Genomic DNA, 288,358 nt, shown 5'->3' on the forward strand with positions numbered 1-288,358 from the left:
ACAGATGAGGGACAGGAGGAAGAGAGTGACCCTCTCCCAGACCTGCTCACTCAGAACCCTGAGGATGGCTCAGTTGATGGTGTGGCCTTAGATGGCAGCCTCACTGAACATCAGCAAAATGACTGTAGACAAGTTTTGCAGTCATACAGACATATGTTCTCATTGACACCCAGTCAGACTAACTGGTGTACCCATGTGGTGGACACTGATGACAGTCTTCCTGTAAAAAGCAAGATTTACAGGCAACCTGACCACGTCAGGAACTGTATAAAGACTTAGGTGCAAAAGATGCTGGAATTAGGTGTTATTGAGCCTTCAGAGATTCCCTGGGCTAGCCCAGTGGTTCTCGTCCCCAAACCTCACACCAAAGATGGCAAGAGAGAGATGAGGTTCTGTGTGGATTACAGAGGACTCAATGCTGTCACCAGGACGGATGCACACCCTATTCCAAGGGCAGATGAGCTCATTGACACGTTGGCTTCTGCCAAATATTTGAGCACATTTTACTTGACAGCTGGCTACTGGCAAATCAGGTTAGCTGAGGAGTCTAAAGCCAAAACTGCATTTTCTACCCCAGGTGGGCATTATCAATTTGTGGTGATGCCCTTTGGTCTGAAAAATGCACCTGCCACCTTCCAAAGGTCGGTGAATCAAGTCCTTACTGGGTTGGATGACTTTTGCGCAGCATATCTGGATGATATTGCTGTCTTCAGCTCCACCTGGGAGGATCACCTGGTCCACCTGAAGGATGTGCTTGAGGCTCTGCAAAAGGCAGGCCTCACTATCAAGGCCACAAAGTGCCAGATAGTGCAGAGTAAGGTTGTGTACTTGGGCCACCTTGTAGGTGGAGGCCAAGTTCAGCCACTGGAGAGTACGATCCAGACCATAAAGGACTGGTCCCCTCCAACTACCCAGACTCAGGTCAGAGATTTCTTGGGCCTGACTGGGTACTACAGGAAGATTGTTAAGAACTATGGGTCCATTGTGACTCCTCTTAATGATCTGACATCCAAGAAGATGCCCAAAAAGGTTCAGTGGCCAGTAAACTGTCAAAAGGCATTTGATGACCTGAAGAAGGCCATGTGCTCTGCACCTATCCTGAAGAGTCCTGACTACTCAAGATAGTTCATTGTCCAAACAGATGCTTCTGAGTTGGGAGTAGGAGCTGTGCTTTCACAACGTAATGTATACAGTCAAGACCAGCCCATTGCTTTTATTAGCAGAAGGATGACCCCCAGAGAGAAAAGTTGATCAGCTATTGAGAGGGGGGCCGTTGCTGTGGTGTGGGCCCTGAAGAAGTTGAGACCATACTTGTTTGGCACTCACTTCACGATTCAGACCGACCATAAGCCCCTCTTATGGCTCAATCAGATGAAGGGTGAAAACCCCAAACTACTCAGGTGGTCCATTTCCCTACAGGGGATGGACTTTACAGTGGAGCACCGCCCAGGGACTGACCATGGCAACGCAGATGGTCTCTCCAGGTACTTCCACTTAGAACATGAAGACACAACTGGTCAAGGTTAGTCTAATGTCCCTGCGTTTGGGGGAGGGGGGGTTGTGTAGGAGAGTAGGGTCTGCTATCCTATGGTCACCCCAAATTTTTGCTTTTTGCTTCACTGGTTTATGACTTAATGTGGCTGTGGGCCTGTTAATCAGACCCACAGCCTGCTGTTCTCTCTCTAAATTAATGCCAATGCACTCTAGGTGCATAACGAATTGTATACTGGGTCACCTTGTAGGCCCCTGTAACAGTGTACCATAGGTACCCAGGGCATGGGTGTATCCAAGGCCTACCAGGGGCTGCAGCATGTATTGTGCCACCCCTGGCCTGGCCTCCATATTTGACACAACTGGCTGATCACTCAGCTGGGGCAAGTTGGTGTAATCACCTCTTGCTAAAATATAGTATCCCTATATCTAACCTTAACTGGACACATGTTAACCTATAAGCCATTCCTATGGAAGGCCCCTGCAATCCTAGGGGAGGAGTGCATGGTTTCATGTGAGATGGTGCTCTAGCATGAGCGGAGCCTGCCTGCAGCTGTCGGGAACAACTCCCTTAGCTGTTCCGGGATATTGCCATACCATATACACTTAAGTGCATTATAATCCTCGCGGTTATTGTTCCCGGGCTCAGGTCTCTAGACGAAACAAGCAGACTGGTCACTGTGGGAGCGTCTAGCGCAAGGAGCCTGGTGCATGGGATTGGTGGGAGGAAGCTGCTGGCTGGAACTTTCCATGAGGAAACAGCATTCTATATCAGTGAAGTGCAGAGGCGGAGTCAGTGAGTCGAGCAGAGTGAGAGTCGAGTAGAGTTGCAGTCGAGTGAAGGTGGCGAAGCCAGAGGGTCGTGTTAAGGTGGAGGAGTGGAAAGCAGTGGAGTGGAGTTGGCAGAGAGAGAGGGTTCAAGCTGGAGAAGAGCTGAGTTGAATAGTGAGCTGGAACTGAAAGAAGCAGTCAGAAGCAGGAGGAGGTGTGAATAGCTGGAGTCTGAAGTAATGCCTTTTAGAAGAGACGGAGGAGAGATCGTGGACTAACCTATGGGAGCAGATGGAGTTAATTGGACAGTGGCGCAGAGACAGAGTGAATAAGCTAGTGGAATGAACGGTGATCAGAGCGGCAGGAACCATTAAGATTGAAGTTGGAAGGTGAAGACAGTTCGTGGGGGAGAGGAGTCCAGTGCAACGTGATCAGCGCAGAGGTGTACCCAAGAGTGCAGGAGAGAGAGGGAGTCTGAGATGAGCCAAGGCACAGACGAGAGAGGAACCCAGATGACAGCTAGAACAAGACTTCACACTAATCAGGTGATATTGTTTTCATCACATTAGTTTACTTTACACTTGCATCTTAATCTTGTCCTTATTCCCTAGGCTATTGTATGTTTAAATCTTTTCTCTTTCAGCGGAGTGTTCCTGTTATGTTTAATCTTTTCTCTTTCAGTGGTGTGTTCTACCTATAGTCTTTGTCAGTCACAGATCTGTGTAAATGTTTATATTGTTGTAATAAAATAACCCCCCAGTTTGTAACAAACTGGCGTGTATCTCCTACTTTTGCTCAATCCAGGTAAATGAAGCTCCTAGGTAGTTACTAGGTACATGAATGGATGAGTAATCCCAATCAGGTAAGTGGTGATCACATAAATAGGGAGTGAGTGGACCTATGATGCCAAGAATAGGAGACACACGATATTAATTGGCTAACTCCTAATATTGTAGTAGCAGACCCTTAGTGAAGAGACTTCCCAATATATATATATATATATATATAGGTGTTCATAGGAATGTGGTCGTCGTTGATATACGGCGTTAGTGAGAACACTGGGGAGGATTACCAGTGCCGATACCCACATGATTGTGGCTTGAATAAGTGAGAGCGCTAGGGGGTTGAACTAGCGTGTAGTTTTGCAGGATTGCAAACAGTTTGGAAAAGGGAGCATTGGGTTCTGCAGGCCCATGTGTAGACGCACCGGATTGTGTGTCATATCTGCCCTAGGGTAGAACGGTCTGGGTCAGGGTGGCCGCGAGACCAACTGATGTGAATATAAGTGTGGTGTAGGGTATGGATATCCCTAGTAATTAGTGAGTATTCTTAGTATCCCTATAGATTTAGTGGTGTTTTTAATAATATGAGCTTGTATATTGCGAGTTCCCCATCCTCAGGTAGGTACCAGGTGCCTGGATAGTTGGTCCTGAGGAGGGATGTGATTACGTTCTGGCTGGGTTGGAGGGGCCCCTAGGGGCTGATCCCACCTACTCAGAAAATCCAGCCATAACATCTGGCGTCTACGAACAGTTTACGAAACCAGTGTGACCTTGCCATGTGCTTAGAGAGTTTCCCATGTGTTCTGAGGGAGTGCCCTGAACGCCGGTTCCATCTGGCGTAATGTTGCAGTTTATGTAGCCTGTGAGACCTATGGACTTGAACAGTTGCAGCGTGAGGAGATTGCATTACATCATGGCATTTGGTTTATTCAGGGTGGAAGGAATGGTTTTCATCTTGGTGTTTAAAATGTCAGGGTTGAAGGATGGCATTACATGAGGGAGCCAGTTACATCTTTGTGATGGTCCAATTGTATAAATGTGTGTAAAAAGTGCTTTTAAATTGCCCATTAAATTGCTTGCTGCATCTGCTTATGCTGTGCAATGTGAAATGTGTTCATTGTTATATGATCTGTGGAGTTCTTTGAATATAGCTCCTTGTAAATATGACTTGTGAATAGCGCCATGTTAATGTGGCTTGTGAGGTGCAGGTTCTCATGTTGATCTGCTGTGTTCCTTGTGCATTGCGCCTTGGATATATTGTTTGTGAAGAGTTTGTCTTGTAAATATGGCTTGTGAATAGCGCCATGTGGTCATGGCTTGGACAGGGCATGTTATCATTACGTTAGGCAGGAGAGAGCTGGATCTCTCTCGGGTGCTTGGGGATAACGTTTTGAAAATATGTGTACGTGTCATCTGTAAACGTGAAGAGATGTGCTCATGACTTTCCCATGTATCCATGGACATTGGGGAATGATTGTGCTTGAGCTGCCAAAGGGTTAATATCTTGAGTTGAGATGGCAGTCTTTATTTTTAACATGCTGTCAACACGCATGGTTATCTGACCTGACTATAAAAGTCAGTGGATTATTTGATGGTTTGATTTTGACTTTTTTTTTTTTTTTGATTCCTTGGTCTGCCTATGTGCTTTGTCAACTTCTTGACGGAAAGGTACCATCTTGTGCTTTGCGAAGGGTTCTGTTCATTTCACATTCTTTTTGGAATGCGTCTACGAATTTGTGTGGGTTTGCCTTGGAACTGATGTGGTTATAAATCACCCAGTCGGATTGATAAAGGGTTTGCACGGAGAGAGAAAATGAGTGAAATGTTAAGGAGGTGGCCCGTTAGAATGCATGCTACGGGCTGTTTTCATTAATTATTTCTTTGAGGGTTTTCCATCTAGATAGGAATGTGCTGGTTGCAATGATCACAGGTTGAGAATAATCAATCTTGCCCGACAGTGCATGGTAACATGTGCTTTTAATTAGTGAAAGGCAACCGTGTGCCTTTGAAAAAATATTAAATGTAACATTATTATTTTCCCATATGTAATACACAACCTTTTTTATAAATGTGTCAGCAAAACCAGCCTTAATAAGTTCACCAACTCAGTTAGAAAATAATAGGCTGTTTCTTAGTGTATGAATGTGGCCCTTTTATTAGGTTGGCTTAAATGGCTTGCATGTTAAATTACATTGTAATGTACAATTATGTTGTTTTAAAATTATTTCTCTTTCAGCAGCTGACAATGGTCCATGTTAATTCGTTTTTTTTTCCTAATGCAGAATGTATAATCTTGTGTGCAAAACTTAGTTGCCCCTTTCTAAATAAGTGCCCATATTTTAAATGTCTTGCCTTTAGCTGAATTAGTTACACAAAAGTCTTTTTAGAAACTGGAGCTTTTAATTAGCAGTACACTGTAACTGAATTGTTTTTTTTTTAAATGCTGGCTTTCGTTAGTACAATCAGGCCTGGGAACAAGCAAGGAATTTGTCTGTCGACCTTGGCAGACCAGCTGGTTTGTGCAGACAAGTTTTTTTTCTCTTCCCTCTGCAAGCTCCGATCACGTCCCTGTCTCGTTATGATTGGCTACAATCCAATTTTCTTCCGCGGACGGCTTGTTTATTTAAGGGCGGGGGACCTGGCTCTTCCTGGCTGTTGACGCAGGCGGCTTCATTGCCTGCTGATAAGGGACTCTTGCAGACTCTTGCCCTTGGAGTTAGTTAGTTGCAGTGGGCCTGGGCGGGCTTCTCTGACCAGGGAAATTGGAGGCTTGCAGTGCCCTGCTCCTGCTGTGAGATCATCATTTGGCAGTGATTCAAATAGCTTCACACTGTAGCCTGGCTCCCGCGTCTGAAGGGAGAAGGCTGGCTTAGAGAGGATTAGGGTATGATAGGCCCCACTGCATGAACTTAAAAATTAAATTTTGAATGTTTTTAATTAATTAGGATATTTTCTTTTCAATAATGAAAGGCACCCGGGGTGCTTTTTAAATGGAAAATTTTATTTTGCAAGAATAATGATACTTGTTTTCTTGTCCCTAGGATTGCTGGGTTGTGGTTGTGCGTGGCCCCTCCCCCTTCCACTTCCTTTGTTGTTTTAGTTTTTTACTTTCATGTTTTTATTTTAGTTTATTATTTTTGGATGATGGAACCAGACCAGACCAGACCGGAAGGGTGATGGATGGCCGCATTGGAGGAAGTGTCCGGATACCGAAGATGCAGGGTGGTGGCCTACACTGAATAAACAAAATTGACTTTTTTTTTCCAAATGGACTTGGTCACATAATTCCTTGGCCTGTATTTTTCTTGACATCACTACGAGCAGGCCCCACTTTTAAGAAAAAACACAAACATGTTTTATTTGTGACAGAATTACACAAGGACTTGGTTACATAATTCCTTGGCCTGCATTGTTCCCATGTTTTTTTTTTTGTTGTTGTTGACATCACTACGAGCAGGCCCCACTTTTAAGAAAAAACACAAACATGTCACCTATTATAGTTTTTCTGTTTTCTTCAAAACAGTTTTTGCCAATGAAGGACTTTTTTTTTTGAATGGTGCTGCACACATGTGTTCCACAGTATGATGTAAAATAGCTGTTTTAGGCTTGGTGTTACACCAGCTATCTTGTAGAAATGGGGTTGTTTTTTACTGTTCTTACATTTTCACCTTGATTGATCAAAGGGTGGTTACCTTAGACTTTGTATTGTCCTGGGAGGTGTGTCTTTTAGTATGATTATGTATTAATGTTTGCCCAGACCTTGAAACAGTTTGTCATGTCTACTTCTCAGATTTCACCAAAATATTTTCTTAAGTTAACTATAGTAGGTAGGCCTCATTTAGGCCCATTGTTATTTTCATCCCACAAACAAGCCCCTACACCAATAGTTTCATGAGTCATCATTAGCTTAAGTTGCCTATAGTAGGTAGGGCTCATTTAGGCCCTTTGTTGTTTTCTCATTAGAAGTTGAAACACATTTAGTTCTTAAGTTGACTATAGTAGGTAGGCCTCATTTAGGCTTAAGTTGTCCGGAGTAGGCCCCATTTAGGCCCCTTGCTGTTTTCATTCAACACATAAGTCCCTACATCACTAGATTTCACCAGTTATCACTAGAAGTTGAGGCACATTTAGTTTGAGGATGCTTTGGTTAGTTTCTGTTGTTATCAGATCCAATCTCAGATATGTTTCAGCATTCAAGTCAAGGGTGCTTTGATTTGTTTTCAGTTGGTTGTTAGGTTTGTATTCCCTACCATTGAGTTTCAGGTGGAATTTCCTTACGTTGTCATTCTTTTTAGGGAGTTTTTTAGTTTTTGATTTGTTGATAGATTGTGTTGATGTTTGTTTATCTGGATGTTATTGTTTATAAGATGTTCGCAAGATAAGGATCTAAGGGTGGAATGTTATGGCAGAGTTTTTGGCTTTATTTAGCAGTGATATAGATCATTAATCTTGCTCACATCTAGTATAGGTATTCTTAGCCCGTGTTGGCCCTTTTAAGCCTTTTTTCCAGACCTAGAAGAGGATAGCTGCTTAATATGCCTTTATTCTTGACTTTAACCTGTCTATTGCCTATTGGCTTTGACATATTAGACACATTGGTATGGTTTATGTAGGTATTCTGACAGAGCTAAGGAGCATTTCACCCCTTTCAGGCCTACAGGCCTAGAGCTAGAGGGACTCCATCTTGATGAAGCTGAGAGGCTTTTCAGGGCAAAGGCAAAGTTTATAGTTATAACTGTTGTTCGCCCTAAGCGGACCGGAGAGAACCGGCCAGAGCTGAATCTAATCAGGAATTGTTCCCGGGCTCAGGTCTCTAGACGAAACAAGCAGACTGGTCACTGTGGGAGCGTCTAGCGCAAGGAGCCTGGTGCATGGGATTGGTGGGAGGAAGCTGCTGGCTGGAACTTTCCATGAGGAAACAGCATTCTATATCAGTGAAGTGCAGAGGCGGAGTCAGTGAGTCGAGCAGAGTGAGAGTCGAGTAGAGTTGCAGTTGAGTGAAGGTGGCGAAGCCAGAGGGTCGTGTTAAGGTGGAGGAGTGGAAAGCAGTGGAGTGGAGTTGGCAGAGAGAGAGGGTTCAAGCTGGAGAAGAGCTGAGTTGAATAGTGAGCTGGAACTGAAGGAAGCAGTCAGAAGCAGGAGGAGGTGTGAATAGCTGGAGTCTGAAGTAATGCCTTTTAGAAGAGACGGAGGAGAGATCGTGGACTAACCTATGGGAGCAGATGGAGTTAATTGGACAGTGGCGCAGAGACAGAGTGAATAAGCTAGTGGAATGAACGGTGATCAGAGCGGCGGGAACCATTAAGATTGAAGTTGGAAGGTGAAGACAATTCGTGGGGGAGAGGAGTCCAGTGCAACGTGATCAGCGCAGAGGTGTACCCAAGAGTGCAGGAGAGAGAGGGAGTCTGAGATGAGCCAAGGCACAGACGAGAGAGGAACCCAGATGACAGCTAGAACAAGACTTCACACTAATCAGGTGATATTGTTTTCATCACATTAGTTTACTTTACACTTGCATCTTAACCTTGTCCTTATTCCCTAGGCTATTGTATGTTTAAATCTTTTCTCTTTCAGCGGAGTGTTCCTGTTATGTTTAATCTTTTCTCTTTCAGTGGTGTGTTCTACCTATAGTCTTTGTCAGTCACAGATCTGTGTAAATGTTTATATTGTTGTAATAAAATAACCCCCCAGTTTGTAACAAACTGGCGTGTATCTCCTACTTTTGCTCAATCCAGGTAAATGAAGCTCCTAGGTAGTTACTAGGTACATGAATGGATGAGTAATCCCAATCAGGTAAGTGGTGATCACATAAATAGGGAGTGAGTGGACCTATGATGCCAAGAATAGGAGACACACGATATTAATTGGCTAACTCCTAATATTGTAGTAGCAGACCCTTAGTGAAGAGACTTCCCAATATATATATATATATATAGGTGTTCATAGGAATGTGGTCGTCGTTGATATACGGCGTTAGTGAGAACACTGGGGAGGATTACCAGTGCCGATACCCACAGGATTGTGGCTTGAATAAGTGAGAGCGCTAGGGGGTTGAACTAGCGTGTAGTTTTGCAGGATTGCAAACAGTTTGGAAAAGGGAGCATTGGGTTCTGCAGGCCCATGTGTAGACGCACCAGATTGTGTGTCATATCTGCCCTAGGGTAGAACGGTCTGGGTCAGGGTGGCCGCGAGACCAACTGATGTGAATATAAGTGTGGTGTAGGGTATGGATATCCCTAGTAATTAGTGAGTATTCTTAGTATCCCTATAGATTTAGTGGTGTTTTTAATAATATGAGCTTGTATATTGCGAGTTCCCCATCCTCAGGTAGGTACCAGGTGCCTGGATAGTTGGTCCTGAGGAGGGATGTGATTACGTTCTGGCTGGGTTGGAGGGGCCCCTAGGGGCTGATCCCACCTACTCAGAAAATCCAGCCATAACAGATGGTCCCTGCTGGGTATCTCCAAGGTGAAACCAGGCATCCCCGGCGTATGTGGGGGGCCATTGTGGAGATAAGGCAAGCTAATTCCCCGAGTTGCCGAGTGTGATCCCTGATTAGAGTAGGCACCGAGGCGAGAATTATCGAGTCCGCTGACCCTGGTCCACGGTATAGGGGATTATTCTAATAATAAATACATATATTTTTATAATATATAACTTGTGTGGTGTCCTTTCATTTGGTATTTAAAGGATTGCATAAAACAGCTGGCTTCACATGCCCTCTTGAGTTAAGCCTGAGACTGCTTTATGTCCATGCGTTGACTTACAACCAATCACCATAAGGGTCGTTTGGACTGGTGCAAGGTGCTCACTAGAATTAGTGAACATCATATGCCAGGCCAACTTCTCACAGTATTGAATGATAACTGATTACCTAGACCCTAGACAAGGCCCTGGAGGCACTTGACAGCTGAAAAAATGAAATGCCCCAGGTAAAATACCGGGAGAACTCTTTGCCTCTGAACCAGCTATCAGAGGGTAGATTTTAAACCAAATGGTTAACTTAACAGTGAAAGAAGCGGAAATACTGGATACTTGGAAGGGCACCCAAGTGGTGTCAATCCATAAAAAGGGAGACAAGGGGGTCCAGCACATTTCAGGCCAATCAACCTGTATTTTACCTGTGAATAATTATTATGGAGGCAGCTCCTAATGAGGGTTCAAGTATGGATGGAGGAGTGTCAGCCCCCCAGGGGGGTTTTGCAGCCAATACAAGCACCATAGATCAAGTATTTTGATTTTTACTAATTTTGTGGAAATTTCTGGTCCTAAAGAAAGAGCGCATATATGTAGCAATCATAGACCTTTGCGCAGTATTCGATCTTATCCCCAGAGAGAAATTATAGTCAGCACTTGAAGATATGGGGACGTCAACCAATCTTTTGCACATTATAATGCGGTCTATAGTGATAATTATGACCAAGTGAGATAGGTAAGGAACAGTGAGCTAACTGAGCGCATGAGGATAAACTGGGGAGTTTGGCAAGGATGTGTATTATTCCTGACTCTGTTTACTTTGTATATTAATAGGCTCATCAAGAAATTAACAGACTCTAATGATGACTGGCTGAAATTGGCAGACCATAGAGTGCCAGCTCTGCTTTTCGCAGCTGACACCTTATTGATATAAAACACACCTATGTGGCTGCAAAATGTACTTAATATATTTGTATCCTCGTGTGAATATATGGTTTGAAAATCAGTGTGTCAAAAACAACATTTATGACCTTTAATCCACACAAGACATTCAGAAGTAGGGTTAAACTAGGGGCAACCTACCAAGAACAAGTGAGTAACTTTGATTATCTAGGGGTAAGGATAGCAAACTCTCTTACATGGGCTCACTAGCTAACAAAGAGCCAGTTGACTCTTCATTATGCAAGCTCAACTATAGTAAAAAGGATAAAAAACACCAGCTATAGGCCAACTACACTGGCTCTAGATAGTTATTGCACAAGAGTGCTGGGCGCAGCACTATACGGAGCAGAGATCTGGGGATTGAAACCATACCGGGAGATTCAAGAGAGTAGAAAATACTTTTATAAGATCAATACTCATGGTACCCCGGAATGCCCATTTGACCCCAATCCAATTAGACCTTGGCCTTAAGAACATAGTACATAGTGCACGTGGTAGCTTTCAAACCATTGGCTTAGGGTCTGGATTCTCCATTACCATAACCCCTTCCATGCTGAGGATGTAATGGTTACGTCCTCGGATGCGATGCTGCTGTGCCAAGGACATAACCATTACATCCTCAGCACAGCAGTCTGAAATCTCTCTGCTGTAAACAGCAAAGGAATTTCTTTTTTTCAGCCTCTGGAGCTGGGGAAGAGCTTCCCCAGCTACCTGAGGCAATTTTATTTCCAGTGTAGTAGCGATGGGAGCGCATGGCACGCCAACGTCATTATACTAAAAGTGAAAGTGAAATGAGCTGATCAGCTTTTTTCACTTTCACTGCCTACGAGCAGGGATTCAGATGGGAGAGGTATCATTGGAAAGGGTAGAATCTCCCCTTTCCAATGGTACCCTTCCCTAGTGAATCTCTGCTTGAGGATCGCCACAGGAGAGTAATCCCCAAGCAGGGATCCACCCACTAGACACAGGGAGTTAGAGCAGTCACTTGGCAATGGCATTTGCTCCTGTGATATAAATGTGTCAATTTTCGGTCTTTCTGTCCCCGCTGGGGGGCAGTAGCACCCATTCTGCCATACCAGAGGGGCAGAAAGCACACTAGACACCAGGAAATATTATTTTTTAATAATAGGGGGGTGGGGGCTGCCCACACCCCCCAACACAAATGTGACAGTCTTTCTGCCCCCCCCCCCGTGGTAGATCAGGGTTATTACCCCTGATCTACCCCCAAGGGGGGGGGGGCAGAAAGCCCACTAGACACCAGGGATTGTTTTTTTTTTATAAAAGAGAGGTGTGGGCTGCCCATAATGGGTGATGCCAATGCCCCTGCCCCCCAAAAATAGCCCAGAGGGGGCAGAAAGCCCACTAGGCACTAGAGATATGTCTATGGGCATGTCACTGTGAGGCCCCTTAGGCAAGGGTTGCTCCCCCTTCAGATCAGCGAAATCTTTAGGCTCATCTTCCCCAAAGAGGCAGAATACCACTAGAAACTAGTGAAAGTTTCTGTGTGTGTGTGTGTGTGAACTTATGTTCGGCTGATGGTCTGTGTGTACTGGTGTTTGGCTGACTGTGTGTGAACCTGCATTTTTCTGGCGGTGTGTGTGGACTTGCATTTAGCTGACAGTGTGTGTGAAGTAGCCCTTTACTGGCATGGTGCGTGGACTGTCGCTTGACTGGCGGTGTGTGTGGACTGTCGCTTGGCTAGCAATGTGCGTGGATGGCTTTTGGCTGGTGGTGTAAATGGATGGCGCTTGGCTGGTGTTGTGCATGGATGGCACTTGACTGGCCGTGTTTTTTGCATGGATCCTCCAACTTTTTTTCTCTTTTTTTTTTTAATTTTCAAAAACCTTTATTGTCTGTCAGCACATCTTACACAGCTTGCAGCCTACAACCCGGAGGCCGGCAGCGAAATTATTAGCAGCAGGGCTGCGTCATCTGGTCTATCATACACAGCCAATTAGCTGACAACCCGGGGGTTCGGCGGCGTTTGCTCAATAAAGAGTGCAAGGTCTCTCAGAGGTGGGTGATCGCTGTGCTACCCCCTGTCTACACTATGAAATGTGTGTGGAAGAAAACTCCCATATACCCTCAGCAGCTATCGCCACCCAGCTAGCGTGCAGACAAAAAAGGGTCCCGGGGACTCTAAACCAGTCCCAACCCCATCAACCCCTTCCCCCCCCCAACTCTCAACTGCCCGCCCTCCCGCTCGACTGCTCTATAAAAATAGATCTATGTACTGCCATTCTATCCCGTCCCTCTAGAGTATGTCAACATTATGTGACTCATTCTACCTATCGCTGGCGTCTTAGGCTGCCTTTCCCCGGAGCTCCTGCCATCCTGTGTTCCCTGAGGTCCTGTGTTGTCAGTCAGTATCACGCGGCACCCATCCACCCCATGCACCAAGTCTCGCTCACTCTAGGGATCTCCCTTTCCCAGGAAACATACCTAGACTACATAGATGCCCCATTCAATCAAAGCCATCTTCCGCCTCATGGGGTTCCTGGTTGTCGTTAGCTCCTGCCTGTGTGCTCTCCTCGTCATCCCCAGCGCGAAAGTGGGCCTGGTATAGTCCCCAGAAGTTCTTGGGGCGGCTTTTGGGGGGGAGCAGTTCACTGTATGTTTCTGATTGCGTGCAGCAGTAAAGCATGGCTCTGGCCCATCTGCTCTTGGTCGGCAGCGGGCCTCTCATCCAGCACATAGCGACAACTTGTTTGGCCATTAGCATGCCCATATCCGCCAGACGTCGCAATGCCACCGGGAGTGTCTAACAGTGTCCCAACAATGCAAGTGCAGGGTTCGCCGGCAGCTCAGTTTCTAATATTGTACTCATTTCAAGGAATACCTCTTTCTAGAAGTTGTTAATACCGGGGCAACTCCATGCCATGTGCATGAAATCCGCAACCTGCGCATGACATCGTTCGCATTCTGCGGATTGCCTTAGACCGTACCTATGCAACCTCTCCGGCGTGTAATACACGCGCTGAAGATACTTGAAATGGATCAGTCTATGTCTCCCGTTAAGAGACAGCTTCCTAGTACTGCCACAGCAGTATTTCCACATGTCGTCGTTGATCTGCATCTGCAGATCATTCTGCCACGCCATCCTGGCTTTCGAGAGCTGTTGTTCCTTATGCTGACTGCCCATCCTATATAAGTTTGTAACCAATTTGTGTGACGTGGCCGTCTTAATCACATATGTGAGCTCCGGGATCTCCGGTTGCTCTGCCAAATCCAGGCCCAATAGTTCCAGAAGCGCGCTGCGCACTTTGTGAAACTGGAAGCGGAGGAGGAGCGAAGCCCCACCAGTTAAGGTATCAACCTGCTCCCAAGTTTTCACCACACCGTCTATAAAGAGATCTCCCATTGTGACTATGCCTAATTTATTCAGTGCACCTATTACTCCCGTCTCTTCCAACGGCGCGAGCCATACCGCCCATGCGATCGGCATTAGTGGGGAGTATAGCAGGATGCAGTCCTGACCCCGCAATAGTGCATGCCATGCATGGTTCGTGGTTTTGATCGAGTCCAGCTTTCCAACACCACTGTCCACCAACTGAAATACCGTGGCCGGTAGGGGTGATGGGTCTACAAAGAGACGTTCCAATATTACATGTGGGATATCAGCATTCCCATGTATCCATGTATGTAAATGGGCTGCCTGTGCTACTCTGTAGTATCTTTCCAAATCTGGTGCATCCAGTCCTCCCAGTTCATACGGGAGCATGAGAACCGTCCATTTGTCCCTTGGCTGTTTGCCACCCCAGGCAAGTTTAATAAGTAGCTGCGTCAAACTTTTGAAGAAGGCCTTCGACAGAACCACAGGAATGTTGTTAAACAGAAATAGGAATCTGGGTAGGACCACCATCTTCATAATGGCTATCCGGCCCAGCAAGGACAGGGGGAGCTTGCACCAAGATTCCACGTTGTCTATTAATTTACTATACGCAACCCCATAATTTTCCCGTACAAGAATGTCCGGGTCCGAGTGAAGCTTGATACCCGAGTACCTAACCGGTTCCGTTGTCCATTGCAGCGGGTATTCCATGTCGAAGCGCACCATCCCCGGGTTTAGCGGGAACGCCACTGACTTGGACCAATTTATGTTGAGTCCTGAAAGAGCCCCAAATCGCACCACCTCCCTCAGCACTGAGGAGAGGTTCGTCTCTGGGTCCCACACGTACAGCAGTGTGTCATCCGCATATGTAGATATGCCTATTTTATATGTTGGGAAGTTGATACCTTCGTATCTGTGATATTCCCTAAGTGTGCAAGCCAATGGCTCCGCAACCAGCGCGTAAAGCAAGGGCGAGAGTGGACAGCCCTGCCTAGTACCTCGGCTGACCTCGAAGGCATCCGTGACCCGATCGCCCATCCCTAGTCTCGCTGTGGGCTTGTGGTAAAGGGCCCGATCATTTGTAAAAAAGGGTCGCCTAACCCTAGTTTCCGGAGAACCCACAGCATGAAGGGCCACTCAACCGAATCAAAGGCTTTTTCCATGTCCAGGAAGATTGTAAAGGCTTTATTCTCCTGACGGACCTGTTGCATAGTTCCCAGTACCGTACGAATATTGTAAGTGAGATTCCTATTGGGGATAAATCCCGCCTGCTCTGGTGCAACCAGTTCTGGAGCAAGCAACGCCAAACGAGTAGCCAGTACTTTAGCGTACAATTTAGCATCTACGTTCAATAAAGACAGCGGCCTGTAAGAGCCGCATGCATTAGGGGGTTTACCTGGCTTGAGAATTTGGATAAGCAACGCTTCCCTCATAGAGTGGGGCATCCTGCATTCCACGCAGATGTCGTCAAATAGAGTGGACAGGTGTGGGAGAAGTTTGTCCTTAAACGCCTTATAGAAGCCCACCGTCAGGCCATCTGCACCCGGGGCACTGCCCGTGCGCATCCCCTCTAGCGCCTCAGAGATCTCATCCTTTTGTATGGGCATCATCAGGAATTCCCTCTGTAAATTAGATAGAAACGGCATCTTTATGTAGCTCAGGTAGTCGTCTATTTCTTCTTCCACTTGAGAAGATCTGGATGTGTATAGACCTGCATAGAAGTCCCTGAACTCCTTCATTATCTCAGCCTCCCCCGTAAGAACCTCTCCGGATGCAGACTCCAGTTCCTCTATGAATAGTGGCCTTCTGTCGTTCCACAGAATTCTAGCTAACAAGGAGCTAGGGCGCTCCCCCTCTCCGTACGTCCTTGCAGTCGCGTATTTACCCATGTGTTGTACTTCCCCATCTGCTTCCTCATTGTATTCTGTGATCAGTTTTTTAATTTCAATTGCGAGTTCGGTACTAGGGTTTCTCTGTTGCTGCTTCTCTAAGGTACCCAGCTGCGTTTCTAGATGTTTCATCCTTTGTCTAATGGACTTGAGAACACTTGAGTGCTTAGCCATGGTGATACCACGAATGTACACCTTAAATGCTTCCCATACCGTTGAAAAGCTGTCAACAGACCCTATATTGAGCTCGAAGAAGCTGTCAATTTCCTCTGCCAGCTCCTCCCTGAACAGCTCATCTAGTAAGGAGTAAGGGGGAAAATGCCATGTAAAGGGAGGAATCCTTTTAACCGGTGTCTCCAACACTAGCAGTAGCGGGGAATGGTCCGAAAGGGTACGAGCTAGCACCGCACACTTCTTAACATGACCAACAACTGCTTGGGATGCCAGCCAGTAGTCAATCCTAGTATGGATATCGTGATAGGCGGAGTATTGTGTGAACCCCCCCCAGTAGTGTGTCTGCTTCTCCACACATCCACTAAGTCAAGCGTGACAAGCTCTGTCTGCATCTTTAAAGCCGCAGCGGAAGGCCGCCGCATTGGTCCCGCTGATCTATCTAACTCTGGGTCAAATACTAGATTGAAGTCTCCCCCCCAAAGCATTCTGGAGTTAACATAAGTTCTGCAATGCTGAGCCAGTACGTCATAAAATTCCAGGAAATCGTAGTTCGGGCCATATACATTAACTACTATGAGGTCGTGTCCCTTTCCCACACATCTGGATATTAAATATCGGCCTTCCGGGTCTACTTTCAGCGTGTACAACTGCACTTTTGATCTGGGATTGATCCACGTGACCACTCCCCTGGAGTGCGTCGTGAACCCAGGTTCTGTGCTATTACCCGCTAACCCCTTAGCGTGAAGCATTTTACTCGTGAGGGGGAGGTGTGTTTCCTGGATGAGTGCAAGGTCAATGTGCTGTCTATTCAAGTAATTCAATACTTTCCTAAGCTTACAATAATCGTTCAGACCTCTCACATTCCAGGACAACGCTTTGAGCGTCTCAGGGACTCCATCTATATTCACTTCATTCATACCAGCCATCGCAGTAACAGGAAAAACAATTAACAGTGGCAGCTAAGTCCAGACTAGCAGCACATTTTGCAACAATAGGTACTGCAAATCTTGCACAGGTAGCTCTAGGTGACAGTTGTAATGACTTTACTTTCTTCTCCCCCCCCAACCAAACAAAACTCTCTGCCCCCTCTCCCTCCCCCCTCCCACAGCCGACCTCCCCCAACCTGGCCTGGCAGAACCCCTTCCCTCCCTCTACCCTCCCTCTGAAATGGGACTTGTGTACCCTGTGGTGCATTACGCGCTGGGGCCGAGTTCGCCTGCTAGTGTATTTGCAATAACAATTCTTTTCCCATCTCGCAGGCCTAGCAAACCGCCCCCACCATGCCGCGTATCATGCATTTAAGCAATGGATAAATGAGCATGTATCAGTTCAGTAAGTGACTCCGTCACCCCCTTCTCCCAGCACCTATCCTATATGCAGAGTCAGAGCGCCGCCCCCCCCCTCCCCGCGCAACGATCACGTAGAACAAATCCAATTCACATATGTAAGTTTGTAAAGTTTGTAAACTCCCCACAGTCAGTAGAGTTACCCCGAGAAGAGCTAAAAAGTAACGCCCGTAGGCACAGTCTGCGCCAATGTCCCATCCTTACCACTTACACCTCCATCAGTCTTGGTCATCTAGGCGGCTACTGTCATCTTCTCCCTCGACAGTGTTATCCTTCCTGTTGTTCCGCTCTTTCACCCATGTCTTCATCGCTTTCTGCAACGCTTGCGTGTCCGTGAATATGTGCGAGTGACCCTGCCTGTTGACTCTTAATTTCGCAGGATAAAGCATCGCATAGTCCAGACCCATTTCTCTGAGTTTTTTCTTGAATGGCACGAATGGTTTCCTGGCCTCCTGGACCCTGGCAGTGAAATCAGGGTACAATGAGATGGCTGAACCCTCGTACTGTAAGGAATTACGCGATCTTGCCAATCTCAGCTCCGTGTCTCTATCACGATAAATTAAATGTTTCGCTATGATTGGCCGGGGGGGAGCACCCGGTCGCGCCTTGGGGCCCAAGGTGCGATGAGCCCTTTCTACGACAAACATTGGCGAGAATCCGCCCTCGCCCAAAAGAGTGGTGAGCATGCCTTTCACAAATTTTTCCATGGGACCAGTCGATGTCGATTCCGGCAAGCCCGTGATGCGTAGATTACAGCGCCGCGAGCGGGCTTCCAAGTCCTCCGTCTTATCAAGGAGCATTTGCATAAGTTTCTCATTTTTTTTGTTAGCCAAATCCAACTCCATCTGGGCTTCCTCGACTTCAGACACCCTGCGCTCTGTCATATCTAGCCTCTCTGCATGCTTATCAATTCTTTCTTCCATGCGGTCCATTCTGTAGGTTAGAGAGTCTATTTTAGTGCCAAGCGAGGATATGCCGGACTGCAGTCCTTTCTCCATTGTCAGCAGAAGGGCTTTAATGTTGGTGCCCTGGTCTTGTTCTTCTTCCACTCGGCCAGACTTTCAACTTTGTCCGCCCCCGGGGATTCACTAGTCTGTAGACGCCTCTGTGAAAAAGGGAGCCTACTCTGGGTTTCATCTCCTTTCCCCATTGCGGCTAGCGTGTTGGGCTCAGGAGTGCGTGCCGTGCCCGCCCAGAGGTGCACTGCCACCAAGCACCCTACGTCTCTAGCAGTGGACCTTCGTGTGCACTGCGCGTTCTTTCCTGCTCCTTACTGCACACTTCTTGCCGCACTTGAGCAGGCCAGGGCTGTGACGCTCCTTCTTCCCCAGTCTATGCTCCTGTATCGCTATTCTCCGCAATCCCTTGTGACAGCCTCGTGCGTTCCAGACCCCAACCGTAGATCCTCCCGATGTCTCCCGGCACAATCAGCGGCCTCCCTTGGTAGCCATTGGTGTACCAGTCCCCGTCCCAGCAGCATCCCGTTCTCTCACCAGGTCATCTCTAGGGAAAATAGGGGGGTAGGGCCTCAGCACGAACTCTCCTCAGTTGCCGGTCCCCTCTCCAGTAAAGCGACAAACACCACGGGGGGCCAGTCCCATACCAGTAGGCAATGGAGCTGGGTTAGAGGCAAGGCTGCTCACACAACGGGCGTCCACTTCAGGTCTCAGCCCGGGGGACCGCTATGACGCACCACTCCTCGCCAGGTGCTTAGTTACGCTGTTCGGTGCCAGCTAGACCAGCAGTCCAGGGTGCCTTACTACTGGGCCCAGGGGGAGACAACACCAGCCGCGACTCCCGATGTCCGGGGATCCAGCCTGGTTCTCAGGGCTCCTCTGCTCTGGTCTCGCCCGGACGTCCGATGACGCAATCCGGGCGGGCTGACTAATTTAGTCCGGTGCTTCAGGCCTACCAGGCCGATGTCTGAGTCGACTTCCCGCACCAGCCCCGACCTCGATCTATGCTCGGAAACTCGGACCGGGGGTGCCCTGCTCTTCCAGACGTTTGCCGCCGGGACTGGGGGCCCGGAGTACACACCTAAATGCAGGATAATGTAGGATTATTGCGCGGCTATGGCAGAGCTGCGATTTCAAGCAGCCATTCCGGACGCCGGCAAGCTCCGCCCCCCGGATCCTCCAACCTTTATTAACCACGAGGTGCCAGCTGAGCTAGGACTCAAAATCGACAGCTAGGCACATTGCAATAAAAGGGTTGGGTTTCAGTGGAAAAATATGAGGTGTACATGTTGCATTTTGACCCATTTCCTGTTGCGGGCACAAGGCCTACCCACACAAGTGACACACCGTTTTTAACGGGCGAACTAGGGAAATACAAAATAGTAGAACAAGTGTTGTTATCATTCTCTTTCTGTGAATTTTTACCTTCCAAATGTAGAAATGAATATATGACGTTACATTGCAGTGTTTACACTGCAATACCTTTACAACGCAAGTTGTTACTGTAGGAAGGTGGAATCTGACTATATGGTTGCCCACACTTTTTTCCTGGTGTTTTGCTGGTTTTTAGACTTAGTTGGGCTGGGACCCTTCTAATCAGCTTTTCTGGTTTCTCTGTAAAATGGACTCCACGTACTTTAGGGACATACCAGATTGGGTATTGGGTCACCTCTGTGAGTCCCTGTATAGTGTACCATAGGTACCCAGGGCATAGGTGCATCCAAGGACTACCAGGGGCTGCAGCATGTATTATGTCACCCCAGGCTGGCCCTCCAAACTGACACCACAGGTCTGTTCACACAGCCTGGGTAAGGTGGTGTAATCACCCCTTACTTAGATATAGTACCCCTATATCTACATATAGATATAGACACATATAAGCCTATAAGCCACTCCTATGGTAGGCCTCGACAATCCTGAAGGCAGGGTGCTTGGTTTTATGTGAGAGGGTGCCCTAGCATGAGCTGAGCCCCTCTGCAGCTTTCGGAACTATCTCCTTATAGCTGTTCTATGATATAGCTATATCATATACTCTTAAGTGCATTATAATCCTTGCAGTGAATGCTAACTTTGGTTTGGCTTTATCAAAACATGTCGTGTAAGGTGTCAAACACTTTGGAATACTACCCCTCCTGCCAGTCCTGGCGGCGGGGGTAGCATTCCACCCTTCTAGAGGGAGAAGACATGTTGTTACTGTAAAACCCTGTAAAAGTTAAACAGAGCCCCAGCATCACAAAATGGATGCTGCTGCCACAGACACGAGTCTGACCTCCTGCTGCTGGACGAAACTCCGGCAGGGGAGGCTTGGACAATAGGTTTCCTGTCCAGGGAGTTGCTAGCACCTCCCCAGACAGGCTTTAGTGTATTGGGGCACGGAGGGCTGCATTTATGTATTAAATCTTTTATTGAGCACAGTCAAGTATTATGCACCTCCGAACTAACATGCGGGCCAGAGCCAACCTGGGGAAGCCAAAGTCTGAGGCCCCGCGGACACCCGTCACAGGGCCAGCGGGGCACGCTGTCCGTTTAACACAGCAAGCCGCCTACAACCCAACCGGGCCGGCCGCGTCTTAAGAGGTGCTACAGAGGTGCAGGCTGTGTAGTGCTAGTGCAACATTAAGGAAACGAGGAACAGTGAACAACCCCCCCCCTTCCCCTCCCACCCTCACCCTCCCCTCTCCTTGTCCATGTCCGGGCATAAGTGGTAGGCCCCTCTCGTCCACTATCGGTCAGGTAGCGCTGCGCGTGTCAGGACTGTGCGCTTATGGGTGCATGTCTTGGGCTCCGGGAGAGGTGTTTCTGCGAGGCGCAGCAGCCGCAGGTAGTGTGGACAGCTCACTTCACGGAATTCACCCGTCAGTAGGGCGAGGAATGGTCGCCAGAGCTCCGCAAAGTCCGCCCCCCTCCCCGCCGCAGCCAGTGATAGTTTCTCCATCCCAAGGATCGCCCAGAGCCGGTGCAGCCATCCCAGTTGTTGCGGAGCCTGGACGGTTCTCCAATGAGCTACAATATTCTGGACCGCTGCCCCCAGAGCAAGTGCGATCAGCCGCCCCCTCCAGGACTTCAGAGGATACATGAGAGCGTTTGGGAGGCCCAATATGATGTAGGCTGGGAAGCGCTGTAGCTGTGTATCTAGATGTGTGTCTATGAGATCTAGGATAGGGTTCCAATAGGAGCGAAGCGCCTCGCAGCTCCACAGCAAGTGTTCCAACGTCCCCAGTTCCCCGCACCCCCTCCAACACCTATCGCTAACTCGGGCATCCCATTGGTGTAGTCTCTCCGGGGTGTGGTACCAGTACGTGGCGACTTTAGTTAGTGTCTCGGTGAGCCCGGTGTGGTGTGCTGAATGCCTGGCCCTATGGTACACCCCTTCCCACTCTTTCTTCATGAGCTGTCGCCCCAGGTCCCTCTCCCACCTTACTTGTCCTGCGTTGTATGTGTGAGCCTGGGTGAGAAGCAGCTGTTAGTAGAGGTCTGAAATCAGTTTTTTGTCCGAAGTGCGCGTCAGCAACCATTTTTCATAAGGCGTGAGGTGTCGTTGTGCACCAGGCTGGATCGAGGGGTGAAGCACCCAGTGTCGCACCTGTAGGTACTGTAAGCGTTCCGATTCAGCAACGCCATAGTCTGTCTTGACTTGCTGGAACGGGAGGATCCCATTTAGGTCAAACATGTGGCCCACCGCTCTACAAGGCGTCGTGCGCCAAGTCGTAAATGCTCCGGTATCCAAGCCCGGCGTGAAGTCAGGATTTTCGAAAATAGGGGTCATAGGTGATGGAAAGGTGGTCAGTCCCTTGACCACAGCCACTCTGTCCCACACCTTCAGGGCGGTGCTTGTGATTTCAGAGGCGTACAGGTTAGGGGGCCTATGCCGGCGTGGCAGGAAAGGCACACCCTGAAGGGTACGGCCGGCCACTGCCTGGTCCTGGAAGAGCCAGTGCTTGCCTGATTCCAGTTGAAACCACTCCACGAAGGTGCGCAATTGCGCCGCCTGGAAGTACAGGGTGAGGTCGGGCACGCCGACCCCTCCATTAGTAGGGGGCAGAGTGGCAAGGGTATGCTTGAACCGCGGTCGGCGTCCGTTCCAGATGAAGCGCGATAGCTCCGATTGGGTCTGTTGAAGCCATCCAGCCGGAGGATTCAAGGGGAGTGTCTGGAACAGATACAAAATCTGCGGCAGCAGCGTCATTTTGACCGCGGCAATTCTGCCTAGCCATGATAGAGTAAGCGGCTTCCAGCGCCGCAGCTGCTCCCGGAGTTTGATTGTGAGGGCTTCGTAGTTGACTCGCGCCGTGGCCCGCGCAGTCGGGGACAGGCGGACGCCCAGATAGGGGACAGACGCGTCCGACCACTGTATGCTGAACTCGGATTTAATCTCGTCCACCACGTCCGGGCGTAATGAGATGTTTAGGGCTTCCGACTTCGCTTCGTTGATCTTGAAACCCGAGGCCAGGGCAAAGGCGTGAAGCTCCACAAAGAGAGCACGTACAGATTGCATCGGGTCGGTGAGGGATAGCAAAATGTCGTCAGCGTAAAGGCTGATTTTGTGTGTGTCCGCACCGAACTGAATGCCAGAGATGAGGGCGTGTTGTCTCACCCTCTGTGCCATCGGCTCCATGTACAGTGCGAACAGGAGCGGTGATAGTGGGCAGCCCTGGCGTGTACCCCTGCCGATATCAAATCTCGGGGAGGTGTAACCATTCACCCGCACCGTGGCGTTGGGCAGGCGGTAGCAATTGAAGATGCGGTGGCGGAGTTTCTCCCCAAACCCGAAGTGGCGAAGTACCTGGTCCAAGTAGGGCCAATGCACCCTATCGAATGCTTTTTCAGCATCGATGGTGAGGAGCATACAGCCCGGTCTAGTGCGCGACCCGGCTTCAATGAGGTGTAGCACCCGCCTAGTATTGTCACTGGTCTGTCGTTGGGGGATAAAGCCTGACTGGTCAGGGTCTATCAGCTGTTGCATGTATGGTGCAATGCGGCTTGCGAGTATGCCAGTGTAGAGCTTCAGGTCCACGTTCAGCAGTGAGCTGGGCCTGTATGAACCACAGGCCGTTGGGTCACGGCCTGGTTTGGGGATCACAGAGATAGACGCCTCCAGTAGGTCCGGGTGTATGGCACCAGGCGTGTCGAAGGTGTTAAACAGGTCGCGCAGGAGGGGGGCGAGCTGCTGACAGAAGGCCTTGTAGAAGGCTGCAGTATAGCCGTCGGGCCCCGGGGATTTCCCCACCTTGAGGCGGGCAATGGCAGAGATGACCTCCTCCAGGCCTATGGGCCGCTCCAGGAAGTCCGTTTGGGCTCAGTTAAGAGTGGGGAGCGCAGCACCGTGCAGATAGGCCGGACCGGCGTCAGGGTCTAGGTGGTCCGCGTCATATAGTGCCGCGTAAAAGTTGCCGAAGGCTGCCGCTATAGCCGCATCCTCCGTGATCTGGCTGCCATTAGCGGATAGGAGGGAGCGCAACTGTTGCCGTTGGGTCTGCGCCCGCAGTCTGCTCGCTAGGAGCTTCCCGCAGCGGTCGCCGCCAGTATAGTATGCGTGTTTGAGGCGCATGGCGGCGTATTCCGCCACGTCCTGGTCTAGTGCAGCCAACATCTTCCGCTCAGCGCATAATTGGCGCCACGCCCGTGCCGCCCCTGTGCGTTGGTGCATTTGTTCCAATTCCGCCACCCGGAGGGCTGCATTTAGTGAATGCTTTCCAGACACTGCCTGGGGCACACAAGGTGCTCCATGCATAGTCCAGTCCAAACCGGTTGCTGGGTCACACAGCCCCAGCTCTGGCGCAAAACTGGACAAAAGAAAGGGGGTGTAACCACCCCCTCTCCTGGTCCACCCAGAGGAGGGACCTAGGCATGTAGTCCAGCTCACAAACTTAGTATAAGTATAGGAGCTGTGTCCCTAGGACTTTAGATTACCCTGGACGAATCTTTGCAAGACATATCCTGGACCTTCGACGTACCATTTCGACTGGAAGATGGAAGACATCTCCCTTGTGGCCAAGGAGTGATCGATCTGTTCAAACTGGCCCCAACAGCAACTTTGCCGGTCTGCATTTTCAAGGCTCCCACTAGATCCCGAAGAATCTGCGACACAGGACATAGACTTCCAGACATCTCTGCCCCGAACCACATCCACAGCAAAGCTGAGACACGTGGCGGACACGAGAGACGTGGGACTGGAACTCCTGGACATCCTGCATTTTGCTAACTGCATCAACTCCCGAGGTACCCTCGCAGTTGTGCATTGGGGTACGAGAAGCCCCAGCCCCGAGCTCCCATTGCACCGAAGCACAGGCCCCCACACTCCACAAGTGGCCCGTGGGCCCCCTCTTTTGCATTTGAGCTTGTTGTGTCGTCCCGGTTCCTTGCCCGTTGGCTATTGAGCCCCCTGAAGACTTTTCTTACAATTTAACTTGCTTTCCTGGTTGCCCCAGGCTTGCTCCAGCTTCCCTCAAAAGGAGAAGCGCCGCAGACCTTGCTGGTCTGCAACAGAGCCAATCTAGACATCCTGTGTGGGTTGTGGTTGCCAAGGCTTGTTGGGTCCAATCCGGATACCAACACCGCAGTCTACTAGGTCCGTCGTGGGACAGCTCGAATCCAGCGTCTGGTCATTGTCGATGCCGCCTCGACCTCGTGGCTGGAGAGACAAGCTTCACTTCTTCACCTGCAAGCACCCGACATCGCCTGGCTCCTTGCTGGTGCATTCCTGGTCACTGGCTAGTGACCCAGACTCTGTTCCCTCTGCTTTCAGGTTCTTCAGATCTTTGATCCAGCTATTCTCCGCAATCCTTTGTGACAGCCTCGTGCGTTCCAGACCCCAACCGTAGATCCTCCCGATGTCTCCCGGCACAATCAGCGGCCTCCCATGGTAGCCATTGGTGTACCAGTCCCCGTTCCAGCAGCATCCCGTTCTCTCACCAGGTCATCTCTGGGGAAAATAGGGGGGGTAGCAAGCAACGCCAAACGAGTAGCCAGTACTTTAGCGTACAATTTAGCATCTACGTTCAATAAAGACAGCGGCCTGTAAGAGCCGCATGCATTAGGGGGTTTACCTGGCTTGAGAATTTGGATAAGCAACGCTTCCCTCATAGAGTGGGGCATCCTGCATTCCACGCAGATGTCATCAAATAGAGTGGACAGGTGTGGGAGAAGTTTGTCCTTAAACGCCTTATAGAAGCCCACCGTCAGGCCATCTGCACCCGGGGCACTGCCCGTGCGCATCCCCTCTAGCGCCTCAGAGATCTCATCCTTTTGTATGGGCATCATCAGGAATTCCCTCTGTAAATTAGATAGAAACGGCATCTTTATGTAGCTCAGGTAGTCGTCTATTTCTTCTTCCACTTGAGAAGATCTGGATGTGTATAGACCTGCATAGAAGTCCCTGAACTCCTTCATTATCTCAGCCTCCCCCGTAAGAACCTCCCCGGATGCAGACTCCAGTTCCTCTATGAATAGTGGCCTTCTGTCGTTCCACAGAATTCTAGCTCACAAGGAGCTAGGGCGCTCCCCCTCTCCGTACGTCCTTGCAGTCGGGTATTTACCCATGTGTTGTACTTCCCCATCTGCTTCCTCATTGTATTCTGTGATCAGTTTTTTAATTTCAATTGCGAGTTCGGTACTAGGGTTTCTCTGTTGCTGCTTCTCTAAGGTACCCAGCTGCGTTTCTAGATGTTTCATCCTTTGTCTTATGGACTTGAGAACACTTGAGTGCTTAGCCATGGTGATACCACGAATGTACACCTTAAATGCTTCCCATACCGTTGAAAAGCTGTCAACAGACCCTATATTGAGCTCGAACAAGCTGTCAATTTCCTCTGCCAGCTCCTCCCTGAACAGCTCATCTAGTAAGGAGTAAGGGGGAAAATGCCATGTAAAGGGAGGAATCCTTTTAACCGGTGTCTCCAACACTAGCAGTAGCGGGGAATGGTCCGAAAGGGTACGAGCTAGCACCGCACACTTCTTAACATGACCAACAACTGCTTGGGATGCCAGCCAGTAGTCAATCCAAGTATGGATATCGTGATAGGCGGAGTATTGTGTGAACCCCCCCCAGTAGTGTGTCTGCTTCTCCACACATCCACTAAGTCAAGCGTGACAAGCTCTGTCTGCATCTTTAAAGCCGCAGCGGAAGGCCGCCGCATTGGTCCCGCTGATCTATCTAACTCTGGGTCAAATACTAGATTGAAGTCTCCCCCCCCAAAGCATTCTGGAGTTAACATAAGTTCTGCAATGCTGAGCCAGTACGTCATAAAATTCCAGGAAATCGTAGTTCGGGCCATATACATTAACTACTATGAGGTCGTGTCCCTTTCCCACACATCTGGATATTAAATATCGGCCTTCCGGGTCTACTTTCAGCGTGTACAACTGCACTTTTGATCTGGGATTGATCCACGTGACCACTCCCCTGGAGTGCGTCGTGAACCCAGGTTCTGTGCTATTACCCGCTAACCCCTTAGCGTGAAGCATTTTACTCGTGAGGGGGAGGTGTGTTTCCTGGATGAGTGCAAGGTCAATGTGCTGTCTATTCAAGTAATTCAATACCTTCCTAAGCTTACAATAATCGTTCAGACCTCTCACATTCCAGGACAACGCTTTGAGCGTCTCAGGGACTCCATCTATATTCACTTCATTCATACCAGCCATCGCAGTAACAGGAAAAACAATTAACAGTGGCAGCTAAGTCCAGACTAGCAGCACATTTTGCAACAATAGGTACTGCAAATCTTGCACAGGTAGCTCTAGGTGACAGTTGTAATGACTTTACTTTCTTCTCCCCCCCCCAACCAAACAAAACTCTCTGCCCCCTCTCCCTCCCCCCCTCCCACAGCCGACCTCCCCCAACCTGGTCTGGCAGAACCCCTTCCCTCCCTCTACCCTCCCTCTGAAATGGGACTTGTGTACCCTGTGGTGCATTACGCGCTGGGGCCGAGTTCGCCTGCTAGTGTATTTGCAATAACAATTCTTTTCCCATCTCGCAGGCCTAGCAAACCGCCCCCACCATGCCGCGTATCATGCATTTAAGCGATGGATAAATGAGCATGTATCAGTTCAGTAAGTGACTCCGTCACCCCCTTCTCCCAGCACCTATCCTATATGCAGAGTCACAGCGCCGCCCCCCCCTCCCCGCGCAACGATCACGTAGAACAAATCCAATTCACATATGTAAGTTTGTAAAGTTTGTAAACTCCCCACAGTCAGTAGAGTTACCCCGAGAAGAGCTAAAAAGTAACGCCCGTAGGCACAGCCTGCGCCAATGTCCCATCCTTACCACTTACACCTCCATCAGTCTTGGTCATCTAGGCGGCTACTGTCATCTTCTCCCTCGACAGTGTTATCCTTCCTGTTGTTCCGCTCTTTCACCCATGTCTTCATCGCTTTCTGCAACGCTTGCGTGTCCGTGAATATGTGCGAGTGACCCTGCCTGTTGACTCTTAATTTTGCAGGATAAAGCATCGCATAGTCCAGACCCATTTCTCTGAGTTTTTTCTTGAATGGCACGAATGGTTTCCTGGCCTCCTGGACCCTGGCAGTGAAATCAGGGTACAATGAGATGGCTGAACCCTCGTACTGTAAGGAATTACGCGATCTTGCCAATCTCAGTTCCGTGTCTCTATCACGATAATTTAAATGTTTCGCTATGATTGGCCGGGGGGGAGCACCCGGTCGCGCCTTGGGGCCCAAGGTGCGATGAACCCTTTCTACGACAAACATTGGCGAGAATCCGCCCTCGCCCAAAAGAGTGGTGAGCAGTCCTGGGTGCCTTACTACTGGGCCCAGGGGGAGATGACACCAGCCGCGACTCCCGATGTCTGGGGACCCAGCCAGCCCGGTTCTCAGGGCTCCTCTGCTCTGGTCTCGCCCGGACGTCCGATGATGCAATCCGGGCGGGCTGACTAATTTAGTCCGGTGCTTCAGGCCTACCAGGCCGATGTCTGAGTCGACTTCCCGCACCAGCCTCGACCTCGATCTATGCTCCGAAACTCGGACCGGGGGTGCCCTGCTCTTCCAGACGTTTGCCGCCGGGACTGGGGGCCCGGAGTACACACCTAAATGCAGGATAATGTAGGATTATTGCGCGGCTATGGCAGAGCTGCGATTTCAAGCAGCCATTCCGGACGCCGGCAAGCTCCGCCCCCCCGGATCCTCCAACTTTTATTAACCACGAGGTGCCAGCTGAGCTAGGACTCAAAATCGACAGCTAGGCAAATTGCAAAAAAAGGGTTGGGTTTCAGTGGAAAAATATGACGTATACATGTTGCATTTTGACCCATTTCCTGTTGTGGGCACTAGGCCTACCCACACAAGTGACACACCATTTTTAACGGGCGAACTAGGGAAATTCAAAATAGTAGAACAAGTGTTGTTACCATTCTCTTTCTGTGAATTTTTACCTTCCAAATGTAGAAATGAATATATGACGTTACATTGCAGTGTTTACACTGCAATACCTTTACAACGCAAGTTGTTACTGTAGGAAGGTGGAATCTGACTATATGGTTGCCCACACTTTTTTCCTGGTGTTTTGCTGGTTTTTAGACTTAGTTGGGCTGGGACCCTTCTAATCAGCTTTTCTGGTTTCTCTGTAAAATGGACTCCACGTACTTTAGGGACATACCAGATTGGGTATTGGGTCACCTCTGTGAGTCCCTGTATAGTGTACCATAGGTACCCAGGGCATAGGTGCATCCAAGGACTACCAGGGGCTGCAGCATGTATTATGTCACCCCAGGCTGGCCCTCCAAACTGACACCACAGGTCTGTTCACACAGCCTGGGTAAGGTGGTGTAATCACCCCTTACTTAGATATAGTACCCCTATATCTACATATAGATATAGACACATATAAGCCTATAAGCCACTCCTATGGTAGGCCTCGACAATCCTGAAGGCAGGGTGCTTGGTTTTATGTGAGAGGGTGCCCTAGCATGAGCTGAGCCCCTCTGCAGCTTTCGGAACTATCTCCTTATAGCTGTTCTATGATATAGCTATACCATATACTCTTAAGTGCATTATAATCCTTGCAGTTAATGCTAACTTTGGTTTGGCTTTATCAAAACATGTCGTGTAAGGTGTCAAACACTTTGGAATACTACCCCTCCTGCCAGTCCTGGCGGCGGGGGTAGCATTCCACCCTTCTAGAGGGAGAAGACATGTTGTTACTGTGAAACCCTGTAAAAGTTAAACAGAGCCCCAGCATCACAAAATGGATGCTGCTGCCACAGACACGAGTCTGACCTCCTGCTGCTGGACGAAACTCCGGCAGGGGAGGCTTGGACAATAGGTTTCCTGTCCAGGGAGTTGCTAGCACCTCCCCAGACAGGCTTTAGTGTATTGGGGCACGGAGGGCTGCATTTAGTGAATGCTTTCCAGACACTGCCTGGGGCACACAAGGTGCTCCATGCATAGTCCAGTCCAAACCGGTTGCTGGGTCACACAGCCCCAGCTCTGGCGCAAAACTGGATAAAAGAAAGGGGGTGTAACCACCCCCTCTCCTGGTCCACCCAGAGGAGGGACCTAGGCATGTAGTCCAGCTCACAAACTTAGTATAAGTATAGGAGCTGTGTCCCTAGGACTTTAGATTACCCTGGACGAATCTTTGTAAGACATATCCTGGACCTTCGACGTACCATTTCGACTGGAAGATGGAAGACATCTCCCTTGTGGCCAAGGAGTGACCGATCTGTTCAAACTGGCCCCAACAGCAACTTTGCCGGTCTGCATTTTCAAGGCTTCCACTAGATCCCGAAGAATCTGCGACACAGGACATAGACTTCCAGACATCTCTGACCCCGAACCACATCCACAGCAAAGCTGAGACACGTGGCGGACACGAGAGACGTGGGACTGGAACTCCTGGACATCCTGCATTTTGCTAACTGCATCAACTCCCGAGGTACCCTCGCAGTTGTGCATTGGGGTACAAGAAGCCCCAGCCCCGAGCTCCCATTGCACCGAAGCACAGGCCCCCACACTCCACAAGTGTCCCGTGGGCCCCCTCTTTTGCATTTGAGCTTGTTGTGTCGTCCCGGTTCCTTGCCCGTTGGCTATTGAGCCCCCTGAAGACTTTTCTTACAATTTAACTTGCTTTCCTGGTTGCCCCAGGCTTGCTCCAGCTTCCCTCAAAAGGAGAAGCGCCGCAGACCTTGCTGGTCTGCAACAGAGCCAATCTAGACATCCTGTGTGGGTTGTGGTTGCCAAGGCTTGTTGGGTCCAATCCGGATACCAACACCGCAGTCTACTAGGTCCGTCGTGGGACAACTCGAATCCAGCGTCTGGTCATTGTCGATGCCGCCTGGACCTCGTGGCTGGAGAGACAAGCTTCACTTCTTCACCTGCAAGCACCCGACATCGCCTGGCTCCTTGCTGGTGCATTCCTGGTCACTGGCTAGTGACCCAGACTCTGTTCTCTCTGCTTTCAGGTTCTTCAGATCTTTGATCCAGCTATTCTCCGCAATCCTTTGTGACAGCCTCGTGCGTTCCAGACCCCAACCGTAGATCCTCCCGATGTCTCCCGGCACAATCAGCGGCCTCCCATCGTAGCCATTGGTGTACCAGTCCCCGTTCCAGCAGCATCCCGTTCTCTCACCAGGTCATCTCTAGGGAAAATAGGGGGGGTAGGGCCTCAGCACGAACTCTCCTCAGTTGCCGGTCCCCTCTCCAGTAAAGCAACAAACCCCACGAGGGGCCAGTCCCATACCAGTAGGCAATGGAGCTGGGTTAGAGCCAAGGCTGCTCACACAACGGGCATCCACTTCTGGTCTCATCCCGGGGGACCGCTATGACGCACCACTCCTCGCCAGGTGCTCAGTTACGCCGTTCGGTGCCGGCTAGACCAGCAGTCCTGGGTGCCTTACTACTGGGCCCAGGGGGAGATGACACCAGCCGCGACTCCCGATGTCTGGGGACCCAGCCCGGTTCTCAGGGCTCCTCTGCTCTGGTCTCGCCCGGACGTCCGATGATGCAATCCGGGCGGGCTGACTAATTTAGTCCGGTGCTTCAGGCCTACCAGGCCGATGTCTGAGTCGACTTCCCGCACCAGCCTCGACCTCGATCTATGCTCCGAAACTCGGACCGGGGGTGCCCTGCTCTTCCAGACGTTTGCCGCCGGGACTGGGGGCCCGGAGTACACACCTAAATGCAGGATAATGTAGGATTATTGCGCGGCTATGGCAGAGCTGCGATTTCAAGTAGCCATTCCGGACGCCGGCAAGCTCCGCCCCCCCGGATCCTCCAACTTTTATTAACCACGAGGTGCCAGCTGAGCTAGGACTCAAAATCGACAGCTAGGCAAATTGCAAAAAAAGGGTTGGGTTTCAGTGGAAACATATGACGTGTACATGTTGCATTTTGACCCATTTCCTGTTGTGGGCACTAGGCCTACCCACACAAGTGACACACCGTTTTTAACCGGCGAACTAGGGAAATTCAAAATAGTAGAACAAGTGTTGTTACCATTCTCTTTCTGTGAATTTTTACCTTCCAAATGTAGAAATGAATATATGACGTTACATTGCAGTGTTTACACTGCAATACCTTTACAACGCAAGTTGTTACTGTAGGAAGGTGGAATCTGACTATATGGTTGCCCACACTTTTTTCCTGGTGTTTTGCTGGTTTTTAGACTTAGTTGGGCTGGGACCCTTCTAATCAGCTTTTCTGGTTTCTCTGTAAAATGCACTCTACGTACTTTAGGGACATACCAGATTGGGTATTGGGTCACCTCTGTGAGTCCCTGTATAGTGTACCATAGGTACCCAGGGCATAGGTGCATCCAAGGACTACCAGGGGCTGCAGCATGTATTATGTCACCCAGGCTGGCCCTCCAAACTGACACCACAGGTCTGTTCACACAGCCTGGGTAAGGTGGTGTAATCACCCCTTACTTAGATATAGTACCCCTATATCTACATATAGATATAGACACATATAAGCCTATAAGCCACTCCTATGGTAGGCCTCGACAATCCTGAAGGCAGGGTGCTTGGTTTTATGTGAGAGGGTGCCCTAGCATGAGCTGAGCCCCTCTGCAGCTTTCGGAACTATCTCCTTATAGCTGTTCTATGATATAGCTATACCATATACTCTTAAGTGCATTATAATCCTTGCAGTTAATGCTAACTTTGGTTTGGCTTTATCAAAACATGTCGTGTAAGGTGTCAAACACTTTGGAATACTACCCCTCCTGCCAGTCCTGGCGGCGGGGGTAGCATTCCACCCTTCTAGAGGGAGAAGACATGTTGTTACTGTGAAACCCTGTAAAAGTTAAACAGAGCCCCAGCATCACAAAATGGATGCTGCTGCCACAGACACGAGTCTGACCTCCTGCTGCTGGACGAAACTCCGGCAGGGGAGGCTTGGACAATAGGTTTCCTGTCCAGGGAGTTGCTAGCACCTCCCCAGACAGGCTTTAGTGTATTGGGGCACGGAGGGCTGCATTTAGTGAATGCTTTCCAGACACTGCCTGGGGCACACAAGGTGCTCCATGCATAGTCCAGTCCAAACCGGTTGCTGTGTCACACAGCCCCAGCTCTGGCGCAAAACTGGACAAAAGAAAGGGGGTGTAACCACCCCCTCTCCTGGTCCACCCAGAGGAGGGACCTAGGCATGTAGTCCAGCTCACAAACTTAGTATAAGTATAGGAGCTGTGTCCCTAGGACTTTAGATTACCCTGGACGAATCTTTGTAAGACATATCCTGGACCTTCGACGTACCATTTCGACTGGAAGATGGAAGACATCTCCCTTGTGGCCAAGGAGTGACCGATCTGTTCAAACTGGCCCCAACAGCAACTTTGCCGGTCTGCATTTTCAAGGCTTCCACTAGATCCCGAAGAATCTGCGACACAGGACATAGACTTCCAGACATCTCTGACCCCGAACCACATCCACAGCAAAGCTGAGACACGTGGCGGACACGAGAGACGTGGGACTGGAACTCCTGGACATCCTGCATTTTGCTAACTGCATCAACTCCCGAGGTACCCTCGCAGTTGTGCATTGGGGTACAAGAAGCCCCAGCCCCGAGCTCCCATTGCACCGAAGCACAGGCCCCCACACTCCACAAGTGTCCCGTGGGCCCCCTCTTTTGCATTTGAGCTTGTTGTGTCGTCCCGGTTCCTTGCCCGTTGGCTATTGAGCCCCCTGAAGACTTTTCTTACAATTTAACTTGCTTTCCTGGTTGCCCCAGGCTTGCTCCAGCTTCCCTCAAAAGGAGAAGCGCCGCAGACCTTGCTGGTCTGCAACAGAGCCAATCTAGACATCCTGTGTGGGTTGTGGTTGCCAAGGCTTGTTGGGTCCAATCCGGATACCAACACCGCAGTCTACTAGGTCCGTCGTGGGACAGCTCGAATCCAGCGTCTGGTCATTGTCGATGCCGCCTGGACCTCGTGGCTGGAGAGACAAGCTTCACTTCTTCACCTGCAAGCACCCGACATCGCCTCGCTCCTTGCTGGTGCATTCCTGGTCACTGGCTAGTGACCCAGACTCTGTTCCCTCTGCTTCCAGGTTCTTCAGATCTTTGATCCAGCCTTGGATCCACCCGGACACTTTTCCTCTGGTCGCCTGCAGCACTTCTTTGCAGCTCTCCATTGAAAACGACGTCAAAACCAGACACGAAAAGGCACCTATGCACCCAGCTGCCCTATGTGAGGTAACACGAGTACTCCGGTGCTCCCGTGGGTCTTGACTGTCGAAGTATCCTAGTTTAAAAGGGTTCCATCCTAGTCCATCCGGAAATGTCCTTACATTTTACTTTTGTAACTTCTTCGTTTCTCATAGAAAGTCAATGGTAACCCGCGGCTGTGTTTAGACACTGCGCGCGTCTCCCGTGGGCCTCCTACTTCCTAACCTTTGGTTCTTTAGAGTAGCCCCAGTGCTTCCACAGGCCCCAGGCCTGCTTTCTATCCCACACGTGGTTCTTATACCACCATTTTAGTATATGGTTCGTGAGGCCCCTAGGGCATAACTGTATTTGTGCAACTTATCGTATGCTAATTGAGATTCTTGTAGTGTACTTTGACCTCTGACCTCATAAAGAGTGTAGAGGGGTTGTGTTTAGAATAAATACATATATATTTGATATATACCTTGTGTGGTGTCCTTTCATTTGGTACTCAAGGGATTATAATTGGTAAAACAACTTGCTTAATACGCTCTCTGAAGTCTTAGCCTGATGACTGCTTGTCCATGCTAACACTAGGATAGCTTTCTATAAGGTTGACTTTACAATCACCATCAATAAGGGTCGATTAGACTGGTGCAAGGTGCCCACTAGAACTAGTGGACATCATATGCAGGTTAACTTCTCACAGTTACAACGACTTGCGCTGGAGGGCGCTGGACTTAGTAATAGTATGATTTTCTATTCCAACTCCAGCCTATGTTACAGAAGGGAAGGTGTAAACACTGCGATGTAACCAATGTTTCCCTGTAGAAAGTATATAAAAAAAGAAGATATTTTGAAAAATGCCCTCTAATTCTCCTGCTAGTATGGCTACCCACAAATTCCGAGAAATACAAATAATCACTGCTTCTAAACTCCATATCTTGTTCCCATTTCGGAAATACATAGTTTTCTTGATGCTTATTTTTCACTCCTTATATTTTACCAAATGAATTGCTGTTTACGGTACACAATGAGAAGTCATTGCAAGGTGCAGCTCAGTTATTTGCTCTGGGTACCTTGAGTTATTGGTAAACCTACCAGCCATATATATCCCTCAACCAGAAGAGTCTCGCGGACATAACAGTATATTGCTTTCAAAAATCTGCCATAGTTAGAAGAAGCTACAGGTGAAAATGTACGTTCAAATGGATGCCTTTTCAACTCAATTTCAATATTTTTCTTTTTCAAGTGTTACTTTCTATAGGAAAACCTTAAAGGATCGCCACAAATTACCCCTTTCCAATATCCATTATTGGTTTGACACCCAGATCTACCACTAACTGGAATAAGGTTGAAAGCACAAAAAAAGAAAGCTAGACTATGTCCCAGTTAAATGCCAAAACTGAGCAGAAAATTTCGGTTTTCTGACAAAAGTCTGCCTGTTCCTGAAAGCTGGGAAGATAGTGATTTTAGCACCACAAACCCTTTGTTGATACCATTTGCAGGGAAAAAAACATACACCTTTTTCATAAGCAGCTTTTTCCCATTTTTCTCTTCAAAGCCCCCAATTGTAGCTGTATTGTTTCTTGGTCCCTTCCAGGGGAATCCAAAAACACCTAGTACCTTTAGAATCCTCAGGATGTTGGAGGAAAACAACGCAAATTTGGTGTGCATACTTTATGTGTACAAAATGTTTTTGGGATCTAAGCGCATACTACTTCAAATTGTGAAAAAAGGGAGTGGCGCGGGGAAGGGTATGGGATGCCTTGCAGCGAAAGGGTTAAGGCTATCGTTCAGGGAACTAAAAATGTTCGATAAAATGGAGCAGTTAACCTGGTTCAAGCATATCAAAAGTTGGCTGACCAGACTTGGTATGGAAGAATATGCGATCAATCCTGATCAACTTAGGAAGAAGACATTGGCATGTCTAAAGAGTAAATTTCGTAGCTATATTTGTGAAAGATGGTTGTATAATAATGATGCAGGTGTATTAACAGTGAGGTTCCTATATTTTAAGAGCACTATGAAGTTTGAATATTGTCTGGATAGAATTAAACCATCGCAAGCTAGAACCATTTCCCACGAATTCAGATATGGAATATTGCCAATAAAAAGTTCCTTAGCAGAAGAAATGATTATCACATTCAATCATCATGCCCCACTTGTGAGATGAGCAATGAAACAGAGGAACATTTTATCTTTTTTTGGCCTGCTTGTTCCGCATATAGGAGGACATGGATAATCCCAATTTTTCACACTCTATCCATATCACATCTGAAGGAAGCTACACTCTCTTTTTTTTAAGTTTGATTTTATTGAAGGGGAAAAAGAGGGGGGGGAGAAAAAACAGGAAAATGGATGTAACAATAAAATACATCTTAAAGAAGAGCATTAGCTATTATAAAATGGTATAAAATACACAAAAGAAAACAAGCAGTAAATGAAGACTTCTAATAAAAGGAATGTATAACGAGCATGAAATTTACATGAAAAAAGGGTGAATATGTATAAAGCAAATGCACAATGTGAGAAGTTGGCCTGATATATGATGTTTCCAATTCTGGAACCACCTTGTATCAGTCCAAACAATCCCTTATGGTGTCTGGTTGTAAGTCAACCTTATAGACAAGCTATCTTAATGGTAGCATAGACTAAGCAGCCTTAAAGGCTAAACTCAAGAGGTCGTGTTAAGCGAGATTTTTTACCAATCACAATCCTGTAATATGAAATGAAAGGATACCACACAAGTATATATTATAAAAATATATGTGTTTACTTCTAAAATAATCCCCAGTACTCTTTTTGAGCAAAGGGGCACAAGCGTTAAATCAAAAGCACAGTATAACATATGAAAGTTCCGCAATTATGGATGAGGGCGGGTGGCCACTCAAACCATATATTAAGAAAGTGGTATAAGAGATACCAATTGAACAGTGGTTAGGACTAGGGCCTAGGGAATTGCTGGGAGCAGTCGGGACAAGCAATACTGAAGTCGGGAAAAGCCCGCAGGATTCGGGTGCAGCGCTTAAAGCACACGCATGCACCAATGCAAAGTCAATGGTGCATAAAAGTTACACAAATAGAGTTTAAGGATACTTCCGCTGAACCTAGAAGGACAAAACTTTAGACACAGGCCCTAGAGGTGTGTACCAGTGTGGGAACACCGGCGTTGCTGAGTTACCTCACCCACAGGAAGCGGGTGCATAGGGTCGAAGTGGCAACGGGTTTCGTCACGCAGGAAGTTGGTGCTTGAAGCTGAAGAAGCTGCAGGCGATGTGAAGGAGAAGTGTCCGGTGTGATCCAAGGGTGGATCAGAGTCGTAAAGTACCTGAAAGCAGAGGGGACAGAGTCTGGGTCACTCAGCAGTGACCAGGGTGGAACCAGGACGGAACCAGGCAATGTCGGGCGCAATCAGGTGGTTGTCGAGGAGCTTATCTCCGCTGCCACGTGGGCTCTGGGGCATCTGCGACGTCCAGGAGCAGGTCACGAGCTGTCCCACGCAGGCTCTCACCGTCGGCGCTGTCGGCTTCAAGATCGGAGCAAACAACACTTGGCAAGAGCAATCCACGCAGGACTGGAAGATTGCTTCTTACTCGGACCAGGAGGGTCAGAGCGGGTGCTCCTTTTCAGAGGAGCGGGTGCAAGTCTGGAGAAATCAGAATCACAAGTCGTGTTTAGGTCTTCACCAGCACAAGGGCCACAAGCCAGCTGGCAAGTGACTGGGCCAACGCGTCGAGCCAAAGAAAGCAGAAGGGCCCCACGCAGCACTCGTCAAGTGTAGAGGGGTGAGCTTCGGTGCAAGAGTGGCTCAGGGTGGGAGCTTCTTAAACCTCGGTGTACAGCTTCGAGGGTCACTCGTGGGCTGCAAGGTCAGTGTCTCGTGGTCTTTTCAAGATGGGGTGCCCCACGCTTCCGTTCGCCTCCACAGGTCTCAGCTCTGCAGGGACTGTGGATCGGGCTGTAAGAAGGCAGGCAAGCTTGATCTCGTCGATCTCTGTCGCTCGAGTTCTGGCGGGAACTGCAACAAAGCAGATGTTGAGGTGCTGGATGGTGCCTGTTTGCACAGGGTGGTCACTCCTTGACCACAAGGGAGATTCTTCAGTCTTCTACGTCGAGTAGGATGTCGAAGGGTCCAGAGTTTTGTTTCAAATGTGTCATCAGGATAATCTGAGTGCGTTGGCACTGCTCCCATTCTTATACCAATCTAGGGGGCTGGATTACCTGCTAGATCCCCTCCTATGGGTGGGACCCAGGAAGGGGGGTGGATACACCCCTTTCCCTTTGATCCAGGCCGCGCTGGGACTGGGGCTGGTGTGCCCCAGAACCGGTTTGGCCGGATTATGCAAGGGTCAGCCTTGTGCTCCACAGGCAGTGTCTGGTTTCTTTCAAACCTCCCTGCTACAATCCACTATCTCCTGTCTGGGGTGGTGTGACACCTCCCTGCGACAGGAAAGCCTTTGTCCAGGCCTCCTCTGCTGAGTTTCGGTCAGCAGCAGGAGGTCAGACTTGTGTCTGTGGCAGAAGCATCCATTTTGTGGATCTGAGGCCCTTTTAAAAATCAACTGCGTTTTAGTAAAGTAACATGTCTTCACCCTCTAGAGGGGTGGAATGCTATCCCCGTCGACAGGACTGTCGAGGGGATAGTATTCCAAATTGTATGACACCTTACACGACATGTTTTGATAAAGCCAAACCAAAGTTACAATATAACCACGAGGATTATAATGCACTTAATAGTATATGGTTTGGCATTATCCCGGAACAGCTAAGGGAATTGGTCCCGACAGCTGCAGACAGGCTCAGCTCATGCTAGAGCCCCATCTCACATTAAACCACGCACTCTGCCTCCAGGATTGTTCAGGCATGCCATAGGAGTGGCTTATAGGTTTATATGTGTCCAGTTAGGTTTAGATATAGGTATACTATATCTAAGCAAGGGGGTGATTACACCACCTTGCCCCAGCTGAGGAATCAGCCAGTTGTGTCGATTTAAGTACCAGCCAGGGGTGGCAAAAGATATGCTGCAGCCCCAGGTAGGCCTTGTTGGCACCTGTGCCCTGAGCACCTATAGTGCATGGTACAGGGGCTGACAAGGAGTCCAGTTCCAATTGGGTTATGTACCTATAGTACATGTATGTGAATTTAGAGAGAGAACAGCAGGCTGGGGGTCTGATTAGAAGGCCCACAGCCTCATTAAGTCGAAAACCAGTGAAGCAAAAAGCAAAAGTTTGGGGTGACCATAGGATAGCAGACCCTACTCTCCTACACAACCCCCCCCCCCCCCCCCCCCCAAACGCAGGGACATTAAACTTAACCTTGACCAGATAAGTCTTCATGTTCTAAGTGGAAGTACCTGGAGAGACCATCTGCATTACCATGGTCAGTCCCTGGGCGGTGCTCCACTGTAAAGTCCATCCCCTGTAGGGAAATGGACCACCTGAGTAGTTTGGGGTTTTCACCCTTCATCTGATTTAGCCACAAGAGGGGCTTATGGTCTGTCTGAATTAGGAAGTGAGTACCAAACAAGTATGGCCTCAACTTCTACAGGGCCAAACCACAGCAAAGGCCTCCCTCTCAATAGCTGACCAACGTTTCTCCCTGGGGGCCATCCGTCTGCTAATAAAAGCAATGGGCTGGTCTTGACCATCTTGAATAAGTTGTGAAAGCACAGCTCCCACCCCCAACTCAGAAGCATCTGTCTGTACAATGAACTGTTTGAAGTAGTCAGGGCTCTTCAGGATAGGTACAGAGCACATGGCCTTCTTCAGGTCATCAAATGCCTTTTGACAGCTAACTGTCCAGTGAAACTTTCTGGGCATCTTCTTGGATGTCAAGTCATTCAATGGTGTCACAATGGACCCATAGTTTTCCACAAATTTTCTGTAATACCCAGTCAGGCCGAAGAAGGCTATGACTTGTGTCTGGGTAGTTGGAGGAGCCCAGTCCTGTATGGTCTGGATCTTGCTCTCCAGTGGTTGAACTTGAACCCCCCTACTATGTGGCCCAGGTACACAACCTTGCTCTGCCCTATCTGGCACTTAGTAGCCTTGATAGTCAGGCCTGCCTTTTGCAGGGCCTCCAGAACCTTCTTCAGGTGGATCAGGTGATCCTGCCAGGTGGAGCTAAAGACAGCAATATCATCTAGATATGCTGCACAAAAGTCATCCAACCCAGCAATGACTTGATTCACCAACCTTTGGAAGGTGGCAGGTGCATTCTTCAAACCAAAGGGCATTACCACAAACTGATAATGTCTACTAGGGATAGAGAATGCTGTTTTGGCTTTTGACTCTTCAGCTAACCTGATCTGCCAGTAGCCAGCTGTCAAATCAAATGTGCTCAGAAACTTGGCAGAAGCCAATTTATCAATTAGCTCATCTGCTCTTGGAATGGGATGTGCATCTGTCCTAGTGACTGCATTGAGACCTCTGTAGTCCACACAAAACCTCATTTCTCTCTTGCCATCCTGGGTATGAGGTTTTGGCCCAAGGACCACTGGGCTAGCCCATGGGCTCTCTGATGGCTCAATCACTCCAAGCTCCAACATCTTTTGCACCTCAGCCTTTATACAATCCCTGACATGGTCAGGTTGCCTGTAGATTGTATTCTTCACAGGCAGACTGTCACCATTGTCCACTTCATGGGTGCACCAGTTAGTTTGACTGGGTGTGAGTGAAAACAAGTGTCTGTGGGCTTGCAAAACCTGTTTGCAGTCCATCTGCTGCTGCTCAGTGAGGCTGCTTGCCAAGGCTACTCCATCAACTGAACCATCATCAGGGTTATGGGAAAGCAGGTCTGGGAGAGGGTCACTCTCTTCCTCCTGTTCCCCATCTGTGGCCATGAGCAAGCTCATTTCCTCCCTGTCCACAAATGCTTTCAAACGATTCACATGGAGCACCCTGTGGGGGCTCCTAGGGGTTCCAAAGTCAACCACATAGGTGACTTCTCCCTTTTTCTAAACAATAGGGTAGGGTCCAGTCCATTTGTCCTGGAGTGCTGCTGGGGCCACTGGCTCCAACACCCACACCTTCTGCCCTGGCTGGAACTCAACCAGAACAGCCTTTTGGTCATGCCAAGCTTTCTGTAATTCTTGACTGGCCTCCAGGTTTTTGGATGCTCTCTCCATATACTCAGCCATCCTGGAGCGGAGACCAAGTACATAGTCCACTACATCTACCTTAGGCTTTTTGAGAGGTAACTCCCATCCTTCCTTCACCAAACATAGTGGACCCCTCACAGGGTGGCCAAACAAAAGTTCAAAGGGGCTGTAGCCAACTCTCTTCTGTGGGACCTCTCTGTAAGCAAAGAGCAAGCAGGGTAAAAGGGTGTCCCATTTCCGCCTAAGCTTCTCTGGTAATCCTTTTATCATTCCCTTGAGGGTCTTGTTGAATCTCTCCACAAGCCCATTGCACTGTGGGTGATAGGGTGTGGTAAAGTTATAGTTTACTCCACACTCCTTCCACATTGGCTTTAAGTATCCAGACATGAAGTTGGTACCTCTGTCTGAAAGAACCTCTTTTGGAAAGCCCACTCTTGAGACAACTGCAATGAGGGCTTTTGCCACAACAGGTGCTGTTGTGGTCCTCAGGGGAATTGCCTCTGGGTACCTGGTGGCATGATCCACTACCACCAGTATAAATCTGTGCCCAGATGCTGTTTGAGGATCCATGGGATCCACAATGTCTATTCCAACTCTTTCAAAGGGTAACCCCACCACAGGTAGTGGTATCAGGGGGGCCTTTGTTGTGCCACCTGACTTACCACTGGCTTGGCAAGTGACACAGGAGTGACAAAACTCCTTGACATTTTCTGACATATGAGGCCAGTGAAAGTGACGGACAAGCCTGTCCCAAGTCTTGTTCTGGCCTAAGTGTCCTGCAAGGGGAATATCATGGGCCAAGGTAAGAAGGAAACCCCTAAATTTCAAAGGTATGACCAACCTCCAGGCTTGGGGTCTCTAGCCTCTGAATAAAGGAGCCCATCATCCCAATACACTTTATGGGTACCTTGAGCATTCCCTGCAGCCTCAGCAGCAGCTTGCTGTCTGAGGGGTTCAAGAGAAGGGGAATCTAGCTGGGCCTGCCCCAGGTCTGCCCTTGAGGGTCTCCCTGTCCCCAGAAACTGAACCTGATCAGGCTCAAGTTCCTCAGAGACAGTTTCCTCTTAGACTGCAGAATCATCTCCCTGTGGAGGCTGATCCTCAACCTGGGGCAAGGGGGAAGGCACAGCCTTAACACTCTTGCTCTTTCTCTTGGGTTGTGGTTGGTCTATTGTTCCAAGATCCACCACTGGTTCAGGAAGGCACTTCTTAGCCTGAGTCCTTGTCACTGTAAGGACATGTGCTGAAATCCCTAGCATTTCTGCATGAGTCCTGTACTCCACTTCTGACCAAACTGAGCTTTCCAGATCATTGCCTAACAGACAGTCTACTGGGAGGTCTGCACTCACAACAACTTTCTTTAGGCCAGTTACTCCTCCCCAGGAGAAGTTCACAACAGCCACACTATGTGTAGTAGTGGTATTGCTTGCATTGGTCACTAGGTAATTCTCACATAGTACAATCTGTCCAGGGTCCACAAAGTCAGGTGTCACCATAGTGACACTGGCACAAGTGTCCCTGTAGGCCTGAGCCAGTTTCTCATTTATCAAAGGCGTCTGCCTATACTTGCCCAGGTTACTGGGACCCACAGTAGTGGACAAAGATAAGTCCACATCATATAGGAGAACTGCCTGAGTAGGGACTCTGACTAGGCCAGATTCCATCTCAGTACCCAAGGTTAACCCCACTAACCCCTTAGGTTGTGCACTACCACTGCTGACTGTACTAGGGGTACAGGTGCTTTAGGAGCTGCAGTGGTAGGAACTAGATTTTTCTTGGTGCATTCACTGCCCCAGTGTGAAACTGATTTGCAGGTATTACACCAAGGTTTCTTTGGGCCATCATTCTTCTTCTTTGTGTTACCATTTTGGGAACCACCCTCCTTATTAGAATTTGGTGGGCCTGAAGAAGACCTCTGGTCTTTTTCTTTATCTTTCTTATCCCCACCCTTCTGGTCTGTTTCTTCTGGTCACCACCATGGTTCTGGGGTTTCTGCTTAATCCTTGTTCTGACCCATTTGTCCGCCTTCTTTCCCAATTCTTGGGGAGAGGTCAGATCAGAGTCAATAAGGTATTGATGCAACAGCTGGTTCTGACAGTTATTAAGGATCTGCTCTCTCATTATAAGATTGTGCAATCCTGTATGGTCTGAGACTTTACTTCCCTGCAGCCAACCCTCCAGAGCCTTAGTGGCACAATCAACAAAATCAGTCCAGTCCTGAGTCTGTGCTTTTTAGGTGTCTCTGAACAACAAACTGTATTGCTCAGTGGTTAGGCCAAACCCTTCAATAAGAGCACTCTTCAGAACAGAGTAGTTTTTGGCATCCTCAGGTCTAACTGTGAGGAGCCTATCCCTCCCTTTCTCAGAAAAGGAGTACCATAAAATTGCAGCCCACTGATCCTGAGGAACCTGCTGTACCATGCAGGCTCTCTCAAGAGCAGTCATTCATTTGTGGATGTCATCCCCTTCCTTGTAGGGAGGGCACAATTTTTGTCAGGTTTCTATTGTCATAGCCCCTGTCTTTCTCTCTAGGAATATTGCTGCCACCAGTGGAATCTAATCCACACAACTTTTGTTCTCTTGCTAAAGCAAGTTTAGCTTGAGCCAAGGCTATCTCTTTCCTCTCTATCTGCAGTTGGACAGCCCTCATCCTGGCCCTATGCTCTTTCCTCTGGGGGGAAGTCATTCCCCTTTGAGATTCCCTGGAGACACTAGAAATGTTAGACTCCCTGGAAGGGGATCTCACTCTTCTATTGCCTGAAGGAATTATGGTGTATGGTCTGGGGAGGTGCTGGCCCTCTCCATTCCCATGTAGGTCCAAGTTGATCTGGTTACACCTGCCAACATGTACCTGGTATCTTGAGTAGGCTCATCTACCTCTGAGTCCTCCTCCTCCTCTTCTTCCTCTTCTTCTAAGTCCACCACTGGGGTGTTCTCATTCTCAGAGGGGTTCACTCCATCTCCTGTATCTAGGGGAGCTGCACTCGCCTTGTCTAAGTCATCCTTTGTCAGGATGGCTATCAGGGAAGGAATGGTGGGGTTGTGACCCCTTTTTAGCCCTCTTGCAATGCATAAGGCACCCAAGTCTTTATGGCTAAGTTTGTCATAGCTGGAAGTTGCCTTGGTAAGGTCAACCTTCACAGGCACAGAGCTGGGAGCTCCACCTGCGTCAAACATGATTGCTAGTGAGGTGCAAGTGGTGCACTTACCTACAGTAAGCGTTTTCCTACTGTACCTTGCTAGTGAGTTGTAGTCAGGGTGTGCTACTCCCTTTAATCTACAACTACTAAGTTCATTAGAACTTAAATATGCTAAGCTTTTGATTTATATGTACCTAAGGTACTTGATGTGATCTTTCAATTTGATAAAAAGATTGCAATGGTAAAACAACAGCAAGCTCAAATCCGCACCGCTGCACACCAATGTGAGAAGTTGGCCTGATATATGATGTTTCCAATTCTGGAACCACCTTGTATTAGTCCAAACAATCCCTTATGTTGTCTGGTTGGAAGTCAACCTTATAGACATGCTATCTTAATGGTAGCATAGACTAAGCAGCCTTAAAGGCTAAACTCAAGAGGTCATGTTAAGCAAGCTGTTTTACCAATCACAATCCTGTAATATCAAATGAAAGGACACCACACAAGTATATATTATAAAAATATATGTTTTTTTTTTTCTAAAATAATCCCCAGTACTCTTTATGAGCAAAGGGGCACAAGCGTTAAATCAAAAGCACAGTATAACATATGAAAGTTGCACAATTATGGATGAGGGCGGGTGGCCACTCAAACCATATATTTAGAAAGTGGTATAAGAGATACCAATCGAACAGTGGTTAGGCCTAGGGCCTAGGGAATCGCTGGGAGCAGTCGGGACAAGCAATGCTGAAGTCGGGAAAAGCCCGCGGGATTCGGGTGCAGCGCTTAAAGCACACCATGCACCAATGCAAAGTCAATGGTGCGTAAAAGTTACACAAATAGAGTTTAAGGATACTTCCGCTGAACCTAGAAGGACAAAACTTTAGACACAGGCCCTAGAGGTGTGTACCAGTGTGGGAACACCAGCGTTGCTAAGTTACCTCACCCACAGGAAGCGGGTGCATAGGATCGAAGTGGCGTCGGGTTTAGTCACGCAGGTTGTTGGTGCTTGAAGCTGAAGATGCTGCAGGCGATGTGAAGGAGAAGTGTCCGGTGTGATCCAAGGGTGTATCAGAGTCGTAAAGTACCTGAAAGCAGAGGGGACAGAGTCTGGGTCACTCAGCAGTGACCAGGGTGGAACCAGGACGGAACCAGGCAATTTCGGGCGCAATCAGGTGGTTGTCAAAGAGCTTCTCTCCGCTGCCACGTGGGCTCTGGGGCATCTGTGACGTCCAGGAGCAGGTCACGAGCTGTCCCACGCAGGCTCTCACCGTAGGCGCTGTCGGCTTCAAGATCGGAGCAAACAACACTTGGCAAGAGCAATCCACGCAGGACTGGAAGATTGCTTCTCACTCGGACCAGGAGGGTCAGAGTGGGTGCTCCTTTTCAGAGGTGCGGGGGCATGTCTGGAGGAACTAATGCAATGCTCCCTCTATTGAGAGAGAGCGCCTCTAAGTACAACGGTGGGGACCAACTGGTCTTATTCCATAACACAATAGATAAGCCAAAGGTAAATGGCAGAAAGCAACAAACTGTTCTTTACAGCATTCAGAATTTATTGAGCTGATGTTAAAGTTGCAGCTTCATGATTCAATGAATGAAAGGTATTCAATAACATATCTCCATCATTGGAAAAGTTTTTTAAACAAATGATCACAAATCCCGATGCATTTCGGGCCACGCCCTTCTTCAGGGGATTAGTCTACAAAAAAATCCAAATGAAACAGTTCAATCACATGTCTATCTATTCATAAGCAAACAAAATATGCGTAGTGTTCCTGAGAAACCGGAAAAAAGTGACAAAGAAAAATGAGCTGAAATGCCCGAAATGCATCGGGATGTGTGATCATTTGTTTAAAAAACTTTTCCAATGATGGAGATATGTTATTGAATACCTTTCATTCATTGAATCATGAAGCTGCAACTTTAACATCAGCTCAATAAATTCTGAATGCTGTAAAGAACAGTTTGTTGCTTTCTGCCATTTACCTTTGGCTTACCTATTGTGTTATGGAATAAGACCAGTTGGACCCCACCGTTGTGCTCAGAGGCGCTCTCTCTCAATAGAGGGAGCATTGCATTAGTTCCTTCGGATTTTGCACTGCCAGGCCAGACAGTGTTTTCCTCTTGCAGCACACTATACCTCTTTACAACCCATCACCTTTTGCATAACCAGCTGTGCGAGTTCCTCTCCGTTGTAGGCAAGTCTGGAGGAACCAGAATCACAAGTCGTATTTAGGTCTTCGCCGGCACAAGGGCCACAAGCCAGCTGGCAAGTGACCGGGCCAACGCGTCAAGCAAAAGAAAGCAGAAGGGCCCCACGCAGCACTCGTCGAGTGTAGAGGGGTGAGCTTCGGTGCAAGAGTGGCTCAGGGTTGGGGCTTCTCAAACCCCGGTGTAAAGCTTCGAGGGTCACTCGTGGGCTGCACGGTCAGTGTCTCGTGGTCTTTTCAAGATGGCGTGCCCCACGCTTCCGGTCGCCTCCACGGGTCTCAGCTCTGCAGGGTCTGTGGATCAGGCTGTAAGAAGGCAGGCAAGCTTGATCTCGTCGATCTCTGTCGCTCGAGTTCCGGCGGGAACTGCAACAAAGCAGACATTGAGGTGCTGGATGGTGCCTGTTTGCACAGGGTGGTCACTCCCTGACCACAAGGGAGATTCTTCAGTCTTCTACGTCGAGTAGGATGTCGAAGGGTCCAGAGTTTCGTTTCAAATCTTTCATCAGGATAATCTGAGTGCGTTGGCACTGCTCCCATTCTTATACCAATCTAGGGGGCTGGATTACCTGCTAGGTCCCCTCCTTTGGGTGGGACCCAGGAAGGGGGTGGATACACCCCTTTCCCTTTGATCCAGACCGTGTTGGGACTGGGGCTGTTGTGCCCCAGAACCGGTTTGGCCGGATTATGCAAGGGGCAGCCTTGTGCTCCCCAGGCAGTGTCTGGTTTCTTTCAAACCTCCCTGCTACAATCCACTATCTCCTGTCTGGGGTGGTGTGACACCTCCCTGCGACAGGAAAGCCTTTGTCCAGGCCTCCTCTGCTGAGTTTCGGTCAGCAGCAGGAGGTCAGACTTGTGTCTGTGGCAGAAGCATCCATTTTGTGGATCTGGGGCTCTTTTAAAAATCAACTGCGTTTTAGTAAAGTAACATGTCTTCACCCTCTAGAGGGGTGGAATGCTATCCCCGTCGACAGGACTGTCAAGGGGATAGTATTCCAATTTGTATGACACCTTACACGACATGTTTTGATAAAGCCAAACCAAAGTTACAATATAACCGCGAGGATTATAATGCACTTAATAGTATATGGTTTGGCATTATCCCGGAACAGCTAAGGGAATTGGTCCCAAAAGCTGTAGACAGGCTCAGCTCATGCTAGAGCCCCATCTCACATTAAACCACGCACTCTGCCTCCAGGATTGTTCAGGCCTGCCATAGGAGTGGCTTATAGGTTTATATGTGTCCAGTTAGGTTTAGATATAGGTATACTATATCTAAGCAAGGGGGTGATTACACCACCTTGCCCAGCTGAGGAATCAGCCAGTTGTGTCGATTTAAGTACCAGCCAGGGGTGGCAAAAGATATGCTGCAGCCCCAGGTAGGCCTTGTTGGCACCTTTGCCCTGAGCACCTATAGTGCATGGTACAGGGGCTGACAAGGAGTCCAGTTCCAATTGGGTTATGTACCTATAGTATATGTATGTGAATTTAGAGAGAGAACAGCAGGCTGGGGGTCTGATTAGCAGGCCCACAGCCTCATTAAGTCGAAAACCAGTGAAGCAAAAAGCAAAAATTTGGGGTGACCATAGGATAGCAGACCCTACTCTCCTACACAACCCCCCCCCCAAACGCAGGGACATTAAACTTAACCTTGACCAGATAAGTCTCCATGTTCTAAGTGGAAGTACCTGGAGAGACCATCTGCATTACCATGGTCAGTCCCTGGGCGGTGCTCCACTGTAAAGTCCATCCCCTGTAGGGAAATGGACCACCTGAGTAGTTTGGGGTTTTCACCCTTCATCTGATTTAACCACAAGAGGGGCTTATGGTCTGTCTGAATTCGGAAGTGAGTACCAAACAAGTATGGCCTCAACTTCTTCAGGGCCCAAACCACAGCAAAGGCCTCCCTCTCAATAGCTGACCAACGTTTCTCCCTGGGGGCCATCCGTCTGCTAATACAAGCAATGGGCTGGTCTTGACCATCTTGAATAAGTTGTGAAAGCACAGCTCCCACCCCCAACTCAGAAGCATCTGTCTGTACAATGAACTGTTTGGAGTAGTCAGGTCTCTTCAGGATAGGTACAGAGCACATGGCCTTCTTCAGGTCATCAAATGCCTTTTGACAGCTAACTGTCCACTGAACCTTTCTGGGCATCTTCTTGGATGTCAAGTCATTCAATGGTGTCACAATGGACCCATAGTTTTCCACAAATTTTCTGTAATACCCAGTCAGGCCCAAGAAGGCTCTGACTGTGACCTAACTCGCAAATAAAGAAATTTTCAAAAAAAGATAACAGCTCACAACCAAACTGAGTCTCCTCCTGAAAAGGTTGGTGGGGCTGTGATGGCCACAGCCCAAACTCAAACTGACATATGTGTTGTGAAGCCTGAAATGATGGATCACTCCACACAAACTGAGAGCATGGAGGGGGAAGAGAAATCTCCCCCTCACCAGACATTAGGACAGGATCAGCCTCCTCAGGGAACTGATCTTACCCCTGATGAAGGAACTGTCCCAGAGGTTGTTAGGCCTGGCCTGACAGAGCCTCTGATGGCAGTGGACCCTTCTCAGGTGGGACCCAGTCTGGAGCAGGTAACCTGCCCCTCTCAACCTTGCCTTAGTCAGCCCAGGGCTGCAGAAGACAAGAAGGACAGTGAGACCCAGAGGGCCCCCTGTCAAATAAAGCACCCCCATCAACAGATTAGGGGCACCAAAGTTAGCAGTCCTAGCCAGGTGAAAACTTTAAAAACTCCTGAGGGAGCCCCCTTAAAAGTAGTTAGGGACCTCCCACAGATGGATTCTGTTGGGCACAGCCAAACCTGGGACCCAAAGGGCCCAAACCTGAACTGTCCCTCCAGTAAGCCAAAACAAGGGACCCAGCCTCCAGGTGTAGGCAGCCAGAGGTTGACCCTGAGAGCACAGTGCAACTCAGTTGAAGAGAGAAAGGCACACATGGTGGAAGATATTTGGAGGAAGCTGAGCCCTAAATTAGTGGAGCCTAACTTCAAAACTCCATATCCAAACCAGCCTTCTAACTTGCAAAGACACACCCAAGGTAGTGATTCCCTATGGTGGAGACCCTCTGATACCCCAAGGGTGAGGGACTGGTTAGTGGACCATGAGACAGGGGGTACCGATGCTAGTGCAGGTACTTCCTTATATGGCCACTCAGGCAATATAGGCTTACCTGGCCAAGGATAGCCTTATCTCCTTTCGTTTGGGGGGGGGGGGGGGGGGGGGTGTACCTGACTATGGACCCCAGATTTTTTGCCTTGTGTTTAGCTGGTTTTCGACTTGGTTGGGTGCATACCTAAATTCGCTTGGGTCACCTTATCAGCCCCTGTACAGAGCACTATAGGTGCCCAGGGCATAGGTGCATCCAAGGCCTACCAGGGGCTGCAGCATATATTTTGCCACCCCTGGCTGGCTATCCAAAATCGACACAACTAGCTGATCACTCAGCTGGGGCAGGTGGTGTAATCACTCCCTTGCTTAGATATAGTATACCTATATCTAAACCTAACTGGACACATATAAACCTATAAGCCACTCCTATGGCAGGCCTTAACAATCCTGGAGGCAGAGTGCGTGGTTTAATGTGAGGTGGTGCTCTAGCATGAGCTGAGCCTGTCTGCAGCTGTCGGGACCAATTCCCTTAGCTGTTCCGGGATAAAGCCAAACCATATACTATTAAGTGCATTATAATCCTCGCGGTTATATGTTAACTTTGGTTTGGCTTTATCAAAGCATGTCGTGTAAGGTGTCATACGATTTGGAATACGATCCCCTCGACAGTCCTGTCGACGGGGATCGCATTCCACCCCTCTAGAGGGTGAAGACATGTTACTTTGCTAAAACGCGGTTGATTTTTAAAAGAGCCTCAGATCCACAAAATGGATGCTTCTGCCACAGACACGAGTCTGACCTCCTGCTGCTGACCGAAACTCAGCAGAGGAAGCCTGGACAAAGGGTTTCCTGTCACAGGGAGGTGTCACACCACCCCAGACAGGAGATAGTGGATTGTAGCAGGGAGGTTTGAAAGAAACCAGACAGTGCCTGGGGAGCACAAGGCTTCCCCTTGCATAATCCGGTCAAACCGGTTCTGGGGCACACCAGCCCCAGCTCCAGTGTGACCTGGACAAAGGGATACGGGGTGTAACCACCCCCTTCCTGGGTCCCACCCATAGGAGGGGACCTAGCAGGATATCCAGCCCCCAAGATTGGTATAAGAATGGGAGCAGTGCCAAAGCACTCAGATAATCCTGATGAAACATAAGAAACGAAACTCTGGACCCTTCGACATCCTACTCGACGTAGAAGACTGAAGAAACTCCCTTGTGGTCAAGGAGTGACCACCCTGTGCAAACAGGCACCATCCAGCACCTCAATGTTTGCTTTGTTGCAGTTCCCGCCGGAACTCGAGCGACAGAGTTCAACAAGATCAAGCTTGCCTGCCTTCTCAGCCTGATCCACAGTCCCTGCAGAGCTTAGACCCGTGGAGGCGACCGGGAGCGTGGGGCCCGCCATCTTGGAAAGACCACGAGACGCTGACCGTGCAGCCCACGAGTGACCTTCGAAGCTGTACATCGGGGTATTAAAAGCCCTAGCCCTGAGCCACTTTTGCACCGAAGCTCACCCCTCTACACTCACCGAGTGCTGCGTGGGGCCCTTCTGCTTCTTTTGGCTCAACGCGTTGGTCTGGTCACTTGCCAGTTGGCTTGTGGCCCCTGTGCCGACGAACTACGAAATCTAACTTGTGATTCTGGTTGCATCCAGCACCTCGACCCTTGCATCCAGCACCTCGACCCTTGCTTTGTTGCAGTTCCCGCCGGAACTCGAGCAACAGAGATCAACGAGATCAAGCGTGCCTGCCTTCTAACAGCCCGATCCACAGTCCCTGCAGAGCTGAGACCTGTGGAGGCGACCGGAAGCGTGGGGCCCGTCATCTTGGAAAGTCCACGAGACGCTGACTGTGAAGCCCACGAGTGACCCTCGAAGCTGTACACCGGGGTTTGAGAAGCCCTAGCCCTGAGCCTCTCCTGCACCGAAGCTCACCCCTCCACACTCGACGAGTGCTGCGTGGGGCCCTTCTGCATCTTTTGACTCAACGCGTTGGCTCGGTTACTTGCTCGTTGGCTTGTGGCCCCTGTGCCGACAAAATCCGAAATGTGACTTGTGATTCTAGTTGCTCCAGACTTGCACCCGCTCCTCTGAAAAGGAGCACCCGCTCTGACCCTTCTGGTCCGAGTGAGAAGCAATCTTCCAAACCTGCGTGGATTGCTCTTGCCAAGTGTTGTTTGCTCCAATCTTGAAGCCAACTCCGCCGACGGCGAGAGCCTTTGTGGGACAGCTCATGACCTTCTTTTAGACGTCGCAGATGCCCTAGAGCCCACGTGGCAGCAGAGAGAAGCCCCTCGACAACCACCTGATTGCGCCCGACATTGCCTGGTTCCGTCCTGGTTCCACCCTGGTCACTGCTGAGTGACCCAGACTCTGTCCCCTCTGCTTTCAGGTACTCTACAACTCTGATCCACCCTTGGATCACACCGGACACTTCTCCTTCACATCGCCTGCAGCATCTTCAGCTTCAAGCACCAACAACCTGCGTGACGAAACCCGACACAACTTCGACCCTATGCACCCGCTTCCTGTGGGTGAGGTAACTCAGCAACGCCGGTGTTCCCACACTGGTACACACCTCTAGTGTATGTGTCTTAAGTTTCATCCTTCTAGGTTAAGCGGCAGTCTCCTTAAACAGTAACTTTATAACTTTTACGCACCATTGACATTGCATTGGTGCAAGCCGCGCTTTAAGCGTTGCACCCGAGTTCCGCGGGCTTTTCCCGACTTCAGCATTGCTAGTCCCGACCAGTCCCAGCGATTCCCCAGGCCCTAGGCCTGACCACTGTTCGATTGGTATCTCTTATACCACTTTCTTAATATATGGTTTGAGTGGCCACCCGCCCTCATCCATAATTGTGCAACTTTCATATGTTATACTGTGCTTTTGTTTAAACGCTTGTGCCCCTTTGCTCATAAAGAGTACTGGGGATTATTCTAGTAATAAATACATATATTTTTATAATATATACTTGTGTGGTGTCCTTTCATTTGATATTACAGGATTGTGATTGGTAAAACAGCTTGCTTAACACAACCTCTTGAGTTAAGCCTTTAAGGCTGCTTAGTCCATGCTACCAATAGGATAGCTTGTCTATAAGGTTGACTTACAACCAGACACCATAAGGGTTATTTGGACTGATACAAGGTGGTTCCAGAATTGGAAACATCATATATCAGGCCAACTTCTCACAATCGCCTCCAGCAGTGGGCAGATGAGAATAAGATCCTCTCGGAGCTTCAGTTCGGGTTTCGAGAAGGGCTTGGGACTACGGAACAGGTCCTTAATTTGACACTTTTTCTAGGCAAATATGTACATGCCAAGGGTGGGTCTTTGCACATAGCATACGTAGATTTATCAGCGGCTTTTGACTGCGTTAGTCATGGCAAGTTATGGGCCATCTTGGTGAAATTGGGGGTCGACTTGCCGCTAGTAAATTTTTTGCGTAAATTATACTCGGGTGCGACTGCACGAGTGAGGTACGGTCTTGAAGGACAACTGACTGCGCCGTTCAGCGTACACCGGGGAGTAAGGCATGGGTGTGTGCTAGCCCCCTTTCTCTTTACACTCTACACTAACGGTCTGAAACAAGACATGGTGAGGGGGTGTCGGGACATACCGCAAATAAAAACACTCCTAATACCTGCCCTGCTGTACGCTGACGACGCAGTGATCATGCCCGGTAACGCTCTCGAACTGCAGCATGCCCTCTCAAAACATCATCAATTTATGGCCAAACTAGACTTGAAAATAAATATAAAAAAGACTTATGTTAATTACATCAGGCCATAATACACGTAGATCTAAGGCAATTTTTATACATAACATCAAACTAGAAACTACAAAGACATACACCTACTAAGGGATTGTAATAGACAACAAGCAATCCTGGAAACAAGCAGTTGAGGTTAGGAAATTGTCGTTTGTGAGGGCAACAGCAGCACTAGTTAGTTTTTCACGCAAACTAGGGAAACGACCCCCAAAGGAACTATTGTATATTTATCAAGCTAAATGCAGGAGTACCGCACTTTATGGGGCTGGAGTGTGGGGATACGGGAAGGTGGACTCTATTCAAACCGTGGAAAATATCTTTCTTAGATTTCTTCTGGCACTATCACAGGGCTCCGCAACCTTCGCATATTTTTATAAACTATATTTTTGTAAACAATATTTTTTACTCGATATTTTTGTACTTACCTGTTTGTAGATACAAAGTCGATATTCTGTCTGTCGATATTTTTTCGCCGATATTTTTGCTAGTCGATATTATGTCCCTCGATATTATGTCAGTGATCCGTTTGACACAGCAGTGACAATGGTCCTTTCATGCAACCAGGAGGACATAGGACATTGAGGCAGGCTTCTAAGATTGGTGCATTGTTACACAGCAGACCTTTGTTGGAATTCACAGGGATGGGCACATAGATGATACATACTGTCATTGTGTTAATTCGATGCATTTGCTACTGGAAGGATGTTTTCAGGCATCCATTGCTATGCATTTTCTCACTGCTACTGTTCACTCTACCTAAGGCCCAGTTTCCATGCATGTCAATATGTGTCTTGGACCCCCAAACCAGGACCATGATGACAATAACATACTGCCAACAAAACATCACAATAAGATACTTTCATGTGGATAACTGCATTTTGAGGGATTATAGCAAGGCAACGTGTGGCCAAATGAAATGCATTATTGCAACGTTGTTAATAAGGCCCTTTCTCACCCTTCACTTACCATGGACGGAACAGGAAATATGTGGTTCAAGGAGCATTGCAATCAAAACTGGCATGTTGATATCTTATGGTACACAATCCTACAATACTGGGGCCTTACACAATACTTAGATATGCAGAAACCTATTTCAAAAAGTTGGCAGCACCTTGCCTTTCCAGTATGTATATTATGGAATGTACCCATCATCAACACTAGGTGCTTGCAAGAGATGTGCAGCTTTTCATGTGTACAACAAGGGTGATTCAACTTGAAAAAGTGTTGTCCAACATTTTTAGATGTGGTTATGTGTGCTGCATGTAGCTGCACACATGAAAGCAGCAGTTAAGCCATTACAATTGCTTGTGGCATATTTCAAAGGCACTATCGTGTGAGGACCATCATTATGTTTTACTTTACTGAGGGAAACCCGGTTTCACAATATTTACAAGGCAGTGTTGACCCACTTGATGTGGATTAGCAATATCTTGTAAATGAGGCACACTTCCATTATGTAGTTAGGGTCGTATGTACAGGCCTGTAATGAAATCCAGCTTTAATCTTTTTGGATTGACACGGCGATGAGCCACTTCCAAAAAGTGGGGCTCAGACGTATTTACTACATTACATTGCAGCATGGCATTTCGGCATGCACATGCGTAGCCCCAAGGCAGACACTCTTTCACCATTGTGCAAGAGTGTCTGCGTTGGTTCTAGGCAGCTACATTAATCGCTAGTGCATGTTGTGACAGATGACTGAGCCGTATTGTTTTACATACAGTGCAGTACTACATTCCTAAAGCAGCAGAGCGCTGTGTTGAGGCAAGTAGGCTAATGCAACGCGCAGTGACTTTGCTTGTTAATATGGGCCAGAGTTAGGAGACACATTACTGGTCATTTGTCATTGTATATATGCATGTGTGGTGGATTACAAGTCCCTTACACCATCGTAATGTGTCTTTCTATGTATTTGTTAATGATGCCAACAGCTTGCAGCATATGTGAATTTACCCATAAGTACCTTTGTAGCTGGTATTTCATCTGCACACAGTGTGGGTGGGCACTGAGACATAGTTATATGGACGGAAGCAATATTACTCCCCCGCACTGCCCCATGTCCATGGTTGTTACTTACCCTGTTGCTGATGTAGCTGGTCATAGTCAGCATTATCCTGTCCCTCTATTCCAACCACTGACTCATCACAGATGACTGCGGACATCTGTTCCTCCAAGGCATTAAGGTCCTCCTGTGGCACTGGACTCTCACCTCCAGTATGCAGTGCTGCCTGTCAATTGCTGGCCAGTTTCTGCTTAGTCTTGCGCTTGGCATCATTCCAGCACTTCTTACAATTGGTCACTGTCCTCTTAACTTCTGCTACTGCGTTGACCTTGCTGCCAATAGACTACCAAATGGCATTTTTGGTCCCCCATGACACCCTGGAGCCGACAAAGAGCTTGTGTTGATTCTGCGTCACCTCTGCTATCAGTATCTCATTTTCCTCCTGACTGAAACTAGTTTTCCTCTTCCTTTGGGACTCTGGCTGGTCCCCCTGGCTGTTAGGGGGTTGTTGTCTGCTGCTAAACTAGGCCGAGGCTGCTCCGTTTTGCTTTCAGGTAGTATTTCCTTTTTGCATTTTGTGTGTTTTTTGTTTGTTTTGTGAGCTAGTGCGATACACGACATTCAGAAAATTGCTGCTAAGCAATTCTTGAAAATGTACCCCACTGATTCATACAAGGATGTAAATTAAAATCACCAGCTAAAAGGACAGGACTATTCTCCAAGCAGGATTTAGGCAGGGAATCGCGAAAACCCTTGAGAGAGGCAACATGACTAGGTATTCCTGTCACGGACGGAGAATTATAAAAATTAACAGCTAGCAACCTAGGAGAATAAGGGGTTTCAACAAGACAGCAGCCAAATTTGATATGCCAGCATTAATTATAGACATTGTGCATTTGAGCATTATCAAAACTAAAATTAAAAGGCCAGCATTTGCCCTCCCATGATTGGAAAAACCAGCAGGGACTGAAAAGGATGAAAATCCATTAAGCAAGTGGGTTTTTCATCCTGTATGTGCATGCTTGCGCTCTTCAACAATAACGAAAATATCTCTTTCTTTTTATAAGCACTTTTTAAGTATAAAAAATTAAGAAAAAATAGGACTGTGGGATGAAGCAAATGAGGAGTTGGTGGTTGTAGAAAGGTGGATATCTGACTATGGTTACCCCATATTTTTTGCCTAGTGTTTAGCTGGTTTTCGACTTAGTTGGCCTGGGATCCTGCTAATCAGGGCCCCAGGCTATCTGCTCTCTCTGTAAAATGGACTCCATGTACCTTAGGTACATCACCAATTGGGATTGGGTCACCTTGTTAGCCCCTGTACAGAGTACTATAGGTACCCAGGGCATAGGTGCAACCAAGGCCTACCAGGGGCTGCAGCATATCTTTTGCCACCCCTGGCTGGCCATCCAAACTGACACAACTGGCTGATCACTCAGCTGGGGCAAGGTCATGCAAACACCCCTTGCTTAGATATAGTATACCTATGTCTAAACCTATATCTGGACACATATGCACCTATAAGTCACTGCTATGGCAGGCCTTAACAATCCTGGAGGCAGAGTGCTTGGTTTTATGTGAGATGGTGCTCTAGCATGAGCTGAGCCTGTCTGCAGCTTTCCGAACCATGTCCTTATAGCTGTTCTAGGATATTGCCATACCATATACTCTTAAGTGCATTATGAACCTCGCAGTTAAATGCTATCTTTGGTTTGGCTTTATCAAAACATGTTGTGTAAGGTGTCATACGCTTTGGAATACTACCCCCTCGCCAGTCCTGGCGACGGGGGTAGCAGTCCACCCTTCTAGAGGGAGAAGACATGTTACTTTCCTTAAACGCGGTTAAAATAGACCAGAGCCTCAGCATCAAAAAATGGATGCTGCTGCCACAGACACAAGTCTGGCCTCCTGCTGCTGACCGAAACTCCAGCAGGGGAGGCCTGGACAAAAGGTTTCCTGTCGCAGGGAGGTGCTAGCACCACCCCAGACAGGAGATAGTGGATTGGGGCAGGGAAGGCTGAATGAAACTAGACATTGCCTGGGGCACAAAAGGTGTCCCATGCATAGATTTATGGATTGTTTTGGACTTTTTTCCGAACTCATTTTGGGATAATTTTTCAGCTCACACCAGGTAACTGCACTAAATCAATCAAACAAATTTGTAAAGCGCGCTACTCACCCGCTAGGGTCTCAAGGCGCTGGGGGGTGGGGAGAAGCTACTGCTCGAACAGCCAGGTCTTGAGTTGTTTCCTGAAGGAGAGATGGTCCTGGGTCAGTCGTAGGTGGGTGGGGAGGGAGTTTCACGTCTTGGCCGCCAGGTGGTAGAAGGATCTTCCTCCGGCGGTGGATTTGCGAATTCGTGGGACGGCGGCGAGGGCGAGGCTGGCGGATCGGAGCTGGCGGGTGGGTGTGTAGAATGTGAGGCGGCTGTTGAGGTATTTCGGGCCCATGTCGTGGAGAGCCTTGTGTGGGTGGGTGAGGAGTCTGAACAGGATCCTCTTGCTGACGGGGAGCAAGTGCAGGTCTTTCAGATGGGCAGAGATGTGGCTGTGACGAGGGATGTTCAGGATGAGTCGTGCAGAAGCGTTCTGTATGCGCTGGAGTCTTTTCTGGAGTTTGGCTGTGGTTCCAGCATAGAGGGTATTCCCGTAGTCGTCGACTGGTGACGAGGGCCTGGGTGACCGTCTTCCTGGTTTCGGTGGGGATCCAACAGAAGATCTTTCAGAGCATCCGCAGGGTGTTGAAGCAGGATGATGAGACGGCGTTGACTTGTTTGGTCATCGTGAGGGAGAAGTCCAGGATGAAACCCAGGTTGCGTGCATGGTCCGTTGGCTTGGGTGCGGTGCCCAGGGCGGTTGGCCACCAGGAGTCGTCCTAGGCAGAAGAGGATGGTCCCAGGATGAGGATTTCCGTCTTGTCTGACTTCAGTTTCAGACGGCTGAGCTTCATCCATTCCGCGACGTCTTTCATTCCTTCCTGGAGGCTGGCTCTGGTGGTGGCGGGGTCGTTGGTGAGGGAGAGGAGCAGCTGGATGTCGTCGGCGTAGGAGATGATGTTGAGGTTGTGTTGGCGTGCGATGGCTTCGAGCGGGCTCATTTAGACGTTTAAGAGGGTGGGGCTGAGCGAGGATCCTTGAGGAACGCCACAGATGACTTCGGTGGCCGCGGATCGGAACGGGGGGAGGCGGACTGTCTGGGTTCTTCCGGCGAGGAACGAGGTGATCCACTCCAGGGCCACTCCTTGGATTCCGGTGCTGCTCAGGCGCTGTATCAGGGTGCGGTGGCATACGGTGTCGAAGGCTGCTGAGAGGTCTAGGAGGATGAGGGCAGCAGTTTCCCCATTGCCGAGTAGGGACCTGATGTCATCGGTAGCTGCGATGAGAGTGGTCTTGGTGATGTGGTTTGCTTTTGGTGGTGCGGATCAGCTGGTGGTGTTTGCGGGTGGCGTACTTGAGGGCCGTCATGTTTTCTGTTGTCTGGTCATGGCGCCAGGCTTTCTCGAGGGTGCGGCAGGTTTTCTTGGAGTTTTTGAGGTCGTTGGTGAACCACTGGGCTTTCCTGCTGCCGGGTCTGCTGGGAGGGTTCTTCTTTGGTGCGAGGTCATCGGCGCTGTTGGTGAGCCACCGTGTGAGGTTGCGGGCTGCTTCGCTGGGGTTCGGTGCGTTGGTGGGTGGGTTCTGGCTGAGGGCAGTGGTGAGCTGGTCGGCGGTGATCTTGCTCCAGCTTCGGCGGGGAACCTGTTGCGGGTGGTGGTGGGTCGTGGTTCTCCTGAAGTTGAAGTGGACGCAGCTGTGATCTGTCCAGTGTAGTCCGGTGGAGTGGCTGAAGGAGATGTGCTTGCTGGAGGAGAAGATGGGGTCAAGTGTGTGGCCGGCGTAGTGGGTGAGGGTGTTCACCAGTTGCTTGAGTCCGAGGTTGTCTAGCAGGGCGGCGGTGTTACAGTCCTTGTTGTTCTCCAGGTGGAAGTTGAGATCCCCTAGGAGGATGTAGTCTGAGGAGGAGAGGGTGTGCAGGCTGACGAAGTCTGCAATGGTTTCGCTGAATTGTGTGCGTGGTCCCGGGGTCTGTAGATGAGAGTGCCTCCGAGGGTGTTCTTGGTGTCGGTGTGTATCTGGAAGTGAAGGTGCTCGGCGGCAGTGAGGGTGTCGTCGGAGTTGGTCGTGATGCGGATGGCGTTTCTGTGGACGATGGCGATGCCGATGCCTCCTCCGGTTTGGTTGACGCGGTCCCTCCGGGTGATCTTGTAGCCATCCGGGATGGCTATGGCGATGTCGGGGGCTGAGGAGGAGTTCATCCAGGTTTCTGTGAGGAAGGCGACGTCTGGTGATGTTGTGTCAAGGAGGTTCCAGAGTTCGACGGCGTGCCTGTGGACGGAGCGGGTGTTGAGCAGGATGCACTTGAGGTGATTGTTGCTGGTGCTTGGCTTGGCGGGTGCGGTGCAGGTTCGGAGGCAGGTGAATTTTCAGGCTTGGCAGGTGAAGGGTCCATGGGTGCGTTTCGGGATGGCTTGGTAGCAGGCGGGGTTCCGACCGGTGTTGAGATCACGGAGGGTGGCGGCGTTGTAAGTCCGTCAGGTGGGCCGGCCTCGTCGAGGGCCCGGGGTCCTGGCGTGGGCGCGGTCCAGGCGCGGATGGGCGCAGACGGGTTTGCCTTTGGCGAGCCTTCGGCGCGCAATCGGCGTGCCCGCTGCGCGTAAGCGTGAACTCCGCCATAAGTGGCGAAGTGGGAGGGAGGAGCAACTGGGAGGCGGGAGCGGGGTGGCGAATGGGAGGGGTACAGAAGGGAAAAGGTACGGGGCCGCAGGGGAGCAGCGGCGGGGAGCGTGGGGTGAAACAAGCAGGAAAAACGGTCCTAAGGGCGGCGAAAAATAACAGCTGATACCAGGGGCGGCAGCAGGGCACAAGTACAGAGTCAGTCACAACATATGCACAACAATACAGTGAGAGAAACAGGGGCAACAACAGGGCACAAGAACAGAATCAGGTGTGAAAAAGAGACGAGATACAGAAAAGAAAACACCTCAGGGGCAGCAGCGAACTCGCAGTGGCAGCAGGGGAGACCAGGCGCACTCAGAGGAGCCGCGCGGTGCGAGGAGCGATCAGCCCTGGGGACATGGTCAGGTCACAGCTCTCGGCCGCGCGGGCAGCGCTCTAAATAGCCAGTGGGAGGGAGGAGCAGCTGGGAGGCGGGAGCGGGGTGGCGAATGGGAGGGGTACAGAAGGGAAAAGGGGCGGGTCGCAGGGGAGCAGCGGCAGGGAGGGGTGAAACGAGCTGGAAAAACGGTCCGGTCCTAAGGGCAGCATAAATAACAGCTAAATGCAATACTATCGCTGAAGAATAAACGGTGTCTGTTCTGCGAACACTAGGTTAAGAATTTCTGGCCTAGTATCCCTTAACCAGCCTCGATAGCTCCAAATAATCATTTCCGCACAATTATGGTAGAGTTTAGGTAGATGTTGACAAGGATGGACAGGGTCTGGTGGGGACAAGGCATCCACCCCCAGTAACTGAGACCCTGGCATGGAGTGACTTGTCTTAGATCACACATCGTGTGATGAGACCAGTCATTTAGCAGATGGCTCTCTGGCCCCAGACCAGAACGTTTAATCACTTTTTACGTATGCCCAGGATCAGGCAGTGTGTACATTAACTGAACTGGGACTTAGTATGCAACCATTCCCCGATTAGGCACTTTCGGTAACAGAGTATAGAACATCTGCTCAAGTACTAATTGTACCAGAGTGCAGTGCAGGGGGTAACATTCCGCACGGAAGCACACCCCTGGCTTGTTCCCGTGTGTCTGCTTGCTGTGTAACCTTCAACCGCACCGCCTGGCGTCCTGCTCCCTCACATGTGCCCGTGGTTGTTGTACCACCTGCCTGCAGAATCCTCAGCACTGGCCAGCAGGGTACAGTACCCCAGGGCACCCGGCTGCCTGCCAATTAACTCAAGGCTAGAGATAGGGAATCTGTGACACCCCTGTGCGTGCAAGGCATATCACATCGGTGCATGCGCAATCCTTAAATATTCAAGGGTGCACACAGCTAGCTCAAGGGCACCAGTCCAGAGCCCACCTTATTAATCCGACCCTGAGTACCGGTACTCTCCTTAAAAGTGCCGGTACTCGACTCGGTAAATTTAAGAAGTGCCGGTACTCAGTACCGGTGAGTACCAGCCCATTAAACGCACTGAACTGTAGGGTTGATCTTCACTCAGTAGGACTTGTCTCTGGTTTCTGTCTTTTAATGAGTAATTGGACGCTGTTAGTTTCGAATTTCAGATAAACTAGTTGGCCACACCGCACCAGGAGTTTATATGAACCGCGATCACGCCTTTACTGCGGGATGCAGCGGGCTATGTACTTCTCTGCCGCCCAATATAGAGTTCTTAGCCGCGCTTCCAAAACTCACGACGCATTTAGATCCTTGAAACATGCGAACATGCGCTCCTCCTCCTGTGTGTAGGGCTGTGTGAATCTATAGTTTGTCTTTTTTTTAACACACGCTGTGCAGCAAAGAAAACCCCTTCTACAAAAGCATTTGTTTATTCTGTATACAACAGATTTCCTTCCCCGCCCATCTTTTCCTGTGTAGCTGCAGAGGAAGGGAAGTGAAAGTGAACCCGCCCTCTCCTGCAGCAGAGGAAGCAGTCCCTGCAGCCGCAGCTCCCACAATCCCCCGCGCAGGAGGGACTACCGTACTGTAGGAAAGACAATAGCATCTGAGGGGATAGTGGCAGCAAGGAAGCGCTGGAGAAGCAGACAGGTAAATAATAAACCGATGAGTATTTCGAAGAAAGAAAGAGTAATGAAAAGCAGGGAGAAAGATGGGAGCCAAGGAAGAAGGGAAGCGCGCAAACATACAGTCCGGCAAGGGGGACACATTCAGTGAATGGCTAAAGACCCGAAGACAGGTCTGGGGGATGGGGAGAAACGAAAAGCGACTAGAGCTAAGTATTTATGTTTGGAGAGTGACAGTAAAAAGAAACCATTAAAACGTTTCAGAGAGCAAGGAGAATTGATATAATAATATTGTTGTGGGACCAAGATAGTGGTGTATTGGGCTCTTAACAGAGACATACGCATGATTCAGCGCCACCTTCATTTCCAAAATAAATGCACAGGTAAAAGACTGGGTTAGAAGAAGACGTGTACTCGCGTCCACCGATGCTGTGCCTGCCCCAACCAACGTTGTGCGTGTGTGTGCGCGCGAATGGAAGGTGTAGTGCGTGTTTGTGTTCACGGGAGGTCAGAAGGGTGTGCTAGGGTGTCTCGCCACTCTTTGCAGCTGGGAAATGCACCCACTTGTTTAAGTGCCCGTCCATAACATGCGGTGGTTCGCGGGCATAGTGCACTCCCTTTACACTTCTTGCTTTGGCTGTGTTCTGCTATTCCTTTCGAGAATGTTGCGGACAGGGATAAGAACTGGCCAAGAGGAATTAATGTACTTGTTGTGGCAATCGGAGTGCACACTTTGTGATTGTGCTTGCGTCAAACACAAGAACATTACTATATAAGTCTGGAGAACAGCAAAGGGGCATATTCCCAAGGAGCTATCGCCGAGTTAACGGCACTTTATCGCAGCCAAAGTCGCGATAAACTTATCACCCCATTCACAAGCTGGTGCCAACAGCCCATAGCACCGGTTTTCCTGTGATAGCAGCCGAACAAAACATCGCCACAGATGACCCCCGCAACTGTCGCTAACGAGATGCAGAGTAGGCGTTCCCGAGCAAAAAGCTGCGACAACACCACTCCGCAACATTCTCAATGACCAGACAGATCGGCGATACAACCACAAAAAATGCGATACAGCGCGTTAGCACTAGCAGCAGGAAACTAACACCTGCAAAGTCGGACCACAGCCTGCACCACAAAAGGAAGCCCAGCCCACAGCCATACCTGAAGGGCAACAGATGCCATGGAGCCACTAATCATGTAGCTCAGAGCCCCAAAATCCACCCTCAGGCCCCCCCCCCCCCCCCCCCCGGGCAAACCCCCCCCCAGCCAAAGACATGCCACATCAACTACACAGAATCCTGTACTATATAATCCACCTGATGTTGCACAATCACATCTGGTGACATGCACGTGTCATCACAAAAATGAGCATCACACATTCACCTTTGAATCAACAAATGAAAATGTATTCAACTATGTATTGATCTTTATTGTTCAATTACTTAACATTGTTACAATATAATATCATTACAATGCTCTATAAAAGAAAAAAGAGTTTAAATCCCACACAAATTGCTACAGTGTCGAGGCGGACTCATGCCTCCTCTTTGCTCCATAGGCTACATTGGCTGCCAATAGCACAAAGAGTCGAATTCAAGAGTTTGTGCATCTGCCACAAAGCAATCCACGGACAGGCGCCAGCCTATATAAAAGATCGGCTTGAAATATATGAACCCAAGCGCGCCCTACGATCGTCCAGTTCTTTTTTGCTATCCTGCCCATGCTTTAAGCTGGCAACAAAAGGAGGCAGATCCTTTTCAGTTCAGGCTCCTATCATTTGGAATAAGCTACCGGAGGCGCTTCGCAGAGAATCCAACCTTCTCCACTTTAGGAAGTCCCTGAAGACTTTACTTTTTAAAGACGCATTTACATCTCAGTAGTCGGTTACTAGCTTCAGACACTTCTATTCTCTCATCTTGTTTCTTGTTGCTGTACTTGGTCAGTAGCGCTTTGAGACCTGTCGGTGAGTTGGCGCGATACAAAACCCAGTTACAAATTACAAATTACAAATTAGAAGGGAGTTAAAACATTAAAAACTGATGTCCAAACTGGCAGTAAAGTGCAGGTGCATAAAACTTAGAGGGAAGTTATGTCAAAGTCTCTCTCGTTTGCTAGCCGACTAGTTTCTTTTTGTAACTCAATTTTCTGTGTCAGTGTGGCCCGGATTGATTCTGTAAATTACCCTTGCTGCACAAATGTTTGAGCGGTTTTAGCAGAGAAACACAGTTCTGAGGCTTCTCTGCATCGTACAAGGCAGTGAGATCTGCAGATGGGGAGTACCACTCGGTGCCGCTCGCTAGTTAACTTTGGGCAGCAGTACAGGAAATGGAGCCAAGAATCATGATGATAACTACAAAGTCGACATGCGGCTGAGTTGTGCAGCCGGGCCCAGGTTTGGTTAAAGTCAGCGATGAGCAATGCAAGATGTCTCAAGTAGGTAATTTTTTTCTGGGTCAGGACTATCAGTGCTTGCTCAAAATAAGGCTGTGGTTTTCCCACTTTGTAAGAAGTGTCCAGTGATGAAAGATTGGGTTTATGGTGTAAGCTTTCTAGGTCTCTTTCGTAGGATATTTTCTTGACCTGTGAGTAAGTAAGTAAGTAAAGTAATCGTTTATTTGTACATGATTAATTAAAATCTTTACAAAGTTATAAAACATTGGTAAAAGTTATTTAAAAAAAATCATTTGTGCTCGATCTTATCAAATTAAAAGTTTGGTTAGGATCAGTTCATGATTATCCTTAAAATCTTCCAGTGTTCATCACGCGCTCTTAAGTCTTTTTCCTACTAAATCAAAAAACTTTACAACCTGGCAGTCTAATTTGGTGTTGATGGAGTTGAAACACAGTGTAACAGCCTGCCTGCATGTCCGAATGCCATGTAGTTTGAAGGAGGTTCGTAATAAGTTGTACCTCAAGTCCTTTAGTTTGGGACAAATGCATATCGCATGGACAATGTCCTCCTTGCCGGTTTTGCACAGGCGGCACTGCTGTGAGAAGTTTTTTCTCTCCCAGGATGGTAAATGTGGGAGTACAGGAATCACACACAGGCGTAGTTTTAGAAACTTTTCTTTGATTTTTATTTTCATACCAATATTGAGGTATGCTTGTGGTTGCGTTCTTCCATAATCACCAAGCGTGATCCAGCCGTGCGCTCTGTTTGCTAGTGCCTTCTTGTCCTCAATTGCTGAAATGATGCGAGCTGATTTTTTTGCAACTTTTTTGAAAGACAGGAGGTCTACTGAGGTATCCCAGACGTCAGACAGACCTAGGACTTGAAGTGATTCAAGTAAATAGTCTCTGGCTGAAGATTTATGGTGCCGAAGCAGCTCTTCCCATACATTGGCACTTAAAGAGCCAATCTCGGCAGTGCGAATCTTATGCCAGCTGGTCACATACGCACTCCGCCTTTCTAGTGTTTGTTTAAGAATATCGAATTCCAGTCGGATCTGAGCAGGTGAAACATATCTTGGGAGGTTATAGATGGCCCTGTATGAGTTGGCTATAACTATGTCCAATAATGCGGCGTCCTTCCCATGAAGGGATTCACTCCCGTATGTAAGGGTCGGCTGTAATTTTGCACGCAAGATCTGGAGTAGAGGGTTAAGCGTTAGATCAGGAAGTTTGGCCTTTAACGATTTTATAGCCAAGTAGGTCATGGTTGCCTTCACTCGTAATGAGTCCAGTTGTGGTTTAAATGTGTTTTTTGAGTCCAAAATTACACCCAAGTACTTGTAAGTAGTTGCCAGGTCCAATTTTTTTCCGTTTAAGTGCCAACTAATTCTCCTTTTTTTCCTATAATTCACAGCCAGAACCTTTTGATTTATTGAAATTCATTTGCAGGGCATTCTTTACTGAAAAGGTGTGAGCTACATTCAGGAGATGCTGGAGGCCCGTGGGTGTCCGACTTATCAGCACCAAGTCGTCCGCATATAGCAGGTTGGAAAGGGTAATTTTCCCTAGTTTAGGTGCATGATTAGGGCATTTGTCAAGATCCCCTGGCAGGTCAGCAAGGAAAAGGTTAAATAAAATTGGCGCTAATACGCACCCCTGTTTTAACCCTTTTATTGTCCGGATGGGTTGAGAGGTGTGTGCCTGCTCCTAGTTTGACTTTGATCCAGGTGTTTGAGTGGAGTAGTATTAGCACATCCAGGAGGTGTTTAGGTATTCCCCAGTTGTCCAATTTCTGCCAAAGTCTGTGCAGAAGCGGTCGCTCCCCTCACCTCCTCCCCACCTGGTATCGTAGCGCTTTGACTCTGCCACTGCGCTTTCAACCGCTAACCACTGCTGTTATTTCGCGCTCTGCTGGGCATTGTATTGATTGTTAAATATTTATTGCTGAGTGCATTTTGTCTCGACTGCTTATTGGTTAAATATTTATTGCTGAGTGCATTTTGTCTCGACTGCTGCCAAATATCGTAGCGCTCTGACTTTGCTATTGCGCTTTCAACCGCTAGCCTCTGCTGCATAAACTTTATTCTCCCCCATAGCGCTCCATTGCTCTCACTGCTCTGTGCCCCAATCTCGCCCTGCCTTGCAGCATTTGTTATTGTTGTTGCCATTTTGTTTGTTGTCCCAGACCCTCCCTCCACCTCGCTCCCGCCTCCCAGCTGCCCCTCCCACCCACTGAAGCTACAGGCCGTCCTCGCCCTCGTGGAGAGCTGTGACCGTCCTGACCTGTGCAGAAGCGGTCGCTCCCCTCACCTCCTATTGTTGTTTGTGTTAGCGCTCTGTGGTCGCAGCATTATTCAACTGTTAGCGCTCTCACCCGGTGCCCTTAGAGAGCGCGCTGCCGCTTCTGGCTGTGCTTTAAAGGATTGCTGGCATTGTTTCGTTTTGAGGCTCCACCACCATCTTGTTTGTTGTGCTTTCCCCTGACACGCCTCCCCGAGACGCCTACCAGCTGCCCCTCCCACCCACGAATAGAGGGCTCCCCACCTCCCAAGCCAGATTGTGACCGCCTGGACCTCGTCCTGAACGGCCGCTCCCCCACGCTTCCTGACTCCTGCTAACTGCAGCGCCCAGAGCCCACAGCTGAAGCTGCTCTCGACGCGTGATTCACCTGCATTGTTGACACTAGATTGGTATCGCAGCTCCGCTTTAGGAATTGCGTGCTGAGCATTATTACTTATTCATTTTGCAGCGATTTCTGAACTGTGTATTGTTGTTTGTGTTAGCGCTCTGTGGCCGCAGCATTATTCAACTGTTAGCGCTCTCACCCGGTGCCCTTAGAGAGCGCGCTGCTGCTTCTGGCTGTGCTTTAAAGGATTGCTGGCATTGTTTCCTAAGTTTCGTTTTGAGGCTCCACCACCATCTTGTTTGTTGTGCTTTCCCCTGACACGCCTCCCCGAGACCGCCTCCCAGCTGACCCTCCCACGCTCCGCGCCTCCACTCTCCTTTTAAGACAGATGGACCTACGTGCAGCGTCCACGCGCAGCAGTCGCGCCAAAGGTAAGCCCGTCTACGCCTATCCACGCCTGGACCGCGCCCAGCGCCAGACCCCCTGTCCCTCGCAAAACCCACTCCCCCCGCATTACATACGACGCCGCCACCCTCTCAGCACTTAACCCTGGCCAACTCCTTAACTGCGTCCAAGCCGCCCCAGGACACACCCATGGACCATTCACCTGCAACTCCTGCAAGTTTGACTGCATCAGAACCCTCACCAAATCCACAAACACCAAACAGAGTCCCGACACCAACCACCTGAAATGTATCCTTCTTAACACCCACTCAGTCCACAGACACGCCATTCAACTTTGGAATCTACTCGACTCCACATCGCCAGACGTCGCCTTTCTAACAGAAACCTGGATGAACGCCTCATCAACACCAGACATCGCCATAGCCATCCCCGACAGCTACAAGATTATCCGTAAAGACCGCACCAACCAAATAGGTGGAGGCATTGCCATTGTTCATAAGAACACCATCCGCATCACGACCAGTTCCGACGGCAACCTCGCAACCGCCGAACACCTCCACTTCCAGATCCACATCGACCCCAAGACCACTCTCAGAGGCACCCTCATCTACAGACCACCAGGACCACGCACACAATTTGGCGAAGACATCGTGGACTTCATCAGCCCACACGCCCTCCCTTCCGAGGACTACATTCTACTAGGAGACCTCAACTTCCACCTGGAAAAGGATAACGACAACAATACCACCACCCTCCTGGACAACCTCGCAAATCTCGGACTCAAACAACTGGTAAACACCCCCACCCACTGTGCCGGACACACGCTAGACCCAATCTTCACATCCAGCAAACACATTTCCTTCAATCATACCTCAGCTCTCCATTGGACAGACCACAGCTGTGTGCACTTCAACTACAAAAAGGCCTCGACCCACAACCAACCACAACCTATTCCACGCAGAAACTGGAACAAAATCACCACCGACCAGCTTTTCACATTACTACACCAATACCCTCCTGCCTACTCATCAGACCCAAACCAAGCAGCCACCAACCTTGCACAATGGATCACCTGCAGCGCCGACGAATTAGCGCCCTTGAAAAACAATTCCACCAAACAAGGTCACAAAAAAGCCCCCTGGTTCAATGATGAACTTAAAAAATCGAAAAAGACGTGCCGCACCCTCGAGAAAGCATGGAAAAAAAACCCAACCACAGAAAACCTTGCCACTTTCAAGAACGCCACCCGTAAACACCATCAACTGATCCGATCCACCAAGAAAACAGCATTGAAGGATCGACTCGACGAAAACGCCCACAGCAGCAAGGAACTGTTCAACATCGTAAAAAAATTCACCAACCCCTCAGCAGGCACCAACGACATCTCTCCCTCCCAAAACCTCTGCGACTCCCTAGCCTCATTCTTCCACAACAAAATCGCCGACATACACAACCGCTTCGTTATCCAGTCCGGAGACCAGTCCTCCCCACCCACTTGCGAACCAAATCCCCCTCCCAACATCCTCTACACCTGGAACCCAGTCACCACTGAAGACACCATCCGCCTGATGAACTCCATCCACTCAGGATCACCAACGGACCCATGTCCCCACCACATCTTCAACAAAGCAGACTCTATCATCGCTCCCCACCTTCGAGACGTCATCAACTGCTCCTTCAACTCCGCCACCTTCCCGGAAAGCTGGAAACACGCCGAACTCAGCGCCCTCCTGAAGAAACCCACAGCAGATCCCACTGAACTTAAGAACTACCGCCCTATCTAGCTCCTCCCATTCCCTGCCAAAGTCATTGAGAAAGCTGTCAACTCGCCGCATTCCTTGAATCCAACAAATCCCTCGACCCCTCAGTCTGGCTTCCGAGCCAAACACAGCACAGAGACCGCCCTCATCGCAGCAACAGACGACATTCGAAAACTATTGGACAATGGTGAAACAGTTGCTCTCATCCTACTTGACCTCTCCGCAGCTTTCGACACTGTCTGTCATAGCACCCTTATACAACGACTCAGCAACATTGGAATTCAAGGATTAGCACTGAACTGGATCATCTCGTTCCTCGTCGGAAGAACGCAAAGAGTCCGCCTCCCCCCTTTCAAATCAGAGGCCACCGAAGTCATCTGCGGCGTACCTCAAGGATCATCACTCAGTCCTACCCTCTTCAACGTATACATGAGCCCCCTCGCGACCATCGCACGCCAACACAACCTCAATATCATCTCCGACGCAGACGACACCCAGCTAATCCTTTCCCTCACCAAAGACCCAAACACCGCCAAAACCAACCTACACGAAGGGATGAAAGAAGTGGCAGAATGGATGAGGAACAGCCGCCTAAAACTGAATTCGGACAAAACGGAAGTCCTCATTTTAGGATCATCCCCCTCCGCCTGGGATAACTCATGGTGGCCACCGGCGCTAGGAAACGCCCCCACTCCTACGGACCACGCATGCAATCTGGGCTTCATCCTAGACTCTTCCCTATCGATGACCAGACAAGTCAACGCCGTCTCCTCTTGCTTCAACATACTACGTATGCTCAAAAAGATCTTCCGCTGGATCCCCACCGTAACTAGAAAGACAGTCACCCACGCTCTGGTCACTAGCCGACTGGATTACGGAAACACCCTCTATGCCGGAACCACCGCCAAACTACAAAAAAAACTCCAACGTATCCAAAACGCCTCAGCCAGACTCATTCTAGATGTCCCCTGCAGAGCTCACATTTCCAGTCACTTGAAAGACCTCCACTGGCTGCCCGTCAGCAAGAGAATCACATTCCGACTCCTTACCCACGCACACAAAGCCCTATACGATATAGGACCCGAATGCCTCAACACGCGCCTTAACTTTTACACCCCCACCCGCAATCTTCGATCATCCGATCAAGCCCTTGCTGCGATCCCACGCATCCACAGGTCCACCATGGGGGGAAGATCCTTCTCCTACTTAGCGGCCAAAACCTGGAACTCCCTCCCCACCCACCTCCGACTCACTCAGAACCACCTCTCCTTCAGAAAACAACTCAAAACCTGGTTATTTGATTACTAACTTCCCCCCTCCCTCAAGCGCCTTGAGACCCTATGGGTGAGTAGTGCGCTATATAAATGCCGAACTTGAACTTGCGATCCACATGGTCGAATGCAGCAGTGTAGTCAATGAACGAGAGATATAGAGGTGTTTTAATCTCTTTTGCTGCTCCCATCAGCAAGGTCAATGCCATGATGTTGGTTGTGGTCCCTTGGCCCCGGCAGAACCCAGTTTGATTGATCGGGATTACAGAATTTTCAGATGCCCATTACGTTCGCTCCTCCAAGATGGTTCCTGCAAAATACTTGGCCTCCACGTCTATGAGGGCAATAAGCCAATAGTTCTTTGAGTGTTTCTTACTGCCATGTTTGAAAATTGGGCTGATAACTGACCCGTGCCAGGACTCAGGAAGAGTCTGGGTATTCCTTAAGCTGTTGAATATTGGTGTTAGTGATACGCTCCAAAATTCCGCGTCCGATTTATACAACATTGGTGGAATGCCGTTGGGTCCAGGGGCTCCTGTAGGTCTCCCCCTTGCTATTTGCCTTTTGATGTCGGCTGGCACAGTCATCTGTCGTCCAGAGTCAATATACTGAGAAGAACTTGCTTCCAGAACTAGTTTGTCAAGTTTAAGTAGGAGCATGGCCCCATTCTCACATGTTTCTTGAGTCCTTGTTTCCGTGTAGCAATTGTCTGTTTCTTCTGTTTTAGCCCTTATAACTTGCTGGGTTTTTTTGTTGCTGCGTCTTCAGGACTATCCTCATTATTAAAGTGCTTAAGTAGATATTTTGTCTGTACCTCCTCTGATATGTTTGAATTTAGGCTGAGATGTTCTGGATTCTTTATTCTTTTAATCATTTGCCAGAACCTAGAGCTATTTTTCCGCTTTTCTTCATAAAGAAGTTTTGCCCATAGGTTGTCATTTCTTTGCTTCTGTTTTTCCAATTTCTTCCGTTTTAGCAGTTTCTTTGCTTTCCGTAAGACAATTTGCAAGTCGTGATTTGTTGGATCCTTTCGCATCTGCCTCAATGTGTGGTTTATTAACCGTTTTTGCTTTTTCATTTCTGGGGTAGGTTGTATTTTATTTGAAGTTCCCTTCCCTTGACGTAAGCGATTTGGCGAAGTTTTTAGCAATTTCTCACTGATGTTTTGAATAAAGTTTTGCCAAACTTCTGACAACTTAGTTGAAGAGTTGGCAGTTTGAGTTAAAAGAGTTTTTGCTGCAAGGCTTATGGAGTCTATGTTATCGGCGTTGCACCGAAGCCGCCTTAGATTTGAAGTAACTTCAATGTCAAAGCCTATGTGTGGTCGCTGAGGTCACTCGTCCCTATTTTGAACGTTGTTACCCAGCCAAGCATATTTAAAGATGTAAACATGTAGTCAAGGTGGAAGGATTGTTTGTTGGAATGAAAAGTAGCGACTGGTGGATCATCTTCTACATAACGCCCGTTCAAGGCTCTTAGGTTAAGTTGTTCCAGTTGTCGAAGTAAGTTTTTTGAGTGCTTCGTTGATTTGTTGATTTTTAGGGAGCCTTATCTTGGCACACCCCAGCATCATTCAGTTCTTGGATAAGATCGTTATCTGGGTCTGCGCTGACAAGGAACATGTTAAAGTCTCCTTAAGTCAGAGTCCTTTTCTTCCATTATTTTTCCAGGGCTTTCACAAGGTCATTGGCCGCTTTTTGTTTCTGTTTAGGATGAATATAAGTATTGATTATTATTACTTCTTGAGGCTGCTTCTGTAACCAAAGTGAAATCTTTACCAACTGTATTGCACTAGGAGGAGGTATGTGAGATTCTATTGACATAATTTCGCCTATTTTTGCTATTGAAGCAAAGAACATCAGGCCTCCTGATCTTCGTCCAAAGGTGGAGTTTTTATTTGCTGGAATACAACAAGTTGTAAACTCTTGCAGCTCAAATGCCTTTTCTTCCCAAGTTTCTTGGAGCAGTAGCAGGTCAAATGAGTTCAGATATTTTAGGAACTCTGGATCGTTACTTTTATTGGCTAGGCCATTGATGTTCCAGGAGCAAACGCTGATTTCCCTAGTCTTTTCTAAGGGATTAACAAAGTCTTTTCCCCTTTGTCAATTTGCGCCATTCGTTATATTGATTGTTCGTTGAATTGACTTCCAATTAAGGAGAGTGTCTGGCGAAATGTGGCTACTATGCCTTTGATCTTGTTCAGGTAGGAGTGTTTTTGTATCTTGGGAGTACGCCCTTGGGGAATTACTCCTAGCTCCCTTTAGTACTGAGTTGGTATTTTTTCGCGCCAAAGGCCTAATGAGGGGTAAAAAAGGCGTTGGATAGCGAGGTTGCTTTTCAAGTCTCAATTCTATCCCCCATTGTTGGAACGTTGCTTCTTCTTCCATAATTTTATAAGCTATCTCCAAGGATTTCCAGGTTGCTTTTGTTGTTTCTGAGCGTTGCGAGTTGTTATTTGACCTAAACTCTATTTGCATGAAGTCAGAGGAACTGATGTTTTCTAGGCTTGTAACCGAGTGCAAAAGTCTTAATATGTTTCCCCTGTTCAGTATGTCGTCCCTACCTCGGGACGTATATTCAGGAGTGAAGAGGATAATTGTCGGACTATCCTGATGTTGGGTTGTTGTTGGATTTTTGATGATCCCTCATGGCCGTATTGAACGGACTGGGGGGGACGGCTTGGGCGTTCCGTATTTGGGTAATTTGGTTACTCACTTAGATGGTTATCCGTCCTCAATACTCTTATGTTGCTATTCGATCTTCGTATTGATTGCTGAGTTAACTCTGCGTTGTTAGATGTAACATTGTCCTTAGATTCTATTATTGGAGTGTGTTCAAGTGTTGTTGAGTCAGTATTATGTGCTGGTTGAGTTGTTTTTGATTGTGGAAGCTTCTGTTTGGGTTCACTCGGTCCAGATTTCTGGATGGCACTGTCTGTTGATTTTGTCAGAAGTGCTGGAGACGATGGGAGAGGATACTCTGGGTCCTTGTGCAAAAGTGGAAGTTGTTCGATGTCTTCGGATTTCCGACCACTGGTCGTTACCACAGGGGATGAGTTTAATTGTGCTTCTGTGCTAAGTCTTGCATCCGTTAAAAACCGGTTTCTTCCTTTCCTTTTTTTCGTTCTACGAATCTTGTTCGGGGCCTGAGTATTGACTGAAGCTGATTCAACTGGAGTTGCAGTATTGTTCGTAGATTCGATTTCCATGGTTCCTGGCAATGTTGTTAAAACTGGTCTACCTCCTGAGGGTGGGTTAATAACTGCGGTCTGTTCGGCTGGCTGCTCGGTCGCTAGCGTTGTTTGTACTACAGAGTATTCTGAGCTTAGGTCCCGAGTTTGTGGGATCAAAATTTGTGGGACTACTGATTTTAGATCCCTTATCAGGCCCCCTAGCATAGATGGTAGAGATGATAGTTTGTCTAGGATCGGATCACAGGGAAGTGGTAGTGGTGGTATTATTTGAGCCATGGAGACAACGTCTTGGCCCCTCTTTATGAGACCATTTAGTTCTGAGATTTTCCAGTCAATTCCTGAAATAGTCAGCCATTGTCTGTTGGACTGAAAGCTGCAAATCCATTTTATGTGATTGAAATTCTAGAGCTGTAGCTGAGTTTTGCAAAGTATTTAAAATTGTTGTCCATATGAATTCGGGAAACGAATTTCCAATATTGTTACTTTTATCCAATCTTGGGGAATTGTTTGCTTCATTGGGTAAATTGCCATGGGCTGGTTTAAGGTTATAAGAAGTAACTAGTTCTTCCCATTCCTATGTTGCTATAAAAGTCATATTATTGTATATGGATTGGGAGCCGTATGGTAATAAAGTATGGCGTTGAGGTGACATTTGCGCTGCAGGTCTATTATTTGTCACTGTTTGTTCTCAGGTTCCGTTGGAGTATGTTTGAGATATCTTAGTTTGAATAGGAGGGCTGTTCATCAATTGGAGGAGTTGCGTGCTGCATTCCTGTTCTTTAGTTGTTATTGGTGGTTCTATCTGTATGTCTCGGATTATCTTCATTAAGTTTGGCGAACTACTAAGTAGTTGGGGAGGGAGTGAATCTTCTCTTTTTCCGTCATTGTGGATCTGAGCCTTGATTTTGACTAATGAGTCTAGATTTTCTAAGTGCGATGTACTAACTTTTCTTGAGTGAGTCTCAGCCTGACTGGCTGGGAGTAAATGGGTTGCTGCCTCAGCAAGCTCAACTATCTTTGATGGGCTCCATGTGCAGTCTTTGGTGGTCTTTTCTCTGGAGCATACCGTTTCCAAGTTATCATTGCTTTGGCTGTTGTGGTTATTGTGGTTATTAGCTCCTTGGCCTGATAAGCAGGTGGATACTGCCTCTCTTCTTGTTGCAGGCGATGTTAGTGTTGCAGATGCTACATCAGTGATGGAAGAGTTGAGGGCCCGGCTACCCATGGTGAATCAGCTAGGTTGCTGTGAGTATGACTGCAATCAGGTTTGCTTGATAGGAGTGGTGTTTGGAGACCTTTTATGTTCCCTATCTTAAAATAAATGACTGTTCCAGGGTCTTTTAAAAAGGAAAACTTTGTATATATCTTTGGTTGGTGGGAACATATCTTTTTCCTCGCTGGCGTTCCTTCGATAGTTATGAGGTTATTTAAGTCCTTTGATGATGACTTTAATACTGGGGGTGACAAGGTTTTTGAGGGTAACTGTAATGGCTTTGGCGGAGTTGGTGATCTCAATGGTTGCTGAAGAGCCATAATTGAACAAATGGTAGAGGCGTCGGCCGTCGGTGATACAGGATCCTTGTTATTTCTGTTTTTATTTGGGGTTGCAATCGAGGTTAAATGTAGAGTTGTAGCTGGCATTGAAATTGCCATGATTAGGTCTTCTTTGTTTGTGTTATGAACATTAGGATTTGTTTCCTGAGAGTTGATTGGATGTGGTAACGATATTGGCTCCAGTTTCCTTTTCCGCGACTTAGGCTTAGAGTTAAGTTTTGGTTTGAGTAGTGGTTGCATAACTCTGCCGGATCTCATTGCTCCTATGTGTTGTTTAATTTGTTGTGTCGAGTTTGTTGGTTGAGGCGCGTAGTGCCTCCCCTTTGGTGGTACCTAACCTAGTAAGGTCTGCCACGGGGGTTCTTGCTTAAATCAGTCCTTGGTCTTTTAATGTTGGCTCTGGAGTGTCAATAATATAACTAATTTTTAATGCTGGGGGTGTAGTGTTGTTGGAGTCTTGAGCTTTAATACGGTGCTTGGTAACAGTTAGGGTTGAAATTTTGAGTGTGTTAAGATCCTTGGCTCATCCTGAGCCTGTCCTGTTCGGCTCGGCTCTCCTGAGAGATTACTGATGATCCTAGTTTGGCGCGTTAAAAGGCGCTAGGATGCCCTTGACAAACTCAGGAGGCTCTGTGGGCAATGGGCAATGGGGGGGAATAGGGAGGCAATAGGAGGAAAACAGCAGCAACGGCAGTAATATGGCAGCTGATGGTAGTGGTAATAGAATGGTAACAGGTAGGTTCAGGTAGGTTCACGGGCTCAGATTTTGGAACACTCAGGCAAAACTCGGGCGGACATTCGGGCAGGGCAGGCAAGTCTTGCAGCTAACCCCCCCACCACTCCGCACCGCAGGTCACTTTGCCAGAGCCGCGCCACCTGTTCTCATGGGCTATCCAAGGTCTATTTGAAGTTTAAAGTTGCTGGCGGGTCTGCCAGCGCGGCGCAACACTGATGCAACACTGGCGCAACACCACAGCTGCTGCTCAAGTTGCTTCCGTCGCTTCAGAAATTCTCCGCGGCACCACTATTCTCTGCTGCTCTCTGCTGGAAAGGTACTATACCCCACAGGAGGAACTGCAGGAGATACTATGATTTCATGAGCTTTGTGCAAAGCTTTATACAAGTCTAGTACGAGTCTAGTGCTCTGTCTGTATAAGCTTAGCTGCTTAAGAGGACTTGGCGTGTGGAAGGATCGGACTCACCATGCAGCTGTGTGCAGACTTCAGCAGACTTCAGCAGAGAGGGACCTGGAGGTGTGCCAGGAATACCAAGAGATGCCAGGAACGCCGGGAGCTCCAACGCCGGGAGCTCCAACGCCGGGAGCTCCAACCGGCCGCACACCGCTCTCCAAGTGCGGCCAAGCGCTGTACTGCAATCACCTTTACTGCCCTTTACTGCCTGCTTCTGATCCCAGAACCGGAGCTCGCGCCCCCGCAATTCAAAATCCTTTCCCAGAGCCCCCGCGGGGGAAGCAGCAGCATTGACAGCAGCAGCAGCAGGGAGCCGCGGGAGTGGAAGCAGCGAACAAAGACAGCTGCAGCGGCGGCAATACGTGACTCCTCCTCATCTTCGCAGTGGCTCGACCTGTGTGTTCAATGATCTTTTCTAGGCAGATACAGGAATGTTTAAGTTGTGCAGGTTTTGAACGTATAACAATTTTGTGGCTGCTGCCAGCTGAACCTGCCATGAAGATCCACCTTCAAAGATTGTCTTAATTTGCGTTTTCAGAGAAGTTACTGGAGGGTGCTAATATAGTATTTTAAAATGTCCCCTGAGCAGGTGATGTCGGGACGGGTGAGTCCCAACTCCAACCTTACTCTTTCTTTCCTGGCCTGTCGTGGGAGTCCTAGAACCTTCTTATAGGCAGACATTTGGTGGTTCGTGAGGAACTTGGTGAAGGTGCCAGGGAAGACTAAGTGGCCGTAGTTAAGAGGGGGAACTAGTTTTGCTGTTAAGACTTTCAGGATAGGTTCTGCAGTCAAACTGTGTAGTCGTCGATTGAGATTTCTCAAACTGTAGATGATATCGGCCCCCTTGCTTCTTAGATGTTTCAGATGGGCTGTGGGTTTAACCCCTTCTGATAACCTGAGACCTAGATAGTTACAACTTCTGCATGTTCTGATTTGCAGGTCACCTAGGTGCCATTGTGCTGTCTTCTTTCGGTGATGCTTCCCAAAGATGATTATCCTGGTCTTCTCCTGGTTCACCAAGAGGTTGTTCTTTTGGTTAAACCTGTGCTGTGCATCTAAGGCTTTTTGTAGGCCTGTCCTAGTGTGATCCATTATGACTGTTGTCAGCGTATTGGAGAATTTGGAACCTCAAATTCCCCAGCCTTGGTGTTAGTAGACTTGCTCCCTCCAGGGCTTTTCCCAGGTCAGATGTGTAGAGATTAAAAAGTAAAGGGGCAAGAACGCACCCTTGTTTGAGGCCATTATTAGTTGGAACCTTAGTTGTTACAGTCGTATGGCTGGTTTTTATATGAACCCAGGTCCCTGCATGAAGGGCAATTATTGCCTTTAACAGCTTTTGGGGAACGCCCCAGGAGTCCAGTTTTTCCCACAGCTTCCCATGGTCAACCTGGTCGAAGGCTGCGCTGTAATCAACAAAGCAGCAAAACAGGGGTAATTGTGATGGCTGGGTCGCATGGAGTGCAGGGTGACATATGTCCCAGTACTAAGATGTTATCTATTGTGGAGCTTTGGGGCCTGAAACCGGATTGAAAGAAGGGAAGGATGTTATGATCCTTTGCCCAGGTTTCTAGCTCTTTCAACAGTATTCTGGCATATGCTTTCGCTTCTATGTATAATAGAGCGACAACCCTGTAATTTTCAGGTTTCAAGCTATCCCCTTTTTTACGAATGGGGAAAAAGTATTGAGCCTTTTCACGACGATAGGATGGTAGAATTGGCGAATGCGAACTTGTAGAGTGGTGTTAGCTGTTCTGCCTAGAATCTGTGAGAGGCTTTGAACACTGATGCCGGGAATCCTTTGGGACCTGGGGCACCATCTGTCCTCATGTTTTAGGTCTCGCACCTGCGATGCATCGCGAAGCAATGTCGCAGCTAGACCTATAGTCGGCGAGTCTGCTTTCAAGGAGATAGGAGATGGGCACGCGCAGCTTGTCTGAATCGGATCAGGTTGCGCATCTCCTGTCTCCCTTGAAAGCCTCATGCACTTCTCGCATACACACACAGCCACCCCCCTGCTTTCATTTTGCACACGCATGCACACACGTACACGAGCGCACACTCAGAGACACACGCACGCACACACGTGCACATACACACACATACGAGCGCACATACACGCACACACACACACAAGCGCACACATACAGAGACAAATCCCCCCCCCCCCCCGTGCCGCGGCCGCCGCCACCCCCAGTACAACTAAGCCCCACTCACCGCATCGGCGCAACTCGGGACTTCTGCAGCCTCCACGGGGCTCTCCCTCGGGCATGGGAGCCCCGCGTCACCACTGCTCCTCTGGGCCAGCCACTCCGTAGGAGCGGGCTTCTCGCAGAAGACAGAAGTCCCGCCCCACAACAGGTTTCGGCAGTGCACGCTCACTTCTTGTTTTTTTCATTACAGCGCCTGCGCGCTATTCGCGGGACTCTCTTCTTTATGTAAGGCGCGTTTCTGATTTTCTCCACTGTGTCGGTTTAGCCCCACCCTTCCCTTTTCATGCCGTGCAGTTCATTTGTATTTATTAAGGCGCTGCAGCGAGTTTGGATTGAGGGTGACTGTGTTCGTGCTGCTTTAGCCCCACCCTTCCCTTCTCATGTTGTGCAATTCATTTGCATTTACTAACAATGCGAATATTGATTTCTTTATGTTGAACTGTGCGCAGAGCGCACTTTCACGTTCCTACTAGCTGCTACACGCTCTACGCCTTCCAGCGCTGCTGCTCCCCCGGACTCCTATGACACCCCCACTCCTGAGCAGCAGAAGCCAGGAGCAGAGATGCCACCCGGTCTCAAAATGCCATCCTGCATGAAAAAAACAGGTGGCAATGCAAGGTAATTTGCACGAGATCAGCTTTTGTCAGTGTGTCCCCTTGAAGTGGATGTGTGGACATTGCAAGCAGGAGTTACCCCCGGAAGTATGAACATTTGCAGGTCATTCTGAACATAAACTAGCAAATATTCCCTTCCTTCGAGGCCTTCAATTTCACGGCACTAACCGCGTGTGCCATTATGCCGTCAGAAATACATGCCCGACAAGTTAGGGACGCGAACTTTGGGTCTGTTTTTGTTGGTGAATAAAATATACACCGTATAACAAGGTTTTGTACAACTTCGGATCAGAGTCTCAATGTCTCATTGCTTGCGTTTGTGAAATCATTTGTAAAACACGCTACTTGGGCGCCATGTCCTCCTGCTGCCTAAGAGCACTTGTTTCATAGATCTCGTTACAACATTCTTGTTCATCTTCATGGTCCCCAGTAAGTCAGATAAGCTTTATGCATCATGCCTCAGTATAACAAGTGAAAGTACCAAAGGTGCAGTACAAACGAGCATGTGCAATGCAATGAAAGCTGCAGTTGCAGCAATCTGAAACCTTGACAGCTATGCCTCTCTCCATATCTGTATCCCAAGCCTTTGCATCTACACCTGCCAGCTGCCCTCCATGCTCAGTCCTACACTCACCTTGCCATACAGCTCAAGTTATCCCATCTCTAAGGCCAGGAGCCCCAAACGATTTGCATTCTGGGGCTTGTAGTTCTAGATTTATCCTGGAAGCTGGGTGGCCTAATCACACTTCACCTGGACCCCTTGAGATTGTGAACTGTGACACTCGCCCGTCCTGGTAGCTGACCAGGATTAAACGCTGTTGAGTGACATGTAGCCTGTTTAGTAAGAGGTGTCTTACATGTGTCCAGATTGACACCATCCTCTCAGTTCATTTCCATACTCTTAAATCCGACACTTTCCTTATCCAAAACCATAACACTCGTCATGCATCACCACACCGCAAAAGTAAATAGAATTAACATTGATGCTGGAAAACTTCTTGCACACTTTACATATCACTGGTGAAGCAACATCTATCTTGGCTACAATCTCCCTCGTGCTGCGCCCTCCTCCACCAGAAGGTCTCCACTTAATGGTCACTTTAAGCACAGGGCAGAGGTGTTTCTGAAGGCTCAGTTAATGCCTACTTTAGGGTATCCACATGGGGTACCCTTGAATACAATCCTCTAAATGAGTCTTTTACAGAGCGAATGCGCTGAAAACCTGGGACAGACCCTGCCCTCTTAGAGCGATGGACACTCCTGTGGGGTAAAGCACAGTTAGCATAGCAAAGCCTCCCTGATTGTTGTGGCACCTTCCCTGTAGGAATGTCTTTCCTCAGAGTATCTTTTTTTTATTTCTTGTTTTAACTGTCGCCTGCCCAAGATCAGGAAGCAGGCATACCGAACCGGCACCTCCTCACCACTTCTTGTCAGCCAATAGCAACCCCCATGCCCAGCATACACAGAGAACTACACTGCTATGGCACAGCACTACCAACTGCCTGCCTTCCTGCCCCTACACGGTTACCCCGCGGTGCAGCCACAGGACAGTGGCTACATTACCCGTGTCTGCACCGCAACACATTGTTCCTGCCATGGAGGTTTCCCACAGCTGGGGGCAGTTAATAAATACAGGGACCCAAAGATATGTGGCATCGCAGAATAGGAACGGACGTGGTACAGGTAGGCTTTTTAAAATTTATTTATTAGTTTTCACTTTTATATAGCGCAAACTTTACCCGCAGGTATCAGAGCGCTTTAAATCAGCATGCTTATAACAAGCAAGACTAGCACTCTATATTACTGCCAACTTTGCTTCGCATAAGCAACAGCTAACCATTCACAAACAATGTTTATATACCAATTGCAAATAAAAAAAAAATTATTAATGCAAAATATTGTCGTTTACAATGCCAGTACTCAAATTTTAATGCCGCGAGACCTATTGCATTGTAAATGCTTGTTTAATCAGGTTAGTTATCTCGACCTTGGAGATGACAGGTGTTTTTACCCCTTTGTGTGTTTCTGGGAGAATTGTTGTGTTTGGGTATAAGTCCTTTTCTGATGTGTTGTATACAGTTGCTTTGCGTATTTATCCCACTCAGAGGCTGCCACCCCGTTTTCCTTGTTTTGACTGATGTGACTATGTTGCTTGATATGTCTCTAAAGTTGGCTGTGTCCCTTTTCTTTGAGAAGGTTGAATATTTTCAGCCACCCTGCCTCGATTTTTCTTTAATTGTGTCTCCCATACTTTCTTTCTATGTTCTGTACGAAGCGCTGTTATTGCCGGTGTTTGGCGATCTGTTGCTCCTTTTCTTCTTGCCTTCAAGGCCTTTGACAGGCTGTGCTTGGTTTGAGATAGGGTCCTTAGTTTTATTTGTGATGGTAGGCATTGGGGAAAGAAGTCCTGCGCTTTAAAGATTCCAGTTCGTCCACCAAGAACGGTTTTTAATTCAACAAGGAGTGTTTTCCAGAGCTCCAAGGGGGATACAGTACTTGTGTCTGTGGTGCTCAACTCTTTATGTATAATCTACTCCAGGAGTTTTGGACCTAGATTTGTGGACCATTTTATTCTGCTCAGGACTTCGTGGTGCTCTTCTCCAGTTCAAACCCCCAATGATTCCAGTTGTTTTGCGGGTTTCCCGTTTAGCTGAAGAGATACCCTCAGTGGTCTGTGGTCACTCTTGTCCCTATTTCCCACTTCAAAGTTGTTGAAGTAGGTTACCAGGTTATCCGAAATAAAGTAGTAGTCAATTGTGGACTTATCCCTGAAGGTGGGGAGAGGAAGCCAGAGAGGATCCGCAGCTTTTTTGATGGTGTGGGCAGAAACTATATTTTGGGTGAAGAGGAGCCGCTGCAGAGGGGCTTATAGTTTGTTGGGAGCCCATTTTTGAGTACCCCAACTCCCGTGTGTTGAGGTCTCCGATGTGAGAAATTGGCCTGGTATATGATGTCCACTATTCTAGTGTGACACTTTGCACCAGTCCAATCGACCCTTATTGATGGTGGTTGTAAAGTCAACCTTTTAGAAAGCTATCCTAGGGGTAGCAGTGGCGAGCAGACTTCAGGCTAAGACTTCAGAGAGCGAATTAAGCTAGTTGTTTTACCAATTATAATCTCTTGAGTACCAAATGAAAGTACACCACACCAGGTATATATAAAATATATATGTATTTATTCTAAACACAACCCCTCTGCACTCTTTATGAGGTCAGAGGTCAAAGTACATTACAAGGAACTCAATAAGCATACGATAATTTGGACAGTATACGTTTTGCCCTAGGGGCCTCACAAACCACATATTAAAATAGCGGTATAAGAACCACGTCTGGGATAGAAAGCAGGCCTAGGGCCTGGGGAATCGCAGGGGCTTCTAGGAACAACCAAGGGTTAGGAAGTAGGAGGCTCATGGGAGAGGGGTCCAGTGTCGAAGCACAGCCGCGGGTTACTATTGACTTTCTATGGGAAACAAACAAGTTACAAATTTACAATTTAAGGACACTTCCGGATGGACTACGATGGAACCCTTTTAAACTAGGAGACTTCAAGAGTCAAGACCCACGGGAGCACCGGAGTACTCGTGTTACCTCACCCAGGGAATCCGGGTGCATAGGTGCCTTTTGGTGTCGGGTTTCGTCGTCGTTTTTGTCATGGTTCACGGCGCTGGCCGCTCCCTGCCATCCCCGCATGCACGCACAGAAACACCAGATGACTCACTTCCGGGCGAAGGTCCGACCCGGTCTAGTCTTTGACAGCTGGCCTGAGGATCCTGAAGCACTTCCGGGGGAAACGCTTGAACATCGCGTTTCCCACCGGCTCAGGGCTTCGAATTCTATCCTGAGGAGTATTCCTGCGACACGGCTTGGATTGAAGCGCCGTTACCTCAAGCCGTCTTCCCCGCGCTGGAGCGATGTTTGCCGGCTGTTGTCCTCGCGCTGGGCGCTCTATCACAGCTGATATACGCCACGCTGGAACTTTGTCTTTGGGTTTGTTTCCTTCGCGCAGGAGCGCTTGCTTGTTTTCCGTGTGGCCCCGCGCTAGAGCGCAACATAGGGCCACCCATTTCTATCTTCAGTACCCTAGTCGCGCAGGAGCGCTGTTTAAGGCACAGGAGTACTTTTCGTTTTGGGTTTTCTTTTTTTTTTAACATTGGTTCTCCATTGCGCAGGAGCGCTGCTGGGAGAATAGCTCTGCTGGACTGAGCCTTGTACATAGCAAAGTCAGGGTGCCACCGAACTAGAGACCAAGATTTGATTTCAGTTTCCGCGCAGGAGCGCCTTCATTTACGTTTTGCTTGGATGTCTCGCGCTGGAGCGCTTCTACTTGGTTATCCTCGTGAGATGCTGATTGATGCCTGAAAACCACGAACAACAGAATCACAGGTGAGTTCACGGAAGGTTACTTCTGTGTGTGCTTGGGTGGGCTGCGCAGGAAGTGGGAAGGGTGGTTCCTTCTGATCTGGTTCTTTTCAGCTTTCCCAGCTGGCACCGAGACACCTGCAAGCTCCACACCCTTATCAAGCCTCTGCATCCTGGCTCCCTTCTCTGCGTCCATCTCATCCCTGCTGTGTCATTCACTCCACAAGGGTCAGGTGGGTACAGGGGCGGGCGCTCTTGTCGTCTCTGCGGAATAGCTTCACAAGCAAAGGTAAGTCTTGTGGGGCACCTGACAGTTTTCAATGGAGAGATGCATAGAAGTGCTGCATGCGACCAGATGTAAAGTGTCCGGGTGGCTCCAAGGGGGGATCGAAGATCTGAAGAACCTGGAAGCAGAAGGGACAGAGTCTGGGTCACTTGCCAGTGACCAGGATAGGGATGGAAACCTGCCAGCCAATGTCGGGTGATTTCAGGTGAAAAGGTGAAGCTTGTCTCTTCAGCCACAAGGTCCAGGAGGCATCGACAATGAACAGGAGCTGGATTCGAGCTGTCCCCCGAAGGATCTAGTTGACTCTGGTGTCGGTATCCAGATTGGACCCTACAAGCCTTGGTAAACGCAACCCACACAGGATGTCGAGAATGGCTTTGTTGCAGACCAGCAAGCTCTGGGGCACTTCTCCTTTGCAGGGAAGCTGGAGCAAGCCTGGAGCAACCAGCAAAGCAAGTTTGATTCAAGATTGGTCTTCTTGGGGGCTCACTAGCCAACGGGCCAGGAACCGCAAAGATGCATTGAGCGGAAATGCACAAAGCGGGCCCACAGGACATACCTGGAGTGTGGGCCTCTGAGCTTCGGTGCAAATGGTGCTCGTGGCTGGGGATTTAAGCACCCCAATGCTCAACTTCGGGATACATCGAGAAGTAGGTGAAGGTAGCAAAATGCAGGATGTCCAGGAGTTCCGGTCCCACATCTGTCGTGTCCGCCACGTGTCTCAGCTTTGCTGTGAGCGAAGGTCGGGGTCAGGGATGTCTGGAAGTCCATGTCCTGTATCGCAGATTCTTCGGGATCCGGCGGGAGCCTCGAAAATGCAGATCGGCAAAATTGCTGTTGGTGCCTGTTTGAACAGGGTGGTCACTCCTTGACCACAAGGGAGATATCTTCCGTCTTCCAGTCAAAATGGAATGTCGAAGGTCCAGAATATATTTTGCAGAGTTTCGTCCAGGGTAACCTAAAGTTCTAGGGACTGGGGTTCTATCTTTATAGGAAAGATAGGGAATGGACTAACTCTATGGCTCCTCCTATGGGTGGACCTGGGGAGGGGGTGGTTACACCCCTTCCCCTTTGTCCAGTTTCACGCCAGAGCTGGGGCTTAGTGCCCCAGCAACCGGTTTGAACTGGGCTATGCATGGAGCACCTTGTGTGCCCCAGGCAGTGTCTGAAAAGCATTCACTGAATGCAACCCTCCCTGCCCCAATTCACTAAAGCCTGTCTGGGAAGGTGCCAGCACCTCTCTGGACATGAAACCTATTGTCCAAGCCTCCCCTGCCGGAGTTTCGTCCAGCAGCAGGAGTAGACCTGGAGGGTAGACCTATGTCTGTGGCAGCAGCATTCATTTTGTGATTCTGGGGCTCTGTTTAATTTTAACAGGGTAAACCAGTAACTACAGGTCTTCTCCCTCTAGAAGGGTGGCATGCTACCCCCACCGCCAGGACTGGCGGGGGGGGGGGAGGGGGAGGGGGGTAGTATTCTAAAGTATTTGACACCTTACAGAACATGTTTTGATAAAGCCAAACCAAAGTTAGCATTAACAGTGAGGATTATAATGCACTTAAGAGTATATGGTATGGCTATATCATAGAACAGCTATAAGGAGATGGTTCCGAAAGCTGCAGAGGGGCTCAGCTCATGCTAGGGCACCCTCTCACACAAAACCAAGCACTCTGCCTCCAGGATTGTCAAGGCCTTCCATAACAGAGATATATATATATATATTTCAGCAGAGCAGAGGAGTAGCGATGGGTTCCTGCTTCTCCCCCAGTTATGCTTGTTTGCATATGGGACTGTGGGAGAAGCAGGTTCTCGGAGCACAGTTTGCTGAAATTATGCACAACAATGTTGTTTGCATTTACAGATACATTGATGACTTGTTTTTGATTTGGAGAGGGGAGGAGAGTTTGGCTTTTGCATTCATTGACAATCTGAATGTCAACTCCTTAAATTTAAAATTTACCTCCAACATAAGCAAGTCCTCTGTTAACTTTCTAGATGTTGAAGTCTTTGTTGATCAACTAACAATCCAGACTAGATTACATCGCAAGGCAACGGCAGGTAATACTCTACTGCATGCGTCCAGCAACCATCCCCGTCATTTGATTCACAGCATCCCCTAAGGGGTGATGCTGCGTATCAAACGCATTTGCAGTAGAGTACAAGACATGGAGGAGGCTCAGGCGGCGTGCCGCTTGCTCTTTCTAGCGAGGGGCTACAATGATAAAACCATCATGACGGCTATTAAACGTACACAGGCCCTACCTAGAAATGAAGCGCTAATTAAAAAGGCCATGAGACAAAGTAATCTACCAGTGAATCATGATGATACCATCCGCCTAGTAGTCACCTACAGCAAACAGCACCAGGCGATTAGAAAAATCATGGGAAAACATTGGTTGTTAATTCAAAATGACCCAATGTTAAACATGGGATCCTTGAAATCACCAACTATAACCTATAGAAAATCAGGATCACTTCAGAACAGCCTGGTCAGCAGCAGCCCAGAGGTCTTGGCTAAGACCGACTGGCTTAGCAGCCGGACAGGCTTTTATAAATGCATGACGTGTAAAGCCTGTAAACACGGGGTCAACAAAAAATCATACAATTCCCCGTTCTCCGACAGACAGATTGCCATTTCAAAATATCTAACTTGCAAAACTGAATTTGCGATTTATGTCTTGAAGTGCCCTTGTGGACTTAAGTACATAGGAAGCACTAAACTTCCAGTCCACAAGAGAGTGCTTCAACACATGAGGGCCATCACGCATTGTGATGAGGCTTATCCCGTTGCAAGACACTTTAACGACTGCCACAATAGAGACCTACAACTACTACAGTATTATGTGGTAGATGCAGTCATGCTCCTCAGAAGAGGTGGCGACAGGGAAGGAATACTTCGTAAACTAGAAACTTATTATATCTTCAACCTAGATAGTAAACACCCTAATGGATTGAATTCATGGGAGGACCTTCATACCTGTCTTTAAACTATTGTTTAAATTGTCTATTGATAGTTAATCAGTCTTGATAGAATTGCAAGTATTACGTCAATATCTGTCTTCTTCTTTAGCAAATATTAAATGATTGCTCTGTGTTTTTCTACTTTTTGATAAATTGATTTTATGAATTATAATCAATTTCATCTATTACTGAGTTACACTTTTTAAACATTTTACTATTTATGGATTTTTTAAATAGTGACTTGTTCTACACTTTTTAACATATTCACGGTTTGCACAATTGTTTTTTTAATATTGTTTTGCACAGCTTTGCACGTTGCCTTGGATATAAAAAATTGGGTTATCAGCAGTGTCCGTGCCTATGATCTTAATTATGGAGGAATATCCATCAGATCATATATCAATTGCAATTGTATTTTACAGATATTTCACGAGTCAGTATCTATTACAGTTTTAAACCGCTATTTTTAGCAATAATTTAACTGACTTTCTCTATGAATTTTAACATCTATACATTTACAACATCTGTATTTTACATGTATTATTTTTAAGCATCAACCACAGAAAGAATGGCATTTGCACATGAACCAATGTTTTGAATGGTTTTAAATTACTATTTTAGCATTTATTTTATGGATTCACTTTGGTATTAACATTACCATTCACATGTGTATAATGGTTGTTGCATTATTATAATTATTTTATGTACGGATGTTTGGTTGAAAAAGACAACCTGCTTAAACTTTGGTAGTCATATTGTCTATTTCCATGATGACGTCTCCAAATGCGACTTGCACTGCCACTTTAAATTTGTAAATCACACTCCATAGCGTGTCATGTGATCAAGGGCCAAGGTAGGCCCGAAACGCGTCATGGCTGAGGTGCGGGGTCTTATGCACTAATAAAGAAAATTGCACCTTTAACTGCTGGGTCCGCTGTCGTCCTTCCACTGCCTCAAAGTGTCGACTCTCCTGCGTGTGTATATTATATATCACTGAAAAAAACCATAGGTTTCACACCAGTTATAGTTAGGAATTAGCATTTAAAAAACCTATTAAATTCACTGAAAAAATCATAGGTTTCACACCAGTTATAGTTAGCTGGAAATTTTACTGATATAAAACCATTGAAATTCCCACGTTATAGTTAGTCGGACTCACTATAACTTGCGCGTGCAATGCACTGCTGATGACATCACATATTACATCACTCATGACATGGTCAGTGACATCACTCATGACATCACTGATGACACCATCCTTGTGACACAGTCACAGACCTCCTCTCAGTGTAAAGTAACCCTTGAGACACATATTCAAAAATAGAAACTGAAATTTTTAAAAAATGGACATACCTATATCAGTTACAACAAGCAATTCTGTACTTCCACTATCTATATACACATCCACTCATTCACCAACAGTTCTATATAGTCACTCATACATATACTCACTCATCATATGAAGAGATACACCTATACATCCTGTTACACACCGACATTCATCCAAAAGTTACTCACACACATATTCACACGTGCAAATAAACTATTGAACAACCATTTATTTGAATATAGAGTTATACACACACTACCACATTACTTCTAAGGAAACGTACACATACTTACTCTCTTAAACAATCACTTATAGAAAACATACTTATTTAAACAAGAACTCTTTCAATCTCTCATTCTCACATATACTCACTTATATACATCAATACTCCCATATACTAGATTAAAACGTATGTCGTTACTGATAAAGACACTAGTGAGACAGTCATTCACTCACTAACACACACATATACACACTCATACACCCATACAGTCCTGCCCATATGCTGTCTTCAAAACACATACAAACAGTGAGTCAGTCATTAATGCATCTATGTGCTAAGTAACACCCCCACCAAACCATACAGACACTCATACTGATATTAAAAAAACATCTAATAACCCATGTACACACACATGTAGCTACTCACCAACCCATGCAGACACTTATACACAAAGTGAAACACTGATACATATATTTAAATTTTTAAACATTACTCACTAATATATGTATTCACTAAGATACACTTAATAAGCCTGTTAACCAATCAATAAAAAAAAATCCATTTACACACTTATTTAAACAATAATTCTTCGATCAACCTTTATATATATACATATATAAAACATATTTATTTTTCAGAAAGACACACATTCACTGGATGGTGTCATGAGTGATGTCACTGACCAGGTCATGAGTGATGTAATATGTGACGTCATCTGCAGTGCATTGCAGGCGCGCAAGTTATAGTGAGTCCAACTAACTATAACGTGGGAATTTCAATGGTTTTATGGCAGTAAAATTTCCAGCTAACTATAACTGGTGTGAAACCTATGGTTTTTTCAGTGAATTTAATAGGTTTTTTAAATGCTAATTCCTAACTATAACTGGTCTGAAACCTATGGTTTTTTCAGTGAATATATATATATTACCTACTGGCTATCGCCAGTAGGTATATATGGTTAGGATTTTTTCTCTATGGGACTTTTGAAAATTCTATGTCTAATAACTTTGGCGTTTGTGGACGGAATCGGCTGAAATTTTCAGGAAAATGGCACATTTTGTTTCTGAGCAGCCCCTGAAAATTTGGGGGGTTCGTCAAGGGGGGGCCGAGAAAAAAGGGGGGTCCCAAAACGCGTTTTTCCCATGTTAATTTCCATAGGGCGTTTGGCCTCACTTTTAGCTCGAACGGCTGAATGGATTTGCACGAAACTTGGCAAAATTGTAGGGACTGTTAGCCCGACGTGCCTTTGCTGGGTCTCAATATATGTGCTCCAGTGGATTTTGAGAAATTAACGTTTAAAAAAATTTATATATCTGTGACAGCGTTCCAGATTGCGCTCCAGATCGCGTACTTTTCGCGTCACGGAGCTTTGCGAAGCGATGCTGATTGGCTCTCCGGTGTCTGTCAACATTCTAAACAGTCCGGAGCGGCCGCCATCTTGTCACTCGGTAGGATCGAGAGACAAGAAGAGGTGAAAAACGAAGGGGGAATTTAATGAAAGGGGGCAAGGTAGACCCCTCTTGACCCCCTAGGAATGATGTTGGGGTTATTAAAGGGTCCCGTGGGGCAAATAAAAAAAATTTGATTTTTCGCGGTAGAAGCGCTTCTCGGTTCGCAAACTGGTAGCGAAACGTAAATTCGCCATTTTGTGTTTCGATTTCATTAAATTACTAGGTATAAGGGGGTACGGGAGACGTATCCTGACCCCTTTTGTTTTCTGAGGGTGGCTGAGGAGGCTCATATATGTTGATACATGTCTTCCAGCGGCTGTGCGTGAGCGTTTTTTTTTTTTGCTGCGTGACGTCTGTTAACGTTCGATTCGATGGAAATCAGGAAGTGTTGACCGCCATTTTGTCACTGCGAGTAAATATTTTATTTGTTATAAATAAATCATTATTGATAAACATTGTCTGCGCCATCTTGCCTTTTTTGCAATGCCACACTTTTGTCGAGCACAGCAGCCATTTTAGATGCCTTGACCAGACCCACTGTCTGCACCCTCGCAAGCATCTCCCCCACGCACTGGTCACTCCCGCTCTCTTTCTCATGTATGGGCTAGAAACCTCCTCCCATCTGCGCTGTTCTTCTCTGAGAATCACACCCTGTGCCCGCCCGACACCTGCCTTTCACCCTATTTACTACCGCACCCTCTGACACTCCTCTTCCTCTGTGTCCGATTGTCCAGGCCGGTCCCAGGCTATCACCTAGCCCTGCAGATGTAGTTAATGGCCCCAGCTGTAGAGAATCACCCCTCTTCAAAGGAGTTAAGTAGATCAAGGCCCCCACCCGATGAGATCCGTCACACCACACGCGTTCCTACTATCTGATAACCATCCTGTATTGTGCTTGGGGAGGGGATTCTCACTGTGAGGGTGTGTGGGTCCGAGCCTGAAGCGGAAGATTCCAGGGATGCCTTTTTGTACATCAAAGTCTTCACAATTATGTGTCACATTAAAAATATATAGCACTCCAACAAAGTAGTAGGTTTATAACACTTTAATAACTTATAAATATGTACATCGCAACAAAAACAGTAAACACCTTAACATTTTTTTTATTAAAACAGAAGCAACAATGGTCAGTAGCGGTCTGTTGTGCGAATAGTTCCAAGGCAGCACAACGTGCTGAGTTGTGGACGGCATCCAGGTGAAGAACCATCCCTTCTTTAAAAGCCATGAAAAAACGAAAGTGACAACTTCCTCATCCTTAATTTGTCTTTCTTTGTTCCTTAAGATGTCATCTGTGTCAACCTCTTTCGAGAATGCTGATGCGTTAGGGATTTCCTGGTGTTTCTTAATAGCATTGGTGTCTGCACACTTCTTTGTCAACTCTGTGAAGATGACAGCTGCTTCATAGACAGACGATATCTTTGTTAAGTCATTAGTGTTAAGTGTGTCTGAAACTACAGTGCCCTTCTGTTTTACTTTCCTCAGACACTACAGAGTTTTGTGTGTTGTTCTTCTGAGCGACAATTATTCCAGAGGTTTCAGGTTCACTTGTTTTGTCCTGCAGTGAGTTAACAGCTTCAGAGACTTCATGTTTATTTGCTATGTCCTGCTGTGCGTCAACTGCTTCAGAGACGTCAGCCTCATTTGTTATGTTTGACTATAGCCTGGACCTGCCCGGCCGCGCCCAAAATGGAGCCGGTATAAATGGGACTCGTAACTCCTTGTTGTGTACTGGTTGCCCAACCTTGATATCACGAGATACGTATGCAGTTTTGAAGCACATGGCGAGCAGGGACGAGAATTGATTGAACATTTTGACATCCCTATTGATATTAAGTTCTGATGTGTTATTGATTACTGTACTATTGAAAGATCGAATTAACGTCACTCATGGTACTTGCCCGCTTTAGCTGCACTGTGCCTCGTCAGTAGCGGTCTGTTGTGCGAATAGTCCCAAGGCAGCAGAACGCGCTGTGATCTGGACGGCACCCAGGTGATGTCCAGTAAGTTGCCGCACTGGTTTTGGTATCCTACAATGCTGCTCCGAAAAACGGTGTGGGGCTCCCCGGGGGGGGGGGGAGGCGGCGTGAACGGGCCTCCCCAGGTGGAGGCTCGTCTGCTGTAGTGGGGCGCCCCTTTACCGTTTCAGTTGCCATTCCGCCCGCTTTTGCTACACTGTGCCTCATCCGCCATTCAGCTGTTTACCGCCCGCTCTTGCGGCTACAGCGTCTCGCTCACCATGTAGTTGAGTTGCTCCCACTCTTGCGGTGCAGCGATAGGCGGCTGCCACAGGAGTCTTAAAATGGCGGACGGCTCTTCGGATTTGGGCCTGGTCCACTAACATGGCCCTGGGACACCTTGGAACTCGGACGTCCCCTGAGCCTTGAAGATTTTACAAAAGTCTTGGGGGCTCCCGACTCCTGCAGGCTTCCGGTGGGGAGCGGCTGCCATGATTGCTCGCGGAATGACCACGACGGAGCCACGAGATGGTGGTGCTCTCAGGCTGACGCCAGCTTTAGTCTGAAACATATAGAAACAAGGTGGGGCTTTCATCGTTTGGGAAAAAAAAATGTTTTAATCCAATGAAAAGTGATATTTTTAGGTCATATGATCAAGCCTTCCATCATTAGGAAACCAAAAGTAAAATGAACCAATGAAAAGTTTTATTAACAAGTCACATGACCTGTTATGCTTACGTTACGCGCTGCGCGCCGCGCTCTGGATCGTTTCCAGGAAGCTGCGCCTTGCGCACCGGAGCACTTCCGGGTGCGCTAACGCGGCGCGTCATATGACGCATTACGCGACAACGCAGGTCCAGAATATAGTCAAAATGTCTCCACCAACCAGCGGTCGGAATACAACACCTTTCAGCAGTCCAAAAAGTTCTGTTAAATGACAACAGAAGGGACAGGCAACAAGAACAATCAGTCAAAGAGGGGAGGGCAAGTTCTTCTCTACCGGGTCACGTTGGGGCTCCACCGGAACTGATTGAATTGGTAGTCTACAGTGTTTCTGGATGTTTCAGATTGAAGCTGGCGTCAGCATGAGAGCACCCAATTCTAAAACAGTAAATGCTTCGATAACAATCAATCAAATGTAGAGGGAAGCAGGCACGACGGGTTACAATGGGGGCAAAGGCTTACGTTCCCTACCCTTCACTATCTGCAAAGAGAGAATACTCCTAAAAGAAAAGAGAAGGGGGGGGGGGCAGCGTTCAAAGCACATCAGCGTGCATAAATACGAAAATGTTTTTACCTACCACGTACTTGACATTTTACAGCTTTTGATATTTGCTATTAAAAAACCATTGAAATTCACTGAAAAAACCATAGGTTATAGACCATATATAGTTAGGAATTAGCATTTACAAAACCTTAATTTACTCGCACAAAACCATAGAAATTCGCATATATAGTTAGTTGCAATAACTATATATCGCGCACCCGCAATCCACTGCTGATGATGTCACATATTACATCATTCATGACATGGTCAGTGACATCACTGATGACATCACTGATGACATCTCATTTGACATTACTGATCACATCACTGATAATATAATTCATGTGATAACACGATGAACCTCTTCAGACTCTAATATAACCTTAGATACAATCAGTGTAAACAGACACTCACAGATTGTCACTCATCCATGGAGTTACTCACATATCTAGTCAGTCATGAAAAGAATCAATCACTCCTCCATTTCCTCAACTATACAGTTATACACACCTTACTAATTCAAACATATTCTAACACATATTTACTCTCTTATACAATCTCTGATACAAGTTCACAATGATTCATAAAGCCACTCTCACATTCACTGGCTCTTATGCTCAGTTATTTATATATGTCAACTCTCACATGTACTGTGTTTTACATATGTACTTACTTTGACATGTAGCACTGAGATATCCATTCACTCACCAATACACTCATGCACACAGTCAACTGCCCATACAGCTGTTTCCACATGCACGTTTGAACCCATACATCTAGTGAATCAACTGCTCACACATCTATGCACAGAGTCATACACCTCCCAGCCACCCACACACATACTCAGTCTCCCATACAAATACTTGGGCAACCAATCAATAACCCATATAGTTACTCATATAGCTACTGATTAACACATGCAGCAGTTTACAGAACAACAGACATAATGATGCACAAATTATGACATTTAAGTCACTAACCCATGCACTCAGTGAAACACATTTAATCACTCTCTCATACAGTAAGTCATGCACCTACTAAACCCTTCATCCAGACACTTATACATCCACTCATTCTTCAATATGTAAGACATATTTTAACTTTACACAAACATACAAACACTGGTTGATGTAATCAGTGATGTCATCAGTGATGTCACTGACCATGTCATGAATGATGTAATATGTGACATCATCAGCAGTGGATTGCGGGTGCGCGATATATAGTTATTGCAACTAACTATATATGCGAATTTCTATGGTTTTGTGCGAGTAAATTAAGGTTTTGTAAATGCTAATTCCTAACTATATATGGTCTATAACCTATGGTTTTTTCAGTGAATATATATATATATATATATATATATATATATAATATATACACACCACTCTTCCAAAACAAAAGGAAGGAAAGCATTCCGTGAAGCATGAATATATTAAGAGGTTTATTCTAATATGTAGCTTGAAAATCAATAAAGGAGCGTCAATGCTTTTCGCACCAAGCCTTTTTCACGATGCTGGCTCACAGTATCAAAAAAATGGGTTATGCCCTAATCCCCCCAAGGATACATCTGGGCAGAAGCAAACCTTGAAAAGGAACTGATTTCCGGGTATAAACATACACTAGTTACTACAGCAAATAGGGACAAAAGTATTGATCCCCTGCATGGGAGCCTAGTCCCCAATTATAACTTGTAGACAGTTTACCTACTCATGAAGGCATCCTCCATTCTTTCACATATCTTTGCATTATTTTTTGATATAGATATCTACACAATTATGAATTTTTTACACATAGTTATAATTGGGGACTAGGCTCCCATGCAGGGGGTCAATAGTTGTGTTCCTATTTGCTGTAGTAACTTGTGTATATTTATCCTCGGACATCGTCATTTCCTTTTGTTGGTTGGCTCACAGTTAGTAAACACAATTTATCATGGGTGTCAAAATAGACATAGAAGAGGGGCGCAGACATTTCATCAACATATCCTATGAATGAAGCCGCCATCTTGTAATATGTGTATATCATCTTTTGCCCCAATCAATATTTTGACTATTGATGGCATTTGTGAATAACATATCCAATTTCAGAGCTGAGAAAACAACAGAGGTATAAAATGAGCATTGCGTACTCTGATATTACAATGTTTCAGATAAACAAACAATGTTGCAATATCATATTATTATACCCAGAGAGCTCCTACCTCAGAACAAATCATTTGCATAAAAAACAGAGAACTTTTTTTATTTCCACATGAAAGCAATATCACGCCCTTACTGTCAGACTGGCGACCATATCAGTGTTTCACAGTATTTCTGTATAGCGCCATTGAGCAAACTGCAAAATATCCATGGGCAGAGATATCACTATAATTTTAAACTTACATTTCTCAACAACTACTGAACAGATTTACTAAAATAAGCAAAAGACACTTCCTTGAACCAACATCAGCTTCCATGCCAAATCTGGTGTAAGCCCGTTCAGCGGTTCGGGCTATAGGTGTTGCTAAAGGTTCCTAGAGTAATTAACATTACAAATGCAACCTTATTTTGGGCCCCAAATTCTCGTCCTCACTGCATGGATCACCCCCAAACTTTCCATAACCATGAAATCCACTTTGACACTTTTTTGGGACAATTTCAAGCAGATTGGTTAAACGACGCCAAGTTATAGCCAAGTCAAATTATGCTATTCTATGGAAACTAGGGCATAACTATAACTACCTACTGGCAACCACCAGTATGTAATATTCTGACAAAACTAAAAGTTACTGTAATGTTATAGTGAGATTCAAATTTCACTCATGCAAACCCAGTGAAATTCAGCCATTATAATTACCTGAGCTAACTATAACTTACGCCCTAGCGATGCACTGCTCATGACATCGTCAGAGACATCACTGATTACACCACTGATGACATCTCAAATGCCATCTCATATGATCTCACTGATTACATCATCCAGTGAGCGCAAGTATGTTCTAAGAGTTTATGATTGTTAAAAATATATACTAACATACTACAAATGTTCAATTAGTATAAAAAGGTGTACTACTAATGAGTGATACTACTTCCAATATATATTTTGTGAGTGGCTGTGTGACTGTGTGCATCTATCTGTGAGTGGTTGTGTGAGTGACTGTTTGGATATGTGTGTGAGTGGCTGTAGGGGTGAATAAGTAGGTGTGTGAGTAGTTGTGCAAGTGAGCAAATAGCTATGTGAGTGGCTGTATTGGGGAATGAGTGGGTGTGTCATTGGCTCTATGTGTGAGTTGGAGGCTGTATGAGTGGCTTTATGGGTTGGTGGGTGGATGTGTGAGTGACTGTATGGGTGAGTAAGTGGGAGTCTGAATGGCTGTATGAGAGAGTGGGTATATTAGTGGCTGTATGGGTGAGTAAGTCGGTGTATGAGTGGGTGTTCTGTTAAGTGGGTTGGTATGTGAATGGCTGCATTAGAGAGTGAACAGATCTGAGAATGCTTATATGGATGTTTGAAGGGATATGTAAGTGGTTGTGTGAGTGAGTGTGTCTAGTACTTGTATGGGTGAGTGAGTAGCTGTGTGAGTGGCTGTGTTGAGAAACTGTATGGGTGAGGGAGTGGGTGTGTGAGTGGCTGTATGTGGGAATAAATAGGTATGTGAATAGCTGTATGGGTGAGTGTGTGGCTGTGTGAGTGGCTGTATGCATAAAAGTGGTTATCTGAATACTTGCATGGGTCTATGTATGTGAGTGGTTGTCTGGGTGTGAAAGTGGGTGTATGAGAGGTTGTGTAGGGGTGTGAGTGGGTGTGTGAGTGGTTCTATGGATGATGTTATCAGCGATATCAAATGAGTTGTCATCAGTGATGTCAGTGACCATGTCATGAGTGATGTAATATTGTAAAATGTAAGGTCATAAGCAGTGCTTTGCGAGGTCATTTTTTACTGCAAGCTCAGGTAACTATAACTGCTGAATTGCAATGGTTTTATGTTTGTAAAATCTGAAACTAACTATAACATCCCTGTAACCTTTGTGTTTTTCTCTCTCTCTCTCTCTCTCTCTCTCTCTCTCTCTCTCTCTCTCTCTCTCTCTCTCTCTCTCTCTCTCTCTCTCTATATATATATATATATATATATATATATATATATATATATATATTGACATTCACTGAAAAAACCATAGGTTTCACACCAGTTATAGTTAGGAATTAGCATTTAAAAAACCTATTAAATTCACTAAAAAGTTATAGTTAGCTGGAAATTTTACTGACATAAAACCAATGAAATTCCACGTTATAGTTAGTTGGACTCACTATAACTTGCGCGCATGCAATGCACTGCTGGTGACGTCACATATTACATCACTCATGACATGGTCAGTGACATCACGTGCCTCACACCCACGTGACTTCCACAGGTGAGAATGTCTTTAGGCATGCTGGAACCTGTAGTATGATAATTGCGAAGAGGTTTTACCCAAGTGGGTGCAGTTCAAAAACACAGTCTTTTTCTTTTCAAAAGTAAAATCCGAGTGGACTGAGATGAAAGCGCCGGTTCGTTTTCATTACCTCCCACTGCGCTTAAGGTCCGTGATTCAGTGACCTTCAGCTCCATATTTTGCATGGCAGGGCTTCCTTCTCGGCCAGGCTGCCGAGTTAAATTCCATCACAAAAATGCCTTGCAGCAAGGAAACCCACGCAGAGAAGTGCTTAACAGCTTTAATTTCCAAACCAGCCGAGTTTCATTACATGAGCAAAAGTTCTTTTCCTGACGCGTTTCAGAGCCAGAGGGCTCCTTCATCAGAGGATGACACTGCTTTTTGCTGACAAGCTCGCGTTTCAGGCGCCATTAGCTGCATGCTGAGAAATGTACTCACGTGCCACGTGCCTCACACCCACGTGACTTCCACAGGTGAGAATGTCTTTAGGCATGCTGCCAAGCTACAGCCTTTCATTAAAGGCGTTCAACTCTCTGCTGTGTGGCGTCTTCACTGTTTGGGCAGTTTTGTGAATTAATTAAATGCGGCCGGCCTGGTCGCGAAGACGCCCTGCTGTTTTCATACAGATTTTGGGTTCGTACTTGCGAACTTGGTGAAGCAGGGAGTGCCGTGTGATTGGACTTTGGAAATATAGCACGCAGCGGTTTTCAGCTCCCTCACAACCCACTGGGGTAATACCATGGATTTAATATGAGTGATGACAAGGCGCTCACTGGGGAAAAACAACAGGAACTCAAAATACCGGCATGCTCAGCATGCACACGCCTACATAGGCGGGACTATTTTGCACATCAGCTGTTCCTGATTGATCGCCAGCAGTCATCTCTGCCGCTTTGCCTGTGAACAAGAGCACCACGGTGCTTGAAACGCGTTGGGCCTCTGACGAACTGTGAAGCGAGATTGTTGCCCTGCCAAGCTACAGCCTTTCATTAAAGGCGTTCAACTCTCTGCTGTGTGGCGTCTTCACTGTTTGGGCAGTTTTGTGAATGAATTAAATGCGGCCGGCCTGGTCGCGAAGACGCCCTGCTGTTTTCATACAGATTTCGGGTTCGTACTTGCGAACTTGGTGAAGCAGGGAGTGCCGTGTGATTGGACTTTGGAAATATAGCGCGCAGCGGTTTTCAGCTCCCTCACAACCCACTGGGGTAATACCATGGATTTAATATGAGTGATGACAAGGCGCTCACTGGGGAAAAACAACAGGAACTCAAAATACTGGCATGCTCAGCATGCACACGCCTACATAGGCGGGACTATTTTGCACATCAGCTGTTCCTGATTGATCGCCAGCAGTCATCTCTGCCGCTTTGCCTGTGAACAAGAGCACCACGGTGCTTGAAACGCGTTGGGCTTCTAACGAACTGTGAAGCGAGATTGTTGCCCTGCCAAGCTACAGCCTTTCATTAAAGGCGTTCAACTCTCTGCTGTGTGGCGTCTTCACTGTTTGGGCAGTTTTGTGAATGAATTAAATGCGGCCGGCCTGGTCGCGAAGACGCCCTGCTGTTTTCATACAGATTTCGGGTTCGTACTTGCGAACTTGGTGAAGCAGGGAGTGCCGTGTGATTGGACTTTGGAAATATAGCACGCAGTGGTTTTCAGCTCCCTCACAACCCACTGGGGTAATACCATGGATTTAATATGAGTGATGACAAGGCGCTCACTGGGGAAAAACAACAGGAACTCAAAATACCGGCATGCTCAGCATGCACACGCCTACATAGGCGGGACTATTTTGCACATCAGCTGTTCCTGATTGATCGCCAGCAGTCATCTCTGCCGCTTTGCCTGTGAACAAGAGCACCACGGTGCTTGAAACGCGTTGGGCTTCTGACGAACTGTGAAGCGAGATTGTTGCCCTGCCAAGCTACAGCCTTTCATTAAAGGCGTTCAACTCTCTGCTGTGTGGCGTCTTCACTGTTTGGGCAGTTTTGTGAATGAATTAAATGCGGCCGGCCTGGTCGCGAAGACGCCCTGCTGTTTTCATACAGATTTCGGGTTCGTACTTGCGAACTTGGTGAAGCAGGGAGTGCCGTGTGATTGGACTTTGGAAATATAGCACGCAGCGGTTTTCAGCTCCCTCACAACCCACTGGGGTAATACCATGGATTTAATATGAGTGATGACAAGGCGCTCACTGGGGAAAAACAACAGGAACTCAAAATACCGGCATGCTCAGCATGCACACGCCTTCATAGGCGGGACTATTTTGCACATCAGCTGTTCCTGATTGATCGCCAGCAGTCATCTCTGCCGCTTTGCCTGTGAACAAGAGCACCACGGTGCTTGAAACGCGTTGGGCTTCTGACGAACTGTGAAGCGAGATTGTTGCCCTGCCAAGCTACAGCCTTTCATTAAAGGCGTTCAACTCTCTGCTGTGTGGCATCTTCACTGTTTGGGCAGTTTTGTGAATGAATATATATATATATATATATATATATATTCACTGAAAAAACCATAGGTTATAGACCATATATAGTTAGGAATTAGCATTTACAAAACCTTGAAAATTCACTGAAAAAACCATAGGTTATAGACCATATATAGTTAGGGATTAGCATTTACAAAACCTTAATTTACTTGCAGAAAACCATTGAAATTCGCATATATAGTTAGTTGCAATAACTATATATCGTACACCCGCAATCCACTGCTGATGATGTCACATATTACATCATTCATGACATGGTCAGTGACATCACTGATGACATCACTGATGACATCTCAAATGACATCACTGATGACATCTCAAATGACATCACTGATGACATCTCATTTGACATCACTGATGACATCTCATTTGACATTACTGATCACATCACTGATATTATCATTCATGTGATAATACGATGAACCTCTTCAGACTCTAATATAACCTTAGATACAATCAGTGTAAACAGACACTCCCAGATTGTCACTCATCCATGGAGTTACTCACACACCTAGTCAGTCATGCAAAGAATCAATCACACCTCCATTTCCTCATCTATACAGTTATACACACCTTACTTATTCAAACATATACTAACACATATTTACTCTCTTATACAATCCCTGATACAAGTTCACAATGATCCATACAGCCACTCACACATTCACTGGCTCTTATGCACAGTTATTTATATATGTCAACTCTCACATGTACTGTGTTTTACATATGTACTTACTTTGACATGTAGCACTGAGATATCCATTCACTCACCAATATACTCAGGCACACAGTCAACCGCCCATACAGCTAATTCCACATGCACTTTTGAACCCATACATCTAGTGAATTAACTGTTCACACATCTATGCACAGAGTCACACACCTCCCAGCCACCCATACACACACACTCAGTCTCCCATTCAAATACTTGGGCAACCAATCAATAACCCATATAGTTACTCATACAGCTACTGATCAACACATGCAGCAGTTTACAGAACAACAGACATAATGATGCACAAATTAAGACAGTTTAGTCACTAACCTATGCACTCAGTGAGACACATCTAATCACTCACTCATACAATCAGTCATGCACCTACTAAATCCTTCATCCAGACACTTATACATCCACTCATTCTTCAATATGTAAGACATATTTTAACTCTACAGAAACATAAAGTCACTGGATGTTGTCATCAGTGATGTCATCAGTGATGTCATTTGAGATGTCATCAGTGATGTCATCAGTGATGTCATTTGAGATGTCATTTGAGATGTCATCAGTTATGTCATCAGCGATGTCACTGACCATGTCATGAGTGATGTAATATGTGACATCAGCAGTGGATTGCGGGTGCGCGATATATAGTTATTGCAACTAACTATATATGCGAATTTCAATGGTTTTCTGCGAGTAAATTAAGGTTTTGTAAATGCTAATCCCTAACTATATATGGTCTATAACCTAAGGTTTTTTCAGTGAATTTTCAAGGTTTTGTAAATGCTAATTCCTAACTATATATGGTCTATAACCTATGGTTTTTTCAGTGAATTTCAATGGTTTTTTAATAGCAAATATCAGAAGCTGTAAAATGTATTCTTATTCTAATTCACAAATATATTTTATATATTTTTGTATTATATTTTTTTAATTTAATTTATATTATAGTTTAAATTATATTTTCTTGTTTCGCTGCCGGTCCGCAAACCGGTAAACGTTCCGTTAGTGCAAGTACCGCGTTAGAAAGCCACATTGTGACGCGTCGCGTAATCGCAACGTATCGCGTTACTGCGTAATGCGCCTTATGACGCGCCGCGTTAGCGCACCCGGAAGCGTTCTGGAACGCGAACCAAGGCGCGAAACGCAGAGCCCCGGAAACGATCCGAGGCGCGGCGCGGAGCGCGTAACGTAAGCATAACAGGTCATGTGACTTGTTAATAAAACTTTTCATTGGTTCATTTTACTTTTGTTATTCTAATGATGAAAGGCTTGGTCATATGACCTAAAAATAACGCTTTTCATTGCTTTCGAACATTTTTTTTTTTCCCCAAATGATGAAAGCCCACCTTTTTTTTCTCACTCTGACTTGTAAAGCAAAGGACCCAGATGCATTTACAGTTTATCACTAACAATGTTCCAGGCTAATGTATTTTCCCGGGAAATTTACAACTGTCCTGCAAGTAAAATATTCCTTTTTCGAGAAAAAGGGCGTTTCTTCGTCCCATGAGGGAGCCGTTGAGCAAAAGAGGCTCGGCCTGCTGCCTTAGTCGCTGATAGGCATGAATATCAGATTCTTATCGATCACTTTATGTTGCAGGAGTAGAAAACACAACAGCCCTTGACCATTTATCTTTACTGCGTTCCTGCGTATTATACCTTTTAACAGTCATGTAATTGGACTGCTTTATTTCACTTGCCTTTTACTGATTCGAAAACAGTGGCTATTATTCAAAACTTTACCAATGTAGGTACTACTACCATGTTTTTTTTAAAAAACCTTTATTGTGAAAATGTCAGTATACAAATACGGGCCTATAACCACGTGGGCCGGCCACGGAGCAAACTGGAATCGTATATGATGAGGGCACATTTACACTGTAGAAGAACGTAACGGGCGACCCATTAGATTGCAAGAACTAAGGTGTCTAACATTTGCGGAATCGCTGGACGTACATTTTATAATTAAAGTACGACAGGGCCAGTTACAATAAAATTATCTAGATATACATTTGCGGGCAAGTACCATGGGTGACGTTAATTCGAACTTTCAATAGTACAGTAATCAATAACACATCAGAACTTAATATCAATAGGGATGTCAAAATGTTCAATCAATTCTCGTCCCCGCCCGCCATGTGCTTCAAAACTGCATACGTATCTCGTGATATCAAGGTTGGGCAACCAGTACACAACAAGGAGTTACGAGTCCCATTTATACCGGCGCCATTTTGGGCGAGGCCGGGCAGGTCCAGGATATAGTCAAAATGTCTCCACCAACCAGCGGTCGGACCAGAACCATTTTCGGCAGTCTAAAAATGTTCCGTTAAATGACAACAGAAGAAATAGGCAACAAGAACAATCAGTCAAAAGAGGGGACGCTTTCGTGAATGGGGCCCATGCCCTAGCAGACAAGCGTCCGAGTTCCAAGGTGTCCCAGAGCCATTTTAGTGGACCAGGCCCAAATCCAAAGAGCTGGCCGCCATTTTGAGAGTCTTGTTGCTACCGCCTATCGCTGTAGCCGCAAGAGCGGACGGAACTCAACTGGATGGCGGGTGAGGCACTGTGCCGCAAGAGCGGGCGAAACTCAGCTGGACGGCAAGTGAAACGCTAAGAGGCGCCCCACTGCAGATGAGGTGCCTCCACCTGGGGAGGAGGGAGAGGCCCGTTTGCACTGCCTCCCCCCCCCCCCCTGGGCACCCCACGCCGTCTTTCGGCGCAGCATTGTAGGATGGCCACACCAGTGAAACTTGCTGGACACCACCTCGGTGCCATCCGGATCTCGGCGCGTTCGAGTCACTGTACCGCAAGAGCGGGAGAAACTCAGCTGGAAGGCAAGTGAAACGCGAAGAGGCGCCCCACTGCAGATGAGGTTCCTTCACCTGGGGAGGCGGAAGAGGTCCGTTTACGCTTTTTATAGCCCAAAGCCGCATAACAGGTCATGTGACTTGTTTATAAAACTTTTCATTGGTTCATTTTACTTTTGGTTTCCTAATGATGAAATGCTTGATCATATGACCTAAAAATAACACTTTTCATTGGATTAAAACATTTTTTTTCCCAAACGATGAAAGCCCCACCTTTTTTTTTTCTCACTCGGCAATCAAAAAAGGTTCCGTTAGATGACAACAGAGGGGACAGGCAACAAGAACCATCACTCAAAAAAGGGGAGGGCAAGTTCTTCCCTACCGGGTCACGTTGGGGCTCCACCGGAACTCATCGAATTGATAGTCTACAGTGTTTCTGGATGTTTCAGACTGAAGCTGGCGTCAGCATGAGAGCACCACCATCTCGTAGCTCCGTCGTGGCCATTCCGCAAGCAATCATGGCAGCCGCTCCCCACCGGAATCCTGCGGGAGTCGGGGGCTCCCAAGACTTTTGTAGAATCTTCAAGGCTGAGGGGATGCTTTCGAGAATGGGGCCCAAGCCCTAGCAGACAAGCGTCCGAGTTCCAAGTTGTCCCAGGGCCATTTTAGTGGACCAGGCCCAAATCCGAAGAGCCGGCCGCCATTTTAAGAGTCCTGTGGCAGCCGCTTATCGCTGCACCGCAAGAGTGGGCGCAATTCAACTATATGGTGAGCGAGACGCTGTAGCCGCAAGAGCGAGCGGTAAACAGCTGAATGGCGGATGAGGCACAGTGCAGCAAAAGCGGGCGGAAAAACGCTGAATGGCAAGTGAAACGCTAAAGGGGCGCCCCACTACAGCAGACGGGCCTCCACCTGGGGAGGACCGTTCAAGCCGCCTCCCCCCCCCCCCCCCCCCCCCCCCCCCGGGCGCCCCACACCATTTTTCGGAGCAGCATTGTAGGATGCCGAAACCAGTGCGGCAAGTAATGAACATCACCTGGGTGCCGTCCAGATCTCAGCGCGTTGTGCTGCCTTCTGACTATTCGCACAACAGACCGCTACTGACGAGGCACAGTGCAGCAAAAGCGGGCGGAAAACCGCTGAATGGCAAGTGAAACGCTAAAGGGGCGCCCCACTACAGCAGACGAGCCTCCACCTGGGGAGGCCCGTTCAAGCCGCCTCACCCCCCCCCCCCCCCCCCCCCGGGCGCCCCACACCATTTTTCGGAGCAGCATTGTAGGATGCCGAAACCAGTGCGGCAAGTAATGAACATCACCTGGGTGCCGTCCAGATCTCAGCGCGTTGTGCTGCCTTCTGACTATTCGCACAACAGACCGCTACTGACGAGGCACAGTGCAGCAAAAGCGGGCGGAAAACCGCTGAATGGCAAGTGAAACGCTAAAGGCGTCAGCAGACGAGCCTCCACCTGGGGAGGCCTGTTCACGCCGCCTCCCCCTTCGTCCCCCCCCCCCCCCCCGGGGCGCCCCACGCCGTTTTTCGGAGCAGCATTGTAGGATACCAAAACCAGTGCGGCACCCAGGTGACATCACCTGGGTGCCGTCCAGAACTCAGCACGTTGTGCTGCCCTCGGACTATTCGCTGAATGGCAAGTAAAACGCTAAAGGGGCGCCCCACTACAGCAGACGAGCCTCCACCTGGGGAGGCCCGTTCAAGCCGCCCCCCCCCCCCCCCCCCGGGCGCCCCACACCATTTTTCGGAGCAGCATTGTAGGATGCCAAAACCAGTGCGGCAAGTAAAGAACATCACCTGGGTGCCGTCCAGATCTCAGCGCGTTGTGCTGCCTTCTGACTATTCGCACAACAGACCGCTACTGACGAGGCACAGTGCAGCAAAAGCGGGCGGAAAACCGCTGAATGGCAAGTGAAACGCTAAAGGGGCGCCCCACTACAGCAGACGAGCCTCCACCTGGGGAGGCCTGTTCACGCCGCCGCCCCCTTCGTGCCCCCCCCCCCCCCCCCCCCCCCCCCCCCCCCCGGGGCGCCCCACGCCGTTTTTCGGAGCAGCATTGTAGGATACCAAAACCAGTGCGGCACCCAGGTGACATCACCTGGGTGCCGTCCAGAACTCAGCACGTTGTGCTGCCTTCGGACTATTCGCACAACAGACTGCTACTGACCAGTGTTGCTTCTGTTTAAAAAATTTTTTTTAACGTGTTTACTGTTTTTGTTGCGTTGTATATATTTATAAGTTATTAAAGTGTTATAATCCTACTACTTTGTTGGAGTGCTATATATTTTTAATGTGACACATAATTGTGAAGACTTTGATGTACAAAAAGGCATCCCTGGAATCTTCCGCTTCAGGCTCGGTCCCACACACCCTCACAGTGAGAATCCCCTCCCCAATCACAATACAGGATCGTTATCAGATAGTAGGAACGCGTGTGGTGTGACGGATCTCATGGGGTGGGGGCCTTGATCTACTGTAACTCCTTTGAAGAGGGGTGATTCTTTACAGTTGAGGCCATAAACTACATCCGCAGGGCTAGGTGATAGCCTGGGACCGGCCTGGACAATCGGACACAGAGGAAGAGGAGTGTCAGAGGGTGCGGTAGTGAATAGGGTGAAAGGGTGGTGTCGGGCGGGCACAGGGTGTGATTCTCAGGGAAGAGCAGCGCAGTTGGGGGGAGGTTTATGGCCCATGCATAAGACAGAGAGCGGGGGTGACCAGTGCGTGGGGGAGATGCTTGCGAGGGTGGGGAGCCATGCTGAGGATCGGCGGCGTGCAGAGAGTGGGTCTGGTCAAGGCATCTAAAATGGCTGCCGTGCACGACAAAAGTGTGCCATTGGAAAAAAAGCAAGATGGCGCAGACAATGTTTATCAATACAAATTAATTTATAACAATTATTTTTAACAATATATTTACTTGCAGTGTCAAAATGGCGGTCAACACTTCCTGATTTCCTTCGAATCGAACGTTAACAGACGTCACGCAGCAAAAAAAAAAAAACGTTCACGCGCAGCCGCTGGAAGACAAGTATCAACATATATGAGCATCCTCAGCCACCCTCAGAAAACATAGGGGGTCAGGATACGTCTCCCGTACCCCCTTATACCCATTTCTCACATTGTTTTTCCTCCATCTTGTAATTTAATTAAATCGAAACACAAAATGGCGAATTCCCTTTTCGCTTCCCGGTTCACTACCCGGTTCGCGAACCGGAAAGCGCTTCTACCGCAAAAAATCAATATTTTTTTATTTGCCCCACGGGACCCTTTAATAACCCCAACATCATTCCTAGGGGGTCAAGAAGGGTCTACCTTGCCCCCTTTCATTAAATTCCCCCTTGTTTTTCCTCCTCCTCTTGTCTCTCGATCCTACCGAGAGACAAGATGGCGGCCGCTCCGGACTGTTTAGAATGTTGACAGACACCGGAGAGCCAATCAGCTTCGCTACGCAAAGTTCCGTTACGCGAAAAGTTCGCGAACCGGAGCGCTATCCGGGACGCTGTCACAGATATATCTGTTTTTTAAAACGTTAATTTCTCAAAATCCACTGGAGCACATATATTGAGACCCAGCAAAGGCACATCGGGCTAACAGTCCCTACAATTTTGCCAAGTTTCGTGCAAATCCATTCAGCCGTTCGAGCTAAAAGTGAGGCCAAACGCCCTATGGAAAACTCAATGTTAAAAACGCGTTTTGGGACCCCCCTTTTTTCTCGGCCCCCCCTTGACGAAACCCCCCCAAATTTTCAGGGTCTGCTCAGTAACAAAATGTGCCATTTTCCTGAAAATTTCGGCCGATTCCGTCCACAAACGCCAAAGTTATTAGACATAAAATTTTCAAAAGTCCCATAGAGAAAAAATCGACCGCCAGTAGGTAATATATATATATATAATCTTGCTACAACCCATGAATTTATTCAGTCATAATTTTGTTTCCATGTGGAATTAACATGGGCTGTTACTATCACTTACCCCTGTACTCTGATGTGCCATGCAAACGTAGTAGTATTTTTTCTATGTCAAATTGAATCACATGGTGTGCACTAGCATTTTAAAAATCCAGGCATTGTGGGTAAACATTTGACTTTGAACAAGGGCATCCGCCCGAAACGCGTCAGTTCGCTTTGCTGCCAAGTTTGCCTTAAATAAATTCCTTTTGCCTTACATCGGATTTGTCTGGTCATCTGTTTCGCTTTGGGGAACCGGAGTTTCAGTTTGACTAATTCGTGCATCTCTTCCGCGGAAGGTGGTTGCTTCCGCCACAAATCCACTCCCTGAAAGTTGTCCGACGTCGTCAACCAACGTGTGTTTTCTCTGTGGAGCAGAATTTGACGACGGACCCTGCCTGCCGGCATCTAACACACCCACCTTTGAATTGAGTCTGCCGAGAACGCCCAGAAGGACTCTTCGTGTGAAAATTCAAGTGAAATGAGAAAACCGGGCAGTTCACGGCGCGGCTAACAGCACTGGGGTGAGTGTTCCTGAGCGCATGCCAGGCGGTGGGGAGGAATTAGGCATATGCGTGAGGGCCAACAACGGAATTGAAATCCCCTCCGCATTTACCAACATTATCAACGTGAAACTGAGCAAACCGAGCAGCAGCGGCGATCATGACGGAGGAAACAGTTAAAGGGCGAGAGGTGGCCTCGTTAGAACAGTTTACTAATTCGCCTAAGATTCCTCAGAAGGGAGCTGCAGTGGCAGCTGGAACATCAGGGGGTGTACAAATCAACCCCCCTTCTGATGAAGTACGAATTAAAGCTCTGATGAAACGCCTTGAGAAAATGATGAAAAGCGAGGTAACCAAATGTTGGGAGCACAAGTCTCTTACAATGTATATAGTAGAGGGACGTATTCCACGGGGGCTGCGAATTTTACTGGCCCCAAGCTCCGATAAACCTCATCCAGAAATGTTGAAAGAGTGGGGGCACAGCAATTTGGATGCCTCCCGTAATTTAGTACAAAGACTAATCAAATATGCAGAAATTGATCGCACGCAGTTGCTAAAAGACATGGAAGAAATTAATGGGGAGCTGCTCAAATTTGAACCAAACGATCTTATAGTCAAAATGAGAAAGGAGATCCAGGAAAGGGGCGATAAACATGAGGAAAAAATCAAAATACGGAAAGCGTGGAAATTTGCACGCGACGAGGATGACTATGAGCATGGCAAAATCTACACGTTTGCGTGCAAATTTGAAAATGCGAAACGCCTTAAAATGAACCAAAAGTCAGCCCCAGCCAAAGCAGCAGCAGGGGCAGCAGGGACAGGCATTGACCCACATAATGAAGTTACTGAACAGGCTCCAGGCACGAGTGAGTCAGTCTCAATTTCCAGTAGCAACAGCAGTGTATATTCGGATGATGACGCATTAACAGGGTGTGAAGGTGAAGAACCTCCAATGAGATTAGATCTAGGCGAAGAGGTTGATTTTTTAGTAAGTGCTCGATTACAGACCTTGCGCCCACGAAACCAACTACAAAATCAGCGGAAAAAAGGGCCAGAATCAACCGCCGCCGAAAATAATGTCGCCAAAAACACAAACGCAAACAACAGCAACAAAAAGAAAAAGTTTTGCCGCAACAACAAGAAATAAATGACAAAACTATTGTAAATCTTTCTTCTGCAACGTTAACAACAGCAGAAAAACAATTACTCAGTCTTGGCCTCACCTTCTGCCCCCTTACTGATTTTAATTACACGGCAACAATATTAGACTTGTTTCGCTACATCCGGGAACTCAAACTTTGCAAATTTTTCAACATCAAAAAAGGTTTAAGCAACACAGAATCTGAAACAACGGAACCCACCTCACCAGTCCTCCAAGCGCGTGACATCAGAGGCTTATTAACTTTAGTTCAATTGGGCGAGAGCAACAGTGATACTAATATTGACACGTCCACACAGGAGGAATTAAGAGAGGCTGAAATTCAGCAGATGGGAGCAGGATTAAGTCCTTTCAAACCAACATCATGCTTCATGCCCACCATGCCAAGGGATGCCATAGATTCATTCCATGATGTGGTGGTTGCAGACCTCAAGAAACTGTACCACCAAGTGAAACATCGCAGGAGAACTAAGCAAGATCAAGAAAAACAATACTGGGCTCTGGTAACCAAGTTGAAAAATGATAATCAGAACGTGGTATGCAGCTCGGACAAAGGAGGCAATATTGTGATCTGGCCTCAAATACAATATATCGCCGAGGCAACCAGGCAATTGTCAGATGATGCATGCTACGTAACCACGTGCTTGAAACAATATGACTTGGCTAGGGAAAAACTAAGGAAACTTCTCTTCCGTTACAAAAGGGAGGGTTTGATCTCCATCCAAGAATTCAAATTTCTACACGTTGAATTGCCAGTAATGCCACGGTTTTACCTCATACCTAAAGTTCATAAAGGAGTGTCACCAGTCCCAGGACGGCCTATTATTACAGCTATTATTAGCGTTGGGGAACATCTTGCTCAATACATAGACTATTTTATGCAACCCTTGGTTACAAGCCTGCACACATACATCAAGGATACTGGACATTTCTTGGATCAAATCAAAAACATTACATGGACTGAGAACTTTTTGTTGATAACATTAGACATCGAGGCTCTTTACACGAGTATAGAACACCCCAAGGGACTCAAGGCTCTAGAATATTTTTTGAGCACCAGACCGTCAGATTGTTACAATCATAATAAGATGCTGGTTGAGTTAGTGTCTTGGAGCCTATACCATAACTATTTTATGTTTGGTAAGGATGTTTTCTTGCAGAAGAGGGGTGTGGCCATGGGGGCCTGCTTCTCCCCTAGCTATGTGTGCTTGCACGTAGGCTATTGGGAGAAGCGGGTCCTCATGGGTGATCACCATGACATTTTCTCAAAACATGTACAAATGTGGGCATGTTTTATTGATGATGTGTTTTTAATTTGGAGGGGGGATGAAGCCAGTGACATGAACTTTATTGATAAACTCAACATCAATTATTACAATTTAAAGTTTACTCATCATATCAGTAAAAGCTCAGTAGACTTTTTAGATGTTAGGGTTTACACTAAGTCTGGCAAGTTGGCAACCACCCTCTTTAGAAAGGACACAGCGGGTAATTCCACCTTGCACGCGAGTAGTGCTCACCCGCCACACACAATTGATAATATCCCCTAGGGGGAACTGCTCCGTCTGAAAAGAATTTGCAGCAGTGCAGAGGAATTGGAGAAATGTACATCAGAAGCCCTTACTAGATTTAAAACTAGAGGGTATAACGATCTAACTCTCAAAAGGGAAATATATAAAATGAAGCACAGATCCAGGGATTCACTTTTAGAGCAGACCAGTGAGATCACTAGGAATAGTGAGGACCCTGAGAACTCTCCCATCAGGTTTATTACATCATTCAGCTGCCAGGATAGGAAGATTAGGTCCAACTTGTCTAAAAGTTGGCCTATTCTCCAAACTGATGGTGTTTTGGCGGCTGAATTACCTGCCAATCCAAAAATCACATTTCGGAGGGGACCCTCCTTACGTAATCATGTCTCCAATTCATTTCCTGAAATACTCCAAAAGAAAAAATCCTGGTTTCCACCACAACTTGGGTTCTTTAAGTGCTCAAGTTGCCGGGCGTGTACATTTGGTGTTAACACCAGCACCTATACAACCCCATTTAGTCCTGTGCCATTACAGATCAAGGGCAATTATAATTGCAGGACAGAATATGCTGTATATGTTCTGGCGTGCACCTGCGGCCTGAGGTATGTTGGGAGTACTCGGCTTGCGGTGCACACCAGAATATTGCAGCATCTTCGGGCGATTGTGAACAATGACTACGCGTATCCAGTGGCGAGGCACTTCAAAAGTGTACACAATAACAACCTAGAGTGTCTCAGCTACTTTGTGTTGACGTCTGTCCCTCAACAGGGGAGGGGATAGAGATAAGATGCTACGCCAACTAGAGTCCAAGATGATACTAGAACTAGATACCAAGGTGCCAAATGGGCTTAACACCACAGAGGATTTATATCATTTTCTTTAGGGTTGACTTAGTAATTAAGGTCATTATTAGCCTGTTCCCTAGCCCTCAACTAGTTAATGAATAACATCTGAATTCTAGAGGCCGTTCTCATATGGCATTATCCTTTTATATCGCCCAAATGTCATTTTCTTTGCTGTATTTTTTTCTCTATATAAACATTTTCGCCATTCACCCTTATTTTTCTTTGCCCTGTTGACATTGTAGATAGGGAATGACAAACCAATCTACATTATGAGTTTTGCACTTGTCATTATAGGTGTTAGGGGCACAAATAGTTTATTAGTAGATATTTACTAGACGTAGGCGCGATATCCGAGAACAGAGGGGTTGCCATCATTAGTAGATGTCCCAGAGGCATCATTATTAGTAAAAGGGGTTGCCATCAATTTTAGATGTCCCCGCAGGATTTTAATAGTATTCATGGTCTTAACAGTAAAGTATTTATTAGCGTTTTTTGCACAGAGTATCTAGTTTACATTGCATAGGATTGCACATTGTTCAAGGACAGTTTTTTATAATAACAATTGATTTTTGTATTTAAAATGTTTTTAAGTATTTATATCATACTTTTAAACTAAATTGTCTTTTTGCACTGAGTGTTATGTTTACAGAATGCGATGATTTGCACAAATTATGCACTGATGGTATTATAGTGTTTTGACTGAACTATGCATTTATGCAGAAACAATCTTGCTATAACCCATGAATTTATTCAGTTATAATTTTGTTTCCATGTGGAATTAACATGGGATGTGATTATCACTTACCCCTGTACTCTGATGTGCCATGCAAACGTAGTAGTATTTTTTTCTATGTCGAAATGAATCACATGGTGTGCACTAGCATTTTAAAAATCCTGGCATTGTGGGTAAACATTTGACTGTGAACAAGGGCATCCGCCCGAAACGCGTCAGTTCGCGTTGCTGCCAAGTTTGCCTTGAATAAATTCCTTTTGCCTTACATCGGATTCGTCTGGTCATCTGTTTCGCTTTAGGGAACCGGAGTTTCAGTTTGACTAATATATCAAACTCAAATATATGTATTCACTAAGATACACTTAATAAGCCAGTTATCCAATCATTTATTTAAAAAAAAACCATTCATTAAGACAATAATTTAAACATTTATTCTTCCATCGACCTTTACATATACATATATAAAACATTTATTTTTCAGAAAGACACACATTCACTGGATGGTGTCATGAGTGATGTCACTGACCATGTCATGAGTGATGTAATATGTGATGTCATCAGCAGTGCATTACACGCGCAAGTTATAGTGAGTCCAACTAACTATAATGTGGAATTTCATTGGTTTTATGTCAGTAAAATTTCCCGCTAACTATAACTGGTGTGAAACCTATGTTTTTTTCAGTGAATTTAATAGGTTTTTTAAATGCTAATTCCTAACTATAACTGGTTTGAAACCTATGGTTTTTTCAGTGAATTTAATAGGTTTTTTATATGCTAATTCCTAACTATAACTGGTCTGAAACCTATGGTTTTTTCAGTGAATTTCATAGGTTTTTTAATAGCAAATTTCTATAGCTATGAAATGTAATATTTTTTTAAATGAATCCTATATTGTATATTTATGTAATACTATTTTTTTTACATAGATTGTTCATGGTTTTTATTTATTTTTATTTTTTTTGCCTTGGAGCGCTCCCGGTACGCGTACCGGTGAGCGCACCGGTAAGCGCATATTTTCTTGCGCGCCCCGGTGCGCGTACCGGGGCGTGCATAGGAAAGCGCTCCCAAAAAAAATTTGGGAAATGAAATTACATAAAAACCACTGAACAGACTTTCACCAAATATAGAATAGGCCCTACTACATACCAGTCCCTACCATTTTCCCAAATTTGGTTGAATTCCATTGACGCATTTAGGCTGTAGCTCTGTCTAAATATCCTGAGGTAAATTACATGACAAAAACTCATATGAAAGTGTTAGAATTTACAACCAATTAAAATGTTACTTACATTTTTTACTTTTATGTGCTGACATTTGATTGGTTATGTACATGAATATATATGAAAAATGAGAGGGAAACGCAGCCATTTTGACTACTACTACCTGAGGTACATTTGGAAAGAATTTTCACTGAAAACTTCAACTACTTTGAAATAGGTAAGTTGTTAATTTGAAAGGAAAACTATGTTATGCACTTTAAATTAATTTGGGAAAACGTTTTCAGATCGTTATATACTGTCCCTCTGTAAGAGATTGAGATAGGCTTCACTGTTATAATTATGGATTGAGTTAGGCTTCTCTGATATTTATTTATTTATTTTTAACATTTCTTAAGCGCGAACAATTGCCCGCAGGCGTCTCAGCGCTGTACTTTGTATGCTCTCCTGTGCGGTCTTATGAGTATTTAGAGGTTGAATAACCATGTTTTCAGATTCTTTCTAAAGGACATGAGATTTGGACTGGATCGTATGGATTGCGGGAGTGTGTTCCATAATTTTGGAGCGGCAACCAGGAAACGTCTGTCTCCCCAGTTGACCAGCTTAGTCCGAGGCACTACTAAATCGTTCAGTTTAGCTGAACGGAGTGTCCGAGAAGGAATATCTGGAACAAGATGGTCTCTCAGGAATTGAGGTGCTTGGTGATGTAGCGATTTGTACACAATGCACAGTGTTTTAAATTTAATTCTGTTCCTGATAGGGAGCCAGTGAAAATTTCTTAAGGTCTCAGTTATAGGCTTGAATTTGGGTATATCTGAGAGAAGTCTGGCTGCTGCATTTTGGACTGTCTGCATTTTCTTGATAACCCTAGCTTGGGCATTGGCAAACAAGCCATTGCAGTAGTCTAATGCCGATAGGACAAGAGCGCTAACCAATGTCTTGCCTACATTTTTGGGAAGAAAGGGAAGAATCTTCCTGATCAAGCGTAGTTTGTAAAACGCTGTGGTGGCTGTCTGACTAGCATGGGCCATGAAGTTTAAATTGTCATCGAAGATGACGCCCAAATTTCTCACCTTCGTGGCAGGTTTAGGCAAGGCTCCGAAGGATGATGGCCACCATATTGGAGACCAGTTAGGACTGAGATGGCCAAAGGTTACCACCTCAGTTTTATCGGAGTTCAGTTTTAAACAGTTTGCTGCCATCCATTGTCCAATGGCCAGCATACCTGTTTTAAAACTCTCCGCCACTGTTTCCCCATCGTTTCTGACGGCCAGAATCAGCTGGGTGTCATCCGCATATGAGGTAAGGTTCATCCCGTGCGCTTTGATGGTTTTAGCGAGGTCCGACACATAGATGTTGAAAAGTGTCGGACTAAGGGATGAACCTTGAGGTACCCCACATGGCAGTGGCAACTCTGCAGACTCGAATTGTCCCAGGATGACTGCCTGGGATCTATCCGTCAGAAAAGATGCCAGTAGTTTTTTTGCCAGGCCTTGCACGCCCATCTTTTCGACACGGTCGACTAAGATCCTGTGGTCGACCGTGTCGAAGGCGGTCGATAAATCTAGAAGCACCAATAGTGCAGCACCACCTTGGTCTCTGATAAATCGGATGTCGTCCGCCGCTTTGATGAGCGCTGTTTCAGTTCCATGAAACTTGCGGAATCCAAATTGTGTTTCATCGAGCAGATGGTGTTGCTCGATGAATTCCGCAAGTTGGGTATTCATGGCTTTCTCAGCTATTTTGGCAAGAAACAGGAGGTTGGCTATGGGCCTATAATTTTTCAATTCGGATTTATCTAGGCCGGGTTTTTTCAAAAGTGGCTTTAATAAAGTCTTTTTTAAGGGATTAGGGAAAATTCCTGTACGGAACATAAGATTGCATATTTGGGTTATAACAGGAATCACGGTATCCATTAGTGAACGAAGGGTATTCAGGGGGCAGGGATCCAATGCAGATCCAGACTTAATGGTTTTGATGATATCCTGGATTTGGTTTTCTGTGATTTCTGCAAAGTGAGACAGGTTATTGCTTATGAGTGGAGTAGTTATTTTTTCAATACTTTGATTCTCACCAGAATTGAATGCCGAAATAATATCATTGACTTTGGTGAAAAAGAAGGATGCCAATGAGTCACAGAAGCTTTGTGAGCAAGGAGGGTTCAGGTCAGGAACGCATCCCGCCAGCTGTTTGGTTATTTCGTGGAGCTTTTTGTTAGAGTTTTTAGCACTTTCAATTTGCTCACTGTAGTACTTTTTTTTGTCCTCTGTGATCAAGAGTTTATATTGAGTTAGAAGTTCCTTATACGTCTTTCTACTTTCGTTGTCATAGTTTTTCCTCCAATGTCTTTCTTTATTTCTGCATTGCTGTTTGAATTTTCTGAGCTCCTCTGTGTACCAGGGAGCTGAAGGGGAACTTCTATTTCTAGACATCCTTTTTACTGGCACTAGTTTATTGGCAGCCTGATCTAGCCATGCTTGGTATTGCTCAGTTGCAATTTCTGGGTCATTGGACTGAGTGGGTTTTGAGATGTCTAATGCGTCCTTAAGGTTAGGAATGTTGATATCTTTCCATACTTTAAACGATTCCTGTTTGGGGTCAGGCGTTGTAATGGTAGGAGATTTGTTAATTTTTATCGTGGCCTGTACCAAGTAGTGGTCAGTCCAAGTCATAGGCAGGACGTCGGTTACCAACAGATTCTCTAGATTGGTAAATATTCCATCTATAGTGTGTCCTGCGTTGTGGGTAGGTCCCTTCACCAGCTGTGATAAACCGAAGACCTCCATTTCGGACTGTAGGGACATGGTGTCTTTATCTTCACTGCAGTCAAGATGGAAATTGAAGTCTCCTAGGATTGTTATGGATTTATCATTTGCTGAGGCTTCTAAGATAGTGGCGATATCTGTAAGAAATCCTGACCGAGTTTCTGGTCGTCTGTATAGTAGTATGCCTCTAAAGTTATAGGAGGGGGACAGGTAAATGTCAAATTGAAACGCCTCGCATGCTGTGGAGGGAATTGCCGTGATTCGGATTTTAAGAGTATCACAGGCAATTATGGCTATCCCACCTCCTCTTTTGCCAATTCTGTCTTGCCTGTAGGATTTAAATCCTTTTGGTACGGCTATTACAAGATCTGGATCCAATGCTTTATCCAACCAGGTCTCTGTCAGGAACATTATATCAATGTTCCTGTCTAGAAGTACATCTGCAATTTCTTGCCTGTGTTTGGCCAGAGAACGCACATTAATGAGGGCTATTGTAACATTTTGTATTGTCTGATTTGGGTTGTCACTTCCCACCGGTTTGTTTAGTAGGGGTATGGACGCTTGACAGTGCTTGCAGTTTAATATAGTCGTAGACGATATAGAGTCTGGGCTATATCTAGTGCATCCTTCCTTGATTTGAGGGCGAAGGTCCGTTAGCACAGAATGAGAATATGGTGGTAAACGGGCATATTGGATAGGGCCAGGGGTTGTGGCCCTAGGCCCGTGTCCGGCGCAGACGAGCTTGCCTTTGGCGCGCCGCCGGCCCGCCCGCTGCGCCCGCCCGCTGCGCGGACGGGAAGACATCGTCTTTTTATCCCTTGTGAGGCGGGTGGGAAGCGTCCAACTACTGGACCGCAACCCGAAATGTTCGCCCAAGATGGCGCCCGTTCAGTCCTGCCGGCGTCAGCCCCAAGCTCGGCTGTACCGGTCAGGAAGTGGACGAGGTGCCTCGGTGCAGCTTAAATCTTGCACCGAGAGTTCTACTGTTCAGGCAGAGGTAAAAACGGCCTGTTTAAAATATTTATACAATTTTTAAAATAATGCTGCCACACGTGAACAGAATAATTCTTGCACAAAGGGAAAGAGGGAAGGGAACCCCCGGCTTTCCGCCTCAGGGGAGAGCACACGCAATCTGAGCCCTACCTGAGCTGCAAGCTAAGTAACGTGGGCGGGCGGGAAGCGTCCAACTACTGGACCGCAACCCGAAATGTTCGCCCAAGATGGCGCCCGTTCAGTCCTGCCGGCGTCAGCCCCAAGCTCGGCTGTACCGGTCAGGAAGTGGACGAGGTGCCTCGGTGCAGCTTAAATCTTGCACCGAGAGATCTACTGTTCAGGCAGAGGTAAATTATGAATTTAATTAGGCTTCATCACAGGCACTTTTTAATAGTTCTACTTCCTGCCTGAAACCATACACTGCCCTAAGATCACTTCACTGTTAAAAACTCAGTAGTACCTGTCTGATCTTAAACCCAACAGTGCCCTATCTCTACTGATATATTTATTTTTTATGCAATTTACAGCAAGAAAATGGAAGGAGAACAAAATAAAATTAATATTTCATTTGAAATTAATATGGAAAACAATCCTAAGGAAGACAAAGATGAAATAGACTTTTTGGATCACTCTCTGGACCAAGACTTACTTAATTGTGTAGAAGAAATTGAATCATGGAATCCAAATGAGGACATACCTGACAAATTAATGTTGGAATTTCTTTTAGATTTTGAAAAATCACAGCAATACATTTTTATTTAAAAATTAAAAATAGTTTGAGACATTATTCTTTTTTATATGTAAATTATGAAATAGTACCAAAATAGATATAATATAAAGTGAGACTTAAAATATACTGTGCAACTTTTTTATGTTACATAGTAATTTTGCTCATAGTTACTTCCATTCTCCCACTATATTATCTCCAATGTGTATTTAACATCTCTTTATCATCTCCTGCCTCCATGTTGTTTCTGCTTTCCTGACAGACTATGGTATGAATTCCATATACCACAATAACTTCTGTAACAACATGCAAGATATCTACAGAGGAGACCGTGTATATTAAATTTTAGACTCTGCATTGGTACCATGTTGGTACTTAATGATAAAAAAAACAACAAAAAGAACAATTAATAAACATACACTTTTTAAAAACGCTGTGATTCTTTTTTCCCCATGGTACGCTCCCTGGTGCGCTCCCCGGTGCGTGTACCGGGCGCTCCCCCCGCGAAAATCGAATTTTTTTTTTTTACCTCGCGGGGCCCTGTTATAGCCCCCACATCAAACCTAGGGGATCAGGGGGTCTACCCTGCCCCCATATGGTCAATTCCCCCCTTTGTTTTTGCCACCTCTTGTGTCTCCGAGAGACAAGATGGCGGCTGCTCCGGACTGTTTCGAATGTTTACAGACACCCGAGAGCCAATCAGCTTTTCACACGCAAGTCGCGTGGCGCGCCCGGTACGCGCCCCGGTGCGCGTACCGGGGCGCTGCCATAGATATATATTTTTTTTTAACCTAAATTACTCAAAATCCGCTGGAGCACATATCTTGAGACATAGCAAAGGCACATCGGGCTACCAGTCCCTACAATTTTGCCAAGTTTGGTGGAAATCCATTCAGCCGTTCGGGCTAAAAGTGAAGTCGACCGCCCTATGGAAATTAACATGGGGAAAACACGTTTTGGGACCCCCTTTTATCTCGGCCCTCGCTTGACGTATCCCCCCCAAACTTTCAGGGAAGGAGCGGAGTGGAGCGGGCCATTTTCTTGGAGAAATTCGCGAAGATTCGTCCACCGGCGCCAAAGTTATTCCCAATAGAATGTTGCGGTATTCCTATGGAAAGTAGATCCTAACTATAACTACCTACTGGCGACCGCCAGTAGGTAATAATATATATATATATATTGCCGCTCCCAACTCCACAGTAGATTGTTGTCCACAGGAATAAAGCACTCGCGGGGGGCTGTTTGAATCCGTTTATTGTGAAACAAACACAGCAACCAGCAAACAGACGCGTTTCGGTCGTAACCTTCGTCAATGTTTACCAAAACGTCACACAAGTCAACATTATAACCAGTGTGCATGGAAATCAAAAAAGGACAATCAATGACTCAAATAGAGTAGAAAGCATGGACGCCATCTTAACATGCCTAATACTCAATCTAAAATAAAAGATGTGAGTAATGCTCATTTGCTTAATAAATAGAAAGCAACACAAATCCAACGATGTCAATCACACACTCGTGATAAAACTAATTGAGCCCACTGTGGAGTTGGGAGCGGCAATGGATTAGCGAGTGCACCCTCGCTTGTCAGCACCCGCCTGAGAGTGCCGCGCACTAGTGTGTGGAGAGCGGTTATATATATATATTATGGAAGGCCTTGACAATCCTGGAGGCAGAGTGCTTGGTTTTGTGTGAGAGGGTGCCCTAGCTTGAGCTGAGCCCCTCTGCAGCTTTCGGAACCATCTTTTTATAGCTGTGTGTATATATATATCCATCCATCCCGTTGTTGTCCGGGTATGAATTGCTGCCGGCCAGTAGTATATTGTTTTGTAGGATTTCGTTTTGATAGCATTTCTTATCTGTGACAGGCCTGTGAAACGCTCAGATTCACAGTGCACTGCTGATACACTTAAGAGTGCACGTTCAGTAGTGTGAACTCGAGTTTCCCTACTTTATTTTTCCTTGCAATATTATATAGCGCAAACTCGACAACATGGCATGAGCACAATTTACATTACAGAAGAACACATTCATTTGTGGTAGGCTCGGGGAGACAAAGCGATTTGCCTGGAATCACAGGATGTTGAGCTGATGTCGAGATTCGAGCGTAGCTCCTCAGCTCTAAAGTTCGCAATTCTAGAACTTGTGGCGGGAGGTGTGTCTAAAAGTGTATGTCGGTGCTGGCCATTAATGAGAGAGACCTGTGTATTTTTCAAATCGGTAGTGAAAAAATTTGAGTATGTTTATTTATTTAGTGATTTAGTGATTTGTAGAGCGCACAGCTACCTCCGACTGAGGTGTCCCGGCGCTGAAGACAGTATCTCGAAAGGTTCAGAGGGATGCAGGAGGAAGTGGGTAGATTAGATTAGGGAAAAGAGTCAGGTCTTGAGTTTTTTTCGAAACAGAGGCTCTGAAGTCAGGAATCTCAGTCTGTAGGAAGGTGATTCCACAGTCTGGAGGTGGCTACTGCAAAGGCCCTTCCTCCCGTTCGTACGAGGCAAAAACGGGGCAGATCATAAGGCGGAGATGGTTAGATCTGAGGTTTCTGGGTGCAAGTGAGAACTTCATTCTACGTCTCAGGTAGATAGGGCCTCGATCATTAAGAGCTCTAAAAGCCAGGGTCAGAGACTTAAACTGAATGCGAAATCTCACTGGGAGCCAATGGAGTCTGATCAAATGAGGTGAGATGGAGTGACGGTAGGGGATGTTGCAAATCAACCTGGCAGCTGAGTTCTGAACTCTCTGTAGTTGATTTATGAGATACGCCGGGGCTCCGACATACAGACTATTTGCGTAGTCCAAATGAGCGGTAATGAGGGCGTGGACTACTGTCTTGCGTGAGTCTAATGGCAAAAAAGGGATGATTTTTTTAATCATACGGAGCTTTCCAAAGCAAGATGCAGTGACTTTGTTAATTTGGGTCTTGCAGGAGAGGGCAGTATCAAATTGGAAGCCTAAATTACGGGCAGCTTGGACTGGAGGATTTAGTTCAGTCGGCCACCGGAGACTGGGAGAAATGGGAGATTTCTGATTGAAAAATAGGACTTCCGTCTTATCTGTATTCAGTTTTAAATTGTTAGAGGACATCCAGGCGGCAATATTCACCATGCAGTGGCGAAAGTTGTGAAATGAATTTTCGGAGTGATCCCTGAAGGAGAACACCAGCTGAGTGTTGTCAGCGTAGAAAATTACTCTGACGCCACAGGATTCCACCACTTTTGCCAGTGGCTTCAGATACACATTGAATAGGAGCGGGCTGAGGGCAGAACCTTGTGGAACTCCCCAAATCAATGGTTTCTTGGTAGAAAGGAAGGAGCCCAGCATCACCTGTTGAAATCTGTCCGTAAGGAAAGATTTAACCCAAGCGAGGGGAGTCCCGCTGACTCCTACCTCTTGCAAGCGTGTGAGTAGTATGTCATGGGAGATGGTGTCAAATGCTGCGGATAGGTCGAGGAGGACCAACATTGCCTCCTCTCCCCTATCCGTGCACTCCCGAATCGACTCAGACACCTCAAGTAGAGCTGACTCGGTACTGAAGTCTGGCCTAAATCCTGATTGAGAGTCATGGAAGAGCGAGTTTGACCCAAGGTAGTTGGACAGCTGCTCTTGTACCGCCTTCTCGAGCACTTTGGCTGGCTTGGGTAGGAGTGAGATCGGTCGGTAATTGCGCAGGCAGGTTGGATCGACACCTGCTTTTTTTGAATGGGAATTAGCATTGCGTGTTTCCAAGCGGAAGGGACAACACCTGAATATAGGGAGGAGTTCCAGATTTCAAGCAGGGGGTTATTAGCTAACGGGGCAATTTCATTCATGATCAGGGCCGGGGCTGGGTCCAATGGTGAGCCTGATTTACATTTTAAAAATATGTTCAGGGCATGCTCCTTGGTGAGTGGTTTAAAAGTAGTGAATGCATTCGTGCAGATGGTGATAGGGACTTCAGTAATTTCTGTACCATTCTGAAGAATTGTTGCCGTGATGTTGGCTATTTTTTTTGCAAAAAAGTCTGATGAATCTTCACTAAATGCTTGGGAAGGGGATACTAGGGCGGACAGAGCAGTGGGATTAGTAAACTCTTTAACGATGTTAAAGAGGGCCTTAGTAGAGTTTTTTGCATTGGCAATAGTTTCTGCAAAGTAGACACTCATAGAGTTACATTTGAGTTCATGAAACTCTTTAAGGGCCTGTCTGTAAAGTGACGGCTGCAGGGTCATATGTCCGACGCCATTGTGGCTCCATCTTTTTATATCTGCTTCTGTTTTCCCTTAATTCCAGGGAAAACCAGGGGGCTGATGGTTTTAGTCTACGGGAGGTGAGGGTCTGTAAGGGGGCAACTTTCTCAATGGCAGTCGTGAGATCATTATTGAATGTAATAACCGCTCCGTTGAGATCGTCAGGGAATGGGTCTAAGCTGTTATTGTACGATTGCTCTAGGGCAGTGCATGAGATCTTGTGCCATTTTCTGCCTTGTGTTCTGATGGCAGATTCCTTCTTGACGATTTGAGTTAAAGATACCTCGAATGGGATCAAAAAATGGTCAGACCATGTCAGAGGTGTGGAAGGAAGGATTTTTAGCTTCATGCAGTTGGAAAAGATTAGGTCAAGGGTGTGACCCGCAACATGTGTGGGACCCCTAACCCCTTGTGTCAGATTCATACTTTGCATGGAGTCTAGGAGATAAGTGGCGCGATTGCAGCTACTTACATCAACGTGATGGTTGAAGTCTCCCAGTACCGTAAAGTGAGGGTGTTTAAGAGACAGATCTGCGGTGACTGCCAGTAGTTCAGAAATGGCAGACTGTGGGGTATTAGGGGGGCTGTAGACCAGGATCCCTGAAAAAATGGCTGTGGTAGAGTCCGAGACGGAGAAATATAGTTCCTCTATAGGCTTTATGTTCGTAATTTTTCTAGACGTGATTATCAGGTGAGTCTTTAGGATTACCGCAATTCCTCCTCCCGTCTTGGAACCCTCGCGGCTTATTCCTGTAAGACGGTAGCCGGAGGGCAAGGCAAGGGAAATGTCTGGGTTGGAGGAGTCTTTAATCCATGTCTCAGTCAGGAACAGTAAGTCCCAGGACATGGAAGAAAGTAGCAGCCAAATGTCACTAGCGTGGCATGGTAAAGGGCGACAATTCAACAATCCTATAGAATATGTATTCATGAGTGTGGGATGACTAATTGCAGAGTCATGGGGGCAATTAGAGTAAGGGGAGAAAAAAAAAAGGGCAACTGTGACGTTTGAACAAGAAAGGGCTAGACAGTATGTTGCTGGAGATGTGGGCCGACGTGCCACCTATGTACTTACCGTGGGAGGGTAAACGCCCATTATTCCGCAACTTTCTTTCCGCATACCATCACTCCGCATACTTTAATTATAATGCATGGCATTACATTTTATATGCTTTTACCACGCATACATTTACAACGAAATTCGTTGTAAATGCATGAATGGTAAAAGCATGTTTTTTTTATGTTTGGTTCAGGTAAGTATGGGTGTAGGGGGTATATGTTTTGGGGTACTGAGGTATATGTTTTGGGGTGTTTGGGTATTTTAAGGGTTCAGATATAGTTTTGGGTTATGGGGTACAGGGGTATTTTTAGGGTTCAGGGCTAGGTTTGGGTTTTGGGGTATAGGGGTATTTTTAGGGTTATGGGGTAGGTTTGGGTTTTGGGGTACAGGGGTATTTGAAGGGTTCAGGGCTAGGTTTGGGTTTTGGGGTACAGGGGTATTTTTAGGGTTCAGGGCTAGGTTTGGGTTTTGGGGTACAGGGGTATTTTTAGGGTTCAGGGGTAGGTTTGGGTTTTGGAGTACAGGGGTATTTTAAGTATTCAGGGCTAGGTTTGGGGTTTGGGGTACAGGGGTATTTTAGGGATAGGTATGGGTTTTGGGGTACAGGGGTATTTTTAGGGTACAGGGCTAGGTTTGGGTTTTGGGGTATAGGGGTATTTTTAGGGTTCAGGGGTAGGTTTGGGTTTTTGGGGTACAGGGGTATTTTAGGGTTCAGGGGTAGGTTTGGGGTACAGGGTTACTTTTATGGTTCAGGGCTAAGTTTGGGGGTACAGGGTTATTTTTAGGGTTTAGGGATAGGTATGGGTTTTGGGGCACAGGGGTATTTTTAGGGTTCAAGGCTAGGTTTGGGTTTTGGGCTATAGGGGTATTTTTAGGGTTCGGGTAGGTTTGGGTTTTGAGGGTACAGGGGTATTTTTAGGGTTCAGGGCTAGGTTTTGGGGTACAGGAGTATTTTAGGGTACAGGTGTAGGTTTGGGTTTTGGGGTACAGGGATATTTTTATGGTTCAGGGCTAGGTTTGGGTTTTGGGGTACAGGGGTATTTTTATGGTTCAGGGCTAGGTTTTGGGGTACAGGGGTATTTTAGGGTACAGGTGTATGTTTGGGGGTACAGGGGTATTTTTAGGGTTAGGTTTAGGTTTTGGGGTACAGGGGTCTTTTAGGGTTCAGGGGTAGGTTTGGGGGACAGGGTTATTTTTATGGTTCAGGGCTAGGTTTGGGGGTACAGGGGTATTTTTAGGGTTTAGGGATAGGTATGGGTTTTGGGGTACAGGGGTATTTTTAGGGTTCCGGGCTAGGTTTGGGTTTTGGGGTATAGGGGTATTTTTAGGGTTCAGGATAGGTTTGGGTTTTGGGGTACAGGGTTATTATTATGGTTCAGGGGTAGGTTTGGGTTTTGGGGTACAGGGGTATTTTAAGGGTTCAGGGCTAGGTTTGGGCTTTGGGGTACAGGGGTATTTTAGGGTTCAGAGCTAGGTTTGAGTTTTAGGGTACAGGGGTATTTGTATGGTTCAGAGGTAGGTTTGGGTTTTGAGGTACAGGGGTATGTATAGGGTTCAGGGCTAGGTTTGGGTTTTGGGGTACACGGGTATTTTTAGTGTTCAGGATAGGTTTGGGTTTTGGGGTACAGGGTTATTTTTATGGTTCAGGGCTAGGTTTGGGTTTTGGGGTACAGGGGTATTTTTAGGGTTCAGGGGAAGTTTTGGGGTACAGGGGTATTTTAAGGGTTCAGGGCTAGGTCTGGGTTTTGGGGTACAGGTGTATTTTAGGGTTCAGAGCTAGGTTTGGGTTTTAGGGTACAGGGGTATTTGTATGGTTCAGGGGTAGGTTTGGGTTTTGAGGTACAGGGGTATGTATAGGGTTCAGGGCTAGGTTTGGGTTTTGGGGTACAGGGTATATTTATAGGGTTCAGATGGGTTAGTGTTTAAGGGTGTTGGGGTATTTTAAGGAGTAAGGGTGGGTTATGATTATGGGGTACAGGGGTATTTAAAGGGAGCAGGGTGGACACCCGGAGCTGGAATGCACAGAACCTGGGAAGAAAAGACAATGAAATATTGGGCACAACGCTCGCTTTTTTTTCCGTAATCCCACGCCGTGCATATGCCCACGCCCCCAATATGAGACATGGCATGAAGGGCGGAACGTACCACATGCCCCCGCGTTTGTCATGCCCCCAGCACACGCCCACAGCCCAACGCAGACACGCCCACAAGGGACTACTTTGCTGGCACGGTTCTTTTACCTTTTAAATGTATATGGTGGGCAGCTGCATAGCCTGTGTCCTACTGCTGCAATTGCCCTTTCCAACGCTGTATTGGGTGTTGTGATTGGTGCTGTAGTTCCTGAGATTACCCGCCTCAAAGGTTTGGGCTCTCTCTTTATTATATTAGTGTGTGTGTATATATATATATATTCACAGAAAAAACCATAGGTTATAGACCATATATAGTTAGGAATTTGCATTTACAAAACCTTGAAAATTCAGTGAAAAAACCATAGGTTATAGACCATATATAGTTAGGGATTTGCATTTACAAAACCTTATTTTACTCGCATAAAACCATTGAAATTCCATATATAGTTAGTTGCGCTAACTATATATCGCGCACCCGCAATCCACTGCTGATGATGTCACATATTACATCATTCATGACATGGTCAGTGACATCACTGATGACATCACTGATGACATCTCAAATGACATCACTGATGACATCACTGATGACATCTCATTTGACATTACTGATGACATCTCATTTGACATTACTGATCACATCACTGATGATATCATTCATGTGATAATACGATGAACCTCTTCAGACTCTAATATAACCTTAGATACAATCAGTGTAAACAGACACTCACAGACTGTCACTCATCCATGGAGTTACTCACACACCTAGTCAGTCATGCAAAGAATCAATCGCACCTCCATTTCCTCAACTATACAGTTATACAAACTTTACTTATTCATACATATACTAACACATATTTACTCTCTTATACAATCCCTGATACAAGTTCACAATGATCCATACAGCCACTCACACATTCACTGGCTCTTATGCACAGTTATTTATATATGTCAACTCTCACTTGTACTGTGTTTTACATATGTACTTACTTTGACATGTAGCACTGAGATATCCATTCACTCACCAATACACTCATGCACACAGTCAACCGCCCATACAGCTGTTTCCACATGCACTTTTGAAACCATGCATCTAGTGAATCAACTGCTCACACATCTATGCACAGAGTCATACACCTCCCAGCCACCCACACACACACTCAGTCTCCCATACAAATACCTGGGCTACCAATCAATAACCCATATAGTTACTCATATAGCTACTTATCAACACATGCAGCAGTTTACAGAACAACAGACATAATAATGCACAAATTAAGACAGTTTAGTCACTAACCCATGCACTCAGTGAGACATATTTAATCACTCACTCATACAGTCAGTCATGCACCTACTAAATCCTTCATCCAGACACTTATACATCCACTCATTCTTCAATATGTAAGACATATTTACACTTTACAGAAACATACAGTCACTGGATGTTGTCATCAGTGATGTCATCAGTGATGTCACTGACCATGTCATGAATGATGTAATATGTGACATCATCAGCAGTGGATTGCGGGTGCGCGATATATAGTTAGCGCAACTAACTATATATGGAATTTCAATGGTTTTATGCGAGTAAAATAAGGTTTTGTAAATGCAAATCCCTAACTATATATGGTCTATAACCTATGGTTTTTTCACTGAATTTTCAAGGTTTTGTAAATGCAAATTCCTAACTATATATGGTCTATAACCTATGGTTTTTTCTGTGAATTTCATTGGTTTTTTAAAAGCTAACATCTGTAGCTGTAAAATGTATTCTTCTTTAAATCTTAAAATATATTTTAGATGTTTATTGATAATTTTTTTTTTAATATTTTTTTTTCTTCGCTTCTAGTTCGCGAACCGGGAAGCTTTCCGTTAGCTCATCTTCATGCCGCGACCTAGTCCACGTTACGTTAGCGGAACTGTGATGCGTCGCGGAAGCGCGACGTATCACGTTGTCGCGTAATGCGTCTAATGACGCGCTGCGTTAGCGCTCCCGGAAGTGCTCCGGACCGCTAACCGGAAGCGATCCGAGACGCGGCGCGGACCGCGTAACGTAAGCGGAACAGGTCATGTGACTTGTTTATCAAACTTTTCATTGGTTCATTTCACTTTTGGTTTCCAAATGATGTATGACTAGGTCATGTGACCTAAAAATAACACTTTTCATTGGTTCAGAACTTTTGCTTTTCCCAAATCATGTAAACCCCTCCTTCTTTCCTCACTCTGACTTTCATCTTGGTGAGAGAAAGACCATTTACCTGGAGTTCAACAATGGCTTCCATACTTGCTGCAGCTGGTGCACCCCCACCACCACCTCCACCTCCTCATAAGAAGAGAGGACCACCCAGTCAATTTACCTCCAACAGAGAAGAGGAAGAGGAGGAAGAAGAAGAAGAGGATACAGATCAACAACAATTTATCACGGAGTTGCCCCGTGTTTCTAAGAGAAAAACCAGTTTCATCTGGCAGTTTTTTTCCATCCCTCCAGGGGAGAAGAAGGTGAACGCGAAATATGCCACCTGCCTCATCTGTGATTACAGATTGTCAAGAGGCACAGAGAAGAAATATAGTATGGGGAACTATACTATGCATCGACATATGACCAGGTGGCATCCCTTGAACTACAGCCGGGCTGAGTTAAGGGACCTACAAGACAATCCCCCGACAACTCCTGTGGCCAGATCTACCTCATCAATGTCTTTGTCAGGAAGAGAGGCACAGGAAACTGTGCCAAACATTCAACCCAATTTTAGACATATGAGGTTTACTTGTATATATTGTGGTGCTATGTTGTCGTATGGGAACATGAGCGTCAACTTGATTAATATGGTGTTCGAAAACCATAAGTGCCCTAATGCACCCAAGCAGTAATTTTTTTTTTGCTCCTGTTGAGCCGTTTTCAATGCCTGTTTTTTTGTTGTTTCCCCTCCATAAAAAATACAAAAAAATCAAAAAATGTTCAGAAAAAAAATAAAAATAAATAAAACAACAAAAACAAAAAAAAAAGTTCTTTTCAGAACTACCCCCCCTTTCAAATAAAATTGCTAGAATGTTTATCACTCTGGCAAGCTCTATTTCTTTTGGTTCGCTTCAAGTTCGCTGACCGGTTCGCGAACTGGAAGCGAACCAAAAAAATATTTTTTTTTAAAAAAAGAAGAGTTAGTATAAGGGAAGTAAACAGAGAATAATGTAAAAAGAAAGACAGCTATAGAGAGTAAACCAGAGATAGTGTCAGAGACATCATCAGCAGTGCATTGCGGGTAAAAAGAGTAGAAAACATGTACCTTATAATTCTTGTTACCTTTTTAAAATATTTTTTCATACTTTCAATCTGTAAAACAGAGAACAAACATTTCCAAAAATATTAAAACATGTATTTAAAAATTAGAAAAGAGTACTGGCGGACCTGCGGAAATGGAAGCCCCTGATGGTCTCCTGGCTGGGGCGGCTCAACGCGGTCAAGATGTCAATCCTCCCCCGCATCCTGTATGTCTTCCAGTGTCTCCCCACCCCGATACCGGTCCATTGCATCAAGCACCTCCAACGCGACCTCACGTCTTTCATATGGGGGGGCAAACGGCCCCGGTTCTCACAAAAAGTCCTCATGGAGCCGCGTGACAGGGGCGGCCTCGCCTGTCCGAATCTTCTCCACTACTACTGGGCGGCGCACCTCAGGTTCGTGATCGAGTGGGGCGCATGCGAAAGCGACAAACACTGGTTCCACATGGACCGAGTGGTCACGGGACGCACCATCTGGGACCTGCCCTGGCTGCCGCGGGCGGCGCGCTCCAGAAGTGCGTACATGGCGGTCCCCACGAGGACGGTTCTTGAGGTATGGGACAAAGTGGCAGTGTCCAAAGGTCTGACCACGTTCCCCTCCCCACATACCCCCATTGCAGGTAACCCGCACTTTCCCCCTGCTGCTCAGACCCGGGCGTTTGAGAACTGGACCCAGGGTGACTGTAGAGTTGCAGGTGATCTCTTTCTTGGTGGGTCGCCTAAATCGTGGCCGGACTGCAAGGAAGAATTCAACCTTCCTCGCACCGCCAGCTTGCAGTACGCGCAGCTGCGCCACTGGACCACGGGAGAAGATATGTACCAGGCTGCTTCCAGGGAGCACACTCCATTTGAGAAGCTGGCTCGCACCCTTGGGGGACTGAAGCGGCTCATCTCCCAAATCTACAATATCTTGCAACATCCCGCCGCTCCGCCTACACATCCATACCAGAGACAGTGGCAGACCGCCACTGGCTCTGACATCACACCGTCTCAATGGTCTAGACTCTGGTACGACATACCCAAATCCTACCGCAGCATCCCGCAGAGGGAGAACGCATACAAGATGTTAACACAATGGTACTACACCCCCCTGCGGCTCAGCAAAATGTTCCCTGCCTCCTCGCCGCTATGCTGGAGGTGTGGCGCTGCGACTGGCGACTTCATACACATCTGGTGGTCGTGTCCTGCCTTGGCTGTCTTTTGGAAGGAGGTCCTCAGTCACATTAAGGAGGTGTTGGGCTTCCCTCTCCCTGAGGAGGTTTGCACACTACTGCTAGGCGTACGACCCCCTGCACTTAAAGCACTCACGCGCAGCGACTGGATCCTCACCCTCCACATGCTAGGTGCTGCCAAACAACTCATTGCCCTGTATTGGAAGAGGGCCGAGCCACCACCGGTAGCCTCCTGGTTTGTGCGTCTCTGGCAGGTCCTGACCATGGAACTCCTTACGGCCCGGATACAATCAAGGGGGGTGCGCTTTAAGGCGGTGTGGGAACCTCTTGTGCGTCACCTGTGCTCCATCAGCTACGCCCGCCACATGCCTCCCAGACTCCGCGCTCTGCAACTGTTCGAGGACGCCCTTATCCCCGCTGATCCAAGCAGGCTTGGCCCATAGTCGCCTCCCCCCCCAGCACTGATTTGCGTCTTAGGCCCCTGGTAGACGAACGCAGGCACACCTCCCTGGCCCCTCTTCACCTCACCCCTGCTCTCCCATTTCCGACTTTCGCTTTCCTCCTACCTTGCCACTCTGGCTTCCGTCCCCCTTCGGGACAGTTTGGTCCCTGTTGGGCCGTTGAAAATGTGACACCACTGCTCTCCTTTCCATAAGCGCCTCCACCGTACTGTGGCACACTGCCGACCCACGGCTACTCCTTGCTTTCTGCTCCCTTAAGCCACGCGGCCGGCCCCCCCAGGGGTTGTAGGCAGGGCGCTGTGTTTAAAACTTCATCTTCCCCTGGTCACCTGCTCCTATTGCCAATTTTTTCTCTCTGCGCGGCCGGCCCCGAAGAGGGGTTGTAGGCTTATCGCTGTGTTCACAATAAAAACAGATTTAAACAAAAAAAAAATTAGAAAAGACAAGGGAAAAGGTTCAAGAACAAACAGTTTTTCAACAACTTGGACATTTACAGAAGTCTCTGCTTCTCTACGTCCCCTACACAATCCTAAATATATATATTTTAAAGAAACTGTATCTTGATGTTGATGAACTGAGGCCTATTTTGGAACATGGTGCTTTTTTTGCATTGCTTATGTCTCACAATAGTGATGCAATAACAGCGCAAAAGAGATGTAAATCCATCATAAAATTGTGTCTAACATTTTAAATGATTGTTTTAGGATGCAAATAAGATGTGTACTTTCAAGAGCTTTCTTTGAGGTGAGGCCTATTTCTTTTTTTTTTAAAAAAAAAACAGTACCCAGAAGTACAGCACTGTAAGCATTAAAATTGACACTTACAGAAAACTCAGCTTCTCCATATCTACCTCACATTTCTAAATGTATATCATAAGTACAAAAAGCATAACATTAATTATACATGTTAAATGGTTTATTTTTGCTGTTCTCAGAATGTATCAAATTTCACTTAAATCAGTGACTTGAAGATATTCATCATGTAACAGCGGGGAAAAAAAAACACAATCAAAATGACTGTGTTTAAAAAACCCATACAACCTAAGAAATCTGATTTCAAAACTCCTTAAAATTAACTTACTTTCAATGACGTCGAAGGATCTCCTATGAACAGCATCCACTCTGTTGTGCTATAAATATTTTCAGCCCGCCACTTTCTGAAAGAAAACCTCCATCGATACGAAAAATATGTTACATAGAAAAAAAGACTTCTCTCATTCTATCACATGTTTCCACTAGGCCAAATCATGTTGCCGCGATTCGCAAGTCTTGTAATTCTTCCAATCAAATCCCGACATTTTCTATTTTCGCAACTTGCAAAAAGAAAACTTTTGAGATTATTTTCACAATCCTGGACTACTAATATCTTACTCTTCTTTGTCACTCATGTTCTCCTTTTCCTATGACACTGATACTGCTTACTATGAAGCAGACTTACTTGCATCAGGTTTATATAGTCGGACTTTTACAAAATAACATTATAATTAAAAGTTTTGGACCAATAATCTAGACAGCATTGCAGACTTACATTCCCTCAACTTGATGAACCTTTTCCAATTCTTCACAGGAAATCTCGAGATTCTTTCTTTAAAATTTTGGTTTTAAAAACACCAGGTAAGAATTTTTAAGGTCAAACGGCAATTTTTTTTTGAAACTTACAACGGAATCATTGCAGAATGACCAGCCGTTTCGAGACTTTAAATAAGCTGTATAATGTCCTGAAGTTGTTGAAGGACCATCGTGATAGATAATTGCTACAGTTACAAAAGTCCTTCCTGATATTGAAAGCTGAGAAGCCACAAATTTTTTTATTAAAGTTGACAATTTTGATCCATCAGGCCTACATCGTTGCATCATTAAAATGACATACTGTCCATATCTACGTATAAGTAATGTTGACATCATTTCAGATTTACATTGGCTACACTCCATGTTGTGATCCGCTGCATTTACTAGCTTATTAAAGGAGACTGATTTACTGTCTGGCAAAGTTAAATATATAAATCTTTCTGAGTCTACACTAGTAGTACTTGATACCCTACAATTCTCGCAGTCATGCTGCCATTGATAAGAAAGCCCAAACAGGTGATCTACATCTACACCCTCAACTTGCAATATATCAAGCATATACATTAAAAACTCCTGACAATCTTGCTGATTATTTTCAGAGAAGTCTGTTTGACCTGAACATTCATCTAACAGATAACGAACTTCAGACACACTTTCTACTTTTGTTCGATCAGTGCTACATTTCTCGAAAACAGAATTCAACAAACAGCATAAAATTTGTTCAGAATTCAACAGAATCTGTTCTTTTAAACTCTCTAGTGAAAAGAGAACATTAACCACTACATTTGCATAGCAGTTGACACCAGAACTGTTTTCAAATTGAAAACCGACAACATCTTCAACAGAATCCACTTTCTTTCTGCTAACAACTTTCGGTTCATTGACTTTTAGTCTTTTTGCAACAACCTCCCTACTATTACTGCTATTTCTACGCTTGCGGCCTACCACACGTTTCTCAAACAAAGGATATTGAGGCAAATGTGGCGCATACTCTCTTCTTAACCTATTGTATTCCTTAACACACTCTAGATCCGCACAAATGTTTGTGACATCACAGTCAATTAAGTACAATCCCGATAAAGTTCTAACTCGTGACAATGCCACATATGCCATACCCTCCTTGAACACAGAACTGCCAATATTCACCAATGCACAGTCGACACTTAAACCTTGCGATTTATGGATTGTCACCGCATATGCCAAGCAAACAGGAAACTGTTTACGGCGAACATATAAATCTTTAACAAGCAAAAACCTAGCAGAACAACGACCAATTTGCTGTACTTCCTCAATGCCATCAAATTTAATTCTTAAAAATTCTATTCCATCTCTATTTCTGTATTTCTCAAAATCAACAACATTACCCATTGATCCATTTACCAGACCTCTTTCTACATGTAAATTCCTTCTCAAAATAATTCGGCAATTTAAACACACATTCAAAGTCTTTTCAAAACCCGCTGTTTTAGATATAGTCTTCTCTAATGAATCCAATTTTGATTTCAAATTGTCTGACAAAATAATTGTTGATCCCATATGCTCTAATTTGTCGATAGCTTCAAGTTTCACAATCTCTTGCTTTTCTAAATTCAACATTTTGTTGTTGAAGATGGCACATTCTGCAAGAGTTGGCATGAGACATATCCCGGATTTCTTCTCAGTAATTTTCTGAAAAATATTCTCAGGCACAATCTCTTGTTTGGGATATAAATTTGACAGTAATCGTGCATTTAAAGCTTCTTTCCCATGCTCAGTCACTTTTCCAATTCTAATATCTTGTAGAATATTCTTGTAATCTTCATCCTTTGCCTGACGCATATTTTGATGCAGTTCTGCATAATTGAAGTTTAACCATATATTGACGTTGCCAATGCTCCCTAGGCACTTCCTGGTATCTTCATGCGTGAGTATTTTGAACACAGGTTGACCTTTTACTGGTGTCAGCTGCAGAAGATCTCCGAAAACAATGATGTGTTTCCCACCAAATAACACATCATATTCAGTTTTAAGTACTTCTTGCATTCTCAAATGCACAAAGGCAAGCATGACATTGGAAACCATGCTTACTTCGTCAATGATAAGTAGTTTCATTTTCCTCAAGACTCTTGAAACTTCACAGCAAGCATCTCCAGATAACTTGTTGTATTGTAATTTGTTGTCATGCTCCACCGGCAGCATCAGTAGACGATGCAAAGTAATACCTTTAATGTTATGTGCTGCCAGTCCAGTAGGAGCGGTGACAACACAAGACAGCGATGACTCAGTCCTTTCCTGCAAATAACAAGAGATTGCTTTAATGAGGAAACTTTTTCCAGTTCCCGCTTCTCCACTCACGTACAGTCGGACAGGCTTCAACGATGTACATGAGCACTTGTTCTTCTCATGACTTAATCCGTGCTCAATTTCCGTGGTAACTTCATCATATATTTTCCTCTGCTCAACGTTGAGTTGTTTTTCCAAGTCTTCTAAGTTAACTGAATCCTCCTGAGCATGTGCCATGGCTCTTTCTACTTCATTCATAGCAGTGGCAGCTTCATTTTCGATAATAGGTCCTCCAAGTGGATCTTGACTCAATGAAACAGAACTCTGACTGTCCTGAGAACTGTCTCTGGCAATCTCGGCTGCAATCGTTGCTTCCTGCTCAATTTCCAAAGTTAGCATTTCTTGATATTTAGAAAAAGCAGGACATTCTATGGACTCCTTGGCTGCATTGAAAGAGTCTTCGTAACAGAGGAAATCTCCAAGCAGTTCCTCTTCTGCACGCCAAGGCTTGAAAAGTTGCAAAAGTGCTAAATAAAAAAACTCCTTTTTTTCTGGAGATTCACCACTCAATTTTCGATGGTTTACTAATTGGCATTTTCTTTGCTTGACCAGGCATCCCTCACTTCCAATTACAGCAAACACTCCTTTCTCAATATCTTCTTTGATGTTCCTCTTGAATATATAATTTTGGAGAACCTCATATAGACAAACATTCTCAAGGTGACTGCTTCGATTTGGATAATATGTATCCAACATGTTGGTCTTCAAAATGTCGGTACTGTTTGGTTCCTTTTCTGCCAAATACTCAATTTCCCGGACAGGTTTTAGAACTCGATTTCGCGTTGCAGCAAGACCAAGACTCGCCCAAACGAGACTCCTGGATTTGGCATACATTTTAAATCACCATGACGACGGTACCAGTACTCATTAGTACCACGCTGACACGCCATGAGATTAATTAAGTGAGAATCCAAAATACTGTCTTGGACATTGACTTTATGCATAAAGTCACTTGCCGAGATGTTTCGCATCTGTATACCACTTTTTAAGATGTGGTTCACTGCATATGACAGTCCAGACAGATCGCTTTCAAACAGGAGATGAAACAAATAGGGAATGCATTGCCGAAACCTAGGATCTTCTGCATACAATCGTAAAGTCCGGTATTCAGACGCAGGAATTTGATGAGGTCGCTCATCATATCTTCCTCCTTGACCTGTGGGAAATAGCTGTGGGAAACACCGAGCTTCCAAACTTTCCTCCCAAACACTAATGGGACTCCCTTTGGCTTGTTTCATTTGAAACAACTCAATAGCATTCCCCATGACTTCCTTGGAATGCAAAGGATGAACACTATAATGTTCATATATTTCTTCACTTTTAGAGGCCTCTACTTTCTCAATTTGGCCAGCACACAAATCGCTATCCTCTTCATCACTTACTTCCTCTTCTGCAACATATACATTCTTATAGTACTTATTATTTTTCTTCAAATACACTGTTGCCTTTTTGACTTTCCTAACATCCACTAAATCTTGCCATATTTTCTTATTCTTTGTCGGAACCCCATTAACCAAGATAACCAGAGGTTCCTCTTCCACTTTTTCTATTCCAATTGTGTTAATGTTTTTGTTCAAATCTAGAGGCAAATAAACAACTCTTCCCTTTAATCCTCTCTGTAAATCTGCTGGAGGCAACTTTCCTGTCTTTGGCTCCATTCTTACAATAGCCTGAAAGGGATGGATACTTTGAATCAAAATAGATTCATAAGTATTTAAATCCTTCAATTCAGAAGGAATCTCAACCAATTCCAGATTATTATGAACTGCCCTAGCAGGCATCTGGTTTTGGTTTAATTTATTACAACAATAAGTACACACACGTTGATCCGATCCCAAATCAAAATAATTTTCTACCATCAAGTATGTGGCAAAATCCTTCCATTCACTATTATTTTCCCTTTCACTTTTTGCATATAAATCCACTACCTTAGTCTGATTCTTATAATAAGTGCGTCGACAACATACACAAGTGAAATTAGGCCTCTCACTTGATTTCATCTGAAACGTGGCAATTTCCTTCTCAAAATTATCTGTACTAGAAACCTGTACATTATCTTCCACATTACCCTCTACTTCAGGGTCAATTTGAACATTCTCATCTTTACTACCAAAGTAACAAAACTCAATTTCTTCACAAATATTCTTCACATCTATTTCAGAACCATGCAAAAGAGCAGCACATAATTGTTTAAGCATAATTGCTGGACTCTTAGCATAATACAACATTCTCACTAATTTTCTCACTTTATTATGATGCACTGCTAGCATCCTGAAATGATGAAAAACACTCTGGCATACTCTCCTGGAAAGACAAGCCAGTGAATGAACACGCAAACCTGTCATTTGTCTCACTCTGCAAGGATCTAAATCTTGCAACAACTTCATTTTCTGCTTCAAACTTTTCTTATTAAATGTCCGTATAAAATCACAAAGCAAATTGATGGAAACCTGTCGCACACTGCAAATAGAACTACACTTCCAAATGTACACAGGACCCTTAGGACGTCTTCCTAAAACCTCATCACTTAGCGCCTCTTCTGTCTCTGTTGTCACAAGTTGTTCTTTTTCAACTGGACAACCATCCTTCACTTCATAAGCTCGACCACTGATGTCAACTGCATGCACCAAATCATTATCCTGAAAATAAGTCTCCTCATTAAAAAATGCCTCAGAACTTGAACTATGCATCCATTCTCCGGAAAAAACTTCACAAAAGTTAGTACGATTTACTACTCTCTTCCATCTACTTTTTGTTTTGAAATCAGAAATTACCTTGCTTAGTTTCCTAATTCTATTGATTACCAAAATAAACAACTTTCGCTTAATTTCAAAAGCATGATCAATAATTTTCTCTACATTTTTCTTCTTCTTATAAAATGCCGCTTTCTGTTGGCCTTTCTTTTTAATATTTTTCAATAAATTAACTAATATCCTATTACGGAACATTCGATTTCGAATGTCCCTAAACTGTTGTTTCCTTCTACTATCATGCACAGAGTTATCTCTTCCTCTACCAGTAACATTTGTAATGGGTCTCTCCTTTCCATTTAAATTACTTTTCTTTTTGTGAACTGAAACATTTTTTTGAGCAAAACTTTTTTTACTACAAATATTTCTTAAGAATGATTTCGTGCTCTTACCCGGACCTTTCTTGCTGTTTTGACAAGTATTTGGGGAAGAGGACTGCTGCAATAAAACATCATCCTGCTGTCTTTGACGTTTTCTCGCCTTTCTCATTCTGTTTTTTGTAGGCATTTTCAAAACTATGAAAGAATCTGCAGTTGAATCTGTGGAAAAATATAATATAAAATGTTATTAACCACTATTACCAAACAGTAAATAAATAACAGTCATCTAAAACTTAATGCCCTACTAATTATTTAACATAGCAAATGTTTTCCACAAGCACTGCATCACAAAAATGACACTCAATGGTACAAAACAGGCATACAACACTCATAAATTACTCCCTAATATTTTAAATCATTAATTCAGGATGACGATAAGATGTAGCCTATCGAAAGATTTGTTTAGGCCCAGATCTTTAGACTGGGGTGAATGTGTGTCATTGATCCACATTCAGTCCATCACCTGTTTTGTTTATTTGAGGTGAGGCCAACACATGGTTGCAGATAACATTTTCACTGAAAAAAACCAAGGTAAAAAAACATGTGAAGGCCTACCAATGAAGTAAATCATTAAATGAAAACCAATACATTTCTGGAAATATGCACTACTAGTGCTTCATAAGATGTTTTGGGTCATATTTATAAGGCATTTGAGTGTTTAGTATGCTATTTTACGTTCTTCATGGTGCAAATTTATTGTAAATACGCTCCCACCTGCGGTTGGCAAATTTAGATTTTGATTATGGAAGTTAGATAGGCATGTTAATAATTTCCCAAAAATGGTGTATAACCCCAAACAACCTTTGAAGCAAATGCTCTTAGCCATGTTATCCACCTCCCATTGGATAACATGGCTAAGAAGTGCTTGCAAATGTGAAAAAAAACGGCCGCAATGCATGAATATCGCTGAAAAATCAGCGATATTCATGCATTTTCCAGCAAATGCTCTTAGCCATGTTATCCACTTCCTATTAAATAACATGGCTAAGAACTGCTCAGGGCCCCATGAGGAACGCTTTCCATTTAAAAAGGGAAAAATAACATCAAAGACACTAAAATGCCTTCTAAATATGACCCCAAACAACCTATGAAGCTCTAACAGTACATATCCTGAAATTTAATTGATTTCAAAATTCGTTTTTAAACACAGCATATAAATCAATTGTATACCTGCATTCATGAAGAAATGACTAAAAATGTCCTTGAGACACATGAAAGTGTTTTCTGGAATGCCCTAACCCAATTTTTGGGACACTATTAACATGGCTAGGTAACTCCCATAATCAAAATCTAAATTTGCCAAGCGCAAGTGGGAGCGTATTTACAAGACACTTGCCCCAAGAGGAATGCTTTCCATTTAAAAAGGTAAACATAACATCAAAGACACTAAAATGCCTTCTAAATATGACCCCAAACAACCTATGAAGCTCTAAAAGTACATATCAAGAAATGTAATTGTTTATCACAAATGCGATTAAAAACAGCCGCAATGCATGAATATCGCTGAAAAGTCAACGATATTCATGCATTATCCAGCAAATGCTCTTAGCCATGTTATCCACCTCCCATTGGATAACATGGCTAAGAACTGCTCGCAAATGCTAAAAAAAAAAGGCCGCAATGCATGAATATCGCAGAAAAGTCAGCGATATTCATGCATTTTCCAGCAAATGCTCTTAGCCATGTTATCCACTTCCTATTAAATAACATGGCTAAGAACTGCTCAGGGCCCCATGAGGAACGCTTTCCATTTAAAAAGGGAAAAATAACATCAAAGACACTAAAATGCCTTCTAAATATGACCCCAAACAACCTATGAAGCTCTAACAGTACATATCCTGAAATTTAATTGATTTCAAAATTCGTTTTTAAACACAGCATATAAATCAATTGTATACCTGCATTCATGAAGAAATGACTAAAAATGTCCTAGAGACACATGAAAGTGTTTTCTGGAATGCCCTAGCACCATTTTTGGGACACTATTAACATGGCTAGGTAACTCCCATAATCAAAATCTAAATTTGCCAAGCACAAGTGGGAGCGTATTTACAAGACACTTGCCCCATGAGGAACACTTTACATTTTAAAAGGAAAACATAACATCTTAGACACTCAAATACCTTATAAATATGGCTCAAAACAACCTATGAAGCTCTAGCAGTACATATCCAGAAATGTAGTTGATTTCTTAAATCGTTTTTAAAAACAACATATCTGTTTCAGCTTACATAACAGACCATGGAATGGGCTCCATGTACCACAATAACTTGTGTTACTGCATGCCAGAATGTTACACCAAATATGCAATTACAATTTCTCTATAAAACTAATTCTATTAGTATATCACTAGAGACAAAACCACATTTTAAAAACACAGCTTTCTTCATCATTTTCTCCTTAAATCATACTATTCTCTATCTAAATTAAATAAATCTTTTCTCACCTTAGCAAATATTGTTTGAGTTTTGAAAACAGTCTCAGAAATACACCAAATTGTCTTCAGCAGAAGAAAAAGGATGCACTCCAAAGGCTGCAGCTATTGAAAGCACAGAAATACAGATATTCATTTCACATATCTCTCATATTAGCCAATCATACCTCTTCCCTCACTTTTTTCAAATCAAAACCCTTCCCCCCTCTGCCCTCTCTCCCTTGTTTCCATAGCAACCACCTCCTGGAAGACCTCTCATGTTTGCAAATTCACACAACAATGTTTCAATTGAACTCTGAACTCTCAGTGCACCTGCGTATCCAGAGCAATCTTTCAATAAATGTTTCTTCCTTGACCATTCAAATTACATGTTTCAAAGAACACATCCATGCACCCTAACTTTCTGTTTTCAGAAATGGAAATGCACCAATCACTGCTAATGAATCATTAGCATTGTAAATCCACAGTTTTTTTTCTTTAGAAACTCCTACTGTTTCCACTGCCCTTTCATTACCACACTTCATCTGACTGCAGAACAACCTTCTCCCACCATGTTTAAGGTCTGGATTGTTGGACATAGTTACATCCACTGGGCTCAAAGGTATGCTGAGAGCAGAAATTTACCTAACCTCAATTTACAAGATGTGGAAATTAAGTGGTTGGGCCAAAGAGGATTAAAATGTCACCAATTGATACCATTGGTGAAAACCTTTATGCATTTGCCAAAACCTGACCTGTTAATAGTGCACTGTGGAGGTAATGATTTGGGCACTTTGACAGGGGTAGGTCTGGAAATGCTTTTAAAGGACACCTTTGAGCAATTAATGGCACTTTTTCCTCAAACTGCCTTGGTATATTCCAATATATGCCAAAGACAGAAATGGAGGTGGTCCAACCAATTTTGTCCACAAATTGAGAAAGCGAGGAAGCATGTAAACAAATCTGTTTCAGCTTACATGAGAGACCATGGAATGGGCTCTCTGTACAACAATAACTTGCGTTACTACATGCAAGATATCTACAGAGGAGATGGAGTTCACTTCTCAGATGAGGGCAACAGAATTTTCATTCTGAATTTAAGACTGTGCATTGGTACCTACTTATAAGTACCTAAATGTACCATAAACCCAAAAGCTCTTCTCAGCTACCCTACATCTGATCACTCACAATTATTATTTTTCTCTAACTTTTTTCACTAATTTTCCACAAAATTCGCTCCCCGGAGCGCTACCCGGTTCGCTAACCGAAAGCTAACCTCGCGGATTTTTTTAAAAAAAGTTTTTTTTCCGCACATATAAGCCTCCTCAGCCACGCTCAGAAAACCTAGGGGGTCAAGATAAGTCTACCATGACCCCTTCTACCCATTCTAAACATTATTTGCCCTCCATCTTGTATCTTAATGCGACCGAAACACAAAATGGTGGACTCCCGTGACGCTTAAGGTTCGCTAACCGGGCCGCTTTCCGGAAAGCGGTCCTAAAAAAAGGTGGGAAAGTAATTTACAGAAAAACGACTAGAGACACTCTCACCAAATATAGATTAGCTCATACTACATAACAATCCCTTCCATTCTCACAAATTTCATTGAAATTTCATTTAGCCATTTAGCCTGTAGACCTCTCCAAGTACCGTGAGGTAAATTACTTCACAAAACACATCTGAATTGTTGGAATTGACAACCAATGAAAATGTTACTTTCATTTTCTACTTTTATTACCTGACATTTGATTGGTTATATACCTGTATATATATATAAAGGAAGAGAAGGAAACACAGCCATTTTGACTACTACTTCTTGTTGTACCTCCTATTTCAATAGCTTCAAAAAACTTCAACTTCTTTGTGAAGGTAAGTTAAAATTTAATATATTGTGCACTATAACTTAATATAGTAGACTTTTTCTGCTAGATATACACTATCCCTCTGTAGTAGTAATGTATTTAGATAGACTTCTCTGTTATAGTTATCAATGGAGTAAGGCTTGTCTTGGTTAAATCACATACACTTTTTTATAGTCCTATTTCCACTCTCATACTATACACTGCCAAAAGATAAATTCACTGATAAAAACTGCCTATCTAAAATTAATCCCAACAGTGCCCTATCTCTACTAATATATATTTTTTTAATCCAAATTTCAGGCAAAATGGAAGGCGAGCAGCAAGTTTCTTTTGAGATTTTCCTGCAAGAGAGCAGCCAGGAATTAATTGAACAAATTGACATGGAATTTATGGATGAAAGCTTGGATAATGAACTGCTGCAATGTGTCCAAGCAGTAGATGTCCTCCTTGCAAATGAGGACATTTTGCAACCTCACAGATTGCAAACAATATTTCAAGAAAATAATGACATTTCAGACACTGAAATGTTAGAAAGTTTAATAAATTATGAAAAAGAATCAAAATAAAAAAAACACTTTAAAAAAAAGAAAACAAAAAAAAACAAGAAAAACAACAAACAATTAACATACAGCATTAGAAAAGTCTTTCATTCTTTTATCCATAAAGTTCGCTGCCCAGAACGCTTTCCGGTTCGCGAACTTGGCGCTTACCACGCAAAAAAATTTTTTTTTTTTTTTTGGACCCTCCTAGGCCCTTTTAAAACCTCCACATAAAACCTAGGGGGTCAACGAGGATCTACTATGCCCCCTTATGGTAATTTCCCCCTTTGTTTTGGCCTCCTCTTGTCTCTCGATCCTACCGAGAGACAAGATGGCGGCCGCTCCGGACTGTTTAGAATGTTGACAGACACCGGAGGGCCAATCAGCTTCTCATCGCAAAGTTCCGATACGCGAAAGGTTCGCTAACCGGATAGCTGCCCGGAGCGCTGTTACAGATATATATCTTGATTTAAACGTTAATTTCTCAAAATCCACTGAAGCACATATATTGAGACCTAGCAAAGGCACATCGGGCTAACAGTCCCTACAATTTTGCCAAGTTTCGTGAAAATCCATTCAGCCGTTCGGGCTAAAAGTGAGTCCAACCGCCCTATGGAAATTAACATGGGAAAAAGGCGTTTTGGGACCCCCCTTTTTTCTCGGCCCCCCCTCCACAAAACCCCCCCAAATTTTCAAGGGCTGCTCAGAAACAAAATGTGCCATTTTCCTGAAAATTTCAGCCAATTCCGTCCACAAACGCAAAAGTTATTAGGCATAGAATTTTCAGAAATCCCATAGGGAAAAAATCCTAACTATATATACCTACTGGCGACCGCCAGTAGGTAATATATATATTATTCCCCAAAATGGGCCGGGGCAGATGAGATGGGGATGTTGACATAGATCAGTCACGCAATTACACCTGGAAGGGGAAAAAGCTGGGTGGAGTAACCCTGTTGAATCAATGATACACAACGAAGTTGAAACAAGCCCATCATCTGAAGTAGTGAAGGTGAATGATGGGAGCACCATTGCAAGTCCGGCAGGTTGTGCGGGTGAACTAGGCATTTCAACCACTATTTGTATGAAGGAGGTAATAGATGTAAATTGTGTAAATATTGCTTTAGGAGAGGATTGTGATGGTGGGAAGCTGGATGATTTCTTGCCCATGGCATGTAACGAAAAGGGCACTTGTATAGAAAACACTCTGGAGAGACTCCTGTCATGGAACATAGCGGAGTTGGGGGCCAGACTATTGTCACAGCATTGGATTGATTTTGTAAGTGGATTCGAAATGTGCCTTTTCCAAGAGACGTGGGCTTCTGACCCAATTTACCTCCAAGGATATCTAAATTTTTGTATACCAGCTACGAGAGGCCCCAGGGGTAGACCTATGGGTGGCCTCGCAATTTGGATCAAACAAAACTCTAATGTTAAAGCAAAAATTATCGACCTAGGTTGCAAGGACATACAATTATTGAGATTATCCGTAGGAAAGGGTGGTTTGATAGACATCTACAATATATATGCTAGGGGCAGGAGTCTTGGGAATTCTCCTACCCTAGAGGTCCTAGCCGCCTCCCTCGAATCCCGGTCACTTGGAAACAAAGTAATCTTGGCTGGTGATTTGAATAGGACTTTTGAGCCTTTAGAAAACAATGCATACCCAATAGGAATTGAGGAAGATGCCCTTTGGGGCATCCCAAATCTAAACCTCATACCTGTGAAGCGCTGGACAAAAGACATTTTGTTGTTGAACGCGTTATGCTTGGAGTATGGTTTGAGGGCCCTCAATGGCAGGACAAAAAGTGACCAAGGTGGCAATTGTACATTCGACAATGGGCACAATAAAAGTAGGATTGACTATGTCATCTGTAGTCTTGAGTTATGGTGTGGAGTGGGCGACATGGAAATTGTGGGGAGAGTAGAAAGTGACCATAACCCCCTCTGTGTCTCCCACTCATGGTGGAAGGCTGCACGAACTAACCTAGTCTCAGGTTGTGGGAGTGTACCTGTTATGGCTAATGACTCAAGACGGGTGAGATGGCCATACGTCCTGGCCAATTCGTCCACTATGGAGTCCATTAATATGGAGATAGTCAATGCTATTGATGCCATGGCAAAAGTAGACAAGGTAACACCAGACTCTGCCCAAATAGCTGACATACACGACACATTCTTCTCCTTGATAAAACCGCACTTTACCAAGCCTCCAAAGACTACCAGGAAAGCACCAATTACAATGGCGACCTGGTTCAACAAACAGTGCAGGGTAGCTAGACTGGAGTTGGGCAGAGCACTCAAAAGCAGGGACAAGGCCTCGATTAGCGCCACCAGGAAACTCTATAAGGACAGTATCCATAAGGCTAAGAAGCGGTGGGATGAGGAGCACTGGGAGGAGTTACTCGAGGCTTCAGGACAAAAGGATTCCAGACTTTTCTGGAAAAAAAATATATATATATATATATATATATATATATATATATATATATATATATATATATATATATATATATATATATATATATATATATATATATATATATATATATATATATATATATATATTCTAAACAAGGGCTGATTACAGCACCTTACCCTGGTTGCAATTGCAGACCTGTGGTGTCAGTTTGGAGGGCCAGCCAGGGGTGGCATAATACATGCTGCAGCCCCTGGTAGGCCTTGGATGCACCTATGCCCTGGGTACCTATGGTACACTGTACAGGGGCTCACAAAGGTGACCACCCAGTACATAAAGTATATGGTATCAATTTAGAGAGAGAGCAGCTAGGCTGTGGGCCTGATTAGCAGGGCCAAAGCCAGACTAAAGTCGAAAAACCAGAGAATCACAGCAAAAAGTGGAGGTAACCATAGGAAGCAGACCCTACTCTCCTACACCCGACAATAATTGGAAAGTGTGAGACATATTTATTTATGAGGTGGTCCATTTTTGTTGTCCATATTTTTAGTACTTGATTTTTTTGCTGGGAGGCGGGGTTGACGTAGCAGTTAATTAACAAAAGACTAATTGAGTTGTTGTTGCTTTTTAATCCGCAGATCAGTACCGCTTGCAGATCAGCGGTATTCGTTGTTAATAAGGTTGCCTCTATTTTGCGGGCTTGATTATTAAAAATTGAGAGCCCCCTAGATTCTCTCCCGAAGATGTTACGTTTTATGGCTGCAGACTGAAATTCGTAAAAGCCTGGGAGAATTAGTGGTTTGCTGGCCCATGTCTCTTGTAGGCACAAGATGCCATTTTCTTGAAGGTAATTGCTTACTCAATTGCATCCAAGCAATCTTTATAGCCCAGCGATGTTCCAGGATATGATGGACAGCTGTATGTTCTTTCCCTGTGTGCTGGTCATGATCTGATGACCAGCAGCATTTATAGTGTTAGAAGTGCCATCGTGGAGGCTGGCCTTCTGGGCCAGTCTGAGTGCAATGCATAAAGGTGTGCTTTAGCTCTCTGATGTGTACCGTCCTGTGGTCAAGCGTGCTTGTTGTCCTGTAGGCTCCGTAAAGTCTTGGCTCTGCAGCTGAGCTTTTCCCTATTGATATCTTGCTGTCCCCCTTAGGACCGAATGAACTTCCTTTTTCGGCTGTGATGCTGCTAGTACGTGTGGATATATATTGTGTATGAGGAAAGCGATGTCAATTCCCCAATCAGCCATTTGAGCTATTGCTTCTGGTGTTCGCCTCACCCGAGAGTGACGACTCAGCCCTATCGAGGTTGATTTCCCCATGAAAGTCACTGGAGAGACTCAGGAACTTAACCTAGGCTAGGTTGTCTGAGTGTACTTCTGTGAGGGTTGGGATATGCTTAAATAGTCGAAGTACATTGCCCCTATTTAGGATGTTATATAGGCCTTTAATGAAGTATCTGGGGGTGAGGATTACCTTGAGAGTTGTTTTACTGTCTTGGTTTGCTTTGGCCTGGATACTTAGACCTGTCTGTGAAATACTTAAATTAAGGCTTAGGCCAGTGTCCCATTGGCATGGCTCTGGACGGTGGATGGAGACTTGGAATGGCTGAGCGGGTTGATCATGGGGCCTCTGGGAGTCCGGTGGTAAGAGACCCTGAGATAAATTGTGCCCGATGTTGGATCCTTGTTCCTTGGTTGAACATAGTAGACTTCTCTGCTCTAACTACATGATGTTTGATGAGTGAGGTTGTTGAGTTGTTGTTGCCAGGCCTGATGGGCTATGCAAGTCCCCCGTTCAAGGAATTAGTTGCAACAGCCTGTCAGTCTCTTGTTTGGCATCCAAAGGGGTTGGTGCTGTGGATGTTGAGTTGCTTAGGACGTGCTTTTTAGTGAAAATTCGGTGAATTTTGAGTATGGGTTGGTAATAGGAGGGCAACTTTTTTTGCTGCCTTGGCCTTTTTCTCTTGTTTCTTTAATTTTTTCTTGGCCCTCCTTGAAAGAGGTTCTTCTTTCCTTGTCGGAATGGAGGCGTTGCCCTCAAGATTCTTCCCCGGATTTAAGATTCGGGAGCTGGAATTGAGACTGGGTGGACTGATGGATAGTTGGTGGATACGAAAAGTCCTTGAGTGTCAGGCTTTGTTAAGGAGTTGCCCGAATTGTTTATGACTGGGTTACCATGAGGGTCGGCGGAGTTGAGATAAGTGCAGTGCTGCTGTTGTTCATCAGTCTCGTGGTGCATCCTGTTTGAGCTTTTGATGAAACTACCAGGTCTGTTAACATTTTTGGAAGTGTTGCCCATTTATCAATGAGATCTGCACAGCTGGTTATTCTGATTGTCTCGGAGCTTGTTCTCTATGAAGTCAGTCGATTTGCAGCTCTATTTTGTTCGATTGCCAGAGTAATGCCATGGATTGGACTGTTTCACCGGGTGAAGTTGATCCTGGGTCATTAATGAAACTGCTAACGTGTGGACTATTACTTTGAGAGCTTCGGGTAGGGGAGGGGGAAACCGGGTTACATTGGCCCTTCTGAAGAGCTTTGGGGTGAGCTCCAGTGTACTTTGTGTCTTTGATTTCAAGTTTTGCAAAAATATCGGTGATAAGTACCCAAGGTTTTTTTTGATTCTCTGACACTTCTGTCTTAGTTGATCCAGGTCCTGTAGGTTCTAAGGGAGGTGGCTGAACAGGAGACTGCAGAATGAGTTGTTGCTGGCAGTGTATTTGGGCTGTCACAACTTGCTTGTGGTTTCCTTGGGTTAGAGCAGTGGTGTCAGTGGGTGGATCACTTGCATATCTATGTTTGATTCCTGGGGGGTTACACGGCCAAGAGCAAGATTGAGACCAGTGTCTTTCAATGTTTATACTTTCAATGTTTGTACGTTGTTCTTGTATTGCAAGGAACTTGTTGTTGGAAGGGCTCCCTGGCAGGCGGTTCATTCCATTACTGGCCTTGGCCCTTCTTGGTCGGTCTGTTGAGGCGGGGGAGCTCTCATCATTAGGGAGAGGTTTATATAAAAATTGAGTTATAAGCCCTGCTGCAGGAGACTTTAAAAAGGACTTTTTGTCAGGTACTGTGTTCCGTGCAGTCCTTAGGATTCTTGGTGATACTTGAGTCGGGGGGATTGACTTTACGAGGGCATTTTCTTGGCGCTGAGAGGCTTTTCCTTTTTATTTTGGCATCCTTCAATAGGGGTGCCCGATTGTCAGTGACCATTTTGGGCCAGGGTCGACTTAAACTTTCTCCTTGGGGTTTGGAGTTTTAGCAAGGCAGGTGTTATGCCCTGGGTCCAAGCGATGTGGCTGAATGATCTTTGGGCTGTTGTCTTCGCCTTGTTACTACCCACTTGAGCTAGGCGCTGGGGTCACCAGGGTGGCCCCAGCCTAGATGACCGGCAAAAGTCAGATGGCTGTGGGCCACGCCAGGCTGCACCGGAGTTCAAGTGGACCTGCCTGTACTGCAGCAGCGGCAGCAACAAAACCAGGGATTGGTTCCGGCCACTGTCAGTAAAAATTGCAGAAATAGCAGTGGGTTAGGGCAGCCTGGGCGTGATGGTGGGAGAGGAGAACGGGAACGCCAGGGGCAGTGCTCGAAGCCTCGTTGCTGCCCCGTTCGCAGCCACTGACCGCAGGAGGTGCCCTTAGGAGAGCCGCCGTGGCACCAGGAGCTGTGGGGCCGCAGCGAGGGCGAGGCTGACCCCCACGTAAACTCCTCAGCTACTGCCCAGGTGTCCTGCGACTCTACCCGCCTCTCTGGTACCAGCTCCTGCTTACAACTCACTTGGGGTGGTACGGTGAAATGCGATACTCCCTCCTGCTGCTGCTGCTACTCATGTTCTGCCGCCATAGCTGCCACTGCTGCTGCTCAGATGCGCTGGGGAACCTGGACTGGATCGTGCTGCAGCTCCGGCTCTGGTTTCCAGTTTCCAGCCCCAACTCCAGCTCAGCTCACACTTACAGCTTTTCCCCGTGGTAAATACTGTTGTTAGCAGTTAGCAGCTAATGGCAGCTATTAGCGGAAGGTAAGCCGCAAAACCGCCGTGGCGATCTGAGCTCCCGCAGCCGTCCATCGATAGCAATCCGGGAAACCAGCCAAGAAAGCAGCCCCTAGCAGCCGCTCCTGCTCCTCTCGATCCTCACCGTCAATCCGTCAAACTAAAAACTGAACAGAAATGAAGACACATGGCGGCTCCCATCAGGACAATCCGTAGGTCACAGCCTGCAAGACAAAAATCATGATGAGAAGATGTCTTGCGCACATCAAAGGACAGAGAGAGGGCGAAGGAGAGAGAGAGATAAAGAGGTAGAGGAAGAGAGGGAGAGAGAGCTAGATGGACAGAGGGAGGAGAGATAGACTGACAGAGAGGGAGAGAGAGAGAGATAGACGGACAGAGAGGGGGAGAGAGACACAGATAACAGAAGAGACGGTCAGGGAGAGAGAGTGCCGACACTGCGCACCCAGGCCTCACTTCTCACCTGCTGCCACCGGTGTGTCTCCAACCACGTGCCGGTATGTAGTGCAGTTCACCATGTCCCACATCTGAGACAGACCCGTCATCTGAAACAGAGTCCAGATACATGAATGGCACAGTGCATACAATTGCAAATAACATCATAACCTGTCCGCCCCTGCGCACCCAAGCAGGTGCACCCCAGCCCCTCCGGCCGCCCAGCGGTGCATGCCCTCCCCAGCGCTCCCAGGTAGCTGCGCCCCTCCTGCCGCCCAGTGGTGCATGCCTGCCCGAGCGCACCCAGGCAGCTGCACCCCAGCCCCTCGCGCTGCCCAGCGGTGCATGCCTGCCCCTAATCTCCCAGGCAGCTGCACCCCAGCCCCTCCCACGCTGCATGCCCGTCCCATGCGCACACAGGCCTCACTGCTCACCTTCCGACACTGGTGTGTAGAAAAAGGGACCACCACATGGTGCTGCAAGCCAAAGGCCGGGGTCCATGGACATGGCACCTTCCACATCATGCAGCCCCGCAGGACACCAGGTCTCACTTTTGATTCTGGGTCTTGATTTCGCAATGCCAGATGACATACCAGTGCAAAAGGCATCATCGCAGGCTGCACACCCGCTCAGCCTTATCAGTGCCACTAACTCTGTTATCCAGGAGGCGACACCATGTGGCGGTAGACCCCCGCTGTCTTCTGGCTCAGGCCTACACTGCGGTCCAGCAGGGCACACACAACCTGAGATGTCCGGACCGCCGGGACGGTACATCATCACAGGCTGCACACCCGCTCAGCACTTAAGGTGCCCCTACCTCAGTGCACCGAAGTCACCATCCCGTGGCGGTGTGCCTGTGCCGGCTGCAGTGTATCCAGTGCCACCAAGTCTCTGCCCCGCAGGACATGGACCCTCTATGATTGGGTTCGTGGTGCGAATGCCAATAGGTCACCTCCTGGCCGGCGGAATGTGATGTCGCAGGCCCCAGGGCCCCCATGCCTACATTCATACCACACGGATACATCCTAAGAGAGGTTGGAAGTGGCGTTGATCATGTGCGCCCGGCCCTTTTTATTAGCAGGGTCACATGTCCTGTGACGCGTGTGCTGGATGGGTGTGGCGTGGGTGTAAACCAGCCATGAGGGAGTGGCTGTGGCATGCTGACAACTAGATCTGTGGTCAGCAGATCACTACAGGGAAGTCCTGGCACATGTAGCGTTGTTGTCCCCTCCCCCTCTCCCCTGTGTGCGAAAGCGTAGTGGGCTGGCCTGGTGTATGCTAGTTCAGCATAAGGGTGTGAAAAATGACCCCGGGGCTCTGGGCGTTGTTCCGTAAGGGGCTGGACAAGGAAGTAACAAATGTGTGTGCCGCTGTTGCCTCGGCGCCACCCAGACAACATTCGGCAATGATTCACCCTGTGACCCAAGTCAACGACATGAGCCACATGCACGTAAGCGGGATTCACTAACACTACATCCATCCGTACTACCACACTTGTAAAACCATATACACAACACATCTGTGTGATTCGGAATGTTTAATGCACATTCAGTGGAGTGTTGCATCTGGAGCAGTACAGTGTTAGCCCGTGGAGAGCCAGCCAGAGTCCTTCAGGGAATGACCAGCCCAAAGGAAGAAGTGTTCAGTCCGCAGTCTGAGTGCTGTGTCATTGGCGAAAACACAGTATATGGCAGTCCATGTCAAGGTCCAAGGTGAGTGTCGCAGGGTGCATCGGGGGACAGTGGAAGGTGATGATGCAGAGGGCAGAACCAAGCCGAAACCGGCCATATGGCGGAGATTAATGCTAATGCATCCTTCTCGCCACGAAGGCGGTTTCATCCACATCTTCGTCCTCTGCTGTTCCATATGCCTCACGTGTGGGTGGTGCTGGCCTTTCTCCAGCACTGTGTGGCAGTGACACCTCAGGGGCCGGAGGTGGAATGTCTGCTGCACTGTGTGGCACTGAAACTTCAGGGAGCGGAGATGTGGATTTAGTGGTAGCAGCAGCATGCATCAGCACCAGGCCTTGTGGCGGCAATGCCATGAGGATGGTTTTGAGGTCCTTGAGGAACCCAGCTACCACTTGCTGGTGTGCAGCTGTCGTAGCTGCTCTTTCCGCATTGGCCCACTCCATGGTCTCCATTAACCTCCGCGTGTGTCCCAACTCCCGGGTAACCTCGCTAGAGCCACTCTGACTGGGCAGAAGAGGGTACACGCAGATTCCCCACAGGTTGGTGGTTACCCTGTCCCGGTCCTGCTATATGCAGATGACACAGTTTTACTCTTGCGTACTCCGAATGGACTCCAAAACCTTATGAATTATTTTTACGATTTTATTAAGGGGAGAAAACTAAAAATAAATAACTCTAAGACCTTCATTATGGCCTGCGGGAAACGGATGAAACTTTCTAAATCATTTCATTTTAATAATCATAGAATTGAGGTAGTGGACAAATTTTGTTATCTTGGCATAACTTTTAATAATAGAGGGACTTGGGCATCTGAGATTTTAAATGTGAATGCCAAGATGGGCAAAAGCTCCTCCGGAGTATTCCGCTTTGCATCCAAATTAGGCAGTCATCGTATCCCTGACATGTTAAACATCTATAGGCATAGATGTGTATCTATTGCCCTATATGGTTCAGGTATATGGGGCTACTGTAACCATCTGCAAGTTACAGAGAACCAGTTCCTTAAAAGACTCCTTTGCCTCCCCTCCTCGGCATCCACAGAACTGAGCCATAGAGAGGTGGGGCTGGACTATCTTACAGACCTAACGGGATTGAGACCTCTTATGGCTTGGAGGTCAATTTGGGCTAGGGATGAGACAGGTTTTACCAGGCAAATTATTTTAGACTGTCTTCGGTTGGACAATGCCCGTAAGATCCCCTGGTTAAATTATGTTTCATCTTCTTACAGTGAAATTTTTAATCTTGATATTTTTGATGAGCCCCTGAGCGCTGTCACTGTACCTAAAAAGGAGCTTAAAAATGTTTTTCTAGGGACTAAATCTAACCTGCGTAGTGTCCAATGTAGCCTCTTGTCAACCCATGTTTTCTACCACTCTAACATGTCGGTCGATTCGGGCATGCCTATGTATTTAAAAGCCATTACCAAACAATCTCACCAGTTTGTTCTCACCAGGTTGAGATTAGGCATTGCCCATAACCTAGTGGCCTTCCCACAGATGAAAATTTATAGCCCAACCCCTTGCCCTTGTGATGGCTCAACAAAGCAAAGCACATTGCACTTTATGCTTATTTGCCCTCTTTACTTGCACCTTCGTCTTTACTATCTCAAACCTGTTTTTAAGAAATATTCTGTGTTCACTACTGCCGAAGCGATGAAATTGTTATTTGCACTTGATACGTTGGACATTTGTTTTTCTACCGCTACCTTTATACTAAAAGCTGTCACCCATAGGAAGAGCCTGGTGTTTTAACCTTGGTCTTTTATAAATACTGGACTGTCTGGCCGACATATTTGATGCTAATTGAGCTGCTTTGTTTACTGTAATATGTGTTGCATGTTCCGTATTTTACTCCGTATTTTTAATACTGTATGCTTTTATGATTGTTTTTAATAATCGAATAAAGCTTTGAAATTTGAATTTGACTGGGCAGTTGTTCTAGTCTCTGGGTCAGGGCTCCAGCAAAGTCAGCCAAGGTCCGTTGGAGAGCATGGAACGGACAGTGGGTGTCGGTTAGGGACAGTGAGTGGTCACTGATGGGACTTGGACACCCACGTATGGCATCTAGTTTTTCTGCCATGCGGTCGAAGCCCACCCGCACCTGTTCAGCCTGCTGCTCCTGGCATCACAACACACGGTGTTGGAAGGCCATGTGTTTTTCGTTGGGGGAGGCAGCCGTGGTGGTGGGTACTGCCTGCTGTGTGGTCTGTGCATGTGGTGGGGTGTCCTTGTTGCCGCTGCCCTGCTCCTGGAGGTGAGCTGCGGAGGCTGTGAATGAACTCTTGGAGGGCGTTGGAGTCGAAGCTGTGGTGGTCCTCTTTGTCATCAGAGAAGAGAGGGTCAGGCTGCTCTGCAGGAGGTGTTGGACTTCCTTCTGCAATGTGAAGGGGAGATGCAGTTTAACAATGTGTTCACATGTGTAGGAGAGTAGGGTCTGCTATCCTATGGTCACCCCAATTTTTGCTTTTTGCTTCATTGGTTTTCGACTTAATGTGGCTGTGGGCTTGCTAATCAGACCCACAGCCTGTTGTTCTCTCTCTAAATTCACAGACATGTACTATAGGTAAATAACCAAATTGGTACTGGACACCTTGTCAGCCCCTATACAGTGTACCATAGGTGCCATGGGCATAGGTGCATCCAAGGCCTACCAGGGGCTGCAGCATAGCTTTTGCCACCCCTGGCTGGTTCTTAAATTGACACAACTGGCTGATCACTCAGCTGGGGCAAGTTGGTGTAATCACCTCTTGCTTAGATATAGTATACCTATATCTAAACCTATATCTGGACACATATAAACCTATAAGTCACTCCTATGGCAGGCCTTATCAATCCTGGAGGCAGAGTGCGTGGTTTAACGTGAGATGGTGCTCGAGCATGAGCTGAGCCTGTCTGCAGCTGTCGGGAACAACTCCCTAAGCTGTTCCGGGATAATGCCATACCATATACTCTAAAGTGCATTATAATCCATCGCGGTTATGTGCTAACTTTGGTTTGGCTTTATCAAAACATGTCGTGTAAGGTGTCATACGATTTGGACTACTATCCCCTCGACAGTCCTGTCGACAGGGATAGCATTCCACCCTTCTAGAGGGAGAAGACATGTTACTTTACTGAAACGCGGTTCATCCTAACCAGAACCTCAGCATCACAAAATGGATGCTGCTGCCACCGACACAAGTCTGACCTCCTGCTGCTGACCGAAACTTGGCAGAGGAGGCCTGGACAAAGGGTTTCCTGTCGCGGGGAGGTGCTACACCACCCCAGACAGGGGATAGTGTATTGGGGCAGGGAGGGCTGAAAGAAACTAGGCAGTGCCTGGGGCGCACAAGGCTTCCCCTTGCATAATCCGGTCAAACCGGTTCTGGAGCACACCAGCCCCAGTCCCAGCGCGACCCTGGACAAAGGGAAAGGGGTGTAACCACCCCCTTCCTGGGTCCCACCCATAGGAGGGACCTAGCAGGTAATCCAGCCCCCTAGATTGGTATAAGAATGGGAGCAGTGCCAACGCACTCAGATTATCCTGACTGAAACTTATGAAACGAAACTCTGGACCCTTCGACATCCTACTCGACGTAGAAGACTGAAGAATCTCCCTTGTGGTCAAGGAGTGACCACCCTGTGCAAACAGGCACCATCCAGCACCTCGACGTTTGCTTTGTTGCAGTTCCCACCGGAACTCAAGCGACAGAGTTCGACAAGACCCTGCGTGCCTGCCTTCTAACAGCCCGATCCACAGTCCCTGCAGAGCTGAGACCCGTGGAGGCGACCTGAAGCGTGGGGCCCGCCATCTTGGAAAGACCACGAGGCGCTGACCGTGCAGCATCCGAGGCCCCCTCGAAGCTGTGCTTTAGGGTTTGAGAAGCCCCAGCCCTGAGCCTCTCTTGCACCGAAGCTCACCCCTCTACACTCACCGAGTGCTGCGTGGGGCCCTTCTGCATCTTTTGGCTCAATGTGTTGGTCCGGTCACTTGCCCATTGGCTTGTGGCCCCTGTACCGACGAACTTTGAAAACTGGCTCGTGAGTCTGGTTGCTCCAGACTTGCCTTCGCTCCCCTGAAAAGGAGCACCCGCTCTGACCCTCCTGGTCCGAGCATTAAGCCATCTTCGAATCCTGCGTGGGTTGCGCTTGCCAAGGGTTGTTTGCTCCAATCCGGAAGCCGACACCGCCGACAGCGAGAGCCTGCGTGGGACAGCTCGTGATCCACGCCTGGACATCCTCGGTGCCCCAGAGTCCACGTGGCAGCGGAGAGAAGCTTCACGACAGCGACCTGAAAGCGCCCGACATTGCCTGGTTCCGTCCTGGTCACTGCTGAGTCACTTTCTTGAGAATATCCCCCCTGTGTTCACTTGTATTTGCCATGAGTTACCCACATCAAACATGACGCCCAAATAACAAATATTCTGGACAGAGCACAGATGCTTCTGTTGAAGCTTTAGGGACACCAAACATTTCTTACCAGGCCCAAAACCCATTATATGGGATTTCCCATAGTTGGTTTTCATATCAAGATTATTCATGAAGGACCCCAAAGGTATCTACAAGAATGTGCAGAGCTCAAGGTGTCCTAGACATTAACAACGTTGTCAGCATATAATAATGTCGGGACAGGGGAGTTGGCAATTTTTCAGACTTTGTCCCCTCTGCTTTCAGATCATCTTTATCTTCGATCCACCCTTGGATCACACCGGACACTTCTCTTCACGACGCCTGCAGCATCTTCATCTCCAGGCACCATCAACCTGCGTGACGAAACCCGACACTACTTCGCACTTGTGCCCCCGCTTCCTGTGGGTGAGGTAACTCTGCAACTCTGGTGTTCCTACACTGGTACACACCTCTAGTGTATGTGTCTAAAGTTTCGTCCTTCTAGGTTAAGCAGAAGTCTCCTTTTGCAGTAACTTTATAACTTTAACGCACCATTGACTTTGCATTGGTGCAGGTGTGTGCTTTAAGCGCTACACCCGAATCCCGCTGGCTTTTCCCGACTTCAGCATTGCTAGTCCCGACTGCTCCCAGCGATTCCCTCGGCCCTAGGCCTAACCACTTTTCGATTGGTATCTCTTATACCACTTTTTTAATATATGGTTTGCGTGGCCCCCCGGCCTCATCCATAATTGTGCAACTTTTATATGTTTAACTGTGCTTTTGTTTAAACGCTTGTGCCTCTGCTCTCATAAAGAGTACAGGGGATTATTCTAGTAATAAATACATATATTTTTATAATATATAACTTGTGTGTTGTCCTTTCATTTGATATTACAGGATTGTGATTGGTAAAACAGCTCGCTTAACACGACCTCTTGAGATAAGCCTTTAAGGCTGCTTAGTCCATGCTACCCTTAGGATAGCTTGTCTGTAAGGTTGACTTACAACCATCACCATGAGGGATTGTTTGGACTGATACGAGGTGACCCCAGAATTGGAAACACCATATATCAGGCCAGCTTCTCACAACATGTATGTTGTCACATTGTACATGTTTACATACATACTGCATGACATGGTACATTGTGATTTGGGAGGAGCTGCCTATTTGATGCGGGACAGTGGACATTTCGACATCACTGATGTGTGTTTGTACTTGTACATTATCAACTCTCATTTGCCTGCAATGCCAAATGTGATTGGCCAATTTCTTCACACAAGCAGCACCAGTTGCGTCCTGTGTTCTGTTGTGGACGTGTTGCGGTTTGTACCACATCGTTGTCAATGTTGATGGGCTCTGCATGTTGTGTGTTTGTTGCATTTTGGGGGAGTCGCACCTGCAGCTCTGATTTTGATGCCCCTTCTCCCTTACATGCGGTGTGCCTTTGACTTCTGTGCTTGTACGGTGCTGGAATTTGCATACTTGGGTCTCTTGGTTGGAGTTGGAGGTCTGGGGCATGGTTTGTCCGCAGATATGCTCTACTTAATCGTGCATGGGAGCCACTGTGCCCATATCCCCCCGTCCCCCCAGTCCCTGGTCGTTACTCACCCTGGTGCTGTTGTGTCCGGTCATGTTGGGCAGTGTAAGGTCCCCCAACTCCTGCCACTGTCTCCCCACTGATAACTGTGGGCACCATTTCCTCCATCTCTTCCAGCTCCTTCTTTGGCGCTGGACTCCCACATCTAGTCTGCATTGCTGCCTTCATGTTGTTTGTGAGTTCCTGCTTGGTTTTGCGCTTCATCATTCCAGCGCCTCTTGACCTCTTCCATTGTCCTCTTCAGCACTCCGACTGCATTCACCTTGTCCACGATGGACTACTATATTCTATTTTTTGTTGCCAATGACACAGTGGAGGTGACGAACAGTAGTTGATGGTGTTCTACCACCTCTGTTATCAGGATCCTGTTTTCCTGTGGACTGAACCGCTTCTTCCTACTCTTTTTTTCTCCTTGGCCTTCCCTGACCCCGAGGTCCCAGGCTGGTCCTCCGAGGGGCGTGTGGGGTTCTGGTTGTCCTCTGTACATGCTCAGGCAACATCCATTGTGCTTCTCTGTTGTTTGGCTTTTGTTTGTATGTTTTTTTTCCACTTTTATGGTGATTTTTCCCACCTGAAGTGTGTGAATTTCAGGCCTGTTGCTGGTTTTTGCTGATTTTTGTATCAGAATTGTCCTCATCGCAAAATTTTTTGCATTCGTGTTTCACATTTTTGCAGCGTCGCATTGATTTTATCTCGGACATTTTACGCGTTATCGTGGGCCTATCGCATGGTACTGCCGTATTGTGAGTACAACGTTAACACTGCGTTGTTTTCCTGAGATAGACTGCGATAAGAAGAGTTGTGTTAAGCTAATTTTGCGGTAATTATTACACTTTCTTGAGAATATCCCCCCTGTGTTCACTTGTAGTTGCCATGAGTTACCCACATCAAACATGACGCCCAAATAACAAATATTCTGTACAGAGCACAGATGCTTCTGTTGAAGCTTTAGGGACACCAAACATTTCTTACCAGGCCCAAAACCCATTATATGGGATTTCCCATAGTTGGTTTTCATATCAAGATTATTCATGAAGGACCCCAAAGGTATCTACAAGAATGTGCAGAGCTCAAGGTGTCCTAGACATTAACACAACGTTGTCAGCATATAATAATGTCGGGACAGGGGAGTTGGCAATTTTTCGGCACTTCCCTAGTAGCAGTGGGCAATTGAGTGCTGAGATAATTGATATAGATAGTAAAAAGGAGGGATGCCAAAACATGCCCCAGTCGCACCCCACTAGCAAGAGGGAAGATATCAGACAGTTCACCAGCCTGACAGTACCACACGCTCGCCCCCAGATTCTCATGCTAAAAGTATAGAAAATTGAGTAGGAAAACATCTACCCCCCCCCCCCCCCCCCCCCGGTTGATTAAAATCCTCCACAATTTACCTCTGTTCAAATAGTTAAATGCAGAAGACAGGACCATGAAAGCCAGGTACACTGGGCAGCGCCTGGCTATGGTATACTTACTTGCAATCAAATGTAAGCACAGACACTTCTCCCCTGTACCAAGCCCAAGACGAAAGCCATACCGGCATGGAGATAGAATGTCATTTTTATCCACCCAGATCTGCATGCGACTGAAGATGATTATCCTCAGAACCTTAACAATAAGATGTATTGGCTTATAGCGTTTGGGGAAACCTCTATCTGCTTTTTTTTTTTTTTAGCAATTTTTATTTTACAGAACAAATACAGGGCAAAAATTAATCAGTGTGCATACGTAGAGAGCGGCGAGCAAAGTATTCAGTTACAAATACACATGATAGGAATAGATACACTTATTACAGTTAGGTGCATCCCGCACATTGCAAAAGTCCCCCACCTCCTCTTCATCTTTACTCAGTCACCCTCGCTGTCCAGCATCGGTGGTTCACACAGAAACCCCCTGTATTCATTCCACGCACCCCAAAGTCTGACCCATTTTCGTGGACATTTCCGGTTCAGGTATACTGTTCTCTCGGCTAACATTGCAAAGTCGAGATCGGAACACCAATCCTTGACCCCTGGTACCACTGAAGATCCCCAGAATTCGGCTATGTTTCTTTTGGCATACATTATACCTAATGTCATCCAATCCTGTGTGGAGTGAGTTAGATCATTGGGTTCCCAGATGTTTAGTAGGCAACACTGTAGTTCCGGAACTACAGAGTCCTTTACCACTTGTTACATAACCTTGGCCCAATACTCGGCTACTTGAGGGCATTCCCAGATGGTGTGGAAGAACGTCCCTTCCTCCCCACACCCTCGTAGACAGTATTTGTGCGCAGCTCTCCCAGTCGCGTGTAGGGTAACCCTAGTGTAGTACACACGATGTAGTATTTTCAACTGTACAAGTCTAAGTCTGGACGGTATAGCTACATCCCGGGGGGATGAAAGCGCAGTCTGCCCATCGGACTCATCAAACTCTCCCACCTCTTTAGTCCAGGTGTCCTTCAGCTTCAAAGTTGGGTCCGGTAGGTTATTGATGAGTTCACGATAGACGAACGAGGTCGCCTTTTTGGGCATGTGTTCAATTAGAAGCCTGTCTTCTAATGGGGTAGATTTAGGTATGTCTTCACCAGGTTGGATAAGTGACCCCAAGCGTGATGTACTTGCAGATATCTAAACCGTTCTGTGGGCGCCAAGTCATATTGCGTCATAAGTTGCTCGAATGTTAAGATGGCACCTCGTTTCCAGAGGTCTCCCACCGTGGAAATTCTGATCAAATCCCATGCCCCAAAGCCTTTACTATTGCATAGTTGGCCCAAGCGACGCGACGACCAAAGTGGCGCCATTTGTGTAATAGTGTCTTTACATTTAAGGCGGGTCTGAGCCACATACCATAAATTAACTGTGTGCGCCATTGGGCCAATCAAGGCCGAGGCGCCTCATTTATCGTAGAGTGCAGCAAGCACCACACCGTCTCCCAGGTCGTACCTATCTGCCTTAAACGCTGGCTTCGTCTGGAGGACATGCAGCCACTGGTTTATGATCTTCAACTGGGCCGCCCAATAGTATAATTGAATATCTAGGAGAGCAATTCCACCATCATACCAGCTCCTAACTAATTTATGCCGGGATATGCGTGCCGGTTTATCTCCCCAGAGCAGACCCGAGACTAGTGCGTCAATTGATCTGAAGTATTTTGGGGGGACAGGAAATGGGGTATTTTCGAGGACATAGAGCAGTCGAGGCAATGTCATCATTTTATATAAAGCCTCTTTACCCAGAAGGGTCAGGGGCAAGGTATGCCAGTGTCGTATATCAGTACGGAAACGTTCAAGAGGGGGCGCCAAATTACGGCGGAAAAAGGCATCTTGCATAGGTGTCACCCAGATTCCTAAATATTTAAAGGGTTATTCTGTAATTTTCAACTGACAATCTGCCGGGAGTTGCAGCGAAGGGCCTTTGAGGACGAATAAAACAGACTTGGACCAGTTAATATTATACCCTGAGACCCGCCCAAAAATTTCGCAAATGTTAAGGAGCACTATGATCGAGCGTCTGGGTAAGGTCAATATAAAAGGATATCATCCACGTACAGTGATATGCGGTCCTCCCATGTCGCGGTCCAGCTTAGCCCCTTAAGCATGGGGTCCCACCGGATCCAGGCTGCCAACGGTTCTAGAATCAAAGCAAAAAGCAAGGGGGATAAAGGGCACCCATGATGCGTGCCGCGACCAGGCGGAAAATTCCTGGAAATATGGCCGCCAATGGTTTAGTATAAAGTAATTTCACCCATGCACAAAATGTGGGTCCAAAGTCAAGATGCCGAAGGACCGCAAATAAATAGGGCCATTCCACCATTTCAAATGCCATTTGGGCATCCAGGGATAGAATAACTGCAGGCTCTGGGAGGGTTGGTATCTGTGCCATCACCGCGTGGACCCGTCGCAAATTAACAGCAGTGTTTCTATTGGGCAGAAAAACGGATTGGTCCGGGTGGATCAGTGTTTCAAGATGCGGAGTTAGTCGGTTGGTAATCATTTTTGCCAAGATCTTGGCTTCCGCGTTAAATAAGGTGATCGGACGGTAAGACGTACATTCGTCCGGGGGGTTGCCAGGTTTCGGTATTGCAATTATGGTAGCTATTCGCTGATCCTGTGGCAGTTCCCCCTTACTCAGACTATTTAGAAACATTGCATGAAGATGTGGGACTATTAGATCAGACACGCGCTTGTACAGTTCAATAGGGATTCCGTTAGGTCCCATAGCCTTACCCGACTGCAGGGAATGAACAGCGGTGAGGACCTTGTCTTTTGTAAAGTCTGATTCTAGAAGTAAGGCCTATTCCTCTGACAGGGACGGCATTTTTATGTCTTTAATGTAAGTTTGTGCCTCCTTCGTTGTCAGTTGCCAGTTGGATGTATAGACTTGTTCATAATAATCAGCTAGGGTGTCAATAATGTCTACAGGGGTGGTGACTATTGCGCCCGTTGGGGTATGTAATTGTGCAATTGTCCTCTGCGCCCTCTCTTTCTCATCCATCCAGGCCAGAAGCTTGCCTGCCTTATCTCCTACTTCATAAATAGTGTGCAGTGTGTTTTAGAGCCGCAGTTGGACTTGTTCACTTTGGTGTTCAATGAGCTGGCATTGTTTGAGGCGTAGCTTCTGGGCTGTCTCTACAGTGGGGTCAGTCTCATGCTGCATCTGTAGCACGGCCAGTTCAGCCTCAATCGCATCTATGTCACCCCTTGGTGCCCTCCTGTGACCGGTTATCGAGGCAATAGCTTGCCCTCTCAGCACTGTCTTATAGGCCTCCCATAGAACACCGGATGATTGTACTGAGTCTACATTATCTTGGAAATAGTGCTTTGTGGCTGCAATAATTTCCTTTCGAATTTTGGGAATCTCTAAATAGCCAGGAGAAATTGGGAAAATTTGTGTCCGAGCTTTAATGTGAGAGGTATAGGTCGTAAAGACAGGCGAGTGATCGGAGATGCCCCTGGGTCGTATCTCTGTCTCAGTCAAATGGGGGAGGCTATCTGCGGAGAGAAAAAAATAATCAATACGAGAGAGGCTATTGTGAACTCCCGAGCGGAAAGTATACCCACGCTCCCCAGGATGTTTGTATCTCCATCCGTCCGTAAGGCCCAGTGCATCCAAAAATCCAGTCAGCCGGGACCTACCCGTCCCCATCGCCCTGCAGGGGTGGCGGACTAGCGCTTCATTCAAGGCTGCATTGAAGTCTCCCCCTATAATGAGTTCCCCCTCCGGCAAGTTCAGTAGAAATGTGCTGAGGGCGGGAAGGGTCACAGAGTGAAGGGCCGGGGGAATGTATACTGAAACTATATTAAATCTCTTTCCCTCCCATTGACATGAGATAGCAGTAAATTGTCCCTGTGTGTCCCTCCAGAACTGCTGTACAATTAGGGGGAATTGTTTGCCTACTAATATGCCTACTCCTCTAGAGTCCGTTGAGAACTCTGAATGCGCTACCATTGTATATCCCCAACGGTCCATAGCCTTACATGTCGAACCCACCAGATGCGTTTCTTGGAGCAGTGCTACGACTGGTGCTGTGCGACGTATATATTGTAGCATCAATCCTCGTTTAATTTTATCCCCTAGCCCATGCATATTCCAAGTAATTAGAGTCATAGGAGACATCGGGGCCAGCAAGGGGACGCTAGTACCAGTAGTGTTACACATCAAATCCGTTTCTCCCATCATAATTAAGACAGCTTTGTAAACCATTCTCATCAGCATGCACCATGTGAATCATAGCAGTTAATTTCAGCCCAAAACTTAAACTTCGAACAGAACTCTAGAACCCCTCACATTCCCTTCCCACAGTTGTCGTGGTCTCTTCGTTTTCATAGCAAACTAAACAACATTCATTCCACCCCCTAGTAACTCCCCCATCACTCCCATCCACCCCCCTCCCTGCTCCCCTGCCTGTGGATGTAGAACTACCCACCCCCCAATGTGGCAGAGTGCCTTTACCCCCCCCAACCATGCTAAAAACGCAGAGGGGAACTGAGCCCCCCATCCACTGGCAATCTATAATGTCAACAATAAGTCACAGCCATAAATCTGAGATAGAACCTTAAGAAGCATCATAACATGTCTAAACAGTCGGCAAATAAATCACATCACAGACCCAGTGTCCTTTGAAACGTAGTATGTCTTTAAGTTTGTGTATTCGCGGGTCCCCCCCTCACGCCCTTCCCCATTACTTGCGCATGTCCTTGATGTCAGGCCCTTCAATAGATAAAAGATGTGCATCATTCCTGCTCATCCAGGACACTCGACTCTGTCGCTGCCTTCGACGCTGTGATTTCTGGGCCTCTACCGTTCCTCCGTTCTGTTCTGCCCTGATGATTGCCTTTCTGGCCTCCGACAGTAGTCCAGCCCTCCATCTAGTCCCAGGCCGCGTCCTGTGAGTCAAAAAACCATGGTTTACCGTTCCATTCCACTCTCAATTTTGCCAGGAAAAGCATTGCGTACTTAATGTCTCTACTGCGCAGTTCCTGCTTAACTACTTGGAAACTCCTCCTCTGTGCTTGGACTCTGGCTGTAAAGTCGGGGAAGAAAGATACCTCATAGTTGTCAATTTTTAGCGGGGGGCCGGATCTGGAAGATTGTAAGATACTGCCCCTGTCCCGATAGTTGAAAACTCTGGCGATCAATGGTCGCGGTGGAGCTCCAGGCTTGGGTCTTTCGCCTGGCACCCTATGGGCCCGCTCGATAGAGAAATAACTGGAAAGCGCCTTGGGTTTTAAGTGTTTCGTAATTAAGTCCTCCACATAAAGGTTCGCAGCCGGTCCCTCTGTTTTTTCCGGAACTCCAAGGATTGGGATATTATTTCGACGGGCCCGCCCTTCATAATCATCCAGCTGCTGCACCATCCTAACCTGCCTTTTCTCCATTTCTGACATTTGACGTTGAAGCTCCGAGGTGTCATCCCGTAGGGCTGTCGTCGCTATTTTGAGATCCTTCACTATCTCGTTCATTTGCTGTAAGTCAGCTCTGAGCAATGAAGCCTCTATCGTGACTGAGTCCATGGATGTGCGCATTCCTCCTATGGCCGCCAAAACATCATGTAGCGTTGGTTCCTGATTTGATGGCGGATTTCGCCTCCGAGCCACCCTTATCTGATCTCGGCGAGTCGCTTTTATCTTCACCTTTGGTCCACGCAAATTTGGACAGTTGTTTCTGAGCATTACTCCTTGAACCCCTGCCACCTGTCGCCATTCTCCGGGTCGTCGTGGGAAGCTCATCAAGGGTGTGAATTAAATCGGTAGCATCAACCCTCTTTCATCAGCCATTAAGTCACACAATCTGCGTGCGGCCCATGTTTCTGTTCCTCCACTCCGCTGGGAAAAACTGCTGCTGGTTCTGTGGAGTAGTCCTATTTCTAAAGATGCGGCGCTATGGGGCCAAATAATGCCTGTCCAATGTGATTATCATCCTAGAATTCCATCCACACAGTGAACCAATCTGTACAGGTATCACAATCCGAACCTCAGTCCTCAGCCAGTCCTCCCGGGCCACCACCTCATGTAAGTCAGGTGAGTTCACCTATGTTAGATAGCAGGGGCAGAGAAATAGGGCCGGCAACACCCCAGTCATGTATAGTTATACAGGGGCTAGTGGAGGGGTAGACATGTACTCTGCACGTCCACCGAGTTCGTCCACTGGCCACAGGATCACACAGTTCAAGTAGAAGCAGGCCCCCGGCATCCAATGTCGGCACAATAATTGGGACGCTCCTCAAAGGTTATGTGCATTGGGTCTCTATACCGCGGTATTGAAGCGGGTCTGCCTTCCTACCTCGTGCAGGGTGTACCCTAGGCCCAGAAGCCCGGGCTTCAGGTGCTGCTATTCCCCGGTGCCTTCCCGACCCCTGGGAGCGCAGTCGGCGAGCCGGCTCATATGCTGCCGTCAGGCAGTTCTCGTCACTCGTGCAGAGCTCTCCAGGGGAGCTGAGATCACACCACAGCATCCCCTACGGGCGGTCGCAACTCCGTTGCTCGCCTCCAGCCGCAGTTAGGCCTCCGATCCGGTGTCTCAATTAGCGCCCCGCCCTCAGGCCGATGTTTTCACTCGTCCGGGGACTCCAGGGGGAGGAGGCCGGTCCCTCACACGGTGAAGAGCTGGCCACCTCTTCTGCTCCACACCGGTATGCAGCCGATCAGAGTCGCGGGCAGCGCTCAACAGGAGGCGCTGCGAGGGGCAAGTTACTGAGCAGTTTCGCCCCAGCAAGCCAGCGCCGCCATCTTCCCTCCTCGGCTCCCGGAGCCGCCAAGACGATAATATGCCAGCTCGGGGGTGCTGGTCCCGCAGAACTCACTCCGCTACCACAACGGAGGTGCCAGATAGGTATTAATGATTCAGAAAAGGGGGTGGTGATGGACAGAGCATCTGAATTAAGCAGACTACTCGTACCCAGTCAACAGATCAGGGCTTGATCCATCACCGTTTTTTAGCTCACTGCACCATCCCAGCTCAGAACCTGGCTACATTCAAACCAGTTTGTCCCTGGCCCAGTGCATCATGGGAACAGGGCGGACCAAACTACCAAGCCAATTCTTTAACTGGAAAGGAAACAAACTTCCGGGGACCGGTTTCTGGCATTACAGCCGTCTTCGACCCGGCTTGCTTGAATCCTGACGGTGTAGTGAGCAAGGGACTCACATCTGAGTATACCCTTCCACGCTTATGGTGGACAAAACGATTCAGAAAAGGGGGTGGTGATGGACAGAGCATCTGAATTAAGCAGACTACTCCTATCCAGTCAACAGATCAGGGCTTGATCCATCACCGTTTTTTAGCTCACTGCACCATCCCAGCTCAGAACCTGGCTACATGCAAATTAGTCTGTCCCTGGCCCAGTGCATCATGGGAACAGGGCAGACCAAACTACCAAGCCAATTCTTTAACTGGAAAGGAAACAAGCTTCCGCGGACCGGTTTCTGGCATTACAGCCGTCTTCGGCCCGGCTTGCTTGAATCCTGATGGTGCAGTGAGCAAGAGACTCACATCTGAGTATACCCTTCCACGCTTATAGTGGACAAAACGATTCAGAAAAGGGGGTGGTGATGGACAGAGCATCTGAATTAAGCAGACTACTCATACCCAGTCAACAGATCAGGGCTTGATCCATCACCGTTTTTTAGCTCACTGCACCATCCCAGCTCAGAACCTGGCTACATGCAAATTAGTCTGTCCCTGGCCCAGTGCATCATGGGAACAGGGTAGACCAAACTGCGTGGAAGGGTATGCTCAGACATGAGTCCCTTGCTCACTGCACCATCAGGATTCAAACAAGCCGGGCCGAAGACGGCTGTAATGCCAGAAACCGGTCCCCGGAAGCTTGTCTCCTTTCCAGTAAAAGAATTGGCTTGGTAGTTTGGTCTGCCCTGTTCCCATGATGCACTGGGCCAGGGACAGACTGATTTGCATGTAGCCAGGTTCTGAGCTGGGATGGTGCAGTGAGCTAAAAAACGGTGATGGATCAAGCCCTGATCTGTTGACTGGGTGCGAGTGTTCTGCTTGATTCAGACACTCTGTCCATCACCACCCCCTTTTCTGAATCGTTTTGTCCACCATAAGCGTGGAAGGGTATGCTCAGACATGAGTCCCTTGCTCACTGCACCATCAGGATTCAAGCAAGCCGGCGAAATCTAATGTTAGAAAGTACTGGCTTTGGTCCCGCCTTCTCTTCCATTGGCTAGCTCCATAAATGGAGGCTAGCCATTGGAAGAGCGATCTGTCCGTCATTGCCGGAGCAGATTCGTGGGTGTTCAGGCCATTTTTACTCATCCCTCCCCTTTGCGATCGTCATGCGGCAGTGGGCGGTTGCTTTTTTTTTTCCTGCAAGGCGTGTTTTTGTCATTCCGGCCAAGATGGTGCCGGGGCCCGTCGACTTCTCGTTGCTCTGCGCGTTTCTGCATCTTCTTTCGTTTATTTTTTTTCGTCGTCGTCCTTGGCTTCTTTCCGTCTTGTTTTTTGGTTGTCTTTGTTTTCCGTCTTTGCGTTGCTCACGCTGCTCGGGGGGCGCATCGTGGTGGGGCTCGGCATCGGTGAGTGTCTGCAACCTAGCGCTTTGTTGCCTAGCGCCTATGTGACTTAATACAAACTCGCGCGGCTCTTCAGCGCACCTGCATATCATGCGCCTGCTTTCCATGTCCTGTCTGTGCTACTTGTTGAAGCGCTTCTACATCGTTCAAGCGTCTGTGCTTTATTTTCACTGCAGCATCTATGCCCAAAGCCTTGTTGTTGATGCAGCTTTATATAGCGCGAACCCGACCTTAAGGCATTGTAGCGCTTTCTATAAGCACCGGTTTCGTTTTTTTTACACGGGGAGAAAAGTGATTTGCCTAGAATCACAGCATTCTGACGCGGCGCTGAGACTCGAAACTAGTTCCCCAGTTCAAAAGACGTCGGCTCTGGCCCCTCGCTTTGACGCCATTACTGTTAGCCATGGCCATTGCTCATAGTGACCCAGAGCCAGATGGGGCTGCCGTGTCCCCCGGGGGCTGCCGTACCCCGGTCACCCATCAAGTGCAGACTGCTGCCTCGGTGACCTCCAGCCTCGCGGAGTGCTCCCTTTCGGGAGGGCGTGGGCGGCGCTGCTCTTGGCTTTCAGCAGTGGTCAGGTTGCTGTTTGAAGAAGCGAAATCCACCTCCAGGCTACGAGAGGGGCTTTCTTTGATACCAGGATCAAAGCGTTAAAAAGACCCAGCCGATGACAGTCCGAAATATCAACACCTTCCTCCCGAGAGAACCTTGTTCAACATTCCGCCACCTTCCTCCCGAGCCGCCCCCCCTCCCGCTGTCCGTGTGCCTGTTAACCCGTCCCCCCTTCCGCTGTCCGTGTGCCTGTTAACCCGCCCCCCTCCCGCTGTCCGTGTGCCAGTTAACCCGCCCCCCCTCCTGCTGTCCATGTGCCTGTTCCCACCCCCCCTCCTGCTGTCCGTGTGCCAGTGCTTAATGCTGTGGATTGCTTAACCCGCCCCCTTCCCGCTGTCCGTTTGCCTGTTCCCGCCCCCCCCTCCCTCTGTCCGTGTGCCCGTGCTTAATGCTGTGGATTGCTTAACCCGCCCCCTCCCGCTGTCCGTTTGCCCGTCCCCCCCCCCGCCTCCCCTCCCGCTGTCCGTGTGCCCGTGCTTAATGCTGTGGATTGCCTTCTCACGTACTTTTTTCAGGCTGTTTTTAACTAGACGTTTGAAATCTTCTTGGCTGCCTGTTGTCTCCTAACACCTCTTAGTAAGCTATGTGGTGTGGGTTTGCTCGCTTGCTGTGTCAGGTCTGCTCACTCTTTCAGTTCCCTCTTCGAGCTTCCCATTTACTTTGATTGCTTCTCGGGTCCACAGCAAGAATGGAAAGGTAAGACATGTAGATCCACCCAGGAGGGCCCGTGCGCTTCGACTGTGAAGGTCTGTCTCTGCAGACCCACAGTGGTCTGACTCCAAATGTGAAGCTGTGTCTCCCTTTGAATTTGTTATTTTTCAAGTCTGACGTGGATTTGAGACCCTAGGAATGATTAAAATTTGGGGCATTAATGGTATTCGGGAAATTAAGATACCTTCATTCAAATGTGGTTATTAATGAGCTGTGATTCCTCCAGGGAGCTCTTTTTAACTAGTGCAGGGATTTCAGCAAGGAAACCACAGAGAGAGCGAAGTCACATGAGCCATTATGTTTTTTTTTTCTTTTGCAGTTTTATATAGCGCAAACTCAACCCGAAGGTATTGTTACATTACAGACGGACACATTCATTTTAGGCACAGATTAAGTGTTTTGCCCAGAATCACAGTGTTGAGCAGACGCCGATACGCCAGAGTCGGCAGCTCTGATCGTTACACCATAGCGACTTGGCAGCGCAGCGCTGGGGGAACCAGTGCAGTGGCTAACACAGAGGCATGTGCGCCCCGGATGTCACTTCGCAGGGGCACTATTAGATGCACGGGAGGAGGCGCATAAGCCCTCACACTGGGTCAGCACTATTTGTGTGGCTCTGGGTGGGTGTTTGTGGCTCTGTGTGGGTGTGGCTCTGGGTGGGTGTGTGTGGCTCTGGGTGTGTGTGTGTGGCTCTGGGTGTGGCTCTGGGTGTGGCTCTCTGTGTGTGTGTGTGTGGGGTCTGTGTGTGTGGGGGTCTGTGTGTGTGGGGGTCTGTGTGTGTGGGGGTCTGTGTGTGTGGGGGTCTGTGTGTGTGGGGGTCTGTGTGTGCGTGGCTCTGTGTGTGTGGCTCTGTTGGTGTCTGTGTGTGGGTCTGTGTGTGTGTGTGTGGGTCTGTGTGTTTTTGAGTGGCATTTGCCAGAGATTAAACTATTGGCATTGTAAATGACAATGCCATTTATTTATCTGTTTTCAAAACCAACACATAAATACAAATTTTGTCATTTACAATGCCAATAGCTCAAACTTTTCAAAAGGCGAAACCATTGCATTGTAAATGCTTGTTTGAAGATTGGTACTATGCTTGAAATCTTCCAGGACCTTGGAATTAAATTGCACAGAGAATTGTTAAATAGATTTGTGAGTAGGGGTCCCCACATACCCAAATTACATTTGAATAGGTTCATCGTGATGCCGTTGGGCCCCAGAGCTTTCCCACTAGGGCTAAGTCTAGTTCCTCCTGGAGAGTAACCTGGAAAGGAGGAGCCTGCACTAGTCTGGCAGTGCACAACTTACCTTCAATTAGGTGATGTATGGAGCTAAAATGCTTCACCCAATTCTCCCTCGAGATGTTGCATATAAGGAGTGGGTTGGGGTGCATCCTGTTGTCGCATCTTACCTCATTAATTTAAGTGACTACCATGGTGGTATATCACTTCTCAATATTAGGAAAATGTGCCCACTCTTAGCAAACAAGTTGTTGTTAAAGTTTAGGAGCTCAAATCGACTGTAGAAAAAATAGCCCAACTTGTTTATTGGCATGCACAAATGGTTTTCTAGATCAACATTCCAACTTTATTCAGTGAACTGAAATGCTAATCCTCACTGTCATAGGAATGTACATGGGGTGCATATCACCAGTACTCTTAACATCACACTCTTAGAGGAGGTGTAGGAAGGTGAAGTATAATGTAGTGATGTTGGTTAGGCTTCCCAACATTACTCTCACAATTCCCCAAAGATTGTCCTTGGATTCACAAGAATAAATTCTTAGCTCAGTCATGGTTGTGTGGCAAAGAGCAGTCGGGCTTTGCTAGAGGAACATGTGTTAAGCATTTCAAAGTACCAACATGGCCGAGAAGTAATTGACACGACTTTAAAGAAATCTGGCAATAATTTATCAACATAAAGCTGATTTTTATATCAATTTAGACACCAAAACGAAGTCAGTCGGCTACGTATAACCGAATTGTGGATTTTAGACATTGTGGCCAATGGGGAAAAAATCACTAGTGACAATTGGTCACTTGCAGGTTGAGTTGAGTTGCGTTGCGTTGAACCGAAGGCGGGTTAAGGTGATGCGGACAGGACCAAGCCACAACAGTCAGTTTGATTTTATCTGGCTCTAGGAGCCAGGGTGCACAGTTGTCCTGGCTGTCATTCGTGCTGAAGCGGTAGCTGCGGGGGAACTGTTTTCACCGCTTACACCGTGCAGGTGAGGAAACTACTGTAAAAAAAATCAACAACTGGTCTGCTGCTGGCATCGGATAAAGGTGTTACGGTGATCCCTTGAGTTGCAGCATTGAGTAAAGGTATTGGTTGCTGGACTGGCGTCTAACAACCTTTGGAGACGGTAAGCTCAGCAAAAAGTAATTTTGACGTCCGGAGGAGCGGGGGAAACCGGGAGCCACCTTAAACTTACTTGGGCCCACTGACTATGTTTCCCACAATGCAAAGGACCATCTACTATTGAGTGATCCCTCAGACGGCACATGGCCAGAAAATCTTTGGTTATGGTATGTTGTTTTTACCTCCAGACTGCAGGGGACTAATGCCAGTAGTCCAAGGGAGTCTGAAGTTGCCTTTGGTTCTCAAAAAGATCTCTCTGTCTGGGGTAATCAAAGGGACTGGGCGAGTCGCAGTTGTGCAATTCCAGGAAGGTTGCCACAGGTTCAAAGGATCACGCCTTTGGTTTGTACAGCTCCTATTGTCGCAGATTCCGGTCTCTTCTGTATCCTTTGTTGCAAGTCAGATCAGAACGGAATTCAAGGTTTAGGGACATTAGGGGTGTGGATGCAAGTGTCAAATAAGCTACTTGCCCTAGCAGCTAATCAGCCCCTGAGGTGACCACATCTGGGGGTGTGTGTCACCTTTTCTACCCAGAACCCTCAATTCTGCCACCGTTGAAAATGGTGGAAACCTTTTTTAGTTGTACAGACCAGGTAGCCCTACCTAAAGGTGTGGCTAGCCTTCTGGGATTGTACACCTCTTGACTACAACCATTTTTTATCTGCCTGGGTGCAAAAGTGCCTGGGGGCAGGGGTAGGATTTTTTCCTCCTTTGGGAGGCAGCTTGGTTGCATATTATAGGCAGTGTAAGCTTTGATGCTTACTGCCTTGGTGTTCCACATCACTAGTCATCTTGTCGGTGACAGAGGTGTGACCTTCCTGTCCAGGACATTGTTTCTGACTCCCGGGAGAGTTCACACCTCCTGGCAGGAGGTCAGATCCATGTCTTGTTGGCAGCAGCTGCGGGCTGACACAGAGCACAGGGAAGGCTGAGACAAATAGGTGGGCAACCGCTAAGGTAGCCACCTGGGTGCGTGCTACATCGCACTCAACACAAGAATCATGTCAGTGGTATACCAAACATGACATATTTTGGCTGTATCATAATGGAGCTGCCAACTTCGGGGGTTCCTGGTTGCCAGCCCATGTTATCCTATGAACCACGGATTACTTATTGTAGCTCCCAATAGAAAAGGCTACTATAAGGACTTATAAGCTTGCACATATACATTCTCACCTTTATTATAATGCACCTACCCCATTTGCTCAGGAAGCCTTCCTTAGGGTGACTGGCATATATTAAAAATAATGTTTTGAACTTGCCACACATGGTGAGGGCAAGTTGAGTTTGATTAGTTGACGCTGCTCCTGCAGGCTGCAATGGCAGGGATCCTGTCATCTGCTTTCTTGGGTCACCCAGGGTGGCACAAACAGTGCTTCAGGCCCTTGTGGCCCCTTTAACTCCCATACCATGGGTACCACTGGTACCATTTACCAGGGACATATAAGTCCTTTCCAATTGGGGTTACCAATTCACATGTATCAGTGTTAGGCAGAGAGTACTGGCGGCAAAAGGGCCTGGGCAGCAGGTTCTAATGCACTTTCAGAGTCATAACCATCAAGCATTGGAATACAAAGTGAAGGGGGGGGGGAAGGTGGCCATACAAAATGAACACTTTTCTACATGACCCCCTTCCCCTACGAAAGGTGATTAGCAACTAACCTATCCCCTTGTAGTTCTCTTCATCTAAGTTTAAAAAAAAAAAAACCTGGAAAGGGCATCTGCATTGGCATGGTCAGTCCCTGCTCTGTGTTCCGCAGAAACCACCTCAACAACATGGGGTTCTCTCCTCTCATCTGCATCAGCCACCTGAGAGGCCTGTGGTCGGTTTGAACCTTGACGTGAGTACCAAACAAAGTCTTCTTCATGGACCAAACCACAGCAAAGGCGTTCCGCTCTATGGTACTCCAACTCACTCTTTAGGGAGGAGTTGCCTGTTGATATAGGTAACTGGTTGACCCTCATTATTTGTTTTTGACGACACTGCCCCAATCCCATGTTTAGAAGCATCTGTTTGGACATTGAACTCCTGTTCATAGTCTGGTGCCTCCAGGATAGATGCCGAGCACATAGACTCCTTCAGGGTGTCAAAGGCCTTTCAGCAACCAGTAGTCCAGATGACACTGTTAGGCTGCTTTTTGCTTTTTGATGGTAAGTTCAGTAAGTGGGGCCACAATCGCCCCATACCTCATTTACAATCCTCCTGTAGTAACCAGTCAAGCCAAGGTAAGTCATTGCTTGGGTCTGGGTTTTGGGAGCCTCCCACTCCAGAATGGCCTAGATATTGGGTTGGAGAGGTTGGACTTGGCTCCACCTACAAGATGGCCCAAGTACACTCCAGAACTCTTCCCTTTCTGGCACCTACTGGCATTGATATTTAACCCACTCCTATACTAGCTAGTCCCTTGGAGCATGCTGAATCTCCTTGCTTATGTCTCGCCTGATGACGGTCATGACATAGACCAAAACCCTTTGCGGGGTCCCAGTTCTTACCATGATAACCCTTGCCTTTGGTCTGGGAGAAGTCTTCGGGGCCCACCCTCCCGAGAAGATTTTTGGGTGCCTTTTGAGAACTTCTTTTCATCTTTGTTGTTGCCCACACCTTTCCACTGCGGGAAAGTCTGAACACCCTTTCCTTTTTCTGGTCACCTCCACCATGGGTCTTTCTGTAAACCGTGGTTCTGACCCATTTTTCAGCTGACAACTTAGAATTCACCAAATGCTGATGCAATTTCATGTAGTACAAATACTGAAAATGTGCTCTCTCTTAATTAAATGTCAGTAGCCCATCATGCGTATCCACCTTGTTGCTTTTTAACAGCCTTCTAGTGCTTTGTCTGAAAGGTCCACAAAAACCACCCACATCTGGTTTTGAGCGCTATGGGTGTCCCTAAACTTCAGTCCATATTCCTCTGTGGTGAGTCCAAATCCTTCCATCAAGATCTCCTTCATATGGAGATAGGACAAAGACACATCCCCATTGAGGGTGAACAAAGCAAACATATTCTTTAGCTCAGTTTACCACCTCAGTTCAGACCCAGCTATATACAAATGAATCTTGACCCTGTGCCTCATGGGAACAGTCCAGCCCGAACTGCCAAGTCAGGTATTCCCTGAACCGGAAACCAGCATCTTGGGACTGATTTCTGGGTAACACCATTCATCAGCCAGGCTAGCTTGAATCCAGTAGCAAAGTGAACAAGGGACCCACATCTGGGCATACCCTGCAAACTTAGGGTGAACAAAGCAAACACAAAGAGATGATGGACGGAGCGTTGAAACATTTCAGACACTCGCCCCCAGTCACAGACCTGGGTTGAATCCATCATCATTCTTTAGCTCACTTCGCCACCTCAGTTCAGACCCAGCTATTTGCAAATCAGTCTTGACCCTGTGCCTGATGGGAACAGTGCAGCCCGAACTGCCAAGCAAGGGCTTCCCTGAAACGCAAAGAAGCATCCTGTGACCGGTTTCTGGGTAACACCCTTTATCAGCCAGGCTAGCTTGAATCCAGTGGCAAAGTGAGAAGGGACCCACATCTGGGCCTACACTGCCAACTTAGGGTAAACAAAGCAAACACAAGGAGATGATGGACAGAGCAGTAGGAAGGTGGAATCTGACAATATGGTTGCCCCCACTTTTTTCCTGGTGTTTTGCTGGATTTCAACTTAGTTGGGCTGGGACCCTGCTATTCAGGCCCCCAGCCTATCTGCTTTCTCTATAAAATGGACTCCATGTACTTTAGGTACATACCAGATTGGGTACTGGGTTGCCTCTGTGAGTCCCTGTATAGTGTACCATAGGTACTCAGGGTATAGGTGCATCCAAGGCCTACCAGGAGCTGCAGCATTTATTATGCAATCCATGGCTGGCCCTCCAAACTGACACCACAGGTCTGTTCACACAGCCTGGGTAAGGTGGTGTAAAATATATATATATATACATACACACACCAAGGTTCCCACCTGTTGGAGACGCACTCAGACATCCACTGCAGCAACCATCATGAGGTAAAAGCCAGATCGGCGAGCGGATCCAGTTTACAGCATGCCTGTCGATTCACGCCGGACGTGCTCATTGCACTCTTCAGCGGCGCGACAGTCATTTTGGCATAGAAGCCACACCTCCCACTTAAAAATATGAGCCCTCCAATGGGCAACTCAAATGAGTCCGCGCTGATTTGTGGGTCTTGTAGTGTGTGCTTCAGTTATGTGCCGCTGTTTCAAGCCCACCAATGGGCCTCCACTCGCACCTCCGGCTTGTCAATCCTCCATGGATGTCTCCACATTGAGACTCCGTGATACGGAGCTCCGTGGCCCCAAATTAATGGGTGGTGCATCTCCCGCGGCTGGGAGGCCGCGTATAAATCAAAGCTCCAAGGTTCCTACCTGTTGGAGACGCACTCAGACATCCACTGCAGCAACCTTCATGAGGTAAAAGCCAGATCGGCGAGCGGATCCAGTTTACATCATGCCTGTCGATTCACGCCGGATGCGTTTCGTGCTCATTGCACTCTTCAGCGGCGCGACAGTCATTTTGGCATAGAAGCCACATCTCCCACTTAAAAATATGAGCCCTCCAATGGGCAACTCAAATGAGTCCGCGCTGATTTGTGCGTCTTGTAGTGTGTGCTTCAGTTATGTGCCGCTGTCTGAGCTGTTTCAAGGCCACCAATGGGCCTCCACTCTCACCTCCGGCTTGTCAATCCTTCATGGATGTCTCCACATTAAGACTCCGTGATACGAAGCTCCATGGGCCCAAATTAATGGGTGGTGCATCTCCCACAGTTCTTGTGGAGTGCAGCGCCAGAGAAAGCCAGACCAAGCGCATTGTGGGGCCCATCCAGGGCTAAGCATTGGGGACACCATGGACACGGCACCCATTTGGGTAGCAATACCGCACTAGAGGTCCCAGAATCCTGTGAGGGACTATGGATCACCTGTCTATTTTCAACACCCTATCAGAAGGCAGTATCCATTTGAATAAAGGGTGTGGTTAAAACGCTGTGTGTTTGGTGAACTATGCCTTTGAAGAAGGGAACCAACCCGAAACGCGTCAGGCTGCTCCTGCCTTGCGCCTGATTTACTGGAGATTCGCTGCAGCTCGTGTGCTCCCTCGCCTGTGGGTGACTTTGGAGCTTTCATTTTTTCACGGCAGCCCGGCCGTGGAGGGAGCACCACCGTGAAAAGGGAAGCGGTCCTTGGGGCTTGGTATCCTGCCAAGTTCTTGTGGAGTGCAGCGCCAGAGAAAGCCAGACCAAGCGCATTGTGGGGCCCATCCAGGGCTAAGCATTGGGGACACCATGGACACGGCACCCATTTGGGTAGCAATACCGCACTACAGGTCCCAGAATCCTGTGAGTGACTATGGATCACCTGTCTATTTTCAACAGCCTATCAGAAGGCAGTATTGTTTTGAATAAAGGGTGTGGTTAAAACGCTGTGTGTTTGGTGAACTATGTCTTTGAAGAAGGTAACCAACCCGAAACGCGTCGAGCTGCTCCTGCCTTGCGCCTGATCTACTGGAGATTCGCTGCAGCTCGTGTGCTCCCTCGCCTGTGGGTGACTTTGGAATATATATATATATATATATATATATATCTCCATCTCCTATGGTAGGCCTTAACAATCCTGGAGGCAGAGTGCTTGGTTTTATGTGAGAGGGTGCCCTAGCATGAGCTGAGCCCCTCTGCAGCTTTCGGAACCATCTCCTTTTAGCTGTTCTATGATATAGCCATACCATATACTCTTAAGTGCATTATAATCCTCGCAGTTAATGCTAACTTTGGTTTGGCTTTATCAAAACATGTTGTGTAAGATGTCAAACACTTTGGAATACTAACCCCCCCCCCCCCACCCCACCCCCCTCCCGCCAGTTCTTGCGCCGGGGGTAGCATTCCACCCTTCTAGAGGGAGAAGACATGTTGTTACTGTGAAACCCGGTAAAAGTTAAACAGAGCCCCAGCATCACAAAATGGATGCTGCTGCTACAGACACGATTCTGACCTCCTGCTGCTGGACGAAACTCCGGCAGGGGAGGCTTGGACAATAGGTTCCCAGACAGGCTGTAGTGTATTGTGGCAGGGAGGGCTGCATTCAGTGAATGCTTTCCAGACACTGCCTGGGGCACACAAGGTGCTCTATGCATAGTCCAGTCCAAACCGGTTGCTGGGGAACACAGCCCCAGATCTGGCGCGAAACTGGACAAAGGAAACTGGGTGTAACCACCCCCTCTCCTGGTCTACCTACAGGAGGGACCTAGTCAGGTAGTCCAGCCCACAAACTTAGTATAAGTATAGGAGCTGTGTCCCTAGGACTTTAGATTACCCTGGATGAATCTTTGCAAGACATATCCTGGACCTTCGACGTTCCATTTCAACTGGAAGACGGGAGACATCTCCCTTGTGGTCAAGGAGTGACCACCCTGTTCAAACAGGCACCAACAGCAACTTTGCAGGTATGCATTTTCGAGGCTGCCCCCGGATCCAGAAGAACCTGCGACACAGTACAAGGACTTCCAGACATCTCTGACCCCGACCCACATCCACAGCAAAGCTGAGACACGTGGCGGACACGAGAGACATGGGACCGGAACTCCTGGACATCCTGCATTTTGCTAACTGCATCGACTCCTGAGGTACCCTCGCAGTTGTGCATTAGGGTACGAGAAGCCCCAGCCCGAGCACCATCTGCACCGAAGCACAGGCCCCCACACTCCACGAGTGTCCCGTGGGCCCCGCTTTTGCATTTGAGCTCGACGCGTATTCCCGGTTTCTTGCCCGTTGGCTAGTGAGACCCCTGAAGACTTTTCTTTCAACTTAACTTGCTTTCGTGGTTGCTCCAGGCTTGCTCCAGCTTCCCTCAAAAAGAGAAGCGCCACAGACCTTGCTGGTCTGCAACAGAGCCAATCTCGACATCCTGCGTGGGTTGCGGTTGCCAAGGCTTGTTGGGTCCAATCCGGATACCGACACCGCAGTCAACTAGATCCTTTGTGGGACAGCTCCAATCCAGTGCCTGGTCATCGTCGATGCCTCCTGGACCTCGTGGCTGAAGAGACAAGCTTCACTTCTTCACCTGCAAAGCACCCGACATCGCCTGGTTCCATCCTGGTCACTGGCAAGTGACCCAGACTCTGTCTCCTCTGCTTTCAGTTTCTTCAGATCTTCGATCCACCCTTGGATCCACCCGGACACTTTCCCTCTGGTCGCCTACAGCACTTCTTTGCAGCTCTCCATTGAAAACGACGACGAAACTCGACACGAAAAGGCACCTATGCACCCGGCTTCCCTCGGTGAGGTAACACGAGTACTCTGGTGCTCCCGTGGGTCTTGACTCTCGAAGGGTCCTAGTTTAAAAGGGTTCCATCCTAGTCCATCCGGAAGTGTCCTTAAATTGTACATTTATTTTTTTCTTTTTAAACTTTATTTTTGTTGCAGACAATGATAGCATATAACATTTGCGCCAACAGTCCCAAGTGAGCAACGACATTAGCAAAGATCACACGTCTGTATACACGGCCCATCAGCCCACAACCCGAAGGCCGGGCGGCGGTAGCTGGTAGCATGCAAGCCAGGCCATGAGCCTAGCCCTGTGACTGCACGGCAGGATATTCTGGTCCGCTTTTTCGTTTTAAATTGTACATTTATAACTTCTTTGTTTCCCATAGAAAGTCAAATGTAACCCGCGGCTGTGTTTAGACACTGCATGCGTCTCCCGTGGGCCTCCTACTTCTAACCTTTGGTTGTTTAGAATAGCCCCAGCGATTCCACAGGCCCCAGGCCTGCTTTCTATTCCTCACGTGGTTCTTATACCACTATTTTAGTATATGGTTTGTGAGGCCCCTAGGGCATAACTGTATTTGCGCAACTTATCGTATACTAATTGAGATTCTTGTAATGTACTTTGACCTGTGACCTCATAATGAGTGCAGAGGGGTTGTGTTTAGATTAAATACAAATATATTTGATATATACCTTGTGTGATGTCCTTTCATTTGGTACTCAAGGGATTATAATTGGTAAAACAACTTGCTTAATACGCTCTCTAAAGTCTTAGCCTGATGACTGCTGGTCCATGCTACCACTAGGATAGCTTTCTATAAGGTTGACGTTACAACCACCATCAATAAGGGTCGATAATACTGGTGCAAGGTGCCCACTAGAACTAGTGGACATCATATGCCAGGCTAACTTCTCACAAGAGCGCTGAAACTTTTTAGACACTCCCTCCCAGTCACAGATCTGGGTTGAATCCATCATCATTCTTTATCTCGCTTCGCCACCTCAGTTCAGACCCAACTTTATGTAAATCAGTCTTCACCGTCTGCCTCATGGGAACAGTCCAGCCCGAACTGCCAGGTCACATCTTTCCTGAACTGGAAGCAGGCATCCTGGGACTGGTTTCTGGGTAACACCCTTCATCAGCCAGGCTAGCTTGAATCCAGTGGAAAAGTGAGCAAGGGACCCATGTCTGGGCATACCCTGCCAACTTTTGGGTGAACAAAGCAAACAAAAGGAGATGATGTACGGAGGGCTGTAACTTTTCAGACACTCACCCCCAGCCACAGATCTGGTTTGAATCCATCATCATTCTTGAGCTCACTTCGCCAGTTCAGACCCAGCTGTATGCAAATCAGCCTTGACCCTGTTCCTCATGTGAACAGTCCAGCCCAAACTGCTAAACCAGGTGTTCCCTGAACTGGAAACAAGCATCCTGGGGCCGGTTTCTGGGTAACACCCGTCATCAGCCAGGCTAGCTTGAATCTAGTGGTAAAGTGAGCAAGGGACCCTCTGGGCATACTCTGCCAAAGTAGGGTGAACAAAGCAAACACAAGGAGATGATGGACGGAGCACTCCAATTTTTAACTCACCCCCAGTCACAAAGCAAACACAAGGAGATGATGGACGGAGCGTTGAAACTTTTCAGACACTCACCCCCAGTCAAAGATCTGGGTTGAATCCATCTTCATTCTTTAGTTCACTTTGCAACCTCAGTTCAGACCCAGCTGGAGTCAAGCTATCCTGGCTGATGAGGGGTGAAACCCCGAAACCGGTCCTAGGATGCTTCTGTCTAGTCCAGGGAGTACCTTGCCTGGACTAGACAAAATTCAGGCTGTACTGGTCCCAATGGGTGGAGGGTCAAGACTGATTTGCATATGGCTGGGTCGAAACTGGAATGGCATGGTGAGCAAAAAAACAATGTATTTAGGCGCAGATCTCTGTACTGGGGTGAATGTATGACATTGTTCTGTTTTCTGTCCCTCAATTGTTCTTTTTGCATATGTCACCCCGAGTGGAATGGGTATGCCGAGACGTGGGTCCCGTGCTCTCCATGCCACTGGAGTCAAGCTATCCTGGCTTATGAGGGGTGAAACCTTGAAATCGGTCCTAAGATGCTTGTTTCCAGTGCAGGAAAGACCTGGCCTCCAGTTCGGTCTGGACTGTTCCCATTGGGCGCAGGGTCAAGACTGATTTGCATATGGCTGGGTCCAAACTGGAATGGCACGTCGAGCAGAAAAACTATGGATTTAGGCCCAGATCTCTGTACTGGGGTGAATGTATGACATTGTTCTGCATTCTGTCCATCAGTTGTCCTTTTTACATCCTCTTTGAGGGTAAGAAGTCTATCTCTGCCCTTCAATCAGAATAACTCCCACAGTAGGGAGCCCCTGGGCTGGTGACCTATCCTCCTCATTTTGCAGGCCCTCTCAAGGGCTGTAAACTATTTGTCAATATCATCACCATTACTAAACCTTGGGACAATCTCTCTGGGGATCTTAGGGTCAAAGATTTCCTCTTTTTCCCTTTTAAAGTTACTGCCACATTATTTCTGGGCTTCCGGCCCCTCTTGACCCTTCTCTCTTCAAGGGCTGGTCTCCTTTCCTCGAGTTCAAGCTTTCTCTCATCTAGTGGAAGGGGATCAAGCTCTTTCGTATGGATTTCTACCACCTTACCAGTAGGGGTCTGTTAGAGTGACTTCTGTCACTTCCTGTTGGTGAAGGGTGTCTAGGAAAGGGTAGAGAGTTTTGGTCTTCGCCTTCTTCCCCATCATCGTAAATCTAGGCTAGGGCATCATGCTCACCTTCTTCAAGGGCTTTTCCTGAAGAATGACACTCCCTCTCTAGTTTCTCTTTCTCATAGAAGCTGAGGGCTTTTTCAAGTTCCTAGTTTGTAGCTGTTACTCTATAGCTAATTCCCCTAGCTTTGAACAAAACCCTTAGATCACTAATCTTCAGGACTGGGATGACCGACAGGTCAAGATTCTTATCAGCCTCCATTGTGCCTAATCGTTTACCTGAAAGATGTGTCTTTTTTAAAACGTTGAAAATGTTTATACATTTTTTACCAACATCTTATGTCTTTTGTTTTACTATTGGAATGGGCGGGGTCTACACAAGTTTCTGAAATTCCAATTTAAAAAAAATCAAAACATTTATGAAAAATATGTTTTTTTATTTTTAAGTCAATAGTGGATATCTCGTCCAAAAATCACTTATGACAAAGTGGTACTGAAACACAAGTTCAGGATCCCACAGTTTTAATACCAGCTTCAGCACACAACAGCTTCAGCACTCAACCGACGATCACCACGACCGAACCACCGCCCCCCACCACCACCCTCCACGCCTGGACTCCGATCAGCACCGAAGACACCGTCCGCACGATGAACTCCATCCACTCCGGATCTCCGACCGACCCCTGCCCTCACCACGTCTTCAACAAGGCCGACGCTATCATCGCACCCCACCTGCGGGACATCATCAACACCTCCTTCGACACTGCTACCTTCCCGGAGAGCTGGAAGCACGCCGAACTCAGCGCTCTTCTCAAGAAGCCATCGGCTGACCCCACCGACCTCAAACTACCGCCCCATCTCGCTGCTCCCGTTTCCTGCAAAAGTCATCGAGAAGACCGTCAACAAGCAGCTGGCCGCCTTCCTCGAGACGAACGGATCCCTCGACCCCTCACAGTCTGGCTTCCGGGCCAACCGCAGCACCGAGACCGCCCTGATCGCAGTCACCGATGACATCCGAGCGCTGCTCAACAACGGAGAAACAGCGGCCCTCATCCTCCTCGACCTCTCCGCGGCCTTCAACACTGTCTGCCATCGTACCCTAGTACAACGCCTCAGCAACGTCGGAGTCCAGGAGAAGGCACTGGAGTGGATCATCTCCTTCCTCGCCGGAAGGACACAGAGAGTCCGCCTCCCTCCGTTCAGATCTGAAGCCACCGAAGTCATCTGCGGCGTCCCTCAAGGCTCCTCGCTCAGTCCAACCCTCTTCAACATCTACATGAGCCCCCTCGCAGACATCGCACGCCAGCACAACCTCAACATCATCTCCTACGCCGACGACACCCAGCTGATCCTCTCCCTTACCAACGACCCCGCCACCGCCAGAGCCAACCTTCACGAAGGGATGAAAGAGGTAGCCGAATGGATGAAGAACAGCCGCCTGAAACTGAACTCCGATAAGACGGAAGTCCTCATCCTGGGATCCTCACCCGCCGCTTGGGACGACTCCTGGTGGCCCCCCGCCCTAGGCAGCGCACCCAAACCAACAGACCACGCACGCAACCTGGGCTTCATCCTGGACTCCTCCCTCTCCATGACCAGACAAGTCAACGCCGTCTCCTCGTCGTGCTTCAACATCCTGCGCATGCTACGTAAGATCTTCCGGTGGATCCCCACCGAGACCAGGAAGACGGTCACCCAGGCCCTCGTCACCAGCCGTCTGGACTACGGCAACACCCTCTACGCCGGAACAACCGCCGAACTCCAGAAGAGACTCCAGCGGATCCAGAACGCCTCAGCACGACTCATCCTGGACATCCCCCGTCGCAGCCACATCTCCGGACACCTGAGAAATCTGCACTGGCTCCCGGTCAACAAGAGAATCACCTTCCGTCTCCTCACCCACGCACACAAAGCCCTACACAGCCAAGGCCCAGGATACCTCAACAGCCGCCTCAACTTCTACGCTCCCAAACACCAGCTGCGATCGACCAGCCACGCCCTCGCCGCCGTCCCCCGCATCCGTAGAGCCACCACAGGGGGACGGTCCTTCTCCTACCTCGCCGCCAAGACATGGAACTCCCTCCCCACCCACCTCCGCCTGACCCAGGACCACCTCGCCTTCAGGAAGCAACTCAAGACCTGGTTGTTCGAGCAGTAGCAGATTCCCCTTCCCCAGCGCCTTGAGGCCCTCTGGGTGAGTAGTGCGCTATATAAATGCGATGATTGATTGATTGATTGAATGTAGGAAGGTGGAGTATCATGTAGTGATGCTGGATTGGTTTCACTATGCCATACTCTCACAGAACGCCAAATATGGTCCTTGGATTCACAATAATAAATCCTTGGCTCAGTATTGGTAGAGTGGTAAAGAGCAGTCAGACTTTACTAGAGAAACATGTGTTAAGCATTTCAGAGTACCAACATGGGCGATAAATAATTGACCCGACTCAAAAGAAATCTGACAACTATTTATAAAACTAATGAAGATTTTTCTATAAATGTAGACACCAAAATAAAGTCACTTGGATATGTATAATCTGAATTATGGATTTTAGAAGCAAAAATAATTCAACACTGCAAAACTTTTAACCTTGCGGTGAATGTGAAAAAGCACTAGTGACAATCGGTCACTTGCAGGTCGAGTTACGTGGAAACCAAGGAGGGTTAAAGTGATGAGGGTCCCATGATGAAGCCACGACAATGGGTTTGATTTTACCTGGCTTGAGACGCCCGGGTCCGTAGTTGTTATGGCTGTCCTCGTGCTGGAGTTGGAGCCGAGAGGGAGATGGTTTTATCTGCTTATACAGTGCTGATGTGAGGAAACAAGTGAAAAAGTCAATAACTGGGCCACTGCTGGTGTCGGATGAAGGTGTTGCGCTATTCCCTCGACTTGCCGCGCTGAGTAAAGGTGGTGGTTGCCGGACTGTCCACCAACAAGCGTTGGAAGTGGTAGGCTGAGCAAGAAGTAATTTTGACTTCCAGAGGTCCAAAGGAAAATGGTTACCACCAGAAACTTGCTGGAGGTCAGGATTATATAAATAAATCATATGTTCTTATATAGCGCCTTTCAACGTAAGGTCTCAAGGCGCTTGCTTTGGGAACCCGTCCTGGCTTTTCCCTGCGAGATAACCCCTACCGGGCATCTCCAAGGTGAAAGCCAGGCATCCCATCGCGGTGGGGCCGTAGTGGAGATTAAGCAAGCTATTGCCCAGAGTTGCAGAGTGTGAACCCATGATTCGAGTAGGCACCGAGGCGAGAATTATCGAGTCCGTGGACATTTTGAGCTCAAGACCCTGCCGCGTCGGGGATTGAACCCTGGTCCCGGGTCTGACCTCTGCGTCCAGGTCTGCCTCCTCTAACCAGTGAGCCACACTTCTCCACTATTATGTTTCCCACAATGTACTGGTCCATCTAATTTTGGGCGCTCCCTCAGAAGGCCCGATGGCCAATGATTCTTTGGTTCTGGTATGTTGTTTTTACCTGCGGACTGCAGGGGACTGGTGCCACTAGTCCAACGAAATCAGGAGTTGCCTTTGACTCTGAGAGGGGTCCCCCTGTTTGGGGGAACCGGTCTTTGGTCTGGGACGAGTCAAAGTCATAGTGTTCCAGGAATGTTGCCACAAGCGCAGATAATCATGCCTTTGGTTTGTGCAGCACCTATTGTCACCGACGCGGCTCTCTTCTGGATCCTTTGTTGCATGTCAGATCAGAACTGAGGTTCTGGTGTCAGGGGTAACCCTTAAGTCCTAAATATAGGGGCAGTAGTGGTGTAGGTGCAAGTGGCCAATGTGCTACTTGCCCCAGCAGCTAATTAGCCCCTTAGGTGACACATGTTGGGGGAGTGGGGGTGTCACATTTTCTACCCGAACAATCTATTCTGCCAATTTAAAAAATGGCAGAAACCCTTTTTAGCTGTACAGACCAGGTAGGCAGCAGAGATGTGGCTAGCCTTCCTTGGGTGTACATCTCCTGACTACATAATTTACCTGCCTGGCTGGGTGGAAATATGCCTGGGGAAGGGTAGGGCTGTTTCTTTATTTGGACGGTGGCCTGGTTGCATATCACAGGCATCGTAAACTTTGAAGCTAACCTGCTTGATATGCCACTTGACTAGCCATCCTGTCCGGGAGGGAGTTGTTACCTCCTTCTCGTCCAGGCATTTATTTCAGACTTTGAGGAGAATTCACACCACCTCTCAAGGGGTCAGATTCCGGTCTTGGCAGCAACTACAGGCTAACAGCCAGACCACAGGGAAGGCTGGGGGAACCAGGTGGGCCACGTCTAAGGTAGCCACCTGGATGCATGTTACATCGCCTGCGACACAAGAATTATGTCATGGGTCATGAGGCAAGTTGCTTGATACGAAACATGACATATTTCAAGAATATCATAATGGAGCTGCCAACTTTGGGGTGTCCAGTTGCCAGCCTATGCTATCCCATGGACCTCTGATCATATATAGTAGCCCTCAATAGGAAAGGCTGCTATAGGGACATATAAGCTTGCACTTATGTCCTCATATAAGTGACACATGTTGGGGGAGTGGGGGTGTCACCTTTTCTACCCGAACAATCTATTCTGCAAATTTAAAAAATGGCAGAAACCCTTTTTAGCTGTACAGACCAGGTAGCCCGCAAAGATGTGGCTAGCCTTCCTTGGGTGTACATCTCCTGACTACATAATTTTCCTGCCTGGCTGGGTGGAAATATGCCTGGGGAAGGGGAGGGCTGTTTCTTTATTTGGACGGTTGGTAGGGTTCTACTGGAGAGGATCCTTCTGTGGGCGGAAGAGAATAACATCATATCGCAATATCAGGTGGGGTTCAGGCCTTGTACGAGCACAATTGACCAGGCTTTTAGGCTGGTACTACTGCACTGGAATGTTGTAACCATTGGCAAGGGCGGCCTTTATCTCGCATTCATAGACCTGAAGACCGCCTTTGACTTGATTCCCCTCGAGCGTCTTTGGTCAGTCTTGCGGGATATGGGGTTTCCCCCGCCTATTCTGAACCTTCTGGCCCGCATGCATGACGGTAACTATGCACATATTAGGTGGGGTTCCCAGGCTCAAAAAACAGACAAAATCCCTGTGAACAGAGGTGTTCGCCAGGGATGCGTCCTGGCCCCAACCCATTTTTCACTATTTGTAAATGGGGTTGTCTCCTTTCTATCAGAAATCAACGCCGATGCCCCTGTCTTGGCTGGTGTTAAGGTCCCCACACTACTCTTTGCGGACGATACGCTGTTGGTATCGAAAACTCCGGCAGGCTTACAGAAGCTGCTTGATCGGTTCTGTCTGTTCTGCAAAGTGAGGGGCCTAGTAATCAACACCACTAAAACAAAGCTCCTTTACTTTAATCCGAGCAGGTCGGCCAATTCCACGCTCACGCTCGACGGGGACCCCTTGGAGCGTGTTAAAGTCTTTGATTATCTGGGGATTAGAATTGCGGATAATTTAAAATGGCAGCCGCACATCGAAAAAATGGCCCTAAGCCATAAGCGGGTTATGGGTGTTATTGGGAGAGAACACCGAGCCTTAATGTCCAGACCTATTGCCCCCCCTCTGGAGATTTATGCTGCAAAAGCAATAGGCTGTGCATTATATGGAGTCGAGATCTGGGGCTTCAATAATGTAGATGCCCTTGTTACAGCAGAAAATAAGTTTTTCAGGGAGTTTGTTTCACTTCCCAGGGGAACCCCTAGTAAACTCCTCTTGAGTGACCTGGGCCGTCGCTCAATTAAGGATCTAATTGGCTTACGCCCCCTTCTTTACTGGGGTCGCCTTTGGCGTACCCCAGACCTATCCAGCTATGCCGATGGCCTAAAGGAAGTAATGAATCTCCAGGGATCTTATAAGATCGCCTGGTTAGCTAACATCAAAAGACTTCTTTTGGCCACTGGCCTTAATCCTCTATGGGAGTCAGGGGCCCCGTTGTCCAAAACGGCAATTAAGAGACTATATTGGGCATGGATTGACAATCAAGCTTATAGAGATACCAACCAGGGCAGACTAACTGATGAGTTTCACCAGCACAAGTCAGTGCCTCGCCTCGAGCCCTACCTGGGTTTTATCCAGAAACCTAGAGATAGGGCTCTCTTTATTCAGTTTAGAGTGGGAACTCTCCCCGTCCACGAAAGTACAAACAAGTGGAAACCTCCCTACCAAACGTCTGCTGACTGCCCAGTTTGCGCCGGGGTAGTGAAAACCATCCCACACTTTTTCTTTGTATGTCCAGCTTACTCTAAACCGAGATTGAAATGGTTAAGACCTGTCTGTCGACAGTTAGATACAAGGAACCATTCAACCGCCCTCAGAATTCTTCAGGCGGATGCAAATACTGCGCTAGCATGTGGGGTGGCTAAATATTAAGCGGGGCTTGGCTTATAAGATCGAAAGCCTTACGATGAATTGACATTGCTAGTCCTCAGGAAAGATGTCATTGGATCTAGATTTTTAATAATTTTTCTACTAATGTATTTTAATGATGTTTGTTGTATTGAAACTTTCATCAAAGCTGATTCTTGGTTTAATATCCTTTTACTATTGTATTGTAAAAATGATTGTTAGTTTTAATCTTTTTATCTGATTATTCCCTGAAAGATATGTATTTTTAACTGTGATGTGCTTTTTAAGATATTTTATATCGAAATAAAGCTTAGTTGAACTGAACTGATTAAAAACCAGACACGCGTCTAAAAACAATGTAGTTCTGTAGTTCTATCGACAAGGCAGAAGAACCCCCTATCCATCAATCAAGAGACTATATTGGGCATGGGTTGATAACCAAGCTCATAGAGATCCTAATCAGGGCAGGCTGACTGATGAGTTTCGTCAGCATAAGACAGTGCCCCGCTTTGAGCCTTACCTGGATTTTATCCAGAAACCCAGGGACAGGGCCCTCTCATTCAGTTTAGAATGGGAACTCTTCCGGTCCACGAGCGTACTCATAAGTGGAAACCTCCTAACCAAACCCCTGCCGCTTGCCCATTTTGCACTGGGATAGTTGAAACATTCCACATTTGTTCTTTGTATGTAAAGCTTACTCCAGACTGAGGAAAAAATGGTTAAGACCTGTCTGTCGATTGCTAGGTACAAGGAACCATTTAACTGCACTTAGAATCCTTCAAACGGAGCCAAACACTATGTTAGCCTGTGAGGTGGCTAAATACCTAAGCTGGGCCTGGCTGATAAGATCAAAAGCCTTATGATGATTCTGTATTGATATTCCACGGTAAAGATGTCACTGGTTTTAGACTTTTAAACATTTTTTTTTTTGTAAACAGATTTTATTGTTGTTCACACGCAAAAAAAAAGCACAGGGCACAACTCGCCATCTTGCCCACGCAGGGGCCCATTAATCAAGAAGCATCCTATTCCCAGCATACCTAAGGGGGGGGGTCGTTACATCTCCACGACGCTAGCCGCCCCTGGCCCATGCCCTGTAAGTCTATAGCAATCCATACGTAGGCCGCCGGGGCCGAGTCTCAGCAGAGTCCAGGAGGATGAAAGTCCGGGTGCCCAGGTGCAGCACCGTACCTCTGTGCATGGCAGGTATTCACGGCCTCCAAGCCCCCCCCCCCCCCCACCCCCACCCTTCGAGGGACTCTGCTAGGGTAGGGTTCCCAGTGCCCCAGGTCAGCTAATGGTGAACATTTTATACATATGCGAACAGCAATACAAAAACACCAACACCCCCCCCCCTCCCCCTCCCCCCCCATCCCCCCGAACACCCTGTCCCCGCCCCCCGTGGTAAAAGTGCCATTAGAAGTATATCAGTCCTCGAGGCCCACCTAGAACTGGAATAAGTGCAAGGCTCTCACAGTAGAGGGGCATACCGCAGATGGCAGGCCCTTGGAGAGGAACGAGACCAGCGGTCCCCAGCGGAACTCAAAGTTCTTAAAGTCCTCACAGGAGATGTCAGACATGCGCTCTAGGCTAAGCAGCTGCCACAGGCGGGCGTGCCACAGTGACATCGCCGGTGGCGCCTTCTGTTTCCAAGCGTTAGCTATTGCCAGTTTAGCAGCCCCCAAGCATAACCACATGATCCTTTTATCGGCTCTGGTTTGGTGCTCCAACTGGGGGTCCCGGAGGCCTAAAAGGGCTTCCGCCATCGTAATCGGGACCGGGTATCCTAAGATGGATTTTATCTGAGCAAGAATCTCCTCCCAAAAGGGCCTAATGGAGGGGCAGTCCCACCAAATGTGTTGGAAGTCGCCCAGTAGACCACACCCTCTCCAGCACCTATCCGAGGCCCCTGGAAAGATCTTAGCCAGTCTAGCCGGGTACAGGTACCAGTCCGCCATTACCTTCAGGTGCGCCTCCCTCAATTTCGTGGAACGGTTGAAGCGAAAGATGTCAGCCCACAAGTGTTTCCACTCCTCCTCCCCAATGTCCCGCTGGACCAACCCCTCCCACCAGGACATAAAGCGTGGCCGTGGTGCAGTGTCTGTGGAGAGCAGCAGTTTATACAGTGTCGAGATGGCCCCCTTCATGGATTTCGCCTTGAGTAGGAACAACTCAAAAGCGGTAAGGGCTCTAGTGGCACCCTCCCTGATCCGCGGGTTCAGCGCCCAGTGGAGGAGTTGTGCGTGATGGTAGCGCTCCCGGTCCCCCACCCCATATTCCCTTTTGCAATTGTCAAAAGTAAGTGGATCGTAATTGTTGAATAGGTGTGTGAGTGCGAGACATCCGCCCGCCCTCCAGGCGTCGAACGGGCCCTCTCGGAGCGCTGGAGGGAAGGAAGAGGTGAAGTGGATCGGGGTGAGAGGCGATGTGAAAGTCGTCCAGCCCTCCCTCTCAGCCACAGTGTCCCACACTTTAAGGGTGGTGCGTGTCGGGGTGCTGATGTATGCATTGAGGGGCCTGTCGTTCTTAGCACGGCATATGAGGTCCCAGATAGTTCTACCTGCCACGCTGCGGTCCATGTGGAGCCAGTGCTTTTCCGACTCCATCTGTGCCCACTCGACTAGGATGCGCAATTGTGCCGCTTTATAATAGAGGCGAAGGTCCGGGAGTCCCGCCCCCCCCCCTCGCGCTGTGGACGCCTTAGCATGTGGAAGGAGAAACGAGCCCTTCCCCCCCCTGCCACACGAACTGCAGGATCATGGTCTTGAGACGCACAAAGAAGGCGTCTTCCAGTTCGATAGGGAGCGCTTGGAATAAATAGAGGAGTTTGGGTAGGAGGGTCATTTTGATGGCATGTATGCGTCCCAACCAGGAGAGGAAAAGCGGCTTCCAGCGGGAAAGGTCTCGTTGGAGGCGGGTGAGGAGATCAGGGAAATTGGCCGCGTACAACTGATCGATCCTGGGAGTCAGGTGGATCCCCAGGTACAGCAAAGAGGAGGGAGCCCAGTCCAGCGGGGAGAGCGTCCGGAGCTGCGAGGCCTCAGCACCGGAGAGAGTTAGGTTAAGTATGGAGGAATTGGTTAGGTTAACTTTGAAGCCCGCTACATCCTCTAAGGCGGCGAGCACTTCTTGCAAATGTGGGAGGGAGCCTATAGGATTGGACAAGGAAAGGAGGACATCGTCCGCAAAAAGTGATATTTTGTGGGACTCACCAGTGAAGGGGAGTCCCTCTATCCCTTGGTGTTCCCTGATCGCTATTGCTAGGGGTTCTATGCTGAGGGCGAAGAGTAAGGGGGACAGGGGGCAGCCCTGTCTCGTCCCTCTGGTGTGCCCGAAGGGGACCGATTGCACCCCATTGACCGAGACCCTAGAGCATGGGTGCCCATAGTTGGCCTGGAGCATGGTAATGAACTGGGTGGAAAACCCAAACCTCACCAGGCTGGACCACAGGAAGCTCCAATCCACCCGGTCGAACGCTTTTTCGGCGTCGAGACCGATGAGCACTGCAGGTATTTTAAATTTGTTGGCCTTTTCTATTAAATGGACGATGTGCCTGGTGTTATCGTGAGTCTACCTCCCTTTAATAAAGCCCGACTGGTCGGGATGTATGAGAAGTGGCATGAGGTCGCCCAGTCTCTTGGCCAAAATAGGGTCTATATGAGGGGCAGAGGGAGGGGTCCTTGCCCGGTTTGGGGATTACCGAGATCACCGCTTCGGTCATGGAGGTCGCTGCGTCGCCCTCCGTGGCCATACGATTGAAGAGGCTGACCAGGCGGGGCGCAATCTCTGAGGCAAAGGTCTTATAGAAGACAGAGGTGTACCCGTCTATCCCCGGTGCCTTATGGGCCTTGAGTGACGAGATAGCCGCCAAGACTTCCTCAATGGTGATAGGAGCCACAAGAGTTTCGTTCCACTCCGCTGGCATCTGCGGGATGGGCAGGTCCCCCAGAAAGGCGCCCTGTCGTCCAGCGTCATGGGAATCTGCTGTATATAGGGATGCATAGAACCTCCCAAAGATGGCCGCTTTGTCCTCGTCCCTGTGCTGAAGAGCCCCCACTTCATCACGTATGCCCCCGATGTATTCCCTCTCTCGTTTGTCCTTCAACTGCCTGGCCAAGTGCTTCCCCACCTTGTCTCCCTGCGTGTATGCTAGGCTGCGCAATCTGAGAAGGGTAAATTCCGCTCTATTGTTGTAGATGACGCGCAATTTGCCTCGAAGGGCCGTGAGTGCTCGCATCGTTTGTCTGGTGGGCTTCTGCTTGTGGGCCTGTTCAATCGTCAAGAGTTCCTGTTCTAGGTCTTGCCGTTCTGACGCACGCTGCTTGTTAAGGGCCGAGTTAAGCGCTATGCATTTACCCCTAAGAACCGCCTTGAACGAGTCCCAGGTGTTATACTCGGAGGTCTTAAACATTTTTTTAACTAATGTATTTTAATGATATCTGTTGTACAGAAAAACTCTTCAAAGCTGATTCATAGTTTAATATCCCTTTTAATTATTGCACTGTATAATTGATTGTTAGCCCTAAACTCTTTTCACTGTTGAAAGGACATGTACTTTTTATATGTGAGGTGCTTTTTAAGATATTTTATATCAAGATAAAGCTTTGTTCTACCTACCTATCCATAATTAGTGATTGAAAACACCCCTTGTGCGTTATTACATCGTTAAACTCGAATAATCATGCCCCCTCAATGATCCTAGGGCATAGAGATCTTACCGAGTCCATTAATTCTTAAGGTTCAAAATAGCGCCAGACGGGTGGAGTTCCAAAGAACACAACCTGTGTTCGAAAAAGAATAGGAAATAGAGCCATTGTACAAGCAGTATTTGCAATTTAACATTATGCATGCATCACCGATCTTAAATCGCAAATGCGATAGGGATGCGTTTCGTTTCAAAATGCTTTATTCGGTTTGTACAGGTACAACCATATAGCAACATTCATGAATACAATTGAAGTCACTTTTATAAAGAATTAAAGAATGATGAAACTTGCTAAAACAATTACATTAATACAGCCAATCAAGATAAAGACCTGAAAAAGAAAGTAATCACTAAATATAAACATTTGGTGCAAGGCATGCCAAGTGGGATATACTAAACAAGAGGCCTATACAGGACGTAAAGTGCAGTAATGTGTGCAAAATAAGCAGAGATTGGACATAGCATTTAGCAGCAATTTAGCAAATTAATGCAAAACATATCACATTAATATACCATAGAATAATCACTTATATATAGCAGCCGTTTTAAACGTTTGATACAGCATGCAAATAGGATGGTACTAAACAAAAGACCTATGCTAGGCATAAAGTGCATAATATGTGCAAAATATGCAGAAATTGAACGCTGTATTTAGCAGCAATTTTTAAAATCTAGTGCAAAACTTGCCAAGTGAGGTAGTACCAGTTGGACAGAGGCCTAAACTGAACATAAAGTGCAATAGTATGTGCAAAATATGCAAGGATAACTAAAGTGCAATGTCTATAACATCTCTTACGTATTTTAGCAGCAATTATATACAAGTCAAAAAGAGGCATGAACTGGGCATAAAGTGCAATAGTATGTGCAAAAATATGCAGGGATAACTAAAGTGCAATGTCTATAAAATCTCTTACGTATTTAGCAACAATTGTATACAAAAAGTATAAGTCCAGAGGGGTACAGAGTCAAGGGAACAATCCATACGGGATCTAAAAACATAATAGTAACCATATTTCATATATAAGAGAAATGCAAAAGGTTTGGCAGTAGCTCACAGTTGGTCAATAAGTGTCTTTTCCAACGGAGATCATATGATAATTGATTTTCTGTGCCCGATACATTTAAGAACATAAGTGGCTACACGGTAACATACATTAGGGGACGACAGGTCAAACAACAGTTGCATTGCAGCTCTCATATCACACGTACTGTATTCTAAAAATAGTTGCTTTAGATAAAACTTTCTAAAACCAGTATAAAAGTTACAAAGTAGTAAAAAGTGGCAGATGCTCTGTTTCGATTTCCCATCGCATGGGCACGGGCAAGACCCCGGCTTCTTTACAGTAGGGAAGGCCACCAAGTGGTGGACTATACCCAGCCTCAGGCGTGCCAGAACGAAGCGATGGGAGTTAATACTGGCGATAGGGATGCATAACATTTTAATCACCACAGCGTATCTCCCCCTAACGATCGAGGATAAATTTCTCAGCAAAATCTGACATGGTATTCAAATATCCCTGTGTATACAGAAAACAACGGAACCCCCAGGGCCGGCACCCGCTTACTGTTCTGATGGAGAACTCCAGCACCAATCGTGCCCGCCTTCTGAAACGCTGTGTAGATTCCGGCGTGTGGGAGCTTCCGCCATAGGAGGCTGATCCTAACGTAAACCAGGCAGGCGGTGCGTCACGTGTGAGCCCACGTCAAGGCATCATTACGTGTGTCGTGCTGCCGGGAAGAGTAGTTTGGCCCTTGCTATGAGTACCGATATCGAAGAATGGAAGCCGTATATCTTTCCTACATTAACGATGTCCAAATTAGATATGTGAGTTATAAATTGGTGAGGTGTATTATGGATGAAGTTTATTTTAAACTTTAAAAATAATTCTAAATGTGTGGGGTTTGAGATATAGTAATAAATGAAAATATGTGTATTGTAGTTTGTTTTATTATAGTTATATATTGTTTGAGCTAGTTTTTGAATAGTATTATGTGTATATTTGAAGATGGATTAGTGATTGCGGTAGTTAGTTTTTGTGTGTGGATATGTACATTTCTAGTATACCGCATCATTTTAGCTGTTGCTTTAAATTTGGAGCTGGAGTCTGGCAAGTGTTAAGGTGTGCATGGACTTCTGTCTACACTGAGCTTTGAGATGTTTGTAGAGATGTTATTTGCTAGAGTAATTTATATAATGTGAGGAAAGTTATATTTCATATATACCGCATAATTTTCAGTGTCTGTTTGAAAATTGAAGTGTACTCTGTTAGTTTTGAGCTCTGTATGGTGTTGTGACTGAGATATGTGTCTACCTGGTCATACACTTATACACTTATAAAATCACCCAGGCACTACCTTTAAACTCCTGTTATCACTCAGGCAGTACCTTAGTACTTCTATAATCACCCAAACAGTTACTATGGAGTTATAAAATCAAGCACTCACTTTCTATCCATTGTAGAAATCCCCCAGATATTACTCCTGCAGTCATGCAATTAACCAGGCACTTGTTAGAAACTACCCCTACAGTCATGCTATCATGCAGGCTGTGCCTATGCACTTATATATTAACCCACACACTACCCTTGCAGTCATAGAATCATCCAGGGCCTACTGTTGCATTCATCTTTTCACTTAGGCAGTACTTAATGAGTCATTATAGTTTCAGGTGATATTTATACCCAGGCACTATGTTTGCACTCTTTGAATCATGCAGGGACTACTCTTGTAGTTATGTAATCACTCCGTCAGTAGTCATGCTGTTATGAAATCACACAGGCACTTCCTTTGTACTCCTTTATTCAGTCAGACACTACCTCAGTAGTCCTGCAATCAGCCAAGAATGACACATGCACTTATAAAATCACCCAGTCACTTCCTATGTAGTCATGTCAATACCCAGATATTACCCCTGTAGTCATGCAATCAGGCAGGTGTTACCTATGTACTCCTTTAATCCCCCAGACGTTACTGTTGTACTCATGCAATCACTAATGCATTAGCTATACAGTGGTTCAATTACCCAGGCAGTATGTTTGTAGTCTTTCAATCAAGCAGACTACTCTTGTACTTAGGAATCACTCAGCCAGTATTCATGCACTTATAAATTCTCCCAGGCACTACCTTTGAAGTCCTGTATTCACTCAGATAGTACCTTAGTAGTTCTGTAATCACCCAGGCAGTACTCATGGATTTATAATTTCACCCACTCACTTTCAATGTATTCCAGTAATCCTCTAGATATTACTTCTGCAGTCATGCAATGACATAGGCACTATTTATGTACTACTCCTAGTCATGAAATCATGCAGGCTGCACCTATGCACTCATGTAATAACCCACGCACTACCCTTACAGTCATAGAATCATCCAGGCCCTACTGTTGCATTCATCTGTTCAGCTAGGCACTACTCAATAACTCTACTGAGGTAGTGCCTGAGTGAATAAAGGAGTGCAAAGGTAGTGCCCTACCCCTGTAGCTATTAAAGCTCTATCTAGGTCGTTAATGTAGATGTTAAACAAAAATGGCTGAGACATGTAATAGATCTGCCTGAGTGATTGCATAACACCATGAGTTGTGCTTGGGTGATTGTATAAGTGCACGGGTAGTCACTGGGCAATTGAAGGAGAGGATAGATAGTGACTGGCAAATTGCATGACTGCAGACATAGAGACGTTAATTGCATGGATAAGTGTATGAATAGCTCCCGAAGGCATAGATGATGTGGAGATTTTTAAATATGACAAACTCATAAAAGTTTTGCTTATGCACACAATCAATGTCTTGCACCAATCTCATCAAGGTAGAACCAGTAATGGCAAAGTTTCCCTCTCGTTCTCCACTCAAATACATATGACTAACCAATCACATTCCTTCCTACATTATTTTTACATTTCAAAACACAATTTTATTGGTTACACTTATTAACCCTTACAAACTGACTTCTAAAACTGCCCAAACTCATTCTTGAAGATTCCGAAGTTGTGACACACGGCGGCGGAGCTGTAAACCCACACAGGAGTTAAAAAACATATTACCAATAAAAACTCAACTATTTTTTAAGGACACACCACTAATAAAAATAGTCTTGACTTGGGAAATCTTACTTTTAATGAAATTTCACTTGCATATACATCATAATTTCACATTTTAAATCCACAGCTAAGATCCAACCCTTCCCCCATTCTGCTTAATGCCAGTTTCCATAGCAACAGTTCATGGGACATTCAACTTAACTTACTGGTCACAAGTTCAGCATATTTTCAAGTTCACCACACAATGTTGCAAATACAAACAGTAGTTGTGATTGACTTGCCAGTATACCTTTCCAATGTACCTTCCAAACATTTTTTTACTAACCAATAAGAAACGTGCTTTTTAAAGACAGAAACGTGCACCTTATTTCTGACTGTACAATGTTCTTAAATGAATGAATGAGTACAGTCTTGTATTGCGCAACTTAACCCAGAGGCATCAAGGCGCCTAAAATATGGTACAGTTTGTAATATGAACCGATGCAAGATTACAGATAGGACTCTGCAAAAAGCAATGTTTTTAATGCTTTACGGAAAATCATGACAGATGGTTGCCCTTTTAATTCAGGGGAAGGGTGTTCCACAACGTCGGGGCGAGAGAGGAGAAAGCCCTCCCTCCTCACCTGGCTCTAAGAACCCGAAGGACAGACAGAAGGTTTTTATTGGAAGAACGCAGGGTTCTGCTAGGAGAATAAGGGGATAGAAGAGATCTAATGCCCTTTGAACTTGCTCTATACAAGGCCCCATGGATAAGGCATAGGATCTTAAAAGGGATCCTGGCCTGGATGGGTAGCCAGTGCAGATTCTTCCTGGCTAAAGTGGCAGAGGAGAGGCTGGGGGCATCAAGAACAAGTCTGGCCGCCGCGGTTTGTACTATCTGCAAGCGCTGAATGAGCTTCTTGTTAACGCCTAGATAGAGCGCATTACAATAGTCTAGTCTCGAGGAGACAAGAGCCACCACGATCTGCTTTCGGACATCTGGAGAAAGGTAGTGTGCAATCTTTCTCAAGATCCTGATGACACCACAGCAGGTGGAAACAGTCCTGTTGACCTGACTGTCAAAGGAGAGCGTGGTGTCTATCGGCACACCCAGATTCCGGGCAGATTGAGAGGGATGGGGAACACTCCAAGGGACGGAGGCCACCAGTCGCTTGACCAGATGTCCTGTTTGCCCTCAAAGATCAGGACCTCGGTTTTCTCTCTGTTTAATTTCAGTGAGTTCAGAATCCTCCACTGAGAGACTGCCTCCATACAGTTTCTGAAGTTAAGAGCGGAGATACTCACCGAGTGGGAGAGGGAGACCATGATTTAGGTGTCGTCAGCATATGACAACACCTTCAACCCAAAAGATCTTACTAGCTTGGCAAGTGGGGCCACATAGATTATTATTATTATTATTATTACATTTATTGAGCGCACAGCTACCCGGAGGTTTCCCGGCGCTTGCCTTGGGAACCCGTCCTGGCTTTTCCCTGTGAGATAGCCCCTACAGGGCATCCCCAAGGTGAAAGCCAGGCATCCCGCCGCAGGGGGCCGTTGTGGAGATTAAGCAAGCTTAATGCCCAGAGTTGCAGAGTGAGAACCCATGATTAGAGCCGGCACCGAAGCGAGAATTATCGAGTCCGTGGACATTTGAGCTCAAGACCCTGCCGCGTCGGGAATTGAACCCTGGTCCCGGGTCTGACCTCAGCTTCCGGGTCTGCCTGCTCTACACCGTGAGCCACACTTCTCCAAAAAGTGTGGGGCTCAAGCCCGATCCCTGGGGGACCCCACACTGCACGAGTTTAGAGGGTGAGAGAAACTCCCCCAGCTTGACTCTCTGTTCTCTCTGATTGAGAAAAGAGGTCAAGAGACTCAATGCTGCGCCCTCCACTCCCAGCTCCCTGAGGCGTGTTACCAAGACTGAGGTAGACAGGGTATCAAAGGCCGCTGTCAGGTCGAGCAGGACCGGAAGGGTGGTCTGGCCCCTGTCGACCTTCGAGCGGATGTTGTTGGTGACCACTGTAAGGGCAGACTCAGTACTGTGGGCCCTCCAGAAACCGTGTTGAGATGGTCCAGCAAGCTGGAGGCATCCAGGAAGGCGCTCAGATGTTGATTAAGATGCACCTCAAGCATTTTTGCTGGGGCAGGCAGCTGGAATATCCAACAGAAGTTCTTCAATATCTCGGGATCCAATGTGGACTTTTTCAACAGGGGCTTGACCACCGCCATTTTCCAGGAGGATGGGAAAACGCCTTCAGTGATTGCAAGATTCATCACCTTTAGGAGGGGAGGCAACAAGACCTCCCTGCAATCCTTACGAATCTTAAGGGGACAAGGATCCAGAGGGGATCCAGATTTTACTTTGTCCAAAAGCAGATTAGCTGCTGAAAGGTGAGAAGAGGTAAGTTGAAAAGGCCACTATGGGGTTCATTTACCTGGCGTTTTGTAGGGGGAGAGAGCGGGAGGGATAGGGGAACCAGCTCACGTTTAAGAGATTCAAGAGCAGTATAGATATCTGCTATTTTCGTGTGAAAAAAGGTTGAAATCTTATCACACAGTTCTTGAGATTCCACTATAGGGTCCGGGGTTTGCAGAGTGCAAAGGGAGTCTACAATCTTAAACAGTTCCCTGGGGGATTTAAGGGAGGCCATTCTGTTAGCAAAGTAGACCTTCTTTTCCTCTATTACCTTAGACTTATATTCTTTAAGGAGGGTTTTATGTTTTTCCTTCTCCTTGGGATCTAAAAGAGTACGCCAAAGCCTCTCTTCTTTCCTGCAGCCCTGCCTTAGCAACCTAAGCGATTCGGAAAACCAGGGAGCTGAGGGTCTCTTTCTGGCAGAGAAATGCTGTTTAGCAGGGGCCCGAGAGTCCACTGCTTTTGCAATGGTATTGGAAAAATCGCGAGCAGCGGCGTTGGCATCTCTCAAGGGGGATGGCCTAGGACTGGTCATAAAAGGACCAAGAGTCTTATTTTTGATCATCCTGTAGTTCCTTTTCAGTCCCCACTTTCTAGGGTCGAGGAAGGAAGTGGAGGCATGGTGAGATTTTAGTTCGAGAGGGACGGCCATAGGGTCTGACCATGCAAGGGGAATGGGAGAGCCTGTACCTAATCTGGGATCATTTGAAAAGACTCCATCCAGCGTATGGCCGGCTAGGTGGGTAGGGCTGTCCACCAGTTGCAGCAGGCCACACGATGCCAAGGAATCCATCAAGGAAAAGGTGTGACTGGAGCTTATATTTTCCAGATGGAAATTAAAGTCTCCCAGAACGGGCAGGTAGGGTCTGTCAATATAAGGTTCTAGAATTTTCAGCAGATCATAGCTAAAACCAGGCCTAGGGCCCTGGGGCCTATAGAAAAGAAGACCAGAAAAGGAGACTGTTGGAGAGGAGTTGAGAGAAAAATAAATGGCCTGGAAGGGGTCTGAAGGGATGTAGAGGGGTTTAATGCGGCAGATGGTAGAGCTCTCATACAAAATTCCCAGTCCTCCTCCCCTACGTCCCACTCTGTCCATCTGGGCTAAAGCATAGCCCTCCGGGATGGCATTAACAAGCTCTGGGCCAGAGGAATCCGATGCCCACGTTTCCGTAATGAAGACCCATGAGGGCTTCCTGGCGGAGACAAAGCCCCTGAAAGCAATGTTATTTTTGACTAGAGATCTTGCGTTAATGAGAAAGCCCACTTCGGTGATTGATGAGGGCGACCTTTGCCTCACGGGTGTAGGCAGCTTATTTAAGTAGTCAGGAATTTTGGCGCTGGTGCTTTTCATGGTGCAATTACAGAGAAAGTTCCCAAGGAACGCTTCTGGGGGTAGCACGTGATGACAAGGTAGTCTGCGTGGCTTAAGTGCCAAAAACTCCTGGAGGGGGTAAGTAAGACTTACTTGAGGGCAGATAAGAATAGAACCAGTCTCTCTGGCCCCTGGCGCGTCCTCAGCGCGGACGGGCGCAGACGGGCTGGCCTTAGGCGCGACTTCGGCGCGCGCCCGCTGGGCACGTCCGCTGGGCGCGGAGAAAGCCATCCAGCCTAAATGGGGAAGGATCCTCCGTGTCAAGCCCCACCTGAGCCTATTGCAGCCAATCAGGGCAGGGGGAAGAAATGTTAAACAGCCAATCATTTCTCTTCTTTTTTCAAAACTGCATCTTGTCCACCATTTTAGTTACCTCTCATTCTACCAACTGACTACTTCAGCTACAGACATCTTTACATCCAGACTTCCCTTCAAGATGCTTAGAGTGTGGATTGTGGGTCACAGCTATGTTTTCTGATGCAAAAGGTGTGCTGAACACAGAGGTGTTGACAAAGACCTAGCTTTGCAAAATGTGGACATTAAATGGATTGGACGAAGAGGATCTCTAACCCCATGATTGTGCACTGTGGTGGCAATGACCTAGGCACATTGACCGCCTGGGGACTGAAGTTCATAGGGGGCGAGGGGTTGACAAAGGAACGCTTTGAAGAATTGATGTTGCTTTTGCCTCAAACTGTCTATGTATAATCTAACATATGCCAAAGACAGAAATTGAAGTGGTCCAATCAATTCTGTCCACAGATTGAGAAAGCTAGAAATGTCAATAAAGCTGTTTCTGCTTACCTCAGAGGCCATAGGATGGGCTTCATCTATAACAACAATCTACGTTTCCATATGGATGGCATCTACAGAAGTAATGGAGTACACTTAACTGATCAAAGGAAAAGAGTGTTTCTCAATAACCTGAAGCATCCGCATTTACATGTAGCTACAATAATCTCCCAATGAAAACAAGGGCTCTTTTTAGAGCCACCCAATAACCCAGCATATAACCTAGCTTTAGAAAAAATATCCTAATAATTTTTGCTTGGAGTTGTGCACCCATCGCGACTTCAGGAGCCGTGCACAAGTCTTTAATTATTTACTTTTGAGGAGAAGGGGACCGTGTGGCCCCCTTCCCATGACCGCTTATTGTCCCTGGGGAACCCATCCCCCGGGGCATGCCCAAATGTTTATTTAATGTGTTAAAGGGAGAGGGGCTAAGTGGCCCTCCTCCCGGGCCATTTTTGGCCCAGGGAACCCAGCCCCCAGTGCATGGCCTCTCGTTTGGGACCGTGAGGGGAGCCCCAATGCCCTCACAGTCATGCCGACTCCCCGCCTCCTGCGGGAGCCGACATTGCTTTTGCACAAGGGGAGCTGCTGTCATGCAGCTCCCCTTGTGCAAAAGCAATTCTGCTTTGGTTTTTGGAAGCTCCCAAAAACCAAAGCAGAGTTTGCTATGACAGGGCGAAATACCTACACTCATTTACTGGATCCAATGAACACAGTTCTCCAGGTGTCTTAATTTCAATGTTTTTTATATTGGAATTTGCTTCTCGTATAAATTCAAGTAAATCTTCCCGTGCATTCTCAGCACAGCTAAGTGTTACAAACCATGTTGGTGTACCTAAGTTTCTAAACATACACTTAAAGTCACCATGACGACGAAACCAATACTCATTGGTCCCAGGTTGACATGCCATCAAATTAATTAACTGTGCTTCTAAATTTTCATCTGTTTGATTAACTTTATCCATGAATTATTTTGCTGAAACATCTGATTGATGAACTCCCGTTTTGAGTATGTGGTTCACTGCATACAAAAGAGAAAACAAATCACTTTCAAACAAAAGGTGAAATATATATGGAATGCACTATCGAAATCTAGGATCTTCTGAGTATTGTTGAGCGATATTCTGAAACTGGAATTTGTACAGGTCGCTCATCAAATTGTCTACTTTTTCCAGTGGGGAACAGCTGTGGAAAACAATGAGCTTCTAAGCTTTTCTCCAATACACTCATTGGAGTTCCCTTTGCTTTTTTCATATGAAATTATTCAATGCTGTTACTTCTAGTGTGGAGGACATATTGTGTAATGTTCCTAAATCTCTTCACTCTTTTACTTGTCTACTTTCTCTATTTGACCACTTGAAATTTCTGATTCATCTTCTAAACATATTACCTGTTCATCAACATTTACGGTTTTATAATAAATATTGTTCTTTACAAGATACAACATAGCTTTTTGAAGTTTATTAACATCTACAAACTCTTGCCATATTTTCCGACTTTTTTGGTACACAGTTTACTAAAATAACTACTGGCTCATTTTCCTCTTTGTCTCCACCAACAGTTTCAATATTTTTCTTAAAATATAAAGTTAAGTACACAACTCTTCCTTTCAAACCTCTTTGTAAATCTGTTGGTGTCCGTTTACCTGTTTTAGGCTCCATACGCACTATAGCTTGAAATGGGTGAACAAATTGAATAGGAACTGACTCATATGTATTCAAATCTGCCAGTTCCTCTGGAATATCTACAAACTCTAAATTGTTATGTACTCCTCTAGCTGGTATTTTGTTCTTCTAATGTGTTGTAACAATATTTAGGATAATCCAAGGGGAGAGCAAGGGTTTTTAGGGGCGCGTCCTGTCCCCAAATGTTTTAGGAATATATTTACCTAATCACCCTAGATAGCACATTACCTCCTACCTCCATATTTGTTTTGCTGCTATAACTGCTACTATAATGCAATTTATCTTCTATGTCAATATGTAATCCCCTATCTAATCACCCTAGATAGCATACCGCCTTCTACCTCTATATATGTTTTGCTGCTATAACTGCTACTATAATGTCAATCTGTAATCCCATATGTTAAGCGCTCTGATACCCACGGGTCTTGTCCGTGCTATATAAAACACTATAAATAAATAAATAAAATAAATAAATAAAATAAATTATGTAGAATCAATGTGGACCAGCCCACTATGTGTAGGAATATTCACTGATATTCTAGGTCACTTGTAACAATGGCCTTCTGACTGGACCCGATGGGTCTTGTTAATAAACCCCTCACACACCAACCTGGTTGGTGTCATGCTTCATCATCGGGGTCCAACCAGGCAGCCGAATGCCGCCTGGTTGTGCTTCCACGCCTGACTACAGCGGAGCAGGTGTCGTGCAAACGTGTGATGTGGATGAAGGTGAATTTTAAAAGATACTTCTGGGAATCCTTACCTACTGTTTTATTAGTGGGTTTGCATGTAAGTGTCACCGCAACATTTTTACATATGGTTTCAAAAGCTTTAATGACATTCCCTCCTGTGGTCAATGGGTCCCTGCATATATTTAGTTCAACACTTAGTTTATCACACAAGTTATTAAAAAAGTCCTCAACGTTAATCCTAGACCATTTAACTCGTCTACCTTGGTCGTGAGCCCGGATTGCAGTGGGGTAGATTGTCTGCTGACCAGTATTTATTATGGTAGGATTAATATTAGTCAATTCCATAATAACCGGATTATGGTCACTAAATGCCGTCAAAATGGCGTTATATGAGATGACATTTTTGAGAATGCTAGGTGACCCAAAGATAAAATCAATAATAGTATTACTACCTCTAGCACTATAAGTTACCACTCTGTCTTTTGGGTTCACAAAAGCGGGTTCTGACATATCCAAATTTATCAGCAATTCTTCTAGGGCACCCCCTTTTGCAGAGTGTTCGAAGTGCGGGTGAGTCAAATATTCATCTTCCTGGAAACCACCATTATAACAGTTTAGATGACAAAGGTGTGTGTTAAAATCACCAAAGAGTATATAGTGAACAAAAGTAGATTGACTCTTTTTATAATTTTTTAAAAAATCAGCCAACATTAGGATATTTTCACTTCCTTGTGAACCTTCTGTTGAATTATAAAAATTTACATAGAGGATTTTTTCCCCCGTATTGATCAATACCTCTAGGATTAAACAGTTAGGAGAGTTGACATTTATAATTTTCATCGCCCCCGTGTGGCTTACCGAGATTAAGAGCGCTAAGCCTCCCTTGCTTCTGCCCCTATTTGATTTTTGTGCTGCTACAAAGAAGGATACGTATCCTTCTACCCAAAAGTTACATTCGGTGTCCCAGGTTTCTTGTAATGCAACCACATCCTGTTGCTTAATAATTTCCAGCCATTGTGTATCATTCCTTTTGGCTTGTAGACCGGAGATATTCCATGTCATTAGATTCACAGTTCTGTTGACCACATTATGTCTTGGCTGTTCCTCCACCCCCTCCTGGGTGGTCAGTCAGATGTTAGTGTCAAGATTTGTTAGGGCATCAAAACGGTTTCTTAGCTCCAAGCCAGGGGTCAAAGCCACAGGGTGTTTGTTATCTAGGGTCAGTTGGGAGCTTAGTGGTTGAGTTGCCCAGTTAGCTAGTTGTACTTTGTGTCTTGGGGTATTTTTCCTGTAAGTTGTGTCGTGGGTATTTTGTTGTATTGGGCGGGGGTAGAAAAAGCCCAGTGGGACCGCACGTATTTGTCCTTGGGTAATGTTAGTGGCGTCCCAGAAAAGCCTTGTGCAGACATGTGGATTTCTAAAGTTGATAATGACACAATCATCAGAGAAGCGTTTGGCTGTCGGACCCAGCCAAGTAACTCTTCTCGCCAGGCTAATATGTGCTGAAACATCACTAGGGCCTGAGCAGTTAGTATCGCACCAGCTCTTAACATTTTCCATAAGAGTCAGCTGAGTTTCAGTTACTCCCGGAGTTAGCCTTGGAACGTTAACCAGTACTGCCACGAACGGGGTTGCCTCTGGGGGTAAATTTACCATAGGTTTAGGATATTGTCCATTGCCCGTTCTATTGTGAGAAGTGTAATCAGCAACCTCACCATTTGCCTCGTTAGTGTGGTTAGTTTTAGGGTCCGAGATGTTCTGTCGGATAGAATGCAATGTTTTATCGACATTTTTTGAATTGATTGCAGAACTCACTGTCGGAATAAGTGGCAAATGTACTGGGTTGGACATGGTGTCTGCGCTATTGGTCTCCTCCATAGGTTGGCTATGTTGTTCTGTGGTCTGTAGTGGGTCTAGAGCAAGGCGCTCTGTTACCTTTTGAAGCAACAAAGAGTTCATCCTCTCACATCGGCTCATAATACCTGATACACAATCTTTTAGGGTTTCTACTATATCACTTGAGATCTTAATCGGTGTAGATTCGATGGTATCTGTTAGGACCCTTTCTAGCATATCTTTAATTGAGCCTTCGAGCTTAGTTGATGATTGTCGTGATTTAATGTTGGCTCTATATTGAGAGGATTGTGTTTTGTGAGTTCTTGCTCTTTTTCTGCTTTTGCATATTTTAGGATCCCTCTCCAATGTTTGGACACGCACAGGGGTGTCAGGTACCACTATAGAAGGCTCATGGTGTACTGAGTTTTGGCCATCGGGTAGGATATCATGGGCACTAGTAATAACAATGTTAGGTTCTAGGGGTATCCTTGACTCGTTGTGCTCGATAGCTACACCCTCCAGGCCGAGTTCGCGTTCTTTCTCGGCGATTTCTTTATTAAGTTTCCCCACAGCAGATGTTAGGTAAGTCAAGATACTTTCAGGTGCATTGGTTTTGCGTGCTATTTTGACTTTACTTGTGCCCCCTGTGATCGAGGTCTGTAGTTTTCTCTTACCCATTTCCGAACTGTAGATGTTAGGGGACCGGCCTGTCCTGTCCTCTGTCGTCCCCTGACGGCCACAGACGGCCCGCCCTCTGCCCGTGCTCCGCCCGGCGCCACCCGCGCGCGTCCCGCGACGCGGAGGAAGCCTCCCGCTGAAGTAGCGGCAAACCCGGAAGTCCCCGCTAGGCTCCCTGGGAGCTGTAGTCTCAAGCCGCGGGCCGCGAGATGGAGCAATGCGGCGCGGCGAGACTGCAGCGGTAGGAACCCAGGAGCCTTGTAGCCTTGTAGCTGGTGGCAGGTAGCGTGTTGCGCGTTCTCCTCCTTCCTCAGCACCTCTGTGATTCGAGTGCCTCTCCCCCGCTCCACCGAGGAAGCCTCCCGCTGAAGTAGCGGCAAAACCGGAAGTCCCCGCTAGGCTCCCTGGGAGCTGTAGTCTCAAGCCGCGGGCCGCGAGATGGAGCAATGTGGCGCGGCGAGACTGCAGCGGTAGGAACCCAGGAGCCTTGTAGCCTTGTAGCTGGTGGCAGGTAGCGTGTTGCGCGTTCTCCTCCTTCCTCAGCACCTCTGTGATTCGAGTGCCTCTCCCCCGCTCCACCGAGGAAGCCTCCCGCTGAAGTAGCGGCAAAACCGGAAGTCCCCGCTAGGCTCCCTGGGAGCTGTAGTCTCAAGCCGCGGGCCGCGAGATGGAGCAATGCGGCGCGGCGAGACTGCAGCGGTAGGAACCCAGGAGCCTTGTAGCCTTGTAGCTGGTGGCAGGTAGCGTGTTGCGCGTTCTCCTCCTTCCTCAGCACCTCTGTGATTCGAGTGCCTCTCCCCCCTATGATAATAAATTGTATGCTAAAATCATGGCGACACGGCTGGGCGGGATTATTGAGACCCTGGTCTCCCCCTGGCAGCACGGTTTTATTCCAGGTAGAGGCACGACCGACCATATAAGGAGAGCCATCACATTATTCGATATACATGCTGCTGATGGGGGGAGGGCCGCGATGACCCTACTCGACGCGGAAAAAGCTTTCGACCGCGTCAGGTGGATCTTTCTGTGGAGGGTGATGGGAGACAGAGGTTTTGGCCCCAGATTCTTACAGGCAATTCGGGCTATGTATGCGAACCCAACGGCTAGTATTCATCTTAAGGGCGAGCACTCGGGGAAGATCCATATATCAAGGGGCACGCGACAAGGGTGCCCGTGCTCACCCATTCTTTTTGCTTTGTATATAGATCCCTTAATAACTCTACTAATGAATAGCAAAATTAAGCCAATTGTTACCAATGGATTCCATACTAAGGTTCTCGCCTATGCGGACGATGTCGCTATTTTAACTACGGATCCTGATAGTGCTCTGAATGAAATAGTTAGAATTACTTCAGAATTTGGTAGATTATCTGGATATCGTCTCAATGTAGCCAAAACGCAGGTATTATGCACCAGAAATATAATTAAAACGGACAATAGATATCTGGACTCAGTAGTCTACTTAGGAATCGTAATCAATGCCCAGCCAAGGGACATCATCAAAGATAATTTTGAGTCACTACTGGTCAAGATTAAACAGGATCTAAGGAGAATAGACAAACTTCATTTATCAGTTATAGGAAGGGTTAATGTCATTAAAATGTCTATCTTCCCTAAGATTTTATATAAATTTAGGTCCATCCCTTTCAGAATAGAAGATGCAATGATAAAGGAAATGGAGTCTATCTTCATGAACTTTGTATGGCAGTACAGCAAGGTCAGGAGATCTAATAGGCTTATGTCCCTTCCCCAAGAAAAGGGGGGGTTGGGAATACCCAATCTCAGGTTTTATAACTGGGCCTGCCTCCTTACAGAGATGTCTGTGCTCTTCTTCCCAGAGGATGCTAGATACAGTCAGGGAGACATCCCCACTATTTATCACTTGGCACTGGGGGGGGAAGTACACGGGATATTGTTGAGGAAACATGACAAACGTTTCTTTAAAGCATCTGGCTATAAGATACTTGAAGATATTTGGGGGATATGGTCGTCTATATGTAAAGATCAGAACATCCCAAGATATAATCAGCATACCCTATTATGGAACTCAGATCTATTCCCGCACCTAAGTGATGATGGCCCATGGAAATATTGGGAAAGACAAGGGATTACCACATTAGGCCAAGTAATGATTAAAGACGTTTGCAGGCCTCTTGATTTGTTGAGGACACGGTTTTCACTGCAAGGTGTTCAAGAATTTAAGTATATGCAGTTGGTTAACATTATTAAATCAAAAAGACCAGGTCTGAATATATCTAAAGGCTGTGCTCTATTAGACTATTTGAAAGGGGGAGGTCATAGAATCAAGGAATTGTACAGGATACTTATGGAAAGTCTCCCCGATGATTTGATCAAGGTGGAGGAGAGCTGGGCCTCCAAATTGCAGGATCCAGACATTGATCTTGACAGAGCATTGGCAATGGACAAAAGGTTTCTGAGATCATCAAATTTAAGAGCACAGCACTTTAAGACCCTTTTTAATTTATACTATACACCAGCTAAATTGTTCAAATGGGGCAAGAGACTAGATCATAATTGTCCTAGGTGTGGTAATGGGCCAGCAGACGTATTGCATATGTTCTGTAGCTGTGTAAACTTGGGACCAATTAAAAATGAAATTGAAAAGTTTTTAGAGGGGCTGCTAGCTGTCAGAATAGACCTATCCCCTACTCTTTTAATATTTGGTTGTGATGCAAAGCTAGGTCTGAGCATAGAGATAGAGGCGCTGGTTTTTATATCGACAGCTGTTCTCAGGATACTAATTGCTGCTGCATGGAAGGATGTGGAGCCCCCAACTTTTCAAATGTGGATGTGTAGGTTGTTAGGGATCCACAATATTGAATCAGAACTGTATGCCCTCAAAGGAATTAAATCTAGAGAAATGGGGCTACGGGTATGGGCACCAGTGGCTAGGTGGAGGAAGTCAAGGTGTGGGGTCCTATAGATTATATCGTGGGATGTCATGGTTTATGCTACGTATGATTGGTTTTACCTCGTTTTAATCTCTGTCTCTCCTGTTAAATACTGCTTCTGGTTAACTGTTGTATCTATTGTATTTATATTATTGTATTTATTACATTATCAAGTGTATTTATATATGTCTATATTTTACGTGGATATATTTATATATACTGATGATTTTAATGTACACTTTGATGCTATGAACTTTCAATAAAAAAAAAAAAAAAAAAAGAAAAGTACTTTTACACACTTTTATTCAAAGACAAGCTAGAGAATGTCCGTGCAACTTAGTATATTGTCTTACATTACATGGATCTAGTCCTTGTAATAACCTAATCTTATGTTTAAAACTTTCGTTTGCATATTGTCGTAAAACATTTGACATTGTCACTAGATTTCTGTCGAATAATGCAAATACTGCTACAATCCCACTTATATAAAGGAGCTTTGTGTGCTTCCCTTGCACTTCTTCAGCTATTATTTCTTCTGCACTCCTAACAACCATTTCTTCTTTTGGCATGGGACAATTGTCTTTAACTTCGTAGCATCGACCACTAGTATCAACTGAAAACGCTAATGTGTTTTGTTGAAAGTAGCTTTCTTCATTAAAGAAAGGCTCGGTAGTAGAAGTGTGTTTCCATTCACCTGTAAAACTTTTACTAAAGATATTTCTATTAACTAGTCTTTTTCTTTTGATTTTATCTTTCAGAAACTTCATTATTTTATCCAATGTTTTCATTCTCTTCAATATTAAAAAAGGAATTTTCGTTTCAAATCAAAAGCAGTATCTACTACAGTTTCAATCTGTTGCTTCTGCTTATATGCTAGTAATCTTTTATACTTGCAATCTTTCAATAAATTCTGAATTACTCTACTTCGAAAGAGACATTGTCGAATCTGTTGAAATTGTTTTTGTCTTCGTGTAATCTGTGTTGTTTTACCATTTGAATTGTCATTCTCCTTCTCCTTAGTTGAAAAACTCTTATTTTTTAGGGCGAGCAGACCTAAAAGCAGGCGGAGCCTGCTTTGTCTGCGAAGACAACTGTTGTTGTCGTGTTCCGATGAATCTGAGACAGGGAATGTGCACCCGCTTTCCATCGGCGATTTCACCTCGTGGGCGCGCACGCCCAGCCGGCGCCGTGCACATTCCCTGCCTCCGATTCTCACCTAAACACGCAGTCAGGCACACACGCAGGCAGGCACACACACAGACGCAGGCACATACAAGCGCACGCACACAGTCACACACGCACATGCACCCCCCCCCACCCACCCAGCCACGCACGCAACCCCACCACTCACGGGCGCACACACAGATACAACCCCCCCCCCCCCCCTCCCACTCACCGTGCTCTTTCTGCCTCGTCCGTGTCCCTCTCTCCCTCGGCAGCCATTGGGTGTGTCTCGGCGTGGGAGCTCCACAGCGCTAGTGGTCACTCGGGACGGGACCCGGGACTTCAGCTGCCTTAGCGTCGGGGCTCCCTCTCCAGCAAAGAGCGCGCATGCGCGGGCAGCCCCCGCCCTCAGTCGCAGCCCAGTCCTGAGAGCTGCTTTCGGTTTCGCTGTAACTCTGTCTGAGGCTCATCCGCCCGGCACGTAGGTCTTCAAATAAACGGGACAAATCCCTCCTCTGTACTAGTTTACATCAGTTGTGGCCGTGAAATGCTCCGATGCACAGGACGGAAGAGAAGGTGATACGAGGGACGCTGGTCTTGTTGTAGTTAAGTGGTTAATTATCATTACTTATTTGGGGCTGCTTAAAATGCATCACCATTTTCGTTTCCTGACTTCACTGTTCTGCGTATTACCTGCTATTATGGTAATTTAACACGAATGAGTAATCTTTTCAGGCGTCTACTTTTTCTAAGGTTCAACGAGCCTAATGTCATACATGGTACAAAATATTTAGGTGGATACAAAGAAGTCAGACTTCGTTTTTTTCTGCTGTTTATCTGTACAGGAAACTACGAACGCAATGATAGCTCACTACTGCCCCCTGGTGTCAACCTGTGGTAATTTACAGAAGCACAACTTGCCATATTCATGTGTGATTCTGAATTTCGGGTTTATAAAATGAGAGGCGCAAAGCATGTAAAGGGTTTTTTAACTCATAGAGGAAACTGATATTACCTGCCAGGCTAAGCATTCAATTGTAAAAGTGGAACTTGGATAAATGACCCTGTGTTTAGCGACTACTCCTCTCTTTTATCAATGGAATTAATACATATTCGGATTCCAGAGTTGCCGGTGTTTCTTCTAGCCGTGGTTGTGGCTGAATTGCTCGATAGGGTTTTTATGGTAGGCCAAACTTTATCTACGTGGGCCTAATTGGGCAAATCCGATGTCCCATCACTTCCTTCAAGCAAAGAGATGAATGTGGTTGCTGGAGTAGAATTTTCGAAGCTGCAGGCAAAATGGCATTTTACTGTTGAAGCTCGCTCTGTCTACTAATAACAAGCCGTGGCAAAGCAAATAGGTTTCACCTATGCAAAATCGATTGTTTTTTTCAATGTTCTTTACATGGTGCAACATGGCTTAATTGTTTTAAAAAGCTTATGACGTGGACAGCTTTGACTGCTGTGCAATATGTAAAAAAACACTGACAAAGCCAATGGATTTCACATAGTGAGATAACAAAAAGAGTCACTGCACATGTTAGTCATATGTATTTTGGACATTTACAGTTTTGTGAAAGTCTATCTTCTGTAGTGGTGCAGAAAACGCGTCTTGATCCAAATGCAGTTGAAGTTAGCTTCATCATGAATTAGGAATGTGTGTTTCAGCCCAGAACCGATTTTCAGCTCTCATAACCAACACGCAACCACTTAAAGATTCTGCTCGCTCTTGATCCCTGCAGGAGTACAGGGAGGGTAAATTAAGATCTCGAGCCCTTTGTAAATATGTCAAACAGAATTGAAATCTGCTTGAATCCTCTATCTCTACAGAACTCATGCTCCACTGTCCACTCAGTGGCTCTCCGATGGGCAGATGGGAGCATTACACGCGCAGCCTCAGGCAGGTGGCAAAATGGCCTGCAGCTGTTCCTACATTCCCTAAAGGAAGCAACCTGCAAGCCAAGAGGCGACAAAAGTCAAGACACATTATGTCTCTCTTGCTGTACATACACCTCAACACTAACGCATGTAGCTACAGGGAAATGCATCTTCCTCAATAAATAAAGTAGAAAACAAACAGAAGGTGCAAAGAGAAGCGGTCTCAGCCACAAACCACCGCAGCCACAACCCACCACCACTACATCCACCACCACATCCACTACAACCACCACCCCATCCACCACTACCACCACCACCACCGCATCCACCACATCCACCGCATCCACCACCACCACATCCACCGCATCCACCACCACATCCACCATCACCACCACATATCTATCTCATCCGCCATCACATCCACCACCACAACCACATCCACCACCACATCCACCATCACCTCCACATCCACCATGACATCCACCGCCACATCCACCACCACATCCACCACATCCACCACCGCCACATCCACAACCACCACCACATCCACAACCACCACCACATCCACCACCACCACATCCACCACCACTTCCACCACCACCGCATCCACCACTTCCACCACATCCACCACCACCACCAAATCCACCACCGCATCCACCACCACCGCATCCACCACCACCACATCCACCACCACCACATCCACCACCACATCCACCACCTCATCCACCACCTCATCCACCACCTCATCCACCAGCACCACATCCACCACACCCACCACCATCACTTCCACCACCACATCCACCACCACATCCACCACCACATCCAGCACCACTTTCACCACTTTCACCACATCCACAACCACCACATCCACCACCACCACATCCACCACATCACCACCACATCCACCACCTCCACCACCACCACATCCACCACCATCACCACCACATCCACCACCACATCCACCACCACCATATCCCCCAGATCCACCAGCACCACATCTATATGTGTGTGGCTCTGTGTGTGTGTAGGTGCAAATGAAATGTTCTTGGATCGTCACAATAAAATACACTGAACATAATATTCACAAAAGTTATTTACAAACGTTTAAGCTATTGCCATTATAAATTACAATAACTTTTATTTAAGTATTAATTATTTACAAAATTAAAAGCCATTGTTATTTGTAATATCAATTCATCTAAGTCACGTAAATACAACACACATTGCATTACAAATGCTATAGGTGTCACATTTGCCAAAGTTAAAACTATTGACATTGTAACTGACAGCTATTAATTTTGCTACTTTCAAAACCAACACATAAATAAAAAAAAGTGTCATTTACAATACCAATAGCTCAAACTTTCCTAATGCGAGACCTATTGCATTTCCAATGCTTGTCCTTCCATTCCTATTCTGTTTATGTAATTTCTTGACAACTCTTTTAAGAAAGTGTTAAGTGCTCTTACCAGAACAAACTCTATCCTTAGTAATATTGTCATTTGCTTGTAACACAGTCTTTTTACTTTTCTATAAGTAGATCTGTTTTTTTTGTTTTCTTCTTTTCATCTTTTCTTACCATCTTGAATTTGTGATCCAAACAAATGATTTTCTGAAAAACAAAGAACAGTTTCAATAGTTTCTTACATCTATTCAAAATTTTAAAATAATTACACATGATTGCTAATATTAACTACCAAGCAATTATTTAAATTGCTATTTTCTTTATTTGAAATATCAAAACACTACTCATTCCACTTAAAAATATAGTGCGTACTTCAACAATACCTTCGCAAACACTCATACAAAGTACCAAAATCACTCCTTCCTTGTCACCATGTCTTTAACCTCATTTGCCTGTTGCATCTTCACTGCTCACCAACTACTAACAATGTTGGCCCGACCCAAATGCAAACCAGAAACCCTTTCCATGCTACAGTTGAAAGTTTCACCATATTACTGAAAGGATGCATGTATCTCCCTGTGCTTTTTCCTACTGGCATCATATTTAAAAGAAACCTACAAATACATCTATACCTGTGTTTTATAGGTATCGGATCTTCCGATACATAACTCATGGGAAAATAAATGCTGAAGCATGGACATACCTCAGCAAAGTTAAACTATTAAGACGAATCGCTGAGCAATGTAAATTGGTACGATATGTAAGTTTCAACTGTGTACAGCTTTTTTTTGAAGACATCATGGCGGCCCTTCACAATGTGCAGACCACGGTAGGCTCCATTTCTGCGGATGTCACATTCCTACGGGCGGACTTTCAGAAAATGTCCGCCAGAGTCACAGAGGTGGAACAAGTGACTACGTCCCTCACTAAAAACACTACTATATTGATCAAGAAGGTAGCGCAATTAGAGGCTGACAACAAGCGCATGGCGGCGAAACTGGATGACCAGAAAGGGCGCTCCCGACGCAACAATGTCAGAATCACGGGAATTCCCGAGAGTGAAGGGAGCCCCGCATAAATAACAGGTGTACATATTAACACGCTGATTATGTGCAGCAGTTGGTAGTCAGTTGGTAGTCGACGTTTCGACCCTCATGGTAGGGATGCTGGCCCTTACGCGACGGGTCTTCCTCAGGACAGTGCAAAGGGGAGGTGTGGGCAGTTCCTATAGGGGAAGGACATTTGGAAACAATTACTTAATTTACACGAAATGAAGAAATTTAATTATTCATTTACAAAGGGGTACATATATACGCGTCATATCTCCTATACTCGGTACCAAAGGGACCAAGATCAAGGTGTCAGGTTAACGTCTGTCAAGGATGAGGGGTACTTAAGAGGGGGGGGAAAAGGAGAAAAACTCCAATTCATGAGTCATGTCATTCAATTCTTCGTTATTCAGGTAGCAATACCTTGTGCTGATCTGTGCACATACTAAACACTACTGATTATGTTCAGCTCATGTTAGGCGAGGCTATGGAGATAAATTGATTAGGACCTTAGGCTAGGAATTACTGTCATTCTTCAAAGTGAATACCTAATTACCTGTTGTATCGGTCTCACCACGATTTATTCAGGTAGACAAAACTTGCTCTTGTGTGAAAAAATTGCTAAAAGAGGAGAGTGACTATTTAGTTGATGCGCCTGTGTATTAATGGATCGTACATTTTGAACCATAGAAGTAACTATACCTTATCGGACAAATGAGGAGGTTCCCATTCATTTATTGAAAACTAACAATGAGGGCGGAGTAGCAGCATGTCAACGCCTCTCTGCATGAAAGGGTGAAGAAATTTATGAAGAAGTTTTTAGTAATCTACCCACATGGAGGGTACGTTAAAAAGGGAAGAGTTATGCTCTTAGGATTACCTTGATATGCGTTGTATCGTGCGGGGGTAGAGAGATCGGTATTCTATTAGGGTCCGTAGTGTGCACATAATAATTCGGCCCCCGTTCTATGGAAGAATGCCACATAGTTAGAATAGAGCACAGGTGTTTGAATAGAAGCATCCACAAGTATAATGAAACAGCCGATTTGTACCCGAGTAATCAAGGGGCGGATTTCATGGCTCGGGTCCTACTGGTTACCGTCCTGTGTACCAAAATATAAAATCAATACGTGGTATCAGGGAACACGCGGGCTGCTGCCTCTCAAGTGATCTACCCAAAGTGCACATACCGCTTACCTAACACAGCGAATCGGGCAACTTCGTCCCCGGCATCAGCACATCCGACCGTGGAAGACGGGAGTGTGTCTGAAGTTTAATCCGTGCCAGCCTGAAAATACTTCCGTATCACGTGACGTGACTGCTTGGAAGCTAAAGATAGAAAAAGGGCTAGCGTAGAACGAGGTTACTAGCAAGCCCGTATGCGGTTGCTAGGACGCTGCCCGTGATGAAACAGACACAGTTAGTGAATCATGCCTTAATCGTAATATGCTCGTGATTGCGGCATAGGGGTGATAGGGATAGATAATCACACGGTCCTCTTAGGGTTAAGAACATACACATGTCCTCGTTCCGGACATTGGTCGTATTAGCCGATTTAATAATAAAATTGGATAGCCCCGTAATTTGTTTGCATATATCCCGTCTGGTACTCGGATACATGTATCCCGTAGGTTGAATGATCATGGGCCAAAGGTCTATTACATTCAAGCTATCTGTGTTATAGTTATGATTAATACTATTTATACATAAGAGTGTTGAAACATTACATGTAAATGTGAGGTAATCAAGTATAAAGACCACGTAATTACCACACAGGGTATTAAAAATGGTCTCTTGTACTCCACATTGCACAGTGTATTCTCTCACTCATTGTGGGCCACGTAATTACCAAAACAGGGTATTAAAGGTGGTCAAGCTTGTCATGTATACTACATTTGGTCAACTTTTTTCATGACATGTAAAGTGAAATTTTTACTCGATACAGCCCACATAATTACCAATGTACAGAATTACAGTGATCCTACAACCCACATACATCTTGCATTGGAGACAACTTGCCTAAAAATAAACATATTCTCGATAGGGCTAGGATGTGCATCTTTTTTGTGTGGCATCTTACTCGCCCGGATTCCTGATTTGCTAACATAAGTCAGTACCAGTGCATGTAGGATGTAATTTATTATACGAAGAATGAGTATATGATGGAGTTATATGATTGAGCCCCCCACGTAGTACTCTGTCTCTTAGATGGTAGACATCTGCACAAAACTGCTGTCAACTTCATTCAGTCCTTCATTGATGGAGTTGAAGTGTGTTATCCATTTCATTTCACGCAGGTTCAATAGGGCACTGATATTACCACCTCTTGGTCCAAGTTTTACTTTTTCCAGAACAATCCACTTGAGATCTTCAGGTGTGTGTGCACATAGCTTGAAGTGATCCACCAGCGGAGCTCCCACAGTTTCGCATCGAATACGACTGCAGTGCTGGAGTATTCTCGATTTAACTTTTTGTTGAGTTTGGCCTACATATAGCATCTGACAAGGGCATAGGATGCAGTAGATCACGTCAGTCGTATTGCAGTTGGTATAATGTTTCACAGCGATCTTGTGATGTTTGTGCACAAACTCCTTGACTTGTAGCGTATAGTCACAAGCTTTACAGCTGCCACATCGATGGTGGCCTACAATCGGTTGTAAGTTCCACATAGATGTGAGGGACGGTGTTGTCTGTGTATCCAAAAAGGAACACACCACATGTTCTCGTATGTTTTTCGCCTTTTTAAAGGAGTGCATCGGGGTGTCTTTTATGTCCACATCCTCACTTATCAAATTCCAATATTTGTTGACAACTTTCTTTATCTCATTACTTTTTGTTGAGAAGGTCGTTACGCAGATTAGACGGTTCAGTTCGGATTCATCTCGCGTATTGCCTTGTAATAAGGATTCACGAGGGGAGAACCAAGCCTGTTTTCTTGCTCGTTTAACCAAACGTTTAGGGTAGCCGCGGTCCGTCAGGCGTTGAATAAGTTCCTCTGATTCGGCCATATAATCCTCTTTCATTGAACAATTGCGTCTGATGCGCAAAAATTGGCCAAAAGGCAAGTTGTCCCGTAAAGCTCTTGGGTGATGACTTGAATATTGTAATAGGGAATTTCTTTCGGATGGTTTCCTGTAAAGTGTAGTACAAAGTTTTCCATCTTGGACATAAATGGTCAAGTCTAGGAAATTGATGGTGGAATTACTGGATTCCATAGTGAATTGAATGTCCGGTGACCGGGCATTGAGCCATGTGTGAAAATCTGTAAGTTCGGACTGATCTCCTCCCCATACCATGATGATGTCGTCTATGTAACGCATCCATGTCATGATCATAGTTCTAAGGGATTACCATTGTTCAGTACGAAGTGTTGTTCATATGTAGCCATAAAGATGATAGCCAGATCTGGGGCAAAAGCCACCCCCATTGCAACTCCTTTGGTCTGAACATAGAAGTCATTCTGAAATACGAAAAAATTCCGCATCATGGCGATCTTAAGCAGTAAAATCATAAATTTAGTAGGTACATAGGTTGGCGCTGTTCTTTGGTCAAGAGCCAACGTGATCACTTCAATGGCTTCCTCTTGAGGGATACTTGTATATAGTGAGACAATATGGCTTGTTACCAATAGTTGGCTAGTTGGGTCAAAAGGTAGGTCATCTATAATGGTAATGGTATGTGTTGTATCTCGTAGATATGTTTCAGTAGCCTCCGCAATAGGTTTAAGAAAAAAGTCGATATATCGACACAGAGGTTCGAGTATGGACCCACATCCAGAAATAATAGGGCGTCCAGGGGGGCTTGTCATGTCTTTATGTATTTTGGGTAACGTGTAGATGGTGGGGATCCGGGGATTTTTCTGGTTCAGGTACTGAAATTCTTGATCTGACAGGAAACCTTGATCAAGACCTTCTCTGGTCACACGTAATATTTCAGAAGCCATTTCTTTGGTGGGGTCACCTGGAAGTTTCTTGTAGCTTATACCATCCTGCAGCTGTCTCATGACTTCAGCTTTATATTTGCTGGTATCTTGAATCACAATTGCTCCGCCTTTGTCGGCTGGTTTTATGACGACATTCTTGTTGTCTCTCAAGTCTCTCAATGCAAGTTTCTCATTGTTGCTGATGTTATATTTCGTGTATTTCTTCTTTGAGAGGATAGTTTCTACATCTCTCATTACCACGGATTCATATGCTAGAATTCTTTTGGACATCATATGTGCCGGTGGAACGTAGCTGGAAGGTATCCTCAATCCTGTGTGTGTACTGGGCTTGAATGATGGAGTTTTTAGAAAGTGGTATCTCAATCTTACTTTTCGGAAAAATTTTGATAGTTCGGTTTTGATGTCGAACACATTTGGGTTAGCCGTTGGGACATATGACAAGCCTCTACTGAGAACTTGCGTTTCACTCTCAGTCAGTGTATGGTTAGACAAATTCACTACAGGGCTTTCATTCACCACCTGTAGTTTTTCCGGCGGGTTGACCTCTCTCCGTGTTCTTCCTGGTTGAATCTGACCTGTTTCAGGCCGCGACCACGGTTGCCATCCCAATCGCCACTGTTGTTTTGTTGGCCTCTGTTGGTGCCCCTCGGGAAAGGGCGGCCGCATCCTCGTGGCGGTCTCCATGATTCTTGGTCAAGGCTAGGGTGGTTGGTATTGGTAGTCCTGATATGCGTAGTTTCCACTAGGGCCCGCTTGTTCTGCGTCCCCCTCGGAACTGTATGATGAATCGGAAAAAGTGGTATAGGTGCGTCTGCCTCTATATCCACCTCTCCCTTTGTTCATACATCGCCCTTGATTATCTTGTCGGTAAAAATCTTCTTGAAGATACGGATAGGTCTTTTTCTTGTCGTAGAGGCGAATGTCCCTGGCTAGCTTATTCAATTTTTTTGTTTGTGTCGTGATGTCAAAATCTTTCAGTGTTAAATCCAGTTTTTTCAATGCTTCCTTGGCATTAGTGAGTGTGAAATCACTTTCAATTTCAGCCTTCAAGGTTGTAATTTCTTCTTGAAGAATTTTAATTTGTTCAGCCGCCGTCTCCACTCCCAGCACCATCCAGTGCCGGGAGCAGTTATTGGCCACAAAACTAAATCCTTCACGAAATTTGGGTACGCCCACAAATATAGCAGGTTCAATTTTGATTTGTAATCCCGTGGGGATAATATTAGCCTGTAAGTATTGGGCTAATAGATGTCCATGGAGTCTGGTCCTGATTAATTTCTTTTCTAGACATTCTAAGCGTGCAATTTTGTCATTCAGGGTAAAATCTATTCCAGGTTTGCAGTCTGACAGAAAAGTGTTAGCCTGATCATGTATGAGTTGTTTAATGTAATCCTCTGTGTATGATAGGGTCTCAGCGTCAACCATATCGAATTTATATTAATCTCGTGAGGGAAAAGAAAGGACATCACAGGTTGGTACCTGTGCTAAATGGGGTACAAGGAAGGGGGTCTACCGGTAGTCATAGGGACCTGGGTACTTAAGTGCTATAGAACAAATGGTCCCTGACCAATTAGGAGTGAATTAGTAAATTTTAAGGAAATATTTCTTACCCAATCACTTGTTAAAACACTATTGTTTATTCAAATAGTGTTGGTACGTAGAAAAAACTGTATATTTCATTTGCAAACTTATACTGAACATTTATAACAGTGCCCACTGTACAGGGAAGGGAAAGAGAGTGTAGTGCTCAGGAAAAGTGTGGGTAGGTGAGGTGACAATTCAATTGTATATCTCCTTTAACAATTGATAATGGCTTCCCGGTGGAGCCCGAATAGAATTAATCATCAATTATCATTATCATTCAACACGACATCATAAATAACAGGTGTACATATTAACACGCTGATTATGTGCAGCAGTTGGTAGTCAGTTGGTAATCAACATAATCAGTAGTGTTTAGTATGTGCACAGATCAGCACAAGGTATTGCTACCTGAATAACGAAGAATTGAATGACATGACTCATGAATTGGAGTTTTTCTCCTTTTTTCCCCCCTCTTAAGTACCCCTCATCCTTGACAGACGTTAACCTGACACCTTGATCTTGGTCCCTTTGGTACCGAGTATAGGAGATATGACGCGTATATATGTACCCCTTTGTAAATAAATAATTACATTTCTTCATTTAGTGTAAATTAAGTAATTGTTTCCAAATGTCCTTCCCCTATAGGAACTGCCCACACCTCCCCTTTGCACTGTCCTGAGGAAGACCCGTCGCGTAAGGGCCAGCATCCCTACCATAAGGGTCGAAACGTCGACTACCAACTGACTACCAACTGCTGCACATAATCAGCGTGTTAATATGTACACCTGTTATTTATGATGTCGTGTTGAATGATAATGATAATTGATGATTAATTCTATTCGGCTTCCACCGGGAAGCCATTATCAATTGTTAAAGGAGATATACAATTGAATTGTCACCTCACCTACCCACACTTTTCCTGAGCACTACACTCCCTTTCCCTTCCCTGTACAGTGGGCACTGTTATAAATGTTCAGTAAATGTTTGCAAATGAAATATACAGTTTTTTCTACGTACCAACACTATTTGAATAAACAATAGTGTTTTAACAAGTGATTGGGTAAGAAATATTTCCTAAAAATTTACTAATTCACTCCTAATTGGTCAGGGACCATTTGTTCTATAGCACTTAAGTACCCAGGTCCCTATGACTACCGGGTAGACCCCCTTCCTTGGACCGGATCTCAAAAAGTGGCAGCCCCCCACTAAATGTCATGGGCAGGATTGTCCTGTACAGAATGATAATTATTCCAAGATTTATTTACCTTTTTCAAAACCTCCCACAAATGTTACCCCAACACTGGTTTCAAGAAATGGACTCCTTGGGCATAGCCTTTCTGTGGCTCAATTCGAGACCAAGACTGGCCTACGCCAAATGTTGTTGCGCTCCTTACGATGGCGGTCTTGGAGTGACAAAGTTTTATTTGTGCTATCTAGCACCCCGGCCATTAGTACTAAATGATTGGTTCACTGGAGGGTGGTCCCACCCAACATGCAGGATTGAGCTTACCTTGATGGGTTCTCCCAAATTGATGGCAATGCTTTATGGGGATACGGTTCCCACTACATTGCCAGAAATTACTCCAGTGGTATAGCTTGGATGGTGGGTGGTGTTGACCCACACAGGCTGGGATGCCACACTCATGCAGCAGACTTCTGTGTGGCAGGGCAGGTGGTAGAGAGAGTTGTCGGCACTGGAGGGTTTCAGTCGATGGGAAGCAATTGGTATTACTCAATTGAGAGTTATATGGTCCGAGACATGTATGTACGCTTTTCAAGGACCCCAAACCACATACACACTATCCATGACCCAATTCCACAAGGACCTACAATTGCGCCACACACTACATACCCATGTCACGCAGGGCACAACCCTCCCGAAATTCAGTCCCCTTGAACCCATGATCCTGATGGGTACTCTCAGAAAGGGTGGATTCTCTCAAATATATTGAATATGTATCATTAATCTCCAGATGCCATAGGATCGCTCTGAGCACGATGGGAAGAGTGGATATGCCCTCTGGAAGATGACTGCAGAGAGATGCATTGATGGCACCTAGGGTCATTACAATATCTCCCAGACAAAGACTGATGCAAATGTAGTATCTATATTGTACATATTTCACTCTGGACCATCTGTATAAGGCAGGTATGCTTGACCATTCCAGGTGTTTCTGATGCTCTGAGATTGCCAGAGGCTTCTACCACATGGTTGGGGACCACAAAATTAAAACGATTCTGGGAGCTAGTGGGTGTTGAGCTCTCAAAGGTACTGGGTTGGGGAATAGACCTCTCTCTGCTTCTGTTGCTTCTGAGGGTGTTTGAGGTTACCGGGGCCACGAGGGCGGACTGGGTCTTGATGGGCACGGCCATCATGGTAGCCAAAAGAGACTTGGAGTCTCACTGGAAATCTGCTGATCCTTAATCACTCAATGGCATTGAGGAATGGATTGAAGTGGCCAACAAGAGAAGCAGGTGTACGAAGCTAGGATTTGCCAACCAAATATCACAAGACATGGGACAAATGGTGGGGGGGGGAATCAGGTTTAAAATTGTGGACTTAACTGCTAATGTGGTACCGCCTGTTTGGCTGTCTTGCAGGTCCTACATGGGAGCTACATTACTACTTACTTACTTACTTACTACATTACTGCCTATAATGATGCACTTAAATAATAATGGCAGTGATGTAATGATTGTTATAATATTGACTTGTTAGGTTGTTATATAACTTAAGTCATTTATCAATAAAGCAAAGTCCCTTCACTGCCTGGGAATCTTCAGGCTAGGTAGCTGCATGAGAAAGATTGTCAATAAATTCACGTGCAAGTGTGTAAGCGAGCCTAGACTGTCTCATGCAATCCCTTTGTCAGGCATCCAATAACCAACTTCTAATAATTCTTCCTTGGTGAGTTTAGAGGAAAGGCCAGTCTAAAAGCATTGGGTCAGGCTTATTTATGCTTTAAACTTTAACTTATAACAATATGTCTATGGAATTTGCCTTTTGTCCATGTACTTAAACCGGGGAGGGAGAAAGCAAATATTAGCAGTTTTAGGGAAAGAACATAGGCTCTGGGTACCTGATTGGCAGAAGCCCAGGGCACACTCAGTCAAAGTACATCAGCTGTTCAGCAAAAAAGTGGGGGCAACCATGCAAAAAGAGGGCACTTTCTTACAGCCCCACTTTAACAACTGTGGCTTGCGTGAAGTAGCAGGGTGAGGTATGAAAACCTTGACCGGCCACCTGAACCCTCGTGTGTGACATGCACACCCTATTGCCTGGAAAGCAAAAAAGAAGGCACGTGCATGCTGAGCCAAGCCCACGTAGTCCCAGCTGCGTCATCTTTTGAGATTACATTTGGGAGATAAAATACATGTGACTTTTCTTTTTTCAGCTTGCCCATTGCTGGAGAAACAATGTAAAACAGTAAATATGTGGTCACCATAACAGTAGTGGTGTGCACCAAGCATGGCTAAGTAAACTGCTTGGGGCACTAGAGCAATGTCCGAAGCACTTTTGTTGTCGATACGTTCTGTAGCACCTCATGGCGCATTCATAAGAGGAGCTGTAAATGCATGACTAATGCATTTTAGTGCAGTGATGCGGACAACCACACTAAAATGCATTAGTCTAACCCATGATGCATGGTTCTTGGCAGGGTTGCTTATATTTGGCATTATGGTTTCTGATTGTGGGAGTTCATGAATCAGCTGTCTCTCCCTTCTTTGTATTTCTGGAAGACTAAGTTTTTGTTTATTTAACTGGGGATTCACAAGTGAACAGAAGGATACATAATTGTCTTTTTTTTTTTTGCAGAGTTTTATATAGCCCAAACTTGACCTGAACCGAATCGGGTATCAGAGCGATTTACATAGCACCAGTTGCGTTACATGAGGAGACACAATCATTTTTGTTAGGCACGGGGAGATTAAGTGATTTGCCCAGAATCACAGGATGTTTGGCGTGATTACCGAGACTCGAACCCAGATTCCGAGGTCGAGCGCCCTAGCCGTTAGGCCAACTGCTCTCATTTTAATTTTAGATGGTGGCATCTTGAAAGTGGCCCAGCTGCAATGGCCATTTGAGATTTTGACATCAAAAACAAAGTGTGTGGTGGAGTTACGTTGCCCCTTTTCTATTATTATTATTATAATTGCATTTTTTGAGCGCACAGCTACCCGGAGGTTTCCCGGCGCTAAAGAAAAACAGTGAGTGAGATATGTTTTAGAGGGGATCCGTACACAAATTAAGCATTAAAAAGCCATGTCTTGATGCCTTTACGGAAAGTACAGTGACAAATTTCAGATCGTAAGGATTGGGGCATAGAATTCCATAAGGAAGGTGCCAGCAAAGCAAACGAGCGGCCGCCCATTTTAACTCTGTTGACCCGGGGGATCAGAAACTTATGTTGTGTGGAGGATCTCAATGTGCGGGAGGGAACGTAGTGCTGAACTAAAGAGGAAAGGTATCTTGGGGCCTTGCCCATTTTAATGTGGTGCATTATGCAGAGGGCTTTAAATTTTACTCTGCTCTCAATGCGCAACCAATGCAGTTTGCGTAAATGGATAGAGGCCGATGACCTGGCAGGCAAGTTGCAGAGAAGGCGGACCGCCATGTTCTGGATCACCTGGAGTTTCTGTAACACCTCCTTACAAGCACCCAGAAGCAGAATGTTCCCGTAATCTAGGCGTGAGGTGACAAGAGCCTGGACTACAGTCCTCAGGGTATCAGCTGGAAGCATCCACGTGATTTTTCTCAGCCACCTAATGATGGTAATACAGGTGGCAGAGACTTTTACAACGTGTTGTTTGAATGACAGCTGGTTATCAAAAAGAACCCCGAGGTTGCGAGCTGAGGTAGAAGGGGTAGGAGAGGGGCCCATCTGGAGAGGCCAATGTTGAGGGCCCGAGAGCGACGTTTGCGGGCCAAATAAGAGTAACTCTGTTTTATCTCCATTGAGCTTCAGTTTATGACTGTGCATCCAGTTGGCAATTCGTTCCAACCCCGTTTGCAAGGAGGAAGTGGGAAGGTGTTTGTTAGAGGAAAGAGAGTAGACGATTTGTGTATCGTCTGCGTAAGAGTAGATCGTGAGGCCAGCTTGCTCTGCCAGGAAGGCAAGAGGTCTCACATATAGATTGAAAAAAAGAGGGCTAAGAATAGATCCTTGGGGCATACCGTGGGGGGAAGAAAAAACAGAAGAGACAGACGAAGAAGAGAAGACTTGAAAGGTGCGGTTAGAGAGAAAGCTGGCAATCCAGGCCAGGGCGGGACCATCAATGCCCACCGATTTCAGGGTGGACAGCAGAACAAGCACCCCTATCCCCATCCTGTCTCTGTCTTGTCGCTCCCACAGTTATACCCGTCTACCTTTTGTGTCTCTGTATTTGTGTGAACACTGAAATGTTTTGTGCTGTACATAACGTTTGGCTGTGTCAATATTTATTGAAGGAGGAAAACATACAATGTAACGTCACCCATAGAATAGTATACATATACACTGCAGTCTTTACTTTTGTAGAAAAGCCATACCTCCTCCTGCCCCCTAACAAAAAATAGTCCAGATTGTCTCCAGCTAAGCACCTCTGTTACTGAGGCTACATTCACAACGTCATGGTTATACATTGCATTTTCATTTTATTCTGTGCTATTAATCTTATCATAAATTAACAACAGAAGTGCATGACCCTGCCTAGAGTAGTGTCGAAGGTCATTAGCCATGGCTACACACCCCTTGTGACACCCTGGTTTTAACTTTTCTTTCACAATGCCTCAAACAAACTCTGAAATATTAACCCACTCAAAAGAATTTGTAGCTGATTAGTAAATAAATATGTATATTTTAAGCAAAGCACCTCCCATTTTGTCCTAATTATTGTCCTAATGCTTGATGTCCGATGTAGATGCTTACATGAACTTTTTCAAGGTATTTTTGTAAACATTCGAGGTGAGCGAATATTATTTTAGAATGTGTAGTATCATATTATGCCAGCACGGGGAATTAGATTTTCTTTTTAGACTCTGAAGTAATGTAGCTTTTCTTCTCTTCCCTTTGCAGATGGTGAGACCATGAATGACATTTGCACCCTGGAAAGTCATGTGAAACCCGAGCCAAACATGAATTTACCACACCAGGAAAATGAGATTCCTGACATGTTTCCTCAGGAGGGAACGGGGGGCTGGACATCCTGCAAAGTGGAGAACTACGAAATCTGCATGGAGAATTTTCCCCAGGAGTCATCACCACTTGAGCATGGGGACCACGAAACTGCAAAAGTTTCCAGAGTTGAACAGTCATTTACAAGGACACCATTCTTATGTCTCATATGTGAGAAAGGCTTCAGTCACCAGCAAAACTTTCTAAAGCATCAACAAACCCACACCGGAGAAAGGCCATTTGAATGCCTGCAGTGTGGAAGAAGCTTCATACAGAAGCAACATTTAAAGAAGCATCTCCAGCTTCATACAGGGGAGCGACCATTTGATTGCAATGAGTGTGGGAAAAACTTCAGCCTGAAGCATAACCTAATCACCCACCAGAGGAGCCACACTGGAGAAAAACCGTATAAGTGTATGAAATGTGGCAAGCGTTTCAGTCGGAAGGAGACTATGATGGCACACCAGAGAACACACATAGGTCCGATACAACTGATCTCTTCATGTAATCAAGTGGAGGGCACTATAGCCATTGAAAAGATCCCCAAAGAGGAAAAAACATCTGTTGATGAGCAGTGTGTTCACGGCCCCAATATTAATGATCTCCCTGTACTGCAGGGAAATGCTCCTTTAGGTGTGACGTTATATGCTTGTGCTCAATGTGAAAAGAGCTTTCACCACCAACAGAATTTTATACACCACTGCAGAATTCACGCCGGTGAGAGACCATTCCTCTGTAAGACATGTGGCAAAAGCTTTGTACAGGAACAGAACCTCACCAAGCACCAGCGAGTTCATACAGGAGAGACGCCTTTCGTATGCAACGTATGCGGAAAAAGTTTCAGTCTAAAGCAGAATCTGATGACTCATCAGAAATTCCACACTAGTGAGCAACCTTATGTCTGTGACGAATGTGGCCAGGGCTTCAGCTATAAAGAAAATTTCACAGCCCATCAGAGAATTCACATGGCACAGAAACATTTAAAGGTTGCTATAAATAGCGAGAGTAAAGTTAATAGCTTGAAAAATGTAACTACAAACAAACAGCATCTCCAGGATGAAAACATTATGATGATTTCTGCATGCGGGCAGAGTTTGAATGATGAGAGTATGCCCTCAAGACCATCAAATTTATGCTCTGGTATTGGACCCTATAAATGTTCTGTTTGTAGCAAAAGTTTTAGCCACAAGCACAGTCTAATGAACCATCTTCGAATTCACTCTGGGGAAAGGCCCTACCCTTGTTCCGAATGTGGGAAAAGTTTCATCCAGAAACAGCATCTTACCAAGCACTTGAGACTTCATACTGGTGAGAGACCGTTTACTTGTAATGTGTGCCATAAAAGCTTCAGCCTGAAACACAATCTTATAACCCACCAGAGAATCCACACAGGTGAAAAACCTTTCTGGTGCATGGACTGTGGGCGAAGGTTCAATCGCAAGACGACCCTGAAAGCACATCAGAGACTCCACACAGAGAAGAAGTCTTTCAGAGCTGCTTTTAGTCATAAGATCAAAGTATTGAGCACTGAAAAAAGTATTCAAGAAGAGGTATCACAGACAGTTCATTCTTACAGAAAACCTTGTAATCTTAAACATATTGCAAGGCAAACAAAAATTATTTCAGGTGAAAGGAGGCACAGTTGTTCTGTATGTAACAAGAAATTCACCCACAAACACATTCTGATAAACCACCTTCGCATCCACTCAGGGGAGAGGCCATACCCATGTTCTGAGTGTGGAAAGAGCTTTATTCAGAAACAGCATCTCAAAAAGCATCTAAGGCTCCACACTGGTGAACGACCATTTGCTTGCCAAGATTGTGGTAAAAGCTTCAGCTTGAAGCACAATCTTATGACCCATCAGCGAATCCATACAGGAGAAAAGCCATACCGATGCATTGATTGTGGTAGGCGTTTCAACCGTAAGAGAACACTTATCATTCATCAGAGAACACATATGAAACCAAGAAAATGTACATCTGCTGCAAGTCGCAAAGGAGAACTGTTGGCTGAAGGATCTCTCCAAGAAGAAAACTCAGGTGTGCATGATGGAAAGGAGGGGAATATAAATCTCAAAAGAGTTAAAAAAACAAAACAGGGGTTTCTGTCTGACATGAGGCCACCCTATTCGTGCAGGGAATGTGGTAAGATCTTTATCAGGAAACGTAGTTTGATAAATCACCACAAGATCCACACAGGGGATAAACCATTTGCCTGTACCGAATGTGGAAGGAGATTTATTCAGAAACAACATCTTTTAAAACACCAGAGAGTGCACACGGGAGAGAAACCATTCACATGTGACAAGTGTGGTAAACATTTTAGTCTTAAGCATAATTTAATTACCCATCATAGAATCCACACAGGGGAGAAGCCCTTCCAATGCACAGACTGCAAGAGAAGCTTCAGTCGTAAGGAATCTTTAATTACGCATAAGAGAATTCATGTAGGTCAGAGTCCCCCCAATTCTACTTTCCATTCCAAAGAAGATGGAGTCTTACAAGGGAATGATCACAGGGAAGAGGAGACAACTGCCTTAATTCTTTTTCAAAAGAACACGATGTGTAAAATCCCTGTGATCCTGCATTCAAAGACTCAATCAGATGAATGTCTCTATTATTGCAATTTTTGTGGCAAGAACTTCACTCACAAAAACAGTTTACTTAACCACCTTCGTATCCATTCTGGTGAGAGGCCATTTTCTTGCACTGAGTGTGGAAAACGCTTTATCCAGAAGCAGCATCTCACTAAGCACTTAAGACTCCATACGGGGGAACGGCCATTTTCCTGTAATGACTGTGGGAAAAGCTTCAGTTTAAAGCACAATCTAAAAACTCATCAGAGAATTCATACCGGGGAGAAGCCCTTCTTGTGTACAGACTGTGGCAGAAGTTTCAACCGCAAAGGAACTCTTCTAGCACATCAACGAATCCACCTAAATGAAAAAACAATGAATCCTACTTTAATTCCTAAGGACAGTGACATTAAAATAGAAACAATCAAAGAGGAAGAGCAAACCGTTCCGATTTTGGAGTGGGATAAAATAATTGACAGCACAAATGTTACCCACAGTAATAAAAGAGCTTCATCTGAAAGGAGACCGCATAAATGTACTGAATGTGGAAAGATTTTCAATCATAAACACAGTCTTACAAACCACCTGAGAATTCACACAGAAGAGAGACCGTTTACCTGCATGGTATGTGGGAGCAGCTTCATCCAGAAGCAACATCTTAAAAAGCACCTAAAACTCCACACGGGGGATAGGCCTTTTAATTGCTCTGAATGCGATAAGTGCTTCAGCCTGAAACATAATCTCCTGACTCACCAAAAAATCCACACTGGAGAACGGCCCTTTCTCTGCAGTGATTGTGGCAAAAGCTTTAGCAGGAAGAGTACTCTCATCACACACCAAAAGACCCACATTTTGAAAGGAACATTCCCATCTTTGGCTAGTCACAGTGGAAATGCCACTTGTGAAAAGTCTGTTAAAAGAGAACCCAATTCCATCTATTAAATCCAATCAAGCAGTGCTTTCTGTTAAGAAGGTGACACATGGACATACCTACAGAATGAGTTCAGAACCTCGGTCAGTATCCCGCTGTGGACGTACATCAAAACATACTTTGAAAGAACTGTACCAAATTAGACTTATTAAAACCATCTTCAAGCCAACTACCCGGTCATGTAGTTGCAAATGTACACTTGGCTTGAGAGGCCAAGAAAAACACAATTGAGAAGAGCAGTGACAACACAGTGTGTTTGCCTCAGTCCCAGGTTTGGTATGTGTACGAAGTACTGAGAAGAAAAGAGAGTGCACCATTGAATACTAAGATCTCCCAAACATGGGTTAAACAGTGCATGAGCTGTGCATGCAATACTCACTGGTATTTGGTAGCTTGTTTAACTTCTTTTCATAATTCATGAAGATGAAACCGTGCACTAGTTGCAGTAATTTTGGAAGCAGGGCAAATGGCAACACTAGTCAGTCGTCTCAAGCGTGCAAGATATAGTCAGCTGTGAAGTTTAAGAAGAGAAAATATTACAGTTGAAAAGTGCACTGGCAATTTCGAACAGTAAAATAATATATTATTATGAACAAAGTCCTGTGCACACGAAAGATTCGAGTTGTCTCCAGGTGGAGACTTCAATTGAGCAGTGTTAACGAAAAGATTCAAACGATTCGTCTGGTAACAATGTAGAATTTAATCGTGGAATGAATGTTCAGTACATCCAAGTAGCAAGTAGTATACAAAATTAAATGAAGCAGACACGTGTTTCATCACAGCGTTTAGCGGCTGTGACTCATCAGGGCTAGGGGAAGGAGAGACGGTAAGTGTGTTAAAAACCGAAAACCAAATTAAACATTGAATAAAGGATGTGACGATGTGTATCCGTGGTTTAAGCGTGGAGACCTTAAAAGACAGGAAACCGGGAACCGTGACATGTGTAGCGCACCTAATAGTGACATATGTGAAAATTGTGTGGGAACAATCAGCACAGGTATACATGAAAAACAAAATAGAGTCAAGGATACAATACTATGGAGGTCATGAAATGCTAACCGAAACAGGGGGGAGGAAATCAGAGTACAGGAGGGCAATAGTAGTGGACCCGCCCCCCAGTAATACATGGCGAGAGCCACGGCGTGAAAGCATAGGCAATTTCCAAATGGTAGCCCACTGGTTGTGAAGGGGACTATTTGAGAAAGTGGTATGAGTACAGTACCGATATGGGTCATGCTACTTAGTAGTAGGCTGAATCTAAGAGAAGACAAAATTGAAAAAAACGGAAAAAACACACGCAATGGAACCGGTGGTACCCCCGTTGAAATCTAAGTCAAAACGAAAGTATATTCCTGGTGGGTGACGGAGTGTACTGGTAAAGCATATCCGAGAATCTGCCAGGGACTATGCAATATGGAAATGCAAATTGAAAATAAAATTATGAAGAAATAACAGTCCTAACAGTCATTGCATCGCTAATTGTATGTAAACCCACAGGAGTGAAAGATGACATGCTAGCAGAAGGACGAATAATAATACATTGTAATGAACGAAATATATTATTATGATACCTGTAATTCATTCGTTTTTTCTAACTCAGGAATGATCTTCAGTTTTGCACATGTATGCAAAACATACCACCTTTGAAAACCTAACCTCAACAACCTTAGTTATTGTTCAAGCACAAAAGATTTCATTTCACGTTCAATGTAAAGAGTTTGTATCAGTGGTATTTCAAAGATTAAGCCTGATGGAGAAATATTACAGGCACAATTATTTTTGACTTTTCTACATTGTTTCTGTTGTGTGTAGCTTTAGAATGATGGCTATATGATGTTTTAAATTCTGTAGGAATGAGTGATCAGTATTCATTATTTCAAGTACTCCTAGAATATCTTTCAGCTTTAGTTATTTTCACAGCAAATGCATCTGTTAATTCGCTCAGCCATTGAGAAAATTGTATTTTTCAGTTGGGTGTTTTATCAAATGCTATTTATGGAAATCTGTAGACATTGTGGGCCTCCTAATATTTTATGTATAAAATAACCTTGGTGTGGTTTATCCAAGTGAAGGTAGTAGACATAAGGATCAAAACTTTTGGGAATTTGCATTTGTTTAATGCAAAAAAAGGGTAAGAACTTAAGTGAATGAGTGGGGGTATAGAGGAACCAAATTACTTTGTAGCACTAGCTCATTCGCCGGCTAACTGTTCATTATATGATAAAAGGCAGTATTAAAATCCTATGTCTTTCAAAGCTCTTCCAGGTTTGACAGTGACTTCATAAGAATCAGATCATTAAACATATGGCAGTTTTATGGGTATTATAAAACTTGGCCAGATCCTTAAAACTGTGTCTGAAAACGCCTGTATTGAAACCCTAATTTCGCAATCTAACAATTTCACACAAAAAAACCACTCCGTGGAATTATTAGTTCTTGTAGAATGTGAAATGGAAATAATGGAAGTTTATCAAACAGGAAAATCAATCCTTTCAAGACTTAAAGACTGATGGTCAATTGGAAAATACTTAAAAGGTAGACAGGAAATGCAGGAACACTGCTTTCCAACAAATAAGCAACATTTGGAGATCAATTGGTATCAGGGCATGGGTGGTACAGCAAGTAATTGAACATATACAATTAAATATTTCCCTGTTGTGCTCATTCACAAAGCTCGACAGGAAGTCCAACACAGTGTGACATGTCTGTTTTTGGGCACCAGTGTAATCCATGAAGTGCTTTGAAAAGTTATTGCTTGCTTTCAGGATAATGCATTTTTGCCACTGAAAATAATTAAGCAGACCTCTACAGTCCACATATATTTGTCTTCTAAAATACACAGAACTAAAGCTGTTCTTCCTTTCACACCAACAAGTTTTATTTAGAAGTGAGAGGCCAATTCAGCAATGGCCTCATCTGGGATTTTGTTCTTCCTGCATTTACCAGTTATTTAAATGTCTACCACACATCTCATATTTACTTTTTAAAGAGACACCAGCATCATTCAATAAGCATTATCCAAATCATCATATTAGTAAACACTCAATACTCCAGAGTTGTGGCCAACAATCAAACCACCTAGAACAAATCAAGACAGGAAGTTTCCTTTTCCGCATTCAAGACATATTGCCAAAAACTATAACTCCAAACTTTTGCCATTAGTACCATACAACAATGTGTCAACAGATATTAGTTACAACAAAAGATTCGAGAAAAAATAAACTATTGAAAAAGTCATGGAAGCACCAAACAAATGAATACTGCATCTGTGTTTCCAAAGCATATACAAGAAAATACTAGAAGATAGCATCAAAGTTATTTCGATAATGTGCAGTGAATACATGGTGGATACATAGTGCTTGTGGTTAAAACTGTGAACGGCACATGTAAAAACACATCAAATAAATGAAAATAATAGTGAGAGGGCAATAATTCAGACTCTATAAAATATGAAACGAAGGTAAGAAAATTCTTTTGCATCATGTTATAGGTCAGGCGCCCTGAATCTGCCGAGTCGTGTCAACGGCATTTCGACCATCAAAACTTCAGGTCATCATCAGGAAATAAATGCACATAAATAATTAATTGCTGTCTGGAGGAAGTCCTAGCTCATAAGTGATAATTGGGTCAGTCGTACCCAAAGTCTGAGTGGGGGATTAATGACTCCACTTGTAGCAGTAATTGGAGTCCAAGATGAGGTAGTAAGTTCCTAATTAGGATAGGAGCGTCCCAACCGGTGACACTATGATAATGGCTAAATCAATTGTTGGAAAGGATATGCAGGTGTCCCAGCTGGGATGAAAATGAAGTGAAGAACATTCCAAAAATGCTCCTGGCCACTTGACGGTAATCAGGAACAGGCAAGCCAATCAAGGGCTACACGGATTGGGGAACCATGTAAGGTATTATTAAGGGGCGCTGGAAGAACGATTTTTGGAACGTTCTTTAATTCAATCTCAGCCCGGCCGGGCCTCCTGAATATTCTGACACCTGGTGCCGTTTTACAGATGGTGCCCTGGGGCGTAACAGGCTTTTGCCCCTGCTTTGCGTGCCCCTGAGGCACTTTGGTATTGTAGAAGGGGACACAGACGCTTGTGAGTCCCCTTCTGTAATACAGATAGCGCTGGAGCACTTAAAGCGTCAGCGTTCTCAACAAAGGGTGTCCCCTCATTTGCATAGGGGCATGCCCTATGCAAATTAGGGAATTCCTTTGACTCTGCACTCCAGCCTTATTACAGACGAACGCTGAGTCAAAGAAGCCCTCGGGAGGCGCACTGAGAGTGTGCCATTTAAAAGGTGGCGCACTGTTAGTGTGCCTCCTGACAGCAGCCCTCTGCAGGGGGTAAAGGGGACCCCATGGACCCCGCTTACTGCCCACATTATTCTTTTTGGTTAGACTCCAGGAGTGCCACTGTGCTGCATCACATCACTTTGTAGGCACTAGTAAATGTTTTTTGCACCTCACTACGTTATTAAGAGGTTTTCACGAGACTGAATTGTTATGTCAACTTATTGTATTGATTGTATTCTCATTCTTCCTTTAGGTTGGTCTACTTCTTATTAAGGCATCTCACTATTAGGTTACTAGATGTCTGTTGGACCAATAACGGCAATGTACTAGTGGTCTTACTAGTGTAGATAGAACATTTACTTTCGATCTTGAAGAATTGCCGCTTGATCAGTCTGACACTTCCAGGCAAGAAACATGTCGACCTCATAGGCACCATTGGACATTATTCCCTTATTATTAGTTTTTAAAAGGGACCATTGGGCTCGTCTGATTAAAATTGTTATTCCGGGACACTATTGGCCACCATTTTTAATCCCTTGTTTTTCCACACCCTCACTACATTTTCGCATCTACACCATCTGGCCCCTCACCCACCGTGCACCAAATGGCTTGGGACAAAAGATCTCTGACAAAGAGCCCCTCAGGCATTGCAACGCTGGCGTGACGAGGTGCATGCCCTATGATGAAGCATTGCACCCAATTTGGGTGTGTGAAGGCCCCACTTCCCGAATAGGGATACTCCCTGTGTCCACTTTAGGACCAGGTCCCGACCTTCCTACACCACCTCTCTCTTGTCTAGGAACAGCATACTCCTTTTGGTACTACTGTCTAAACGGGGGGCGTGTGTGCTGAACCTCTAACAAACACTCTCAGTCCCTCTTTTGTTTATATACTCAGCACGGTCTGCAGCCGTGGGACTTGTAGTAGTAAGGAATAACCTCTTGGTTTTTCATCTACCGTACTCTCCTGGGACTACTAATTCCAATGTTTTACCTTGCTCTCCCTCCCTCCTGATCCTTCCAGATATCCCCACGAGTAAACCCTGAGGGGACCCTCATGGAGGGCCATCAAGAACTCAGTTTGGGCGACGATATGGTGGCAGAAATTCTTAGGGCACCCTCCTTACTGGGTACCGACAGCAGGACTAGCTCAGGCTCTACTACCAGAGATGGGCAAACACATACGGCGATGAAAAAGGAACGGGTGAAGATCACGCTTCATGGAGCTATTATTACGGAATACCTGAGGGCTAATATTGCACCGAATAGCCCAATAGTGAACAACTTTCCACGGCTATTCCTGGAAGATGCAGTGCTCTAAAATGAATGGTAGGCGTGGTCTTGCTGCAGATGAGGTGAGACGCATGCCGCGGGAGCTCTGGCTGAACGCTACCTCTATAAGCGATTATAAGCGGAGCTGTGTGCCGATTGATGCCGCTTTTTGGGGCGCCTAGGTGACGGAAGGTGAGGAGCATCACTTGACGAGCTGGTGGCATAGAGACTGCTGGTGGCGGAGAAACTGCCATGCTGCCCCGGTCTCCCTCTGCTGACTGCGGTGGCCGCCATTTTGCGACATCCAGGTCCGGCGCCTGATGCGGAGTGGACGAGTGCTGCCTTGGCCGACTTTGGGCCCCACCGGGGTCGGGTTGCACTAGCAGGGGCGACGGGGCACGCTTGAGGCGACGGATGCACTGAAGTCACAGGGGGCTGCCTAGACATCCTTCAGCTGCACCGGCTGTTCGCCATCTTGACGGCGGCTGCGGCACTAAGACGTTGGATGGAGGTGACAGATAGAAGACCTCGCGGCGGTGGGCCCGGCGCTGACCCCCCCCCTCGCAGCGTTTTAGTTTTGGCGCGCAGGGGCCCTGCTGCGGGAGGCGGAGGAGTGCGTTGCCACTGTACTAACTGCGTGCACTGCCCATGTGCCCGACAGCCTCCATCAAGCTGCCCGGAGGAGAGGCTCGCCAGAGGCCTTGGCGGCTGCAATACCCTACAGACGCCCCTGCGCTTCCCCGACACGGGCCCATCTCAACGTGGCCACGCGTAGAGCAACAGGCCGCTGTGGATGTGCACATTGTCAGACTGCCCCCTCATAGTGGCCCACAGACACTACTGCGTCCAGGTGAGGACTGAGGGCGGAGCATAGAGGGCCCGACTGCGGTGGGCCCGACCCTGCTCTTTCACTAGCGTGTCGTGGCACTGACAAGCGAGGCCTTGTTCATGGAAGTGAGCGGGTGAGGGATCGTTGCCCCTGCGAGAAGGACTGTTGTATTACCCTCACATCCTGCCTATGTGCCTGCCGGTCCTAACCCCCATGGGCTGCCCGACGATCACCCTAGGAGGAAGCCCACCGGAGGCCCTATCGGACACATCGGACTAAAGGCGCCCTTGCGATGACCCTGAGAGGACCAACTTTTGCGCCATCGCTGAGGAAAAGGTATTAACACTGCCCAACGACCACACGGACAGGAGGCCCGCCGGAGCCTTCATTGTCCACGCTAGCTTGTTGTTGTCCTTGCATTGCCCCCTGTGGGGCACAGACACTGTGCTGCCACTACGAGAAAGACACACCTGCTGCCCCTGTGAGCAACTCTTCGCTGTGGCTATGCACCTCGCAGGTTTGCCCCTCTACACACATCGACAGACGTCTCTGAGTGGAAGTTCATTTGAGGCCTTGCCGGCCTGTACCGGCTGCATCTGTCGCTCCCCAGAAGAACGACTCCTGGCCGCACGCCCGGTCTTACTGCCTAGACTACATCACGAAGCAGCTCGAAGAGGACCCTGCCAGATGACCCCTCTGATGCCTCACCGATCTGTACTGCCCACGACTGGTTGAGACACGGTTGGGGCCCTAGTGCAGGGCCTTGGTTGTCGTGGGACTGGGCTGCCCTCCATTGGGCTCTCTGAAGTTGAGGTTGGTCTGAGACAGATGCCGGAGGCCAGCCGGACCTGGATATTGGTGCTTGCAATATGGCTGGGCTCCATAAGCCACTAGAAGGGGCCGGGAGACTGACATCCTAGTGACTGCTCTTTCTACTAGGGACGTGCACGTAGGAAGTGAGGAGGGACCGTTTGGCAACTGAGCGCCCTTGCAAGCTATCACGCGGACCCTTGCCTCCCCTCGAAATTGGCGCTTTGTAGAACACCTACGACGCAAAAATGTTGCGTACCAACAGAGGCCAAGACGCTCCAGCACCAACCTCCAAAGATACCACGGTGGCAGCAATGTGGGGCTAGCCGGGCTAGTCTACTCCCGCTGAGGTGGCCCCGCAGGCTGAAGGGGACTCTCCTCCGGTAACGCAAGCATTCATGCCCTCCTTCATGTCTGAGTTGAAAACCGAAATCGGCTCCCTACGCACTGAAGTCCACTCCTGTGTTTGGGAGCTCAGGAAAGAGGTCAAAGACCTGGGTGAGCGAGTGGACGGGCTGGAAAAAACAGTGGATGCCCGCACAGAGGATCAGGAGCAACTCTGGCAGCGCCTGGCCGCCCTGGAAGACAATCGCATAGAGTTGCCGGAACAACCTCCGCATCCGGGGGGTTCGACTTGGGGCAGAAGGGAAGGACATTATGACCTATGTGGCACAGCTACTCCACGTGGTCTGGGGGGATGACGACTCCTTCCCGCCGGCTTTGGACCGGGTCTCCGGGCCAGCCGGGCCCCCTCCCGGACATTTTAACCAGAGTCCACTTCTTCACAGAAAAAGAAACTTTTCTTAGGGCGGCGAGAGCCAAGCAGGATCTCACATATAATGGGAACAAGATACAGATATTCCAGGACCTAGCACCCAATACCTTGCGACGTCGTTGATTCTTTAAGCCTGTGACTGACAAGCTGCGGAGCCTGGGCGTTTCCTACCAGTGGGGTCACCGGTTCGCCCTTCTCTTTCCATGGGAGTCCAAAAGAAGAGTTATACGGTCATACCAAGAAGCGGCTCATCTACTCCGACTTCCCGCATCGCGGTCTACCAGCCCCACCCGTCTTCCGCCTCCTACACGAGTGCCTGCCAAGCCGTCCTGGTCCACCGTGCGTCGGCGTAGACGCTCACCACCCCTGGATGAACAATCAACTTCACAGGCTAAGCAGGACATTATTGTGCACATCAGGCCCTTGGAAGGGGATAAATCCGAGACAGACCCAGATTCCCCAGTCTCTTGATGAACCACTCATACGCCCGTAACGACCTCTGAGACCTAAATTGGGGAACATGGCTCTCACTTGGTAGATTTTAATGTCTACCGCTGCGCTTTAAGTGCCACCCCAACTCCCCTCTCGCTGTGTAGCTGTAGCCGGAGCTACCCACCTGGCTGAACTTGAGTGCAGCAGAAGACCTACCCCCATCTGTTCCTGAGAGAGTGATGTCTCCGGGTCCACTCAAACCGTAGGGTGCAGGCTGGCCCACGACTGGAAGAGCGTGGTGGTTGGGAAACGCTCATTCACACTGTGTAATGTCTACGTGCCGAACTAGATGCAGGATCATTACCTCGGAACGCTACTATGGGAACAAGTGCCACAGGGCGACCCCTCCTTGATTCTGGGGGGAGATTTTAACCTGGTGTGGGATCCTACGCTGGACCGTAGTGAAGCCTCCTTGAACGCTTCGGGGGACATGTCCTCTGCTCTCCGAAAACAGATAACAGACCTTGACCTGATAGATTCCTGGCGATACCAATCTCCTGAGGTGCGAGACTACTCATAATACTCCCATGTCCATTGCTCGTATTCGCGTATTGACTATTCGTTTATATCGTACGTCCTTATAGGGGACATGGTAGCGGCATCTCTATCCGACATTTTGATATCCGACCATGCTCATGTTGAGCTTCTCCTGCAGGATCCTGCCGCTTGCCCTACCCGTTTGCCGCGGTGGCACCTGCCGCTGCATATCTTGCAGGATCCAGCCAATGTGGAGACACTACGGACTGCCATTGACTCTTTGCAAGCAATGACCTACCCATTCTTTGTGGTGTGGGATGCCTTTAAGGCTACAATCCGCGGCCACATCACATCGATAGCGATTGCGCGAGCGCGGGAAGCCCGCCGCCTAGAAGATAGTCTCTCCAAAGATATTAGGAAACTGGAGAAGCAGGATCAGGAACATCCTTCACTTGCATGTCGGCGGAGAGTTGCAAACCTCCGGGGTCAGCTTCACTCCCCGTGCACTAATAAAGCAGAGGAGGTCCCTGCTCACCATAAAACAACGATATTTTGAAGGGGGGGACAAAGTGGGTAAATTACTGGTGAAGTGCCTGCGGGCGCGAGCAGGCAATGCCCACATAGCGAACATCCAAATACCCGATGGAGGAAGGGTCACTACCGAGCAAGCTAAATGTGAGGCCTTTAGGACCTGTTATACTGCCCTTTATGCGGCGGATGCGCCTTCCCAAGCCTATATCGACGATGCTCTGAACCAGTGCCCGTGGACCCCAATACACCCACATTACGCCAAACAATTGGACAGCCCTCTCTTGGCAAAGGAACTGACGGCAGAGTTGAAAGACCTCCCCCTTGGGATGACACCAGGCCTGAACGGCTTGCCATTGGCCTTCTACTGTATGTTTATAGCGAAACTACAGCCATATCGACTGCAATTATATAACTCCTTTTCAGACACGAAAGGGCCGTCGCCCTCCATGGGTATGGCAGAAATAGCCCAAACCAGGAAAAGATCCCTCGCTGTGTGCTTCTTACCGCCCCATAGCATTGCTAAACACTGACCTCAAAATTCACACCAAAATGCTGGCTAAACGCCTAGATCTCCACATGCCTGGCCTTGGGAAGCCGGATCAAGTTAGCTTCATTCGAAATAAACAAGGGGTGGATAATGTGCGTAGAATTGCACACCTGGTGGGGAAAGCACACCACTGGAACATACCAGCCTGCATTCTGTTGCTTGACGTGGAGAAGGCATTTGACCGGGTGGACTGGGGTTTCCTTCACGCGGTGTTATACAAGATCGGAATGGGACGAAACATGATCTCTATGATCATGGCTCCCTATCTCTCTGCAAGCGAGGGTTCAGGTCAATGGGCAGCTCACAGAACCCTTTCCCATACATAGGGGTACGCAGCAGGGCTGCCCCTTGTCCCCATTGCTATTTGCACTGGTGATAGAACCTTTAGCGGGGATGATCAGGCAGAATGCGGACATACACAGCCTCGCTCTTGGAGGTCGACAGAACAAGGTAGCTTTGTTCGCGGATAACCTCATTCTCATGCTATCACGTCCCCATACATCTCTCCCGGCGCTCCACACTCTACTACAGTCCTTCGAGAGAGCATCAGGCCTTAAAATTAATCATGACAAATCTTGGGCTTTAAACCTTACGATTCCGGAAGAGGAGATACCAGCCTTGAAGACACTTGCTCCTTATCAATGGGCCACAGATTATATCCAATACCTAGGGTTTCAACTAACCACCTTTTTGGACACATGGACTCAGGTAAACTGGCTGGAATGTAAGAAAACTGTCCTGGAGGACCTAAGGAGGTGGAAATAGCACTGCAGGCAGCAGACAAGGAACACTCAGCAAATCCGACACCAGACACAGCACACGCCCTACACCTCAGGCAACAACAACATAGAGAGCACCTCCGAGGCAAGACAGAGGCAGGTATAGCAGCGACTAGACACAAAAAACCTGGGGATATACATTACTAAAGATCCAGCAGAGTTTTTTTCCAAGAATCTGGCACCCCCTCTGGAGCGCTTAGAAAGTGATACATCACACTGGGCATCCCTACCCCTCACGCTGCTGGGTAAGGCGGCGTTATACAAGATGGTGGCCCTACCCCGGTTTCTTTATGCACTAGATAACACACCGTATCTAGTCCCACCCCGGTATTTTAAACAGATAGCTGCACTGGTCTCTACGCTCTTGTGGGGCCACCGTCCTGCACGCATAGCACAAGCAAAACTGCATAAAAGTTGGTATGACGGCGGGATAGCACTCCCCGACATACAATGGTATTATTGGGCAGCACACTTTAAGGTCATCAATCAGTGGATTCACGCGCCTCAGGACGACCCAGGTTATAGGGCAGATAGAGCCCAACTGGGCACCAATAACATGCTGGTGGTCTTATACAACAGAGGGCGAACATGGAAACTAGAAGGGCCTACGAGGCATACGGTGGCATTATGGCACACAGCACAGGCACGGCTGGGGTGGAGAGGGGTTGTCACTAAACTTACTCTGCTTTGGGACACTAAAAAACTAGGACAACTGTGCAACAGCAAAGGATTTGAACAGTGGGACAATATAGGCATCTCCATGGTGGACGATTTGTGGGACAAGGGGACGGTAATACCTTTCACCCAGCTTCAGCCACAATACAACTTAGGCCCAACCGAGACTTACAGATACACGCAAATAAGGCATGCATTGCTGGCGGTGCTACCGCCAGATACAGAGGTCCCAGAGGCGGGCCCGTTGGAAGACAGACTGCTAACTGATCACATGCAAAAGCGCGCCACATCCCTCACGTATAGAAAACTAATCAACAACGGTCTCCTTACGGAACAAGTGAGTGGCAGAAGTGGAAGAAATAGATGACTCAGAGCGGCAGGAGGCCCTGGCGTCACCCAAAGAGGTGGGAATCTCTGCTAGACTTCAGATAGTGCAGCTTAAAATCTTGCACTGAGTATACTACACTAGGACCACATTACATAAAATACAAAGGGCACAACATCCATATTGCCTGAGAGGATGCGGAGAGCAGAGGTCGTTTATACACACACTGTGGGAATGTGCAGTTATAGCAGATTATTGGCAAAAGATACTGCGTACAATATCACAGACAATGGGGGTATCACTTTTACCGGAGCCACGTAGGTGCCTACTCAATATATGGGAGCCCAATTACCTCACACGCCACGGACAAACATGGGTCATGTTGGGGATCATGGTAGGGAAGCGAAATATTGCACAGAAATGGGGTGCAGTGGAAGTACCTTCACTGGCGAGCTGGTGCAGGGACATGGATTTAATTATGGTAACGGAACGGACAGTATATACCAATCGGAAGAGCCCCCGAAAATAGACTAAAATCTGGTCAGCCTGGAATGCATATAGAGGGGGACATCTGTGATCCAATAACAGAATCGGACGGAGATAGTTCAGATGATGAGTAGGGAGAGGGTGGGGGTGTCTGGTAGGGACTGTTACCGATGGAGAATGTGCAAGGACTACAAATTGCTATCGATTTCATAATGGCAAAGAATGTGAATGTTTGTAACCTACCCAAGCTATGTGTTTCTCTGTATGCTGTCACTATTACTGGTATGTTGAGTAACTACAATAAAAACATTTTTTTTAAAAATAGCCCACCTCAATGTCCTGTTTTTAGCATATGAGCTTTCAAGTGAAGGGAAAAGTCTGCCAGCTAACTATGTAGAAAAATGTACGCTGCTCCAACCTCCAAAATCATTAAAAAAATTACAATCAAAATTTGGGCGGAACATACATTTTGGATCACGCAGAAAGACTAAAACCTTTCTATGACTTAATAAAACCTGACTTTTCAGTTGAACAATGGACACAGGAAAACACAAACATCCTACATGAACTAAAAGAAGACATTAAAGCTTCAAAATACTTACACACATGGGTAAACGTACGCAACTTAGTGATCCATGTAATAGTGGGTCAATGCGGGTACACTTACTTAACCTTCAATGAAGGCGAGACAGTACCAATCGCTTACAAATCACACCAGTACACCAACGCAGAAATGCGTTTCACTTCAACAGAAAAAAGTCTGACACCAGTTCAGACCGCTGTAGCAAGAGAAAGAGCGCTGGCTCAGGGAAGGCGCATAATTGTCATAACACTGGTACCTGCTTTAGAAGCTGTTGCAAAGGCTAGCATTACAAATGCCTTCCATCCGATTGATACAATAGGCTATTCTCTTACTGCAATGGATGTTGAATACAGATTTGATCCAAGTCTAAAAACATAGGCTTTTCTGCAATACGAACAAGAATACCCTCTACTAAATTAAATCTTGCCTCTAGCTCAGTATGAATATATCATTTACACTGATCAGTCTGCTCAACCGGCCATAGGGAGTAAGCAACAATACAGCGCAGCATGTGCTATCATTAAAGGTTGCATGGGGGATGGAATTTTCCATCCAAGTTGCACCAAAACGCAATCTCTAGGAGATTGCATGGCTCAGATGGCAGAGTGAAAAGCACGGATACTAGCACTGGTGAATACAGATCACGAATTTCCCACACTGATAGTGTGTGATTCTTTTTACTGTGTGCAATCATACAATGAATTGATCGTGGTTGGAGGGGTCACTGGTTCTGAGGCTGCAGGCATTGGTGTAAGAAAGTGGCTCCATATATAATGGACCAAAGTAAGTTACAGTGTGTATAGAGTCCACAATCCCCAGAGGTATAACAGAGGTTAAAGTCAGATCTGACCTTACTCTCTAAAGTGGTAGCTTGGTCAAGCTGTAAGGCAGTATCAGAGGACAGTGTAAAGCATTTGTTGTCAGGAAAAGGTTTCACACACTCAAGAACTGAACTCTAGGCAAATTGTTTTTATATCAAAAGATATAGTTGTTTTATTTTAGAACCAACAGGTATCAAAATATACTTTTCTCAATATGAGTGACTTCAGGTACTTACTTTGCAGAAAGTGCTTTGTAAGCACAATAGTTACATTGGTTGCAATGGGCAACACTATTCTAAACACAATTTAACATTGAGCTCAATGGGTTTTTCTACATAAATGCAGTTGATTACTTTAAGGATTGCTTTTCTAACCCCAGGACTGGATCCTGGATTCAGTCCTGGGACCTAAGCTGTGAACAGTTAAGTTAAAGTGTTTTGGTTACAGTTGTGATTTTTAAAGAAAATAAATGTATTTTCAAAGTTGACACAGTGAGAAACTAGCAATGGTATCCTATGGAAGGAAATTCAAGTCACAGGTAAAGTAGGTTCCCGTTACTTTTGTAGCCCAGTACTGGACTCCTAGGTTCAGCACCTGGGTCTCTACATAAGACAGGTAAGTAATTATGTTTTAGTATTTTGCACGATGTTTAAGGAATATTTGTAGTTTGCAAAAATAGACAGAAAACATTTCACAGAAAAACAGTCAATGGTTTCCTATGGAAGAAAATTCAGGTTACTGGTAAGTACAGTTAGGATTACTTTTGTGGTTCAGTACGGGCTGGAAGGTACAGTACTGACTTCTCTCCTGATCACAGGAGAGTAATTCGTTACTCGGCTGATTTCAGATGAATATTTTAAACTTTCATAACTTCACACTTAAAAGATTTTTCGAGTCAAACCAGTCAATGTTATCCTATGGAAGGAAAGTAAGGTATTGGTTTCCAGGTGAGTACTCGACTGGTGAAGTTAAGGTTCTGGGTATAGACTCAGGGGTCTCCCAGGGTCGGAAAGGTACAGTAGTTACACCCTCAGCAGCACTGGGCAGCCGGGTGCAGAGATAGTAGGCCCAATGCAATCCAATGGAGGGTAGGGGGCCTTCGGTTGGTGGCTGCAAGCAAGAAGGCTACGCGGCTGTGGGAGCTGAGCTCCTGGTCACTTACTCAGGGCAAGGGGATAAGTAGAGTAGGGTAGTAGTTGCACTTCCAGCGGCACTCGGATGGCTGGGTGCAGGGTTCTTTTGAGCCGTCGGTGCTCAATGTTATCCAATAGGAAAGTTAAAAAGGGAACAAAGGCTGCAGACTCGGGGACGGAGATTCTTCAGGCGCGACCACCACTTCGAGAGGTAAGTTGGGATCTTGGAGAAGAGGTAGGTACCAAAGGAAGGCACAGGGAGTCGCAGGGCGCCAGGTGCAGGGGTGTCTTTTGGTGTCGGGAAATCTTACCCTCAGCTGATAGTGGTTGGAGGGGTCCCTGGTTCTGAGGCTGCAGGCATTGTCTGGTTCATCGAGGAGAGTGTTTGGGCACTGGACTTTGGGTCCCAGTCACCGGGGGGACGTCCTTGTGGTCTTGGATCACTCGGGCACGGGCTGGGCTCGGCGGGTGCAGAGTGGGCTGGATTCGCGGTTCCTGGCTGGCACCAGGGGTGTTGCTGTTAGAGCAGAGCCTCTGCTCATGAGAGTCCCATCTTGTAGAGGGTCAAGGCAGGCAGGTCCTCTGGGTTTTCCAAGGTTGCTGTCCGCAGGAGTCACCAGGATTTAGCAGGAGCAGGTTCCAGGATCGACAGGCCGGTAGGGCTGGGGCCAAGTCAGTTGGTGTTGTCCTGTTGTTAACAGCTGCACGGCAGGGTCTTCTTCTTCTTGATCTTCTTTCTTGGTTTCTTAATGGGATCTAAGGAAGGAAGATTCAGGGTGCCCCTAAATACTAAATTTAGGGGTATTACAGGCAGGGCAAGGGCAGGGACCAATAGATCACTGTCCTGGGTACACCCCCCTAGCCTGCTACTCTCATGTGGGAGGAGGCAGGAGCCTAGCTGTGAATGGGCAGGGCTCCCCATATTCAACATGGCCGGAGCCTGGGTAGTAATTCACCTCGCCTCTCCCCCCTGAGGAGTGGGGTTGGCACAGGCTGGCACACCTCCCTTCCTGACGTAGGGTTTCCCGCCAGTCTTCCCACCAGAGTGGGGGTCAGAACTGGTGGGGGCCAGTTGCTGAGTACAACAATTGGTCTGGGGAAGCCCACATGGGCGGCATGCCTTTGAAGCTTCTCCCTGCCCATCCTGGGGCAGAAGACCTAGTACCTCGCCCAGGATGTGCATTGTTGCAGGCCCAGGAGAGTGGGGGCTCTCCACCCAGGGGTGCAGCAACATGTCTGCTGCGTGGCAGCCTAGGCAGCCTCTCAGACCAGACGTGGATTGTAGGTTAGGTTTCAGGGGGCATCTCTAAGATGCCATCTGTGGTGCATTTTACATCAAATCCCACACTGGGATTAGTGTGGGTTTAATGTGCTGAGAAGTTTGATATCAAACTTGTCAGTCTTCAGTGTTGCCATTATGGTGCTGTGGAGTCCATAATGACAACCTCCCAGCTCCATATTCTCTCAATGGCATCACTGCACTTACAGTGCCCAGGAATGGCCCTGGGTACTGTAGGGGCACAGGGGTCATGCACCTGTGCCCACACCACTGGCATAGGGCACTCAGCTAGAGGGGTGACTGATGTATGCCTGGGCAGTGGGTTTGTGGGCATGGCACACAGGGATGTGTGCCATGTCAACTCTGTTTAGTTCTGTACTTAGACACTCAGCCTGCAAGGCAGTGTGTGGGTGTCAGGGTACAGGGCCCCTAAGGGTGGCACAATAAGTGCTGAAGTCCCTAGAGGTCTTTTCTGGTCACCATGCCCTAGGTACCTAGGGTACCATTTACTAGGGGCTGACAGGTGGCCAGAGATGCCAATTGGGTTTTGGTGTCAACACAGTTTTAGTGAAGGAACACAGGCCCTGGGCACCTGGTTGGCAGGAGCCCAAGGCACACTCAGTCAAAGCACATCAGCAATTCAGCAAAAAGTGGGGGCATTATACCAATGCAAGAAAGATGGCACTTTCTCACAATTGGGAACAAAACTGGTTCAAAGACTAAAAAGATGGCACAATTAAGCATACAATGCTATGGGAACAGGTAGTTGAGTTGAAAAACGACCTACCACAGGCTCATGTGATTCATACACTGAGTCATCAACGTGATGGCGTTCACGTTGAATGGAATTCATTGGCTGATGAAGCCGCGAAGGGAGCTGTGCGCACAGCTTCCCTAGCTGCAATCACTCGTTCAAAAACGAGGATAGACGGTGAGATTATGGTTGCTGTCATTGTTTCACGCAGAAGCAGCTCAGCAGTACCAAACACATTTCCACTCAAGTACTCCTACAGGTTAGATGTAAACAACATGTCATATGCCCCTGCAATGGGGGACAGAGTAATACCAAATATGGATCGTAGGCAAGGTTTGATTATTGCAGCACGCAAGGGTTTGGGCTCTGCACATACAGGCATTACAGCGACTATTTCAATGCTGAAACAGAGCTATTGATAGCCAGGTCTAACAAAGCAAACTAAATATTATGGGGGATATTCACAAGAACGTGTGATAACATCGCAAGTTTAGCTTAACGCAACTTTGCATATCGCAGTCCATCACGACAAAATATAGTTTTAACATACTATTCCCAACCTGGCGGCACCATGCGAAAGTAGCAGTATAACGCACCATGACAGCACAGAAATCAACATGACGCAGAAAAAATACGAAACACGAATGCCAAAAAAGATGCGATGCCCCAAATTGCGATACAAAAATCAGCGACAACCAGCGACAGGTCTGCAATTCCCAAGCGTCATGCGGAAAAATGCACCATAAAAGCAACAACAACAAAAAGGCCAAAGCAAACTGCGTAGCACCATGGATGCACCAGGACCAAGTGCAGAGGACAACCGGAACCCCACAAGCCCCACGGAGGATCAGCCAGGAACCCTGTGTTCGAGGAAGGGCAAGGAGAAGAGGAAGAGGACGACGAGGGTTCAGTCCGCAGGAAGAATAGATCATCGTCACAGAGGTGATAGAACACTACCAACAACTGTTCGTCACCTCCACTGCGTTATTGGCAACACAAACGGAAATATGGCAGTCCATCGTCAACAACGTTAATGCAGTCGGAGTGTCGAGGAGGTCAAAAGGCGCTGGCATGATGAGCAAAGCCAGACCAAACAGAAACTCGCCGCCAACAGGAAGGTAGCAAAGGCGACTGGAGGTTGGAGTCCTGCGCCACAGGAGGAGCTGGAGGAAATGGTGGCTACAGTCATCAGTGTGGAGACAGTGCAAGGAGTTGGGGGTCTGGACACAGCTCAATATGATATGACCCAACAGCAACAGGGTGAGTAACGACCAGGGACTGGGGGGACGGGGGAGATGGGCACAATGACACAATCACAGTCATGTGGGGCACACTGCACATGCACAATGAGAGTGGAAAATGTCCCTGATACCCTTGGTACTCTGCAGCACACATACAAACACCAAGTAGGCCCAGTCCACAATGTGCACAAATGGGCCCCCTCCATATCTCCAATGCCACAGCCTACCCATGCACATGTGCAGAATCCAGAAAAGCAGCAGCTCTGTGAGCCACACTGACAATGCAAGTTACTCTGCATGACCAATAGCATGGCTGCAGTCAAAATACATGAGGTCACACTCTGACACATCCACGTGCAGCTACAACCCATGACGTCAATAACACATCACAGACAAAAAATTCACAAGACCACAAAATCTGTCCAAGAGCACAAATGACCCAGCCCCCGAAAAGCACACAAGTCAAAGTAACACCGCCTCAAAGGGAGAAGGGTCTGCTAAATCAGAGCTGCAGGGGCGGCCCTCCCACAATGCAGCACACACACATAGCAATCACAGCACATCAACATTGACGGCAATGTGGTACAAAGTGAAACACCTACACCACAGGACAGAGGACACAACTGGTACCGCTTGTGCGTAGTAACTGGCCACTCACATCTGACATTGCATGACACTGTGAGATGATAATGTACGAGTACGACCACACGTCCGTCATGTAGTCGAAATTTCCACTGTCAGCCATCAAATAGCCAGCTCCACCAAAACAGTCACAATGTACATTGTCATGCAGTCTGTATGTAAACATCTATAAAGCGTCAACATACATGGGACACTCTGTTAACCTGCATCTCCCCTTTACATTGCAGAGGGACAATCAACACCTCCTGCAGAGCAGACCACAAAAATTTCATCAGTGATGATGAAGAGGACACCCTGCACATATGCACAGACACCCACCAACGGCTGATGGACAGCCTCCGCACCCCACCCCCAGGAGCAAGCAGCCCAGCTACCTCGAGGTGACCCCACCACCTGCACAGACCACACAGTAGGAATCACACACCACCACGGCTGTCTCCCAGGACACTTCCGACCAACACATGGAATTCCAAAGGCGTGTTTTGGGTTGCCATGAGGAGATAGCTGATCAGCAGCAGGTGGGTTTCGAGCTAGTGGCAGCCAAACTTGATGCCATAAGTGGGTGTCTGAGTCCCATCAGTGATCACTTACAGTTCCTAACGGACACCCACTATGCTCTCCAACAATCCTTAGCTGACATCGCTGGGGCCATTACTTGGATACAAGAACTGTATAGTCAGACAGGCACCAGAGATAACAGCACAGAGTTGGAAAAGATGCGCAGGACAATGGAGACCATGGAGCCAATGCAGGCTAGCATGGCTGCCACGGCTGAACACCAGCGAGCTGTAGCTGGGATCTTCCATGCCTTGCAGTTCTTCATCTTGCCATTGCTGCCATTGAACCTGTCCCAGATAACTGCTGTGGGAACTTCGACACACACATCTCCAACCCCTGATGTGTCAGTAGCACACAGTGATTCAGCCCCATCACCTTCGCATCCTGATGCCTCAGTAGCACACAGTGATGCAGCCATAACACCACCACACACACCTGACACATCGGACACAGAAGACGTATCAGAGGAGTGAGATGTGGACGTAATGACTGTGTGAGGAAGGAGGTAGTAGCATCCATCCCCGCCATTTGGCCTGTCCCTGCCTGGTTCAGCCCTATGCATCATTCCCTGGGACAACACCTTCCACTGTCCCCTGGAACACTCTGCGACATTCACCTGGACCCCGACATGGACTGCCATGTGTGCTGTGGTTACCAAAGACACAGCAATCCGGCTGCGGACTGAACTCTCCCTCTTCCAATTCACTTCTCATTCCACAAAGGACTCTGGTTGGCCCACTACTGGGCTACCATGTAATGTGGGCTTGGCATGGCCGTGTACAGCTCCAGCTCCAGCTCCGGCATTCACCAGAATGTGAATAACACATTCGAAATCACACAGATGTCATGTCTGTTCATTCAAGTATAAAAGTATGGATGGATGTAGGGACATTGATTACACAAGAAGGTACACCCTGGTAAATTACATCAATGCATATGTTTGACCCTGAGCCACATGGCCAATTAGATGACTGTGAAGGTGTGAACTAGCTGTGGCCTCATTGCACCTGAGCAACAATCTCGCAAACCCCCAACGTAGGCACACATCCATGTATTAAATAGGGTTGTGTGTAGATGTGACGAAATCGGTAGCAGGCCAGAACTGGTTTACTCTATCACATCTGACAACAGAACGTCTCTTCGGATACCTACTCACACACATCTGTGGACACAGTCTGTTTTGATGTAGGACATTACTCTACATGGCCAGGAGATGGACACCATACTCACATTGCTGAAGACCCGTAAGTGCACAGTTCTGCCAGCAACTATCCCAAACACAACGTGTGGCTCACATAGGTGGATCTGTCAAAAAGGAACCCACCCCCATTGTACAGGTGTCAGTCAGTCCCCCGCTGTGTACTGACAATGCTCATTGAGGCACACGATTAGTCATTCTAACCAACCCTCATCACAGCCGAACACTAGTGAAGTTGCGTAGACTTTATCAGCATGTGCGTGTCAGTACGGACGAGGCAAAGGCCACAACATGCAGGGAAATGCTTAAGACACTTACACGCAGCAGGGGAACATATCGAGGTGTGAGAACTGGGGAGGCAAAAATGTGCACAAATCATTACAGATGGCAATGCGCTCAGCCCACCATGCCATGCTGGACGAGTCATGCGATGTTTGGCGTAGGCTCCTTGCCACGACTCACATCCCATGGGATCGGCATAGTGCTGTACCAACGGACTGCGCCGACTGTCTGCTCTGCTGACAGTGAGCTGGTGATGGGTCGTAAAAGGTCACATGTCGTACTACATTGTCATGTGTGTACTCTCCCCCCAGCAGTATGTCCGAATTGGGAACGTTGCCTACTGACGCTGTGCAACTTCGCCCATGGGACTGCATCACCTTCCACAGGTGTGTGTTCACACGCATAGTTCTACGCACATGCATTCTGAGTCCAGGCGAAGGCAGACATGTCCACTGTTGTGGTGGGATATGTGAGCATTCCCCAAGATGCAACAAGGTATGAGGACCTATGCTGTGGGTGACAATCAGATGTGGCTGCAGGAACGTAGTGTCTCGTCCATGAATGCGACCGCAGCTTCATGGTCAATCTGTTCCAGGAGTATGCCATTGTCGAGTTCATGGAACACCAAGCAGAGCCAATCCATTAACTGGTCCGGACAGATGTGCTCCGTCCACGCCGTTTCACCAATCCGCAACACAGACCAATAGGGAAGCGCATCGATGTGGTCACTGCACACAAGGAGTTGTGCAATCTCCCATGTACAACTGCCAGCACATACGCCAAAGATCAAGGCATCCCATGCACGGGTATCCCGGCTACACTCCTGTTCATGGGCCAACAGGGGGAACACTGTCAAGTCATAATCCAATTCAGCTACCGTTGTGGGGGATAGGCAGACGTCCATGGGCCACTTGAATGTGCATGATTGACAGTGGAACCAGGGCTGGACGCAGGTGGTGTAGGCAAGACAGAAACTCAGATAGTAACGGATTCGCAACACTGCCATTAGCAGTGATCCAAACAGATGCAGCATTCATGCACAGGACATGTGACAGGGGTTGTGCATGTGCCCTGGATTGCCTGCAATTGTGTTTGTTGGTCTCGTAGCACAGGCAATCCTCAGACCTACAGCTGTTCGGTGGATGATATGCCACAGCTCAGGGCAATGAGTTGTATATGTGTGCACCGTTTGGACGAATGGGTTGTTTTTTTTACCAATGTGTCAATGGCATCCCTTGCAGATGTTGCTTGAGCAGGGACAAGTGTGTGTGGGGTGTGGACACGTTGGTCTTTCATTAGCGCAGTTCATGGTGTGGGAGTTGTCAGAGGCTGGTATGGTGTCTCACGCATGGTGTGCCAACCACATTCAGGACCAAGGTCAGAGGTTCGGTTGTCCTTCCGCCTTGTGTATTGAGACAAAGGAGCTTTCATACCTAATTTTAGTCTGACTACTGCTTGCATTTCTTAAATGTGATGTGGCCTTCGCGCTGACTTTGATGCCTGGCCTTAGATTTGAGGTGCGCAATTGTGAAACACACGCAGCAGTTGTCATGTATGAATGAGGCAATGGCCCGATTGGCCTTGCGATCCTTGTTCAGTCTCTCTCTTTCTCTCTCTTTCTTTCTCTCTCTTTCTCTCTCTACGTCCTTTGATGAGTGTCTGACACACCTTCATATCTTGGATATTGTCTTGCAGGCTGTGACTCACAGTATTTCCAGGAATTCCCTGCCATGACTCTTCCACATAGTTGTTAGGAGACACATTTGATTGTGATATTTTGTTTGGACTTTCAATGGTGAATAAATGAATTAGATTTTCTGTACTCACATGTATGTTGATTGTTGTAAAGGTGCAACATCAGGCGAATGCTTTTGTTTATGTTTCGTGACGTTGATGTGCAATATCTTGGTCCAGGGGAGTTGGGGGGTGCCCAGGGTAGAGCCCAGAAGGGGGGTGGTGGTGGTGGGTGTTGTGGCCCTCTTGTGTGTCCACGCTTCATGATTGTTGGCACGTGGCATCTGTTGTTCTTCAGGTGTGGCACTGGGCTGGCCTCCGTTTTCTGGTGCAGGTTTTAGTCCGACTTTACACTAGGTCAGAGCAGGTGTTAAAATTTCCTGCAGCTAATGCGCCTTATCGCCTGTTTTGTGATCTTATCGCCGACCTGGCTGGTCGTTGAAAATGTTGTGACATGGTGTTGTTGCAGCTTTTTGCACGGGCACACCTTCTCTGCATCTCATTAGCGATAGTTGCCGGGGTCATCTGTGGCGATGATTTTTGCGGCTGCTGTCGCAGGTAAACTGGTGATATGGGCTGTTTGCACCAGCTTGTGAATGGGGAGATAATTTTATTACGACTTTGGCTGCAATAAAGTGCCGAAAACTCAGCGATAATTCCTTGAGAATATGCCCCTATGTTTTAGAATGTGACATCTGCCAGCAGATGAAAGGCTCTACCATAACACGCCCAGCATAGACACCGTTATTAAAATCAGATAAACCTCTCGCTTGTGTGTATCTGGACAACTGCAGCCCCTTACAATCCGATGGGGCTTACATGTATATCTTTGTTGCAGTGGATTCATGCTCAAGATTGCTATGGGTTTGGCCTTAGAGCTCGACTGACGCTCAAACTGTTATCAAAGATTTGTGAGTCTTCATAGGGGACATACGAAGTTGGCACGTTACATTCTGACCGTGGCCCGGCGTTTAGCTCTCTGGCTTACAAAGAGGCCATGGAAAGTATGGGAGTAGCATTGCGGTACTCCTCTCTGTACCATCCTGAGGGAAATTCGGTTGTGGAAAGGAAAAACCGGGACATAAAGCAATCTTTAACAGCTAGGGCTTTAGGCAAGGGCAGTAGTTGGGTCAATCATCTATATGTGGTGCAACAAGCTCTCAATAACCAGCCAAGAAGTTCTCTAGGGGGTGTCACTCCTTACGAGGTCCTATTTGGGACAAGAATGTAGGTACCTGATCTTGATTGTGGAAGCGCAGTGGCAGATGAGGAACCATTTGATAACCATGATCGTTTGGGTGTTTTAAAGGACCTAAATGGATCCAGCACACAACAAATCAATCAATCAATCAATCAACCATTTATTTGTAAAGCGCACTACTTACCCATGAGGGTCTCAAGGCGCTGGGGGGTGCTGCTACTGCTCGAAAAGCCAAGTCTTGATGAGTCTTCTGAAGGTCAGCAGGTCTTGGGTCTGCCGTAGTTGGAAGGGGAGGGTGTTCCAGGTCTTGGCAGCGAGGTGGGAGAACGATCTGCTGCCGGAGGTCGCTCTTCGGGGGATTGTGGCGAGGGTGAGGTCGGCGGAGCGGAGCTGGCGGTGGGGGTGTAGAAGCTGAGTCGTCCGTTGAGGTACGCTGGTCCGGTGTTGTGGAGTACCTTGTGTGCGTGGGTGAGGAGCTTGAAGGTTATCCTCTTATTGACGGGGTCAGTGCAGGTCTCTCAGGTGGTATGTGATGTGGCTGCGTCTAGGGATGTCGAGGATCAGGCGTGCAGAGGCGTTCTGGATGCGTTGAAGCAGTCTCAGGAGTTTGGCTGGGGCTCCTGCTTAGAGGGTATTTCTGTAGTCCAACCTGCTGCTAACAAGGGCCTGGGTGACCGTTCTTCTTGTTTTGGTGGGGATCCACTTGTAGATCCTGCAGAGCTTGCGGAGGGTGTTGAAGCAGGAGGAAGAGACGGTGTTGACCTGCTTAGTCATGAAGAGGGTGGAGTCGAGGATGACCCCTAGGTTGCGTGCGTGGTCTGTGGGTGTTGAGGCTGTTCCCAGTGCGGTCGGCCACCAGGAGTCGTCCCAGGCCGAGGGGGTGGGTCCGAGGATGTGGACTTCAGTCTTGTCTGAGTTTCATCTTAAGTCGGCTGTTCCTCATCCAATCGGCGACGGCCTTCATTCCTTCGTGGAGGTTGGTTTTGGCGGTGTTGGGGTCCTTGGTGAGGGAGAGGATCAGCTGGGTGTCATCGGCATAGGAGATGATGTTGAGGTCCTGTTTCGCTTTGTGTGCAAATTAGGTCATAAGCCAGTGACCGAAATACTTGTCTTATATAAATCAAAATGCCGGTTACAATTACAACTAATGGGGCGGGAGTTTGGGGAAGTCAAAAAAACAGCCAATTACAAATTCTGGAAAACAAATTTACAAAAAGACTGCTGATGGTTCCCAAAAGCTCTCCCTTTAAATGTTGTCATTCTGAGCTGGCATTGGATTTGCTCAAAGATAGAATTAAAGTGGCACCCTTGATTCTATGGGGGAAAGTGTGGTCATGGGAACAACTAATATTTACCAGAGCAATCATAAGGGATTGTGTAAGTTTAGGAAATGCATCGTCTATTCCCTGGCTTTGTTATGTTAAAAATGCCCTAAGCAAGATTGGCTTAGGAAGTTATTTTGGAAATCCTGATGGCATACCAACTAACAATAAAATAATGATTAAAAATGCCTATTATAACGAGTTAGTTTCATCTAACCTGGTTGATGAGACCCCATCCCATGCTTCGCCAAATATCTAACAATTCTACTTATCCTTTAGTACCCATATACATTCCCACTTCCTTTTGACGAGGTTCCGTCTCTGCACATTGCACTTTCTTGTGGCATTTCCCAATCAGGTGAGCTGGTGTGAGAGACTGACTCCCTGTCCTTGTGATAACTTAGCCGAACAAAGCACAATGCACCTTATGCTGTTTTGCACTATATATAAAGATATAAGGGCTTATTTTATTAGGCCAATCCTGAGGGAAATTGCCCCTTGTTCATATCAGGAAGGTTTTAATTATTTACGTTCTTTGTCCAATACCTTCAGCTGTTATGCTCTGCTAAATTTTATTAGAACTGTTTTGTGAATCAGGAAAAGTTATGAAATGTGATAAGCAAACTGGGAAATAGGGCCTTATGTCATTTTTATTAACTATTTATTATTACACCCTTGGATTGATACAAAGAAAATGGTAGCTTATGGAAAACCCTGTGATGAAATTTTATATGTTGTTTTGGACATATTTAGTATGTGTAAAATGTAATATGGATTAACTTTAAGTACGGTTTTATTATTGGAACTATGTACTTTTATGATTCACAAGAATCGAATAAGGTTTTTCAAACGATGTTGAGGTTGTGCAGTCGGGCGACGTGTGCGAGCGGTGCCATGTAGATGTTAAACAGCATTGGGCTGAGGGATGAGCCCTGGGGTACGCAGCAGATGATCTTGGTGGCTTCGGAGTGGAAGGGGGGAGGGCTGACGCACTGTGTTCTGCCGGAGAGGAAGGAGGTGGTCCAGTCCAGGGCCTTCTCTTGGATTCTGGCATTGTGGAGGCGTGTTCCTAGTGTGCGGTGGCAGACTGTGTCGAAGGCGGCTGACAGGTCCAGGAGAATGAGGGCCACTGTTTCTCCGTTGTCTAGCAGGGTCCTGATGTCATCGGTGGCGGCGATGAGGGTAGTTTCGGTGCTGTGGTTGCTGCGGAACCCGGACTGAGAAGGGTCCAGGATGCTGTTCTCCTCGAGGTAGCGGGTCAGATGTTTGTTGGCGGTGTTCTTGATGACCTTCGCCGGGAATGGGAGCAGGGAAATGGGCCGGAAATTCTTGAGGTCCTTGGAGTCCGCCTTGGGTTTCTTGAGTAAGGCGTTGATCTCGGCGTGCTTCCAGCTCTCCGGGAAGGTTGCTGTCTCGAAGGAGATGTTGATGGCTTTCCGAAGATGGGGTGCAATGGTGGTGCTGGCTTTGTCGAATATGTGGTGTGGGCATGGGTCTGACAGAGATCCGGAGTGGATGGTGTTCATAATCTTGATGGTGTTGTCGTCGTTGATGTTGATCCAGAAGAGCAGGCGGTTGGTGGTTGTGGGGGCGGAGTTCTCAGTGGTTGTCGGGCGGTTGTGGTGTTGAAGCTGTCGTGGATGTCTGTGATCTTGCGATGGAAGAAGGTGGCCAGTGAATCGCACAGGTCTTTCGAAGGTGGGATGGTGTTGGAGCTGGGGTTGGAGAGTTCCTTCACGATGTTGAAGAGATCTTTGCTGTTGTGTGCGTTGTTGTCTAGGCAGTCTTTGAAGGAGGCCCTTTTGGTGGATCTAATGAGGTGATGGTGTCTGTGGGTGGCGTTCTTGTAGACTGCGTTGCTGTCTGGTGTTCGTTCACGGAGCCAGTTCTGCTCCAGTTTTCGGCAGGTTTGTTTGGAGGCCAGAAGGTCTTCAGTGAACCAGCTGGCTCTCTTGCTGGTGTGACTGTTGGAGTGTTTCTTGAATGGGGCAAGGGTGTTGGCGCAGTCGTCGATCCACTTTCTGAGGTTGCGGGCGGTGGTGTCAGGGTCTTTGGGGTCACCGGGTAGTTTCTGGGTGAGGTGGTGGTTAGCAGGTCTTCAGTGACTTTGCTCCAGCAGCGATGGGGCATCTGTTGGGTGCAGTGGTGCGTGGTGGGTTTCCAGAAGGTGAAGTGGATGCAGCGATGGTCGGTCCAGTGGAGTTCGGTGGTGTGGTTGTAGGAGACGTAGGGGCTTGCGGTGAAGATGGGGTCAAGCGTGGGTGGCCAGCAGAGTGGGTGGGTGTTGTGACGAGTCGTCTGAATCAGAGGTTGGCTAGGTTGTCGATCAGGGTGGTGGAGATGGTGTTGTTCTCGAGGTGGAAGTTCAGGTCCCCGAGGAGGATGTAGTCCGTGGAGGCGAGGGCGTGTGTGCTGACAAAGTTGGCAATGGAGTCGCTGAACTGTGGTCGGGGTCCGGGGGTCTGTAGACGAGGGTTCCTCTGAGGGTGGTGTTGGGGTCTGTGTGGCTCTGGAAGTACAGATGTTCAGCGGAACTGAGGTTGTCATCGGTGTTGGTCGAGACTCTGAGAGTGTTCTTGTGGATGATGGCAATTCCTCCTGCTCCATTGGTGCGGTCCCTGAGGGTGATCTTGTAGCCTTCTGGGATGGCTATGCTGCTGAGGAGGGGTTCAACCAGGTCTCCGTCGGAAAGGTGACGTCTGGGGAGTTTGTGTCGAGAAGGTCCCAGAGTTTGACAGTGTGTTTGCGGCAGGAGAATGCATCTGAGGTAGTTGGGTTCTTTCTTGGTTGGTGGCGTGGAGGGGCGGATGCTGGTGAAGCTGCAGTTCCGGCAGGAGAAGGGGTCTTGGGTGCACCTCGGGTGGCCAGGCAGCAGGTGCATGATCGTCCGAAGTTGAGCGCGTGGAGAGTGCTGGCATTGTAGCGGCGTTGGGTATTGTGACGTACGTGGGGCCCAGGGGTCCTGGCGCAGGGCGCGGTCCGGATGGGTGCAGACGGGCTTGCCTTAGGTGCGTCTTTAGTGCGCCAGCGGTGTACCCGCTGCGCGCATCCGCTGCACGGCCTCCATATAAGGGGAGGTGGGAGGGAGGAGCAGCTGGGAGGCGGGAGAGGGCGGCGAATGGGCAGCATGGGGGGCGGGCCGCAGGGATGCAGCGGTGGGAAAGAATGGGTGAGGACGGCGGGGGAAACAGGAGGCAGAGAAGGACAATGAGACTAAGACAATAACAAGAGGGGAAAAAAATCAAGTTAAGGCGAAATACAGCAGACAAAATACAGCAGACAAGCACAATCCAACAACAACAGCAACAGAGCAATAGGCAACTACAGACAGGAGAAACGCAGCAGCGTGGGGAGCGACCTGCCTGAGAGCAGGGTCAGAGGTAAAGTAAAGTCCACCTGAAACAGACCAACACTGGGAAAGTCAATTAAGTCACAGCAAGACCTGTCTGGATCCCAAAAGTCGGGATCTGGTCAGAGAAAAAATAGCAGATAAAAAAGAATTTGGACCATCATAAAGAAAGCTTGTACCAGTCCTAGCAATTCAAGGAACAAGAATTGTGCTTTTGCGGCCTCTTGCCGGGAAAAAGGAGAAACGATTTGTCTCAATTCACCTAATCAAACTACACTGGCCGAGACTAAGCAGTAGGCCGCATGGACTCCAAAGTGGCAGGCGCAGGCCTCTTGCTACAATTCAAAAAGTTCAAACAGAAATACTCATCGCGTTCGAAGAGTCACCTATACGGAATGAAGGACTATGCAACAATGCTATGCAACTCGTTCCCCTTTAACCAGAAGTTCAACTTCAAAATAAAAAACAAGTTGCAATTAGACCAAATGCAGACGTCTACGACAACATGCCTCTACAAAAGCAAAATGCAATTTCAACAAATCGTGATGCAATTCCAACAATTGATCAAACTGCTTCTGGCTACTTCATGAACTTTTATACGTTTTCTTGAACCAGAACCTATGCCAACCCAACAAACACACAAGCAGCAAATTAAGGACTTTCTGAACTTTCTCAAAAAGACTTACCTGGTATCCCCTTGGGTAGAACTCTGGGTAATTACTGGGATACTGTTCATTCTTTTCTGGCTAGGCTTAGTTATATCTTTTACCATGCTTATTAATGGATGATACCTTCAACAAGCTCCTCAGCCCAAAAAGTTAATTTGATTCTGAAGCCACATCAGGCTTCTCATTGTGAACAAAGAGACTTGTAATCAGTGAACATTACAGCAGTTCTTATACCGGACAGTATAGTTTGGGACAAGGTTGATTTCGATATATTCAGTACAACTGAACTTTAAAAAATTTCTCATGTATTTCAAATTTCATTGAGTGATATCATTGACTCGATTACACTTTCTGATGATTGGGACTCTGAAACTGTTAATAACATGTTGTCTGATTTAGAGAAAACTGCCACATTTTCGAACACTGAAATGTTAGAAGGTACTTCAGACTATGACACTTTGTACTGTTACCAACATTATGGTCATCATCTCTTGCACAAATCTATAACACCTAGATATGTTTTTGAGTACCACCAGTGAGAACATTGCCCTACACCACCAAAAAGTAGTTTGCAAACATTTGCATTGAAATTTTCATATTTTTCAGGGTTTAACACCACTGGCCTGACCTCATATTATTATACGGTTAAACCGACATTGGCGCTGAAAATTATATTGACAAACACCAAACAGATATACTCTGCTTCCTTTATCGTCCAATTGCCTGAACAGGGTTTTGACCTATGGAAGGACACAATAGACTTAAAATTGGGCTGAGGTTCTGGAGACTAGCAAGTACAGGGAACAAAAGCTCTATTTAGAGCATGTCTCATTCCATAGCAAATTATATTTCTTAATGACACTGTGCAACAGACACAGACATCCTGTCTTGGACTATCCAAGAACAAGAACCTGAACACACCTCGGTTTCCAACACCATCACAGATGGATGGGTGGCAAAATTCAACTTCACAGTAAGGGGTAAAAGTGGATGACATTTTAGGCTACAATAGATCAGACCCTAACTGGAAAGAATAGTTAGTTTGGCCCATAGACACAAACAGATGCCAGAAAAGATTCTGGGGTACCACTGAGGGGTTCAGTATCCATAGGCCAGACCCACTCTATGTACAATGAGAACATCCAGGGGTAGTGACATCCAACAGTGTTGGGAAGTTGTGCCTTGATTGGTTAGAAACCTCAAAACGCACAGAAGTAATACAGCACTTATCCTTACTAACACAAGACATGGATCTTAGGGATTTTTTTACTAAGTCCCAGAAAACCACATCAGAAACGTTTCATATATGCTGGCATTATACTGCCTACAATGAAATTTGGAAAATATCCCAACAAGAGGCCGCAGATAGAATATGGGAAATAGACCATATTAACTTAGAGAAGGCGTTAGCTGTAGTGGATAATGGGTTAACAACTTTGACCTCCATGATATATTCCTTAGGCAACATTGTATCTTCTGCGGGGGGCACTAGGTGGCGCACGAGCGGAATGGCTGCCACTGTGTGAGGCTCCCGCAGACTGGCGCTGAAATCCGTCATTATCCTACTTCCATCTATGCCAAAAGATTAAAACAACATGCGGTGAGAAACTTAACGAGCAGGGAGCGAGCGGCAATAAGTTTTGAACCGCCTGCGAGGTTTCAGGGCGGAACGCTGCGACTGCAAGCAGAGACCGAGCAATGCTGACAGCACTCTTGGTGTCAGTGCAGGCGGAGCTGAGCACGCGAGAGCCGTGGTCTCCACGAGGCGGCTAGGCCTCAATGTGAACATGGTGGAGTCAGACAGACACTAAGCATCGCCAGCGGAGCGCCGCCCTTCATTGAGTGCTGGGGCGTAGCAACTCCAGTAAGCTCTGGGAACTTTGAAGCACGGACGGTGGGGGCTTTAATATACGCTGGAAAGCAGCGGGCACTGTGGCACGAACAGCTAGTGGGACGGCCATAACAGGAGCGACCTGGCTCAGTACATCCCCCACAGACAAGGCCCTAAAACAAATAGGGGGGCGCTACACCTAGCGCTAGCACATAACTAAAGGAGCTGCGGTGGGACACGTCCAATCTCCTTCTAAACAGGACACTGTGAAGCCGCAGCGAGGTACTGTGGTACCTAGTTTTTGGACAACATGGTTCAGGCCTGAGTTACGCGATTTGAGGAGAACAGTCCACAGACAGCGGTCGCACTGAGGCCATACTCCAAGGACGCAACCTGCTGCCTGACCAGTTGGTGAAGCGGACACTGCTGGCCTGAACTAAGCACCTTGTTTAGGGTCCTATTTCCGCACCTGAAGGGCCACTACACAAAAAGCCCACACAGTGCCATCAAGAACAGGTGGCTGAGAAGACTTTTATAGCACACTTGCTGAGCTGCTGTGACCAGATATACCCTAGCACCGGTATTAGGACATGCATCAAGATTGGGAAACCAGACGCTTGCCAGCCGCGGTTGACATTCGATGCCAAAAAGTCCACCCGGCAGCAACAGGTAGAGGCAGACAACGGAGATGAAACCTCGCAGCAGGAACACCAGTCAACATCAGGGCAGGACATGAAATTGCTTCTGTCGGAAATGCGACAAGGTTTCACGACTATAGCAGACAAAATGGACACAATGGCAACAAGAAAGGATGCGATAGCCCACAAAATTGAAGGGCACGAGCACACATAAAAGACACAGAACAACGCATCTCCGACGTCAAAGACACCACGTCCCAGGTCCACAAAGGTACGGCACAGATGCATAAATTGCTCAAGATAATAGCAGCTAAAAATGAGAACATAGAAGCGCGAAGCAGGAGAAACAACATACGTGTTTTGGGAATACCAGAAAGTACGAATATGTCCAAGATGGAGGAATATATCGAAAGGTTACTAGTGGCAGTGGTGGGCAAGGATCTACTCTCTCCTCATTTCATCGTTGAGAGGGCTCACCGGTCCCTTGGACCACAGCTACTCCCTGGCAGCACTCCCCGACCTATCATTGCCCGCCTATTAAATTACAGAGACAGAGATGTAGTTCTATGAGTAGCCAGGGAAAAAAAGCAACTACACTACGATGGGATACCCCTCACCATGTACCCACGTCCAGGAGGAATGACGTAAATGACAAAGCGATACTAACTTTCAAAAGATGTTTTTGCTTGTTTTCCCCTCTTAGACTATTTTTAAATGGTTTCAAAAATATTTTACAGAGCTCACTAATAGTTTTATGGGATGCTACCTAATACAAAGAGTAATGCACTAGCATTTTATTATTGTTGACTGTTCGGAAGAGGAGTGGGTGTTATGTTCCGTATAGGTAACTTAATATAGGCCACGGTAATATCATATAACTTCACCTACATTATCTCCCTTATACTATACAGTAACAAGCCTTTAGGGTTGAACCTTTACCTAGTTCTAGTCCTGGGCGCAGGAGGAGAGTTTTTCCCAGAACAATAGCGTCCTATAACTTCATCATTGGACTCATACAGTATGAATGAATATTTGTTTATGTTTTCCGTAATGAAACTAGACAACTCATATCATCTAGTTTTGTTTTTTTTAAAAGCTTTATTTTTCAGTTTTGTACATACATGAACAAGATATATAGTACATTGCGGTATATAGTATCGGCAGGAACAAAAAATATATGCATTATGACATGTATAATATGCTACATTCACTGGTGCAGGTGATCATTGGAATGTGGGAGTAAATTGCAGACATACAATAAAGTGTAATTTGCAGTACATGGAAATATTCGTTACCATCAGCCTTTACTTAGCACAGAAGAACTACAGTGCGAGTAGCAGTTAATAAAGACATTTCAACTTCATTAATATTTGTCCCAGGCAAGGCCTCTAGCTGACCCCCTCAGGAACGATACCCCTAGCTGTCTGTGATTCATGCTCAGATTGTTTCTTAGCGATGTAAGTCTTGTATGGACCCCAAATGTCCACTGGTCGAGATGAGCTAGGGACCAATGTAGAGTGTTCCTCACAATTAATATTGCAAAATGCTAAACTGTGAAGCCATGACTGTAGTGAAGGGGCCCTTTTGCTGCCCCATAGTAGAGCAATCTCTTGCTTAGCTAACAGGAAATGGGTAATGACACCAGTGAAGAATCCCCAAACCCAAGCACAGATGAAATACATTCAAGCTCTAGGCTGCACCAGGTCTATTGTGGAGCGGACTTTTGATAAATCTGGGGGTCGATTACTATACTCCCCACCCATGGTCTGCAAGAGCATCCTGGTATACAGCATCCTGCACAACATACGTGTCCGGACATATGTGCCTTTGCCAGAGAACAATGTTGAACCTGAAATGCCAGATGATGGAGAGGAATGAGAAGAGGAGCCTAGGCAACCTGCAACTTCATCAGCAGCAACAACGCAGAGGGATAATATCATAACCTGTTCTTCTCTGACTAGTATGTAAGATAAATCATAACACAAAATGTGGTATAGTAAGAAATGTTACTCTGTCTATGAATAAACATTCACAACACTAACTCCTTGTGAGCATTTTTTTCCTATTTACACACTGCACTTCTTGCATACAAATTTTGATCCAGTTATGAGTGTCACACAGAATAGTCATCTTGCAGAGTATATGATACAAACTATAACATCTTTCGGTACCAGTAAATATTTAGTGCATGCCAACTGGAAGATGCAGATGGGGCTCCATTGGAACCAACTATTATTTTGGTTTATCACAAAGATGGTGAGCACCAACGATGTTTGTGCCTCTCCTGATGCCTGCCACGTGTTTGGTCTTATACTTGGGCTTACCAGTAGAGTCCACTTTATTAGGACTATATTGCAGTATTCCACATAGAAAGTACATGGAAATACTCGCACAACTACAGTTCACTTATGCCATCCATAATTATTTTTAGACATGTCACAATCAGAAATTTTCCTCCATGAACATTGTTGAACGATAAATAATCAAATGTTGCCTATACCAATGTGTTTCATCTGTACTCCCAATGCAATGTACAGTGTAGATATGAAGACATGTAAGTGGACATACTCTCATCTAAAAATATATCGCCTTTCAGGTTCCATAAAATTCCTTACTCACATTTTCTATATATTCTTCTCTCACTTTGGGGCAGATTACAAGAACTGGTGCATCCCTGCATATTAGCAGGGATGCCCCAGTAAATTTGCGACATGTAAAAAAAAAACTTGGATGCGCCGCAAAATGCGACGCACTGTGGCGCAAAGATATACAGATGAGTGATGCATCTGTTTGGGCAGTGCATTGCTGGAGTCCTGTCGCAAGTACGACACCAACTCCAGCAATAGTTAGGAATGCCTATTCCTAACATGCTGCGTCACTCCTTACGCCTGCTTCAAGCAGGCGCAAGGTTTTGACGCAGTGGCTTCGACCACTGGAGTCAAGCTAGCCGGGCTGATGAGAGGTGTTACCTCGAAACCGGTCCGGTCCTCGGATGCTTGATTCCGGTCTGGGAAAGATATGGCTGTTGTAGTTCGGACTGGACTGTTCCCATGGGGCACAGGGTCAGAGCTGATTTGCATAAAGCCATTATCTGACCCAGGGTGGTGTGGAGTGCAAAAAACGATGGATTTAGGCCCAGATCCTTGTACTGGGGTGAATGTAAGACATTGATCTACATTCTGTCCATCAAATTGTTTTTTGTAATTTTCTCCCTGAGTGTACTGGGGTAGCTCAGACTTGGGTCCCAGAGCCTCCACACCACTGGAGTCAAGCTAGCCGGGCTGATGAGAGGTGTTACCTCGAAACCGGTCCGGTCCTCGGATGCTTGATTCCGGTCTGGGAAAGATATGGCTGTTGTAGTTCGGACTGGACTGTTCCCATGGGGCACAGGGTCAGAGCTGATTTGCATAAAGCCATTATCTGACCCAGGGTGGTGTGGAGTGCAAAAAACGATGGATTTAGGCCCAGATCCTTGTACTGGGGTGAATGTAAGACATTGATCTACATTCTGTCCATCAAATTTTTTTTTGTAATTTTCTCCCTGTAAGGAATACATGACACAACAAATCAAATGCACTGCAGTAGATGTGCAATTAAAGCATATGCTGTGTGTATTTGCTTGAATGAAATACCATACATGAAGGGTGCAGTGTTGTGAGGCGCGCACATGGTAAGTGTATGTGTGTTTGTAAGTAGCACACCCTGGTTAAATATAGAAATGCTCCAGTGCTGAACATTGCACACAGACTGAATGTGTGTGCTGAATGCATGTCTGCATGTACGGGTACGATGGATGGTGGTACTAGCGCTGGACAGTAAGTGTGCTGTGAATGTACATTATGTAAGTCTGCCTGCAATGGTGCATTATATGGAAGAGCTTGGGTTCCATTTTGGGAAGTACAGGCCTGTCTGGGGAAGACATGAGGATGAGAGGAATCACCCAGACAGATTTGTGTATTGCTGCATCCTGTGAGCTGGGTGGGAGACACACTGGAAAGAAAAGGAAGAGCCAACATTTACACTTAAAAAGACTGCTCTTTGATTCAGTGATAGATCACAAGGAACGGACCTAGACAAATCTCTGGAAAGGAAATGGGTCTGATATGGGAATCATAAAGCGTAGGGCCGGGGGTCTGGGAGTAACATTTTGATGAATTTATCACTGTGACTGACATCCAAGTGTGAACTCTGGTCACTCCCATGAATTGTGTGTGGCACAAACAGCTTTGAAGTCTTGCCTGCTGTGAAAGACAGTCTTCCAAGCGGAAAGAAGAAAAAGAGAAGGGTCCACTTCAAAGGAAACACACCCCAGCTTAAACCTTCAAAGCCTCAGACCCTAAATTACATTTTGTTGTTGTGACATGGACTATAAGAAGGGAAGACTGAGACCCCAATCTTTGTCATCTGTCAAGCAGCCAGACGGGCTTTGTGAGAACGTGAAGCTTGCAAGGCTTCTGATTGTGATCAGAACTGGGGCAAGGGTCTGCTAGTTGCCTTGCTGGGTGAGGGGACTTCACCCAGAACACCACGATCAACTGCCGTAGAGACTGGAACACTAGCACCTGCCTGCTTGTCAAGACCAGTGTACCCTGTGAGGAAGAGGCAAGCATTGGAAGGATCGAGGTCCAGTGGGAACCCTGCAAGAGGATTCCTTGAGTGGGTTGTGATGCAGATACACCCATCAGGTTTTGATCTGTGTGCAGTGTCAGCTCAGTGACCCCCTCTATGCCACTAGAGGGCCACCAGAGACTGAGCTGTGAGTTAAACTCTGTGCGTGGCTAGACAACCCTGTACTACCATGCTGCAGTGACCTCGTATGACAACTCTGTATGCCAGGAGGGCCTACCAAAACCAACATTGTTGATGAATTTGGGTCCCTGCCTGTAGGAGAGACTGGGGCTTCGTTCAGTGGGTTGAACCCACACTTCGAGGGAACTGCTCTGACTGACCACTAAGGACTGCTGAGGACTAAGTTGCACCCTCATTGGGCTCAACGTAGGAGCTGAAGAAAGGATCTGTTCCCTCCCCCATACAGTAAAGACACCTTGCAGTGTCCTCGCAAACTGAGAGCTGCTCCAACGGACTAAGAAAACTCTGGCAGTGCCGCTCCGGAGAGAGAGCATGCGCTGCTGAGAGCTGCCGCATGAACCACAAGCAGCTTGACTTTGAGCAGAGTTGGACTCGTGGATGCTTGCGCTGAGGGCACTTGCTGAACTCTTTCGGGCTGTAAGACGTGAACTGGACAAGTTGGGCCCCAGGTGACTCACTGCCAACGGTGCTGTGGCACCGTAGACACTTTTGACTAAAACCTGAAAAGTCGAGGGGAGCTGTTGGGTATAGCCTATTCGTGAGCATTATCTGGATGCGGTCATCACTGAACGGAGAATAACCTCAAACACATCCCACAAAGGAGGGCGGGACAGGGACTTGCCTGATGACTAGTAGAGCCCAACCTCAAGGGGGATTGTGTTGTTTCTTCTGAATGCCTTATACCTTTGCATGCGTAGCGTTATAAATAAAATAATTATTTTCCGTATACAAACAAGCATTTGACAGGATACTGACTTATTTTTCATACTAATGGCATTTTGAGTTGTGTTCACTGTCATATTTACATCTCCCCCCAAGGGAGCCTTCACTGCTCGACCACAGCTACCACTGAGAGTCAAGTGCAGAAGGTGTACTTGTCACATTTGCTCCGAATCCATAGTAGGTTGGGCCCAGGGACATCAGGAATAAAAGGCCTCATCCACAACAGTTAGGCTCAGTAGCACCTGCATGCCCTGTAGCCATCTGAAAGGGGTCTGACAGAACAAAGCCCCTCTCTAGTGTTGCACACATAATCATCTGGCGACGCCAAATCATAAAAGCAGGATTTCCTATTGACCAATGTTCCATACCCTAGTCAAATAAAAAGCCTCTCAGATCACTTGGGCTCTTGTTGCTGTCTGTAACTCTTTCTTAGACTAAGGCAAGATCCCTTCTGACTGTATTAGTGGTGCCCATCTAAAAGAAACCTAATGCAGACCTTACCATACTTGCAATCTAACAATTCCTTTTTTTCATTCAGTTTGCTTCCTTATTTGATTACTGTATTGTTAACCAACAACTCGATTTTTTCTTCGAATCTAACAATATTTCTTCTGACAATCCAGTATCCATGCACACTTTAGGACCAATGCAGTTTTAGTGTCTGCCACCGATGACATCCTCCGAATACTAGAACTCGGCAGAAATTCTTCAGTTATTTTATTAGACCTCTCAGTGGCATTCAGCAATGTCCGATGCAATTTATTTCAATTGCTAAGTGTTACAACCAAAAGAATTCCATTGGTAGCCATGAGGTAAGTTGTAAGTAAGAGGTTTATTTAGCTTAGGTACATGTCAGGTCTAGATGGTAAGAAGAAGATATGAAGTTGAGCCCCACCAGGAGCAGCATCCTTGCTGCTCAGCCAACATTCTGCAACTGTCTCTCTCTCCACTCCACCAGGCACTCCAACATTCCACTCCCTCATCAAGCATTCTAACATTCCACATACACATCACATTCACACAGGCTGAGCAGCAGGGAATGGATAATCAGGGAAAGGATGCATTATAAGAAATCAAGGTAGAACACTTAGCTCACTGTGCCATCAAAGAATCTTGTTTCTCATGGTTGACCTGTTTAGCTGATAGAAAACAGGCATGTGGAATACCCATTTTCAATGCTCCTTCAAGGTCATCGAATATGCTGTCCCCAAGGTTCAGCTCAGCCCCATGCTTTTTAACATCTAGACAGCCCCCGTAGTTCTAGTTTCAGCTTGTTGGAAAAATACTCCAGCTTTCGTCAGGACCTCATAACTAATAAGCTACTGCAACAGTTTATACTAAATATATGAGATTACAAAAGAAATAATTTGCATCAAAGTAAGAAACGTGAAGTGTACTTGAAAAGATCAGTATCTGCCAGGAACTTGGAGCCCCAATGTCCACTGGAGGCAGGAAGGTAATCTTCTTCCTGTTAACAAAATGCAGAAAGTACACACCGTACGGTAAATTGTACACATAAGACCACATAACCTCGCCATCACCGCACACACAAAAAACACACCTGTGGGAGCACTTCGCGTTCCACAAAACACCGAACATACTAGTTCAATCACACGGAGGCATTTCCTCCTAGTGATACTCACCCAGCTTTGTGTGGGTGACGACCTCACCTCACCCGGCAACCGCTCGGGAAATAGAGGCCCCGCTCTAATGTGTAGGAAAAAAGGGCACAGTAAATGCACAGAGCTTCTGTACCCCACCAAATTATGCTACACATCTACCCCAAAAGACTTATGTTAGACAGCAAACTGCCCCTCTATGAAAATGCCTCAAAAAACACGGACCATACCAGTATTTTCAAAGTTGACAATTTGTTATAGTCATATAGTGAAGATGGCCACTTTAGGGTATCTACCTCACACTCTGCAAAAAATGCAAAGTAAAAATGGCCACTTTAGGGTATCTAAATCACATTCTGCAGTATTGAGATATCTATGTCAATATCTATGTCAGTCTTGAAGCGGCGCTTAATTACTGTGGTGGATAAAAAAAGAAAAGAACAGAGCGTCTGTTGGCTTACCTATCCGTCGGTGCCCCATACTGGATTCGAGCGGAAGGGAAGGTGCCGGCGGGATCTCCCACCTGACTTAAGTATCCGGAAAATTGCCGCCTATCACGGAGTTAGGGACTGGGATAAAATCACATATCCCTCCGTAGCTTCCCACGCGCCACAGGTGCTTGCATGTTGGAAAAATACCCGTCGCGTCTGAACACAGCGCTGATCCTACGCGCATGCGTGTATGCGACCTACTGCGAACGGTAGTGTCTAAGCACCTTGCGCATGCTCTGTATGGCTGTGGCCACTAGTGGAAAGCCAGGGCAACAGAGCGGAGTCTGCAAATGAACCCGAAAGCGGAGTGGATTCAAAGATAAACACCCGCAGTTGACGTCTATAATAGGGGCCAGTTTTAAGAGATCACGCGTCATTGTGAAGACGCATAACAACAGTGCTCAAAGAAGCCCCTAAAGGGCCTGCAGTCGAGGAGGACGACGATATATTGTCTAATGCACGTATAGTGAGTGCCATCACTATCCAGACTGCATGTGTAAACATTACACACAGATGTGCCGTTTTTTCATGTAATTATGCGGGGTAATTGGATAGATGACCGCAGAAGCGCTGATCCATAGTAACATCCACCATGTGAGGTGGAGTTCACAAAACTATCTCACCACGTTATGGTGGACAATCGATAACCGAAGTGAGTATGGTAACATAGTCCCAGTGACAATGTATCTGTGTCTGTTAAGTCTACAATGCTCCCAAAGTAGGAGCTGAATCCCTCTTGACAAAACGCTAAGAAGGGACAGGACTAAGTAGTAGGATGTCACAATAAACCATATCCTTTTTCGTGGCATGCATATAATGTCCATGAGGCTGAGGTAGAACAGAGTAGGCAGAGAGAGTGTCCGGCACAATTCGATTGGCGAGAGCAATTTGTGTAAACACTTGGACTGAGTTTACAACCAGGGAAGGTAGACCCGCAGCCAGAAGCTGCTCTAAATACTATAAACAAATTTGGGGAGGGTCAAAGGGCAATAATTTAAAGACCTGTCTACTAACGCCCCTTATATCTAAACACAAAAACAAGAAAGAAGACCAGGTCTATTGTGGTGTGCTGTGATGTGCGGCAAGCAAAAATATATGGATGCATGTGTGACAATAATTGAGTCGTACTGGGCTATTAAATTTCCCTTCAGACCACCCTCGTGGCGGAGTTACATCATATGGGAATAAGCATTCGCTCCAAATACCGCCCAACTGTCTGCTGACGGTGCGGAAGAGGAAAGCGACGCATTTAGCCACAGTATTGCTCAATGGGTAATGCTGAATGAGTGCAGTGCTCTAATAATAGTGCTAATTTAAGATTAACTACCCAAACTCCAAATAATGATTATAAATTAATGAAGACAAGTGTGGGTGCCAAGATTAAAAACACGCCTAGTAGTTGAGGAGTAAAACTACATGATGGCGCTGTGCAGAGTGGTCAACTAGTTTCAGCTTGTTGGAAAAATACTCCAGCTTTCGTCAGGACCTCATAACTAATAAGCTACTGCAACAGTTTATACTAAATATATGAGATTACAAAAGAAATAATTTGCATCAAAGTAAGAAACGTGAAGTGTACTTGAAAAGATCAGTATCTGCCAGGAACTTGGAGCCCCAATGTCCACTGGAGGCAGGAAGGTAATCTTCTTCCTGTTAACAAAATGCAGAAAGTACACACCGTACGGTAAATTGTACACATAAGACCACATAACCTCGCCATCACCGCACACACAAAAAACACACCTGTGGGAGCACTTCGCGTTCCACAAAACACCGAACATACTAGTTCAATCACACGGAGGCATTTCCTCCTAGTGATACTCACCCAGCTTTGTGTGGGTGACGACCTCACCTCACCCGGCAACCGCTCGGGAAATAGAGGCCCCGCTCTAATGTGTAGGAAAAAAGGGCACAGTAAATGCACAGAGCTTCTGTACCCCACCAAATTATGCTACACATCTACCCCAAAAGACTTATGTTAGACAGCAAACTGCCCCTCTATGAAAATGCCTCAAAAAACACGGACCATACCAGTATTTTCAAAGTTGACAATTTGTTATAGTCATATAGTGAAGATGGCCACTTTAGGGTATCTACCTCACACTCTGCAAAAAATGCAAAGTAAAAATGGCCACTTTAGGGTATCTAAATCACATTCTGCAGTATTGAGATATCTATGTCAATATCTATGTCAGTCTTGAAGCGGCGCTTAATTACTGTGGTGGATAAAAAAAGAAAAGAACAGAGCGTCTGTTGGCTTACCTATCCGTCGGTGCCCCATACTGGATTCGAGCGGAAGGGAAGGTGCCGGCGGGATCTCCCACCTGACTTAAGTATCCGGAAAATTGCCGCCTATCACGGAGTTAGGGACTGGGATAAAATCACATATCCCTCCGTAGCTTCCCACGCGCCACAGGTGCTTGCATGTTGGAAAAATACCCGTCGCGTCTGAACACAGCGCTGATCCTACGCGCATGCGTGTATGCGACCTACTGCGAACGGTAGTGTCTAAGCACCTTGCGCATGCTCTGTATGGCTGTGGCCACTAGTGGAAAGCCAGGGCAACAGAGCGGAGTCTGCAAATGAACCCGAAAGCGGAGTGGATTCAAAGATAAACACCCGCAGTTGACGTCTATAATAGGGGCCAGTTTTAAGAGATCACGCGTCATTGTGAAGACGCATAACAACAGTGCTCAAAGAAGCCCCTAAAGGGCCTGCAGTCGAGGAGGACGACGATATATTGTCTAATGCACGTATAGTGAGTGCCATCACTATCCAGACTGCATGTGTAAACATTACACACAGATGTGCCGATTCTTTGAGCACTGTTGTTATGCGTCTTCACAATGACGCGTGATCTCTTAAAACTGGCCCCTATTATAGACGTCAACTGCGGGTGTTTATCTTTGAATCCACTCCGCTTTCGGGTTCATTTGCAGACTCCGCTCTGTTGCCCTGGCTTTCCACTAGTGGCCACAGCCATACAGAGCATGCGCAAGGTGCTTAGACACTACCGTTCGCAGTAGGTCGCATACACGCATGCGCGTAGGATCAGCGCTGTGTTCAGACGCGACGGGTATTTTTCCAACATGCAAGCACCTGTGGCGCGTGGGAAGCTACGGAGGGATATGTGATTTTATCCCAGTCCCTAACTCCGTGATAGGCGGCAATTTTCCGGATACTTAAGTCAGGTGGGAGATCCCGCCGGCACCTTCCCTTCCGCTCGAATCCAGTATGGGGCACCGACGGATAGGTAAGCCAACAGACGCTCTGTTCTTTTCTTTTTTTATCCACCACAGTAATTAAGCGCCGCTTCAAGACTGACATAGATATTGACATAGATATCTCAATACTGCAGAATGTGATTTAGATACCCTAAAGTGGCCATTTTTACTTTGCATTTTTTGCAGAGTGTGAGGTAGATACCCTAAAGTGGCCATCTTCACTATATGACTATAACAAATTGTCAACTTTGAAAATACTGGTATGGTCCGTGTTTTTTGAGGCATTTTCATAGAGGGGCAGTTTGCTGTCTAACATAAGTCTTTTGGGGTAGATGTGTAGCATAATTTGGTGGGGTACAGAAGCTCTGTGCATTTACTGTGCCCTTTTTTCCTACACATTAGAGCGGGGCCTCTATTTCCCGAGCGGTTGCCGGGTGAGGTGAGGTCGTCACCCACACAAAGCTGGGTGAGTATCACTAGGAGGAAATGCCTCCGTGTGATTGAACTAGTATGTTCGGTGTTTTGTGGAACGCGAAGTGCTCCCACAGGTGTGTTTTTTGTGTGTGCGGTGATGGCGAGGTTATGTGGTCTTATGTGTACAATTTACCGTACGGTGTGTACTTTCTGCATTTTGTTAACAGGAAGAAGATTACCTTCCTGCCTCCAGTGGACATTGGGGCTCCAAGTTCCAGGCAGATACTGATCTTTTCAAGTACACTTCACGTTTCTTACTTTGATGCAAATTATTTCTTTTGTAATCTCATATATTTAGTATAAACTGTTGCAGTAGCTTATTAGTTATGAGGTCCTGACGAAAGCTGGAGTATTTTTCCAACAAGCTGAAACTAGTTGACCACTCTGCACAGCGCCATCATGTAGTTTTACTCCTCAACTACTAGGCGTGTTTTTAATCTTGGCACCCACACTTGTCTTCATTAATTTATAATCATTATTTGGAGTTTGGGTAGTTAATCTTAAATTAGCACTATTATTAGAGCACTGCACTCATTCAGCATTACCCATTGAGCAATACTGTGGCTAAATGCGTCGCTTTCCTCTTCCGCACCGTCAGCAGACAGTTGGGCGGTATTTGGAGCGAATGCTTATTCCCATATGATGTAACTCCGCCACGAGGGTGGTCTGAAGGGAAATTTAATAGCCCAGTACGACTCAATTATTGTCACACATGCATCCATATATTTTTGCTTGCCGCACATCACAGCACACCACAATAGACCTGGTCTTCTTTCTTGTTTTTGTGTTTAGATATAAGGGGCGTTAGTAGACAGGTCTTTAAATTATTGCCCTTTGACCCTCCCCAAATTTGTTTATAGTATTTAGAGCAGCTTCTGGCTGCGGGTCTACCTTCCCTGGTTGTAAACTCAGTCCAAGTGTTTACACAAATTGCTCTCGCCAATCGAATTGTGCCGGACACTCTCTCTGCCTACTCTGTTCTACCTCAGCCTCATGGACATTATATGCATGCCACGAAAAAGGATATGGTTTATTGTGACATCCTACTACTTAGTCCTGTCCCTTCTTAGCGTTTTGTCAAGAGGGATTCAGCTCCTACTTTGGGAGCATTGTAGACTTAACAGACACAGATACATTGTCACTGGGACTATGTTACCATACTCACTTCGGTTATCGATTGTCCACCATAACGTGGTGAGATAGTTTTGTGAACTCCACCTCACATGGTGGATGTTACTATGGATCAGCGCTTCTGCGGTCATCTATCCAATTACCCCGCATAATTACATGAAAAAACGGCACATCTGTGTGTAATGTTTACACATGCAGTCTGGATAGTGATGGCACTCACTATACGTGCATTAGACAATATATCGTCGTCCTCCTCGACTGCAGGCCCTTTAGGGGCTTCTTTAAGCACTGTTGTTATGCGTCTTCACAATGACGCGTGATCTCTTAAAACTGGCCCCTATTATAGACGTCAACTGCGGGTGTTTATCTTTGAATCCACTCCGCTTTCGGGTTCATTTGCAGACTCCGCTCTGTTGCCCTGGCTTTCCACTAGTGGCCACAGCCATACAGAGCATGCGCAAGGTGCTTAGACACTACCGTTCGCAGTAGGTCGCATACACGCATGCGCGTAGGATCAGCGCTGTGTTCAGACGCGACGGGTATTTTTCCAACATGCAAGCACCTGTGGCGCGTGGGAAGCTACGGAGGGATATGTGATTTTATCCCAGTCCCTAACTCCGTGATAGGCGGCAATTTTCCGGATACTTAAGTCAGGTGGGAGATCCCGCCGGCACCTTCCCTTCCGCTCGAATCCAGTATGGGGCACCGACGGATAGGTAAGCCAACAGACGCTCTGTTCTTTTCTTTTTTTATCCACCACAGTAATTAAGCGCCGCTTCAAGACTGACATAGATATTGACATAGATATCTCAATACTGCAGAATGTGATTTAGATACCCTAAAGTGGCCATTTTTACTTTGCATTTTTTGCAGAGTGTGAGGTAGATACCCTAAAGTGGCCATCTTCACTATATGACTATAACAAATTGTCAACTTTGAAAATACTGGTATGGTCCGTGTTTTTTGAGGCATTTTCATAGAGGGGCAGTTTGCTGTCTAACATAAGTCTTTTGGGGTAGATGTGTAGCATAATTTGGTGGGGTACAGAAGCTCTGTGCATTTACTGTGCCCTTTTTTCCTACACATTAGAGCGGGGCCTCTATTTCCCGAGCGGTTGCCGGGTGAGGTGAGGTCGTCACCCACACAAAGCTGGGTGAGTATCACTAGGAGGAAATGCCTCCGTGTGATTGAACTAGTATGTTCGGTGTTTTGTGGAACGCGAAGTGCTCCCACAGGTGTGTTTTTTGTGTGTGCGGTGATGGCGAGGTTATGTGGTCTTATGTGTACAATTTACCGTACGGTGTGTACTTTCTGCATTTTGTTAACAGGAAGAAGGTTACCTTCCTGCCTCCAGTGGACATTGGGGCTCCAAGTTCCTGGCAGATACTGATCTTTTCAAGTACACTTCACGTTTCTTACTTTGATGCAAATTATTTCTTTTGTAATCTCATATATTTAGTATAAACTGTTGCAGTAGCTTATTAGTTATGAGGTCCTGACGAAAGCTGGAGTATTTTTCCAACAAGCTGAAACTAGTTGACCACTCTGCACAGCGCCATCATGTAGTTTTACTCCTCAACTACTAGGCGTGTTTTTAATCTTGGCACCCACACTTGTCTTCATTAATTTATAATCATTATTTGGAGTTTGGGTAGTTAATCTTAAATTAGCACTATTATTAGAGCACTGCACTCATTCAGCATTACCCATTGAGCAATACTGTGGCTAAATGCGTCGCTTTCCTCTTCCGCACCGTCAGCAGACAGTTGGGCGGTATTTGGAGCGAATGCTTATTCCCATATGATGTAACTCCGCCACGAGGGTGGTCTGAAGGGAAATTTAATAGCCCAGTACGACTCAATTATTGTCACACATGCATCCATATATTTTTGCTTGCCGCACATCACAGCACACCACAATAGACCTGGTCTTCTTTCTTGTTTTTGTGTTTAGATATAAGGGGCGTTAGTAGACAGGTCTTTAAATTATTGCCCTTTGACCCTCCCCAAATTTGTTTATAGTATTTAGAGCAGCTTCTGGCTGCGGGTCTACCTTCCCTGGTTGTAAACTCAGTCCAAGTGTTTACACAAATTGCTCTCGCCAATCGAATTGTGCCGGACACTCTCTCTGCCTACTCTGTTCTACCTCAGCCTCATGGACATTATATGCATGCCACGAAAAAGGATATGGTTTATTGTGACATCCTACTACTTAGTCCTGTCCCTTCTTAGCGTTTTGTCAAGAGGGATTCAGCTCCTACTTTGGGAGCATTGTAGACTTAACAGACACAGATACATTGTCACTGGGACTATGTTACCATACTCACTTCGGTTATCGATTGTCCACCATAACGTGGTGAGATAGTTTTGTGAACTCCACCTCACATGGTGGATGTTACTATGGATCAGCGCTTCTGCGGTCATCTATCCAATTACCCCGCATAATTACATGAAAAAACGGCACATCTGTGTGTAATGTTTACACATGCAGTCTGGATAGTGATGGCACTCACTATACGTGCATTAGACAATATATCGTCGTCCTCCTCGACTGCAGGCCCTTTAGGGGCTTCTTTGAGCACTGTTGTTATGCGTCTTCACAATGACGCGTGATCTCTTAAAACTGGCCCCTATTATAGACGTCAACTGCGGGTGTTTATCTTTGAATCCACTCCGCTTTCGGGTTCATTTGCAGACTCCGCTCTGTTGCCCTGGCTTTCCACTAGTGGCCACAGCCATACAGAGCATGCGCAAGGTGCTTAGACACTACCGTTCGCAGTAGGTCGCATACACGCATGCGCGTAGGATCAGCGCTGTGTTCAGACGCGACGGGTATTTTTCCAACATGCAAGCACCTGTGGCGCGTGGGAAGCTACGGAGGGATATGTGATTTTATCCCAGTCCCTAACTCCGTGATAGGCGGCAATTTTCCGGATACTTAAGTCAGGTGGGAGATCCCGCCGGCACCTTCCCTTCCGCTCGAATCCAGTATGGGGCACCGACGGATAGGTAAGCCAACAGACGCTCTGTTCTTTTCTTTTTTTATCCACCACAGTAATTAAGCGCCGCTTCAAGACTGACATAGATATTGACATAGATATCTCAATACTGCAGAATGTGATTTAGATACCCTAAAGTGGCCATTTTTACTTTGCATTTTTTGCAGAGTGTGAGGTAGATACCCTAAAGTGGCCATCTTCACTATATGACTATAACAAATTGTCAACTTTGAAAATACTGGTATGGTCCGTGTTTTTTGAGGCATTTTCATAGAGGGGCAGTTTGCTGTCTAACATAAGTCTTTTGGGGTAGATGTGTAGCATAATTTGGTGGGGTACAGAAGCTCTGTGCATTTACTGTGCCCTTTTTTCCTACACATTAGAGCGGGGCCTCTATTTCCCGAGCGGTTGCCGGGTGAGGTGAGGTCGTCACCCACACAAAGCTGGGTGAGTATCACTAGGAGGAAATGCCTCCGTGTGATTGAACTAGTATGTTCGGTGTTTTGTGGAACGCGAAGTGCTCCCACAGGTGTGTTTTTTGTGTGTGCGGTGATGGCGAGGTTATGTGGTCTTATGTGTACAATTTACCGTACGGTGTGTACTTTCTGCATTTTGTTAACAGGAAGAAGATTACCTTCCTGCCTCCAGTGGACATTGGGGCTCCAAGTTCCTGGCAGATACTGATCTTTTCAAGTACACTTCACGTTTCTTACTTTGATGCAAATTATTTCTTTTGTAATCTCATATATTTAGTATAAACTGTTGCAGTAGCTTATTAGTTATGAGGTCCTGACGAAAGCTGGAGTATTTTTCCAACAAGCTGAAACTAGTTGACCACTCTGCACAGCGCCATCATGTAGTTTTACTCCTCAACTACTAGGCGTGTTTTTAATCTTGGCACCCACACTTGTCTTCATTAATTTATAATCATTATTTGGAGTTTGGGTAGTTAATCTTAAATTAGCACTATTATTAGAGCACTGCACTCATTCAGCATTACCCATTGAGCAATACTGTGGCTAAATGCGTCGCTTTCCTCTTCCGCACCGTCAGCAGACAGTTGGGCGGTATTTGGAGCGAATGCTTATTCCCATATGATGTAACTCCGCCACGAGGGTGGTCTGAAGGGAAATTTAATAGCCCAGTACGACTCAATTATTGTCACACATGCATCCATATATTTTTGCTTGCCGCACATCACAGCACACCACAATAGACCTGGTCTTCTTTCTTGTTTTTGTGTTTAGATATAAGGGGCGTTAGTAGACAGGTCTTTAAATTATTGCCCTTTGACCCTCCCCAAATTTGTTTATAGCCCCCGTAGTTCCCCTAATCAACTCTTTTCAACTACATTTCTATACTCATGCCGATGAGACACAGCTCATCATCTGCCTAGATAGATATCAATTTTCCTTACAATCTCAATTCAAAGATTGCATGGAAGTCTTGGCCTCCTGAATGGACCATAACAAATTATGACTTAAAAAAGACAAATCCAAAGTCCTAGTACTCAGAAAATTAGGAAAGGTCATGGTCAAATGACTAGTGGCGGAAATCACTGGGTATTGGATCTACTCCCACTAATTCTGCAAGCAACCTAACCTTTATGTTTGATGAATTGTCCTTCTTGTCACACATAAACCAACTATCTGCTTCTTTCTCCTAAAAATGAATTGGAAACTCCTAACACTACTACTGGCTCACTATTTAAAACCATCATCTTAATGTTCATTCTCCCCTGGTTGAATTACTGTAATTCACTTTTTATTGGTCTCCTGCCTACTCTCTTGCTAGACTTCAATATATTGAAAATGCTGCCACCCACCGAATTCTCAGCTTGATAGATCTAGACTTTCTCATCCCCTTAAAATGCTACTCTGGTTGCTGATTAGTTTAACGTGCTTATGTCACAAAGAGATCCATGCGCTGCACCACCCCAATACCTGTCTTCTTTCTTCAGTAGGTATACCCCAACCACAGCCCTGCATTCCAGCAAGGCTAGCCTACTTTTAGTACTAAGATTCAGAAAAGCTCCAATTGGCAGCAGGAGATTTCCTGTGTTGGCTCCAAAGACTTTAGCAACCCACCAGTCACCTGTAGCTCCACCACTTGCCTTATCAAATCAAATCAAAAAGCCTTATCACTTTCCAAACTCCTCTATAAAGCCATGAGCCCTCTCTGTAAAGCTTGATCAGTGGCAGGACACCCTATTACTTGGTAATCATGCCCTCAAACAATATGGCAACACAATATTACTGTCTTCAAAGCATGAAATCGAGCAGTATAACTGTACATATGCCTTCTTGATCAAGGTACTGAGAATCAACTTCTAGATTGGAGAGGTCTCTCCATCAGTGCAGAAAGCAGTAATATATTTATATCAAACACAAACACACTCCTTCTGGACTGCATGGGACCTGTGGAGAGTGGTGCAAACATCGGCGGAGCACACCGGCTGTTTCAATCCTCAAAGATACCGCAAATATGCACGCTCTCAGAAAAGGAAGACTCTGTGGACATTAATATCCACTGCTGTGTTTATTCACAACACGTTCCGCTTCCCCAGAAAGACGTGACCAAGCTTTCGGGGAAAGCGAAAGGCAGGGGCGGTGGGTGACATTTGAAAGTGGTGGGGTGCAAAGTGATTTTGCATATAGCACAGTAGCGAGCGAGCGCAGCGAGCCAGCCCGAACCCCAAAAGGGGGGTTTGGGAGGGTTACAACCCCAAGAAAATTTTGAAAAAAAAGAAAAATCGTGCATTTTTAATCAAATGAATTGATAGGCATGCGGACAAAAATTCAAGCCATGGGACCATTACTGGCAGCAGTCTTTCTTCACTTGTAAACATCAGAACTTAAGTCTGTGACACAGAAGCACATGGAATGCAAAGCTCTCCCATGACTCTAGGTGAGGGCTTGCTGATTCATTGCTGGTTGCTGCTCACAACTAATCTCGGAAAATTCACTGAGATATTTTAATACCATCCCTTCAACATTTCCATTACACTGACAATCAAATCACACTATGAATTAGGAAATATATGATGCCTTATGTTGCCATAGAGGTAAAAAAAAGAATACATAATCTCTTCCAACATCCACAAACATGTCTGCTTTGCTTGACAACCTCTGTACGTTCAACATGCACAAAAAAAACAACTCTGCTAAGAAGCAATGCAATATTCAAGAAGATTAGTGTCAACTCTCACTTGTGACACATTACAGTGCAAGTCACCCAGGCCACCATGACTACCCCATAAAGAAACATTAGTGCACAAGCAGACTAACTTTGTTCAAAAGCACTACATTATTAGCCCAGGTTAGTGCAGACACTCACCTCTGGCTCAAATCCACCCAGCAATCATGATGGTCCCATACACAAACACGGTAGGTACACAAATGTCACTATCTACTTCTACAACCATGATGATTCAGGGCAATGATCACTATCTGCTGGCCTTCAATTATATTTTTCGAAACCTAAAAAAGTGAATACTAACCACAGTGAAAATCCCCTCAGCCCAAAAAAAGCTGCCACCCCCAGATGACACCCACTCTGTGGGGTTTGGGGTCTAGTGGCTTGAGGGGAGAAATCTTACAATCGGGGTTGTGTCACTTTCGCATATTCTATATGCCTCTCCTCTCGACAATAAACAGAGGGATCTACACATGGGGGCAATCCATTTGGACCTCGGTTGCGCATAGGGGGTGCAAAAAAACAACGCGTGTTCATCACTTTCGGAGGGGGTTTGGCAGTACGGACAACACTCTCAGAGTCCTGGTTCAGATTCCTGGTTCGAATGAGTAGATTATTTGAGTTTTAGCCAGAGCTGGTGGAATTATGAGGAAACAGGACAAAAAATGTGTCAGAGGTGGACAAATTATCCATCCATGGAAGCCAAACTATACAGCGTTACGCAACATATTCTGTGGTCTGTTATGGCACTAATTTGACATTTTAAGACATGAGAGTACAAAATGTTTCGTATTGCTATAGAAAATCTAAAGAGATCACAAAAAAGAAAGCCATACACATTGTGCAAATCTTATTCAAAGAAATAATTAGCAACAAATAATAAAACTCACTTAGATCCTTTCATTAACACAGTCCTTTCTACCTCTCAGAATAATATAGTTTTTATGAAATTTACAAAGGTGCGTTCAATCGAAAATAAGTCACATATTGCAATAAAAGATGTGCCTCTTTTATTCCCCAATACCATGTTATGTTTTCAAACGTGTCCTGTGTTTTGAGTTTACCCTGGGTTCACCCTCTATGGTCTCTGGAAGACACTATTTTCATTCAAAAACAGTCTTGCTGCACTGGACTGTACAGTACACATGTATGTGTCTCACAAGGAGGAACTGTGTGGTAGAGCAGTCACATATGTGGGTTTCTTCTAAACTCTGAGTGCTCCTTTACATAATCACTGCTTCCAGAACAGTGTCTGTGGTGTAATGAAAACAATTTTTCGGCTAAGAAGGAATCATTCTTTCCACCAAATTTGAATTACATCAAACATGTAAGGATTTTTTCCCACTAAACCCTTTCCCTCAGTCCATCAATTGGGGCATTAATATTACCTGGGCTTTTGGACCTGCTTATTGCCAACCCCATTACAAGGACCAACCCCTTAAGCGACCTGCTAACTTTTACATAGCATTTAACCGCTTCTTTGCACCAAGCAAGTCGTATTTTTGCAACTTTTGATTTGTTTCAGCAAAAAATAAAGTTTGCTTTTGTTGAAATCTGCAGATTAATCAGCAGGTGGTGGATTATGTGGCATGTGTGGAAAAGGAATGATTCTGCACAAAGTGCCACGGACACAGACTCATGCAATTTTAGAGGCCATGGTCAGGGCCACTGGAATCATGCAAGAAATGAGAAGCAAATTACGCTGCAGGATTGACCGAATTATGCGGCAAAAGGTCAAAATACAACACGTGTTATGCATTTTTAGTAACTTTTGATCCGCTTCAGCTTGGAACAGTTTTGTTATATTCTGTGGATTGTCCTGCAGATGATGGAATTTGTGAGAAATGTGGCACATCCATACAAATGCAGAAAATGCTGAGGTTGCAGAATCGCAAATTTGCGGTGACCCTGTCCTTGGTTGTACAATCAACTTTCAAAGGACTTTTACACAGTACCCTCGTTTTTTTCCTAGCTACGTTTTTGGCCGAATACCATATATTGGATTTATGTAACACAGTTTTATAGAGCACTAAAACGTCAATAGATGTATGGTGTAGACAGCCAATGGGATTTATCTAGAAGAGCCATGTTTTCAACAGTTTGCGACAGAGCAAGTCAGCACCCTCCAAAGCGGGTGGAAGGGATTGTCATTTGCCCATGTAAGCAAGTGGGTTAATTGGGTGTTACAGAAATGTCCCTGTAATCTACAGGTCAAGTCATGACAACTGCAGCACTGACTCCAAAGATAATGTGTTATATAGTAACACCCTTTGTTCACAGCACTGTAAAGCTGTGAGCATGTGATACAAAACACCATAAGAAAATGAATTATTACTCTTATTCTTTTTATTATCATCATTTCAACAAGAACTTAAAGGCCAACAGCAGCACGATGGGTGATGACAACCCGCCACAGCTTTTTAGAGCAGCAGCTGCAGTGCCTTGAAGGTGGAGGAACATTTGGCAGCACTGTGTCTCTCACACAAACTAATAACAATAAAGTTATGTTTTAATGGTGCTTGCTCTCACAGTAGTGAGTCACTAATGTCAATAACAGGTGTCACTCGTAGATCACCGATCAAGGCTCATTGACCTTCTGCGAAATCTTGCTGCGGTTGGAACCTACCTGGAATCTGTAGATTACACACACAGCTCTGCAGCAGGCGCACTGACTATCTCAGCTATCGTGGAAGCCAAGAGCCTGTAAATCATCCACAAATGCCTGTAGAAGGTGCGTTAATTTTCCGGGCTACTACGCTGGGATTTAAACCCGTGCCAGGCAGGCTGCACGCAAATCTGTGTAAGAGGCACATCACCCACCGAGCTACCGTCCACTGTGACCAGTCCAGCTCTGTACCGCGCTTCGGATGTGACTGGACAGCTGCAGGTGGGGGTGCTCGGGATGTGCGGTGTAGAACATTATTCTAGCGTACCCTGGCCTAGGAATGGAGTCCACGCCTGTCATCGCTTGCGCACAAGTGAACATGTTCTAAAAGCGCTGACCCTGGGGGGCGATGGGTGGGCAGGTCATGTTTACTACCAGGGCATTTCAGGAGCTATTCTGTCAAACCGATATTGCAGGCTCAGCATTGGCTCAGCGACAACAAGCGCCAAATGCCAATCTTTCACAGGTTGCTCTCTACCGACAGTATCGACGCCGACGGCACCCTGCCAGACCAACCCCGTTAGATCAAGCACACCCGACCTTCAGCAAAAGGCTTCCCTCCCGCCGGTTCTTAATCCTGTCATATGCGCCCTACGTCAGACGTAAATTGCTTGCACAGCTCTGTGTGTTTTTACTTTTAATTTTAGGACTTGTAGTTCTCCGTGTACAATTGAAAAATAATAACAAAGTCCCAGGATGCAAATTTTCATCTCTCCTACTTATCAGAAAACGGCTAAATGCCATCTTTTTTCACTTTAACTCACTTCCTTTTGCTTGTACTAACCTTTCTTTCAGCTATAGCGCCGAGAGACCACACGAGCCCTGAACATGCCTTCACAAGCAAGCGAGCGCTGCGACTCTCTAGTCTCTCTCTCTAAGTGCAGGCTGCTGGCCAGGACGCCTATTCACGGTACAGTTGACCCCCTTCCCTGCACTTTCAGGGAGAGGCCCGCAAGTTCGGCATTAACGGTTCGAGAATTGTTTTTTAACAAAAAGTCGGGAAACTGTTTTTGTAAGTATAAAAAAGCCAATACATTCCGCCCATTTAAACCACTGATTTCTAACCTCTGTGGAGTCTTGTTTCAGGGTGAATTGCAAACATTTCTGCTTGAACAATCGCCCATGCCTGATTTATTGGGGGGGTTTGTATAAGCACTGAGCATTGCTTAAAGTGGTTACCGCAGTTAGCTGGTGTTTCACATGGAGATTAATTCTACTGCAGGAAGATCGACTACCATGGAAAGACAGCCGGAATCATCACAAAAAATCTGATTCCTGCGTGTTAGTCCCCAAACACTTGCAATCTCCAGTCCAATTTTGCTCCCGAATTAACTGGGACCCCAAGTAACGGTAATACCACACTGACATAAATTACCTGTATCATTTGCAGTACATTTTGTCTCACAGTTCGGAATCTCCGAATTTCATAAACAATATATTCTTTTTTACTTTCGTCTCAGCTAATCAGGTAACAAAGCAATACAAAATCAAAAATGCATGAATGACTAGGAGATTATTTTTTACCCAGGCTGATCGCTCAGTTAATGTCAATGAAGCAGCAGTAAATCAAATATCAACGAATGATCATCACTGGACTGATATACTCATCATCATGCCTAGAAATGCCACTGACCTCTTGCCGCCCGTGCGCCAGGGCCTTGTCGTACAGGTGGATGCCAGTCACCAGTTAAAGTTTGTCCATCCGGTCGGAGGACGGACGTCTGCTGCTGCTCCCTGTGTGCACTTGGCGAGTGGCGAGGACTTGAGACGAGAGCCCCCGCCCGCCCCCTACACTAGATAGCGGCGCTTCCAGAATGGCCAATCACTGCATGGCTTCACATGCCTGAAGCCACACAGTGATTGGCCATGCAAGGCTGAGCCTGAGCCAGTGTGCCAGTGCCACCCACGCGCGGCATCCAATAATGGATTGCCAGCCCTTCGGCACAGTGGACCAGCCAATCCTGGCGCTGCATGCAGCGCCAGGATTGGCTAGGGGGGCACACTGACTCCTCGCCCTGGCACCTTTCCATAGCACGGGGCCCGGCTACAGCAGCAACCCTCCCCCGACCTCTTCATTTCGTCTGAGCATCTAGTCTAATGCGCATGCTCGGGCTAGGTGCAGCCCGAAATTCCTCATGCGCACATAGACTAGTACTGCTGCTGGCCTGCTGACGTCTCTGCAGACTGTCACTCAGCAGACCAGCCAGCCAGCCCCACCCCCTGCGCACTCCCTATTCTATCGGGTGTGTCCCGCCGCTACCGCTACCCGGATTGAAGCGCTGCACAAATATTCATTGTGTATGCTGCTGCTCTTGCGAGGTGCGTCCAGGGCTTAGTGGGGCTACTCCCCTACGCCCCAATGGACGCACCGCGGCTGGCGAAAGGCGTTGTGAATAAACACAGCAGTGGATATTGACGGGCACAGAGTCTTCCTTTTCTGAGAGCGTATATATATATATATATATATATATATATATATATATTCACAGAAAAAACCATAGGTTATAGACCATATATAGTTAGGAATTTGCATTTACAAAACCTTGAAAATTCAGTGAAAAAACCATAGGTTATAGACCATATATAGTTAGGGATTTGCATTTACAAAACCTTATTTTACTCGCATAAAACCATTGAAATTCCATATATAGTTAGTTGCGCTAACTATATATCGCGCACCCGCAATCCACTGCTGATGATGTCACATATTACATCATTCATGACATGGTCAGTGACATCACTGATGACATCACTGATGACATCTCAAATGACATCACTGATGACATCACTGATGACATCACTGATGACATCTCATTTGACATTACTGATCACATCACTGATGATATCATTCATGTGATAATACGATGAACCTCTTCAGACTCTAATATAACCTTAGATACAATCAGTGTAAACAGACACTCACAGACTGTCACTCATCCATGGAGTTACTCACACACCTAGTCAGTCATGCAAAGAATCAATCGCACCTCCATTTCCTCAACTATACAGTTATACAAACTTTACTTATTCATACATATACTAACACATATTTACTCTCTTATACAATCCCTGATACAAGTTCACAATGATCCATACAGCCACTCACACATTCACTGGCTCTTATGCACAGTTATTTATATATGTCAACTCTCACTTGTACTGTGTTTTACATATGTACTTACTTTGACATGTAGCACTGAGATATCCATTCACTCACCAATACACTCATGCACACAGTCAACCGCCCATACAGCTGTTTCCACATGCACTTTTGAAACCATACATCTAGTGAATCAACTGCTCACACATCTATGCACAGAGTCATACACCTCCCAGCCACCCACACACACACTCAGTCTCCCATACAAATACCTGGGCTACCAATCAATAACCCATATAGTTACTCATATAGCTACTTATCAACACATGCAGCAGTTTACAGAACAACAGACATAATAATGCACAAATTAAGACAGTTTAGTCACTAACCCATGCACTCAGTGAGACATATTTAATCACTCACTCATACAGTCAGTCATGCACCTACTAAATCCTTCATCCAGACACTTATACATCCACTCATTCTTCAATATGTAAGACATATTTACACTTTACAGAAACATACAGTCACTGGATGTTGTCATCAGTGATGTCATCAGTGATGTCACTGACCATGTCATGAATGATGTAATATGTGACATCATCAGCAGTGGATTGCGGGTGCGCGATATATAGTTAGCGCAACTAACTATATATGGAATTTCAATGGTTTTATGCGAGTAAAATAAGGTTTTGTAAATGCAAATCCCTAACTATATATGGTCTATAACCTATGGTTTTTTCACTGAATTTTCAAGGTTTTGTAAATGCAAATTCCTAACTATATATGGTCTATAACCTATGGTTTTTTCTGTGAATTTCATTGGTTTTTTAAAAGCTAACATCTGTAGCTGTAAAATGTATTCTTCTTTAAATCTTAAAATATATTTTACATGTTTATTGATAATTTTTTTTTAAATATTTTTTTTTCTTCGCTTCTAGTTCGCGAACCGGGAAGCTTTCCGTTAGCTCATCTTCATGCCGCGACCTAGTCCGCGAACCGGTCAACGTTACGTTAGCGGAACTGTGACGCGTCGCGGAAGCGCGACGTATCACGTTGTCGCGTAATGCGTCTAATGACGCGCTGCGTTAGCGCTCCCGGAAGTGCTCCGGACCGCTAACCGGAAGCGATCCGAGACGCGGCGCGGACCGCGTAACGTAAGCGGAACAGGTCATGTGACTTGTTTATCAAACTTTTCATTGGTTCATTTCACTTTTGGTTTCCAAATGATGTATGACTAGGTCATGTGACCTAAAAATAACACTTTTCATTGGTTCAGAACTTTTGCTTTTCCCAAATCATGTAAACCCCTCCTTCTTTCCTCACTCTGACTTTCATCTTGGTGAGAGAAAGACCATTTACCTGGAGTTCAACAATGGCTTCCATACTTGCTGCAGCTGGTGCACCCCCACCACCACCTCCACCTCCTCATAAGAAGAGAGGACCACCCAGTCAATTTACCTCCAACAGAGAAGAGGAAGAGGAGGAAGAAGAAGAAGAGGATACAGATCAACAACAATTTATCACGGAGTTGATCGTGTTTCTAAGAGAAAAACCAGTTTCATCTGGCAGTTTTTTTCCATCCCTCCAGGGGAGAAGAAGGTGAACGCGAAATATGCCACCTGCCTCATCTGTGATTACAGATTGTCAAGAGGCACAGAGAAGAAATATAGTATGGGGAACTATACTATGCATCGACATATGACCAGGTGGCATCCCTTGAACTACAGCCGGGCTGAGTTAAGGGACCTACAAGACAATCCCCCGACAACTCCTGTGGCCAGATCTACCTCATCAATGTCTTTGTCAGGAAGAGAGGCACAGGAAACTGTGCCAAACATTCAACCCAATTTTAGACATATGAGGTTTACTTGTATATATTGTGGTGCTATGTTGTCGTATGGGAACATGAGCGTCAACTTGATTAATATGGTGTTCGAAAACCATAAGTGCCCTAATGCACCCAAGCAGTAATTTTTTTTTTGCTCCTGTTGAGCCGTTTTCAATGCCTGTTTTTTTGTTGTTTCCCCTCCATAAAAAACACAAAAAAAACATAAAACTGTTCTAAAAATACAAAAAAATCAAAAAATGTTCAGAAAAAATAAATAAATAAATAAAACAACAAAAACAAAAAAAAAAGTTCTTTTCAGAACTACCCCCCCTTTCAAATAAAATTGCTAGAATGTTTATCACTCTGGCAAGCTCTATTTCTTTTGGTTCGCTTCAAGTTCGCTGACCGGTTCGCGAACTGGAAGCGAACCAAAAAAATATTTTTTTTAAAAAAAGAAGAGTTAGTATAAGGGAAGTAAACAGAGAATAATGTAAAAAGAAAGACAGCTATAGAGAGTAAACCAGAGATAGTGTCAGAGACATCATCAGCAGTGCATTGCGGGTAAAAAGAGTAGAAAACATGTACCTTATAATTCTTGTTACCTTTTTAAAATATTTTTTCATACTTTCAATCTGTAAAACAGAGAACAAACATTTCCAAAAATATTAAAACATGTATTTAAAAATTAGAAAAGACAAGGGAAAAGGTTCAAGAACAAACAGTTTTTCAACAACTTGGACATTTACAGAAGTCTCTGCTTCTCTACGTCCCCTACACAATCCTAAATATATATATTTTAAAGAAACTGTATCTTGATGTTGATGAACTGAGGCCTATTTTGGAACATGGTGCTTTTTTTGCATTGCTTATGTCTCACAATAGTGATGCAATAACAGCGCAAAAGAGATGTAAATCCATCATAAAATTGTGTCTAACATTTTAAATGATTGTTTTAGGATGCAAATAAGATGTGTACTTTCAAGAGCTTTCTTTGAGGTGAGGCCTATTTCTTTTTTTTTTTAAAAAAACAGTACCCAGAAGTACAGCACTGTAAGCATTAAAATTGACACTTACAGAAAACTCAGCTTCTCCATATCTACCTCACATTTCTAAATGTATATCATAAGTACAAAAAGCATAACATTAATTATACATGTTAAATGGTTTATTTTTGCTGTTCTCAGAATGTATCAAATTTCACTTAAATCAGTGACTTGAAGATATTCATCATGTAACAGCGGGGAAAAAAAAACACAATCAAAATGACTGTGTTTAAAAAACCCATACAACCTAAGAAATCTGATTTCAAAACTCCTTAAAATTAACTTACTTTCAATGACGTCGAAGGATCTCCTATGAACAGCATCCACTCTGTTGTGCTATAAATATTTTCAGCCCGCCACTTTCTGAAAGAAAACCTCCATCGATACGAAAAATATGTTACATAGAAAAAAAGACTTCTCTCATTCTATCACATGTTTCCACTAGGCCAAATCATGTTGCCGCGATTCGCAAGTCTTGTAATTCTTCCAATCAAATCCCGACATTTTCTATTTTCGCAACTTGCAAAAAGAAAACATTTGAGATTATTTTCACAATCCTGGACTACTAATATCTTACTCTTCTTTGTCACTCATGTTCTCCTTTTCCTATGACACTGATACTGCTTACTATGAAGCAGACTTACTTGCATCAGGTTTATATAGTCGGATTTTACAAAATAACATTATAATTAAAAGTTTTGGACCAATAATCTAGACAGCATTGCAGACTTACATTCCCTCAACTTGATGAACCTTTTCCAATTCTTCACAGGAAATCTCGAGATTCTTTCTTTAAAATTTTGGTTTTAAAAACACCAGGTAAGAATTTTTAAGGTCAAACGGCAATTTTTTTTTGAAACTTACAACGGAATCATTGCAGAATGACCAGCCGTTTCGAGACTTTAAATAAGCTGTATAATGTCCTGAAGTTGTTGAAGGACCATCGTGATAGATAATTGCTACAGTTACAAAAGTCCTTCCTGATATTGAAAGCTGAGAAGCCACAAATTTTTTTATTAAAGTTGACAATTTTGATTCATCAGGCCT

General features: G+C 46.3%; 1 protein-coding gene across 1 annotated transcript; it reads left to right on the plus strand.

Moving 5' to 3' along the window:
• The first annotated feature begins 61,958 nt into the window (after nt 1–61,958).
• On the plus strand, nt 61,959–231,677 carry LOC147685006 (uncharacterized). Its single transcript, XM_086940902.1, has 2 exons — nt 61,959–62,089; nt 224,881–231,677. Exon 2 carries the CDS (start codon nt 224,892–224,894, stop codon nt 228,495–228,497), a length of 3,606 nt encoding a protein of 1,201 aa, XP_086797028.1. The 5' UTR covers nt 61,959–62,089; nt 224,881–224,891; the 3' UTR covers nt 228,498–231,677.
• Nucleotides 231,678–288,358: the final 56,681 nt, after the last annotated feature.

This window comes from Lissotriton vulgaris, chromosome 10 (genome assembly GCF_964263255.1).
Source record: "Lissotriton vulgaris chromosome 10, aLisVul1.2, whole genome shotgun sequence".
NCBI lineage: Eukaryota > Metazoa > Chordata > Amphibia > Caudata > Salamandridae > Lissotriton > Lissotriton vulgaris.

What these genes read in the sequence shown, in the direction of transcription:
- LOC147685006 (XM_086940902.1), top strand. Translation starts at nt 224,892, where the DNA reads ATGAATGACATTTGCACCCTGGAAAGTCATGTGAAACCCGAGCCAAAC.